At 62.2% G+C, this 268,257-nt stretch overlaps 14 protein-coding genes and 2 long non-coding RNA genes across 29 annotated transcripts in view; 6 read left to right on the top strand and 10 right to left on the bottom strand.

Moving 5' to 3' along the window:
• ZFYVE27 (zinc finger FYVE-type containing 27) overlaps positions 1-12,088 on the bottom strand; it is a 17,207-nt gene extending 5,119 nt beyond the window's left edge. For 3 of the 7 annotated variants that reach the window (XM_048857286.2, XM_048857290.2, XM_048857291.2), the window contains exons 1-10: positions 12,007-12,088; positions 10,275-10,522; positions 10,103-10,173; positions 9,370-9,556; positions 4,575-4,670; positions 2,714-2,826; positions 1,751-1,893; positions 1,510-1,581; positions 1,123-1,143; positions 765-912 (exon numbers count right to left, since the gene is read on the bottom strand). In XM_048857286.2, the coding sequence (XP_048713243.2) occupies positions 765-912; positions 1,123-1,143; positions 1,510-1,581; positions 1,751-1,893; positions 2,714-2,826; positions 4,575-4,670; positions 9,370-9,556; positions 10,103-10,173; positions 10,275-10,471 (1,048 nt within the window). In that variant the 5' untranslated portion in view covers positions 10,472-10,522; positions 12,007-12,088. The remainder of the gene's footprint in view (positions 1-764; positions 913-1,122; positions 1,144-1,509; positions 1,582-1,750; positions 1,894-2,713; positions 2,827-4,574; positions 4,671-9,369; positions 9,557-10,102; positions 10,174-10,274; positions 10,523-12,006) is intronic. The other 4 variants (XM_048857289.2, XM_048857292.2, XM_048857287.2 and 1 more) reach the window with 3 other exon arrangements.
• Positions 12,089-28,387: 16,299 nt separating this feature from the next.
• On the bottom strand, positions 28,388-29,060 carry MARVELD1 (MARVEL domain containing 1). The gene has a single exon (XM_048857338.2). It carries the CDS (start codon positions 28,993-28,995, stop codon positions 28,393-28,395), a length of 603 nt encoding a protein of 200 aa, XP_048713295.2. The 5' UTR covers positions 28,996-29,060; the 3' UTR covers positions 28,388-28,392.
• A 4,409-nt stretch (positions 29,061-33,469) lies between these two features.
• AVPI1 (arginine vasopressin induced 1) lies at positions 33,470-37,754 on the top strand. 2 transcript variants are annotated; one of them, XM_075131128.1, is made up of 3 exons: positions 33,470-33,574; positions 36,171-36,490; positions 37,015-37,754. In XM_075131128.1, the coding sequence occupies exons 2-3, from the start codon at positions 36,201-36,203 to the stop codon at positions 37,151-37,153; spliced, it is 429 nt and encodes a 142-aa protein (XP_074987229.1). In that variant the 5' UTR covers positions 33,470-33,574; positions 36,171-36,200; the 3' UTR covers positions 37,154-37,754. The 2 variants fall into 2 exon arrangements, with proteins under 2 accessions (XP_074987229.1, XP_048713292.2); XM_048857335.2 differs by lacking the exon at positions 33,470-33,574 and adding an exon at positions 35,262-35,364.
• Positions 37,755-38,907: 1,153 nt separating this feature from the next.
• On the bottom strand, positions 38,908-59,969 carry PI4K2A (phosphatidylinositol 4-kinase type 2 alpha). Its single transcript, XM_048858898.2, has 9 exons — positions 59,538-59,969; positions 48,257-48,457; positions 47,864-47,995; positions 47,181-47,334; positions 46,227-46,288; positions 41,719-41,818; positions 41,245-41,378; positions 40,755-40,814; positions 38,908-40,551 (listed from the first exon to the last, which is right to left on the bottom strand). The coding sequence occupies exons 1-9, from the start codon at positions 59,967-59,969 to the stop codon at positions 40,390-40,392; spliced, it is 1,437 nt and encodes a 478-aa protein (XP_048714855.2). The 3' UTR covers positions 38,908-40,389.
• A 2,872-nt stretch (positions 59,970-62,841) lies between these two features.
• MORN4 (MORN repeat containing 4) lies at positions 62,842-79,746 on the top strand. 3 transcript variants are annotated; one of them, XM_048857340.2, is made up of 5 exons: positions 62,842-62,938; positions 75,114-75,210; positions 76,641-76,755; positions 77,794-77,903; positions 78,131-79,746. In XM_048857340.2, the coding sequence occupies exons 2-5, from the start codon at positions 75,144-75,146 to the stop codon at positions 78,277-78,279; spliced, it is 441 nt and encodes a 146-aa protein (XP_048713297.1). In that variant the 5' UTR covers positions 62,842-62,938; positions 75,114-75,143; the 3' UTR covers positions 78,280-79,746. The 3 variants fall into 3 exon arrangements, with proteins under 3 accessions (XP_048713297.1, XP_074987230.1, XP_048713296.2); XM_075131129.1 differs by lacking the exon at positions 62,842-62,938 and adding an exon at positions 65,812-65,899; XM_048857339.2 differs by lacking the exon at positions 62,842-62,938 and adding an exon at positions 74,661-74,755.
• Positions 79,747-86,481: 6,735 nt separating this feature from the next.
• On the bottom strand, positions 86,482-104,774 carry HOGA1 (4-hydroxy-2-oxoglutarate aldolase 1). Its single transcript, XM_048857314.2, has 7 exons — positions 104,205-104,774; positions 100,147-100,275; positions 99,347-99,474; positions 97,469-97,603; positions 90,331-90,427; positions 89,677-89,810; positions 86,482-87,657 (listed from the first exon to the last, which is right to left on the bottom strand). Exons 1-7 carry the CDS (start codon positions 104,431-104,433, stop codon positions 87,508-87,510), a joined length of 1,002 nt encoding a protein of 333 aa, XP_048713271.2. The 5' UTR covers positions 104,434-104,774; the 3' UTR covers positions 86,482-87,507.
• Positions 104,775-113,061: 8,287 nt separating this feature from the next.
• Positions 113,062-132,084, bottom strand: ANKRD2 (ankyrin repeat domain 2). The gene is made up of 9 exons (XM_075131127.1): positions 131,413-132,084; positions 124,928-125,041; positions 122,646-122,798; positions 122,271-122,378; positions 121,481-121,579; positions 120,599-120,697; positions 120,074-120,172; positions 113,629-113,727; positions 113,062-113,323 (listed from the first exon to the last, which is right to left on the bottom strand). The coding sequence occupies exons 1-9, from the start codon at positions 131,470-131,472 to the stop codon at positions 113,225-113,227; spliced, it is 930 nt and encodes a 309-aa protein (XP_074987228.1). The 5' UTR covers positions 131,473-132,084; the 3' UTR covers positions 113,062-113,224.
• Positions 132,085-134,473: 2,389 nt separating this feature from the next.
• Positions 134,474-151,774, bottom strand: UBTD1 (ubiquitin domain containing 1). Of its 3 annotated transcripts, none has more exons than XM_048857330.2 (3): positions 151,617-151,774; positions 138,530-138,757; positions 134,474-135,489 (listed from the first exon to the last, which is right to left on the bottom strand). In XM_048857330.2, the coding sequence occupies exons 1-3, from the start codon at positions 151,684-151,686 to the stop codon at positions 135,104-135,106; spliced, it is 684 nt and encodes a 227-aa protein (XP_048713287.1). In that variant the 5' UTR covers positions 151,687-151,774; the 3' UTR covers positions 134,474-135,103. The 3 variants fall into 3 exon arrangements, with proteins under 3 accessions (XP_048713287.1, XP_074987227.1, XP_048713288.1); XM_075131126.1 differs by lacking the exon at positions 151,617-151,774 and adding an exon at positions 150,102-150,254; XM_048857331.2 differs by lacking the exon at positions 151,617-151,774 and adding an exon at positions 148,875-148,974.
• A 1,019-nt stretch (positions 151,775-152,793) lies between these two features.
• On the top strand, positions 152,794-176,139 carry MMS19 (MMS19 cytosolic iron-sulfur assembly component). 2 transcript variants are annotated; one of them, XM_048857250.2, is made up of 31 exons: positions 152,794-152,977; positions 158,450-158,498; positions 159,328-159,428; positions 161,179-161,264; positions 161,829-161,903; positions 162,483-162,552; positions 162,709-162,837; positions 163,048-163,109; positions 164,252-164,338; positions 165,151-165,225; positions 165,406-165,483; positions 165,740-165,878; positions 166,170-166,324; positions 166,433-166,511; positions 166,863-166,988; positions 167,258-167,339; positions 168,341-168,438; positions 170,805-170,945; positions 171,614-171,769; positions 172,202-172,301; positions 173,334-173,436; positions 173,523-173,597; positions 173,753-173,879; positions 173,991-174,091; positions 174,181-174,237; positions 174,377-174,563; positions 174,797-174,879; positions 174,953-175,117; positions 175,192-175,251; positions 175,659-175,759; positions 175,842-176,139. In XM_048857250.2, the coding sequence occupies exons 1-31, from the start codon at positions 152,875-152,877 to the stop codon at positions 175,867-175,869; spliced, it is 3,078 nt and encodes a 1,025-aa protein (XP_048713207.2). In that variant the 5' UTR covers positions 152,794-152,874; the 3' UTR covers positions 175,870-176,139. The 2 variants fall into 2 exon arrangements, with proteins under 2 accessions (XP_048713207.2, XP_048713208.2); XM_048857251.2 differs by lacking the exons at positions 152,794-152,977; positions 158,450-158,498; positions 159,328-159,428 and adding an exon at positions 160,132-160,199.
• On the bottom strand, positions 154,534-158,833 carry LOC142072845 (uncharacterized). Its single transcript, XR_012669450.1, has 3 exons — positions 158,762-158,833; positions 155,482-155,550; positions 154,534-154,618 (listed from the first exon to the last, which is right to left on the bottom strand). It is a non-coding gene; the product is annotated as an uncharacterized LOC142072845 (long non-coding RNA).
• A 1,036-nt stretch (positions 176,140-177,175) lies between the features above and the next one.
• ZDHHC16 (zDHHC palmitoyltransferase 16) lies at positions 177,176-186,310 on the bottom strand. 2 transcript variants are annotated; one of them, XM_048857308.2, is made up of 11 exons: positions 186,205-186,310; positions 181,937-182,189; positions 181,254-181,448; positions 180,704-180,792; positions 180,382-180,410; positions 179,573-179,706; positions 179,196-179,243; positions 178,490-178,575; positions 178,037-178,160; positions 177,862-177,932; positions 177,176-177,422 (listed from the first exon to the last, which is right to left on the bottom strand). In XM_048857308.2, exons 2-11 carry the CDS (start codon positions 182,171-182,173, stop codon positions 177,308-177,310), a joined length of 1,128 nt encoding a protein of 375 aa, XP_048713265.1. In that variant the 5' UTR covers positions 182,174-182,189; positions 186,205-186,310; the 3' UTR covers positions 177,176-177,307. The 2 variants fall into 2 exon arrangements, with proteins under 2 accessions (XP_048713265.1, XP_074987225.1); XM_075131124.1 differs by lacking the exon at positions 186,205-186,310 and adding an exon at positions 184,395-184,525.
• A 103-nt stretch (positions 186,311-186,413) lies between these two features.
• Positions 186,414-195,070, top strand: EXOSC1 (exosome component 1). The gene is made up of 8 exons (XM_048857337.2): positions 186,414-186,549; positions 187,518-187,633; positions 189,062-189,136; positions 192,682-192,770; positions 193,146-193,179; positions 193,900-193,950; positions 194,064-194,148; positions 194,656-195,070. Exons 1-8 carry the CDS (start codon positions 186,519-186,521, stop codon positions 194,760-194,762), a joined length of 588 nt encoding a protein of 195 aa, XP_048713294.1. The 5' UTR covers positions 186,414-186,518; the 3' UTR covers positions 194,763-195,070.
• A 1,264-nt stretch (positions 195,071-196,334) lies between these two features.
• On the bottom strand, positions 196,335-204,243 carry PGAM1 (phosphoglycerate mutase 1). The gene is made up of 4 exons (XM_048857321.2): positions 204,069-204,243; positions 198,881-199,155; positions 197,527-197,707; positions 196,335-197,275 (listed from the first exon to the last, which is right to left on the bottom strand). The coding sequence occupies exons 1-4, from the start codon at positions 204,205-204,207 to the stop codon at positions 197,106-197,108; spliced, it is 765 nt and encodes a 254-aa protein (XP_048713278.1). The 5' UTR covers positions 204,208-204,243; the 3' UTR covers positions 196,335-197,105.
• Positions 201,781-205,957, top strand: LOC142072846 (uncharacterized). The gene is made up of 2 exons (XR_012669451.1): positions 201,781-202,357; positions 204,377-205,957. It is a non-coding gene; the product is annotated as an uncharacterized LOC142072846 (long non-coding RNA).
• Positions 205,958-208,275: 2,318 nt separating this feature from the next.
• LOC125639719 (M-phase inducer phosphatase 3) lies at positions 208,276-227,942 on the bottom strand. Its single transcript, XM_075131125.1, has 11 exons — positions 227,412-227,942; positions 226,595-226,695; positions 226,465-226,525; positions 226,038-226,077; positions 224,305-224,373; positions 223,584-223,655; positions 222,958-223,020; positions 213,648-213,746; positions 213,002-213,135; positions 212,382-212,493; positions 208,276-211,285 (listed from the first exon to the last, which is right to left on the bottom strand). Exons 1-11 carry the CDS (start codon positions 227,552-227,554, stop codon positions 211,133-211,135), a joined length of 1,047 nt encoding a protein of 348 aa, XP_074987226.1. The 5' UTR covers positions 227,555-227,942; the 3' UTR covers positions 208,276-211,132.
• A 6,749-nt stretch (positions 227,943-234,691) lies between these two features.
• Positions 234,692-262,390, top strand: RRP12 (ribosomal RNA processing 12 homolog). Its single transcript, XM_048857249.2, has 34 exons — positions 234,692-234,895; positions 236,760-236,992; positions 237,679-237,762; positions 238,950-239,026; positions 239,452-239,557; positions 239,936-240,052; positions 240,335-240,473; positions 240,797-240,924; positions 241,288-241,386; positions 241,553-241,644; positions 241,833-241,944; positions 242,145-242,230; positions 242,473-242,587; positions 243,260-243,402; positions 246,640-246,761; positions 247,538-247,602; positions 247,751-247,913; positions 251,914-252,068; positions 252,576-252,643; positions 253,048-253,141; positions 253,427-253,585; positions 253,714-253,794; positions 254,001-254,106; positions 254,513-254,620; positions 255,080-255,237; positions 256,027-256,118; positions 256,331-256,483; positions 256,829-256,998; positions 257,280-257,396; positions 257,898-257,947; positions 258,195-258,273; positions 260,149-260,216; positions 260,850-260,932; positions 261,914-262,390. The coding sequence occupies exons 1-34, from the start codon at positions 234,757-234,759 to the stop codon at positions 262,014-262,016; spliced, it is 3,864 nt and encodes a 1,287-aa protein (XP_048713206.2). The 5' UTR covers positions 234,692-234,756; the 3' UTR covers positions 262,017-262,390.
• Positions 262,391-268,257: the final 5,867 nt, after the last annotated feature.

Raw genomic sequence — 268,257 nt, 5'->3', positions numbered from 1 at the left:
TCAGGCTGGGCACTGCCTGGGGCTGAACTGCCTGCAGCAGGGGGGACGTGGGAACTCAGCCTGGCGCCAGTCCCTGCGCCCCAGGGGCCAAGGCGATGCCCTGGCCCAAGGCAGCCTCAATGCAGAGACCAGCTTCTCTGTCGTCTGCACAGCCTCCCCCGGAGCCACCTGGCGCTCCTGAGAATGCCCTGGCTCTGGAAGCGGCAGCCGCCCGCACCCTGAGCTCCCAAGGCCACGTGCCCGTTGCTGCCGTCCGGGAGAGTGGGGACCCAGCTCGGAGCCCCAGGTCCAGCCCAGCAGGAGCCCTGGCTCAGGGGATCTCCCGGGGGCTCCAGCCTGGCTGCAGAGGCCAGAGCTCCAGCTGGCAGGGCCCTGCAGGGGGCACCAAGCATCCCCCCGGCAGCATTACCCCTGGGGGAGCCCCCCACTGCCCACAGCGTGGCTCAGGGCCGGGCAGACCTGGCACCCGGACAGCCCAGCCCAGCCAGTGCCCATCCCCAGCTCCCCGGGGCAGCAACCGCCCGGGCACCCCCAGGCCAGCCCCTGACAGACAGACACAGGCGGGGGGCTGCCTCGCCAAGCTGGCGTTCGCCGCCCCTCCTGCCAGGCTGGCGCTCAGCTGGGCCCCTGCCCCGCCGGCGTTCGCCGCCCCTCCTGCCAGGCTGGCGCTCAGCTGGGCCCCTGCCCCGCCGGCGTTCGCCGCCCCTCCTGCCAGGCTGGCGCTCAGCTGGGCCCCTGCCCCGCCAGCGTTCGCCGCCCCCTACCGAAGTTATTGCTGGGGCATCGCTTGCGGAGCCTCTCAGTCAGCCGCGACACCTTGCTGCGGATCACCTCGTTCTTGCTCATGACGCTGCTGCCGTCCGGGAGGCCGAGGTCGAACGCGGCGGAGCACTGGGAGACCTCGTCGTCCTCCTGCCGGAGAGCCCAACTCAGCCGGGGGCCGCTCCCTGGGGACCCAGCTGGGCGCAGAGCTCGCCCTGACCGAGCCTCCCGTGGGCCACGGGGCAGGAGCTGCTGCTCGGCCTGGTTCCGCTCCAGGGACCCGAGGGCCGCGCTCTGCCCGGGGCAGGTGCCACCCCCGTACCCAGCACCCGGCGAGCGCCAGCCCTGCCTGGTACTCACCATGGCCAGCGCCTGGGTCTCCTTCTCCCGCCGCGTGGAGAGAAGAGAGGAGAGGCAGTAGCAACAGAACACACAGAGGCAGGCCCCCCCCCGCCCCTGCCCGGGACAGCCATAGACCCCCAGCTTCTCCCCGAGGCAGAGACGGCAGCACTAGGCTCTGCCTGCCTGGCACACGGGCAGCACGTGCCAGGGCGTGGGGAAGGGCCGGGGGCAGGACCCCCCCCACATCCAGCCCCTCTCATTCTAAGGGGGAAAGTGAGAATCCCTGTCCAGCTCTCGCTCACCGGTGCCCTCCAGTGGCCGCCCGAGGGGGTACACAGCTCAACGCAATGCCCACCTGCACCCCGGTGTGTGGGGAGCCCCCCACCTGCCCCGCTGGGTACGCACCTCAATAGCGTCTTTAAACTCCTCGTCAGGCTCCGCCTCCTCTGCTTCCTCCACGCTGCCGGGCGTGAGGTCCTGCCAGGATACAGGCCCAGTCACTACAGCCCTGCCCACCCGGGCAGGGAGCGGCGTGGGCAGCTCAGGGAAGCCAGGGCCGTGGGCAGGGCTGCGGGCAGCACAGGGACCAGGCTCCGGATGGGGGCCGGGAAGCACGAGCCAACAGCCCCCAGCCCAGCCGGCTCACCTCGGTGCTCGTGGGCGTGGGGGTCCGATCCACCAGGGAGCTGCCCCCCTCTGCTCCCGCGTCAGGCTCCACTGGCTCCAGGGTGCTGGCGAGGGGCTTGGGGCCGAGGCGTCGCTCCATTGCAGCCTTGAGCTCCAGCAGCACTGGGGAGAGAGCGAGCGTCGGGGCGGGACACACCTGGAGCATGCCAGCCTCCCCCAGGCGGGGCCCAGAGCTCCCACCCCCAGGCAGGGCCCAGCCCAGCCATGATCCAGGCCCTAGCAGCAGCTTCCATGGTGCCGAGGGGCAGCCGCAGCCCCTGCATGGAGCCGGGGCCGCTGCCCCTCCTGCCCCACAGTGCACAAGGGCTGGCTGGGACAGCAGGGCCCGCCGCAGACCTGCCGTTCCACGTGCAGGCAGCCCTCCCCCGGCAGAGTCCCGGCTAGCACTCACTCCTGCCACCAGCTCCCCGACTTGGGGAGGGGACCCGGGGAGATGCTCGGTCTCTCTGGGCCACGGATCTGGTCGGTACCGGGGCAGCCCAGGGGCCGATCCTGCGGTGAGGGGCCAAGCAAGTCCCTAGCTCGGCAGAGGGAACAGGATGGCATCTCGGGCGCTAGTGGTCTGAGCCCAGGGCCAGCAGCTGCCTTCACACCGGCCTCGTTGGGTGCCAGGCTGCGGCGTCACCCCCTGAAGGGCCAAGCAGCAGCTACTGCCACAGCCAGGATCCTTGGACCAAAGGGGCAGCAGGAACCTGGCACAGAGGGCACAGGGGACCCCAGAGCAGAGGGGCAGCAGGGAGGCTGGCAGCAGGGATGACCCTGGCAGCTGTAGCTATGGGGAGAGTCAGACCCAGGGGAAACCTGCATGGGCCCAGCCAGGAGGGGGGTGCTTGTGGGTCTCCAGTTGGCACTTGTCCCCTGGCAGCCAGTCAGACCCACTGCTGCCCCCAGAGCCCATGGGTGCCCTCGGGGGGGCTCTCACCTCGGTAGAACTCGGCGTTCCCCAGGAAGAGGGTGCTGTTGAGCAGGGCGAGGACCCAGCAGAAGGGCAGCAAGTACAGGACACAGAGGGAGCCCAGCAGCGCCCCATAGAACCTGGGAAAGGAGGGTACAGGGCCCAGGATAGCAGGAGCGCCTTGGCCACACGCCTAGCATACGCACCCCGTGCCACGCGTACGCAGCCCCCAGCACCTCTCCCACTGTGCCATGTGCCTAGTGTATGTACCTCCCCCATGTCCCCAGGCCATGTCCCCGCAGTGTACGCCTCCACCCTCGTACAGGCTGTCACAACCATCCCCCTACAGCTGCATAGAATCATAGAATATCAGGGCTGGAAGGGACCTCTGGAGGTCATCTAGTCCAACCCCCTGCTCAAAGCAGGACCAATCCCCGACTAAATCATCCCAGCCAGGGATTTGTCAAGCCTGACCTTAAAAACCTCGAAGGAAGGAGATTCCACCCCCTCCCCAGGTAATGCATTCCAGTGCTTCACCACCCTCCTAGTGAAAGTTTTTCCTAATATCCAACCTAAACCTCCCCCACTGCAACTTGAGACCATTACTCCTCATTCTGTCATCTGCTACCACTGAGAACAGTCTAGAGCCATCCTCTTTGGAACCCCCTTTCAGGTAGTTGAAAGCAGCTATCAAATCCCCCCTTATTCTTCTCTTCTGAGGACTAAACATCCCCAGTTCCCTCAGCCTCTCCTCACAAGTCATGTGTTCCAGACCCCTAATCATTTTTGTTGCCCTTCGCTGGACTCTCTCCAATTTATCCACATCCTTCTTGAAGTGTGGGGCCCAAAACTGGACACAGTACTCCAGATGAGGCCTCACCAATGTCGAATAGAGGGGAACGATCACGTCCCTCGATCTGCTGGCTATGCCCCTACTTATACATCCCAAAATGCCACTGGCCTTCTTGGCAACAAGGGCACACTGCTGACTCATATCCAGCTTCTCGTCCACTGTAACCCCTAGGTCCTTTTCTGCAGAACAGCTGCCGAGCCATTCGGTCCCTAGTCTGTAGCGGTGCATTGGGTTCTTCCGTCCTGAGTGCAGGACTCTGCACTTGTCCTTGTTGAACCTCATCAGATTTCTTTTGACCCAATCCTCCAATTTGTCTAGGGCCCTCTGTATCCTATCCCTACCCTGCAGAGTATCTACCACTCCTCCCAGTTTAGTGTCATCTGCAAACTTGCTGAGGGTGCAATCCACACCATCCTCCAGATCATTTATGAAGATATTGAACAAAACTGGCCCCAGGACCGACCCTTGGGGCACTCCACTTGATACCGGCTGCCAACTAAACATGGAGCCATTGATCGCTACCCGTTGAGCCCGACAATCTAGCCAGCTTTCTATCCACCTTATAGTGCATTCATCCAGCCCATACTTCTTTAACTTGCTGGCAAGAATACTGTGGGAGACCGTGCCAAAAGCTTTGCTCAAGTCAAGGAACAACACGTCCACTGCTTTCCCCTCATCCACAGAGCCAGTTATCTCGTCATAGAAGGCAATTAGATTAGTCAGGCATGACTTGCCCTTGGTGAATCCACGCTGACTGTTCCTGATCACTTTCCTCTCCTCTAAGTGCTTCAGAATTGATTCCTTGAGGACCTGCTCCATGACTCTTCCATGCCCAAAGTCCACCCCCACGCCCCCCCTCCCCCCCCGAAACACAGGGGAGCCAACTTGGACACCTCCCTTCCTCCCAGACACACTGGGCACCAGGTGCCTGGCTCACTGGCTGGGTTTGCAACCTCTCTAGGGGGTCCCCAGCCAGGCCCTGCAGCAGAAAGGACCAGAGGAGAAAGCCCCTGGGGGGGGGCGGGGCAGACTCACTGGGACGACAGGGCAGGGGTCTCCCAATGCAGCACACGGTATGCCCCCTCGCAGGCATAGCACAGCCAGCTCAGGAAGCCCTCCAGGTGGATCAGGCTGGGGAAGAAACGGGAGCGTCAGGGGGTGTCCACCCCGGGCATGTACCCAGCCACCCAGACCACGAATCCACCCCACGCCGCGCAGGACACGCGTCCCATCCTCCCCAGCGGGGCCCACAGCCAGGAACTGAACCCAGTCCCTGCCAGTCGCTGAGCTGGGCAGCCCCTCGCCTGCGCCAGGCCCAGCAGCACAGGGGCACCTTGCAGGGCTCCTGGGGACTGTCTCAGCCTGACACAGCCAGGAAGGGCCAGGCCGGGAGCACCGCTAGGCTCAGCAAATGCTGGGACTATAGAGACAGCCCTGGGGCTGCCCCACTGCTCAGAGCCAGAGGCTGCCGAGCAGGGCCTAGCCACCCCAGGGCCTGTTTGGCGGGGACCCTGCCCCGTGGCGGGCAGTTACGGAACGGAGTCATCGAATATCAGGGACCTCGGGAGGTTCTAGTCCAACCCTGTGACGAAGTGGGACTGTTCTTAATGTTTCCTCTGAATAGTGTGGGGGTGCCTCAGTTTCCCCTAGGCAGTTCTTAAGTATCTAGGGGGTGGAGTAAGGGTGTATGATCATTGCAGAGCCCTAGAGGGCAGGTGTGTGCAGGAGTCTGGACACAGAGAATGGCCAACACCCTGTTTCCTGGCAACTGATGGCCTGGGCCCTTCCCCCCTGCAGGTGAGAGCTGAAGGGTTGGAGAACAAAGGAATCAGGTGACCACCTGGCCTGGGAAAGGAACAAAGCCCAGAGGAGGAGGGGCTGGAGGGGGTTTTCAGTTTGGGGCTGGCTGGGACATGGAGTGAAGTGCAGACGTGGTTGTCTGGCTCACTGCCCCCCAGAATGGACCCAGCTGAGGGGTCCCGTTCTCTGCACCTGCAAGCTCTGTTTTAGACCATGTTCCTGTCGTCTAATAAACCTTCTGTTTTACTGGCTGGCTGAGAGTCACGTCTGACGGCGGAGTTGGGGGGCAGGACCCTCTGGCTTCCCCAGGAGCCCCGCCTGAGCGGACTCGCTGGGGGGAAGCGCACGGAGGGGCAGAGGATGCTGAATGCTCTGAGGTCAGACCCAGGAAGGTGGAAGCTGTGTGTCCTGAAGACAGGCTGCTCACAGAAAGGCGACTACCCCAGAGTCCTGACTGACTTCATGGGGAGCAGTTCCAGAGCATCGCCCAGGGACTCCGTGACAACTGGTGGCAGCGGTGGGATGTACTGTACCCCGTGGATGGCGCTTCCTGCAGTAAGTGACTCGGGAGCAGTAACACGAAGGGGGATTGCCGAGGACCAGGCCTGCTGAAGGCTCAGAAAGGAGCGGTTTCGGGGGGCGGTTAACCCCTGGGAGTGTGTGACCAGCGAGAAGGACTTTTGCAGTAACAGGGTTCCCCTGGGGATTGCAGCGAGCAGTCTCAGGGGCGGAGGAGTCTGCAGCTCGACCCTGGCAAAGAGGTGGTGACCTCGAGAAGGGCTGGCACACTAGGGGTTCTCCCTGGAAACCGTGGGGAGCTGAGAACACACGGGCCTGTGAGTCCACAACAACTTGGGAGGAGCGGAGTGATGGCCTGTCACCGTCTCCTTAAGAAGGACATTGTAACCCTGTGCAAAAAGAGAGGGTTAAGCGTTGGAAAGTTCACCAAAGCAGAGTTAATCGTGCAGCTGGAGGAGGATGACCGCTCTAAGGAACAGATTCCTGACCCCAACTGGGGCTATAGCAGGATCTGGGAGCAGCTGGAGCGGGAGCCAGGCATCGCCAAGACTCCTGTCCCCGACCAGACGGGGGTCTTCACGATCGGGTTCCCCATCGGAGGATCGAGACGGACGGGATTGGAGCTGAGTCCGAGAGAGCAAGAGGACCCTGGGAGACAGCGAGAGCCCGAGAAAGAGCTGCAGAAGCAGCAGCAGCATGAACTGGCGGTGGGGGAGCGGAGAGGCCTAGGGGACCTCCCAGGGGTGAGTGGGGATAGATCCCGGGGGGCCAGTTCCGCAGGGGACCTCGAGACTAAATTGCTGCCCCTGGTTAAGGACGGGGGGGGGGTGGATGCCCACCTCACTGCCTTTGAGCAGGCTGGCAATTTGAACCAAGGGGACCCTGCGGAAAAGCCCCGGTGTCTACCTCCCTTGCTGGGTCCCAACGCCATAGACTCCGTCGGCCAGATAGTTGGGGATGTGGACAGGCTCCCACTCCTGACCCCAACCTATATGTCTGTGTGGAGTTTCCTGGGGCCAGGCCCCCCGGACCTCCAGTGGGAGCAGAAGGTGATGGTCAATGGGGAGACATTCTTGGGGTGGCCAAAGGGCATGGGCTGCATAAACCTTCCCACATGCGGCCTGCGAGTGCTATCGACCACCCCTGACCTAAGGGAGGGCGTGAAACTGGAAGGGCCTGGTGTAACTCCTACCAAGGAATGGGAGAGATGCTGGGGCATCCATGGGAACGTTGGTGGCTTTGAACTTCCCCAGGTCACCGGCTAAAGTGACCCCGCTCAGTTCGATCTCGAAGGGGGGAGAGATGTGACGAAGTGGGACTGTTCTTAATGTTTCCTCTGAATAGTGTGGGGGTGCCTCAGTTTCCCCTAGGCAGTTCTTAAGTATCTAGGGGGTGGGGTAAGGGTGTATGATCATTGCAGAGCCCTAGAGGGCAGGTGTGTGCAGGAGTCTGGACACAGAGAATGGCCAACACCCTGTTTCCTGGCAACTGATGGCCTGGGCCCTTCCCCCCTGCAAGGTGAGAGCTAAAGGGTTGGAGAACAAAGGAATCAGGTGACCACCTGGCCCGGGAAAGGAACAAAGCCCTGAGGAGGAGGGGCTGGAGGGGGTTTTCAGTTTGGGGCTGGCTGGGACATGGAGTGAAGTGCAGACGTGGTTGTCTGGCTCACTGCCCCCCAGAATGGACCCAGCTGAGGGGTCCCGTTCTCTGCACCTGCAAGCTCTGTTTTAGACCATGTTCCTGTCGTCTAATAAACCTTCTGTTTTACTGGCTGGCTGAGAGTCACGTCTGACTGCGGAGTTGGGGGGCAGGACCCTCTGGCTTCCCCAGGAGCCCCGCCTGAGCGGACTCGCTGGGGGGGAAGCGCACGGAGGGGCAGAGGATGCTGAATGCTCTGAGGTCAGACCCAGGAAGGTGGAAGCTGTGTGAGCTGTGTGTCCTGAAGACAGGCTGCTCACAGAAAGGCGACTACCCCAGAGTCCTGACTGACTTCATGGGGAGCAGTTCCAGAGCATCGCCCAGGGACTCCGTGACAAACCCCCTGCTCAAAGCAGGGCCAATCCCCAACTAAATCATCCCAGCCAGGATTTGGTCAAGCCAGGCCTTAAAAACCTCTAAGGAAGGAGATTCTACCACCTCCCTAGGTGTGAGGAAGTGGGGGAGATTCCTGGCTTCCTTGCTTCCTAGGGGTTCCCCCCCCCCCCTTGGTTTTCCTATGGTTTGCATGCAGAGGGAGTGGGAATCAGTTTCTCTGGGGGTTACCGGTTTAACAAGGTGACGGGAGAGGGAGCTTGTTGTTCCAGAGGACCAGCCAGGGAACTGGGGACCCCGGCTGATGGCCTGGTGACCCGGGGGCCCCGCTCAGTGGCAGCTGGTTCTGGCCAGCAGGAGAACAAGGGCTGTGAAGAGAGAATCCCCGGGGGGAGAGGGATAGCTCAGTGGATTGAGCATTGGCCTGCTAAATCCAAGGTTGTGAGTTCAATCCTTGAGGGGGCCATTTAGGGATCTGGGCCAAAAATTGGGAATTGGTCCTGCTTTGAGCAGGGGGTTGGACTAGATGACCTCCTGAGGTCCCTTCCAACCCTGATATTCTATGATTCTATGACCTGAGGGCAGACGAGAGGAGAGGGGTCCAGGCGACCCTGTTTACGACCCTGTTTACCTGAAGAGAAGACAATGGACAGAGGGGGGCTGGGGGCCGGTGCTATCAGATGCCCAGCAGGGAAGCAGGGGGGCTCTGGGCTGGAGGGAGGGAGCAGGCAGAGCCCCTGTGCTGAGGGAGGCCAGGCCTGAGGTCCTGAGTTTCCTGGATTGTGTTCAACACTCAAACCTCCTGTTTTATGCTGACTGAGAGTCGCTGCAGTGTAGAGAACAGGGGGAATCGTCCCCTTTGGGAGGCGGAGGCCCTGGGGGGTCCAGAGTGAGGGGACTCCCCGAGGGGGCCCACGGCAGAGACAGGGGTGCTAAAGCTCCGAGAGGTGTGGATCCAGGAGGTGGAGGGGCTTAACCCCGAGAAAGAGTGGCCCCCCTAGAAGGGCTGTCTCACTGAAAGGGCACCCTGCCACGGACCACACGGGGCCAAGAGTGGGCACGATCGGTGAGTCCGTGACACTAGGTAACCCATTCCAGTGCTTCACCACCCTCCTCGTGAAATAGGGTTTCCTAATAGCCAACGTAGACCTCCCCCACTGCAACTTGAGACCATTGCCCCTCATTCAGTCATCTGCCACCACTGAGAACAGTCTAGATCCATCCTCTTTGGAAGGGGGGTTCAGGTAGTTGAAGGCTGCTATCAAATCCCCCCTCACTCTTCTCTTCTGCAGACTAAATAACTCCAGTTGTCTCAGCCTCTCCCTGCCTCCACTCCACAGGCCTGAGCCCTGGCGGGGAGGGGTGGGGGTGTCAGGTGTCTCACCCCCAAGCTGGAGTCCCTGAGAGCCCTGCCCGGCCACGCCCCGCCCCGCCCCACCCTGTAGGGCCCCACCCCACCCTGTAGGGCCCCAGCACTTACAATCTCTTCACCTCAGTGACGGCTTCATGCCGCGCCAGCCGCACCTGCTGCAGGTCCTCGCGCCGCACGCTATGGTACCTCTGGCGCACCAGCTCCGGCGCAGGCCGGCGGGCCCGGCAGGCCTCCTGCAGGTAGCCCAGCAGGGCGGGCACCAGGACCAGCAGTGCGCACAGCGAGAACCAGGCAGCTGGAAGAGCCAGGCCACATCAGGCCCCCAGGCCGGAGCAGAACCAGCCCCAGCCCCAGCTGTGCCCCAGGGCATGAGCCGGTTCCAGCCCCATGCTTGCAGCCCCTCCCATCAGCCATGCTCACCTGCCCAGACCCCCACCCACCCCCCTTTCCTCCCCCGCCCCACCCGCCTGCTCCCCATCCCCAGCCCCTGCCACGACATCCCCTGCCCCACCAGCCTGCTCCCCATCCCCATCCCCCGCCACCCCATCCTCCCCCCCACCAGCCTGCTCCCCATCCCCCACCCACCTGCCACGACATCCCCAGCCCCCGCCACCCTGTTCTCCCCCCCACCAGCCTGCTCCCCATCCCCACCACCCCATTCTCCCCCCAACCAGCCTGCTCCCCATCCCCCACCCACCACGACATCCCCAGCCCCCGCCACCCCGTTCTCCCCCCCACCAGCCTGCTCCCCATCCCCGCCACCCCATTCTCCCCCCAACCAGCCTGCTCCCCATCCCCACCACCACGTCCCCACCCCACCCACCCCCCCGCGACCCCTTACCTTCAGTCAGGGTGAGCAGCAAGAAGTTGAGGCCCAGGCAGGTGAGCAGCGAGCACAGAGGCATCTGCCACCTGCAGGGCAGAGCCCAGGTTAGCGGCTGCCAACCGTGCTGGAGCCAGAGGGAGCCCCCCCCACCCGCAGGCGATACCGAGAGCCCGGGCACAGCACCTACCTTAGCAGGAAGTGGATCCCCTCCCAGGCGTCCCCCAGGGGCTCCAGGTACATCTCCAGCCGCTTGGAGGACAGGACCAGGCTGAAGAGGTCGAAGGCCGGGGACTTGGGGGGGGCAGGCGACTCCATCTGGGCATCGGGCTGGGCAGGGCCCCCCTCCAGTCCCTGCCCCGCAGCCTCGCGCTCCGTCACCTGCATGCTGCACACAGGAGTCAGACCCTGCCCGCCGGCCCCGGGCCGCGCTGCCTGCTGGGGGGGTGCGGGGGGAGGAGACACTCAGGGGCTGCGGGACGTGGGAGGTTCTGGGACAGGGCCCCCACTGGCCCCCCATGGGGGGAGCACCCTCCAGAGGAGGCCATGGCCCAGGGCAGCACGGCCAGGCCCTGCTCAGCCAGCCAGGCAGAGCCAGCCCAGGGACGCACGAGGCAGCCCCACCCGGCTGAGGGGCCCGGGCACCGCCTTGGCGGCTCGCAGCCCCTTCCCGCCGCCAGCGCAGGAGACAGGCCCGAGGCAGCCGCAGCCAATTGCCTCCCCTGCCAGGGCGAAGGCCCCGTCCCCTCGCTGGCCTGGCACGTCCCGCCCCAGGGCGGCCTGGGGCCCGAGCTCTCCGCTCCGCAGGCGGGAGACAAGACCGGGTGCCGGTGCCCGCCGCGTCTTGGGGGCCGGGGGTCCCACATCTCGTCAGCCCCACCAGGGGCCTCGGCAGGAGGGATGAACCCCGCAGCCACCAACGTGCCAGAGTTCTGCCGGTGCCCCCCCGGCCCGCCGCCCCCTGCCAGCCCCGCCCCGCCCGTGCCCCCCCCTCCCGGCCCGCCGCCCCCTGCCAGCCCCGCCCCGCCCCGCCCCGCCGGTGCCCCCCCCTCCCGGCCCGCCGCCCCCTGCCAGCCCCGCCCCGCCGGTGCCCCCCCCTCCCGGCCCGCCGCCCCCTGCCAGGCCCGCCCCGCCCCGCCGGTGCCGCCCCCTCCCGGCCCGCCGCCCCCTGCCAGCCCCGCCCCTCCCCGCCGGTGCCCCCCCCTCCCGGCCCGCAGCCCCCTGCCAGCCCCGCCCCGCCCCGCCGGTGCCCCCCCCTCCCGGCCCGCCGCCCCCTGCCAGCCCCGCCCCGCCCCGCCGGTGCCCCCCCCTCCCGGCCCGCCGCCCCCTGCCAGCCCCGCCCCTCCCCGCCGGTGCCCCCCCCTCCCGGCCCGCCGCCCCCTGCCAGCCCCGCCCCGCCCCGCCGGTGCCCCCCCTTCCGGCCCGCCGCCCCCTGCCAGCCCCGCCCCGCCACGCCGGTGCCCCCCCCTCCCGGCCCGCCGGTGCCCGCCCCTCCCGGCCCGCCGCCCCCTGCCCGCCCCGCCCCGCCCCGCCGGTGCCCCCCCCTCCCGGCCCGCCGGTGCCCGCCCCTCCCGGCCCGCCGCCCCCTGCCCGCCCCGCCCCGCCCCGCCGGTGCCCCCCCCTCCCGGCCCGCAGCCCCCTGCCAGCCCCGCCCCGCCACGCCGGTGCCCCCCCCTGCCAGCCCTGCCCCGCCCCGCCCGTGCCCCCCCCTCCCGGCCCGCCGCCCCCTGCCAGCCCCGCCCCGCCCGTGCCCCCCCCTCCCGGCCCGCCGGTGCCCCCTGCCAGCCCCGCCCCGCCCCGCCGGTGCTCGCCCCGGCCCGCCGCCCCCTGCCCGCCCAGCCCCGCCCCGCCCCGCCCCTCCTCCCAGCCCACCGGTGCCCCCCCGCCAGCACCCCCCAGACTCGGGGGGGGGGGTCTCCCACCTGGCCGGAGCCCCCGGCCGGGCCCCGCCCTGGGACCGCAGCGTCCGCTTCCGGGGCTGGCGGCGCTGCTTCCTCGGCACGTGACCCCCCGGACCCGCCCATTGCCCCCAACAGCCAATCGGGAGCGCGGGGCCGGTCTTGCCAGGAGGCCCCGCCCCCGCTCCCCGGCCAGGCCCCGCCCCCAGAGCCCAGACCGACCCGCCCCCTCCCAGGCCCTGGCCCCGCCCCCCACCGCCGAGAGCGTGGGGTGGGACCCCTGGCGGGGCGGGGCGGCAGGTGCAGGGGAAGCGGGTGGCGACGCCAGCCGGGCTCTGCGGGGGGGCGGGCGGCTCCCGGCGTGGGCAGCAGCGCGGGGGCGCGAACCCCGGGCCGGCGGGGGGGGCTGCGGGCTGCCGGCGGGGAGGGGGCCTCAGGCCCGGCTGGGAGGAGGGCTCGGGCTGGCCCCCCACAGGCGGGGCCCCCCACAGGCGGGGCCCCCCACAGGCGGGGCCCCCCACAGGCGGGGCCCCCCACAGGCGGGCGCGGAGGTGTCCCCTGCCCCCCGTGAACGCCTCCAGTGCCGGGCGCAGGGGAGCCCCCCGGCAGAGCTCCGGGGGCGCGGGCGGAGGAGGGTCTGGGGAGGAGGGAGTCAGGGGAATGTTTGGGGAAAGGAGGCGCCTGGGCAGAAAGGACGGGCTCCACCTGGACCACACCAGCCCCGGGTCGCTGGCGATTAAAGGGTCCGAGAGCAGTTTTTACGCTAGGGCCTGGGGGAAGCTGAGGGGCACAGAGGAGCAGGGGGTGGGAACAGAGGCATCCCCTAGGGGAGATCCATTCACGGGGGTTCTCTATGTCTTAGTGAGGAGGAGAGGCTGTAAGTTGATGGAGGAGAGGTAGAAAGAGCCCTGTTCAATTACATCACGTGCAGGCAGACAACTAAGTGCTTGTTGTGGTGGGGTGGACATTTCCTGTATTATTTTGTATGAAACCTGGGTGTGCCTCGGTTTCCCCTAGTTGCTGCATGGATAAGTAGGTGGTGGGAAAAGGCAGTTTAGTCTCGGGCTGCTGGGCAGGCTACAACAGAGGTGGGAATGTCGCCTGGCTGTCTCTGGTTTGGGGGCCCAGGTCTATGGGGGGGGCCATGAAGACAATGGCAAATCCAATCACTGGGACATTTGGTACCTAGCAGCTATGGGCCATCAAGGTCCCGCCCTTGCAGGAAGCCAGCCAGGTGTGACCAGCTGGACAAAGGGCTGAGGAGGGGCCAGCTGGGACAGGCCCGGGAATTTGAACAGAGGGACAGAGCAGGAGGCAAGGGTGGACACCGCTTGGCTGGGGTAACCAGAACGGGCCAAGCATGCTGTAACTTTCTGAGTTCTGTGTGAAGCAAGGACTTTCTAGCTGTGTTCCAGACATCCACTGATAGTTTTAAAAGTATAATACGAGAGGCCAACAAAGAGTTGGAAGAGCAACGAGCAAAAGACTCAAAAAATGTTAGGTACTTCAGAAGCCTGACAAACAGCCACTGGAGGATCGCGATGCTAAAGGAGCACTCAAGGACGACAAGGCCATTGCGGAGAAACTAAATGAATTCTTTGCATCGGTCTTCATGGCTGAGGGTGCGAGGGAGATTCCCACACCTGAGCCAGTCTTTTTAGGTGACAATCTGAGGAACTGTCCCAGGCTGAGGGGTCACTAGAGGAGGGTTTGGAACAAACTGATAAACAGCAATACGTCCCCAGGACCAGATGGGATTCACCCAAGGGTTCTGAAGGAACTCAGATGTGAAACTGCAGAACTGCTGACTGTGGTGTGTAACCTATCGCTTCAATCAGCCTCTGGACCAGGTGACTGGTGGAGAGCTAATGGGACACTCATTTTTCAAAAAGGCTCCAGAGGTGATCCCAGCAATGACAGGCTGGTGAGCCTGACTTCAGTATCTGGCAAACAGGTTGAAACTAGGGCTCTCCAGCGATTAAAAACATTAATTGCGCTTAATCGCACTGTTAATAATAGAATACCATTGATTGAAATATTTTGGATGTTTTCTACATTCTCAAATATGTTGATTTCAATTACAACACAGAATACAGTGTACAGTGCTCACTTTCTATTTATTTTTAATACAAATATTTGCACTGTAAAAATAGAAATAGTGTATTTCAATTCACCTCATACAAGCACTGTAGGGCAATCTCTGTATCATGAAAGTTGAACTTACAAATGTCAAATTATGTACAAAAAAATAACTGCATTCAAAAATAAAACAATGTAAAACTTTAGAGCCTACAAGTCCACTCAGTCCTACTTCAGCCAATCGCTCAGTCAAACAAGTTTGATTACAATTTGCAGGAGATAATGTGGCCCACTTCTTGTTTACAATGTCACCTGAAAGTGAGAACAGGCGTTCGCATGGCACTGTTGTAGCCGGCGTCACAAGATATTTACGTGCCAGGTGTGCTAAAGATTCATATGTCCCTTCATGCTTCAACCACCGTTCCAGGGGACATGTTTCCATACTGATGACAGGTTCTGCTCAATAATGATCCAAAGCAGAGCTGACCGACGCATGTTGATTTTCATCATCTGAGTCAGATGCCACCAGCAGAAGGTTGATTTTCTTTTCTGGTGGTTCGGGTTCTGTAGTTTCCACATCGGAGCGTTGCTCTTTTAAGACTTCTGAAAGCATGCGCCACACCTCGTCCCTCTCAGATTTTGGAAGGCACTTCAGATTCTTAAACCTTGGGTCGAATGCTGTAGCTATCGTTAGAAATCTCACATTGGTACCTTCTTTGTGTTTTGTCAAGTCTGCAGTGAAAGTGTTCTGAAAACGAACATGTGCTGGGTCATCACCCAAGATGGCTATAACATGAGATATCTGGCAGAATGTGGGTCAAACAGAGCAGGGGACGAACAATTCTCCCCCAAGAAGTTCAGTCTCAAATTTAATTAATGAACATCATCAGCATGGAAGCATGTCCTCTGGAATGGTGGCCGACATGTAAAGAGGCATTTGAATGTTTAGCATATCTGGCATGTGAATATCTTATGATGCCAGCTACAAACGTGCCATGCAAATGCCTGGTCTCACTTTCGGGTGACATAGTAAATAAGAAGCAGGCAGCATTATCTCCTGCGAATGTAAACCAACTTCTTTGTCTGAGCGATTGGCTGAACCAGAAGTAGGACTGAGTGGACTTGTAGGCGCTAAAGTTTTACATTGTTTTGTTTTTCAGTGCACTTATGTAACAAAAAAAAATCTACATTTGTAAGTTACACTTTCATGATAAAGAGATCACATGACAGTATTTGTATGAGGTGAATTGAAAAATACTATTTCTTTTATCATTTTTACAGTGCAAATATTTGTGATAGAAAATAGTATAAAGTGAGCACTGTACAGTTTGTAGTCTGTGGTGTAATTGAAATCAATATATTTGAAAATGTAGAAAAACATCCAAAAATATAAATTTCAATTTGTATTCTATTGTTTAACAGTGTGATTAATTGTGATTAATTTTTTTAATTGCAGTTAATCTTTTTGAGTTAATTGCGTGAGTTTACTGCGATTAATCGACAGCCCGAGTTGAAACTATAGTAAAGAACAGAATTGTCAGACACATAGATGAACACCATATGTTGGGGAAGAGTCAGTATGGTTTTTGTAAAGAGAAATCATGCCTCAACAATCTACTGGAATTCTCTGAGGGGGTCAACAAGCATGTGGACCAGGGGGATCCAGTGGATACAGTGTACTTAGATTTTCAGAAAGCCTTTGACAAGGTCCCTCACCAAAGGCTCTTAAGCACCTGGCCAAAGCATTTCACAGCCACCATGAACACCCACCCCCACCCCCTGCCCCAGCAAGTACAGATTCCGCAGAAATGCTCCAAGCTTGGCTCCCACTAGCCACACTGCAGGAGGGAAGCCGTTCAAGCAGGCCCCAATGCTGGGTAAGTTTCCAGCCCAATCTTAATGCTGCCCTCTCCCAGCCTGCCACTGGGCAGGCAGCTGCCAAGCTGAAGGGAAAGCCCAGTGGCCAGGGGATGCTCCAACCTGCACCCAGCTCCCTCAGTGCACATGGGCATTCAGACAGCTAGTGCAGGGTCATCACCCAGGGGCCCTGGAGGCACCCACAGGACATGGTGGGCCGTGGGGGGGGGGCAGCACCTGGGCACCCTCCTGCCACTGGGCACAGAGAGATCTGAGTGACAGGCAGCTGGCTCTGCAGTGAGAGGGCAGGGGACAGTCCAGGCCAAACGGGTCAGTCCCTGCCCGGGACGTCTCAGTGGTGCGTGGATATTCAGGCTCCTGTGAGGGGAGCCCAGCCCAAGGACTGGCACCTCCAGACGTTGCACCTCCAGACGAGGCAGAGCTGCCCGAGCAGAAGGCCCTGTCTCCTGCCTGGCCACAAGCTGGGAGCAGGATTCTGGCCCCACAGGCACAAGGGGTCACAGGGTGAGACTGCACCTGTCCTGCACCCAGCACGGGATCTGGGCCAGCGGCGGGTGCTGGGTACATCCCCCCAGGGGCCGTTCAGCCTTCTAGCACCTAGGGCAGAGAGAGGGTCTCTCACCCTGCAGTTAGGGAGAAGTCTTGAGCAGACCCACAGAGGTCCCTATCCCACCCACCCCCCGCCCTTCCCACTGCCCCTGTTGAGCAATTCCTGCCTTTCCCCACTTGGTATTTTGCTCTGGTCCCTTTCATTCCAGTCTGCATCTCCCGCCTGCTGCCACTCTGGGCTTTTCTGCAATCCCAGCCCTAGGTGGGCAGTGAGGACTGGTGGGTAGAGTGGGAGAGCAGGGAGTCACGACTCCTGGGTTCCAGCCCCACATATGGGAAGGTATGGAGCCTAGTGGTTAGAGCAGGGAGGCCGGGAGCCGGGACTCCTGGGTTCTATCCTCCAGTGACCTCCTCAACTGGAGGACAGTGACTGTGGCCCACCTCCTGGGGTGGGGTGTTACAGAGAACCCCCATCATGGGTGCCCCTTGGCAGCACAGGCCAACCCACCTCAGCTTCCCCTTCACAGTCTCTCCCTAGGCCTCTCCGCTCCACCACCGCCAGTTCATGCTGCTGCTGCTTCTGCAGCTCTTTCTCGGGCTCTCGCTGTTTCTCACAGTTTTTTTGCTCTCTCGGACTCAGCTCCAATCCCATCCATCTCCGATCCCCCAATGGGGAACTCAATCGTGAAGACCCTCGTCTGGTCGGGGACAGGAGTCTTGGGGATGCCTGGCTACCACTCCAGCTGCTCCCAGATCCTGCTATAGCCCCATTTGGGGTCAGGAATCTGTTCCTTAGAGCGGTCATCCTCCTCCAGCTGCACGATGAACTGTGCTTTGGTGAACTTTCCAATGCTCAACCCTCTCTTCCTGCACAGGGTTACAATGTTCTTCTGAGGGAGACGGTGACAGGCTGTGACAAAGCAGGGACTGTTCTTAATGTTTCCTCTGAATAGTGTGGGGGTGCCTCAGTTTCCCCTATGCAGTTCTTAAGTATCTAGGGGGTGGGGTAAGGGTGTATGATCATTGCAGAGCCCTAGAGGGCAGGTGTGTGCAGGGGTCTGGACACAGACAATGGCCGACACCCTGTTTCCTGGCCACTGATGGCCTGGGCCCTTCCCCCCTGCAAGGTGAGAGCTAAAGGGCTGGAGAACAAAGGAATCCGGTGCCCTCCTAGCCCTGGAAAGGGACAAAGCCCAGAGGAGGAGGGGCTGGAGGGAGTTTCAGTTTTGGGGCTGGCTGGGACGTGGAGTGAAGGGCAGACGGGGTTGTCTGGCTCACTGGCCCCAAAATGGACCCAGCTGAGGGGTCCTGTTCTCTGCACCTGCAAGCTCTGTGTTAGATCATGTCCCTGTCGTCTAATAAACCTCTGTTTTACTGGCTGGCTGAGAGTCACGTCTGACTGCAGAGTTGGGGGGCAGGACCCTCTGCCCCCCCCCGGGATCACGCCTGGGCGGATTTGCTGTGGGAAGCACACGGAGGGGCAGAGGAGGCTGAATGCTCTGAGGTCAGACCCAGGAAGGTGGAAGCTGGGTGAGCTGTGTGTCCTGCAGACAGGCTGCTCACACAAAGGAGACTTCCCCAGAGTCCTGCCTGGCTTCACAGGGAGCAGTTCCAGAGCATCGCCCAGGGACTCCGTGACACAGGCCATCACTCCGCTCTTCCCAAGTTGTTGTGGACTCACAGGCCCGTGTGTTCTCAGCTCCCCACGGTTTCCAGGGAGAACCCCTAGTGTGCCAGCCCTTCTCAAGGTCACCACCTCTTTGCCAGGGTCGAGCAGCAGACTCCTCCGCCCCTGGCACTGCTCACTGCAGTCCCCAGGGGGACCCTGTTACTGCACAGTCCTTGCTGGTCACACACTCCCAGGATGACCCAACACTCTCACAAGTCTTGGGAGACAGGCCAGTCCTTGCCTACAGACAGCCCCGCAACCTGAAGCAAATACTCACCAACAACCACATACCACACAACAGAACCACTAACCCAGGAACTTATCCTTGCAACAAAGCCCGTTGCCAATTGTGCCCACATATCTATTCAGGGGACACCATCACAGGGCCTAATAACATCAGCCACACTATCAGAGGCTCGTTCACCTGCACATCCACCAATGTGATATATGCCATCATGTGCCAGCAATGCCCCTCTGCCATGTACATTGGTCAAACTGGACAGTCTCTACGTAAAAGAATAAATGGACACAAATCAGATGTCAAGAATTATAACATTCATAAACCAGTCGGAGAACACTTCAATCTCTCTGGTCACACAATCACAGACATGAAGGTCGCTATCTTAAAACAAAAAAACTTCAAATCCAGACTCCAGCGAGAAACTGCTGAATTGGAATTCATTTGCAAATTGGATACTATTAATTTAGGCTTAAATAGAGACTGGGAGTGGCTAAGTCATTATGCAAGGTAGCCTGTTTCCTCTTGTTTTTTCCTACCCCCCCCCCCCAGATGTTCTGGTTTAACTTGGATTTAAACCTGAAGAGTGGTCAGTTTAGATGAGCTATTACCAGCAGGAGAGTGAGTTTGTGTGTGTATGGGGGTGGGGGGGATGTGAGAAAACCTGGATCTATGCAGGAAATAGCCCGACTTGATTATGTAAAGAGTTGTCACTTTGGATGGGCTAGCACCAGCAGGAGAGTGAATTTGTGTGGGGGGGTGGAGGGTGAGAAAACCTGGATTTGTGCTGGAAATGGCCCACCTGTTGATCACTTTAGATAAGCTATTACCAGCAGGACAGTGGGGTGGGAGGAGGTATTGTTTCATATTCTCTGTGTGTATATAAAGTCTGCTGCAGTTTCCACGGTAAACATCTGATGAAGTGAGCTGTAGCTCACGAAAGCTCATGCTCAAATAAATTGGTTAGTCTCTAAGGTGCCACAAGTACTCCTTTTCTTTTTGCGAATACAGACTAACACGGCTGTTCCTCTGAAACACTCCCAGGGGTTAACCGCCCCCTGAAACCGCTCCTCTCTGAGCCTTCAGCACTCCTGGTCCTTGTCAATCCCCCTTCGTTTTACTGCTCCCCCGTCACTCACTGCAGGAAGCGCCACCCGAGTGGTGCAGTACATCCCACTGCTGCCACCAGTTGTCATGGTGTCCCTGGGCGATGCTCTGGAACTGCTCCCCATGAAGCCAGTCAGGACTCTGGGGCAGTCGCCTTTCTGTGAGCAGACTGTCTTCAGGACACACAGCTCACACAGCTTCCACCTTCCTGGGTCTGACCTCGGAGCATTCAGCATCCTCTGCCCCTCCGTGCGCTTCCCCCAGCGAGTCCGCCCAGGCGGGGTCTTGGGGAAGCCAGAGGGTCCTGCCCCCCAACTCCGCAGTCAGACGTGACTCTCAGCCAGCCAGAAAAACAGAGACAGGAACATGGTCTAACACAGAGCTTGCAGGTGCAGAGAACAGGACCCTTCATCTGGGTCCATTTTGGGGGTCAGTGAGCCAGACAACCACGTCTGCACTTAACTCCTTGGCCCCAGCCTGCCCCAAACTGAAACTCCCTCCAGCCCCTCCTCCTCTGGGCTTTGTCCCTTTCTAGGGCCAGGAGGTCACCTGATTCCTTTGTTCTCCAACCCTTTAGCTCTCACCTTGCAGGGGGGAAGGGCCCAGGCCATCAGTTGCCAGGAAACAGGGTGTCGGCCATTGTCTGTGTCCAGACCCCTGCACACACCTGCCCTCTAGGGCTCTGCAACAATCATACCTCCTTATCCCACCACCTAGATACTTAAGAACTGCATAGGGGAAACTGAGGCACCCCCACACTATTCAGAGGAAACAATAAGAACAGTCCCGCCTCGTCACACCCCCTCATGCCTGGTTCCCTCCCCCACCCCTGCCCGCCCCTCCTGGAGCACAAGCGTGTGCCCAAGCTCCCAGCAGCTTGCACCTGCCCCCTGCCCCACCGCCCCCGGCACACAGAGAGCCCATTCAGCAGCCGCCAGGGCAGGAAGTGCTGGGCCTGTGGAATGTGGCCACTTGGCTCCCTCCTGCCCCGGCTGCCTCACTGCAGCCTTGTTCTCACTGCCTGGCAGAGAAAACATCACAGGGGCATGCTCAGCCCCCCTTCCCCCTCCCCCCACTCCCTGCTGGGGCCCCAGAAGCCTGGCCAGCCCCAGGCGGGAACCATCCCTGCAGCTGGGGCCCCATGCAGACAGCAGGGCTGCTGGGCTGAGCCGGGCCGTGGGGAAAGCCCTGGAGATGCTCAGGGCGCTGCTGGGACTGGGAGAGATGGGCTGTCCCGGCATGCGGGGCTGGGAACGGGGCCTGGCCAGGGCTTGGCCTGCCTTTGGCATCGCTGCAGCCATGCCGCTGGCCCGGGAGCCCTCGGTAACGCCGCCACTCCGCCACTGTCACGGAGTCCCTGGGCGATGCTCTGGAACGGCTCCCCATGAAGCCAGTCAGGACTCTGGGGCAGTCGCCTTTCTGTGAGCAGCCTGTCTGCAGGACACACAGCTCACCCAGCTTCCACCTTCCTGGGTCTGACCTCGGAGCATTCAGCATCCTCTGCCTCTCCGTGCGCTTCCCACAGCGAGTCCGCCCAGGCGGGGTTCTAGGGAAGCCAGAGGGTCCTGCCCCCCAACTCCGCAGTCAGACGGGACTCTCAGGCAGCCAGTAAAACAGAGGTTTATTAGACGACAGGAACAGGGTCTAACACAGAGCTTGTAGGTGCAGAGAACAGGACCCCTCAGCTGGGTCCATTCTGGGGGGCAGTGAGCCAGACAACCCCGTCTGCCCTTCACTCCATGTCTCCAGCCAGCCCCAAACTGAAACTCCCCCCAGCCCCTCCTCCTCTGGGCTTTGTTCCTTTCCAGGGCTAGGAGGGCACCCGATTCCTTTGTTCTCCAACCCTTTAGCTCTCACCTTGCAGAGGGGAAGGGCCCAGGCCATCAGTGGCCAGGAAACAGGGTGTCGGCCATTGTCTGTGTCCAGACCCCTGCACACACCTGCCCTCTAGAGCTCTGCAATGATCATACACCCTTACCCCACCCCCTAGATACTTAAGAACTTCATAGGGGAAACTGAGGCACCCCCACACTATTCAGAGGAAACATTAAGAACAGTCCCACTTCGTCACAGCCACGCTCCTGCCAGGATGTCCCGCAGGCTTTCTACACCTGCCCCCCTGGGCCAGCCTTCCCCATGAGCAGGGAGCTGCAGGCCCGGGTTAAGGGGGCAGAAGGCCCCCAAGCCACACAGAGACATGGGGCCGGGGGTGGGGGGGGGTTGTCCGGCTGCTCCCCCACTCTGATCCTGCTGGTGGGGCAGGGAGCCCTTGCCTCTCATGTGCTCTGCTGCTGGGAGCGAGCAGGCCAGTGCGAGGAACAGGGCCCCACGGCCCATCTGCTGCGCGGGTGCCTAAAGCCAGGCCTGCACTGACAAGTCACGCCAGCTCTCGGGGAGCCCAGCCTGTGGCCCCAAGAAACAAACGCAGGCTACAGTGTCCTGAGGGGCCCCTGGTCCACAGCCCAGCTGGTGCACTGACACGGGGCAGCTTCAAGGGCAGGTGGGGGTTGGCTGGGGAAGCCGAGGTGAGGCTGTCAGCCCCCTGGGATGCAGGTCCCAGCTTGGTCTCTGCTGTGAGGAATCAGAGATCAGACTGCAGGGGTCTGCCCCTTTGCTAGCCCCAGCCCCACCATCAGAGTCCAGCAGCTGTGCTGGGTCCTGGGGGTCTTGGGGATCCCCAGCGATGGTCTGAGCCCTGCTCCAGGCCAGACCCCCAATCCCAGGCCATGCTGTGGCAGTCAGGGTCAGCAGGACCCCCTTGCTAGGCAGGGTATGTGCAGACCCGGGGCGGAGCAGAGGGGCCAGGGGTCCCTATGGGGCTGGAGGGGGAGCAGGTCTGAGACCTCTCTGATGAGGGGTTGGAATGTGGTGAGCCTGAGGCTCCTGGGAAACCCCTGCCTGGAGCCACCCCCTGTGTGACTCTTCCCCACCCAGGGCTGCAGTCCCAGTCCCGCTCCCTTGCCCCGCGGCCGGCCCGGGACACAAAGCCCCAACACAGACAGCCCCAGCTCGTACCAGCAACCCTTTATTTAAAAAGGTGAATCCACAGCAAACAACAGAGATCTGGGTGCAGCTGGGCCCACGAGTCAGACAGAGCGAGGGGGCTGCATGGGCAGGGGCCTGGGAAACACGCCAGGGACAGAGCCCCTCCCTGCCAACCCAGCGGGCCTCCTGCTTCTAGGCAGTGCCGTCCCTGGGCAGCGGCATCGGGGTGAGAGGGGCACCCAGCTTCCTCCGCAGCAGCAGCTTCCAGCCTAGAGGTGCTGGAGGTCTCATTCAGCGCGGCCAGGGGCACCTGGCTGGCTCTGCCACAGGGCTCCGTCTCCAGCTACCCAGCGCGGCCAGCTCCCGCCCCAGCTGTGCAGAGCAGGCCCTGCGGCCACACGCAGAGCAGTCTGGCTGCAGGCAGCAGGGAGGGTGGGAAAGATCCGCAGGCCCTGGGAAGGCCAGTGGTGCCCACGGCATGCCCTGTGCTGACGGGTGGGATCTCCCCAAGGCGGGGATGGGGCACAGCTGGGAGTCGGGGGCAGCATGCAGGGCGTGCCCGGGGAAAGGGAGACAGTGGTTGGTGGAGGCACGCAGTTCTCCAGTGCGCTGGGGCTTGACTGTTCACGAGCATCATGGCACGGCCTGAGAACAAGGCAGGCGGGCACCAGGCAGCCCTGGGCCCGTCCACGACACACGGGGAGCCAGCCTGGCTGTACGGGGCAGGGACACGCTGCCCAGTCCATGTCCTCTCCCAGAGCAGCATGGGGCTGCTGGTCTCTCCATGAGAGGAGGCTGCAGCTCCCCAGTCCTTCTTGGGGTCCTCGCCTGCTCCCTCCAGCCCAAAGCAGCCTCCGGAGGTCCCAGCAGCGAGCTCAGCACCAGGCCCTGCGCACGGGAGCCACGGGGCAGGCTCCTCAGCAAACTGCAAGGGAAACAGAGTCAGTAGCAGAGCAGCCAGGCCCCGGCCTCAGCCCCAAACACCAACCTCTGCCCCCCAGCTCCAGCTCTGCCCCCTGCCCCTGCTGCCTGTGTGTCGGGACACCGATGGGTCGTGGCTCCAGCCACTGACACAAACAATGGGGTGTGGGGAGCCCAGGAACGACAGCCAGAAGTCACATGCACTCCTTGTGCTACCTGCGGGCTCTCCCTGGGGTGGGGGTCATGGCCCTCAAACCCAAACAGGCAGCAAAGGGTTAACTCTGCAGCCAGGCATCAGAAGGGCCCCCTCATCCTTGCCCTTTGTTCTCTGTTGTCTCACCCCCAACCAGGTGTAGAGTCACCTGGCCAGAACCCCTACGCCCAGCTCAGAAAGGCCTTGCTGACACATGCAACTCACAGGAGAAGGGTGTGCACAAGGCAGGGGGCTATCCCCTGGGGTCTGCACTCATCTGGACTCTCTGGAGCACCACTCGGAGACCCAGGGCGCTGCAGCCCAAGGACCCTGTCTCAGAGCCATGCAGCTCGCCCGTGGGAAAAGCAGAGCCTCGGGCCGGGCATGTTAACGGGGGCAGAGCCAACAAGACTGTGCACTGCCTGGGGGCATCGAAGCCCCCTGTAATGCCATGAGCCCAGGGCAGGCAGCCCCTTCCCACCCCCCAGCCACCCCAGCCTGCGCCCTGCGGCTCAGAGCACACAGGGAGAGTTTGAGCGGAGCCCTGGATACAGTCTGCAGGGGAGCCCTGCCCTGGATGCTGCCCAGACCCCAGGCAGCACAGGCCTGGAACAACCCTGTTCCCAGGTGTGGGGGGCACTGGGGACCTCCAGCCTTCGGGCTCTCTCCCACAGTGTCCCCCGCCAGGCCCAGCAGGTCTGTGCCACGACCCTGAAACTACAGAGCTCTCACCTCCAGGCTCGACTCCCTCCCTCGGGTCCTGCCACTGCTTCTCCGGTGTCCAGGGCCGTGGTGGGGGGGAGCCTGCAGCCGCTGGCCTTTCCCAGGGGGCCTGGGGCTGGGCTCAAAGCAATCTCCAATTTCCCAGCACAATTCCATCCAAAGTGTAGCTTCCTCTGGGCCTTGCTGGCAGCCCCGTTCCAGCCCTTGCAGCCAGTCCATCCCCGGGGCCTCGTGGCTAGAGGAGGGGTCAGGAGAGGAGCCAGAGCTGGGGGTTTCCAAGGGTGTGCTGGAGCCGGTCAAGTTCCCCGAGCTGTCAGTTCTCGGTGGGGGGCCACAGGCCAGGCTGATCCACCCTCTGGCTCCCCTTGCCTTCGCAGAGAGCTCTGGAGGTCGCTGGGGTGAAAGGCACTTCACCGGGTTGCAGCCAAGCGAGGTCACCAGGCCCGGGAAAACCAGGGGCCTGAGAGATGGGTACAGACGTGGGGGAAGGGGGCAGCGCTCCTGGAACAAGGCACAGCCCCCAGCCGCTGCGTCTCCAGAGTCGCTCTCTGCCTCCTTCGCAGCGCTGGGCTCCCGCTGCCAGTCCAGCTCACAGCGCCCAGGGCACGTCATGCCCGCCCCGCTCCAGGGGCAAGAGCAGCGCCGCATCGATGGCACCAGGGTGGAAGTCTGTAAAAAATCTAAGGCACTTGCTGCCCCTTTGCCCGGGGGCTCCTCTGCGCTGCCCAGGGGCCGGGGGCACAGCCCTGAGTCACCGCCCGTGGAATCAGCTCGCAGAGCAGGGCGGCCAGCACTTCCCTTGCACCCCAAGCAGTCCAGGCCTGGCTTGCCCAGCCGGAGGGGCCCTCCGCGGGGGATCTTCCGAAGGTGGAGCCGTCTCCTCTCAGCGGGGTCTCTGCTTGGTTACGAAACCTGCCTGTCTTTCCCTTGAATTTCCTTATTGGGCTAAATTCCACCAATTTCAAATCCGTCCCACCCTGCAACGTCAGCTGGGCACAGTGTCTTTCACTTCCCACCCTCTCCAGCTGCACCGGGGTTAAAGAACGGCTGCATGCCACCCCAGAGGTAGCTGCACGTCCCTGGCAGGTGGGGAGACCCCTGTGCACAGTTTGTGTGCATGGCCTCTGCAAAGAAAAGGGCACTAGGGAGAGACACACCCCCGAGCAGGAGGCTGAGCTGAAGGGGGCTCTCAGGCTGCCCTGACATACCCGGGCCTGGAACATCTTGCATGGCCCAGCCCCTGCTCCTTCCGCCCGCATCCATGAGTCAGGGCTGGGCATGGGCAGCAGCAGTGAACAAGGGCTTTGCCCTACTGGGGCCTCACTCCCTGGGAATGCGTGGCCGGGGAAAGGGTGGTGGCTCTGGGCTGGCACTCGACTCCCCTTCCTGCCACATGCCACCCGCCCAGCCTAGGAGGCATAGTTCTGTCCCTGAGCGGATGGGGCAGGAGCAGGGGCTGCATGTGGGGGCAGGGGAGAGTGAGGGCTCAGCCCCTGGGAGGGGGGGAGGTCTCAGAGCACAGCAGGGGGTCCCACTAGGGAGCTTTGGGGGGTCTCTGGGCAGTCAGTTCCCATAGATCAGGGCTTCTCCCTGGGCGTTTCCAGCCTGGGGAGGGGCTGATCTTGGGAAGCTCATCCTGGCTGGGCAGTGGATGCTAGGAGGGGCTCCTGGGGTGCCTGAACTCCCCTCCCTCCCCGACAGCCATGGGGGCCTGCTCCCTCCTGTCCCAGCCCCATAGCCCAGGCTCCCCGTGCCCAGCCACCCCCTGCAGAGCGAGTGAGCGGAGACCCAGAGCCAGCACCCACCTGTGAGAGCCGGAAGGGGGGAGCCAGAGGGCCAGCAGCCCCCACCTTTGGGCAATCGGGGCTGGGGTTCTTTGGCTGAGACTAGCCTGTGTCCGTTCGTCCTCCGGGGCGGGGGGTCCCTGTGTCTGGGGGCTGCGGGTCCCTGCCTGGCTAGGGGAGCCGTCAGGCCGGTAGTGGTCGGTCGGTCTGTCTGTTCCGGGGGCGATCCGTCCCTGGTGGAGGCCGAGGGGCTCTGTCCGTCGGTCTGTCCCGGGGGCAATCCATCCCTGCTGGAGGCCCAGGGGCTCTGTCCGTCGGTCGGTCCCGGGGGCGATCCGTCCCTGGTGGAGGCCGAGGGGTTCTGTCCATCGGTCTGTCCCGGGGGCGATCCGTCCCTGCTGGAGGCCCAGGGGCTCTGTACGTCGGTCTGTCCCGGGGACGATCCGTCCCTGCTGGAGGCCCAGGGGCTCTGTCCGTCGGTCGGTCCCGGGGGCAATCCGTCCCTGGCGGGGCCGAGGGGCTCTGTCCGTCGGTCGGTCCCGGGGGTGATCTGTCCCTGGCGGGGCCGAGGGGCTCTGTCCGTCGGTCTGTCCCGGGGGCGATGGAGGCCGAGGGGTTCTGCCCGTCGGTCGGTCCCGGGGGCGATCCGTCCCTGGCAGGGCCGAGGGGCTCTGTCCGTCGGTCGGTCCCGGGGGCAATCCGTCCCCGGCAGGGCCGAGGGGCTCTGTCCGTCAGTCGGTCCCGGGGGCGACCCGTCCCTGCTGGAGGCCGAGGGGCTCTGTCCGTCGGTCTGTCCCGGGAGGGCTCCGTCCCTGGCGGGGCCGAGGGGCTCTGTCCGTCGCTCGGTCCCGGGGGCGATCCGTCCCTGCTGGAGGCCGAGGGGCTCTGTCCGTCGGTCTGTCCCGGGGGCGATGGAGGCCAAGGGGCTCTGTCCGTCGGTCTGTCCTGGGGGCGACCCGTCCCTGCTGGAGGCCGAGGGGCTCTGCCCGTCGGTTGGTCCCGGGGGCGATCCGTCCCTGGCGGGGCCGAGGGGCTCTGTCCGTCGGTCGGTCCCGGGGGCAATGGAGGCCGAGGGGCTCTGTCCGTCGCTCGGTCCTGGGGGCGATCCGTCCCTGGCGGGGCCGAGGGGCTCTGTCCGTCGGTCGGTCCCGGGGGCGACCCGTCCCTGGCGGGGCCGAGGGGCTCTGTCCGTCGGTCTGTCCTGGGGGCGACCCGTCCCTGCTGGAGGCCGAGGGGCTCTGCCCGTCGGTCGGTCCCGGGGGCGATCCGTCCCTGCTGGAGGCCGAGGGGCTCTGCCCGTCGGTCTGTCCCGGGAGGGCTCTGTCCCTGGCGGGGCCGAGGGGCTCTGTCCGTCGGTCGGTCCCGGGGGCGATCCGTCCCTGCTGGAGGCCGAGGGGCTCTGTCCGTCAGTCTGTCCCGGGGGCGATGGAGGCCGAGGGGCTCTGTCCGTCGGTCTGTCCCGGGGGCGATGGAGGCCGAGGGGCTCTGTCCGTCGGTCTGTCCCGGGGGCGATGGAGGCCAAGGGGCTCTGTCCGTCGGTCTGTCCCGGGGGCGACCCGTCCCTGCTGGAGGCCGAGGGGCTCTGCCCGTCGGTCGGTCCTGGGGGCGATCCGTCCCTGGCGGGGCCGAGGGGCTCTGTCCGTCGGTCGGTCCCGGGGGCGATGGAGGCCAAGGGCCTCTGTCCGTCGGTCTGTCCCGGGGGCGATGGAGGCCGAGGGGCTCTGTCCGTCGGTCGGTCCCGGGGGCGATCCGTCCCTGCTGGAGGCCGAGGGGCTCTGTCCGTCAGTCTGTCCCGGGGGTGATGGAGGCCGAGGGGCTCTGTCCGTCGGTCTGTCCCGGGGGTGATGGAGGCCGAGGGGCTCTGTCCGTCGGTCTGTCCCGGGGGCGACCCGTCCCTGCTGGAGGCCGAGGGGCTCTGCCCGTCGGTCGGTCCTGGGGGCGACCCGTCCCTGGCGGGGCCGAGGGGCTCTGTCCGTCGGTCGGTCCCGGGGGCGATGGAGGCCGAGGGGCTCTGTCCGTCGGTCGGTCCCGGGGGCGATGGAGGCCGAGGGGCTCTGTCCGTCGGTCGGTCCCGGGGGCGATGGAGGCCGAGGGGCTCTGTCCGTCGGTCAGTCCCGGGGGCGATGGAGGCCGAGGGGCTCTGTCCGTCGGTCGGTCCCGGGGGCGATGGAGGCCGAGGGGCTCTGTCCGTCGGTCGGTCCCGGGGGCGATGGAGGCCGAGGGGCTCTGTCCGTCGGTCGGTCCCGGGGGCGATGGAGGCCCAGGGGCTCGGTCCGGCGGGCGCTCAGACGATGTCGCGGTGGCCCCGGCGGCGGCGCGCCAGGCAGTAGAGGCCGGAGAGCAGGTGCAGGGCGGCGGCCAGCGCGGCGCAGGCGGCGGCGGCCAGGTAGGCGCGGTAGAGGCAGGGCTGGCTGTAGCCCGGCAGGCTGCAGTAGCTGTGACGCGCCGCCTTGTGGCCCATGACGCCCGCGGCCGCCGCGTAGAGCCCGGCGCCCAGCGCCAGGTCGTGCGCCGCGTTGGCGAGCAGCCAGCGGGCGCCCAGCAGCGGCACCAGCGCCCAGCGCCCCAGCAGGCTGAGGCCGGAGAGCGCCAGCGCCAGCAGCCAGGCCAGCACGGCGGCGAAGAGCGCGAAGTGCGCCGCGCCCTCGTACTTGTGCGCCGCCACCGTCCCCCAGCAGGCGGCGCCCAGGAGCAGCTGCCCCAGGCGCAGCGGGGCCAGCGGGCTGCGCAGGAAGGGCCGGTGCAGGCTCAGCGGCCCGCGGGCGGGCGGCGGCGCGGCGGGCGGCGCGGGCGGGGGCATGGCGCAGCGCTGGGGCCTCGGGCCGCTCCCCGTCCGTCCGTCCGTCCCTCCCGGCAGCCACTTCCTCTGCGCTCGGCTGCCAAACATCTGGCGCCTAACGGTCCTGCCTGCGCCGGGCGCCCTGCCCGGCCCCGCCCCGCCTCGGCCCAGCCCGGGACGTGCCAGAGGCTCCCTGCAAGGGGCGGGCTCCGCCGCGGAGCCGGCCCCCAGCGCGGCCCCCGGCCTGGCCTCTCCCGGCCTGGGGGCCCCGGGGCGCTCTCGGCGGGGGGCGCAGGGAGAGGCCAGGCCCGCACGACCCGCTGCTGCTGGGGGCGGCAAGAGCCCTGGGGGCTGCCGCTTCCAGCGAGAGCGCCGAGCGGCTCCCCGTGTCTCCCCCGGCGGCTGTGGCCACGGAGCCGGGCGTCCCCAGCCCCGTTACAATGCCAGGCATCTCCAGCCCCATCGGGCGTCCCCAGCCCTGTCACAACGCCGGGCGTCCCCAGCCCTGCCGGGCGTCCCCAGCCCTGTCACAACGCCGGGCGTCCCCAGCCCCGTTACAATGCCAGGCATCTCCAGCCCCATCGGGCGTCCCCAGCCCTGTCACAACGCCGGGCGTCCCCAGCCCCGTTACAACGCCGGGTGTCCGCAGCCCCATCAGGCATCCCCAGCCCTGTCACAACGCCGGGCGTCCCCAGCCCTGCCTGGCGTCCCCAGCCCCGTTACAACGCCGGGCGTCCGCAGCCCTGCCGGGCGTCCCCAGCCCCGTTACAACGCCGGGCGTCCCCAGCCCCATCAGGCGTCCCCAGCCCCGTTACAACGCCGGGCGTCCGCAGCCCTGCCGGGCGTCCCCAGCCCCGTTACAACGCCGGGCGTCCCCAGCCCTGCCGGGCGTCCCCAGCCCCGTTACAACGCCGGGCGTCCCCAGCCCCATCAGGCGTCCCCAGCCCCGTTACAACGCCGGGCGTCCCCAGCCCCATCAGGCGTCCCCAGCCCCGTTACAATGCCAGGCATCTCCAGCCCTGTCACAACGCCGGGCATCCCCAGCCCTGCCGGGCGTCCCAGCCCTGCCGGGCGTCCCCAACCCCGTTACAACGCCGGGCGTCCCCAGCCCTGCTGGGCGTCCCCAGCCCCGGTTACGATGCCGGGCGTCCCCAGCCCTGCTGGGCGTCCCCAGCCCCATTACAATGCCAGGCATCTCCAGCCCCATCAGGCATCCCCAGCCCTGTCACAACTCCGGGCATCCCCAGCCCCATTCGGCATCTTCAGCCCCATCAGGCGTCCCCAGCCCCGTTACAACGCCGGGTGTCCGCAGCCCCATCAGGCATCCCCAGCCCTGTCACAACGCCGGGCGTCCCCAGCCCTGCCGCGCGTCCCCAGCCCCGGTTACAACGCCGGGCGTCCCCAGCCCTGCCGGGCGTCCCCAGCCCCATTACAATGCCAGGCATCTCCAGCCCCATCAGGCGTCCCCAGCCCTGTCACAACGCCGGGCGTCCCCAGCCCTGCTGGGCGTCCCCAGCCCCGGTTACGATGCCGGGCATCCCCAGCCCTGCTGGGCGTCCCCAGCCCCATTACAATGCCAGGCATCTCTAGCCCCATCGGGCGTCCCCAGCCCTGTCACAACTCCGGGCATCCCCAGCCCCATTCGGCATCTCCAGACCCGCCGGGCGTCCCCAGCCCTGTCACGATGCCGGGCGTCCCCAGCCCTGCTCGGCATCTCCAGCCCCACCGGGCGTCCCCAGCCCTGTCGCAATGCGGGGCATCCTCGGCCCCATCAAGCATTCCTAGCCCCACCCCTGTGCCAGGCGTCGCCAGCCCCGTCACAACGCCGGTCATCCTCAGCCCCACTGGGTGTCCCCAGCCCCACCATCACGTCGGGTGTCCTCAGCCCCAGCCCTGCGCCAGGCGTCCCTAGCCCCACCACTGCATCAGAGCAGACTTGTGGTCCCTTCGTTCAGTGCCTTGTCTCTGAGTGCCCAAAGCCTGATTCTTCCGAGAAAGGCATAAATCCCTGCCCCCCGTGCCCAGCTCTGGCCAGCAGTGTTGCAGCCCTGTGGGTCTCAGGACATGGGAGGGACAGGGTGGGTGACATCATATCTTTTATTGCACTGATTTCTATGGGTGAGAGACGGGCTTTCCACCGACATGGGGCTCTTCCTCGGGAAGCATGCGTGTCTCTCTCACCAGCAGAAGTTGGTCCAGTGAAAGATATGCCCTCCCCCCTTGTCTCTCTACTGTGCCTCACTGTCCAGCTACCTCACAGGAGAGGTGTGAAGCAAGGACAGGCCTTCCTGACCCCAACTGCTGATTTCCTTTGCCCTGAAGCATGAGGATGTAGAACTCATCCATCACTCCCATGTACTCACAAACATCTCACCCCTTCGCTGCAGCAGTGAGCCCAGCCCTATGCCCAGCCACAAGCCAGCACGGTGAAGGACCGGGTCCTCTTTCCTTTGGTAAGTAAAGCCCAGCCCACCACAGTCTGGTCAGCGCTTCCTGCTAGTTTCTGAGAGGCTCTCGTTAATGAGTGCAGGCTCTAGGCTGCCTGTTCTGTTTGTCTTTTACCTGTAACCTGTCTGTAAATCCTTTGACTTGCCTTTGTCTGAATCCTTAACTCGAGCTCTGCTAAATAAACTTCCATGTGGTTTTGTGAGAGATCCGTGAGCGTGCTGCGGAGAGGGTGGGACTGAGGAGAAGCCAGTGAACTGTGGCATGCTGCTTCCATGCTGCAGGGGCTGGGTGCTCTGGTGTAACAACCTGGGGCGCGGGAACTGCTGGCCTGCAGAGGGAAGGAGCCTAGTGGGGACCACGTGTTGCCTGCAGCTGGTAGTGTTGGCAGAGTTTCCCCCGGTGGGCACTGCCAGGGATCCACAGGGCCGGGTCTGTTCTCCAGCCTGTAACTAGTCCCTTGGGGGGCCAAACCCTAAAGGTTCACATTGGCCCATGTGGGCAGGCCCGTGGCCTCCAAGACTCCATGCACCAGCCCTCCTAGCTCCTGGGCTGGGAGGCATCTTCCCTCTGCAGACAGACCCTGAGGGGCAGGTCTAGGCCTTGACAGGATTTGTCTGCTCTGTGACAGGCAGTGCTGAGCTGGAGGGGATGGGATGTCAGAGCCAGCCCTCCCCCATCCTCCAGGCACAGGGTTATCGACAGGTCAGTCCCCTCCCAGCCCCACAACATGTGTGTGGAACATGAACCATCTACACTCCCCGCCCCCTCTCCCCAACTGACCAGCACCGAGGAAATCCCCTGTACTGCAGGATCCTTGCTGCTGGATGGATCACTGTCCTTCCTGAGCATCCTCCCACCATGTGCCCCGGCGGGCGCACCCTGCTTTCTTCTGGCTCACTCATTCATGACAGAAACACTGCGCCAGGAAAGGGAGAGGATTCCACCCAGCCGTTCATCGAAGCATTTCGTCTGTTACTCAGGGAGGCCGATAAACCCATTTCCTCCCGTGCTGCATTCATCTGTGACACTTGAACATTGCTTGGTTTTCATATTGCAAATGAGCCAGCCCCTCTGTGTACTGCCCCGGCTCAGGGCCTCTCCCCAGGCTCCATACAGCCTCGGGTGATGCTGGCAAAATGTGTCACCTCCCCCTGGGCCACGGGTGGATAGCAGCCTACTACAGGTGGCAGCAAACGAGGTTACTCCTTGAGTTCAAGGGGCAGGGGTTGTGCTACAGATCTGAAAGTCCCCGGTTCGAAAGCTGCAGGTTACTGTTAGAATCTCCTTCATCCTTCTGCAAAGTCTGTAGGGAAGATCCCCCAGTGCAGGGCTCCAGCAGCTCCTGTTCATGCCGTCAGGCAGTGTGGCGTGTCTGAACTAGGCTGCAGCAGGGGCTGGGGCACGGGAGGTAGGGGGCCTTTCCGTCTGGGTAGGCTTGACTGCACTGGTGGCTGCTCAGTCGCCCAGGCGAGGGGCAGCGTGACCCCTGGGAAGAACCTGGGATACCGTGAGCTGCAGGCGCAGGAAGCCTCCAAAGTCCCCAGCAGCCGCACGGACCCACAGAGGGCAGTGGCTGAGCCTGGGCGGGGCAGGGAGCTGGAAGGATACAGCCTTCGTCTGCAGCCCGTTAAAAAGCCACCGAGCTGCAGCCATTAGCTGAGAAGCGGGAAGTCCCATCCTCACAGTCCATCTACATGACAGTAAAACAATGTCAGATCCGGCTGGGGAGAAGGAGACCCCGTCCCAGTGGCCCCCACGACCACCAGATAGAGACACGGCTCTTAAGGTGGTTAAAGAAAATGTAGTTTGATAGTGTCAGTCTGGCAAGAAACCACTTCTCAATAGTTGTGCTTGTGAACTGCTCCTTTCTGTATTGTTTTGTCATTATGGTTCCGGTTCTTTGATTGTTGCCGTCTGTTACATAATTAATTTTGCTACGTGTAAATTAAGATGGTGGGAGAGGATTGGTTAAAAATTTTTGTTACACTATGTTAGGATTGGTTAGTAAAATTTTAGTGTAATGATTGGTTAGGGCACAGCTAAAAAGGACTCAAATTTCACGATATAAACTGGGGTCCAAAAGGAAGTTCTTTGGGAACCAACTCCAGGACACACCCCCAAGATCAGAGCTGCCAGACCTCAACACCCTGCCAATGACACCGGGCAGAAATTGGAGTCCCCCGGATGGACCTGATCCTGACTGGCCATCCAGAAAAGTTCCCCTGTCTTATTGGGAGTGGTGAGCACTGTGTGGCGTGTGCAGTCTGGTTTGGTGACTGTTCATAAATAGAGGTGGTGTAGGATATTACAGTGTAAGGCTCTTTCACTGGTCAAAGGCCCTGCACACCTGCAGAAGTAGGATACACCCGGAGCCCTACACATTGGGAAAGGGTGTGGGTACTTACATTGACCAGGTTAGTGACACCCTGAGCCCGAGGGACTGGGTACGGGCGGGTGCTTTTTGCCTGGATCTCTACTGACTGGGAAAAGGTGGGGTGCCCAAACCTGTGCAGGGAACAGAGCTTCTCACTGCAAAGCATTTCACAGCCTGGGTTGTGCAACCGGCTGCAGGATCCCGGGGCTCGGGCTGGGCAGGGCCCTGAGCGGGATCTGGGGCAGGGCCGGCCGGCTGCAGGCTCCTGGGCGGGGGGTCCCGGGCGGGATGGGGTGTTGTCACGGAGTGTGGGGGAGTCCAGGCCCTGCACCCCTCTTCCTGGGATTCACTGAGACTCTCAGCCAACCAGTAAAACAGAAGGTTTATTGGACAACAGGAACACAGTCCAAAACAGAGCTTGTGGGTACCCCCAGGACCCCTCAGTCACGTCCTTCTGGGGGAGCAGGGAGCTTAGACCCCAGCCCTGGGGTTCCCTGTGTTCCTCCCCCCAGCCTCCAAACTGACACTAAACCCCCCCAGCAGGTTCCCTCCTGCAGCCTCTGTCCACATTCCTGGCAGAGGTGTCACCCCCGCTCAGGTCTCCCCTCCCCAGGGCACATTCCCAGGTCAACCCTCCCCCCTCCCTGCTGAGTCACATCCTCACAGGGCGGCTGCAGGCTCCCGGGCGGGGGTCCCGGGCGGGATGGGGGGGGGGGGGGGCGGCTGCAGGCTCCCGGGCGGGGGGTTTTGGGCGGGATGGGGGGGGCGGCTGCAGGCTCCCGGGCGGGGGGGCCCGGGCGGGATGGGGGGGGGGGGCGGCTGCAGGCTCCCGGGCGGGGGGTTTTGGGCGGGATGGGGGGGGCGGCTGCAGGCTCCCGGGCGGGGGGGCCCGGGCGGGATGGGGGGGGGCGGCTGCAGGCTCCCGGGCGGGGGGTTTTGGGCGGGATGGGGGGGGCGGCTGCAGGCTCCCGAGCGGGGGGCCCCGAGCGGGATGGGGGGGCGGCTGCAGGCTCCCGGGCGGGGGGCCCCGAGCGGGATGGGGGGGGGGCGGCTGCAGGCTCCCGGGCGGGGGGCGGCTGCAGGCTCCCGGGCGGGGGTCCCGGGCGGGATGGGGGGGGCGGCTGCAGGCTCCCGGGCGGGGGGTTTTGGGCGGGATGAGGGGGGCGGCTGCAGGCTCCCGGGCGGGGGGGCCCGGGCGGGATGGGGGGGGGCGGCTGCAGGCTCCCGGGCGGGGGTCCCGGGCGGGGGTCCCGGGCGGGATGGGGGGGGGCGGCTGCAGGCTCCGGGGCGGGGGGGTTTGGGCGGGATGGGGGGGGCGGCTGCAGGCTCCGGGGGGGGCGCTCCCCGCTTCTCCCCGCCAGTAGCGCCGGACCCCCCCGCCAGCAGCTGGTCACCGCTTGCCTATTGACGTCACTGAGTGCCACGTGTTTCCCCGAGAGGCGCCAGGCGCCGCCCCTCCCCCTGTGCGGGGCCTGATTGGGCGGCCGGTGTCTCCGCGTCCGGCTCGGGAAGGCGGGACGCGGATGGCCGCGGCCGCTGATTGGCTGGCTGGCGGGGGGCGGGGCTGCGGTCCTCGCTCGGGGCGGGGGGTTCGGGCCGGACCCCAGAGCCGGGCCCGGCCGCGGAGCCGACGCCGCCGCCAGTCGCGTGCGCAGGTAGCCGGGCGGGGGCGCTCGGGGCGGGTCCGGTCCGCTCCGGTCTGTCCGGTCTGTCCGGTCGGGCCCGGCCGGGGCGCTCGGGCCCCCCGCCGCCAGCCCCCCCGAGCCGGGGGCCGGTCGCGGGCAGGTCCGGGGCTGGCTCCCTCCGCGGGCGGGCGGGCGCTGAGCGGCGGTGGGGCCGAGGGCGCCGAGGCGCGTCTACACTGGCGTTGAACCCCGCCGCTGCCTGCGCCGGGGCCGGGCTCGGGGCCGGTCACTGCCTCTCGCCCTTGGGGCTGGAGCGCCGGGACCCAGCCGGGGCGTAACCACAGTTACCCAGCCCCGGGGCCAGCTGGCGCGGGCCAGCCCTGGGCTTGTAGCTGCTGTGTAGACGCACCCGGAGAGCCCAGGGCCGCCCGTCGTTGGAGCGCGACCCCCCCTGCTCGCGGCCCGCCGGAGAAGGCAGCGGCCCCCCCCCTCTTTCCTGGGCCTGCCCGAGGGCTATGGGGCTGTTGTGTCCTGGGGATGGTGGCTCGGGTCCAGCCCTGCTCAGCCAGCTCAGGAAATGGGGCCCCTCTGGGCCCCAAAGGCAGCGCAGCCAGGCAGGGAAATATCTGGCTCTTCTCTTTCCCAGCTGGCCTTGGGCCCCTGGCTAGTGACACACTGGCTGGGACACTGGGCAGATGTTATGGGTGCAGGCTGCAAAATCCCCTAGGCTCCCCCCTCCCCCACCCGTCCCAGCAGGGGAGGCCCAGGGGATGCAGGAGGCAGTGGGACACCCAAACCCTTCTCGCAGCCTCATCCTGTTCCCTTCCTTCCCACAGCTTCTCCTCTGGGCCCACGGGGGCAGACCCATGGGCACCCCGGCCTCTGTGGCATGTGACCCCCTGCAGCGCCAGGCTCCTGAGGCCTGTGCCCGGAAAAGAGCTTCTGCCAACATCTTCCAGGGCGTGGGGCTGCTGCAGCTGAGGCAGCTGTTCCGGAGCAGCGGGGACACACGGGCCGAGGAACGCGCCCAGCTGGTCTTGGGCTATGCGGGCGACCGGCGCACGGCCCAAGCCCTGCGCCAGCTCAGGGGCAGGCAGAGGAGGGGGCGGCTGCCACCCCAGCTGAGCCCAGCAGCTCAGGACAGCAGCCACCCAAGGTACAGGCTGGGCCCAGGGCCCTGAGCATGCGGAGTGGCCAGCACAGCCTCCTGTGGGGAGATTGCACCGTGGGGTGGGGCTCTGGGGAAACATGGGGCAGTGGCAGGTCACCCCACAAGCCCTGGTGGGGGCATGCCTGCCCTGTGTGATTCAGGGGCTGGCCCAGGGTAGACTGAATGAGCTACCCCTAAACACAAAAGAGCATCCCAGTGCCAGGGCCCTTCCTTGGACCTGCCGCCTCCCCCTCTAGCTCCCCCAGCACTGTGGGTAACAGACTCCAAACCTGTCCCTGGCTCCCATCTGGCCTGGCCCAGGAGGGGAGCCCCCCTGCAGCAAGGCCATGGGGAGGGCATGGCTGGAAGGGGCAGCCTCGGCTAGGGAGATCCTTTGCCCTGAGGGAGGCTGGGCTAGCTGCCTCTGCCGCAATTCCAGCTCCACCCTCGCGCCTGGGGCAGGGATGCCCCATGTGTTCCTGGCCAGGCATCCTCTGCCCCTCACACTGACTCCATTTGTTCCCCTACAGGCTCGAGGACAGCAGCTCCCCTGGCGCAGACCCTGGCAGCACCCCGAGGCTGGAGGGGCCTAGCAGGACAGGTCCAAGGACCAGGCGGAGGAAGAGGGGGCCAGGGCCCACAGGGTACCTGCACCAGCTCCAGCAGTGAGGGGGGCAGCTGGTGCTGGGAGCTCCCAGCTGCCTGGCCAGGCTCAGCCCCACACGCTGGCAGAGACACAGGGCGGGGGTTCTGTCCCCCCTGGCTAGAGCTGGGCCAAGCAGCTGCAGATTCCCCTCCCTCCCCCACAGTAGGTGAAGGGAGAGGGGAGCAGAGTGAGGGGTCCCTGCGGGGAAGTGAGCCACCCATCACTGTGGGGACCAGCCAGCCTAGGGCAGCTGCAGCCTGGGCTGCGAATGGGCCTTGCAGCCACCCCTCATCCAACACAAACTTGCCCTGAAGGCCCTTTGCTGAGGGGCCAGGGCCTCTGGGACCCAAGTGGTGCTGAGCCTTGTGCTGGCAGCTAGATGAGCCCAAATGGGGAGGGGAGTAACCCACAAGCAGGCAGCCCTTCCCCCACCTCCAGGCCTGGCTGGGGGGGTACACGTGGGGCAAATGCAGTCAGCACCAGAGCTGGCTTTCTAGGGTGCCCCTCTGCATGGGGTCCAAGTCCCATAGGTGAGCCCCACCCAACTGTGGGCAGCCCAAGGAAAACACCTGATGCTTGTTGAATACAGCAGGAGAGAATGTGTAATAAAAGCCAGAGCAGTAACCCAGCCGTGAGACCTGTACATGCCTCCCAGTCTGCTGCTGTCTGCACTGCCAGGATTTACTGCAGGCCTGGCCAGCTCCGAGAGGGGAGGACCAGGGAGACACACCTATGTGGGGTGAGGCTCTCACTACAGCATGACACAGCCAGGGCACCTCTGTACAGCAGCCCAGCTGGGTGCTCAGCCTGGCAGGTGGGGTGTAAATGCCAGCCTGTTGTTTTGTCTGTTCAGATCCCTGGGCACCGTCCCACTCAGCCCATTGCACTGTGAGACTCCCCAGGCCCTGGCTATGCTCCTGCAGGACGAGGGCTGTGGAAAGGCCAGGGGAAGTGCTAGAAAGCCCCAGTTCAGATGCACGCGGCTGAAGGACACGAAGTACAGTGGGGTGGGGGGGGTGCTTTTCTCCCTCTGTGGGGTCAGACTGCCTGGCAGCCAATTCAACAGGGGGCTCATAGCCCCGCTGCCTCTTGTGAGGAGGGAGCCAGCACAATTCTCCTAACATGGCACATGCTCCTCAGCTGGAAGTAGAGGACACTGCTCAGGCCCTTCCCTGACCCCTTCCCGCCAGATCCCACCCCCCTCCAGCCCACTAATGCAGGGGGAGGGGTCACTTTACACAGGCCCTGACAGACAGTGCTCTAGCTTCAGGCAGAAAGCAGCATGCCCACAGCTGCCAGCCCCCAGGGGGCACCCCTAGATGCCCAGCTCTGCAGGGCATTCCTCACAGCTGACAGCAGCTTTGCCCTGTGCCCATGGCAGGCAGGTCAGCTACAGCAGCACAGGTGCTGGAAGCATTGGGGCCTCAGGGAGATGGGCCTGTTCTACTGACCGCAGCCAGCTCAGCAGGGCACAGCCCCCAGCTGCTGCCCCTTGCTCCAGCCTGGCTGCAGCAGCTCCCCCTACTCCTGCAGCTGGGTTCAGGCCCAGGAGAGTAGCTCCCTGGGGCACTAGAGCAAGGACAGCACCCCCAGCCCAGACTTATCAGTGACAGGTCGGGGGTAGGCCACAGGCCCTGCCTGATAAGTGCCACATCACAGCCCCCAGGGGCAGACAGGAGCAAGTGGCACCCACAGGCAGAGGGGCACTCACCCCCCAGCTGCAGCAGGTGTCACCTCTCCCAACCCCCAGAGCCCCACAGGGAAAGGCAGGTCTGACTCAGCTGGTGCATGGGTTTAAATACATTACATACATTTCAACAGTGCATGAGAACGATACATTACAGGTCAGGTTGCAGCAGCAGCAGCTGCCAGAAAGATGGAATCTTGCCTCTGGCTTGCTAGCAGTGGCCACAGCCCACAAAGCCCCTGGCCAGCTCCAGCGCACAGGGGCCCAGGTCCTGCAGCCCAGGCCTGCCCCAGAGCCTGACTCCCCCCACCCACTTCCGTTCATGGAGGGGAATGTGCCCAACCCCCCTGCCCCAATGGGGCAGCACAGCCTGAGCCCCGGTGCTTTGCTAGGCCACCCCAGGGGACTTGGGGCAGGACCAGGAGGAGGAGCTTGGCCCAGGCCCAGCCTGGGAACCAGCTGTATGATGCCCAGAACTGCCCCTGGGCAGTGCCCATGAGGCAAGCCGCCTGGCCGCAGGACCAGCAACAGGGTGGGGAAGAGGGAGCCCTACAGATGCATGGAGCCAGAACCCTTCCAGCAGCCATAGCTCACCTAGCAGGCACCAGCCCCCCCATGCCAGGCTGGACTCCCCCCTGGCTGGGAAGGGCTGGCATGGCTCCTTTGAGAAGTGAAGCCAGGCTGCCCCAACATGCAGCCAGGGCCTGCGGAGCAGAGGGCGAGTGCCCCTGGACAGAGGGCCTGCCCAGCAGCCTGAGGGCAGGAGCAGAGGGGAACATGGGCCCCTCATATAGGAGAGAGGGTGGAATAATGGCAGGCCAGCTAAACCAGGATAGATCACCCTGTGCCCAGTGGGGAAGGGGGACAAGCAGCTCCCATGCCAGGGCCCTCAGCTTTCCTATGAAGTGGGGCCAGGTCCCAGCATGCATCACTCCTGTGCCAAGGTGCTCAGCGCTCCCTGGGATCCACAGTCTCCAGCCCCTGCTCTCCCCTCTGCAGGAAGGGCAACTACAAACACTCAATAGCGCAGCTGTTTGGGGCACCCCCAGGCCTGCTGCCCCCTGCCAGCTCAGCCCTGGGCACGTGCTGGGTCTCCTGTGCCAGCCCCTCAACTCATGCACATGCCTCCTCTCCAGGGACACCAGCTCCAAACAGCCACTGGGGAGGGGGGGCAGCCCAGCAGGGCCACTTCCAGCTGACACTGGCTGCCTTTATTCCCCTGCAGTCAGCGAGCAGCCTGGGTTCCTGAGGGGTGGGCGGATCCCAGCCCCAGCAGGGAGCAGATGGGCTGAGAACCACATGCAGGAGGCAGGCCCCGGCTCCACTCACTCAGCAGCTGCATTGAGGACTCCTGCTGAGCAGGCAGTTTGCAGCTGGAGCTGGGCTCTGCCAGGCTGTGTCCAAGCCCCGCAGCACGGGGAATCCATGGCTCTGCCCGGGCAGAGTTCAGCTGGAAGTTCCCCCAGATGCACCTGCCCTCTCCTGGAGCGTAGAGTCCTGACTGCAGGTCCGCAGCAGCAGACAGGAGCAGGCCAGCACTGCTCCAGCCAGCCCAGGGGGCCCAGCAGCCAGCTACCACCAGGAGAAGAAGGGCTTGCGGCTCTGGAAGCTCTGTGTGTAGGATTCGCTGGCGCTGCGCTGGTGGGAGCGTGCCGTCTCCACGATCACCGGTGGCATCTGCACCAGGTGTAGGGGGCTCTTCCCGTCCTTCAGGGCCTGTGTCAGGTTCAGGATCTAGGCAACAGAGCAGAAGGGATGCTGAGTCCAGGACTCCTGCCCTAGGCACCGCAGACCAGGGAACTGCTGGGGCCACTGTCCCCCGAGGGGCACTAGGCCAGTGTCCCACACTGCAGCGCCCAGCATGCCCCTGCCATGCCTGCCCACAGGGCAAGAGGGAGCCGTTGCCCGCCCCACCAAGAGGGGCCTTCCCAGCATACCTGGCCCCTCAGGACAGCAATCTGCTTGTGGAACTGCCCCCGGTCAAAGCCAGGGTCCTTCTGCAAGAGAAACGGCAGTGAGGGACAGGCAGCGAGACACCCCTCACCCCCCAAGGCAGTGAGACCCCAGGCCCTGGCAACAACACCCCTGCCTCCCTCACCCAGGCAGCGAGACACCCCCGCCAAGGCAGCGACACTCCCCACCCCCCGGCAGTGACACGCCCGTCTCCCTCACCAAGGCAGTGAGACCCTGGACACAGACCCCTGCTGCGAGACCCGCAGGCCCTAGGCAGCAACGCCCCTGCCCTGACAGCAGCTGCTGCCTGGGATTTCTGCTCCCCCAAGAAGGTGCTAGCAGGATGCAGCAAAACCCACCCCACGCAGGCTGAGCCCCCCACCCCCTGGCTCTGAAAGGGTCTCATTGCACCACCCAGGCCAGCCCCTCCCATCTACATGACAGACCTCCCTCCCTCCCAGGCCCCCACCTGACCTTGAAGAGTTCGTACAAATCCTCCTCCAGGTCTTTGACGAAGTTGGGGTCGGAAACCTTTGGGAGGATCAGGTCTTTGATCTCCTGTGAGAAGGGGACTTTGGCCTGGGGCAGCCATGCCCAGTAGAAGGGGTCTGGGGGGGGAAGAGCCGGAGCCGAGGTCAGAGCCATGTGCTCAGCCCTGGCCTGCGAAGGATGGCATGGGGGTCACAGCCTGGTGCCCTGGGGACAGCTCCACCCGTTGGGGGGCTGGCATGAGCCCTCTTGCCATGGCTCCCACCCCTTGAACCATCTCCCAGCCCCCAGGGGGAACTGAGGCCACCCTGCTGCTTCTGGGAGCATGGTGCCCGGCCGGCTCCAGGGAGCTGGTGCGGGGCTGCAGGCCTAGCCCTGGGGATTGCCAGCATAAGACAAGTTGTCAAAGCACCAGGCTGGCCCCAGGTTCGCGAGCAGGAGCGCAGCAGAGGGACCTACATGCTCTCCAGGAGTCGGGGTGCTTCAGGGGGAAAGCCAAGCCGTTGTCTATGGCAGCCAGTTTGATGATGGGCTCCTTCACCACCACCCACTCAGAGTCCTACAGGGGAAACAAATCGATCAGGAGTCACCAGGGGCAGGGAAGCCAGAGCCCAGCACTCACCCCTGGCACCACCATGCAGCCTGGTCCCTGCCCCGGGCACTTCCTCTGTTCTGAACCACCTGCTGCCTGGCTCCTCCGCTCTCATCCCAGACTCCCCTCACTGCCAACATACTGCCCTGGGCACAGGAGCCGGTGCACTGCACTGAGGGGTCAGGGCTGGCACTGAACTCAAATCACATGGGGACCGGCTCCTTACACACCTGTCTCTAACATGTAGGAAAAAGCCACATAATTGGGGGGGACTGTGATTTGAGTGACATGCGCCGGAGGTCTCCTGCTGACAGCTTTAAGACATCCTTGGAATTTCTAACCATTATTAATGACAGTTTCCAAACTCAAAGTGCTGCAGCCAACTTGTGGGAATTCTCTAGCAGACGTTGTCCTACAGATAAGGAGGAGCTGACCACATAACTAGAAGTTAATGGGACCTTAGGTACAAGTGATCGTGACTGATCACACTTATAACATGGAAGCAGAAAGAAGCCCAGGCCAGTGGTATAAATACTTGGGGCTTTAACAAGGCCAGTTTCACAAAGCTTAAAAACAATGATGAGCCAAATCAGCTGGGAGGGAGAGTTTAATGAGACCAATGTGAATGATCATTGGGGATCATTTAAGAACACTTCACTGGATGGCCCAAAAGCCACAATTGAGGAAGAGGGTTCCGCTGATTAAACAAAACTGAACTGGTTTAGGGGGAAGTGACAGCAGCTATAACAAATAACGAGATAGTACACACAAATGGGAGACGGGGGAGTTGATAGTAATGAGTATAAATCAGAAGTTAGGAATCTTCCCAGGACGGAGTCCCCCAGCCTGTAAGTGTGACCTGCAGTCTTTGTCCCTAGGTGTGTACATTGACATTTAGCCGCGTGAAAATGCACATTGTTTACTCGTGCTCGTTTGCCAAGCGATGCAGATCACACTGTATCTGTGACCTGTCCTCTTTGCTATTTACCACCCCCCCAGATTTTGGGTCATCTGCAAACTTTATCAGGGATGATTTTATGTTTTCTTCCTGGTCATTGATAAAACTTACATTGTGTAGGGCCAAGAACTGATCCCTGCAGGACCTCACTGGAAACAGATCTACTCAATGATAATTCCCCAGTTACAGTGACATTTTGAGACCTATCAGTTACCCAGCGTTTAGTCCATTTCATGTGTGCCAGGTTAATTTTATATTATTTTGAATTAAAAAAAAAAAAAAGGTCATGCAGTCCCAAGTCAAATGCCTTATAGAAGTCTAAGTATGTTTCATAAGCACTATTACCTTAAGAACATAAGAATGGCCAGACTGGGTCAGACCAAAAGTCCATCCAGCCCAGTATCCTGTCTCCTGACAGTGGCCAATGCCAGGTGCCCCAGAGGGAGTGAAGCTAACAGGTAATGATCTAGTGATCTCTCTCCTGCCATCCATCTCCACCCTCTGACAAACAGAAGCTAGGGACACCATTCCTTACCCATCCTGGCTAATAGCCATTAATGGACTTAACCTCCATGAATTTATCCAGTTCTCTTTTAAACCCTATTATAGTCCTAGCCTTCACAACCTCCTCAGGCAAGGAGTTCCACAGGTTGACTGTGCGCTGAGCGAAGAACAACTTCCTTTGATTTGTTTTAAACCTGCTGCCCATTAATTTCATTGGGTGGCCCCTAGTTCTTATATTATGGGAACAAGTAAATAACTTTTCCTAATTCACTTTCTCCACACCACTCATGAGTTTATACACCTTTATCATATCCCCCCTTAGTCTCCTCTTTTCCAAGCTGAAAAGTCCTAGCCTCTTTCATCTCTCCTCATATGGGACCCTAATCATTTTAGTTGCCCTTTTCTGAACCTTTTCTAATGCCAGCATATCTTTTTTGAGATGAGGGGACCACACCTGTACGCAGTATTCATGATGTGGGCGTATCATGGATTTATTTAAGGGCAATAAGATATTCTCCATCTTATTCTCTATCCCTTTTTTAATGATTCCCTAACATCCTGTTTGCTTTTTTGACTGCCGCTGCACACTGCGTGGACATCTTCAGAGAACTATCCACGATGACTCCAAGATCTTTCTCCTGATTAGTTGTAGCTAAATTAGCCCCCCATCATATTGTATGTATAATTGGGATTATTTTTTCCCCATGTGCATTACTTTACATTTATCCACATTAAATTTCATTTGCCATTTTGTTGCCCAATCCCTTAGTTTTGTGAGATCTTTTTGAAGTTCTTCACAGTCTGCTTTGGTCTTAATTATTTTGAGCAGTTTAGTATCATCTGCAAACTTTGCCACCTCGCTGTTTACACCTTTCTCCAGAACATTTATCAATAAGTTGAATAGGATTGGTCCTAGGACTGACCCTTGGGGAACACCACTAGTTACCCCCTCCTTTCTGAAAATTTACCATTTATTCCTACCCTTTGTTCCCTGTCTTTTAACCAGTTCTCAATCCATGAAAGGATCTTCCCTCTTATCCCATGACAACTTAATTTACGTAAGAGCCTTTGGTGAGGGACCTTGTCAAAGGCTTTCTGGAAATCTAAGTACACTATGTCCACTTTATCAACTTAACTTATAATCTCCATCAAAGAATATATCCAATTTGACAGGATCTAATTTCCATAAATCTGAACTCATTTGCTTTAATTACATTATGCTCCTTTAGTTCTTTAGTAACTGAGTCCTGCATTAGCAACTCCATTATCTTGCCCAGGATAGCTGTCAGGCCTATAATTACCCAGGTCATCTTGTTTACCCTTTTTAAAAATTGGCATAACAGTAGCTTTCTTCCAGTCTTCTGGAACTTTCCCAGTGCTCCATAACCTATTGAAAATCAATATTAATGGTCCAGCGAGTTCCTCAGGCAGCTCTTTTTAAACTCTTGAATGCAAGTTACCTGGACTTGCTGATTTAAAAATGTCTAACTTTACTAATGTCTAACACTCTCCAGAGGTACAAGGTGAATTGAAATAGTATTGTCTCCATACAATGAGATATAATTTTTTTTTGCCCCCAGAATATTAATGTTTACTGAACATTTCTGCCTTTTCTGCATTATCACTAATAATTCTACCACCATTTCCATCTGTCAATGGACCAATACCATTGTCAGGCTCCTCCTTATTGTCCCTCACTCTGCTGGCCATGGATTTCTCTGCGTCTCCCTGGACTTCCCTTATCACATTTTCTACAATTCCCAACTTCTGATGAATATTTATTTCTACCAAATTTCCCCTTTCTTCCATTCATTCTATTTTTTTTTTTTTTTTATTTTTACATTTTTTAAACATACCAGGGTGACGCTGTGGCTAAAAGAACAAATGCGATCCTGGGATGCATAAACAGGGGACTTGAGAAGGAGCAGAGAGGTGATTTTACCTCTGGATTTGGCACTGGTGTCCAGTTCTGGTGCACACAAAGTCAAGAAGGATGTGGGTAAATTGGAGAGGGGTCAGAGAAGAGTCACGGGAATGATTAAAGGATTAGAAAACCTGCCTGATAGTGACAGACTCAAGGAGCTCGATCTATTTAGCTTAACAAGGAGAAGGCTAAGGGGTGACTCGATCTGTCTGTCAGCACCTACAAGGGGGACAGATATTTAACCACAAGCTCTGCAGTCCAGCCAAAGAAGGTCTCACTCAATCCAGTGGCTGGACGTTGAAGCTACACAGATAGAGGCTGGAAATGAGGTGTACATTAACCACTGGAACGACTTCCCAGGCTCGGGGTGGATTCTCCATCACCAGCCATTGTTAAATCCAGATGGGATGTTTTTGAAGCTCTGCCCTAGGAATTATTGCAGGGCAGGTCTCTGCCCTGTGTTATACAGGAGGTCAGAGGAGATGCCCACAATGGGCCCTTCTAGCTCCCAACGCCCCTCCTGCTTAGAGAGTGCCAAGAATTGGCCAATACCACCTGCAGCTGGCTGGGGCTCAGACCACACAGCCTTTGGGGCTTCACAGAGGGGCTGGGAGACTGAATGAGCCACAGCTCGACTGCCACATCGCACTACTGTTGTGGGGACGGCGAGTCTACCTAGCAACACCATCACAAGCACATCTCCAGCCTGCCACATGGTACCTAAACAGAGCCCAGCTCCCCATCTGCATCCCTATGCCAACACCTGCACAGAACGGGCCCTGGCTCCTCCTCCGACAAGAGCCTCGGTCCATGTAAATCACACTGCCATCAGCCAGAAGGGGAGGCTTGCGAGAACCATCCATGGGGCTGGACAACTCCCCACCACTGGAGAGAAGACCCAGAACCTCAGCACATTCAGAACTCGCCTCTGCTGCCTGACAGTCCAGTGACTTTCCCCACACTCCCTGCCCAGCCCCCTCCCCACTCACCCGCACACTTGTGCTGTCCAGCGGGCAGTCATACTTGATCAGCCAGTTGTCATTGCCTCGATCTGCAGGGAGCAGAACCAGTGGACGTCACTACAGGACCTGCCCTGTTTGGGGAGGAGCAGCACCAAAGCTCCCTGCTCGGGCATGCGAGGCACGGAGTGGGGGTTCACAGTCTCCAGCAGCACCAGGGCAACCCTGGGCCACGTAACCCTCTGGGTGCGCGCGGCACACGGGAGGGGACACAGACTCCTCCAGGGATTTTGGAGGGAGGGGACGGGGGAGGGGGAAGATAGAACTACACACATGAGGGCCCCAGGGGGAGCTCAGTGGCTGGCAAAGGGAACTCTACCCTGGGAAACGGCTCCAGGCCCCAAGCCAGCCAGGGCTGCCCCCAAATACGTCACCCCCAGAGACCGAACAGTTTGGGAGCATTCACAGGCACAGCCCAGGAGCGGCATCTTCCCCTCCAGCCCTGCCTTGGCAGCTGGACCAAGCTCAGGCCCCAAGGCCAGGAGACCCACCCCACTCCCAGACCGAGCAGGGCCAGACTCTGCCTGGCACGGTGCTGAGGAGGGGAGCGTTCCCCCAAGCCAGTCACGAACCCCCCTGCCCAGGCCAGTGCCAAGCAGGGATAGAACTGCAGCTCCAGCTCCTTGGCATTCCAGCTGCAGACAGGGGTTTAACCGCAGGGCCCCGGCCAGGCCAGCCTGAGCTATGACCTTCTGCCTCCCCTGGCTACACCATTCGTGTCAGGGAAGTGGTGCTGTTAGCTGCTGTGATCCACCCCAGTCACAGCTGCCCTGTGGCAGGGGGTGCAGCGACTCCACACCCTCCCCCCGTCCTGGGGCAGCAATATGCTGACTCCCCACTCATTGCTCTCCCCCTCCCCAGCTCCCTCCAGGCAGCAAGGCCCAATGCCGGGGCTCCTGGGCATGGGTGCGGCACCAGCCCCACCTGTGTTCCTGATGATGTAGTCCAGGACCACCAGCCTCTCGAACTGCAGCAGCAGCTGCCGGTTGGTGTTCTCGGGGAGCGGCTCCGCCTCGAAGCGCCGCAGCCAGTAATCCGCGTCCTTGTAGCCTTCCACGAAGAGCTGGAAGGAGCCCACCTGCAGCAGAGAGGCCAGGTGTGACGGAGCAGGGAGGACTGACCTGGGGATGTGGCAGGGGAGTTTTACTGGGACTGTCTGCATTGGGGATGGGATAGCAGGGGGTGGCTTCACTAGCGGGACAGTACCTGAGCCTGTCACCTGAGCCAGAAGGAGGGTTGGGGCGAGGTGACACCTTTTGCCTGGGAAGCTGGACAAAGGCTGGAGGAAGAGCCGGAGGCTGGGTGAGTCGGCAGGAAGGGGTTTTGAGTTGGGAGTGGACTGGGGAAATGGAGGGAACCCCAAGGCTGGGGTCTACGCTCCCTGCCCCCCAGAAGGACCTGTCTGAGAGGTCCTAGTTGTACCAACAAGCTCTGTTTGGGACTGTGCTCCTGTCCTCCAATAAGCCTTCCATTTTACTGGCTGGCTGAGAGTCACAGGGAATCACAGGAAGTGGGGGTGTAGGGCCCTGACTCCCGCACACTGCGTGACACCAGGTGAGGGGGCTGCGGACACAGGGCAGCCCCAGGGGGTCTCTGACAGCCCCTACCTTTGGCGGCAGGCCGATGCGGTTGAATCGTTGCCCAACTTTTGGCACCTTCTCCAGGGCCAGCTTTTTCCCTCTGGACTTCACCCGGTCAATGGCACTGTAGTTGAAAGTCTCACTGGCCAGATACACCACCTGGGGGGGGGACAGCGGTCAGCGCGGAGCACAGGCAGAGCTGCTGGACCCTAGGTGGGACGTGGCCTTCCCGCAGCGTGGGCTGGGGCTCTGCCTGTTCCTGGGCCAGCAGCCTACGCCCAGGAGCGCAGGACCCGCGAGAGCCAAGGGCTGGGTGGGGGGGGCGGCAGGGCAGGAACCGCGGGGGCACCAGCAGAGCTGCGGGGGCGTGGAAAAGCAGCCCACACAATGACAGGCTCTGCCCTCCCCCCCACCATTCACCTTTGTGCGGGGAACAATGTTGAGCTCCAGTTTCTGGTCCACCAGGCTGGCGCCGGCCTCGGACAGGTAGCCCTGGTTGAGGACCAGGCAGTCTCTCCCGAAGCAGCAAGGGCAGCAGAGCTGCTGCAGCCATTTGGTCCACTTGGGATTCAGCTGCCCGTAGGGCTCCTCGTTCTTGGGCTTGAAGACCCCGATGATTTTCTGGAGACAGAGGGAGGCAGCTGGGTCTCTGCAGGGGAGGGATGTGGGACAGCAGGGACGAACCTCCCACCAGTCGGACCTCTGAGCCCCCACCGGCTCCTGACAAACCCCAATAGGGAGAGAAGGGAGGACTCTGCAGCAGCAGGGAACAGACTGCATGCCTCTCAGCAGGGATTTCCTACCTGGCTCCTCCCTGCGCGCACACAACCCCCCATCCCCCCGGGGGCCCCTGGCTCGGGCTGGGCTTGGCCACCAGGGAGTTTGAGCCTCTTCCCAGCTGACCCACAGCTCAGCCGGTGGGCCAGGCCCCTCACAGCCTGGGCAGCAGCTCAGGGAGGTGAGGGCTGCCCAGCCCCCCCACCGGGACCAGCGGTAGGGCCTGCCAGAACCCGCCTGCTGCTCGGTAAGGAGCTGGAATGTTTGGGGTGTGGCTGGAAACCCCCGGGGGGGGCCCACCCTGTAGCACCAGGAATCCCCACTCCAAAGGGGGCTTCCAAAGTGCCATGAGTTGACTGGTTCCCTCCCCGCCCCCGCCTGCTCCTGCAGGCCAGCACCCTGGGCCGCCCTGGGGGCCGCCGGGCCGTGGAGAGCAGCAAGAGCAATGGCAGCACCACCCAGGTCCCCTCACCCTCTGCCCCAGGCCACTCCTGTCACCCCGGGCCCCAGAAGCCCAGGGAGGGTCAGCCTGTCCCCAGAGCCAAGGGACCAGTGGGCACAGGACAGGACATGGCTCCACCCGGGACTCGTTCACCACCCAGAGGCCTTGGTGCTGCTCTGCCAGTGACGCCAGCACACTGGCCCCAGAGGCTGTAGGCCTGGAGCCAGAGACCCCCTGAGAGCAGAGGGGCCAGACCTGCCACAAAGCCCTGCTCACCCCACAGCAGGCACCAGGCAGTAGGGAAGACGCTCGCAGGCAGGGGCTGGACCCACGCCCAGGGATGAGGCAGTGGATACAAGAAGGTCCCCATGGCACTGTAGCAGGAGCCTTGCCCAGGCCCCACCACTACGGAGATGCAAGGGCTCTGGGGGAGCGGACAGGACACACACTCGTGGGCTGGGGGACCCATCTCCACCTTGACCTATTGCAAGTGAACTGCTCCAGGCCAGCTAGAGCATCCCGGGCTCCAACCCCCCTGGCACATGGGCATTGCAAGCCTGCTGCTGGGATGGGGGTTCTGCATTGGATGAGACAGGACATCTCACCATCCCCATGACAAACCCCGGTCCATGGAGGGTACGCACGAAGATCACTCCCCACATGTGCACCACTGGGGTCCAGCCACAGGACCCAAAAGGGCTCGAAGCCGGGCAGCAGGACTCAGCCAGCCCTGGTCAGGGGCAGCCCCGTTCTCCAGCCAGAGCCTGGGAGCGGTGCTAGAGGCATGACCTGGATCCAGACACGTGTCCCCCAGCCCCCGGCAGGGGACCCTGAGAAGAAGCAGCTGCCTCCTGACTTCAGGGACACCAGCCCATGAGTCACTGAGCCCTTGGCTCAGCACCTAAGGTGAGAGGAGCCACGTGGGTCTGCATCCGAGGGAACCGGCTGACCGGCGAGTCCCCGTCCCCAGCAGATGCCCACACCACACCCAGTGCAGCCGAGTGACACATGCTGGCCTGGCAGCTGAGCCCCTAGAGATGTGACGATGTGACTCAGCAGGGAGGGGGGAGTGTTGACCTGGGAATGTGCCCTGGCGATGGGAGACCTGAGAGCCTGTCACCTGAGCCAGGAGGGGGAGGGGGAGGTAACACCTCTGCCCAGGAATGTGAACAGAGGCTGCAGCAGGGAACCTGCGGGGTGAGTTTAGTTGGCAGTTTGGAGGCTGGGGGGAGGAACACAGGGAACCCCAGGGCTGGGGTCTAAGCTCCCTGCTCTTCCCACTGTCCACACACGGCAAACACCACATTCCCCCTGGCATAATATGGCTTCATCATATTCACATGGTACACCCGGCGGTGGTGCGCCCGGTTCGACAGCTCCACCACATAGTTTACCTCATTGAGCTGCTTGACGACCTTGAAAGGGCCCTCCCAGGCGGCCTGTAGTTTGTTCTTTCTCACTGGGATGAGAACCATCACCGGATCCCCGGTGGCGTAGGCACGGGCCCTTGCCATGCGGTCATACCAGACCTTCTGCTTCTTCTGGGCTCTGGCCAGATTCTCCCTGGCCAGGCCCATGAGTTCAGCAAGTCTCTCTCGGAAGATCAGGACATACTCCACCACTGACTCTCCATCGGGAGTGGCCTTCCCCTCCCACTCGTCTCTCATCAGGTCCAGGGGGCCCCTCACCCTCCTTCCATATAACAGTTCGAAAGGCGAAAATCAGGTAGACTCCTGGGGCACCTCCCTGTACGCGAACAGCAGGTGAGGTAAGTACTTGTCCCAATCCTGCGGGTGCTGGTTCATAAAGGTTTTCAGCATCATCTTTAGCGTCCCATTAAACCTCTCCACCAGCCCGTTGGACTGGGGGTGATAAGCTGAGGCCCAGTCGTGCCGGACCCCACATTTCTCCCACAAGCACCGGAGCAGGGCCGACATGAAGTTGGAGCCTTGGTCTGTCAAGACTTCCTTGGGGAACCCCACTCGGCTGAAAATGGTCAGGAGCGCATCGGCCACGGTGTCTGCTTCAATGGAAGCTAAGGGCACTGCCTCGGGGTAGCGGGTGGCAAAATCTACCACCACCAGAATGTATTTCTTCCCCGACCGGGTCGTCCTGCTGAGAGGCCCCACGATGTCCATGGCCACCTTCTGGAAAGGCTCCTCTATGATGGGCAAAGGTCTCAAAGCCGCTTTCCCCTTGTCCCGGGCCTTCCCCACCCTCTGACAGGGGTCACAGGATCGGCAATACTGCCGGACCGTGGTAAAGACCCCGGGCCAGTAAAAGTTCTGTAGCAACCTCTGCCGGGTGCGCCGGATTCCCTGGTGCCCTGCGAGGGGGATGTCATGGGCCAGGTACAGGAGCTTGCGGCGATACTTCTGGGGGACCAGCAGCTGCCTCCTGACCCCACAGGACTCTACTTCCCTTGTGGGAGCCCATTCTCGGTATAGGAACCCCTTCTCCCACAGGAACCTCTCCTGGCAGCCTCTCCTCATGGTCCGTACCACCCTGAGGTCGGCCAGGTCCCTGAGCTTCCGCAAGGAGGGATCTTTCCTCAACTCGGCCTGGAACTCAGCGGCTGGGGAAGGGATGGGGACCGGTTCCCCCTCAGTGGCCAGGTCTGAGGCCTCAGCCTCTCTGAGCCGTGCCCCTCGGCCCTCCCTTCCCACCAGGGTAGGGTCCTGCGCCTCCGGTGCGGTACCCTCCCCGAGGTCAGGGAGCAGTGGCCCTCGCCGGCTCTGGCTACGGGTCACAACCAGGGCGGTCTGGGGCTTGCTTGGCCAGTCCTCTAGGTCTCCCCCCATCAAAACTTCAGTGGGCAAATGGTGGTGTACCCCCACATCCTTGTGGCCCTCCTTGGCCCCCCATTTCAGGTGTACCCTTGCCACGGGCACCTTAAATGGGGTCCCACCCACCCCTGTCAGGGTCAGGTAGGTGTTGGGCACCACCCGATCTGGGGCCACCACCTCGGGCCGGGCCAGCGTCACCTCCGCACCCGTATCCCAGTATCCATTGACCTTCCTCCCATCCACCTCCAGGGGAACAAGGCACTCTCTCCGGAGGGACAGCCCCGCGCCCACCCTGTAAACTGAGCGCCCTGAGTCCAGAGCCTCCAGCCCTCTGGTGGAGCTGGCCTGGGGTACTCTTCCCTCCGGGGCAGGTGGTAAACTGGCAGCCCCCCTTGCCTGAGTCGTCTGCCCCTCGTCCAGCTGGGTCCCTACCCAGTTAACCCTGGGTAGGTTGGGTCTGCTCAGTTTGTCCCTGAGCCCAGGGCACTGGGACCGTACGTGGCCTCTCTGGCCACAGTGATAGCAGCTCAGGTCACGTTGGTCCCCTCGAGCGGGTCGGAGGGGCCCGACGCCAGGCGTTCCCCTTGGGAGGGGGTTCTCCCTATTTCCCCGCTGGGAGGCCCCCTGGTGACTCTCTCTCTGCATCGGGGGGGGCCTGTCCTTTTGGGACTCCTCCCGGCTACCCCCTGACCGACTGTTCACAAACTCGTCGGCCAGCTGCCCTGCGTGCTGGGGGTTCTCGAGCTTTTTGTCCACCAACCACAGCCTCAGGTCGGAAGGGCACTGTTCATACAGCTGCTCCAGTACAATTAGGTCAAGCAGGTCCTCTTTAGCTCGGGCCCCCGCTGTCCACTTGCGGGCATACCCCTGCATCCGGTTGGCCAGTTGTAGGTAGGTGACCTCAGGCGTTTTACGCTGACTCCGGAACCTTCTCCGGTACATCTCGGGGGTCAGCCCAAACTCACGGAGCAGGGCCTGTTTGAACAGTTCATAGTCCCCTGCCTCCGGCCCTGTCATCTGGCTGTACACCTCCACGGCTTTGGGGTCCAGTAAGGGGGTGAGAAACTGGAGCCTGTCTGCAGGGTCAACCCTGTGCAGCTCACAGGCATTCTCAAAGGCCGTCAGGAAGCTATCTATGTCCTCCCCCTCCTTACGCTGGGCCAGGAAGCACTTATCAAAGCTCCTTGCAGTCTTGGGTCCCCCCTCACTCACCACAGCCGGGGCCCCACTGCTCTTCAGCCTGGCCAGCTCCAGTTCGTGCTGTCTTTGTTTCTCCTTCTCCTGGCGCTCCCTCTCCTTCTCCTGACGCTCCCTCTCCTTCTCCTGACGCTCCCTCTCCTTCTCCTGACGCTCATGTTGACGTTGTTTCTCCTTCTCCTCCTGCTCATGTTGACGTTGTTTCTCATGATCCTCCAGCTCCCTCATTTTCATCTCCCTCTCCCATTCCAGCCGCCTCCGCTCCAGGGATGGGGAGCTCCGCCGGGAGGATCCCCTGCTGGGTGCTGGGGTCAGGGTGCCCTCGGTATTCGCTGGGCTTCCCCCAACCCCTCCCCCAGACATAGGTAGGAAGGGTCTCGGGATGTCCTCGGCAGCAGTCTGACCCCTCCCAGCCCGGTCAGGCCCCAGGGCCCACGCTGCGTCTGCCGGGCGGCTCCCCTCAGGGATAGGGATCGGGTCATCCAAGCGATCCCTCTCCTCCAACTGGGCAATCAGTTGTTCCTTGGTGGACCTCCCGATGCGCAGCCCCCTCTGCCTGCACAGCTCCACCAGGTCACTCTTAAGGCGTTTAGCGTACATCTCCCTGCTGGCCACTCGCAGGCCGGGCAGCTTCCCACGGTTTCCAGGAAAAGCCCTTAGTGTGCCAGTCCTTCTTGAGGTCACCACCTCTTTGCCAGGGTCGAGCTGCAGACTCCTCCGCCCCTGGGACTGCTCGCTGCAATCCCCCGGGGGACCCTGTTACTGCAAAAGTCTTTCTCTCTGGTCACACATTCCGAGGGGTTAACCGCCCCCCGAAACCGTCTCTGAATCTTCAGCACGCCTGGTCCCCGTCAATTCCCCTTCGTTTTACTGTTCCCCAGTCACTTACTGCAGGAAGCGCCGTTCACGGGGTGCAGTAGATCCCACCGCTGCCACCAGTTGTCACGGAGTGTGGGGGAGTCCAGGCCCTGCACCCCTCTTCCTGGGATCCACTGAGACTCTCAGCCAGCCAGTAAAACAGAAGGTTTATTGGACAACAGGAACACAGTCCACAACAGAGCTTGTGGGTACAACCAGGACCCCTCAATCACGTCCTTCTGGGGGAGCAGGGAGCTTAGACCCCAGCCCTGGGGTTCCCTGTGTTCCTCCCCCCAGCCTCCAAACTGCCAACTAAACTCACCCCGCAGGTTCCCTGCTGCAGCCTCTGTTCACATTCCTGGGCAGAGGTGTTACCTCCCCCTCCCCCTCCTGGCTCAGGTGACAGGCTCTCAGGTCTCCCATCCCCAGGGCACATTCCCAGGTCAACACTCCCCCCTCCCTGCTGAGTCACATCGTCACACCACGTGGGTCTGCATCCGAGGGAACCGGCTGACCGGCGAGTCCCCGTCCCCAGCAGATGCCCACACCACACCCAGTGCAGCCGAGTGACACATGCTGGCCTGGCAGCTGAGCCCCTGGGCACCTGCCGAGGGGCAGGGTGAGGCAGGGACCAGGCGGAACAGTTTCTGCAGCAGAGCCCAGAGCTGGAGCCATCTGCAAAGGCCCCTCTAGTCCAGGGCACCGAGGCCACGGGCCAGGGCACAGCCCCACGGAGAGCTGGCCCAGCCCCATGCTGCCCAGGCTGGAGTGATGTGAATGTGGCCCAGCCCATACCAGTCAGACTGGCAGAGGACAGCCAGGCCTGGAGAGCAACTCACATGGGCACATGATCCTCGTCACCAGGCTGGGGCCTGCTCCAACCTGCCAAAGCCTGGAGCACCCTTCCCTGGCACAGGCCCACTGCCATGTGGAGACAGGCTTGGCTCCTGCCTGCCACCCACTGACTGGCTCGGCCATGGCAGGTGTAAACTATGGGGCCCCATCCCAGCAGCCCCTGGAACCCAGTGCAGGGCAGAGCCCCACGCACTGGGAATGCAGCCCCAACAGCGCCAGGGCAGAGGAGGACCCAGAGCACTACAGCAGACAGAGAGGGGATGGAGTCAGAGCATCAGGAAAGGGAGGGACCCTCAGGGGCAGTGTCTGGGATCGACGCACCCCACGGGAAGGGACGGCTGCCCGGTTTGAGCTGGGGAGCTCGGGGCGAGGAGCCAGGGCTGGGTATCGAGGGCAGCAGGCATCGGGATCCCAGCAGTGTGTGGCAGGGGGCACTGGCAGCGACAGAGGGAGCTCAGGGACCAGGGCTCAGCACCCCCAGTGCCTGCCCTCCCTGCAGGGAGCAAGCGGGGCCTGGCACTAGCTGCTCGGGCGAGATTCAAGGGCTCTCAGTTCGAGGCAGCTCCAGCTGGGGAGAGAGGGGCTCCCCTTACCACGCCAGCCAGCGACTCCTGCCCCAGTGTGCCCAGTCAGGGGCTGAGCCCCTGAGCCAGGCACCCATGAGCTGCATGGTCAGCACCCCCCAGCTGTCAGATGTACCCCCTCAGCCCCAGGGGCTCTCTCCAGGCCCCACAGCTGTGCACAGGACCACTGGCCAGGGGAGGGGTTCAGGGGCTCACCACAAGCAGCCAGGCATGGGGCGGAGGGACAGCCAGCTGGGAGCAGCCTCCCCCAGTTCTGGCCCCATGTGATTCAGCAGGGCACGACCACCCCGCCCTCCTCGGGACCAGGCCAGAGCCAAGCAGTCTCAGCAGTTCAGTCACAGGTCCCCTTTCAGTGGGTGGCATTTCTCGGGCTGGGACCACAAGCAGGAAGTGGTGCACAGCCGCGATGGCTCGCTCCCCCAGCCAGCGCGGGGCCCCTGCCCTTCACCCCACACGGCATGCCCACAGCCTCCCCGCTGCCTGTCCTGCCACTGCAGAGAGGCTATCCCCAGAGAGAGCGGAGAAGAGGCTCCGTGGCAGGGCAAAGTCCTTGGCAGTGCAGCGTGCCGGGGGAAGAGCCCTGCTCTGAGGGAGGGGAAGAGAGACTGGAGTGGGCACCAAGGGGTCTGTTCGCCGCACACATGGTGCTCAGTGCTGCACGCACAGAGCAGCCGGCCCCAATGGCAGGGGCACACGACTGGCAGGGAGGCCCAGGGATCTGAACGAGGTGCCCAGGAGGAGAGACAGGCGACAGAGGAAGGGCAGCAACACAGCACGAGACAGAGAGCCCCACACAGAACACTGCAGCTCCTTTTCTTTTTGCGAATACAGACTAACACGGCTGTTCCTCTGAAATCTGATTCCCTTAACAGTGGCACTTCAGACCCTGCACCTGGGGGCAAGCCCCTCACCCCACTGTCCACAGCCTCATGCCACCACAAGCCCCGAGAACGGAGCCCTTGGGAACCGGTGGTAGCACAGGCTGGGGGCCCAGGACCCTGGAGCGCTGTGTGGCCTGCCCAGATTCTGGCGCAAGTTCCCAGAGATCCCCATCACTGGGAGGGGATGGCCAGGCAGACAGAGCGTCAGGTGTAAAAGTCGGACTCCCTGGCACCACAGGGTCGAATCCCATCAGGTCCAGTTCAGCCCTTCATGCTCTGAAGTGCCAGAGGACACCCAGGCTGGGCAGAGCAGGGGGGCACTTTCCCTCTGTAGTAAGGTTTTCCCTGGTATCCTCAAACTTCCCATCCATTCATCCATCACACAGGACAGTGGGCTGTGGCCCTCCACCCCAGAGGTGGCCGCATTTCAGTGCTACTCTGGTCAGTTTTGCTCCTGGCTCTGTCACTGATTCACTGCGTGACCCTGTAAGAGTCCCTTCCCTTCTATGCCTGCAGAACGGCATAACACCGATCTACCTGCTTCATTCCTTGTTTGTCGAGTGCTTTGGAATCCCAGGAAAAGCAGAGAGGACTGGAGGACAGGGTTGGGAGAAGGCATTGGGCCAATGGGGGCTAGAAAAGCAGCCACACACATCGAGCCCCACAGTGCCAGGCCCTCAGCTGCACACATTCCTTACGGTGCTTGACAAGTGCTCTTTGCTGCCCAGCGGTGATAGCTACTCAGGGGCTCTGGGCCTCTGCCATCTCCTGGCTGGAGGACCCTCCCTGCCCTTCTGCACTGCGTCCCACCTGAAAGCCCCCCAGACACACAGGGTTATGGGCAGCTCCTGCGAGGAGGTGGGCAGGCACCCAAGCCAGGAATAACCCCCTATCTACTGAACCCCAGTGCCACACCCTCAGACAATGCTTCCACCCACACACACTCTCTGCATTGCTGGGAACGGCGCAGAGCCAGGGTGAAAAGGAAGTTGCTCATTGGTTCTATTGCCTCACCTCTGGCTGGGGCAGAGCCGCCTACGCCCCAGGACCCAGCCAGTGGAAGACCTGGTAGCCAGAATCCCAGCTGGCCCCCGACAGGGGCAGGGAAGTTGGTGTTATGAAAACCCCTGCCAAGCCAAGCCTTGCTCCAGGAGCAGCAATAGACAAGGGAGCCCCAGGAACCAGCAGCGAGACTAATCCGGTTAGCAGCCAGAGTCACAAGGCAGCCACCCGGCCCCGCGTACAGCCCTGATCAGCGCCCTGGAGAATGCTGCAGCGCAGCCAACCGGACCCACCGGGAGTGGAGATATGGTGAGGACTTCACGCTGGCTTGGTCCATCCCCCTCCTGCAGGGAACATGTCTTGCTCTGCTCCCACAGCACCATACCACGGAGTCTGCGCCAGCGACCCCACAGGGTCGGGGCACAGAGAGAGGGGCTCTGTGACAGCCATGGGCTCAGGAAGGGTTCAGTGGGGAGGGTTAGTTAGGAGGCAGGCCCAAGCCTATAGGGGTGTGAGGGAACGAGGCAATGAGACAGGAGCACAGACAGACCTGGGCTGAGAGCATCTATCTCCCTTACGGCGCCCCTCCCGGAGATTGTAGCGCCGGGTCCCAGGCTGGGACAACGGCCACGGCAAGGCGTGTAACCCCAGCACGCAGAGTCAGACTCCGTGGCAGAGTCCTGACAACTGGCATGTCCTCTGGGCCTGTCTGCGTGGGACGGCTGCACTGTTCATTCAAACCCAGCTTCTGATCTCTGTAACTGAACCAGTGCAAACCTGCGTGGACACTTGGGTTTAGCTGAAACCTGCTCCCCAGTCAAAACCAGAAGAGGCCCCCAGACCGATCAGCAGCACCCAGAGCTGGCACCCCTGTCAGTCGAAAGCCTTCGATTAAACTGATGCAGCTGCCCAGGGCGACACAGACTTTCCTAGGCCCTGGCCACCACTCCAGCCCAGAAAGCCCCGTCCTAAGCCCACGCTATTCAGTCACTGAACGCTGCAGGAGATGGGACGAGGCTGAGCACTCTGGGCAGCCAAGCCCTGCAGCAGGGAGACCTACACAGTCTCACACACTCAAAAGGGGTCTTGGCCTGCCACCGCCGGGCCTGGGGGTCTAATCAGAGCCGTCCAGCCACTGGCCCAGTTCACTCAGAGGCAGCCGGGTCCATTAGCAACAAGCAGGCCCATCTCCAGGCAGTCCCAGCAAGTGGGGGAGGCGGAGGTTTGACACAGACAAGGACAGGATCCTCCAGCGTGTACAGCACCGGGAGCCCAATCCATGCTTCACTCTGCAGTCAACAACAAGTGGCGCAGGACATAAACCCAGGCCGGGGGTCAGCCTCCCCAGGGGGTGTGCAGCGGGGACACAACCCGGCAGCCTGGGCCGGTACCTGACCCACACCCTGCGGCGGGCCAGGCTCTTGCATCGCACCCCGGACACACTCCGCAGTCCCCGGGGAAGCGCGGTCAGGGCACAGCCCCCCGACAGGTCACTTCGCTTCCCGACACCCCGTCCTCGCCCAGAGAAACGGAGCCGGGCCCCCACCCCGGGGCGAGGGAGGGAAAGTCCCTACAGGGCACAGGGGCTGCTGAGCAGCCAGGCCCCCCCAGGCGCAGCGAGGGGAGGGCGCCGGCGGGCCGGGGAAGCCGGAGAGGCCCAAGCTCCGCTGCGCGGCTGCCAGGAAGGGCCCCGGGAGCGCGGCGGGACAGGGGCGCGGGGGCCAGGCCGGCGGGAGGAAGCGGGGGTGCGAGGCCAGGCCGAGAGGGGCCGGCAGGGCGCCGGGGGGGGGGGAAGAGGAGGGGGGCCAGGCCGGGAGAGCGCGGCGGGGAGGGGGGCAGGGGAGCCAGGCCGGGAGGGGGGCGCGGCGCGGGATGAGGGGGAGGGCAGGGCGCCGGGGGGGGGGCGCGGCGCGGCGGCGGAGAGAGGAGGGGGGCAGACCGGGAGGGCGCGGGGGGGGAGAGAGGAGGGGGGGCAGGCCGGGAGGGCGCGGGGGGGGAGAGAGGAGGGGGGGCAGGCCGGGAGGGCGCGGGGGGGGAGAGAGGAGGGGGGGCAGGCCGGGAGGGCGCGGGGGGGGAGAGAGGAGGGGGGGCAGGCCGGGAGGGCGCGGGGGGGGAGAGAGGAGGGGGGGCAGGCCGGGAGGGCGCGGGGGGGGACGGGGGAGGCGCCAGGCCTGAAGGGGGGAGCGGGGCGGGCGGGGGGCAGAGCGGGGGGCGGCAAGCCGGGACCAGGCCGGCGGGGGGATCAGGGCGCGGGGGGGAGGGGGGCGGGGGGGCGCCAGGCCGGCGGGGGGGCGGGGGCGGGTCCCCCCCGGCTCTCACCCCCTGCGGGTCCTTGACGAAGTAGCTGCCGCTGGAGCCCTGGTAGATGCGCTCCGGGAAGACGCCGCGCTCGCTGGCCGCCTCCGCCAGCCGCACCACCTCGGCGAAGGCGGGGTCCTCGGGGAAGTCGTTCCGCTCGCGCTGGGCCTGCGCCGCCGCCGCCTGGGCCGCCGCCTGCGCCGCCCCGGGGCCCCGGCCGCCCGCCGCGCCCCGCTCCAGCAGCGGCTGCCGCTCGCGGTCGCGGGCGCGCGGGGAGCCGGGCGGGGAGGGCGCGGCGGCGGCGGCGGCGGCGGCGGCGGCGCCGGGGGGGGGCCCGGGCGGCGGCGGGGGGGGCAGCAGCGCGCGCACCGCGCCGCCCGGCCCCGCGGGCAGCCCGTAGGCGGCGGCGGCCGGGGCCCGCTGCGGGGACACCAGCGGGCTGCTCTCGTCCATGGCCGGCCGGCTGTGGCGGGGCGCCGCGCGTCACCTGACCCGCCCGCCGCGGCCAATCGCCGGCCGCCCCGCCGCGCCCCGCCCCGCCCCGCCCCGCGGGCCGCGCCCCCACCCCTCGCGCGCCGGGCCCCGCCTCCTGCCCTGGCCACGCCCCCGGACCCAGTCCCGGTGCCCTCCGCGCCGGCGCCTCCACCGCCTGGCTGTGCTGGCCACGCCCCTTCCCCGAACCCCGCCCGCTGCCTGCTCTGGCCACGCCCCCGGAAGCAGTCCCGGTGCTCTCCGCGCCGGCGCCGGCGCCGACTCCTCCCCCTCGCTGTGCTGGCCACGCCCCTTCCCTGAACCCCGCCCGCTGCCTACTCTGGACACACCCCTCCAACCAGTCACAGTGCTAACCACGCCTACTCCACCTCTTCAGTGCGCCGGTCACGCCCCTTCCCTAAACTCCTCCCACTGACCACAATTCCCACGTCCCTTTCTAGCCCCCCAGGCACCAACATCCTCTCCCTAAACCTCTCGAAGGTGCCGCAAGCACTCCGGTTCTTTCGGCTAAGCCTGCGCTTCCCCCAAATCCGCGCTTCACTGCCCTGACCAGTCTCCTCCTTAAACTCTGGCCACTTACTTCGCTGGCCACGCCCCTTCCCTAAGCTCCTCCTACTCATTGCATCCAAGCTCGATTTAGAATCATTGACTGCAAGGAGCCTCGCCGAAGGCGCCCTGCGGGCGGGTTGAATAGCTGGAGAGAGGCGAGGACTATCTGTCCATGGGCAGGGACTCCGGTTCCCCTGAGTCAATGTCACTGCCTCCCTCCACTCCTGGGACTTCTCCTTCTGTCCTACTGCACCTCTTAATGTGTTTTCAAACAGGAAGCACCAGGCCACCCTCAAGCAGATGCTCCCCAGTTGTGACCTCTTCTGGGCTACAGACTGCAGGCTCTAATCACACTGAATCCCACAACCCCCACCCCCTGGTCTCTCTGGGGGAAAGGCTGCTACCAGCCTAAAGAGTGTGCAGTCCTGTGAGGCTATGCATGCTGGTTCTTTAACTTTGTAGCAGGGAGGCAGACCGGGAGGAGGCTGGGGAAGGTTCTGGACGGGAGCTCTGTGGGAGCGACAGAGTGGCTTTAGGGCGAGTACTGTTTCCCTCATTCTAATAAAGTTCCTTGTTCAGTGTTAGAAGAAAGTGACTCTTTCTGAGATTCTTTACCATGGTCACATGAGTGCAGGCCTTAGCCTTTCCCGCCCTTCCGCCCCCATACAAGGAAACCCAGGCACTTGTGCATGCCATGGGATTTTCAGCCCAGGAAGTCTGGCTGATGGTTTTGGAGCGGGTGACTTGGCTAATGGGAGCAGTGCCCGCGCATAAACAGCTGGCCAGTATGTGTAGCTGTGCCAATTCATGCCAGTGTTCCCAGAGGGTGCCTAATGCCACAGCTGCCTTAGCCACAACTGCTCATCCAGACACAAGCAGGAAGGCATTTTGGAAATGGCCATGGGCAGCTGCCCAGAGGGAACCGCACTGACCGATCATACGATGCCCTAGTGTCTCTCTGGGCTCAGAGGCAGCCGCCCTTCCAAAGACACTAACCTGTGCATCTGGTCTGAAAAGCTATGTGGGGCCTGGCACTCTGGGGCGACGGGGCTGTGGCTGGGGACCGGGCAGGAAGCTGGACCAAGGGGACGGGGCCGTGGCTGGGGACCAGGCTCTGGAGGGACAGGGCCATAGCTGGGGACCGGGCAGAAGGCTGGGCCGGGGGAACAGGGCTAGGGTTGCCAAGCATCCAGTTTTCCACTGGAATGCTCGGTCGAAAAGGGACCCTGGCAGCTCCAGTCAACCCAGTGGGGGTGGCACTTGTGGGTGCAAGGACAGCACTTGGAGGCTCCCTGGCCACCCATGCACCTAGGGCCGAAGGGACCTGATGGCCGCTTTCTGGGAACCGCAGTACGCGCCCCCAGAACCCTGTATCCTGAAACCCTCCCACACCCCAACTCCCTGCCCCAGCCCTGAGCCCATATCCAAACTCCCTCCCAGAGCCTGCGCCCTGCACCCCAACCCCCTGCCCCAGCCCTGAGCCCCACCCTGTACCCCAACCCCCTGCCCCAGCCCTGAGCCCCACCCTGCACCCCAACCCCCTGCCCCAGCCCTGAGCCCATATCCAAACTCCCTCCCAGAGCCTGCACCCTGCACCCCAACCCCCTGCCCCAGCCCTGAGCCCCACCCTGCACCCCAACCCCCTGCCCCAGCCCTGAGCCCATATCCAAACTACCTCCCAGAGCCTGCACCCTGCACCCCAACCCCCTGCCCCAGCCCTGAGCCCCACCCTGCACCCCAACCCCCTGCCCCAGCCCTGAGCCCATATCCAAACTACCTCCCAGAGCCTGCGCCCTGCACCCCAACCCCCTGCCCCAGCCCAGTGAAAGGGGGTGAGAGCAGGGAAGGGACGTTGGTTTTGTGCAATGAGAAAGGCGGCAGCCCTACAGGGGCGGTGGCTGGGGAGCCGGGAGCCAGCGGAGGCCGGGGCCGCCCGCGTGCCCGGGGGAGGAAAGGCAGTTTGCCAAGGCAGAGATTCCCTCGCCCCGCACAAACATGGCCGCCCTAGGCGTTCGGCGGCGCGCCCCGCACAAACATGGCCGCCCTAGGCGTTCGGCGGCGCGCCCCGCACAAACATGGCGAGATCGGGGCGGGGGAGTCTCTGCCGCTCACAGCGATGACGATTCTCGGGTAGAATCTTTGCCCTTCATAAAGATGGCGACTGATGACAGCGCCGGCGCTTCTGGCCAATGAGAAGCCGTGTTGCTAAGGGTTGTCATGGTAACAGCCAATGACACGTGGAGATGGAGTCTAGTGTTGCTGCCCAAGAGGCTGGGGGGCCGGGTGGGCGGGAAGCCGGGCTGCCAGCGGCGCTGACGGCCGTCGATGGGGACCGGGGCCCCCAGTGGGGAGCGGCGCCGGTGGTGAAACGCGGAGTCCAGGTGAGGGGCCGCCCTGTGCTGCCGGGCCGGGGTGGGGGGAGGGGGGTACAGGAGTGTGACGTGGGGGTGCGGGAGGGGTGCAGGGGGTGGGGTGGAGGTGGAGTGGGGGGAGAGGGGTACAGGAGTGTGACGTGGGGGTTCAGGGAGTAGGGGGTGCAGGTGGTGGGGTGGAGGGGGAGTAGAGGGAGTGGGGTACAGGAGTGTGATGTGGGGGTTCAGGGAGTGGGGGTACAGGAGTGGGGGGTGCAGGTGGTGGGGTGGAGGTGGAGTAGGGGGAGTGGGGTACAGGAGTGTGATGTGGGGGTTCAGGGAGTGGGGGTACAGGAGTGGGGGGTGCAGGTGGTGAGGTGGAGGTGGAGTAGAGGGAGTGGGGTACAGGAGTGTGATGTGGGGGTTCAGGGAGTGGGGGTACAGGAGTGGGGGGTGCAGGTGGTGGGGTGGAGGTGGAGTAGGGGGAGTGGGGTACAGGAGTGTGACGTGGGGGTTCAGGGAGTGGGGGTACAGGAGTGGGGGGTGCAGGTGGTGAGGTGGAGGTGGAGTAGGGGGAGTGGGGTACAGGAGTGTGATGTGGGGGTTCAGGGAGTGGGGGTACAGGAGTGGGGGGTGCAGGTGGTGGGGTGGAGGTGGAGTAGGGGGAGTGGGGTACAGGAGTGTGATGTGGGGGTTCAGGGAGTGGGGGTACAGGAGTGGGGGGTGCAGGTGGTGAGGTGGAGGTGGAGTAGAGGGAGTGGGGTACAGGAGTGTGATGTGGGGGTTCAGGGAGTGGGGGTACAGGAGTGGGGGGTGCAGGTGGTGGGGTGGAGGTGGAGTAGGGGGAGTGGGGTACAGGAGTGTGATGTGGGGGTTCAGGGAGTGGGGGGTACAGGAGTGGGGGGTGCAGGTGGTGGGGTGGAGGTGGAGTAGGGGGAGTGGGGTACAGGAGTGTGATGTGGGGGTTCAGGGAGTGGGGGTACAGGAGTGGGGGGTGCAGGTGGTGAGGTGGAGGTGGAGTAGGGGGAGTGGGGTACAGGAGTGTGACGTGGGGGTTCAGGGAGTGGGGGTACAGGAGTGGGGGGTGCAGGTGGTGGGGTGGAGGTGGAGTAGGGGGAGTGGGGTACAGGAGTGTGACGTGGGGGTTCAGGGAGTGGGGGTACAGGAGTGGGGGGTGCAGGTGGTGGGGTGGAGGTGGAGTAGGGGGAGTGGGGTACAGGAGTGTGACGTGGGGGTTCAGGGAGTGGGGGTACAGGAGTAGGGGGTGCAGGTGGTGAGGTGGAGGTGGAGTAGGGGGAGTGGGGTACAGGAGTGTGACGTGGGGGTTCAGGGAGTGGGGGTACAGGAGTGGGGGGTGCAGGTGGTGAGGTGGAGTAGGGTACAGGAGTGTGACGTGGGGGTTCAGGGAGTGGGGGTACAGGAGTGGGGGGTGCAGGTGGTGGGGTGGAGGTGGAGTAGGGGGAGTGGGGTACAGGAGTGTGATGTGGGGGTTCAGGGAGTGGGGGGTACAGGAGTGGGGGGTGCAGGTGGTGGGGTGGAGGTGGAGTAGGGGGAGTGGGGTACAGGAGTGTGATGTGGGGGTTCAGGGAGTGGGGGTACAGGAGTGGGGGGTGCAGGTGGTGAGGTGGAGGTGGAGTAGAGGGAGTGGGGTACAGGAGTGTGATGTGGGGGTTCAGGGAGTGGGGGTACAGGAGTGGGGGGTGCAGGTGGTGGGGTGGAGGTGGAGTAGGGGGAGTGGGGTACAGGAGTGTGACGTGGGGGTTCAGGGAGTGGGGGTACAGGAGTGGGGGGTGCAGGTGGTGAGGTGGAGTAGGATACAGGAGTGTGATGTGGGGGTGCAGGGAGTGGGGTACAGGAGTGTGGTGTGATGAGGTGCAGGGGGTTGGGTGGGGAAGAAGGGTGCAGGAGTGTGGGGGTGGGGGAGGGGTTGGGGTGCAGGAGTGGGGGGTGCAGGGGGTCATTTGTGTGGGGTCACCTGAGTGACACTTTTCTGGAAGCTCAGGGGGGTGCATGAATTCAGCCTCCTTGGATGGCAGGTGAGGTCATTCCGCCCTGGGCTGTCCTAGTAAGGGGCAGCTCTGGGTCAGTTCACAGGGATATCTACTGCTGCCCGGCTGGGGTGGGGGCGGAGCTTGGAGTGTCTCTGAGGCCGGTTGTAGTGGGGAGGGGGCAGATTGCTGCTAGAAGGGCTGTTGCACCCATTAGGCCAGGGACTCTCAAGCTTTTTCTTTCCGAGGCCCCCTCAGCGGCTATAAGAATCCCACGGCCCATCCGTGCCACGACTGGGTTTCTGCATATACAAGCCAAGGCCAGCGTCAGGGGGCAGCAAGCCGGGCAGTTGTCCGGGGCCCCACCACAAACCTGTGAAGCTAAGTTGCTCAGGCTTTGGCTTGAGCCCTAGGCGGTGGGGTTTTGGCTTTCTGCTCTGAGTCCCAGCAAGTCTAATGCCAGCCCTGCTTGGTGGACCACCTGAAACCTGCTTGTGGCCCCGCGGTGGGCCCTGGACTCCTGGTTGAGAACCATTGCATTAGACAATGACTGGCATGCACACACAGTGTAGATTACATGCCAGATGCACTCACAGCTTGGTGGAATTGTTACTAGAGGTACACGCCTCTTTTTGTGGGAGGCAGGACAATCCATGGTCCCCAAGCAGCTCCATTTCTCTCTCCTCCAGCTTTGGATCATGAATTCCAGTGTGGTGTCTGGATTCTGTGTATCTCCCCATGAAGCCATCCAAACTAGTGCTTCTCTGTGTCCCATCCCAACCCCTCCCAGGCCTCTCCTCCAGGCTGATGGGGGGCCTGTGAGCCTGAGAAGAGCACTGGCTGTTAATGACCTCAGCAGAGAGCACTCAGTCCAATTACCAGCTTGGCACTGACTAAGGACCATCTATCTTCTAGACAAGAAGCCCCTGCAGTCTAGCTTTGGTCCTTCCCAACAATACATCCTGCTGGCTGGGGAGCTCTCTGGCTCTCAGCTTCCATAGAGGTAAGCGAGTGAGCATCCTCTCTCTCGGAGGGAGCAGCCCACCCCTGGCCCAGAGCATGATGCTGGTACATTCCCCCTTTAAAAAGCCCTTTCTCTTAGCTTGCATTGTAAGGCCTGCAGCTTGAACTGTCGAGCTGGTCCCTAAGAGGGGCAGCATGTGTGCGGGGAAGCATGGCTCAAGGGAGCTGCACACCAGGCTAGCGCTGTGCTGCGGGTGCATCTCTGGCTTCTCTTGGTGCCATTACAAGCTAATCATGGTTCTCTCAGGAACAGCTTTTTCCAAATGAGTGGCTGAGCCTCGATTTGAATGGAAATACTGATTAAACTCGCAGCCTGTTTGGGTGTTGGCTTTTGGTTTGGCAAATTGAACTAGAAGGCTAGCGGCACGTATGGTATCATGGGGATTGGAATTGTGGTTTGGTGAGTAAGTAAAGGGGAAAATGAGATGGAGTAGAGACTAAAGTGGGGGTAAGACATTCAAATCCCAACGTGCCTGTGAGTCAAACTGCGGCGCCTGCCCAAGCTGAGGGAACCAGGGGAAACAGGTTCTGATTTTTCACCACTGATGCTGCCCTCTGAATAGAGCCGTCAGTTTCCCTTCCTAGGTTTTGGACACTACAACAACATCTGGGGAACAGAGAAACCGGGGGGAGGGCTAAAGCCTTCTAAGTGGTTCTCACGGTAGCAGCATGCTCCTTGGGCTGAATATGGATTTGTGACACCTCTCCTGGCTACCTGTGTGACTGTTCTTAATATTTCCTCTGAATAGTGTGGGGGTGCCTCAGTTTCCCTTAGGCAGTTCTTAAGTATCTAGGTGGTGGGGTAAGGGTGTATGATCACTGCAGAGCCCTAGAGGGCAGGTGTGTGCAGGAGTCTGGACACAGAGAATGGCCGGTTTCAGAGGAACAGCCGTGTTAGTCTGTATTCGCAAAAAGAAAAGGAGTACTTGTGGCACCTTAGAGACTAACTGTGACGAAGTGGGACTGTTCTTGATGTTTCCTCTGAATAGTGTGGGGGTGCCTCGGTTTCCCCTAGGCAGTTCTTGAGTATCTAGGGGGTGGAGTAAGGGTGTATGATCATTGCAGAGCCCTAGAGGGCAGGTGTGTGCAGGGGTCTGGACACAGAGAAGGGCCGACACCCTGTTTCCTGGCAACTGATGGCCTGGGCCCTTCCCCCCCTGCAAGGTGAGAGCTGAAGGGTTGGAGAACAAAGGAATCAGGTGACCACCTGGCCCGGGGAAAGGAACAAAGCCCAGAGGAGGAGGGGCTGGAGGGGGTTTTCAGTTTGGGGCTGGCTGGGACATGGAGTGAAGTGCAGACGTGGTTGTCTGGCTCACTGCCCCCCAGAATGGACCCAGCTGAGGGGTCCCGTTCTCTGCACCTGCAAGCTCTGTTTTAGACCATGTTCCTGTCGTCTAATAAACCTTCTGGTTTACTGGCTGGCTGAGAGTCACGTCTGACTGCGAAGTTGGGGTGCAGGACCCTCTGGCTTCCCCAGGAGCCCCGCCTGAGCGGACTCGCTGGGGGAAGCACACGGAGAGGCAGAGGATGCTGAATGCTCCGAGGTCAGACCCAGGAAGGTGGAAGCCGGGTGAGCTGTGTGTCCTGAAGACAGGCTGCTCACAGAAAGGCGACTACCCCAGAGTCCTGACTGACTTCATGGGGAGCAGTTCCAGAGCATCGCCCAGGGACTCCGTGACAACTGGTGGCAGCGGTGGGATGTACTGCACCCCGTGGATGGCGCTTCCTGCAGTAAGTGACTGGGGAGCAGTAACACGAAGGGGGATTGCCGAGGACCAGGCCTGCTGAAGGCTCAGAAAGGAGCGGTTTCGGGGGGCGGTTAACCCCTGGGAGTGTGTGACCAGCGAGAAGGACTGTGCAGTAATGGGGTCCCCCTGGGGACTGCAGTGAGCAATCGCAGGGGCGGAGGAGTCTGCAGCTCGACCCTGGCAAAGAGGTGGTGACCTCGAGAAGGGCTGGCACACTAGGGGTTCTCCCTGGAAACCGTGGGGAGCTGAGAACACACGGGCCTGTGAGTCCAAAACAACTTGGGAGGAGCGGAGTGATGGCCTGTCACCGTCTCCTTAAGAAGGACATTGTAACCCTGTGCAAAAAGAGAGGGTTGAGCGTTGGAAAGTTCACCAAAGCACAGTTCATCGTGCAGCTGGAGGAGGATGACCGCTCTAAGGAACAGATTCCTGACCCCAACTGGGGCTATAGCAGGATCTGGGAGCAGCTGGAGTGGGAGCCAGGCATCGCCAAGACTCCTGTCCCCGACCAGACGAGGGTCTTCACGATCGGGTTCCCCATCGGGGGATCGAGACGGACGGGATTGGAGCTGAGCCTGAGAGAGCAAGAGGACTGTGGGAGACAGCGAGAGACCAAGAAAGAGCTGCAGAAGCAGCAGCAGCATGAACTGGCGGTGGGGGAGCGGAGAGGCCTAGGGGACCTCCCAGGGGTGAGTGGGGATAGACCCCGGGGGGCCAGTTCCGCAGGGAACCTCGAGACTAAATTGCTGCCCCTGGTTAAGGAGGGGGGTGTGTGGATGCCCACCTCACTGCCTTTGAGCAGGCTGACGATTTGAACCAGGGGGACCCTGCGGAAAAGCCCCGGTGTCTAGCTCCCTTGCTGGGCCCCAAGGCCATAGACTCCGTCAGCCAGATGGGTGGGGATGTGCACAGGCTCCCACTCCTGACCCCAGCCTATATGTCTGTGTGGAGTTTCCTGGGGCCAGGCCCCTCGGACCTCCAGTGGGAGCAGAAGGTGATGGTCAATGGGGAGACATTCTTGGGGTGGCCAAAGGGCATGGGCTGCATAAACCTTCCCACATGCGGCCTGCGAGTGCTATCGACCACCCCTGACCTAAGGGAGGGCGTGAAACTGGAAGGGCCTGGTGTAACTCCTACCAAGGAATGGGAGAGATGCTGGGGCATCCATGGGAACGTTGGTGGCTTCGAACTTCCCCAGGTCACCGGCTAAAGTGACCCCGCTCAGTTCGATCTCGAAGGGGGGAGAGATGTGACGAAGTGGGACTGTTCTTGATGTTTCCTCTGAATAGTGTGGGGGTGCCTCGGTTTCCCCTAGGCAGTTCTTGAGTATCTAGGGGGTGGAGTAAGGGTGTATGATCATTGCAGAGCCCTAGAGGGCAGGTGTGTGCAGGGGTCTGGACACAGAGAAGGGCCGACACCCTGTTTCCTGGCAACTGATGGCCTGGGCCCTTCCCCCCCTGCAAGGTGAGAGCTGAAGGGTTGGAGAACAAAGGAATCAGGTGACCACCTGGCCCGGGGAAAGGAACAAAGCCCAGAGGAGGAGGGGCTGGAGGGGGTTTTCAGTTTGGGGCTGGCTGGGACATGGAGTGAAGTGCAGACGTGGTTGTCTGGCTCACTGCCCCCCAGAATGGACCCAGCTGAGGGGTCCCGTTCTCTGCACCTGCAAGCTCTGTTTTAGACCATGTTCCTGTCGTCTAATAAACCTTCTGGTTTACTGGCTGGCTGAGAGTCACGTCTGACTGCGAAGTTGGGGTGCAGGACCCTCTGGCTTCCCCAGGAGCCCCGCCTGAGCGGACTCGCTGGGGGAAGCACACGGAGAGGCAGAGGATGCTGAATGCTCCGAGGTCAGACCCAGGAAGGTGGAAGCCGGGTGAGCTGTGTGTCCTGAAGACAGGCTGCTCACAGAAAGGCGACTACCCCAGAGTCCTGACTGACTTCATGGGGAGCAGTTCCAGAGCATCGCCCAGGGACTCCGTGACACTAACCAATTTATTTGAGCATGAGCTTTCGTGAGCTACAGCTCACTTCATCAGATGTTTACCGTGGAAACTGCAGCAGACTTTATATACACACAGAGAATATGAAACAATACCTCCTCCCACCCCACTGTCCTGCTGGTAATAGCTTATCTAAAGTGATCAACAGGTGGGCCATTTCCAGCACAAATCCAGGTTTTCTCACCCTCCACCCCCCACACAAATTCACTCTCCTGCTGGTGCAGGACCCTCTGGCTTCCCCAGGACCCCGCCTGTGTGGACTCGCTGTGGGAAGCGCACGGAGGGGCAGAGGATGCTGAATGCTCCGAGGTCAGACCCAGGAAGGTGGAAGCCGGGTGAGCTGTGTGTCCTGCAGACAGGCTGCTCCCAGAGAGGAGACTTCCCCAGAGTCCTGACTGGCTTCATAGGGAGCAGTTTCAGAGCATCGCCTGGGGACTCCGTGACAACCTGGCAGAGTCCTCTTCCCACCACTCCCTGTCCTCACTGAAATGAGCAGAGTAAAGTCATCTCTCTCCAGGGCAAAGTGCAGCTGGGACTTACAGACTCACTGACCTCTGAGCTGGAAAAGCCATGTTCGACCCTCTCTCCATTTGCTGGAGTCCAGCATGACCCAGCAAATCTCTTCTCCTCTCTCAGTGATCTCCACGTGGGCATGGTTACTGTCCAAGGGCCTGACCCAAAGAATCCCCAAGAGGACATGGTTCTCCGCTTGGCTCCTTTTGAATCTGCATTTCTAATTGCGCTGCTGGGAGAGAGCTGGGGTAGGAAGAGGGGACTCTGGTGCTGGAAGCTCTCTCCCGTCCCCTCCCTGGTACTGCACTGAGGCCTTGGGAGGCCTCGTTCTCAGTCTTACTGGTTGGTCGAAGTCTGAGTAGAGAAGCCCTGGGATTGCATTGGCAATGGGCTCCAGAGCTTGGCACGCTGGGCTCTCAGTCCAACGGCCCTTGTGAGAAATGAATCGTTGGGTTATTGGAGACTCACGACCACAAGGGTCACTGATTAGCCCCCTTGTCCTCTCACCCCTACTGGGGTCCTGTAGGGCAGATCAGAGGCCCACTGGGAAGTCGGGGGCACCACTACTGCTCATGCAGCACCCTCCAGAACTATCCTGGCACCTCTCGCCCCCTCCTCCCTCTGGCAGCCTGAGCTCCATGGCTGCAAGATTTCTCCCTCCCTCCTCTGGGAAGCGGGAGTGCTGCCGGCACAGCCCTGGCAGGGGGATTTGATAGTTACTGGGACAGAGCCACAACAGGTGTCAGTGCTGGGAGCCAGTGGGACATCCTACATCAGCAGCCGTGATTTCATTGCCAGGGCCAGAGAGTGTCCTCTGCCTGCCCTTCCCCGCATCGGAGCACTTCATTAGATAGGGACGGGAGGTGGCCTTTGATACTCAGCAGGAGCCCTGTGCCTCGAGGGAGCGAGCAGCAAGCTGAAGCCAGAGCTCCGTCTGGGAGGACAGAGCAGGGATCCTTGCCCTTTGAGTGAGATGACTCTCCACTGTTTCATGGAGGTGCAGCCCTGTTGGGCTTTGACTCCACGCTGATGAAACAAAAGCCACAGGCAACAGCAACCTGAACCGAGCACACAAACTGGTCACTGCTAGCTGAGGAGCAGGGATCTTTTGCCCTGAGGTGGTCACCGGTGCGCAGCTCTCAGATTCCCGTCTCCTCTGTGGGCCTTCGGCATTTCCTGGAGTCCACTCTGGTCCCAGCACAGGGCACCTCCAGGGACAGGAGCCATAGTCTGTGCCCTTCTGACCAAGACCTGGGTTAGGCAAGATGTCGGACTCCTCTTCCAGGGCAGTCTGTGCAAGATTCTCCAAGCAGCAATCTAGGATACACAGCCTCAGTGAGGCCCAGCCTCAACCTTATTGAGAGAGGATCAGTAACACCCAGGAGGTGGCTGGGCCCTGCTCCCTGAGCCATCTGGCAAGCTAGCAAATACAGGGGAGTGCTCTCCCTCAGCCTCCCACAACCCACGTCTACACTGGGGAAGCACAAAGGGTTAACTAACGTGACTTAGCCCCTGCTGTGGACATGTCAGGCCATCTGGCCAGGGTTAGCCCTGTGTCCATGTGAAGCACAGAGTTGAACTGGTGAATGCAATCCCTAATGCAAGGACTGAGAGGGCCCGCCAACCCTCCTCTCCCTGCAGTCTCCCAGTGCATGATCCCGGGCCTTGAGAAGATGTCTGATATCCCCGTGGCCATGGAGTTCCTAGTCAAAACCAGCTTTTCACAGAAGGCGTTTGCCCGGCTCTGCTGGTTTATTCTCCTCTCCCCAGGCTTATATTCAGCACCTGATACACCTGGCCTTTGGTGTACACCCAGGCAAACATCCTGCCTCTGTGCTTGCTGTGACTCTCCATTGGGGCGTGAAGAGTCTAGAAGTGTTATGGAGAACTGGTCAGCTGGTAGCTTGGCTGGCTGGAAATCCCCCCACCCCCCAGACCACAGTGGTTGGTTCTACATTGCTATTGACAGGATCTGTTAATACAGAAGTCAGTTTTTCCCTCAAAACCCAGCAGTGTCCCTGTACAGCTGCCATTTATGGGAGGGTTATGGGGCCGTTCTATAGACCAGCACCAGGTGGGGCACAGTTTCCTCTTATTTACCTTGGGACTTTGCAGGTCTGGAACCTGACATCTGGGGAAGAAAGAACCAAACCAGGCAGGTCTCCAGTTAATGTATTGGGGACAGGTCCTGCTTTGAGCAGGGGGCTAGACTAGGTGACCTCCTGGGGTCCCTTCCAACCCTGATATTCGATGATTCTATTTTATTTACTAAATTCAGCAAAAAGCATGGACAAGTCACATTGAGAACGTGGGTTAGTAGCAAGCAAATTAATGTAACTGTCACGGAGTCCCTGGGCGATGCTCTGGAACTGCTCCCCATGAAGCCAGTCAGGACTCTGGGGCAGTCGCCTTCCTGTGAGCAGACTGTCCCCAGGGCAAACAGCTCACACAGCTTCCACCTTCCTGGGCCTGACCTCGGAGCATTCAGCATCCCCTTCTAACACCGTGCGCTTCCCACAGCGAGTCCACACAGGCAGGGCTCCTGGGGAAGCCAGAGGGTCCTGCACCCCAACTTCGCAGTCAGACGTGACTGTCAGCCAGCCAGTAAATCAGAGGTTTATTAGACGACAGGAACATGGTCTAAAACAGAGCTTGTAGGTGCAGAGAACAGGACCCCTCAGCTGGGTCCATTTTGGGGGGCAGTGAGCCAGACAACCCCGTCTGCCCTTCACTCCATGTCCCCAGCCAGCCTCAAACTGAAACTCTCTCCAGCCCCTCCTCCTCTGGGCTTTGCCCCTTTCCCAGGCCAGGAGTTCACCTGATTCCTTTGTTCTCCAACCCTTTAGCTCTCACCTTGCAGGGGGGAAGGGCCAGGCCATCAGTTGCCAGGAAACAGGGTGTCGGCCATTCTCTGTGTCCAGACCCCTGCATACACCTGCCCTCTAGGGCTCTGCAATGATCATACACCCGTATCCCACCACCTAGATACTTAAGAACTGTCTAGGGGAAACTGAGGCACCCCCACAATATTCAGAGGAACCATTAAGAACAGTCCCGCTTCGTCACAGTAACGATCCAGGTTATTTAATCCAACAGATCCCTCTGAGATCTGCGTGATACTGTGGGAAGGCAGCCGTCCTGCGTAGCCGTCAGCCCCAAGGAGCAGCATTATGAATCTCCATGCCAGTCAATAGCTTTGTTCCTGACAAATAGTGATTCAGGGAGGGCCAAAATCACCCCCCAGCCAAATCTGCAGGCAGTTCCGTGTTCTATTGGGACATTTCATTTACAATTCAAATGACAAATGTAGGTGAAAACCAGGTGAGTTCTCAGGATTAAACACAGAGCTCCTAACCCAGGAGATATGCATGTGATCTCCTAGGCAAGGAGGTTGTTTCCCCTAGGGCACTCAGGTGTTTGAGGAGCTGTTGAACAGGTGCCACTCTCCTCTAACTTCTCTGGGGCCCAGCCCCACTGCACACCTGTGTGCTTGCTACCAGCCATGTGCTGAAGCTTAAACCCTACACGCACAAATGCGGGGGTAGCGGCAACCCTCTGCTGGTAAGTTGGAAGAGAAGAGCAAACCCCAAAGGTTGATTCTTGCGCAGGATGGTTGTCATGACTCTCGGTTGGTTCAGCCACTGGAAGCTGGGATGGGGTAATACCCAGTGCTTTTATCACTGATTCAGAAGTTCTTGCTGGCTCCTAGAGATTACTTGCTGGCAGGTGTCAAAGACTCCTACCCTTCCCTGGCCAGGTGGGAGGGTGGGGGAAGCACAAGCCTCTCTGCCGGCATGGTGGAATCAGGTGGCCAGAGACTCCTGGACAGGAGCAGCCAGGACAGGCAACCAAAGGGTGGCCTGGCTGCCTTCTCCCCTTTGGAAGCCCCTCAGTAAATCAGAATGGGGCCCTCCTCACCCGAGATCACAGGATCACCAAAAGGGCTTGATTAGGTCTCCCTTATGCAAATGAGAGCCTGCCCACTGCAGACACTGTAGGCCCCAAATCCAGGAGTCTGTCCAGGCAGTTGGCAGGTCCCCAGGTATTTTGAGGCTCAGGCGACTGGCCATATCTCAGCTGGCGTACGACAGTTGACTCCAGAGTCATTCAAACTGTAAAGCTGGCTGTGAGCTGGCCCTGAAATGCTGGGCAGACCCGGTTCCCACGCTCGCTCAGCCGTGCACAGAGAGCGACATGGCATACGCCTTCCCCCGTCCCTTGGTGCTCAGCTTGGAGCAGAGTTGTTCGCTCTGCGGAATCCAGCGAGAGCTTAGTCTCTAACTCAGAGCAGGAAGTCTGTTCCTCCTCAGCTCCCAATCCAGAGGTGCCATCTTTACCTGCAGGGAGCTCCTTAGCCTTCCTGCCCACGCAGGCACCTTATCTGCTCAGGGGATGGAGGTCTGTATGGTTACAGGGCTCGTTCCTCCCCCAGTCTAGGCAGCTGCCAGCCCATCTGGGGGCTGCAGCGTGGCGATGGAAGATGCAATGTCAGGTCAGCTGGAAGGGCTGCTGGCCCAAGGGGGCTGAGCCCCCGTCATCTCCTGACTAGCAATGTGCAGAGAGGGCATCCCCTGGCAGGTCAGTCCGGCTGGTGGGTCCTAGTGACAAGCCTCAGAGAGGCACTGGGGTTGGGAGGAGATCTGAGAGATCCAAAGGGAATGGGGAAGTGCTGGCCGGTGCTAGGCAGAGGCCAAGGAGCTTGCATTGGGCGTGGAACGCGGGGAGCTGTGGGGATGGGACATGCTTTGGGCAGAGGGAGAGCTTCATGCAGCATGCAGCCTGGCCTGGAGCAGGGCACTAGGGTCAGGGTGAGGCCTCAGAACAATGGCAAACAACATAACCTAGGCCCTGCACATCCAGCAGGCTCCCAGCCAGCCAGCAACGTGCGTCTCCCCCCCAGCACCTATTGGGTGTTCTCACCTCCCCTTCCTTGCAGGTGTCATCTCACCCTCCAGGACCTGGCAGCATGACCTTGACCAAGGGCTCCTTCACCTACTCCAGTGGGGAGGAGTACTGCGGGGAGTGGAAGGAAGGTGAGCAGGGGTGCAGTGCCATGGCCCAGCTGTGTTTCCCAGCTGGCCCGTTCCATTACCCTCCCCTGACTCCCCCCAGATGGGCTGCAAACAGCCCCTGCCATCTGTGCTGGGCACAGCCTGCCAGCTTCCCCTGCAGGCGGGGCTGGGAGAGGCACCTGCTCCAGTCGGTCCCACAGGTTGTATGGTGCCCTCCTTCCCTGCCAGCTTCCAGCCTGCCAGCTTCCCCTGCAGGGCTGCTGGGAGAGGGGAGCCTGCCCCGCTCTACGTGACAAGGCTCTTGGTGCCAGGCCCTTAAAAATCAGTAACCCAAGTTCTCCCCAGACAGCGTCTGCCCCTGCCCTCCCCAGGCCCTTGTCTGCTCCCCAACTCCTGGGACAGGGCAGCCTGATCTCCTGCCTCCCCCCTTGGCCTTAGCCCATGACACTGGGGAAGAGCAGTGTGCCCCTGTGGGACCACTGGCTGCCAGGGAGCCCTGTGCCTGTCAGTGTTGGGGCTGCCCTCTCTGGGGAGCCGGGTGTGCTGTGGGGAGAGCTGGGTCTGTCTATACAGCACGTGTCACTTCTGGCTGCCGAGCAGCACTGCCAGACACTGCCCCCAGGGTCCAAGCCCCTCTGGCAATTGCCATTCCTCTAAGGGATGAGAGCAGGCCGAGTGACCTCTCCCCTCACTGGCTCGGGCCTGGGGATTCCTGAGCTGCATGTGCCCTGCCCAGGCAGCCCTGCCATGGCACCGGGGAAGCTGGCAGCAGCCCTGGAGCAGCCTGTGTTTGGGGATGTCTGCCCCAGCACCCGGCAGCTTCCTACCAGTGTGGACCATAAATGTGCCCTGTCGGGATGCCCTTGTGGTCCCCTCCTCCTCCTCTCCCTTCACCCTCCTGTGTGTCCTGGTGAATGGCAGATGCCTGCCCCATGCGTGGATTGGCCCCAGGGGGGCAGGCAGGGAGGGCAGGAGAGGCTGCTGTAACAAAGTCCAAACCCTCCTGCCCCACTGGCCTGGGGAGCTGATTGCGTAGAGCCCAGCCATGAATACAAGCTGCCTTCCCCTGAATCTCTCGGGCTCCCTTCTGCCTGTCCCTGGGCACCGGCAGAGCAGCCATGAGTGCTGGGGTTCCTGGCTCTGTCTGGCGATAGATACTGAGCACGGGCCCCAGGAAGAGATGGACCCCGCTGAGCCTGGCTGGGAACAACCCAAACCTCCCCAGCTGGGCCAGCTCTGGGAGCAAGCTTAGCCCTGGGTTTTCCCGTATGGTCCTGTGGAGCCCAAGTGAGGCTTCTATGACCCCCAGAACTGCCCTGCCCTGCCCACATCCCAGCAGTGCCCTGCCCATCCCTGCACCTGTCCCTCTGGTCCCCTTCTGGGGGGATGGGCCCTGTGGCCCCTTCCCCGGGCTGCGGGCACTGGTGACACTGCCTGCTCTTGTTGCCTAGGCCGCAGGCACGGCGTTGGCCAGCTAACGTTTGCGGATGGCAGCACCTACCTGGGTCACTTTGAGAATGGGCTCTTCCATGGCTGCGGCGTGCTCACCTTCTCCGATGGCTCCAGGTTGGTACAGCGTCTTGCTGGGTCTGCCCTGAGCGGCCTGGGCAGCTTGGGGCAACTGGCCTTTCTCTTCCGTGGGGACTGGGGATGGCTGAGGGATGCTGGTGCTGAGTCATGTCTGTACCCTCTCACCCCACGGAGACCCTCTCCTCTCTGCTCCTGCTTACTCGCCTTCCCCCTTCAGCTCTGGAACCTGTGGGTGCTGCTCTTCCATTAGCCTGTTGGGGGCCAGCCACACTCCCTGCCCACAGGGCTGCTGTGGACTGGCGCTGCCAGCTCCTGCGGGTCTCGGGTATAAGAGCGCCCCAGTGTCCTATGCCTGAGCAGCTGTGAGGCTGGGGCTGGCGGGGTGTGGCCGGGGTGCCTGATTCATAGATACTAAAGTCAGAAGGGACCATTATGATCATCTAGTCCGACCTCCTGCACAATGCAGGCCACAGAATCTCACCCACCCACCCACTCCTGCGATAAACCTCTCACCTATGTCTGAGCTATTGAAGTCCTCAAATCGTGGTTTAAAGACTTCAAGGAGCAGAGAATCCTCCAGCAAGTGACCCGTGCCCCATGCTACAGAGGAAGGCGAAAAATCTCCAGGGCCTCTTCCAATCTGCCCTGGAGGAAAATTCCTTCCCGAGCCCAAATATGGCGATCAGCTGAACTCTGAACATATGGGCAAGATTCACCAGCCAGATATCCAGGAAAGAATTCTCTGTAGTAACTCAGATCCCACCCCATCTAACATCCATCACAGGCCATTGGGCCTATTTACCATGAATATTTAAAGATCAATTAATTGCCAAAATCATGTTCTCCCATCATACCATCTCCTCCATAAACTTATCGAGCTTAATCTTATGGTGCGGGTGGGCTGGCGGGGCGCGGGCAGGCGGGGAGCCTCGCGGGGCGCGGGCAGGCGGGGAGTCTGGCACTGCGGGGTAGGTGGGGACCGTTATGCTGCGGGGCGGGGGGGCGGTCGGAGAGCCAGATGCTGCGGGGGCACAGGAGGGGAGCCTGACGCTGCGGGGCTGTCTATCTGCGCAGGTACGAGGGGGAGTTCATGCAGGGGAAGTTCAATGGCGTCGGAGTTTTCACGCGCTACGACTCGATGACCTTCGAGGGCGAGTTCAAGAGCGGGCGTGTGGACGGCTTCGGTGAGTCCAGGCAGCCCCCGTGAGCAGCTGCAGCCCCTGCCAGCAAGAGCAGCGGGACGAACAGTCTGGGCAGAGCCAGGCAGGCAGCCCTGTTCTCCAGCATGGCCCCCATTGCCCCCCTGCTGCCCCACTCCTAGACCCTGCTCTCCCACCGCCCTGCCCCTCCCTGCCCCTCCCTGGTGTGTGCAGCTCCCTTCCCCATGACTCCCTGCTCTTCCCTCCCCCAGGGCTCCTGACCTTCCCCGACGGCTCCCATGGGGTGCCCCGCAGCGAGGGCTTCTTTGAGAACAACAAGCTGCTGCGGCGGGAGAAGTGCCCGGCCGTGATCCAGAGAGCTCAAAGTGCCTCCAAGTCCGCACACAACCTCCCGGCGTGACCGTGGTGCCACGGGACTCTGCCGCCCACCCACGGCCCCTCCTGCCGCTGGCCGGCCTGGCTTCCAAGAGCCTGTGGGGCAGGAGCTGCGGTGCCCAGCTGGGGGGGGGGGGCGGCGTTGGCACAGCTCGTCACAGGCCCCAGCATAGCTGGCCACCTCCCTCCTGCTGGCTGCAGAACTTCCTCTGAGTGCCCACCTCCCAGATCCTGGGGGCTCTGAGTGCTGCCCCCCACTGGGGGGAGACAGGAGACCCCCTTCCTTGGGGCTTTGCTCACTGCCTTGGGGCAAGCAGTACCGCAGGGCCCTCCATACAGACCGCTGGGCACAGCCCCCGTGGCCAGCCCTGCTGCTGGGCTGTGTGGGGCAGTGGAGGGGCAATCTGCCAGGGCCGTGGTGCCTGTGGTTAGCAGGGGATGTAGCTGGGAGCTGCTGCACCTGCTTTCTCAAAGCCAGACATGATGGGCTGGGGGTAGTGCCCAGTCTGTGCCGCTCAAGCTCAGCGGGAATAGTGCCCCTCCCCAGAAGGTTGCTGACCCAGGCCTGAATTCACTGGTGGGGTATGGTGGCTGTGGCAGGGAGCTGGTATCTCCCTGCACCTTTTTGTCCTGATGCTGAGGGCAGGGCAAGCCCCCCCCACCTCTTCCCTTGCTCTGCGCATCCTGGCCCCATGGCCCGTGCCTCCCCCTCAACTCTCCCAAGGGCGTATGGCCTGAGCAGGCCCAGGTCTCCTCCCAGCTGGCCTCTCTGTGTCCCGGGGGCTGTCTGGTCACTATTGCCTGTCAGTGCCTTGGCACAGGTTCGGGCCAGGGCTGTGATCAGAGGGCACTGTGTAGCCCCAGCCCTGAGCCATGCCCATGGTTCCAAGCGTCTCAGCCTCCTCCCTCATTGCTGTGCTGACAGGCCGCACTGTGGGGCTGGTGCCAAGGGCTCCGGCAGGCACCGGGCGCTGTGGGTCTGCACTGCCTGGGGTGAGCTTTTCACGCTCCCGCTGTCCCTTGAACCGACTGGGGGCTTAGTCTCCATTCAGCCCTAGTGAGCACTGGGGCCTGCCGTGATGGGACCGTGTCTGTGTCAGTGACTGGGGGGCTGCAGGTCAGGGCAAGAGGCAGAGCCCAGCAGGGTGAGGAAGAGCAGGGGCTGAGGGGCACCAGCAGTGTGAGGTGGGGGAGCCAGGGCTGGGCTCACGGGGCAGCGAGCAGGATGGGGGGCACCAGCAGAGCTGCACACAGGACTCCCCCCACGCGGCCTGCTTGTCTCCAGTGTCGGTTCTCTGCTGGGAGCAGTAGCTGTCACTCGTGATGCTGGTGCAGGAAGGGAGCCCGGGGCCAGGCCCGGCTGAGAGCCGTCTCCTCGCAGAGCAGGGTGCCTGTGAACTGCCCGCTCTGTGCTGCTACTGCCCTCGTGCCTTGCTGTGTCCTACACCGCGCCGCCCCCGCGGGGCCTCGGTGAATAAACCGCGTTGCCAAACCTGCCCTGCTGTGTGTGGTTCTGTGAGGTGGGCTGGGGCCAGGCCTGCCCATCCCTCCCTTCATCACTCAGCTGGGGGAGGCGACCCCCCAGGGGTTTTCCCCCCAGCCCTTCCCAGGTTTGAGCACAGGGAGGGGCCCGGGGAGGGGCCCCCATTCCCCTTCCCCCCCCCCCAGGCACTGCCCCCTGTGACGCAGCAGGGAGGGGGGAGGGTTGACCTGGGAATGTGCCCTGGGGATGGGAGACCTGAGAGCCTGTCACCTGAGCCAGGAGGGGAAGGGGGAGGTAACACCTCTGCACAGGAATGTGAACAGAGGCTGCAGGAGAGAGCCTGCTTGGTGGGTTTTTGGTTTCAGTTTAGGGCTGGGTGCTGGAACACAAGGAACCCCAGGGCTGGGGTCTAAGCTCCCTGCTGACCCAGAAGGACTTGACTGAGGGGTCCTGGTTGTACCCACAAGCTCTGTTTTAGACTGTGTTCCTATTGTCCAATAAACCTTCCGCTTTACTGGCTGGCTGAGAGTCTCAGTGAATCCCAGGAAGAGGGGTGCAGGGCCCGGACTCCCCCACACTCCGTGACAACTGGTGGCAGAGGTGGGATCTACTGCACCCCGTGAACGGCGTTTTCTGCAGTAAGTGACTGGGGAACAGTAAAACGAAGGGGGATTGACGGGGACCAGGCGTGTTGAAGATTCAGAGAGAGACAGTTTCTGGGGGTGGTTAACCCCTGGGAGTGTGTGACCAGAGAGAAAGACTTTTGCAGTAACAGGGTCCCCCAGGGGACTGCAGCGAGCGGTCCCAGGGGCGGAGGAGTCTGCAGCTCGACCTTGGCAAAGAGGTGGTGACCTCAAGAAGGACTGGCACACGAAGCGTTTTTCCTGGAAACCGTAGAAAGCTGCCCGGCCTGCGAGTGGCCAGCAGGGAGATGTACGCTAAATGCCTTAAGAGCGACCTGGTGGAGATGGGCAGGCAGAGGGGGCTGTGCATTGGGAGGTCCACCAAGGAACAGCTGATTGTCCAGTTGGAGGAGAAGAATCTCTTGGATGACCTGATCCCTGTCCCTGAGGGAAGCCGCCCGGTGGATGCAGCGTGGGCCCTTGGGCCTGACCGGGCTGGGAGGGGTCAGACTGCTGCCAAGGACATCCCAAGATCTTTCCTACCTATGCCTAGGGGAGGGGTTGGGGGAAGCCCAGCGAATACTGAGGGCACCCTGACCCCGGCAGCCAGCAGGGGATCCTCCCGGCGGAGCTCCCCATCCCTGGAGCAAAGGCGGCTGGAATGGGAGAGGGAGATGAAAATGAGGGAGCTGGAGGATCATGACAAGCAGTGTCAGCATGAGCAGGAGGAGAAGGAGAGGCAATGCCAGCATGAGCAGGAGGAGAAGGAGAAACAGAGCCAGCATGAACTGGGGCTGGCCAGGCTGCGGAGCAGTGGGGCCCCGGCTGCAGTGAGTGCGGGGGACCCAAGACTGCAAGGAGCTTTCATAAGTGCTTTCCTGGCCCAGAGGAAGGAGGGGGAGGACATAGATAGCTTCCTGACGGCCTTTGAGAATGCCTGCAAGATGCACAGGGTTGACCCTGCAGACCGGCTCCAGTTTCTCACCCCCTTACTAGACCCCAAAGCCGTGGAGGTGTACAGCCGAATGACAGGGGCGGAGGCAGGGGACTATGAACTGCTCAAACAGGCCCTGCTCCGTGAGTTTGGGCTGACCCCCGAGATGTACTGGAGAAGGTTCCGGAGTCAGCGTAAAACGCCTGAGGTCACCTACCTACAACTGGTCAACCGGATGCAGGGATATGCCCGCAAGTGGACAGCTGGGGCCCAAGCTAAAGAGCACCTGCTTGACCAATGTGTACTGGAGCAACTGTATGAACAGTGCCCTTCCGACCTGAGGCTGTGGTTGGTGGACAAAAAGCTCGAGAACCCCCAGCACGCAGGGCAGCTGGCCGACGAGTTTGTGAACAGTCGGTCGGGGGTAGCAGGGAGGAGTCTCAAAAGAACAGGCCCCCCCGATGCAGAGAGAGAGTCACCATGGGGCCTCCCAGCGGGGAAATAGGGAGAACCCCCTCCAAAGGGGAACGCCTGGCGTCGGGCCCCTCTGACCCGCTCGAGGGGACCAACGTGACCTGAGCTGCTATCACTGTGGCCAGAGAGGCCACGTATGGACCCAGTGCCCTGGGCTCAGGGACAAACTGAGCAGACTCAACCTACCCAGGGTTAACTGGGTAGGGACCCAGCTGGACGAGGGGCAGAGGGCCAAGGAAAGGGGGGCTGCCAGCTCACCACCTGCTCAGGAGGGAAGAGTACCCCCGGCCAGCTCCGCCAGAGGGCTGGAGGCTCTGGACTCAGGGTGCTCGGTTTACAGGGTAGGCGCGGGGCTGTCCCTCTGGAGAGAGTGCCTTGTTCCCATGGAGGTGGATGGGAGGAAGGTCAATGGATACTGGGATATGGGTGTGGAGGTGACGCTGGCCCGGCCTGAGGTGGTGGCCCCAGATCGGGTGGTGCCCAACACCTACCTGACCCTGACGGGGTGGGCGGGACCCCATTTAAGGTGCCCGTGGCAAGGGTACACCTGAAATGGGGGGCCAAAGAGGGCCCCAAGGATGTGGGGGTGCACCACCATTTGCCCACCGAGGTTTTGATGGGGGTGGGAAGACCTAGAGGACTGGCCAAGCAAACCCCAGACCGCCCTGGTTGTGACCCGTAGCCAGAGCCAGCGAGGAGCACTGCGCCCTGATCTCGGGGAGGGTATCACACCGGAGGCGCAGGACCCTACCCTGGTGGGGAGGGAGCGCCGAGGGGCACGGCTCAGAGAGGCAGAGGCCTCAGACCCAGCCAATGAGAGGGAGCCGGTCCCCATCCCTTCCCCAGCCGCTGAGTTCCAGGCCGAGTTGAGGAAAGATCCCTCCTTGCGGAAGCTCAGGGACCTGGCCAACCTGGGTGTGGTACGGACCACGAGGAGAGGCTGCCAGGAGAGGTTCCTGTGGGAGAAGGGGTTCCTGTACCGAGAATGGGCTCCCCCGGGGAAGTGGAGTCCTGTGGGATCAGGAGGCAGCTGGTGGTCCCCCAGAAGTATCGCCGCAAGCTCCTGTACCTGGCCCATGACATCCCCCTCGCAGGGCACCAGGGAATCCGGCGCACCCGGCAGAGGTTGCTACAGAACTTTTACTGCCCCGGGGTCTTTACCACTGTCCGGCAGTATTGCCGATCCTGTGACCCCTGTCAGAGGGTGGGGAAGTCCCGGGACAAGGGGAAAGCGGCTTTGAGACGTTTGCCCATCATAGAGGAGCCTTTCCAGAAGGTGGCCAAGGACATAGAGAGAGAGTCACCTCTTAGCAAGACGACCCAGTCGGGGAAGAAATACACATCTGATGAAGTGAGCTGTAGCTCACGAAAGCTCATGCTCAAATAAATTGGTTAGTCTCTAAGGTGCTACAAGTACTCCTTTTCATTCTGGGGGTGGTAGATTTTGCCACCCGCTACCCCGAGGCAGTGCCCTTAGCTTCCATTGAAGCAGACACCGTGGCAGATGTGCTCCTGACCATTTTCAGCCAAGTGGGGTTCCCCAAGGAAGTCTTGACAGACCAAGGGTCCAACTTCATGTCGGCCCTGCTCCGGAGTTTGTGGGAGAAATGTGGGGTCCAGCACAACTGGGCCTCAGCGTATCACCCCCAATCCAACAGGCTGGTGGAGAGGTTCAATGCGATGCTAAAGATGATGCTGAAAACCTTTATGAACCAGCACCCGCAGGATTGGGACAAGTACTTACCTCACCTGCTGTTCGCGTACACGGAGGTGCCCCAGGAGTCTACCGGATTTTCGCCTTTCGAATTGTTATATGGAAGGAGGGTGAGGGGCCCCCTGGACCTGATGAGAGACGAGTGGGAGGGAAAGGCCACTCCTGATGGAGAGTCAGTGGTGGAGTATGTCCTGATCTTCCGAGAGAGACTGGCTGAACTCATGGGCCTGGCCAGGGAGAATCTGGCCAGAGCCCAGAAGAAGCAGAAGGTCTGGTATGACCGCACAGCGCGGGCCCGGGCCTACGCCACCGGGGATCCGGTGACGGTTCTCATCCCTGTGAGAAAGAACAAACTACAGGCCGCCTGGGAGGGCCCTTTCAAGGTTGTCAAGCAGCTCAATGAGGTAAACTATGTGGTGGAGCTGTCGAACCGGTGTACCATGTGAATATGATGAAGCCATATTATGCCAGGGGGAATGTGGTGTTGGCCGTGTGTGGACAGTGGGAGGAGCAGGGAGATGACCCTTTAGTAGATCTATTCCCTGGGACCAGAGCTGGTTCCCCCCTGGAAACAATTCCCCTCTCGGATCAGCTAACCCCTGCCCAGCAAGCTGAGGTCAGGGGGGTGCTGCATCCGTACCGACAGGTGTTTTCCAACCAGCCTGGACGCACTAATCTGACTGTCCACCGGGTGCAGACAGGGTCGCACCCGCCGATAAGATGCCCCCCTTTCCGAGTCACAGGGAAAACTGCTCAGGACCTGGAAAGAGAGGTCCGGGACATGCTGGCTTTGGGGGTGATCCAGCCATCGGCCAGCCCTTGGGCCTCGCCGGTGGTGCTGGTCCCCAAAAAGGACGGGTTGGTCCGGTTCTGTGTGGACTACGGGAAGCTCAATGCCATCACTGTATCTGATGCCTACCCCATGCCCAGGCCTGATGAGCTCCTCAACAACCTGGGAGGAGCTCGATACCTTACCACCATGGACCTTACAAAGGGCTACTGGCAAGTGCCGCTGGATGCAGATGCCCGGCTGAAATCGGCCTTTATCACCCCTCTGGGGCTCTATGACTTCCTGACCCTGCCTTTCGGCCTCAAGGGAGTGCCGGCCACCTTCCAGCGCCTAGTGGACCAGCTACTGAGGGGGATGGAGAGTTTTGCCGTGGCGTATATTGATGACATCTGTGTCTTTAGCCAGACCTGGGAGGACCACGTGTCCCAGGTTAGACAAGTGCTGGACCGACTCCAGGGGGCTGGGCTGACTGTAAAAGCGGAGAAGTGCAAGGTGGGGATGGCGGAAGTATCTTACCTGGGCCATCGGGTGGGGAGTGGCCGCCTAAAGCCGGAACCAGCCAAGGTGGAGGTGATCAGAGACTGGCCCGCTCCCCACACCAAAAAGCAGGTCCAAGCCTTTATTGGGATGGCAGGACACTACCGAAGATTTAAGCCCCACTTTAGCGCCATAGCCACCCCCATCACTGAGCTATGCAAGAAGGGGAAGCCAGACAAGGTGGTCTGGACCGAGCAGTGCCAGGAGGCTTTCCGGGCGCTGAAGGAGGCTCTGGTCAGTGGCCCAGTTCTGGCAAACCCAGACTTTGACAAGCCCTTTGTGGTGTTCACCGATGCCTCAGACACAGGACTGGGGGCGGTGTTAATGCAGGAGGATGAAAAGGGGGAGAGACACCCCATCGTGTACCTGAGCAAGAAGTTGCTACCCCGGGAGCAACACTACGCGGCCATCGAGAAGCAGTGACTGGCCATGGTGTGGGCCCTCAAGAAACTAGAGCCCTATCTCTTTGGGCGACACTTCACCGTCTACACCACCCACTCTCCCCTGACCTGGCTGCACCCGATGAAAGGAGCCAACGCCAAGCTCCTGAGATGGAGCCTGCTCCTGCAGGATGATGACATGGACGTGGTCCACGTGAAGGGAAGTGCCAACCTGATAGCGGATGTGCTGTCCTGGAGAGGGGGCCCCGAACTTCCCCAGATCACTGGTCACAGTGACCCCGCTCAGAGATGTGATGCAGCAGGGAGTGGGGAATGTTGACCTGGGAATGTGGCAGGGGAGTTTCTCTGGGGATGGGAGACCTGAGAGCCTGTTACCTGAGCCAGGACGGGGAGGGGGAGGTAACAACTCTGCTGGGAAACTGGACAAAGGCTGCAGGAGGGAGCCTGCTGGGGGGGAGGTTTGGTTTCAGTTTCGGGCTGGGTGGTAGAAAACAGGGAACCCCAGGGCTGGGGTCCAAGCTCCCTGCCCCCCAGAAGGACTTGACTGAGGGGTCCTGGTGGAACCCACAAGCTCTGTTTTGGACTGTGTTCCTATTGTCCAATAAACCTTCCGCTTTACTGGCTGGCTGAGAGTCTCAGTGAATCCCAGGAAGAGGGGTGCAGGCCCCTGACTCCTCCACACTCTGTGACACCTCCCACCTAGCACATGCCCAAATCCATCTGCAGCCTCCCAAAGCCCTGGAACAAAGGCACGTGGGGCCCAGGAGCAGTGACTCTGCAGGCGGGGGTGGGGTCCCGCCGAGGACCCGTTCAGAGACTTGGCACAAGCTTCTCGTGTCCTTGTCCAGCTCTGCCTGCTGGCACTGGGCTCTGGGTGCCCCACGTTGCTGGCCAGCCACTCATTGCTGTAGTGGGGAGGGGCACTGGTCAGGGGGCAGGGCCTTGGCTTTCCCGGGGTGGTGCTACACCCCAGCTCCAGTGGGGAAAGGGCAGCATGCCCAGGTGCCAGGGGCAGGGCACGGATACGCTGGCAGAGCCCTCTCTGTGCGCCCACGCTGGCTGGCCCTGCCCCTCCCTGGGAGCTGGTTCGTGCCTGCCCTGCGGGCGGCCCACCTGCAGTCGTGCCCAAGCCCCCATGTTCCTGTTGGGAGCCCCTACAGCACCCCTGCTGGGAGAGGATAATGCCCGACTGCCCCCCACCAGCTGCCGAGGCGCCCCCAGGCCACAGGGGCCGTTCCACTTTCTGTGAGGGAGGAGGGCGGAGGCAGGCGCAGTGTGGACACCAGGGCTTTATTGACAGCTCAGGGTGCACCAGGGACACTGCCCGTCCCCACTCCCACCTTACAGCAGTTAAAATGCGCCCGGGGCTGCCCGGCTCCAGCACTGCCAAGGTCACAGCCGCCCTCAGGGCTCTCCCTGGTCGGCAGGGTCCTGGCTGGGTCCTGTGCAGCCCCCACTCTGCTCTTCTGAGCCGGCACAGCTCAGCCGGGGCCAGCAGCTGGCGGGATCCCGCCAGAGGCCAGGGCTAGCGATGCCCCTTGCCATGGGGCAGCAGCCTCTTCCTAGACTCTGACCCCTGGAGAGCTGAGATCTGCGGGGCACTGGGGCTGGGCGAGGGAAGTTGGGGAGAGGGATGGAGCAGGCATCCCCCCCTGCTGCTGCGAGGGGCTGGCTGGCCCCACAGCATGCTGGAGATGGTTCGCCCGAGAACGACGGCGTCGGGCAGTGCGGGGGTTAGGGGCTGGGGCAATGCCTCTGGCACCATGTTAGCTAGTGAAAGCCGAGCTGGGCTGCCCCCTGCGCCGGGTCCATCCCGCCACCCCACCGGGAACCATGGCCTGCAATGGGCGTTTCCCTTCCCGGCTGACCCCACGGCCCTGCGGGGCCCTGTTCCCCGGGCCTGTCCCAGAGCAGGGGCTGAGCCAGACGCCCTGGTGGCCAGGGGTGAATGTGGCCCTGAGAGCAGAGCAGCCTGGGGCGTGGGAGGGGGCCGAGCTGGCAGGAAGCCCAGCCAGGCCTCTCCGGGTGGGGGGCTTGAGGGACCTGGGTATCCACCATGTCGCTGAGGCCTGGGGGTCGGCTCTGCCCCATGGCAGGGGGCTTGTGGGGGGAAGGACTGCGCCCCCTCGGCCAGCTCTAGGTGTCAGGCAGCGAGGTTTGGGGCTGGGCGGGGGCTGCACTTCTGCCCTGGGGAGGAGGCTGGGTGCCATGGGGGGCTTGGGGACTCCTGGGGAAGCAGAGAGAGGGAAGGTGCCAGTGAGGGGGGAGGAGTGAGGACCCCCATTCCCCTCCCCCCCTCACAGCCAGCCATTGATGCTAAAGTCTCTGTGCAGCTCCTCCAGCTGGGCCTCGCTCAGCGGGCGCAGGGGGGCGCGGCAGGGCCCGCCGTGGTACCCGAACCACTCCATGGCCTGCTTGAGCGCCGGGATCCCAAACTTGCGGGTGACCTGCAGGTGCCAGAGACATGGTGAGAGGCTGGCCTGTCCCCCCGCCCCGCCTCTGGGCGCTACACCCTCAGCTGTCCCCCCTCCATGCCCTGCCCCTCTCTGCCCCCTGCCTGCAGCCCGGCCAGGTCCCGGGGCGCTGGGGAGGCCTAAGGCAAAAGCGTCTCAGCGGGGGCTGGGTTGGGCTCCAGGGAGCAGGGCGCCTGCCCTGGTGACTCCTGACTCCAGCCCAGCTGGCCTGGGCCAGCACGTGTCTGTCAGGGAGGCCAAGCAGGACGCAGCTTGTCTGCTGGAGGCAGTGGGATACTCGGGGGAGCGCGTGGCTGATGCCCGGCACAGTGTGGCCGCCTGTTCGGGCGAGAGGCCTAGGCTGGTGCAGCAGGGGGTCAGGCCCGAGGGGCATTGGCAGAGCTGGGAGGGGAGCACCATATCACAGCAGTCACCTGCCTTCTGCCTAGCTCCAGTCTGCCCTGAGAGCCCCCGGCCAGGCTGCCCCTTGGCCCCAGAGCCCCCGGCCTGGCAGCTCCCTGAGGCCGGAGCTTTCAGCAGCTCCAACAGCAGCAGGCAGTGCCTCGGGAAGAGCCCAGGGACCGGTCTCACCGGGAGCCCCCAGGGCAGGGCCCCCGGGCCCAGCAGGAGCCCCTCCCAGGAGTGAGGGCAGCTGCTCCAGTCTCCTGGGCTATTCGGCTTCATACACAAGATACTGGCCTGGCCCTCCCCCAGGATAGGGACCCGGCAGCGGAGCTGAAGGCGTGGGGGACGGATCCTGGGCTGGGAAGCCCGAGTGGGGGGTGTAGCTGGGCAGGACACCAGGGTTCCCAGGGACAGAGGGGAGTTCAGGAGCCCGGGGGGGCTGGGGGAGCAGGGCCACGCTGGAGCCAGAGCACACACTGTTCCAGGCACTTCCCACCAGGGAAGGGGAGGCACTGAGCATCCTGCCCGCACTTGGCCTCCAGCCCAGCCTGGCAGGCTGCCCTCTGCCTTGGGGCTGGGGGCATCTCCCCACCTCCCCTGCCACTCCCAGGCACCCAGACCCTGCCATGCAGCGGGATTGCTGGAAATGGGGAGCAGAGGGCTCATGAATGTGTAAGTGTAATAGGGCCAGGTGGGCAACAAAGTTCTGCCGGTGCCCCTCACTCCCGACCCACAGCCCCCTGCTAGCCCAGCCCTGCCCCCCCAGCTCTGCCGGTGCCCCTCACTCCCGACCCACAGCCCCCTGCTAGCCCAGCCCTGCCCCCCCAGCTCTGCCGGTGCCCCTCACTCCCGACCCATAGACCCCTGTTAGCCCAGCCCTGCCAGTGCCCCTCACTCCCGACCCGCAGCCCCCTGCTAGCCCAACCCTGCCCCCCCAGCTCTGCCGGTGCCCCTCACTCCTGACCTGCAGCCCCCTGCTAGCCCAGCCCTGCCCCCCCAGCTCTGCCGGTGCCCCTCACTCCCGACCCATAGACCCCTGTTAGCCCAGCCCTGCCCCCCCAGCTCTGCCGGTGCCCCTCACTCCCGACCCATAGACCCCTGTTAGCCCAGCCCTGCCAGTGCCCCTCACTCCCGACCCGCAGCCCCCTGCTAGCCCAACCCTGCCCCCCCAGCTCTGCCGGTGCCCCTCACTCCCGACCCGCAGCCCCCTGCTAGCCCAGCCCTGCCCCCCCCAGCTCTGCCGGTGCCCCTCACTCCCAACCTGCAGTCCCCTGCTAGCCCAGCCCTGCCCCCCCAGCTCTGCCGGTGCCCCTCACTCCCGACCCGCAGCCCCCTGCTAGCCCAGCCCTGCCCCCCCCAGCTCTGCCGGTGCCCCTCACTCCCAACCTGCAGTCCCCTGCTAGCCCAGCCCTGCCCCCCCAGCTCTGCCGGTGCCCCTCACTCCCGACCTGCTGCCTACACAACACTCCAAGGAAAACCTGAGTCCTGCTCTCTTGCGCCCCTGGGAGCTGCTCTGCCCTGAGGCCCTGGAGGCCAGGGGGGGGTCTGCCCTGCGCTGGGCTGTGCCGAAAAGTGCCCCGTATCCCCCAGCCCGGGAACGTCTCTTACCGCTGCGTTGGGCTCAATGAGCCGGAGCTGCAAGGCCCGGGCCTCCTGCCAGCGTCCCTCCTGGCACAGGCGCTCCAGCTGGCAGAGCGGGGCTCCCAGCACGTTGGCGAGGACACACACACCCCCGCAGGCACCTGGAGGGCAGAGAGCAGAGTACCCAGGGCCTGGCCACCATCTGGGACCCCAACCTCTCCCCCAGCACCCCATGCCCTCTGTACCCCCACATCCTGCACCCTGCCCCCCATCTGCCCTCCTGGACCCCCACATTCTGCCCCCATCCTCCCCCAGCACCCCACCCCTTCTGTACCCCCCCATCCTGCACCCTGCCCCCCATCCTCCCTCCACCACCCCAACCCCCTCCACACCCCCACATCCTGCACCCTACCCCCGATGATCCCCCTAGCACCCCACCCCCTCCACACCCCCACAACCTGCACCCTATCATACCCCCTGCACCCCAACCCCTTCCCTGGTACCCCAACCCAATTTACCCAACCTGCCCCAATATCTGCACATCCTGCCCCCCCAACCCACATCCCCCCCGCCCCCCCTCCCCCGGCTGGCTGTAGCCAACACTGCCCATACCCCCGAAGCCCCAATACATCCCCCTGCGGGGGCCCGGGTAAACCACGGCAGCGGAGAGGCTGCCCGTACCTATGGCATAGCCAGCCAGCAGGAAGCCAGCCGACCCCACCAGCACCTGGAACTCCTCCGTCCGGGTCTTGTGGACAATCAGCCCCAGCCGGGTAATCTGGGGAGACACAGCGCGTCCTGCCGGGAGCCAGGAACGCCCCGAGTGCCCACAGCCCCCAAGCACCATGGAGCTGTGGGCACCGTGAGCTGGGCAGGCTCCAGAAGGCCAGATGGTCTGTCAGGGCACACACTAGGCCACCAAGCAAACCAGCCTAGCGCCGCTACCCCACTGGGTAGGCCCTACACAAACAACCCACCCGTGGCACCCCCCGCACTAAGTAACAGGCTCCACCCCAGAGCAGCCCTCTGGCTGGGGCCCAGGCGGCTCCTGGGAGATTCCACAGGGATTGGGGGGGAAGGGGCAGAGAGAGAGAGTGTGTGTGTGGGGAGACTCCTGGGTTCTTATCTTGGCAGTGGGGAGAGTTCCTTCCCCACACTGTGTCGTGCCTCAGTTTCCCCGCCTGTCTGCTGGGGGCGTGTCGCGGAGTGTGGGGGAGTCCAGGCCCTGCACCCCTCTTCCTGGGATCCACTGAGACTCTCAGCCAGCCAGTAAAACAGAAGGTTTATTGGACAACAGGAACACAGTCCACAACAGAGCTTGTGGGTACAACCAGGACCCCTCAATCACGTCCTTCTGGGGGAGCAGGGAGCTTAGACCCCAGCCCTGGGGTTCCCTGTGTTCCTCTCCCCAGCCTCCCAAACTGCCAACTAAACCCCCCCAGCAGGTTCCCTGCTGCAGCCTCTGTTCACATTCCTGGGCAGAGGTGTTACCTCCCCCTCCCCCTCCTGGCTCAGGTGACAGGCTCTCAGGTCTCCCATCCCCAGGGCACATTCCCAGGTCAACACTCCCCCCTCCCTGCTGAGTCACTTCGTCACATCTCTCCCCCCTTCGAGACTGAACTGAGCGGGGTCACTGTGACCAGTGACCTGGGGAAGTTCGGGGCCCCCTCTCCGGGACAGCGCATCCGCTATCAGGTTGGCACTTCCCTTCACGTGGACCACGTCCATGTCGTAATCCTGCAGGAGCAGGCTCCATCTCAGGAGCTTGGCGTTGGCTCCTTTCATCTGGTGCAGCCAGGTCAGGGGAGAGTGGTCGGTGTAGACGGTGAAGTGTCGCCCGAAGAGATAGGGCTCTAGTTTCTTGAGGGCCCACACCATGGCCAGGCACTCCTTCTCGATGGCCGCGTAGTGTTGCTCCCGGGGTAGCAACTTCTTGCTCAGGTACACGATGGGGTGTCTCTCCCCCTTTTCATCCTCCTGCATTAACACCGCCCCCAGTCCCGTGTCGGAGGCGTCGGTGAACACCACAAAGGCCTTGTCAAAGTCCGGGTTCGCCAGAACTGGGCCACTGACCAGAGCCTCCTTCAGCGCCCGGAAAGCCACCTGGCACTGCTCGGTCCAGACCACCTTGTCTGGCTTCCCCTTCTTGCATAGCTCAGTGATGGGGGTGGCTATGGCGCTAAAGTGGGGCACAAATCTTCGGTAGTATCCTGCCATCCCAATAAAGGCTTGGACCTGCTTTTTGGTGTGGGGAGCGGGCCAGTCTCTGATCACCTCCACCTTGGCTGGTTCCGGCTTTAGGCGGCCGCTCCCCACCCGATGGCCCAGGTAAGACACTTCCGCCATCCCCACCTTGCACTTCTCCGCTTTTACAGTCAGCCCAGCCCCCTGGAGTCGGTCCAGCACTTGTCTAACCTGGGACACGTGGTCCTCCCAGGTCTGGCTAAAGACACAGATGTCATCAATATACGCCACGGCAAAACTCTCCATCCCCCTCAGGAGCTGGTCCACCAGGCGCTGGAAGGTGGCCGGCGCTCCCTTGAGGCCGAAAGGCAGGGTCAGGAACTCATAGAGCCCCAGAGGGGTGATAAAGGCCGATTTCAGTCGGGCATCTGCATCCAGCGGCACTTGCCAGTAGCCCTTTGTAAGGTCCATGGTGGTAAGGTACCGAGCTCCTCCCAGTTTGTCTAGGAGCTCGTCCGGCCTGGGCATGGGGTAGGCATCAGATACAGTGATGGCATTGAGCTTCCGATAGTCCACGCAGAACCGGACCGACCCGTCCTTTTTGGGGACCAGCACCACCGGCGAGGCCCAAGGGCTGGCCGATGGCTGGATCACCCCCAAAGCCAGCATGTCCCGGACCTCTCTCTCCAGGTCCTGAGCAGTTTTCCCTGTGACTCGGAAGGGGGAGCATCTTATCGGCGGGTGCGACCCTGTCTGCACCCGGTGGACAGTCAGATTAGTGCGTCCAGGCTGGTTGGAAAACAGCTGTCGGTACGGATGCAGCACCCCCCTGACCTCAGCTTGCTGGGCAGGGGTTAGCTGATCCGAGAGGGGGATTGTTTCCAGGGGGGAACCAGCTCTGGTCCCAGGGAATAGATCTACTAAAGGGTCATCTCCCTGCTCTTCCCACTGTCCACACACGGCCAACACCACATTCCCCCTGGCATAATATGGCTTCATCATATTCACATGGTACACCCGGCGGTGGTGCGCCCGGTTCGACAGCTCCACCACATAGTTTACCTCATTGAGCTGCTTGACGACCTTGAAAGGGCCCTCCCAGGCGGCCTGTAGTTTGTTCTTTCTCACAGGGATGAGAACCATCACCGGATCCCCGGTGGCGTAGGCACGGGCCCTTGCCGTGCGGTCATACCAGACCTTCTGCTTCTTCTGGGCTCTGGCCAGATTCTCCCTGGCCAGGCCCATGAGTTCAGCCAGTCTCTCTCGGAAGATCAGGACATACTCCACCACTGACTCTCCATCGGGAGTGGCCTTCCCCTCCCACTCGTCTCTCATCAGGTCCAGGGGGCCCCTCACCCTCCTTCCATATAACAGTTCGAAAGGCGAAAATCCGGTAGACTCCTGGGGCACCTCCCTGTACGCGAACAGCAGGTGAGGTAAGTACTTGTCCCAATCCTGCGGGTGCTGGTTCATAAAGGTTTTCAGCATCATCTTTAGCGTCCCGTTAAACCTCTCCACCAGCCCGTTGGACTGGGGGTGATAAGCTGAGGCCCAGTCGTGCCGGACCCCACATTTCTCCCACAAGCACCGGAGCAGGGCCGACATGAAGTTGGAGCCTTGGTCTGTCAAGACTTCCTTGGGGAACCCCACTCGGCTGAAAATGGTCAGGAGCGCATCGGCCACGGTGTCTGCTTCAATGGAAGCTAAGGGCACTGCCTCGGGGTAGCGGGTGGCAAAATCTACCACCACCAGAATGTATTTCTTCCCCGACCGGGTCGTCTTGCTGAGAGGCCCCACGATGTCCATGGCCACCTTCTGGAAAGGCTCCTCTATGATGGGCAAAGGTCTCAAAGCCGCTTTCCCCTTGTCCCGGGCCTTCCCCACCCTCTGACAGGGGTCACAGGATCGGCAATACTGCCGGACCGTGGTAAAGACCCCGGGCCAGTAAAAGTTCTGTAGCAACCTCTGCCGGGTGCGCCGGATTCCCTGGTGCCCTGCGAGGGGGATGTCATGGGCCAGGTACAGGAGCCTGCGGCGATACTTCTGGGGGACCACCAGCTGCCTCCTGATCCCACAGGACTCTACTTCCCTTGTGGGAGCCCATTCTCGGTATAGGAACCCCTTCTCCCACAGGAACCTCTCCTGGCAGCCTCTCCTCATGGTCCGTACCACCCTGAGGTCGGCCAGGTCCCTGAGCTTCCGCAAGGAGGGATCTTTCCTCAACTCGGCCTGGAACTCAGCAGCTGGGGAAGGGATGGGGACCGGTTCCCCCTCAGTGGCCAGGTCTGAGGCCTCAGCCTCTCTGAGCCGTGCCCCTCGGCCCTCCCTTCCCACCAGGGTAGGGTCCTGCGCCTCCGGTGCGGTACCCTCCCCGAGGTCAGGGAGCAGTGGCCCTCGCCGGCTCTGGCTACGGGTCACAACCAGGGCGGTCTGGGGCTTGCTTGGCCAGTCCTCTAGGTCTCCCCCCATCAAAACTTCAGTGGGCAAATGGTGGTGTACCCCCACATCCTTGGGGCCCTCCTTGGCCCCCCATTTCAGGTGTACCCTTGCCACGGGCACCTTAAATGGGGTCCCACCCACCCCTGTCAGGGTCAGGTAGGTGTTGGGCACCACCCGATCTGGGGCCACCACCTCGGGCCGGGCCAGCGTCACCTCCGCACCCGTATCCCAGTATCCATTGACCTTCCTCCCATCCACCTCCAGGGGAACAAGGCACTCTCTCCGGAGGGACAGCCCCGCGCCCACCCTGTAAACTGAGCGCCCTGAGTCCAGAGCCTCCAGCCCTCTGGTGGAGCTGGCCTGGGGTACTCTTCCCTCCTGAGCAGGTGGTAAACTGGTAGGCCCCCTTTCCTGGGTCGTCTGCCCCTCGTCCAGCTGGGTCCCTACCCAATTAACCCTGGGTAGGTTGGGTCTGCTCAGTTTGTCCCTGAGCCCAGGGCACTGGGACCGTATGTGGCCTCTCTGGCCACAGTGATAGCAGCTCAGGTCACGTTGGTCCCCTCGAGCGGGTCGGAGGGGCCCGACGCCAGGCGTTCCCCTTGGGAGGGGGTTCTCCCTATTTCCCTGCTGGGAGGCCCCCTGGTGACTCTCTCTCTGCATCGGGGGGGGCCTGTTCTTTTGGGACTCCTCCCGGCTACCCCCTGACCGACTGTTCACAAACTCGTCGGCCAACTGCCCTGCGTGCTGGGGTTCTCGAGCTTTTTGTCCACCAACCACAGCCTCAGGTCGGAAGGGCACTGTTCATACAGTTGCTCCAGTACAATTAGGTCAAGCAGGTCCTCTTTAGCTCGGGCCCCAGCTGTCCACTTGCGGGCATACCCCTGCATCCGGTTGGCCAGTTGTAGGTAGGTGACCTCAGGCGTTTTACGCTGACTCCGGAACCTTCTCCGGTACATCTCGGGGGTCAGCCCAAACTCACGGAGCAGGGCCTGTTTGAACAGTTCATAGTCCCCTGCCTCCGGCCCTGTCATCCGGCTGTACACCTCCACGGCTTTGGGGTCCAGTAAGGGGGTGAGAAACTGGAGCCTGTCTGCAGGGTCAACCCTGTGCAGCTCACAGGCATTCTCAAAGGCCGTCAGGAAGCTATCTATGTCCTCCCCCTCCTTACGCTGGGCCAGGAAGCACTTATCAAAGTTCCTTGCAGTCTTGGGTCCCCCCTCATTCACCACAGCCGGGGCCCCACTGCTCTTCAGCCTGGCCAGCTCCAGTTCATGCTGTCTTTGTTTCTCCTTCTCCTGACGTTCCCTCTCCTTCTCCTGACGCTCCCTCTCCTTCTCCTGACGCTCCCTCTCCTTCTCCTCCTGCTCATGTTGACGTTGTTTCTCCTTCTCCTCCTGCTCATGTTGACGTTGTTTCTCCTTCTCCTCCTGCTCATGTTGACGTTGTTTCTCCTTCTCCTCCTGCTCATGTTGACGTTGTTTCTCCTCATGTTGACGTTGTTTTTCATGATCCTCCAGCTCCCTCATTTTCATCTCCCTCTCCCATTCCAGCCGCCTCCGCTCCAGGGATGGGGAGCTCCGCCGGGAGGATCCCCTGCTGGGTGCTGGGGTCAGGGTGCCCTCGGTATTCGCTGGGCTTCCCCCAACCCCTCCCCCAGGCATAGGTAGGAAGGGTCTCGGGATGTCCTCGGCAGCAGTCTGACCCCTCCCAGCCCGGTCAGGCCCCGGGGCCCACGCTGCGTCTGCCGGGCGGCTCCCCTCAGGGACAGGGATCGGGTCATCCAAGCGATCCCTCTCCTCCAACTGGGCAATCAGTTGTTCCTTGGTGGACCTCCCGATGCGCAGCCCCCTCTGCCTGCACAGCTCCACCAGGTCACTCTTAAGGCGTTTAGCGTACATCTCCCTGCTGGCCACTCGCAGGCCGGGCAGCTTCCCACGGTTTCCAGGAAAAGCCCTTAGTGTGCCAGTCCTTCTTGAGGTCACCACCTCTTTGCCAGGGTCGAGCTGCAGACTCCTCCGCCCCTGGGACCGCTCGCTGCAATCCCCCGGGGGACCCTGTTACTGCAAAAGTCTTTCTCTCTGGTCACACATTCCCAGGGGTTAGCCGCCCCCCGAAACCGTCTCTCTCTGAATCTTCAGCACGCCTGGTCCCCGTCAATTCCCCTTCGTTTTACTGTTCCCCAGTCACTTACTGCAGGAAGCGCCGTTCACGGGGTGCAGTAGATCCCACCGCTGCCACCAGTTGTCGCGGAGTGTGGGGGAGTCCAGGCCCTGCACCCCTCTTCCTGGGATCCACTGAGACTCTCAGCCAGCCAGTAAAACAGAAGGTTTATTGGACAACAGGAACACAGTCCACAACAGAGCTTGTGGGTACAACCAGGACCCCTCAATCACGTCCTTCTGGGGGAGCAGGGAGCTTAGACCCCAGCCCTGGGGTTCCCTGTGTTCCTCTCCCCAGCCTCCCAAACTGCCAACTAAACCCCCCCAGCAGGTTCCCTGCTGCAGCCTCTGTTCACATTCCTGGGCAGAGGTGTTACCTCCCCCTCCCCCTCCTGGCTCAGGTGACAGGCTCTCAGGTCTCCCATCCCCAGGGCACATTCCCAGGTCAACACTCCCCCCTCCCTGCTGAGTCACTTCGTCACAGGGCGCTGGCCCTGAGACCTGCTGGGTGCGGGGTCAGTCAGTGTCTGTAACGCACTTTGGCTGCAGGAAGCGGTGATGGCATTGCTAAGGGGAGGAAAGTGGGATGGGGCAGGGCGATGGGGGCTGGGCCCTGCCAGTGCGGAGGCCCCAGCGTGAGGAGCCCTCAGCCAGGTCCGAAGGCCTCACCCAACAGCCACTCGGGCTGTGCTGATGCCCGGCTGGCAGAGCCACTGTCCTGGCCCCAGACCCACAGGATGCTCCGAGCTGCCCCCAGCACAGCCGCCCCAGACTCACCCCCTACCCGAGTGCAGCGAGCCCCCCACACCGGGCAGGAGGCTCAGCAGGGCCCGCTCAGCCCCTCCCCAGTCTCCCAGAATTGGGTCAGCCAGGCGAGCCCCTGGCCCAGCGCTGGGGTGAAGGGCCCCTGGTTTCACCCTCTCCCTGGGTGGGAGGCCCTGACTGAAGCTGGAGCCCACAGGGCTGAGCCGGGCATGGTGGGGTGAGGGCTCCCCAGGGTGGCTAGGCTCAGACATGGCCCCTGCTCCCCCACTCACATCCCCCCCGCTGTCCTTGAGGCCCACAACGTTGGGATGTTGTGACAGGGTGAGCACGGCCTCCAGGGGCAGCTCCAGGCCGGTGTTGGATGGGACGCTGTACAGCACCACGGGGATCGGCGACGCGTCTGCCACCTGTGGACACCGAGAGGGGCACTGGGCATGGGCCCGTAGGACAGGGGAACAGCCCCTACCCCTCACAGCCTGCGGCCAGCCAAGAGCCCCTGCTAGGCAAGGCACCCTCCCGGCACCCAGCGCACCAGCGTAGGGCCTACATAAACAATGGGCAATTTGGTTCACGTAGGGCCTACATAAACGACAACCATTTTGGCTTGTGTGGGGCCTACATAAGCAATGGGGCTGAATTTCACTCTCCCGTCCCCTGCCCCAATCTCAGCCCCTGTCGCCAAAACCAGGGGGTGACGGAGCTGATGGTGTCGCATGTAGCCTGTCACGTCACACTCCCTCAGCTTCCCCCCCACCCCCAGAGCCACTGGGCTCTTTGCTCCCCTCCACCCTGGAAAGAGGCATCCGGTCACTGAGGGGCAGGGTTGACAGGTGTCCGGTTTTCGGCTGGAACGCCCAGTCGAAAAGAGACCCTGGCGGCTCCGATCGGCACCGCCAACCGGGTCGTTAAAAGTCCGGTCGGCGGTGCAGTGGGGCTAAGGCAGCTCCCTGCTTGCCCTGGCTCCACACGGCTCCCAGAAGCAGCGGCACGTCCCCTCTCCGGCTCCTACGCATAGGGACAGCCAGGGGGCTCCGCACTCTGACCCCGCTGCAAGTGCTGACTCCAAGAACTGCGGCCAATGGGAGCTGCAGGGGAAGCGCCTGCGGACGGGGCAGCACGCAGAGTCACCTGGCCGTGTCTCCACATAGGAGCCAGAGCAGGGACATGCCGCTGCTTCCGGGAGCTGCTTTGAGGTACGTGCCACCCGGAGCCTGCACCCCTGAGCCTCCCCCAACCCCCCAACTCCCTGCCCCAGCCCTGATCCTGCTCCTGCCCTCCAAACCCTCAGTCCCAGCCCGGAGCAGCCTCCTGCACCCCAAACCGCTCATCCCCAGCCAGAGCCCTCACACTCCCTGCACCCCAACTTCCTGCCCCAGCCCAGAGCCCCCTCGTGAACCCCTCATTTCTGGCCCCACCCCGGAACCCGCACGCCCAGCCAAGAGCCCAAATCCCCTCCCACACCCCAACCCTGAACTCCTCTGAACTCCTCAGCTCCACCCCCAGCCCGGAGCCCCCTCCTGCACCTCAAACCCCTCATCCCTGGGCCCACCCCAGAGCCCACACCCCCAGCCGGAGCCCTAACCCCCTCCCGCATCCCAACCCCCTGCCCCAGCCCAGAGCCCTCTCCCATACTCTGAACTCCTCGGCTCCACCCCAGCCTGGAGCCCCCCTCCTGCACCTCAAACCCCTCATCCCTGGGCCCACCCCAGAGCCCACACCCCCAGCCGGAGCCCTAACCCCCTCCCGCATCCCAACCCCCTGCCCCAGCCCAGAGCCCTCTCCCATACTCTGAACTGCTCGGCTCCACCCCGAGCCCGGAGCCCCCTCCTGCACCTCAAACCCCTCATCCCTGGGCCCACCCCAGAGCCCACACCCCCAGCCGGAGCCCTAACCCCCTCCCGCATCCCAACCCCCTGCCCCAGCCCGGAGCCCTCTCCCATACTCTGAACTCCTCGGCTCCACCCCAGCCTGGTCAGTGGAGCTCCCAGGGTCCTTTTTTGAGCCTAGCCCCACCCCCTCATAGGCCCCTCCCCCTGCAGAGCCCCTCCCCCTTTGTTCAAAGGCCCCTCCCCCAGCACTGCAGGGCCCCCGCTCCCCCGTCCAGCTGTCACTGAGACAGAGCCAGCCCCCGGCTGCGGTCCGTCCCATACCTGGCTGTAGTGGTGGATCAGGGCCGCGCTGGTCATTGCGCCCCGGTAGTAGCAGGGTGTGACCACCAGGGCGGCGTCAGCGCCCGCCTCGGCCATGCCCACGGTCATCGCAACGGTGCCCTGCGTGGCTGGGGGGAGGGCGAGCGGGAGGTCACGTCACGGCCCTCGCCAGAGCATCGCGCGGGGCCATGGGGCCTGGGACAGGGCCCCAGCCGGGGGCAGGTGCAGGGCCCAGGCACTGGGGGGCGGGGGGACGGAGGGGTCCGGGCCCAGGCACTGGGGAGTGGGGGGACGGAGGGGTCCGGGCCCAGGCACTGGGGAGTGGGGGGGACGGAGGGGTCCGGGCCCAGGCACTGGGGAGTGGGGGGACGGAGGGGTCCGGGCCCAGGCACTGGGGAGTGGGGGGGACGGAGGGGTCCGGGCCCAGGCACTGGGGGGCGGGGGGACGGAGGGGTCCGGGCCCAGGCACTGGGGAGTGGGGGGGACGGAGGGGTCCGGGCCCAGGCACTGGGGAGTGGGGGGGACGGAGGGGTCTGGGCCCTGGCACTGGGAGCGGGATGGATGGGGGGGCGGAACCCGGGCCGGGGGGGGGGAGGCGGATGGATGGGGGGCAGAACCCGGGCTGGGGGGGGGATGCATGGGGGGGAGATGGGGAGCGAAGCCTGCAGGCTGCAGGGGCCGGTGGTGCAGCACTAAGGGGCCCTGGCCCGGGGGTGGGAGGGGAGTCAGGAGCCTGGCCCTGTGGCCATGGCACCCGCCCAGGCACGTCCACGGTGACCGCCCCCATCCCTGCCTCTCACATTCGCAGCCCGACCCGGCCAGCAGAAGCTTGTCCTTGGGCACGGCTTGGCGCACGCGGCTCACCACGGCCAGCCGCTCCTGGGGCGTCAGGTAGGGGCACTCCCCGCTGGAGCCCTGCACCACAAAGCCTGCAAGACAGAGCACAAGGCCGCTGGGCTGCCCCAGAGCTCCCGGCACCAGGGGTGGGCCTTGACCGGCCCCCCGCACAGAGGGGCAGGCGGGACCCAGGCCCGGGGGGGCAGTGCTGGGCCAGCAGGGCTGGATGGGGGTGAAGTGCCCAGATCCCGTTAGGGGGCTGCATGAGGGATCGTGCCCAGCTCCAGGGTGGCAGGGGCATGGCAGGGTGCCCAGCCCTGGGGTGGGGGGCACATGGGGTGGTGCCCAGCTCCAGGGGCACCCACCCTTGCAGCCCAGCTGAGGACTGGTACAGTCCTTCCACCCAGTGCCCTCGCTGGAGCCTTTCGATGCGGGTCCCGCCCAGGCCCCCCCAGGGACACGCGGGGACCCCTCCTGGGCAGACCCAGTGGGCATTTCTGCAGCGAAACCCTCAGCCGGCCCAGGGCTGCCCACACAGCTGCCATGACACCCCTCGGGCAGAGCCGTGTGACAGCCCTGGGCTGGGGCAAGTGACCCCGGGCACCACTGTTCCACAGACCCCCAGAGCCGCAGGCCAGTCTGGTGACACCCCCACCCAGCCAGGAGCCCCATTGCTGCCTCGCGGCCGCAGACCCCCTCAGCTGCCAGCCCGTCCGCAACCCTGCCCCTGCCCTGCCCTGCTCCAGCCCTGCCCCTGGATCCTGACCCCCACCTCTCGGGGTGACTCCAACCCACCTGCAGCCTGCGGCCAGACTCTGCCTATGGCCCTGACCTGGCCTGGCCACAGGCTGACCCAGTTTGTTCCCAGAGCCCCGTTTCAGCACTGCCCTCGGCCGGGTCCAGACCATACGTCTGGCTTCGCCTGCCGCTCCAACCACCAGGCCTGACTGCCTAGCACCCAGACAGGTGGATCCTCCCGGGGGAGACTCGACAGAGCCCCCTCACTTTGGGGCACCACATGGGCACCGTAGCCCTAAGAGCTGCAGCCAAACTCAGGCCCTGCCCTGGAGCCCCACCGAGGCAAGGAGGCCAAGCAGGGGTCCCAGCAGGGGCAGGGACCATGCACACCCACCCACCCACCCACCCACAGAGCCGGGAGGCGCCAGAGCGCACGGCCTCCTCGGGCCCCAAGGGCGCGAACCCCATCACCTGCTCACCCCCCTCCGCACCCCTCACAAATCACCCCACAAGGGACGCTCACAACGAGTTTATTGCCTGCTGGCGGGGGCACGCTGCGGTCTCCCCAGCCAGGGCTGCAGCTGCCCGGGAAGGGGCACCATGTTCCCAGAGCCCCGACGCAGGGGCACTCCTCACACCCGCTCTTCTGCCCGCGGCTGCATCCCCTCGCTTGCTCCTTGCCCTGCTGTGCTGGTAGCAGTGGGTCCGAGGGGCAGGGGGCAGGGCCCTGGCTCGCTGCCCCTGCTGTGGGGGTGGGCGCAGGAAGCACAGAGCCTGGGGGCCGGAGCCCCAGCCCGGGGCTCAGTCCCTGCAGCGGTGGGCCAGCCTGGAGTGGACCGTGTGGGCGGGAGCTGCCGAGGCACTCGCTCCCTCCGTGCTGACGGGCGTGTTCGGGCTGGGCCTGGCCTCCTCCACCTGGCGGCTGAGCTGGCAGGAGGTGGCCCGCAGCAGCAGGGCCTCGGCCAGGCGCCTCCTCGGGGCACCGCTCTCCCTGCTGCGCTCGGCGCCCTGGTCCCCCTCCTCCAGGGGCTGCCCGGCCCCCCGGCGCCCGGTGGGCCTCTCCTCTGCCCCTGCTGTCTCGCTCTCCTCGGGGAAGCAGCTGTAGTGTGACCTGATCCAGTGCGGAGCCTGCTCCGGCGCCGGGCGGCCCCCCCCGGGGTCCCTCCTCCTCAGGAGCAGGGCGCCGGCCCCCAGCAGCAGGGCAGCCCCCAGGGCCAGCGCCACCTTCCAGCAGCAGGAGGCCCTGGCCGACCCCATAGGCCTGCGCTCAGGGCAAGGCAAGAGCAGGGGGCCGGGGCTCATGGGACAGCGGGGCCATGCCGGGCAGAACAGCACCTGGGGAGCAGGCGTGGGTCCCAGCTGTTCAGCCTCCCTGCTCCCCCGGGCAGCGCCCGGGTCACCAGTCAGGGGGGCATTGTGAGGGAAGCACCTGGCCCTGCTGGGTCTCAGGGCCAGGGAGAGCACGGGGCCGGGGGAGCAGGGCTCTGCGCTTGGGAGTCTCCGAGCAGGGTCCGGACAGTGGAAGCGGCTGAGTCTCGGGCCAGCTGAGTGTGGGGCCGGGCACGGAGGCAGCGGTTCGGCCCCCGGACGAGCTGTGGGAGACCTGGCCCTGACCCACCAGCAGGTGTGTGCTGGGGGCCCGAGCCAGGCAGCATGCCCCTTGTCCCGGGACGCTGCCACCCAGGCTCCGGGCTTGGCCTAGAACCTGGCCGGGGCCAGCAGCCTGCCCCACGTGCCCCGGTCTGACTGGGCACTGACTGGGGACCAATCCCAAAGAAAAACTCTCCACCCCCTAGTGCCCTCGGCCAGTTCTAGCCACCGTGGTCCGAGCGCCCTGCCTGCACCATGCCCAGCACCCGGGGGGCCCACGAACGCCAGCCACGCGGTGGGGCAGGAGCCCTGAGCAGGGGCGCGCAGGGTCTCGCTGGGGGAGAGCGACCCTCTGGGAGTGGGGTTGAGGGTGCGCAAAGGGCCTCGTCCGGCCCGGGGAGCCAGCCCTGCAGGGTGGGCGCGGAGTCTGCCTGGGCGCATCAGGACTGAGCCCAGGACGGGGCGAGCGGGGCAGCCAGCCAGGGCACAAAGCCCGGGGGCCGGAAAAATTACACCCAAAACCCCAGACTGGGGGGGAGTCTGCCTGCTTGTTCTGGGCCCGAGAATGCTCCTTACGGCTCTGGAGCACGTGCTCTTGCTAGGTTACCTGTGTGGCAGGGGCTGGTGGGGGAGATGGGGCGGGAGCTGTTTTGGGGGGTTAGGCGGGGCAGGGGTTGGTGGGGGGTGGGAGCTGTTTGGGGGCTAGGCAGGGTGGGAGCTGGAGGGGATGGGCGGGGAGCGGCTGGTGGGGGTTGGGCCCATTTTGGCAGGGTGGGGGCCGTTGGTAAGTTGGTATGTAGGGGGCTGGGGGTGTCGGTGGGTGGGGGCCATTTGGGGGACTGAGAGGCCCGTTGAGCCAGATGCCAAGTCCCCCTACCACTGGCTCCGTCCCCTGCCATGCAGCCAGGCAGCATCCACCCACCCCAGCTGCACAGACCCTGCGAGTGGGGCCACGATCCCTGGCCAGGAGCCTGCAGCGAGTTCCAGCCAAGCCCACCCCTCCTGCCCCTTCCTTGCCCTCCTGCTCAATGGGCTGGGGCACCGCGCCCACCCCCACGCAGCCAGGCCCCAGGTGGGGCTGGCTCCCTCCAGGCCCAGGTGTGCCGCTGACCCGCTTGCCCCCAGGTAACAAGCCGGGGTGAGGCGGGAACGCGCCCGTCCGGAGGGGCTGGGGGTTCCCGTTCTGCTCGGCTGAGCCTGTTACCCCGCCCCCATGGAGCTTCTGCCGGGCGGCTCAGGGGGCCCCACGCAACAGGAGCTGGGGGGCTCTGGCCTGCTCCCGGTGGCCAGGTGGCTGCCCCACAATCCGGGCTAACCGGCCCCACAGGAGCTGAACGGGACACAGAGCCAGAATCCCCCACAGCCCTAGAGGGCGGGACTGGAGTGCGGGGGGCAGGTTAGCAGGGTGGGGGCGCACACACAGGGCGGGGGTGTGTGGGGCAGGGCGGGGACACACAGGGGCACAAGGGCAGGCTGGGGGGTGTGTGTGTGTGGAATTAGGTAGGGTGGGAGCGTGGGGGGCAGGACGAGGGGGTGGGGGGAAGGAGGGGGGCATGTGGAATTGGGCAGGGTGGGGGAATGGCAGTGGGGCAGGGGCAGACCCTGTGCCCGCCAGGGATAACCAGACCCCACTGTGCAGAGCTGTGGGGTGCTGGGCTGCACGACCCCCGCAGGGCCCCCCGGCCGGCCTCACCTCGGAAGGGGACCGTGGCGTAGCGGTGCAGGTTCTCCTCCAGCTGGCTGTGCTCCACCTCGCCCTGGGCTGTGAAGGGGGTGGTGAGCGGGGAGAAGATGCCCCGCAGGTCGAGCCGGGTCCCCGGCGTGGCTGGGGTGCTGAGCCCCCTGCCCCACCCGTGGGGGCGCCAGCGTAATGCTGCCAGCCCCAGCCTGAGTGGGGCGAGGAGCCGGCGGGACTGTGCCATCGCAGGGCCTGGGGGCACGCTCCGAGCTGCTGCCCCACTCCGAGCTGCTGCCCCACGGCTGCCTTAGCCCAGGGCTGTTAATGATTGATGGGGCTGGCTGGGGATTTGCTGCTCCTGGGGCGAGGTCCCTCCTGGCTGCCTCTCACTGGGGCCCTGCCAGGGGCACCGGGGGCCGTGGACCAGTGCTGATCAGTGCCTGGCACGGGCCCAGGGCCCCATCTGCCCAGCCACGAGGGCCTAGCTGGCCGTGTGTCTGCGGGGGCACCCCCAGGTGTCTCTAGCCGGCCCCTGGGGCTCCCCACACAGCCCGTGGCCGCCCCCAGCACTGTGCAGGCCACTATTGCCAAATCCTGGCCAGGCAGCCCCTCCGGCTCTTAAAGGGGCCCCAGCATGAGCAGCGGTGGGCGGCAGCTGCCCGTGGGAGGAAGGGACGCCCTGTGTCTGCAGGGCATGGCTGGTATTCAGCTGTCCTGGGGCACACCCTCTGCTCCCACTCCCCAGAGCTGCAGTCATTCTCACCAGGCAGGAGAGACTTCTGCCCTGGGGCAGCTGGGCCAGGCCCCACACGCTGCTGGGATCCCGTGAGATCTGCGGCAGCATGCACTAGTTTGTTACTAAGGTGGCTTGTAAACACCCTGTGGGTTTGTATTTCAAGAGGGGCATGTGAGCACCCGATCTGCATGGGCTCAGTTATGGTAAGACCTCCCCTCCATGCTGGTGTATTATTGGCTCTCTCTCAGGAGTGCCGAGGCCAGGGGGCTGCCCTGTTATGGTAGGGGGCTAGCTGGTGATCACACGGTCAGTGCGAGTGTCAGGGTTGGACATGGCCCAGGGGCGTATCAGGGCTGGGTGTGACTCCAGGGGCTGGTGTGTTGTTATAGGTTCTCCTGGAAATGCTGGGCATACAGGATCATTTCAGTGGCATTTTGGAATAACCAGTGTGACAAAGTAGGAGGTTTATTACTTAATGTTTTGTGTGAATACTGTGTGCCTCAGTTTCCCCCCGATGAAGTGAGCTGTAGCTCACAAAAGCTTATGCTCAAATAAATTGGTTAGTCTCTAAGGTGCCACAAGTCCTCCTGTTCTTTTTACAGTTTCCCCTGTGCATTACACAAATACCTAGGGGGTGGGACAAGGGGCTGTGATTTTTGCTGAGACCCCAGTGGGCAGGTGTGGCTGCCCCTTGCTGCCTCCACATAGATAATGGCCGAAGTACTCCATGACCTGACAACTGATGGTCAGGCCTGTGCAAGCTGGAGCAGGGAGGGGGTGGAGACCAGGTGGCCCTTTTGCCTGGGAAAGAGACAAAGGACAGAGGGGGGCAACAGGAGTGTCTGAGGTTGGGCGGCTGGAAGTGAGTCAGCCTCCTGGTTTGGGTCTCCGGGGAGAGGGCCCAGGGCTCTGGATCCCCCCGCAACAATGGACTTTTCTGAATGTCCCCGATTTCTGCACTCACAAGCTCTGTTCTACGCTGGGGGCCCGACGACTAATAACCCGTCTGTGTCACACGCTGGCTGAGAGTCACGGCTGGCTGCGGAGTGGGGGGCAGGGCCCTTTGGGGGCGGGTGAGGCTTCCCCAGGGGTCCCATCCAGGGGCACTCGCTGCCGGGAGCTCCCGGGGTGAACGGGGCTGAACGCTCCGAAGTCAGGCCCAGGAAGCACCGACGCCCAGGAGGCTTCTTGCCCTGGTGAGCGTGTGCCCTGAGGGGAGCCACACTGCCCGAGAGCCCTGCCCGACTTCATTCAGAGCAGTGCCCGCAGCCCCAGCCTGTGACTCCGTGACAACCAGCATTGACGAGTTCAGCCAAAATAATCCCAGGAGCAGCCTGGAGGAGGCCCGTTGGCGCATGCTGGCTGAGGATGGTATCACTCGACGCAGCGAGGAGAAAGATCGCCCAGAAAAGAGGTGCTGGAGAGTCGGGGTCAGCGTACGCACAGCGATCACAAAGCAGGGCGTCATTTCAATCCTGCGACCCGTTCACTGCCTGCCTCGCATGGGGAGAGAGAAGTGGTGTAGAATGTGGCTGGAAGATACCAGAAAGGCGCACGGGGTGAGATCGGATCTTTTATTGGACCAACTCACCATACCCGAGCTCTCTGCCCTTTTCCTCAAAGGAAACCGGCTCAGCACCTTCGAACGCCGAGCCTGGCCCCTTCAGCCCCTCCCGGTGCTAGCCACTAAAACCATGGTCTTACTAAAGACTCTGGACGGGACTCAATAAAGACAAATGCAAAGTGCTGCAGTTAGGAAGGAGGGATCAGTTGCGCACACTGGGCAATGACTGCAGCGGAAGGGGTACCCCAGAGAAGGAGACTGGGATCAGTCCAGGAATGTCACAGCTAAATACAAGGTGGAACCGATTGTTTCCCATACGTAGTTAACACATATTGTAAGAGACTATGCAAGGTCAAGTGGCCTGTTAACACCTCTGCTGTCATAGACAGAAAGGGGGGTTAGTGGGCTTCAGATTAAGTCGTAATTCAGAAAAGAGAAAAGGAGTACTTTTGGCACCTTAGAGACTAACCAATTTCATAGAATCATAGAACATCAGGGTTGGAAGGGACCTCAGGAGGTCATCTAGTCCAACCCCCTGCTCAAAGCAGGACCAATTCCCAACTAACTCATCCCAGTCAGGGCTTTGTCAAGCCGGACCTTAAAAACTTCTAAGGAAGGAGATTCCACCACCTCCCTAGGTAACGCATTCCAGTGTTTCACCACCCTCCTAGTGAAAAAGTTTTTCCTAATCTCCAAACTAAACCTCCCCCACTGCAACGTGAGACCATTACTCCTTGCTCTGTCATCAGCTACCACTGAGAACAGTCTAGATCCATCCTCTTTGGAACCCCCTTTCAGGTAGTTGAAAGCAGCTATCAAATTCCCCCTCATTCTTCTCTTCCGCAAACTAAACAATCCCAGATCCCCCAGCCTCTCCTCATAAGTCATGTGTTCCAGTCCCCTAATCATTTTTGTTGCCCTCCGCTGGACGCTTTCCAATTTTTCCACATCCTTCCCCAAAACTGGACACAATACTCCAGATGAGGCTTCACCAGTGTCGAATAGAGGGGAATGATCACATCCCTCGATCTGCTGGCAATGCCCCTACATATACATCCCAAAATGCCATTGGCCTTCTTGGCAACAAGGGCACACTGTTGACTCATATCCAGCTTCTCGTCCACTGTAACCCCTAGGTCCTTTTCTGCAGAACTGCTGCCGAGCCATTCGGCCCCTAGTCTGTAGCGGTGCATGGGATTCTTCTGTCCTAAGTGCAGGACTCTGCACTTGTCCTTGTTGAACCTCATCAGATTTCTTTTAGCCCAATCCTCTAATTTGTCTAGGGCCCTCTGTATCCTATCCCTACCCTCCAGCGTATCTACCTCTCCTCCCAGTTTAGTGTCATCTGCAAACTTGCTGAGGGTGCAATCCACACCATTCTCCAGATCAATTTATTTGTCTCTAAGGTGCCACAAGTCCTCCTTTTCTTTTTGCAAATACAGACTAACATGGCTGCTATTCTGAAACCTGTCATAAATCAGAGAATCACAGAGACATGTCAAGCTGGAAGAGACCTTGCTAGGTTGGCTACTCCAGCCCCCTGCAGCGAGGTAGGACTCAGTATTACCTAGACCAGCCCTGGCTTTAGGAGCAGCCGACCCACAGGACAGCCTAGGGTACTGGGCTTGGAGGGGTGCCGGGCTTGGAGGGGCGCTGGGCTGGGGGGGTGCTGGGCTTGGGGGGCTGTTTTTGTTGTTAGCAACAAAAGGGGAAATGGAATGTTTGAAGTCAAATGTTTCACGTGTTGATGTTAGCACATTTCAAGTTATTCTTAAAATGTAAATGTTTCTATAAGCTTAGAGGAAAATAATTTTTTTTATTTGCTTATATATGGCATGAATAAATACAGATTTACAGTTTTACTGACATAAGCGGTAGTGTAGACGTGGCCTACATCTCCCTTGCTCGATTTAAGCCCGTTGCTTCTTGTCCCATCCTCAGTGGCTAAGGAGAACAATTTAGTACCCTCCTCTTTATAACAATCTTTTATGCACTTGAAAATTGTTACCAGGGCCCCCCTCAGTCTTTGCTTCTCCAGACTAAACAAACCCAATTTTGTCAATTTCTCCTGGTAGGCCGTGTGTTCTAGACCTTTCACATTTGTGTTGCTCACCTCTGGACTCTCTAATTTGTCCACATCTTTCCTGACGTGGCGCCCAGAACTGCACACAAGACTCCGGCTGAGAGCTATCAGTGCGGAGTAGAGCGGAAGAATTACTTCTCGTGTCTTGCTTACGACACTCCTGCTGATACAGCCCACAGTGATGGTGGGATTTTTTGCACTGAAAATCATGGACTGAATAGAGAACTGGATTTATGGCTTATTACCTGTAAACCCACCCCCTCTTTTTGTCCTATAATTACAGATGTGTTAACAGGCCACTTCACCTTGAATGGTGTGACTATAAGTGTAATATAATAGCTCACTGAAAGGTGACATAGGGCCAGAAAGGGTTAATGAACTCCCAGACTGACAGGTTTCAGAGTAGCAGCCGTGTTAGTCTGTATTCGCACAAAGAACAGGAGGACTTGTGGCACCTTAGAGACTAACAAATTTATCTGAGCATAAGCTTTTGTGAGCTACAGCTCACTTCATCGGACTGACCTGACCCAGGGCTGAACTTTAAAGGCTGGTTAGGAAGAGATGGAAATGGAGAGAGCTGTGAAATGCAGCCGGCATGGTGAGCGAGAGAAGGGGAGCTGTGTGCTCAGGGCTTGTGATGTCAGCAAACGAGGCTTGGCTATGGCTATGGCAAAGATCGAAAAAGGAGGATTAACATTTAGGAAGACACTTGAGTGACATAGTATTGTTGTCTATATGCCTCTTTGAAGGTTGTGGTAACCTGTGTCTGAACTGTTAATGGATAAATGACCCTGTGCTAATTGCCAGGGTGTTTGGGAGAAGGAAAGTGAAGCCGATTGTCTTCTCAGGCCAAGAGGCTGCAGGAAATGTTTAAAATCCTTGGGACACGATCCTTCTTCATCTCAGATCTGCTAGGGACCGAATGGCTCGGCTGCAGTTCTGCAGAAAAGGACCTAGGGGTGACAGTGGACGAGAAGCTGGATAGGAGTCAACAGTGTGCCCTTGTTGCCAAGAAGGCCCATGGCATTTTGGGATGTGTAAGTAGGGGCATTGGCAGCAGATTGAGGGATGTGATTGTTCCCCTCTATTCGACATTGGTGAGGCCTCATCTGGAGTACTGTGTCCAGTTTTGGGGCCCACACTACAAGAAGGATGTGGAAAAATTGGAAAGAGTCAAGCGGAGGGCAACAAAAATGATTAGGGGACTGGAACACATGAGTTATGAGGAGAGGCTGAGGGAACTGGGATTGTTTAGTCTGCGGAAGAGAAGAATGAGGGGGGATTTGATAGCAGCCTTCAACTACTTGAAGGGGCGTTCCAAAGAGGATGGGTCTAGACTGTTCTCAGTGGTAGCAGATGACAGAACAAGGAGTAATGGTCTCAAGTTGCAGTGGGGGAGGTCTAAGTTTGATATTAGGAAACACTATTTCACTGGGAGGGTGGTGAAGCACTGGAATGGGTTACCTAGGGAGGGGGTGGAATCTCCTTCCTTAGAGGTTTTTAAGGCCCGGCTTGACAAAGCCCTGGCTGGGATGATTTAGTTGGGGATTGGTCCTGCTTTGAGCAGGGGGTTGGACTAGATGACCTCCTGGGGTCCCTTCCAACCCTGATCTTCGATGATTCTATGAAGGGGACACCCCAAGCCATGAGGATTGAGATCCCAGTCATTGACTGGAGTCACCCTGAATATGGACATTGAACTGTAACCTGTGGACTATTTCTAAAAGGACTTTTGGCAACTACACACTCGTCTCTGCTATGTGTCTGGACCTCTAGAAATTGAATTCAAGTCTGTCTGTATATTGATCTTTCAACCAACTCTCTCTCCTTTCTTTTTTAATAAATTTTAGTTTAGTTAATAAGAATTGGCTATAAATGTGTATTTTGGGTAAGATCTAAGTTATCATTGGACGTGGGTGTGTGGCTGATCCTTTGGGATTGGCGAATCTTTTCTTTTATATGATGAGATAAGATTTTCAGTAATCATCTGTGACAAAGTGGGACTGTTCTTAACATTTCCTCTGAATACTGTAGGGGTGCCTCAGTTTCCCCTAGGCATTTCTTAAGTCTCTAGGGGGTGGGATAAGGGGCTGTAATTGTTGCAGAGCAAAGGGCCAGGGTACATAAATGACCGACACTCTGTCTCCTGGCAACTGATGGCCTGGGCCTTCCCCCCTGCAAGGTGAGAGCTAAAGGGTTGGAGAACAAAGGAATCCGGTGACCTTCTGGCCAGGGAAAGGGACAAGGAGGAGGAAGCGCTGGAGAGGGAGTCAGTTTGGGCTGGCTGGTGAAATGCCGGGAACCCCAGGGCTGGGGTCTAAGCTCCCTGCCTCCCAAAAGGACTTGACTGAGCGTTCCTGGTTGTACCCCCAAGGTCTGTTTGGGACTGTGTTCCTATTGTCCAATAAACCTTCTGTTTTACTGGCTGGCTGAGAGTCACAGTGAATCCCAGGAAGAGGGGTGCAGGGCCCAGACCCCCCCGCACTCCGTGACACCATCCTCGTATCTGACAGGTGTGTCTGGAGGGGGGCCTGAGGCTGGCACTTTAAGGGAACTGCGTTGTGTGGACGTCTGAGTACTCAGGGGGGAGATACAGAGGCTGGTTTGGGCTGGCTGGGTAAATCTAACTATTGGAATATCCACCAGCGTGTGGGGTTTCTCTGCCCCGTTATGTTTGCAGTTCACTCTGATTGAGTGACCTCAACTGGCTTCCACGGGCAGCATCGTTACAAATGGTTTCTCACAATATGGACTAACTGCTTATGCTAAACAATGTGTTCCACCCCTCCAGTCCCTTTCCCAGGCCCGAGGAAGAGCTCTGTGTGGCTCAAAAGCTCATCTCTCCCACCAACAGAAGTTGCTCCAATAAAAGATATTCCCTCCCCGCTTGTCTCTGTAATATCCTTGGACCAATACAGCTACCCAGCCCTGCAAACAGGGACGATCCCAGTCAGACTGAAAGGAAAGGCTGTAGCCGGGTGGTCTGCTGCCCACTTGCAATGTATGATGCTGAGTGTCGGGCAGCCAAGAAGCAACATGAATGAATGCTCTGTTCCAGGGAAATGCGGCAGTGGGATGGATGAGGTGGGTAGGCAAGAGAGCCCGCCTGAGGAACGTGTGTGTTAGAGACACGCTCAGTGTAACACAAAGAAACGAGGCCGTGCAGGCTCAGACGTCCGGGCACGTACAGCGCCGTGCTGACAGCCAGCTGGCTAAGAGTCCATCGGAAGGAAAAAGACAGGGAGACCCACGATGGAGCAGTGGGATGGCCTAAAGGCAGACAAGTTAGCATGTGGGTGATTGTGACAGGACGTACCTTTTGTCCACCCCTGGACACTATTGGAATGATCTTTGTACAGGTATGCTTTGTGCTGTGTTGTCTGAAAACTCATCATGTGCTGGTCGTTAGTGTCCTGGTGAAATATGTGTGGCAACATTGTCTGTGAAGTTCTAAGACTCCACTGGGCGGTGTTAACACACGTTCCAAACGGAGCAGGCCTGGCTCAAACGAAGGAGGGTGGCCTCTGCTTCATTTGCATTTAAGTGAGCAGGAAGGGAACAAAGGAAGCTCCAACAGGCGAGAAAAACGCAGCAGGGAACATCCTTCCGCATAGACTTTTTGTCTCCCGGTGCCCAGCTGGAAATGCTTTTCAAAAGGGGGACAAGCTGTACACAGGAGGGGAAGACACCCCATGGCACCCTTCTGGCTCCCTGCCCAGCCATTCTCTGCACCTAAAGCAACAGAGGAACCTTCACTGGATTCTGGGAGGAGGGGCCCTGACCCCGACCTAGGAGTTGGTCTGTGAGACCCGCAGGGAGAGCATGCAGTGAGACACTTTGCTTGAGCCTGACAGAGTTCGTTAAGTTAGGCACCAGGAGCCTTTTAATTTTATTTTCCTGGAACCATCTTTGACTTTTATGCCTCACGTCATGTACACACGTAACAGCTCGCTCTTGTTTTACCGAATCCTGCGTGTTTAAATTGGAGTGTCTGGGAACCTCCATCTGGGGTGGCAAGTTAAGTAATGGACTTTATATAGACCTGCATTGGCCAGGAGAGGGCTAGGCAGTGCAGGACATATGCTTTCAGGGGGAAAGCTACAACTGGGGGTGTGCTGGGGGTCACCCAGCAGTATAACCAAGGCTGGCAGGAGCCAAGGGACGGCTGGCCGGCCGCAGCACCCACAGATGTGGCTGCAAGTGACTTGCAGGCTGGGACTGTTTGTGCAAAGGGCCCCCCAAGTTAGAGGGTTGGGGTGACCCAGCTACTCACTGGTCTGGATTGTGCCTGGCGAGTCACAGCAACGGAGGATCTGGCACTGAACAGAGCACTGTGGGGGCAGGATGCATAGGGTTGCCCCCTTCGGATGGGATTAACACAAGGAAAAAGAATCCAGACAGAAAATGGTGCAGCCCTGCCCAGCATCCCTCCCCTCAAGGGACGACTCGGGCCCAGCCTGGCACTGCCCTCCCCGCCCCCGAGGGACGACACAGAACCAGCCAGGTAGCACCTGCCCCTGAAGCCCACGTGCCCCATGCTCACTCCGGATACTGACTCTCGTTCACTGGGTTTTATTCCTAGATTCACACGGCTGGGAGTCGTGCAATGGGCCACGCTCCCATCCCCAGCCCAGCGCCCTTCCGCCCACCCCTCACGCCGAGGCCTCCGTCTCGCCAGGCTCCTGTGTCTCCAGTGCCTGCCGGGTGTCTGCCTGCCAGAGCTGCACCAGATCCGTGGGGGTCTTTCCTGCCTGTGAGGGGAGGGAGGGGGCAGAGAGTGAGATGAGCCAGTACCTCCTGCCCCATGTGACGGCAGCAGCAAGGAGCAGCCCAGCTGGGGCTGGGATGTGTGGGAGGTGCCGTGACCTGCCACCCTTCCATGAACTGCAGACAGCTCAGGCTCCTGCTGTACGGCACATCCGGTGAGCCCCTTCTCCCAGTGCCGGGGCTCTGCCCCCCAAGAAGGAGAGCCCCCGCTGGCGACAGAGGCTCTTATCTGCGCTGTGTGATCCCACCACTGGGGCTGCCCCGGCAGCAGCAGGGGGGAGCTACTCACCAGGTTCTGGGCCATCATGTCCGCCCCGCACAGGATCAGCATCTTAATGATCTTGTAGCGGTTGAGCCGCACGGCGTCATGCAGCGCGCTGTCCCCCTCCTGCACGGGACAGAGCACACGGGCGTCACAGGGAACCCCCATCCTGCAGCCCCACCGTGGGACTAGTGCGGCTCCCCTCCCCCAAATGGAGCCCAGTCCAGCCTGGGGCAGGAAAGCAGAGCCCCGAGCACGTGGCTCCCACCCCACACCCGGCGCCATGGGACAGCGAGGGAGAGAATGGCGGGGCTGGGCCCCCCAAGGGCAGCAGCACCCAGTCTGCACGGGGCCAGCACGGCTTGGGGGGTGGGGTGTATGGGTGGGAGGATGCGACACTGGATGGAACGGGGGTGACCATTTAGAACGGTATCCATACCGATATTACCACACTGCAGTGAATCCTAGACCAGATCTGCCACGGAAGGTATCAGTGAGAAAGGCTTGGGAGCAGGGGAGCGCAAACAGAAGTTTGTGGGAGGGCGACGTAACAGTGTCGCTACGGTTAGGAAGGGCCACATGGCCAGTGCCCACGCTGCTCCTGTCTCCTCCACCTGCACCTGTACCCAGACAGCGAACTGAACCATGGAGGCCTCCCCCCAGATCCTGGCGTGGACTTGCAGAGACCGTGGCGGGCGTTTCCCACTCTCAGAAAGCCAGGCTGGGGGGAGCGTCCAGTGCGAAAGGGGCCTGCTGGTGGAATCTCTCAGGAAGCAGGGGGGAGAGCTACAGGAGGAGATGGCTAGGCCGATGCGCATCCGTGCCCACAAGGAATTCACTGACAGTTTTCATATGGAGGCTTCCATGGCTGAGGACGCTATCCAGCTAGAGAGGACTGTGCACGCCGCCAGGGGAGGAGGATATGGCTCTGTCACAGGGAGGACACTGGCTGCTGGTGACTTCCTGCAGCAGGCTGTGCCCCGTCCCTACTCCCAACCCACCCACCATGGTGATGGAAAACCGATATGCTGCCCTGGCAACGAGTGGTGAGGAATCGCCCCCAAAGGTGGAGAAGGAGAAGCCATGTACCCCCAAGGCTGGGAGGATCACAGCCGCCACTCCCAGGAGGAAACGAAGGGTAGTGGTGGTTGGAGACTCTCTTCTGAGGGGGACGGAGGCACCTGTCTGTCGCCCTGGCATGGCATCCTGGGAGGTATGCTGCCTGCCAGGGGCCCGTATCTGAGACGTTACGGAGGGATTGTCGAGGATCATCCGTCCCTCTGACTACTACCCCATGCTACTCATCCATGTGGGCACAAATGATACTATGAGGTTTAACCCTCAGCAGATCCGAAGTGACTACAGGGCTCTGGGAGTAAGGGTGAGGGAGTTGGGAGCGCAGGTGCTGTTCTCTTCAGTCAAGGGTAGGGGCCCAGGCAAAGACGGATGCATCCTGGAGGTGAATGCCTGGCTGCGAGGATGGTGTCGCCAAGAAGGGTTTGGCTTCCTTGACCACGGGTTGCTGTTTCAGGAAGAAGGATGCTAATCAGAGATAGGCAGACCCCATCGAGGAAGGGGAAGAGCATTTTTGGCTACAGACTGGCTAACCTAGTGAGGAGGGCTTTAAATTAAGTTTGAAAGGGGCAGGTGACCAAAGCCCACAGGTACATGAAGAACATAGAGACCTGGGAGAAGGTTCTCAATTTGGGGGGAGCATGGGCTGTTATAGCAGGGATAAAGGAGAGACAAGACAGAACTTGGGGGCGGAAATCAAATCAGTATCTGAGATGTCTGTATACTGATGCAAGAAGTATGGGAAATAAGCAGGAAGAATTCGAAATGCTAGTAAATAAACACAACTATGACCTAGTTGGCATCACGGAGACTTGGTGGGATAATACACATGAATGAAATATTGGTATAGAAGGGTACAGCTTGCTGAGGAAGGACAGGCAGGGAAAAGGGAGGAGACGTTGCCACAGATATTAGAAACCTACACACTTGGACTGAGGTTGAGATGGGAATAGGAGACAGACTTGCTGAGAGGCTCTGGGTAAGGACATAAGGGGTACAAACCAAGGGTGATGTCATGGTCGAGGTCTACTACAGACCCGCTAGCCAGGAAGAAGAGGTGGGTGAGGCTTTTTTTAAACAACTAACAAAATCTTCCAAAGCCCGGGACTTGGTGGTGATGGGGGACTTCAACACCCAGACATCTGCTGGGAAAAACAACACAGCAGGGCACAGAATCTCCAACAAGTTCTTGGAATATGTTGGAGACAATTTTTTATTTCAGAAGACAGAGAAAGCTACTAGGGGAGAGGCTGTTCTAGATTTGATTTTGACAAATAGGGAGGAACTTGTGGAGAATTTGAAAGTGGAAGGCAGCTTAGCTGAAAGTGATCATGAAATGATGAGTTCATGATTCTAAGGAATGGTAAGAGGGAGAACAGCACAATAAAGACAATGGATTTCAAGAAGGCAGACTTAGCAAACTCAGGGAGTTGTAGGTCAGATCCCAGGGGAAGCAAGTCTAAGGGGAAAAACAATAGAAGACAGTTGGCAGTTTTTCAAAGCGACATTATTAAGGGCACAAGAGCAAACTATCCCACTGCGTAGGAAAGACAGGAAGTCTGGCCAGAGACCACCCTGGCTTAACCAGGAGATCTTCATGATCTAAAACTCAGAAATAAGAGTCCTACAAAAAGTGGAAACTAGGTCTGTCATAAATATAAAGGGAAGGAAACCACCTTTCTGTACACAGGGCTATAAAATCCCTCCGGGCCAGAGGCAAAACCCTTTCACCTGTAAAGGGTTAAGAAGCTAAGGTAACCTCGCTGGCACTTGACCAAAATGACCAATGAGGAGACAAGATACTTTCCAAGCTGGAGGGGGGTGGGAAACAAAGGTCCTCTCTGTCTGTGTGATGCTTTTGCCGGGACCAGAGCAGGAATGCAGGTCAGAACTCCTGTAAAGGGTTAGTAAGCAATCTAGTTAGATATGCGTTAGAGTCTGTTTTGTTTAAATGGCTGATAAAATAAGTTGTGCTGAATGGAATATATATTCCTGCTTTTGTGTCTTTTTGTAACTGAAGGTTTAGCCTAGAGGGATCCTCTGTGTTTTGAATCTGATTACCCTGTAAGATATTTACCATCCTGATTTTACAGAGGTGATTCTTTTACTTTTTCTTTAATTAAAATTCTTCTTTTAAGAACCTGATTGCTTTTTCATTGTTCTTAAGATCCAAGGGTTTGGGTCTGTGTTCACCTATGCAAATTGGTGAGGATTTTTACCAAGCCTTCCCCAGGAAAGGGGGTGTAGGGCTTGGGGGGATATTTTTGGGGGAAGACATCTCCAAATGGACTCTTTCCCTGTTCTTTGTGTAACACTTTGGTGGTGACAGCATTTAACCTAAGCTGGTAAGAATAAGCTTAGGGGGTCTCTCATGCAGGCCCCCACATCTGTACCCTAGAGTTCAGAGTGGGGAAGGAACCTTGACAGAGCTACTATAAGGTGGGTGCATAACTGGTTGGAAAACCGTTCCCAGAGAGTAGTTATCCATGGTTCACATTCATGCTGGAAGGACATAATGAGTGGGGTCCCACAGGGATCGGTTCTGGGTCCAGTTCTGTTCAATATCTTCATCAATATAGAGTACACTTATAAAGTTTGCGGATGATACTAAGCTGGGAGGGGTTGCAAGTGCTTTAAAGGACAGGATTAAAATTGAAAATGATCTGGACAAACTGGAGGAATGGTCTGAAGTAAATAGGATGAAATTCAATAAGGACAAATGCAAAGTACTCCACGTAGGAAGGAACAATCAGTTGCACACATACCAAATGGGAAATGACTGCCTAGGAAGGAGTACTGCGGAAAGGGATCTGAGGTTCAAAGTGGACCACAAGCTAAATATGAGTCAACAGTGTAACGCTGTTGCAAAAAAAGTGAACATCGTTCTGGGATTTTTTAGCAGGAGTGTTGTACGCAAGTCACGAGAAGTAATTCTTCCGCTCTACTCCGCGCTGATTAGGCCTCAACTGGAGCATTGTGTGCAGTTCTGGGCACCACATTTCAGGAAAGATGTGGACAAACTGGAGAGGGTCCAGAGAAGAGTAACAAAAATGATTAAAGGTCTAGAAAACATGAGCTCTGAGGGAAGATGGAAAAAATTGGGTTTGTTTAGTCTGGTGAAGAGAAGACTGAGAGGGGACATGAGAACAGTTTTCAAGTATGTAAAAGGTTGTTACAAGGAGGAGGGAGAAGAATTGTTCTCCTTAACCTCTGAGGCTAGGACGAGAAGCAATGGGCTAAATTGCAGCAAGGGAGGTTTAGGTTGGACATTAGGAAAAACTTCCTAACTATCAGCGCGGTTAAGCCCTGGGATAAATTGCCTGGGGAGGTCGTGGTGTCTCGGAGTCCCCGGGCGATGCTCTGGAGCTGCTCCCTACGAAGCCAGGCAGGACTCTGGGGAAGTCTCCTTTCCGTGAGCAGCCTGTCTGCAGGACACACAGCTCACACAGCTTCCACCTTCCTGGGTCTGACCTCGGAGCATTCAGCCTCCTCTGCCCCTCCGTGCGCTTCCCACAGCGAGTCCGCTCAGGCGGGGTCCTGGGGAAGCCAGAGGGTCCTGCCCCCCAACTTCGCAGTCAGACGTGACTCTCAGCCAGCCAGTAAAACAGAAGGTTTATTAGACGACAGGAACATGGTCTAACACAGAACTTGTAGGTGCAGAGAACCGGACCCCTCAGCTGGGTCCATTTTGGGGGGCCGTGAGCCAGACAACCCCGTCTGCCCTTCACTCCATGTCCCCAGCCAGCCCCAAACTGACTCCCCCTCCAGCCCCTCCTCCTCTGGGCTTTGTCCCTTTCCCGGGCCAGGAGGTCACCTGATTCCTTTGCTCTCCAACCCTTTAGCTCTCACCTTGCAGGGGGGAAGGGCCCAGGCCATCAGTTGCCAGGAAACAGGGTGTCGGCCATTCTCTGTGTCCAGACCCCTGCACACACCTGCCCTCTAGGGCTCTGCAATGATCACACACCCTTATCCCTCCACCGAGATACTTAAGAACTGCCATGGGGAAACTGAGGCACCCCACAACATTCAGAGGAAACATTAAGAACAGTCCCGCTTCGTCACATGTGGAATCTCCATCAGTTGAGATTTTTAAGAGCAGGCTGGACAAACACCTGTCAGAAATGGTCTGGATAATACTTAGTCCTGCCACGAGTGCAGGGGACTGGACCAGACGACCTCTCGAGGTCCCTTCCAGTCCTATGATTTGCTAAGCATGATAAACTTGTTTATATGTTGGTATCACCTTTGTACCGTGAGTTAAAGTGTGTGCTATATCTATATGTCCAACCTGTGCTGGGCCTGGCTGACACCCCCAGACAGACTGGCATCAGCACTATCCAGCCTGCTGGATGGCCCTTCAAGAGCAATCAGCTGAACAATGAGCCCACTGAGAGAAGCCAGGGTCTACACGTATGAACCAGCAGGACAGGTAGGGACATGCCTGTGCACAGGGGACTCCAAGAGCTTTTCCATGCCCATGTGCTCCGACCTTGTGTCTGGGACAAAGGATGTACAAGCCACGTGGCAAAGGACATAAAAGGCGGCTGCATCTTCTCCATTTTGTCTTCAATCCTGCTTCCCATCTCTGGAGCAACTTCTCTACAAACTGAGGCTCTGAACAAAGGACTGACTGAGCCATCCAAACTCTGGGTGTGTTCCAGAGGGACAAGCCAGCAAACTCACCAAGGCTGCTAAGAACCCGATCTATGGACTCTGAAGTCGTACGTATGGATCTGACTGCTTTGATCGTTGAACAACTCTTTTCCCGTTCTTTTCGTTTGTAATAAACCTTTAGTTTTAGGTTTAAAGGCTTGGCTGGCAGCTTGGGATTGTGGGTCAGATCCAAACCAGCGTTGCTCTGGGAACGTGGTGGCTGGCCCTTCTGGGTTCAGAAGGACATTTTGTGTAAGTAAGCAGAGTTTCTAAGGTTTCAGAGTAGCAGCCGTGTTAGTCTGTATGCGCAAAAAGAAAAGGATGACTTGTGGCACCTTAGAGACTAACCAACTTATTTGGGCATAAGCTTTCGTGAGCTACAGCTCACTTCATCGGATGCAGAGTTTCTAAGTAATTTCTCACTTTACTGAACCAGTTTGCTGATTGGGAGCCAGAGAACTGGAATGCAATAAAGAAAGGGTCCTGGGTGATTTCTTTTTTCAGCTTCTTGATAACTAGTGAGGGGATTCAGGAGCACAGTCTGGGAGTGGTTGGTGAATCTAACTTCGGTGTGAACCACCAGTTTGGGGGGAATCTGCTCCCCTTTTGCAGCCTGCCCTGACCTCAGCATTTTCAGTGTGGGCTGCTCTAGAAACCCCAGTCACAGGGGGGTGGGGGGATGCACACCTGGTGCTGGGGGTGCCAGACACCCGTGGGTACGAGCGTTGCTACGTGGGGCTCTTACCCTGTCCCGGGAGTTGACATCCATCCCTGAGTTGATCAAATGCTCCACGATATCAGTCTGCCCAGTTCGGGTCGCCACATGCAGGGGGGTGCTCATGAGCTGAGTACGGCAAAGGGGGGGCACCTGCCATTAGCTCCCCGCTGGTTTAAAATAATTAATCCAGACAGCCAAATGCTGTAGCCTCATTGCTACCCCCCATCTCTGCCCTATCCCCCACCCCCATAGCCCCGCCCCCCACCCCTACTCACCTGCCACAACCCTGCCCCCACCCTGCATCCACGCACCTCAGCCCTGCCCCCTTACTTCTCCCTCACCTCTACCCACCCACCACAGCCCTGCTCGCACCCCACACCCACTGCCCCCCACAGCCACAGCCCTGCCCCCCCATTCACCCACCTCGGCCCTGCCCCCGATACGTACTGCCAGACAGTCCCCCTCCACCACTACCCTCCCGTCTCCTGCCACTGCTGTATGCCAGCCATAGCTCTCCCCCCCCCAGTGCTGCCATGGCCCCCCAGCCCCCACCTTATCTTTCAGGTTGAGGTCAGCGCCCCGGTCCTGCAGAAGCTTCACAGCGCCCAGGTGCCCCCCCCGGCAGGCCCAGTGCACGGCCGTGCAGTCCAGCTGCACAACCAAGAGACTCCGGTCAGGACGGTAGCAGCAACACCCGCACCCCTGGCTCCCCGCCCTGCGCCCCACACTGCCCACCCTCCAGTCCCTCTGCCAGTGGGTGGCGCTCACCCCCCGCCCAGGAGCCAGAGGGGTTCGGGGTGGGGGAGGGGGAGCAGAAAGAGCCCAGCAGCTCAGGGCAGGGGTGGTGCTTGGGGGGGTTGTGGGGGCTATAGCCCCCTCCAACATTTGCCTTAGCCCCCCAGCTCTGAAGGCAGAGCAGAGATTGGTGGCTGCCGGCAGGCGCCCAGCTCCAGCAGCAGCGCGGGAGTAAGCCCAGGTGGGGGCCGGGGAGCCCGAGAGCAGCCCCCGCCCCTGCCCGTGGGGCGCAGCGTGCCCATCCCCTGGAACTGCAGGAGCAGCCGCACTGCACTGGGGCATGTGGGGTAGGGGACTGGAGGCTCCACCCCCTCCAGCGGCTGGGGAAGTCCTGCAGTGGGGCAGGATGTGCATGGGCAGCAGCCTCGCACGCTGGTTTGGGGTCTGAGTCGAGGTGTGAACAGCCGGGGTTGGCGTCACCACGTCTCCCATGTCCTTGCACCAGCTGTGCAGAGGAAGGGGTGTATGCCGTGCAGTGGCTGGGTCTGTCTGGCCGCCCCACATCCTCCGCCCCACTGTGGCTCCTCTGATGCCCCTGATCCTGGATGGATTGGCCGGAGTGCAGACCCGGTGCCAGGCCTGGTGCTGCCCAAACTGGGCACATCACTGCTTCGCGGGCAGGGAGAGCGCCCGTCTCACCCGGTCTCGGAAGTCCACGGTGGCGCCGTGGTCCAGCAGCTTCTCCAGGATCTCCATGTGCCCTTCCAGCGAGGCGCGGTGCAGGGCTGTCCGGTGGAACTGGGGCAGGAGGCAGCAAAGACGTAGGTTTCAAAAGGACTCCCAGCCAGCGCTGCTGCACCACCCTGGGCAGCCACAGCCACCAGCCCTCCCAAGAGCAAGCCACGGGTCTCGCCCCAGGGACCCGGCCTGCTCGGTGTTTGGGATGGGCCAGCAGGGCTCCGAGAGCCCTCTGCCCTGTTCCTGGGCATGTCCGGGGTCGGCTGGGCGAGGCACCGTCTCCAGGGAGGATGGCTTTCTCCGGGAGATGCCTGGGAAGAGGGGGTGCCCCAGCCCAGCCATCCAAGGTCCATCTGGGGAAGGCTTGACCCCTGGTATCTAGGTGCCAACAGACCCAAATTAACCAGCATGCCCTCGGTGCCCTGGCACAGGGCCCCCATCTCAAGGGCCCCCCCCACCACCGGATTTGGGCGGGTGGCGTTGTGACCTGGCACACTGGGTCACAGCACAACTCAGGTTTCGACTCGACAGCCCTTCATCAAGGAGGGACTGGGCCAGATTGGGGCCCCTCCCCAGTTTCCATAGTTCTCAGGGCCCCAGCGTTCTCGACTCCAGCACTGGATGCCCAAGGGGGCTGTTGGGGGGCTGGGCTGGCTGTGGGGGTGGAGGGGCCTGGGCTGGGCACTGCCCACTGGCTGGAGCCTGCTTGCGCAGGTTTGCCGGGGGGGCGAGGGATGGGGAGGGACGTTACCTCATCACAGGTGTCAGGGGAGCCCCCGTCCCCCAGGAACGTCTCAATGACACGGATCTTGCCCTGCACAGCTGCCCTCAGGAACGTCTCCTCCTCCACGGGGCCCACCTGCAGGGTGGATGGGACAGCAGCTCAAGGGGTCTGTGTGCCCCATGTGGGGAGCTCCACGAACCTGGCCCCAGAGCCCCTGCCTCACAGGGGAGGATGCCAGCTCCATGCCCTCGCCCCAGAGCCCCTGCCCCAGAGGAGCTCTGACTGGGAGGGGGCTTTTCTGTGGGGTGGCCACCATCTTGGTCAACAACACGGATCTGCTGGGCCCCCCAGCCAGGATGGCACAGACCCACATCCTCCCGGGACCCTCCCCTCCCCCCTTACAATCTCCTCGGGCTCCGGCTCGGGCTCCGGTGCCGCCTTCTCCACCCTGCGCTTCCGGCGCGTCTTGCGCAGCTCGAAGAGGTACTGGATGCCGCCCACGTGGATGATCTCCCGGCGCAGGTCCAGCGAGCTCGTCCGCTCCCGCCCCTGGCCCTGCGGAGACGGGGCAGAGCCACGCTGGAGCCTCTGGGGAGAGCCCTGCCAGGGCACCGGACTCCTGGGTCCCTCCCTGGCAGCGCCCGTTCCCTGGCTTTAAACAAGCAGGATGTGGGATACCCCCAACCTGTCCCTCCCACAGACTCCCTGGTCCCCATCTGCCTGGCCCCTGGTCCTGACCCCCAACCCTCTCCACAGACCTCCTGGTCCTGACCCCCATCTGCCTGGCCCCTGGTCCTGATCCCCAACCCTCCGCACAGACTCTCTGGTCCTGACCCCAACCCAGACCCCCTGATCCTGACCCCCAACCCACCCCCCACAGATCTCCTGACTCTCAACTGCCTGGCCCTTCCCTGGCCTCTTAACAATCACCCTGTAACGACATGGGGGGGTTTCTTGGTTGTTCCTTGTTTCCTATGGGGGGCTTTCTGGGTTGCATGCAGAGGGGGTGGGAAGCAGTGTTACTGGTTTAACGAGGGGATGGGAGAGGGAGTTTGTTGTTCCAGAGGACCGGCCAGAGAACGGGGGACCCAGCCGATGGCCTGGAGCATGGAGACCCCAGCGACTGGCGACCTGGGGACCCAGCTCAGTGGTAGCCGGTTCTGGCCAGCGGGAGAACAAGGGCTGTGAAGAGAGAACCCCCGGGACCTGACCAGTTGGCAAGAGGGCAGACGAGAGGAGAGGGGCCCAGGCGACCCGGTTTCCTGTTTACCTGGAGGGAAGACAATGGACAGAGGGGGGCTTGGGGCCGGTGACATCAGATGCCCAGCTAGGAAGCAGGGGGGCTCTGGGCTGGAGGGAGGGAGAGAGGGAGCAGGCAGAGCCCCCCTGGGTGCAGGGGAGACTTGAATGTGCTGTGCTGAGGGAGGCCAGGCCTGAGATCATGCGAGTTACCCGTGTTGTGTTCAATGCTCAATAAACCTCCTGTTTTATGCTGGCTGAGAGTCACTCCTGTCTAGAGAACAGGGTTGCATCGTCCCCTTCGGGGGGTGAAGGCCGTGGGTCCAGAGCAAGTGGACTCCCTGAGGGGCCCATGGCGAGAGAAAGGCGTGCTAAGGCTCAGAGAGGTGTGGCTCCAGGAGGTGAAGGGGCTTAACCCCGACAGAGAGTGGACCCCCGGGAGAAGGGCTGTCTCACTGAAAGGGGCACCCCGCCATGGACCACACGGGGCCAAGAGTGGGCACGATCGGTGAGTCCGTGACACCCAACCCCTGGCCCCTCATCAATCCCTCAGCCCTGATCCCTCCCAGAATGCCTGCTCCAGCCCCCAACCAGGAAACCCCTGCACCATCACGCACTGCCCAGCCCCCAACGGCCGACCCCCCCATCACAGACTGCCCGACGCCAGTCCCAGCAGAGGGAAGCCACGTGGGGCGGCGCTGTCATCTGTGTTTAACAGCTGGCCTGGGCCAGGTGTCTGGCAGGCTGCTGAGGGGGTTCCTGCCCAGCACCCTGGGGGCAGTGAGCCAGGGGCTTGGTGCTGGCCCTGTGCCCCACACTCCATGGGGGGGTGAGGAATGGATTCAAGGTGCAGAGACCAGCCCCAGCCAGCCAGGCCTGTTGGGGGCATCAGCCTAGAACAGCCCAGCCCAGCCCCGCTCCTGTGCTGGGCTCCCGGTGGGGCTCTGCACGCACAGGGGCTGCCCACACGGCCCCAGTGCAGGGGCAGGGCCTCCCACACAGCACTGCCAGCCTGCCCCCGGGTCTGGCCGGCCCCTGCCCCTCATGCCGCTGGCTGGGCCCTCTGGCTGGGGCTGCCTCCCGAATACCGTAGGTTCCCCCTCTGCACCACGTCGGCCCCGCTCCATCTGGCCTGGACCCAGCCTGCAGCTCCGGACACGGGTGCCCAGGGGGAGGTGACGAGCCCAGACGTGGGGCCAGTTCCCTGCTGACCCCCAGTGCCAATGCAGGCAGCGTGTGGTGGGGGCCGCAGCCAGGGTAACCCCTCAGTGCCCAGCCCTGCACCTTCCTGGCCCAGTCTGATGGGCGGGGCTGGGGCAGGAAAGGGTTAACAGTGCAAGCCAGACACGGTGTGGGGGGCTGCAGGGCTCGCTGTGCTGGTGAGGGGGTGAGGCTGCCAGGGTCTGGCTGTGATGCCCCCGGCAGGGCACGCCAAGCCCGCGTACCTTGAGCCCCTCGATGCCCCAGTGAACGGGGCCGCGGCGCTTCTCGTCCTCCAGCCCCGGCGTGTCCATTCTCGCCACCGCCGGCGGCATCTCGGGGGCCTGGCTCTTGCGCCGCTGTGAAGCCAAGCAGAAAAGCCGGCAGGGTGAGGGCCAGGCCCCGGCCTGCCCCCCCACAGCCCCTCAGGAGTCCGTCCCCTGCCTCCCTTGGCATTCGGCCCAGGCCCCCTCCCGCCACAGCCCCGGTACCCACATGGGCACTGCACGGGGTTTAGCCTGAGTTGCCAAGGGCAACAGCTTAATCTCTGGGCACTTCCAGCCCTGGCGGCCCCATAACAGACCAGGAGGTGGGGCTGGCGTCCTCATGGACACGCCCCATTGATCTGGGTCTGCTCACTCCCTGTGGCCAGCCCCAAAGGCTCATCTCCCCAAGGGCCCCTCCCAGGATCCCCCAGGCCTGGGGCCCACCCCGAGCAGGGGCGACCCCATGCCTGCACTTGCCATGGGCCTGACTCCCCCCCCACTGCACCCCACACCCCATGCTGGTGCCCTGTACCCCACGCCCTCCCATTTCAAGAGCGTCCGAACGCCCTACCTGGGGCAGGGCCTTACGGCCTCCCTGCCCACCGCATGGCACGCGCCCAGCGTCAGCCCTGAACGGGGTGCCCGGCCCCTGGCTGCCCGCCGAGCACAGGCCCAGGCACGGGGCCAGCGCAGACGGAGGCGTTTCCCCAGTCGGTGAGTCTGGGTGGTTACCGAACCCAGGCGCCCTGAGCCCATGGTGATGGGCGCAGGTTCAGGTGTAGGCACCCAATGGTAATGCAGCCCTGCGGAGAGCCTGGCCCCTGAGGCCCAGCCCCGATCCAGGCGCCGCCCGTGACCCCCAGCCCAGCCCCGTTCCAGGCGCCCCCCCGTCACCCCCAGCCCAGCCCCGCTCCAGGCGCCCGCCCGTCACCCCCAGCCCAGCCCCGCTCCAGGCGCCCCCCCGTCAGCCCCATCCCAACCCCGCTCCAGGCGCCCCCCCGTCACCCCCAGCCCAGCCCCGCTCCAGGCGCCCCCCTGTCACCTCCAGCCCAGCCCCGCTCCAGGAGCCCCCCCGTCACCCCCAGCCCAGCCCCGCTCCAGGAGCCCCCCCCGTCATCCCCAGCCCAGCCCCGCTTCAGGCACCCCCTGTGACGAAGTGGGCCTGTTCTTAATGTTTCCTCCGAATATTGTGGGGGTGCCTCAGTTTCCCCTAGGCAGTTCTTAAGTATCTAGGTGATGGGGTAAGGGTGTATGATCATTGCAGAGCCCTAGAGGGCAGGTGTGTGCAGGGGTCTGGACACAGAGAATGGCCGACACCCTGTTTCCTGGCAACTGATGGCCTGGGCCCTTCCCCCCCTGCAAGGTGAAAGCTGAAGGGTTGGAGAACAAAGGAATCAGGTGCCCTCCTGGCCCGGGAAAGGAACAAAGCCCAGAGGAGGAGGGGCTGGAGGGAGTTTCAGTTTGGGGCTGGCTGGGACATGGAGTGAAGTGCAGACGTGGTTGTCTGGCTCACTGCCCCCCAAAATGGACCCAGCTGAGGGGTCCCGTTCTCTGCACCTGCAAGCTCTGTGTTAGACCATGTTCCTGTCGTCTAATAAACCTTCTGTTTTACTGGCTGGCTGAGAGTCACGTCTGACTGCGAAGTTGGGGTGCAGGACCCTCTGGCTTCCCCAGGAGCCCCGCCTGAGCGGACTCGCTGGGGGAAGCGCACGGAGGGGCAGAGGATGCTGAATGCTCCGAGGTCAGACCCAGGAAGGTGGAAGCTGTGTGAGCTGTGTGTCCTGAAGACAGGCTGCTCACAGAAAGGCGACTGCCCCAGAGTCCTGACTGGCTTCATGGGGAGCAGTTCCAGAGCATCGCCCAGGGACTCCGTGACAACTGGTGGCAGCGGTGGGATGTACTGCACCCCGTGGATGGTGCTTCCTGCAGTAAGTGACTGGGGAGCAGTAACACGAAGAGGGATTGCCGAGGACCAGGCCTGCTGAAGGCTCAGAGAGGAGCGGTTTCGGGGGGCGGTTAACCCCTGGGAGTGTGTGACCAGCGAGAAGGACTGTGCAGTAACAGGGTTCCCCTGGGGATTGCAGCGAGCAGTCCAAGGGGCGGAGGAGTCTGCAGCTCGACCCTGGCAAAGAGGTGGTGACCTCGAGAAGGGCTGGCACACTAGGGGTTCTCCCTGGAAACCGTGGGGAGCTGAGAACACACGGGCCTGTGAGTCCACAACAACTTGGGAGGAGCGGAGTGATGGCCTGTCACCGTCTCCTTAAGAAGGACATTGTAACCCTGTGCAGAAAGAGAGGGTTGAGCATTGGAAAGCTCACCAAAGCAGAGTTAATCGTGCAGCTGGAGGAGGATGACCGCTCTAAGGAACAGATTCCTGACCCCAACTGGGGCTATAGCAGGATCTGGGAGCAGCTGGAGTGGGAGCCAGGCATCGCCAAGACTCCTGTCCCCGACCAGACGAGGGTCTTCACGATCGGGTTCCCCATCGGGGGATCGAGACGGACGGGATTGGAGCTGAGTCCGAGAGAGCAAGAGGACCGTGGGAGACAGCGAGAGCCCGAGAAAGAGCTGCAGAAGCAGCAGCAGCATGAACTGGCGGTGGTGGGGCGGAGAGGCCTAGGGGACCTCCCCAGGGTGAGTGGGGATAGACCCCGGGGGGCCAGTTCCGCAGGGAACCTCGAGACTAAATTGCTGCCCCTAGTTAAGGGGGGGCGGGTGGGATGTGGATGCCCACCTCACTGCCTTTGAGCAGGCTGGAGATTTGAACCAGGGGGACCCTGCGGAAAAGCCCCGGTGTCTAGCTCCCTTGCTGGGTCCCAAGGCCATAGACTCCGTCAGCCAGATGAGTGAGGAGGTGGACACGCTCCCACTCCTGACCCCAACCTATATATCTGTGTGGAGTTTCCTGGGGCCAGGCCCCTTGGACCCCCAGTGGGAGCGGAAGGTGACGGTCAATGGGGAGACATTCCTGGGGTGGCGAGATCCTGGGACAGAGAGAACTGGTGTCAGGCCCTGGGGGGTGCAGCCTCAGATGCTGAGGGCCTGTGTGAGCTGGGTGAGGGTCCCAGGGACGAAGCCCCTCGCCCTGCCTATGGCCCAGATCCCTGTGCAGACCCAGGAGGAGTGGGGCTGGCTGGTCGTTGGGGTGCCCCAGGACACCAGCTGCGAGACCCTGTTGTGGGGTGACTGTGTCTCTTTGGGACAGGATCCAGGCCCTGCTCCTGTAACTGCCAAGGGTTTGAATTTGAATCCAGGGAACCAATCGGTGGAGGGGGAAATGGTCAGTGAAAATGCAGATGACCTGGCTGGCAGCAGGGAGGAGCCGCTAGGCTCAGGCTACCTGCCTGCCTGTAACCAGACCCCTGGGACTCGGTGGGACAGAGAGATGCTCCCTGCCCCCTTGCACACCAGACTGGGGACTCTCGCTGGCTCTGATGCAGTGAGGAAAGCAGTGGCCTGCCCCCACTGGGACAGCAAGGGCAGGGCTGAGCACGGTGGGAGCTGAGACCCCAGCTGAGTGGGGGGAGACACAGGCAGGGCAGGGGATCTGTGGGGAGTGGCAAGGTGCTTGGTAAGGAAAGTTTGGATGAGCCTAGGCAGCCTTGTGAGCTGATGGCTGTGTCCAGTCAGCAGGGTGGGAAGGCGAGGAGAGTGGAAGATGAGAGTCCCTGGACCTTACCTGTTAGCTGGGTGGAGAATTGGGACAGTGAAGGAAATGGGTCTCTGTCTGTCAGGGGTATTGACTTGCCTATGGAGGGAGCTACCCTGATCTCCAAGCAGTTGTCTGTGACCAGCCTTGTGTGCTGGGACAAAGGGAATGAGATCCCAACCTGTTTGTCTGGTAAAGGAGAAAGTGTGTCCGGCTCTTCTTGGTCTGTGGAGCAGACAGAAGGGGCCTTTCAGCCTGTGATGGTTGAGGGTCGTGCAGTTGTCTCAGAGCTGGTTCTGGATTCAGCTAAAGCCCAGGAAGGGAAGGGTCCTAAGTTTCTGTCTGCTCGGGAGAATGGCCCTGTAACTAGGTCGCATCCAGTTAGGGTCTATGTAAAATCCCCGAGACCAGACAATTCTGGTGCTTGTATTTTGCCTGTTGCTAGTGTGTTGTTGGAAAGGGTGGAGCAACTCTGTCTAATCAGGGTGAGATCCTAGCCAAGGCACAAGGAGAGCATGAAGGTGTGTGATTGTGTTACCTACTGAGGGTGTGGAAACCTGTAGCAAGGAGGAAAAGATTCCTGAACTTGTGTGTGGCAAAGGGAAGGAGAATGCTTCTAACCTTTTATCTAGGAAGTCTGTAAGTTTGCCTGAAAGGGGATTGTGTAGGAATCCGCCTGATGGGCCAGAGGTGATTCTGGATGTAAGGGAGACCCAGAAAGAGTCTGTTGTTGCTCAGGAAAGTGTTCCCCTAGAGCAAGCCCTAGGTAAAGAGGGTAAGAGCAGAATTTCTGTGAGGGGTGAATTGTTGCATAGAAAAGCCCCTAGGGAAAGGAATCCTCATGGAGTTTTTGCAAGCAGTTTACTGCAACTGAAGGGTGTGAAAATTATTTAATCAAGAAAGTTTCAGTTCCTAACAGCCAGAAATTTTCTGTTGTGAATGGATCCACTGACTTTCCTGTTGAAAGATCCAGTGTGGATAGCTTTGAGAAGGTCTCAGATGGAGTGAAAGCTGTTAAGAAAGGTATACCGTCCTATAACCAAGTGGCTGTGTTTGGCCAGCTTGTTGGGGAGACAAGGTTGTTGAGAAAGGGATGTCTCCATGCTAGTTCTGTAAGTGAACAGTATGTCGCCCAGGTCAAGATGGGGGCCCTTGACCAAGAGAGCCCGAATTGCAGCCCTCCAGACTGGAGCTCTGGGAGAAAACCCAATCCCAGTTTGACCCCCTGGGGTTTTGGGGTGGCCAAAGGGCATGGGCTGCAGAAACCTTCCCACATGCAGCCTGCTAGTGCTATCGACCACCCCCGACCTAAGGGAGGGCGTGAAACTGGAAGGGCCTGGTGTAACTCCTACCAAGGAATGGGAGAGATGCTGGGGCATCCATGGGAACATTGGTGGCTTCGAACTTCCCCAGGTCACCGGGAAAAGTGACCCCGCTCAGTTCGATCTCGAAGGGGGGAGAGATGTGACGAAGTGGGCCTGTTCTTAATGTTTCCTCCGAATATTGTGGGGGTGCCTCAGTTTCCCCTAGGCAGTTCTTAAGTATCTAGGTGATGGGGTAAGGGTGTATGATCATTGCAGAGCCCTAGAGGGCAGGTGTGTGCAGGGGTCTGGACACAGAGAATGGCCGACACCCTGTTTCCTGGCAACTGATGGCCTGGGCCCTTCCCCCCCTGCAAGGTGAAAGCTGAAGGGTTGGAGAACAAAGGAATCAGGTGCCCTCCTGGCCCGGGAAAGGAACAAAGCCCAGAGGAGGAGGGGCTGGAGGGAGTTTCAGTTTGGGGCTGGCTGGGACATGGAGTGAAGTGCAGACGTGGTTGTCTGGCTCACTGCCCCCCAAAATGGACCCAGCTGAGGGGTCCCGTTCTCTGCACCTGCAAGCTCTGTGTTAGACCATGTTCCTGTCGTCTAATAAACCTTCTGTTTTACTGGCTGGCTGAGAGTCACGTCTGACTGCGAAGTTGGGGTGCAGGACCCTCTGGCTTCCCCAGGAGCCCCGCCTGAGCGGACTCGCTGGGGGAAGCGCACGGAGGGGCAGAGGATGCTGAATGCTCCGAGGTCAGACCCAGGAAGGTGGAAGCTGTGTGAGCTGTGTGTCCTGCAGACAGGCTGCTCACAGAAAGGCGACTGCCCCAGAGTCCTGACTGGCTTCATGGGGAGCAGTTCCAGAGCATCGCCCAGGGACTCCGTGACACCCCCCTGTCACCCCCAGCCCAGCCCCGCTCCAGGAGCCCCCCCCCGTCATCCCCAGCCCAGCCCCGCTCCAGGCACCGCCCGTGACCCCCAGCCCAGCCCCGTTCCAGGCACCGCCCGTCACCCCCAGCCCAGCCCCGCTCCAGGCACCCCCCCGTCACCCCCAGCCCAGCCCCGCTCCAGGCGCCCCCCCGTCACCCCCAGCCCAGCCCCGCTCCAGGCGCCCCCCCGTCACCCCCAGCCCAGCCCCGCTCCAGGCGCCCCCCCGTCACCTGCAGCCCAGCCCCGCTCCAGGCGCCGCCCGTGACCCCCAGCCCAGCCCCGCTCCAGGCGCCCCCCCGTCACCCCCAGCCCAGCTCAGCTCCAGGCGCTGCCCGTGACCCCCAGCCCAGCCCCGTTCCAGGAGCCCCCCCATCACCCCAGCCCAGCCCCGCTCCAGGCGCCCGCCCGTCACCCCCAGCCCAGCCCCGCTCCAGGAGCCCCCCGTCACCCGCAGCCCAGCCCCGCTCCAGGCACCGCCCGTGACCCCCAGCCCAGCCCAGCTCCAGGAGCCCCCCGTCACCCCCAGCCCAGCCCCGCTCCTTGCCCCCTTTGCCCTCCAGCTCGCTCACCCAGGGTCTCACCTCCTGCTCCTCCAGCTTCTGGTCAACCAGCTCTGTGGCCCACTTCACGCCCTGCTCCATGGGTGCCCAGGCCAGCGGCTCCTCTCCTGGGCAGGGACGCTGGCAGTGCCCTGGAGCCGCCTGGGGCCCCGGCCGAGCGCACGCTGCGGTGGGGGGCTCCGTGGCTCCCGCGGTTTATGCACTGCAGCTCCTCCGCCCCAAGGCCCCAGGGAGCCAACACGTGCCCGGCCCACGCGACCCGGGAGCCTTTGTCATGAGCTCACCCGGCTGCATTCTCAGCCCTGCTGCCCGGGGTCACCTTCACCCAGCGCCTGGCCCCGGTGCCGTGCCCCACTCGCTGGGCCGCGCAGAGGGGGACTGGGTGCTGCTCTGTGGGGAGCCGGGAGACTCCTGGGCAGGCCGGGTTGCACGGGGGGCTCTGTGGGGTGGGGGCCTTGGCTGGCCCTGTGCCAGGACCCCCAGCAGTCTGGGCAGGGGGGCACTTTGTTCCGTTCCCACACCTGACCTCACGTCGCTCCCCCCAGCCAGAGCCCCCCGGACCCTGGGGTAATTTCCGTGTGACGGGGCCAGCTCCACGGTGCCCTGGGTGCCCCGCAGCCGCCGGCTGCCCCAGGCGGGCGCCACGTGAGAACGGGCAGCGTCTGTCCCCCTGGGCCCGGCTGGGGGGCCGGGGATGCTTTGGCTGCTTTGAGGGATGAGCTCAGGAGCTGCTGGCTCTGCGCACAAAGCTCAGACACAGCCCAGCCCGGGACGCGCTGCCCAGCCTGTGCCCCCCGTCCCCACCCCCCCGGCCTGTGCCCCCCTGGCCTGTGCCCCCCGGCCTGTGCCCCGCCCCTTGGCCTGTGCCCCCGTCCCCATCCCTCTGGCCTGTGCCCCGCCCCCTGGCCTGTGTCCCCATCCCTGCCCCAGCCCCCCGGCCTGTGCCCCCCTGGCCTGTGCCTCCCCCAGCCTGTGCCCCGCCCCCCAGCCTGTGCCCCCGTCCCCATCCCCCCGGCCTGTGCCCCCGTCCCCGCCCCACCCCCCCAGACTGTGCCCCCCCCGGCCTGTGCACCTGTCCCCATCCCCCCGGCCTGTGCCCCCGTCCCTGCCCCACCCCCCCAGACTGTGCCCCCCCCGGCCTGTGCACCTGTCCCCATCCCCCCGGCCTGTGCCCCCCCGGCCTGTGCCCCGCCCCCCAGCCTGTGCCCCCATCCCCGCCCCACCCCCCCGGCCTCTGCCCCACCCCCTCTGGCCTGTGCCCCCGTCCCCATCCCCCCAGCCTGTGCCCTCCCAGGCCTGTGCCCCGCCCCCTGGCCTGTGCCCCCATCCCTGCCCCAGCCCCCCAGCCTGTGCCCCCCCCGGCCTGTGCCCCCGTCCCCACCCCCCTGGCCTGTGCTGCCATCCCCACCCCGCCCCCCTGACCTGTGCCCCCCTCCCCGCGCCCCCCAACCTGTGCCTCACCCCCCGACCCCGGCCTGTGCCCCCGCCCCCGGCCGGGGAGCCAGGAATGGTGGGAATAGTTTGTGCTGAGCCAGGCCGCGGGGCGCGGGAGCTATTCCTGGCTCTGGGCACCGTGCTCAGCCCCACCGCTGTACCTCCCCATTTGTCAGCCAGTGGCTGCGGGGCGGGCGGAGGATGGCAGGGTGGGGGAGCTGGGGGGGCAGGGCAGGGGAGACAGGGGGTGGGGGAGCCTGGGGGGCAGGGCGGGGGAGCCGGGGGCTGGGGAAGCCCTGGGGGCAGGGCGGGGGAGCCGGGAGATGGGGAAGCCCGGGGGGCCGGGCAGGGGAGCTGGGGGGGGAGCCCTCGGAGCAGGGCGGGGGAGCCGGGGGGTGGGGGAGCCGACCAGTGTTGCCAGAAGCAATGCCCGGGGTCAGTGCGAGTCACTCGGGGGCCGACAGGTTCTGCTCCCCACACACTGGGGGCTGGTGAAACAGTGGGGGGCTCTCCACCCCCTGCTTTGGCCCAGCTTTTTCACGGGCTGTGTCACGGTGGTGGGCCTCCCGAGGGGTGGGGGACACCAGCTGCCCCTGCCCCATGCTCCCCGTGCTGACCTTTGACCTCTCCACCAGAGGTTCCCGTAGGGGGCTCTGAAGTCGCCCCGAGATGGGCGCGTCCCAGAGACGGGCACCGCGGTGAGCGGGGCAAGCCTGCCCCGCTGGGAGGAGCCACCTGCCGGGGCACAGCTCCATCCGGACCCCACGGCCGGCAGGTGGACATCAGCCAAGACAGACGTGTAGCCCCTGCTGCCGGCACAGGACCCTCCCAGCCAGGGGGCAGAGCTGAGGGAAGCCCAATTGTGTGCCCCACTCGTGGGGGGCCGGGTGGGTTGGGCTTGAGAAGGGGACAGGCACTGCCCCGGCAGGGCCTTCCTGGGGATGATAAGGGCTGGCGGTGCCCACAGCAAGCACCCAGGTCTTCCTGCCCCGCCCCACTGGCCTGCCGAGCCCATAGGGACATGGGCTGAGATGGGAAGGTCAGCCAGGCCCCTGGGCACCAGGAGCAGCCAGGTGATACCCCACAGGCCCGCGTGTCCATGTGCAGGTGGGGCCAGATGCTCCTGTCGGAGTCCAGAAGGCCTGGGGAAGGGGCTGTGTTCAGGGGAGCAGCCAGCCCCAGAGGGTGGCTGAGCTCAGATAGGTGCCAGGGGCTGGTGCTGGCCAGCCTAAGGGGGCAGGGAGCCCAGGAGGTGGGCGGAGGCTGCTTCGGGTTCCATATGCTGGGGAGGGGCCCATCAGTGGCTACAACAGCAGTTAGGCAGTTACCAGAGAAGGTGACATAACCTAGTGGTTACAGCAGCAGACTGGGCACCAGGACGCCTGGATTCAATTCCCAGCTCTGCTCTAGTGACCGGGGAGTCGCTGGCCCTCTGTGCCTCAGTTTCCCCCTTTGGTGACATGGGAGAAGCAGTGGGCTGAGGGGCGGGGGGGTTGGGGTGAGGCCAGTACCCTGTCCAGCAGGGCCAAGGGCTGGGCTGGGAAGGGGCAGCTCTAAGGAGCAGTCCCAGGTGTGCCACGCAGGCTGGCCAGGCCATGCCTGTGCCCCAGCCCTGGCCGATGTGAAAGCAGGCGCTGGAGGCATCGGGGCCGGGGGAAGCTAAAAAGGCTTTATTGATAAATATGGAGACCCATAGACACCGGGAGAGCTGCCCCCTGCCCGGCTGGGAGGTGCCAGGCGACAGGCGGCAGGGCAGAGTGCCCAGGCTGGTTCACCACAGGAGCCAGGCTCAGGAGGGCAGCCTGAGGTGCCAGGCGCCGTGGGCACTGCAGGGTCCCTGGGAACGTGGCTCCCACAGGAAGTGGTTTGGTCTCAAACCTCTAAACCATTTTATGACAGTGTCCAAGTGCCGATGGGGTGAGACAGGCCCCACACACCCCAAGGCGCCGTGCCCACCCTGGCAGCCCTTCCTGAGACTGACCTCCAGGGAAAGGGCTTTGACGGGGCAGCTGTGTTCTGATGCCAGCAAGCCCCCAGCCCGCGGCTGCAGCGGGGCACGGGGGGCAGAGGCAGGCACAAAGGGGCGGGGAGGATCGACGCAGAGGCGAGCGTAAGCCCCGCCATGCGGCTCTGCCCAGGGCTGCGTGCCCAGCTGTGCCCGGCAGGCGACGCTCCAAGTGCTGTCACCTCTGGGGTGGAGACTCAGTTCGCCGGCGCCGAGGGCCCCGCTGGCTTTCCCTGGGGCCCAGCAGCCCCTGCGCCCGTCAGCCGGCCCGGCTCAGTTCCTGGGCACCAGCGGCTGGTTCACGATCACCTGGATGACAAAGTCCTTCTGGATCTTGGCTTCATGCAGCCGCGTGCGGTCCGTCAGCAGCTTGCCGGAGAAGAACCAGCGCTGCCAGCCCGGCTCAATGCCCTCCTGGGCCTGCAGCTGCTTCTTCAGCTGCCCCACGGTGTCAGCCACGCTGGCGCTCAGCCGCAGGTCCTTGCCAGTGGAGAGCCGCACCTTGAGCGGGAACTCGCGCCGGGGGCTGGCTGCAGGCTCCGGGGGCTCCGTGCTCTCGTCGCTGCCCCGCTCCAGTATGAGGTTGGCAGGTGGCGCCAGGCAGTACACGGGTAGCTGGTAGCGGTTCCCCAGCTCATCGTAGCACTCAGTTAGGGACCCTGCCGGGGAGCCAGAGACACCAGCAAAGTGGTGAGGGGAAGGAGCTGGAGGCAGATACAGCACGGGCAGGAGCCACCAACAACACAGACCCTCTGCTGGTGCCCCTCAATCCCGACCCACAGACCCTGCTAGCCCAGTCCTGGGGTCCCCCTGTGACGAAGCGGGACTGTTCTTAATGTTTCCTCTGAATAGTGTGGGGGTGCCTCAGTTTCCCCTAGGCAGTTCTTAAGTATCTAGGGGGTGGGATAAGGGTGTATGATCATTGCAGAGCCCTAGAGGGCAGGTGTGTGCAGGGGTCTGGACACAGAGAATGGCCGACACCCTGTTTCCTGGCCACTGATGGCCTGGCCCTTCCCCCCTGCAAGGTGAGAGCTAAAGGGTTGGAGAACAAAGGAATCTGGTGACCTCCTGGCCCGGGAAAGGGACAAAGCCCAGAGGAGGAGGGGCTGGAGGGAGTTTCAGTTTGGGGCTGGCTGGGGACGAGGAGTGAAGGGCAGACATGGTTATCTGGCTCACTGCCCCCCAAAATGGACCCAGCTGAGAGTAGGTGTTCTCTGCACCTACAAGCTCTGTTTTAGACCATGTGCCTGTCGTCTAATAAACCTTCTGTTTTACTGGCTGGCTGAGAGTCCCGTCTGACTGCGGAGTTGGGGGGCAGGACCCTCTGGCTTCCCCAGGACCCCGCCTGAGCGGACTCGCTGGGGGAAGTGCACGGAGGGGCAGAGGAGGCTGAATGCTCCGAGGTCAGACCCAGGAAGGTGGAAGCTGTGTGAGCTGTGTGTCCTGCAGACAGGCTGCTCCCAGAAAGGAGACTTCCCCAGAGTCCTGCCTGGCGTCATGGGGAGCAGTTCCAGAGCATCGCCCGGGGATTCCATGACACCCCCTGCCCCCAAAATAGCTCTGACGGTGCTCCTCAATCCCAACCTGCAGCCCGAAGGTATTCCAGCCCAGAACACCCAAAATCCACCTCCTGAAGCTCTTCCCCCCCCCCCCCCCCGCACCCTTTCCCTGCCCCTACAGACCTCCCAGCCCCAGGAGGAGTGTGGCCTTTCAGGCACCATGGCTCAGTGCCAGCGGTCAGATAGATTCTCCTTTTGGGATCTGAGAGCTGGCTGGGGGAGCTGGGGCTCCGGGACTAGACACAGCCAGGACCCCCCGAGCCGCACAGCTCTGGGGCTCTTCATTTCAGTCTGGGAGAAGCCACCGGCCCGAGCCACATGAGCTGCCCACGTGCCTGGAGCTGAGCCGAGGGAGACCCCAATCCCAGGTGGGGTGAGTGGGTTCCGGGAGCCTCTCCCCCCAGCACCCCCACAGCAGGGCTGGGGCACAGGGAGCCCCTGCAGGCAGATGGTCTGTGTCCAGTGTGACACTGCCCCATATTCATCTATCAATGGAAAAGTTACAATTTGCTGAATATGATTATCCTATTTGTAGGCATGTATCATTTGTGTGTCTGGAGTTATGACTATTGACCTTGTATCTGTATTTCAAATGAGCTTGCTCTGGGTCACACCCACAGCTAACCTTTCAGGTACAATAGGGAAGAAGCTAGACAGTGCTAATGGCCCATCCGTGGAAACAATGGGCCATGGGAAAGGCTTGTCCTCACCTGGGGACCCTTCAGACAGCCTATGGATAATGACTGCTATGACTCAGGGAGACATGCAAGGGCATGTGACCAGACCACATGATACTGAACTCCATTTTGGTACCTGTATTTTTCCATAAACTGAGCTGGGCACTTGGCTTGGATCTAAGGAGTTCCCGCCGTATGGAAAAACTAAAAGGGGGAAGTGACATCACCAAGGAGCCTCACTCCCTCTACAACTCAACACCTGGAAACACCTGAGGAACAAAGACTGAACTGGGGGAAGTGCTACTCCCAGGCTGGAAGAGAGGGTTCCTGCCTGTGTACAGAGCATCTACAAATGGCTTGTACTAGCTCACAGGGTGAGACACTGTTTGATTCAAATCCTATCTAGTATATTAGGCTTAGATTGCATTTTTGTTTATTTGCTGGGTAATCTACTTTGATCTGTTTGCTATCATTTATAGTCACTTAAAATCTATCTTTCTGTAGTTAATAAACCTATTTTATGTTTTATCTTAACCAGTGTGTTTTTGGGTGAAGCATTAGGGAATCTCAGCTCTGTAACAAAGGCTGGTGCATGTCTTTCCCACATCGAGGGGGAAGCAGACTAATTAATGAGCTTGCACGGTACAGACCCCTGTGTAGGACGGGATAATTCTGGGTTTATACTCCAGTAGGGGTGCAAGGCTCGGGAGCTGGAACACTGGCTGGTGCCTCCATTGTCGGTCCATGAGTGGCTTAGGTAAAGCACTCAGGTGACTCAGTTGGGTGTGTGGCGCCACCTGTGGTTGTGTTGGGTGATAACAGGGCCCGGAGGGGCGGGCTGTGTGTCATCAGCAGAGCAGTTTGAGAGGCCAACCCAGCTGAATGGTTTGGGGGCACAGCGGGTCCAACAGCTTCCAGGCTTCACCCTGGAGGTCAGCAGGCTCCAGAGGCTTCCCCAGTGCAGGGCCCACTCCTGGGTCACCTCCCCGGCCAACATGCCCTGCCTTGGGGCGGCCCAGCGCAGAGGGGAAGGGACACAGTCAGCCGTGGCTGCCCTGCTGACGAGGGGCAGGGCAGTTAGTGTCATGGGGCCCCTGGGATGAGCTGCCCCCTTGAACACTCCCACCCTGCTGTGCAGGCACCAGTCCCCTCCCTCAGCCCTCTTTCAATTCTTACTGGCCCCACTGGTGTCTACCCCTGCACAGGGAGAGGAATCTGTCTGCCCTCCAGCGGTTCTCCTGCAGTACTGCATCCCCCGCCCTGCCCGTGGGTCCAAAGCCCGGGCCCCCATTCTCATCCCACCCCATTAGCCCCTGCCCACCATATGTCACCATCTTGCCCCTCTGGCCCCATGTCCCCCTCCCACCCTGCTGGCCTGAAGTCCCTGTCCCCCTCCCCCCTCAGGTCCCCATCCTGCCTGATGTGTCTGCCCCCCTCCCGCCCCCCGTCCTCATCCTGCCTACCATGGGGCAGGGTGATGCTGGCACCATCCAGGATGGCCTGGGCCAGCCCATGGTCGTTGGCCTCCACGGCGTAGGCAGCTGCCTTCAGGGCATCCCAGATCTCCTTGCGGCCCTCGAAGGCGGGCGCCGTGTCCCAGAACTCGTCCCGCTTGCTGCGCAGCTGGCCGTCCGTCATGGGGTAGTCGCTCTTCCACTTGGGCCGCTCCTTCCGCAGGGGCTCATTGCGGCCTGTGGAGGGGGACAGAGAGCTCAGCAGGGACCCCGAGCCAGCATCCACCTGGAGACCCTGCCCCCTGGTGCCCCTGTCCCCATCACAGCTGGGCCAGCACCCGCCTGCGGACCCCTGCCCCCGGCACAGCTGGGCCAGCACCCGCCTGCGGACCCCTGCCTTCCCCCACGCAGAAGGGACACCCCACAGGCGCCAGGCAGAGCTGGGGCACACCAGCCCCTCCTGAAGGGGAACCGAGCTGGGCACATCCCAGGGACCCATCCCCCAGTGCAGTGTTCAGCCCGGTGCGCTGAGACCAGCCCTCTCTCTCTCTCTGTGTTGGGCTGAGGCCACCTGCACTAGCTGGGGACTCCCTGGGTTGCCCTGCCCCACAAGCAGGAAGTGGGGGGCACTGGGGCAGGAGGCATTGGGACATGCCCGGGCAGGGAAAGGGGTGGGAGGAGCTTCAGGTGGTAGATATTGAGTGTTCTGGGCTGGGCTATTGGGGGCGGAGGGTTGGGAGTGAGGGGCAACGGCAGAGCTGGGGGGGGGGTGTGGGGCACTGGCAGAGCTGGGGGGGGAGCCCAGGGCTGGGCTATTGGGGGCTGTGGGTCAGGAGTGAGGGCCAGTATTCCTGAGGTCCCAGGGGCCCTGTCCAGCCCCGTTGCAGGGCACAGCAGCGGTCCACAAACCAGCCCCCTCGGTGGCTCTCCGTCAGGGCAGAGGGGGCTCACAGGTCCCTGATTGCCCTGCTAACAGGAACGTGTGCAGGTCCCACCCTCGGGAGAGGCCTGACTGGGAGCCCTGGCCGGAGGCAGGCGCCCCTGCCCCCCGCCCGGCAGCTGCTCTAATCCTGCCCTGCCAGGCGGCTGCAGTGACTTAGAGGCCCCTGGCCAAGGGCAATATTTATAGCTCAGGGAATTAGCCGGAGTCAGAGCGTGGGGATTATCGGGCTCACCCACTCCTGGGGGCAGGGGAGGAGCAGACAAGAAAGGATGCACTGGCACTAATGTATGGGGCTGCCGGGACTCCTGGGTTCTCTACCTGCCTGCCATGTGTGACCTTGGGCAAGTCACTCCCTCATGCCTCAGTTTCCCCATCTGTAGAACAGGCATGGTGCCCCCTGCCCCCCAGGGACAAGGTGGGAGGCGTAACTCACTCACAAGTACAGAGAGGGACCGGCTGCTGGCCAGGGCACCCTCACCAGGGGACTGACGCCAGGCCTTCACAAGGGAGATGCAAATGGGACCAGTGGGGCCCTGGAGCCATGTGCATAGTAGGGGTCCCAAAAGCCAGGGAACAAGCCGTGCAGGTGCAGCCTGGCAGCCAGCTGGCTGCTTGGTATTGTGACTTCGAGCCCAGGTCACGGGGACCAGGGCACACGCATGGCCATGACTGCACAAAGAGGCGGGCACTGCCCCTCCCCCCCCGGGCTCCTCTTGCTCTGAGTTCGGGGGCTGCAGGGCACGCAGGGAAAGGCTGTTTCGGGGTGTCTGTACAGGGCACGTTAGACAGCTGGGTTTTCCCTCAGAGACCATGGGCACGGCTGGGTAAGCCAGTCAGTGCATGGCAGTGACCTGCTTTGAGTGCTGGATGTTCAAATCCACCCTGCAGTTATGGGCATAGCACCAGGGCAGGAAGAGCAGGGGGCACCTGTCGGGGGGGCTGCCGCCAGGGAAGGGGGTGCCGAGGGCAGGAGTCCCAGCCCCCCATGCTCTACAGCCCATGTCAGAGGCCAGGCTCCCCTGAGAGGGAGCAAGGCAGCTCCGCCAGGCCAGGCGCCGTGTGGCACCGTGTGTGTGTGTGTGTCACTCGTCTGGGCTGAGGCCACCTGCACGAGCTGGGGGCTCCCTGGGTCGCCCTGTCCCACAAGCAGGAAGGGGGGGGCATTGGGGCAGGAGGCATTGGGGCATGCCCGGGCAGGGAAAGGGGTGGGAGGAGCTTCAGGTGGTAGATATTGACGACCAGGGCAGAGATCACAGCTGCCCTGGGCTGGGCCGGCTGCGTCAGGGCTGCGGGGGACTCTGAAGGGCGAAGGCGGGGAGAGCAGCTGCAGCCAGGACTCCTCCTCGCTCCGGTGGCTGAGCGCAGCCCGCCCACAGGCCCAGCCTGTACCAGCCCCCTGCCCTCCAGACACCGGCTCCACGGGCCCCGCTCGGCCAGGGAACACTGGCATGATGCCCGCGGAGCAGCCTGTGTGGGCTGTGAAGAGAGACCTGGGCCCAGCCCCGTTGCTTGTGCCGATGGCCACCTCACCCCCCGGCCCACCGGGAGGCCGGGCTCCAGCGCAGCCCCCCCCCCCCCCCCCGCGAGGGCCGCAGGACGCGCACGATCCCCCCACGGCTGAAGAGGGCAGCCGAGCCTGTCTCCAGCACCATGCCCTGGCAGTCGGCTCCAGCTCGCACAGAGAAGGGGCCCTGCCCCCACCACCCCAGCCTGAATTCAAGCGCTGCTCTGAGACCAGACTAGTTCTGGGCCCCGGGTCGCTCCGACACACTGCCCCATGCACGGCCCGGAGATCACCGCAGCCAGGCCACAGCTGGGCCCTGGGCAGGCAAACCTGGCCCTTCCCTGCTCCCTCAGCGCTGCTATGAGGCACAGGACACCCCATCCCCAAAGCGAGCCCAGCTCCGCCATGGGTTGGAGCCACAAGCCCAGTGTCAGGCCACGAGCGCAGCCCCGGCGGCTCTGGGACCCTCCGAGAGGGGCCGGGGAGACAGGCCCTGCGCTCCCCCACCCTGGCCAGAGTCAGGGCCCCCTCGCTGCAGGGCTCTGCGCCACAGCAGAGAAAGGACACTAGGGCCCCTGGCCGTCACAGCCTGGGCTGCCCTCGCCCCTCGCCGGCTCCAGACGCCCCGGCTGTAAGACCTGGCTGCAGGGAGGGTGGAGCTAGGATCCAATTCCCTTTCAAGGCCCAGTATAGCGACCGCCAGTGGGCCAGCACCCAGCCAGCAGGTCACGCCACGGGGGAGCCGGGCATGGGGCCAACCGCACCCGCATCCCTCTGCACCCCTGGGCTGCTCAGCGCCTGCAGCCACCACAGCTCCCGCCGGTGTCAGGTGAGTTCAGCTCCAGCCCAGCAGGGCCAACCCAGCTCCTCCTTCCCAGACACAGCACCTGCCTCACGGATTGCGCTGCGGGGGCCAGGGACTGTCGGGCGAAGGCCTTCAAAGGCCGAGGTCTTGCCTGCCCGGCCTGGGCATCAGAGCCAGGGTTTGTGCCGCTCACAACTCCCTCGCGCCCCAGAAGCAGCTGCATTTCTGACGGGCGCTGGACTCCTGCAGGGCAGAGCACTGGGGAAGTCTCGGGTGCTGGAAGGGCGCTGCCAACCCCAGGGCTGGCCAGGGCGGCTCCCTGCACCACCCAGCGCTTTGGTTTGTGTGGAGCGCTACGGGACCAGCCGGCCACCGCTCCCTCTCTGTTCCCATCACCGGGGGATGGCCAGAAGCCAACACCAAGCACGGGCCCAGGCCAGGCAGCCGCGCCAGGCCAGTGCTGGAGCAGACAGGGCGGAGGGTCAGTGAGAGACGTGGGAACAGCGCACAGTGCCCCGTGCAGGCAGGCCCCGCAGGGAGCCAGGCCCCGGTAGGCAGGGACGCAGGAGTTAAGCCTGTTCTATTTATCGCGGTCTCTAATCGCCTTGTGCCGTTCGCTGCCTGGCCCGGGCAGCCCCCACCCCCTCGGCAGCTCCCAGGGCCTCCCGCAGGAAAACCAAGACAGGTTGGGCCACTTCTTGCGCTTGGGGCCAGGCCAACAGGATCCAGGCAGCTCGCCCTCCACTCTGCTCCCCACCCCTCCTAGCACTGGCATCACCGACAGCTGCCGGTCCGGATCCCCAGCCAGTGACGTCACTCCCCACAGTGCTGGGGACGGCCAAAGCGTGACCAATCCCTGGCCCCTGTGGAATGAGACCGGCTCTGCAGAGACCCAGCACCCATACATGCCCCCCGGTCTGGTACCTCACCAGCTAGGGCAGCGCATGGGGAGTTATAGGGCAGGGGCTTGGCCCCAGGCTGGCCCCATGGACTGGGTGTAGAGGTGTGATGAAGCAGGACTGTTCTTAATGTTTCCTCTGAATAGTGTGGGGGTGCCTCAGTTTCCCCTAGGCAGTTCTTAAGTATCTAGGGGTTGGGATAAGGGTGTATGATCATTGCAGAGCCCTAGAGGGCAGGTGTGTGCAGGAGTCTGGACACAGAGAATGGCCGACACCCTGTTTCCTGGCAACTGATGGCCTGGGCCCTTCCCCCCCTGCAAGGTGAGAGCTGAAGGGTTGGAGAACAAAGGAATCAGGTGACCTCCTGGCCCGGGAAAGGGACAAAGCCCAGAGGAGGAGGGTCAGGAGGGAGTTTCAGTTTGGGGCTGGCTGGGACATGGAGTGAAGTGCAGACGTGGTTGTCTGGCTCACTGCCCCCCAAAATGGACCCAGCTGAGGAGGCCGGTTCTCTGCACCTACAAGCTCTGTTTTAGACCAAGTTCCTGTTGTCTAATAAACCTTCTGTTTTACTGGCTGGCTGAGAGTCACGTCTGACTGTGGAGTTGGGGGGCAGGACCCTCTGGCTTCCCCAGGACCCCGCCTGGGTGGACTCGCTGGGGGATGCGCACGGAGGGGCAGAGGATGCTGAATGCTCCGAGGTCAGACCCAGGAAGGTGGAAGCTGGGTGAGCTGTGTGTCCTGCAGACAGGCTGCTCCCAGAGAGGAGACTTCCCCAGAGTCCTGCCTGGCTTCGTAGGGAGCCCTTCCAGAGCATCGCCCGGGGACTCTGTGACAAGAGGTGTCTCCAGGGGGCTGCAGTCAGTTTGTAGCTGCCACATCCCAGGGTCCCTGGCTAGCCCAGCAGAGACAGCAAGGGCAGGCTGGGGGCTAGGCTGCTGCAGGGCATGTGGGGGGCAGAGGCTGTGGGTCAGTGCTAACATGCCACTTTCCCCAGCACATGGGGAGGAGATGGAAATTCAACCCTTCCGCAGCATGCACAGGTACCAGCGGGCCCAGGCTGCTACCCTGGCACATGGAGAGATCCCTCAGCAGGAAGTGATGCTGGGAGCCCTCCACACCCACCCCCCTGGCGCACACCAGCTCTGCGGGGAGAGGCTGCAGGGCACACTGCCTCCTGCTGGTTCCCCTTGCTCGTGCAGCAGCAGGGCAGCTTTGCACAGGGCAGCGCTGGGCATGGCCCCTCTGGGCCAGCACTGACCCCAGTGCTCCAGCCCCGTGCTAGGGCCGGCGGCTCAGCGAGGGGGGCACTCTCCTCTGAGTCAGGGCACCGGGGAGCATGAGCCATTGTTAAACAGCTCCGAGCCATTCTCGCAAGACCGGGGAAATGCCACGCTGGCTCCCCGACATCCCTGCAGCTTCAAGGGAGACACTTGCCTGAAAGCTGTTGTCTGTTGCACAGCACTGCCAACAGAGTGGATGGTGCTAGGGTAGGTGAGCTCGGCAGCCTGTGGAACTCACCGACACAGGAGGTTACTCAGGCAGGAAGCCCCAAACTGGTACAGCAGGTACCTGGCTAAGGATGGCAGCTGGGATAGTCATTGAGGGGCTGGAACTAGGCACCTGTCTGCAGGAGTCTGGGGCAAACCCTGCAGGATGCAAGTGCCAGGCACAGATGTGGGACAGGGACTGGCACTGGGAGTTTTGTAACCAAGGGTGCCAGGCCAAGAGCCACGTGGGGTAGCCCACCAGGCGGTGGGTCTGTGCCCCCAGTCTTCTGCTTCTGGAGCGGGGTCCCAGAGCTGTGTGCACCGGGGGCGGACGTGGCCGGAGGTCCCTCAGCATCCCGGGAAGAAGCACATTCAGCCTGGGGGTGGTCCTGCTGGCTTCATGTTACTGAGGAGCCCCGTGGCCACACAGCGGCAGGTTTCCTTGCCCTGGGGGCTCTCGCCCTCTCTGGGAGTGGAGGGAGCTGACTGTACCAGCTCCCGCAGGAGTCCAGCAGACACGTCTGTGTGCTTAGGGCTCTCTGCACTCGGCCCGGGGCCACAGCCAGCTGCGGGGACCAGGTGACCAGTGGTCTCAAGCTGCAGTGGGGGAAGTCTAGGCTGGATATTAGGAAACACTCTTTCACTAGGAGGGTGGTGAAGCCCTGGAATGCGTTACCTAGGGAGAGGGTGGAATCTCCTTCCTTAGAGGTGTTTAAGGCCCAGCTTGACTAAGCCCTGTCTGGGATGATTTTTAGTTGGGGCTGGTCCTGCTTTGAGCAGGGGTGGGACTAGATGACTCCTGAGGTCCCTGTGACTCAGCAGGGAGGTGGGAGGGTTGACCTGGGAATGTGCCCTGGGGGTGGGAGACCTGAGAGCCTGTCACCTGAGCCAGGAGGGGGAGGTGACACCTCTGCCCAGGAATGTGAAGACAGGCTGCAGGAGAGAGCCTGCTGGGGGGGTTTAGTTTCAGTTTGGGGCTGGGTGGAGGAACGCAGGGAACCCCAGGGCTGGGGTCTAAGCTCGCTGCTCCCCCAGAAGGACTTGACTGAGGGGTCCTGGTTGTACCCACAAGCTCTGTTTCAGACTGTGTTCCTGTTGTCCAATAAACCTTCTGTTTTACTGGCTGGCTGAGAGTCTCATTGAATCCCTGGAAGAGGGGTGCAGGGCCCGGACTCCCCCACACTCCGTGACAGTCCCTTCCAATCCTGATCTTCCAGGATTCCCATCGCCGTGGGAACGCCCCATCTCCAAGCAGTGGTAGCTAAGGCGACAGAGGCATCACTCCATTGGCTGAGCCACGTCCACACTGGGTTGGGTCGACATAGCCATGGTGCTGGGCGGGGGGGGGGGGGGAAATCTCTCACACTCTCAGCAACGTAGCTACGGCATAGACCAGGCCTAGCATCAAGCACTGGGGCTCCCAGTCCGTCCCCCGACGAATCCATCCCCAGCAGGGAGCTGTTCCTCACACTCCTGGCTCCCCGTAGTCTCCTCCCAGGACACCTGGGTCTCAGCCTGTGGGGAGTCCCGGGGGATTTTACACACACGGGGGCAAGAACTCCAGACACATTTGAACCCTATGCAGTGACTCAGCAGCAACAGATTCACTGTGTTCAGCCTCGCTCCCGAGAGGGAGCCACCCCCATGAACCCTCCCTACAACAGCTGTTGTCAGAAGCTGCCCCCGGGCCTGGGTCTGATCAAGCCAGGCTGGAACCCAGGCAGGACGCTGCAGCCCCTCACCCCAGCGTAGCTGCAGCAAGTGGGTCCATCTTTCCCCAGCCCTGCCAGAGGGCACCCCTGGCCCTGCGCTCTCCCCTGACGAGCCCCATGCTGCTCCAGCCTGGCAGAAGGGAGATCACAAGCCAGCTGTCAGCTCACTGTAAACCTTGCCAGGCCCGGCCGGCTCCCCGCTTGTCCAGAGACCAGCCCCTTTATTGCGCAGAGAGACAATCTGCAGCCGGCACACTACCCCTGGGAGGAACATTATCCAAGCCAGGGGGAGTGGCAGCAGGTGCCACCCCAGGACTGCGCCCCCCAAACCCGCAGGGAGACGTCTCGGGAGCCCAAGCAATGCTTGGAGAAGCCGCCCCGCAGGAACCGACACAGTCTCTGGGCACATCCGGGCAGCACCAACGACCCACCCGCCTTCACCTCTAGAGAGTGCTCACTAGCCTGGGCCCCAGCTCACCCCGTGCCCTGGAGGAGCCCATAGCGCCGCGCACCTCTGGAGCCAAGGGAGCAGCTCACGCTATGGGAGGAATTCTGGATCCTCCTGCCAACGCAGGGGAAACCCAGAGGGAAAAAAGGGCCCAGCCCAAGATGCCAGGTCACCAGGTGTGTGTGGGAGAGCCAAGGCATGGCAGGGCTGGAGGGGGGAGAGGCTGCTCCAGGGGGAGCAGGTTTGGCTGCCCACCTGCCCCCCTCTTCTGGGCTGGGAGTGGCACGCTCTGACCTCAGCACAACAGCCTGGGGACGAGCCCCATGAACCCTACAGTGTGACCCATGATGAACAGATCCCAGCATGCAATGCTCCACCCCGATTGTCAGCCTGGCTCACGCGTCTCCGCGGGCTGCACCCCCATCAAGCCTGCTCCATCTCACACCAGTTAGCTGCAGTCCTGGGGCTCCTGCCATGCAGTGAGAGCACTGGGGCAAGAGGCCAGGAACCAGCCCTGTCTCCCATGCACGCAGCCAGGTGCTGTCCCAGCTACTGGGACCGTCCTGCACCCCACACGCAGCGAGCGACTTTCCCCAGGAGCTCTGTGCTCCCAGCTTCACAGCCCCAAGTCCACAGGAGTCCCCTGGGGAGACTTCCCCTGCTGCCCTGTAGGAGCCCGTGGGTGGGACAGCAGGAGGAGTACTGCAGGGCAGACGTTCTGCAAGAAAACCTAAGCAGTCAGCATGTCTGGTGGGGAGCTGACGGGCTCGGGAAAGCAGAAGGTGACCCAGCCGAGGCCAGCTGGCGCTCACAGCTGGGGCCTGCAGGAATGCAGAACTGGCTTCTCCGGGAGGAGCTGCTGATCCACCCTCACTGCACTTAGATTCCCCAGCACCTCTGACTCAGACCCCAGGCCAGTCACTGCCAATGCCCTGAATGGCAGCGAGGGTCAGTCCGGCCACAGGAGTGAAGGCCTCCTCCGGGCCCCGCTCCCCCAGTGCTGCCCTTGGGGGGAGCACGTACATGGCTAAGGGAGGGCGAGCTCCCATGGGGCCAGGCAGGAGCCCAGCTGTCAGCTCAGACTCCCCAGCCCGTGGCTAAGTTCAGGTGTTTGAAAATCGAATTGGGCCTCCCTGCCCAGCTTGGGGGGGGGGGGGGGGGGAGGACGAGGCGGGCAGCAAGAGGGCAAGGCCTAGACTCTCAGACTGGGGGCGCAAGGCGAGGCCTCCTGTTTAGGCACCTACACCAGCAGCCTGATCTCCCCATGGCTTTGATGGGAGCAGGGGGCACCCAGCCCCCAGCTTTTCCCCGGGGAGCTCGGCAGCAAGGAGCTGTTTGTGAAGCACCTCGCATGGCCACACAGCTGCAAAACCAAACAGAGTGCGGAGCCAGGACCCCTGGCTAATCAGTGCGGAGTCCTGCCCCGCCAGGGCTCTGCAGAGGGGATAATTCGGGTATAGTGCCGCGGTGGGGAGTGGCGACCCTGGGGGAAAGGAGGCAGGAGCGCAGCAGGTGGAAGGAGGGGTGGATGGGGCGCTGTTCCTGCAGCGGAGAGACGCTGCGGCATTAGAGGAGCGGCCCTGCTCCGTGCGCACAGAGAGCCCCATGCCCAATCCTACTGTACAGCTGGCACCAGGCAATGAGCTCGCAGGGTGCTCAGAGCAGGGCTCGCGCGAGTGAATCTGCTCACGCCTGCCACAAGCTGGGGGAAAGGCAGCGAGGACAGATCCAAGCTGGGAGAGCCCGGGCACCAATCACCCTCAGAGTCCTGCAGCCACCTTGGTACAGCCCCACTGGGCACAGCTCAGAGGCTGGGGAGAAGCAGGCCCTGGGCAAGCAGTTCCTGTCCAGCTGTGAACAACAGCCCCCCCCCCCCGCCCCGGAATGAGGCCTCTTCCCCACCGGAGCCTGGACGCTGGCACCAAGCGCCCAGCTTGCCCAGCTCCTGCTCAGGAAGGCCGCAGAGCGCACACTATTCGCTGCGGGCTGCTTGGTGCCTGGACCTGGAACCCGCCGGGCTGCCTGGTGTCCAACAGCCACCTCTGGCAGTGGGCTTCCCCCAATGCCCACCTCTGCCGCGCCAGCAGCTATTAGGCAGGTCACAAGGATTTGGAAGCTGGTCAGGTCTGGGGCCCTGGCTGCTGGCATTCTCCTACAGAAAAACCCCTCTGGCTCCAAGCCTGTCCGTGCTCAGGTCCGTGAGCCACGCTGGGACTCTCCTCTCTAGGAAGATGCCGCTCACAGTCCCTGCTCCCCACCCCATGACCCCGCTGCCTGTTTCTCCTCTCCTGCTTTCCATAAACAGAGTAGTTATCCCCAGTGCCACGCAGGGGAGGGCTGTGTGACAGGAAGGGAGCGTGAGTCAGCCCCACAGCCACCCTGCCCCCAGTCCTGGCGAGGCTGGTGCATGGAATGCTTGAAGCCGCTTATCATGGGCGTAATCTGCAGTCACACCATGCAATCGATACAGCCCTCCCACAGTTCCCAAGTACACCACTAATTAAACATCACAACACCTCTACGGAGAGAGGGACAGACAAGGATCACTTCACCCACCACTGATATGCATCCACCTCTGAGGTGCAGCATGGCAGCTGTGTAACAGCAATGGTACAAGAGCTTAGGACACAAAGCAATGCACACCACAGCCAGCTGAAACTGCAGGAGAATATAGAGACAAAGCAGTTCTTCAGTTAGAATTCAGCCAGCACACTGAGGTTCCCAAAACACTTCCCAAAAGAATCCCAGGGGATCTTTAAGGCTCATGAGCAGCAGGGGTCTCTTCCACTGAATCACGATCACAACACCCCTTCTCCCAACACTCAGTTTCCCTGCAATTCTCCCATCCAAATGTTGACCAAACCCACCCCTGCTTAGCCTACGATCTGCCAGGGTCTCAGCAGGGGACAGCCTGTCTGCAGGTCTGTGCGGGGCGGTAGATAATCAGACTTGGGTGGGTATTTGGGTTTGTTGCTAGGTGACTCAGTCTAGTCCCCAAGGTTTGCACTTGCACAATCCCGACCACATGTCAACAGGAACTCCTCTGAGAACGCTTCCAATACACAACTCCAGGTGCTAGCTCTCGGGCAGCTCACAGAGAAGGGGGCTTGGAATAGCCCCCAAACAAAATTTTAAGGCCCCTGAAGCACCGGCAGAAGTGGCCCCTTTCTCCGTAGGTGGATAAAAGAGCTGGGACAGAATCTGCTGTGTTATTTTTAGGAAACGCCAAAGCAGAAAGGACCAGGAGGATCCAGCCAGCCTGGCCTGCCAGCAGAACAGTGTCCCACCCAAGTCCCTACTTCTGTCTCCCGTAGTAGCCAAAGCGAGGTATGGCACAGGGGTCCCAGCTGTACAAGCCTACCCCCCGGGGGGTATTTCTCCCTGTCCCCTGCTCATCGTCAGCCTGTGTCCTGAAGCAGCAGGGTGAAGAGCACTTGGGTTTCATGCTTCCCAGGGTAATTCCTAGGAATGCTTCCTTTTTTCCCTAAGCCCCCCCTCCAAAAGGCTATTCGCACAACGCTCTAGGCCCGATGGAAGCCGGACAGTCCCAGCTAACCCTGCTCCGTGCAAGAAAGGCTCGCCAGACACCAGGTAACATTACACACCCGGGCTGAATCCTGCTCCAGGTGCAAAGAGGATATACGAAGCTCCTGACTCAAACAGGGTACAAAGCACGACCAGTCTGCTGTGGCATAGGAGGCCACCCCCAGGGCAGGGCAGAATATGGTCTGGCCCTGAATGCACTGCAGGAGCTAGGCAAAGCTCTGGCTGTCTCAGACTTACCCAGCTTTTGTCTCTTTAAGGCCAGCTTCTCCCTAAAGTGAAATCCTCAGTGCGGGACATCTGGCCTCTGCCAACACAGCTCCCTGACACTGGGGGACAGGCCATCGCGAGCAGCTCTTTTGGAGAGCCCCGTCGTGCCCCCCTCAGCAGTCCCGCTGCAGGGAAGTGACAGGAGGCATCACGCCTGACTTGTCCATGGCTGGGGCAGTGAACGCAGTTTCTGGGCATGGCTTGGCTGGCACGGCGCTAGGTGCTGTCACTCTCCCGGCGCTGACCCACACAGGCTGCACACGCCTCTTTGACATGCGTGTGTACATGGATTGCACACGGCCCCATTACACAGGGCAGACTCCTGAGGCTGTCCCGGTACCCTGAGCGCCAGCCACATGTGGGAGCTGCTTCACACCCAGCTATGAAGCCCAGAGGCTGGGCTGCTGGGTTTCTCCGGCAGGGCTGGGGGTGGTTTGGGTCCCCGTTGGTCAGACAGCCTCGCCGCTCTGACCCCGGGGGACCCAAGCGGAGCAGGGTGCTGTGCCAGCCGGGGTCCGCGCCCGGCGGGTGAGGGACTCGCAAGCCTGAAGTAGGAGCCCAGAGCTCAGGGATGGTGGCTAAGTAGCCGGCTGGGGAGACACCCCCCCCCACGCGGGGTGCCCGGGGGGGCCGCTGTCACGGGAGCCGGGGGGGGCCGCTGTCACGGGAGCCGGGGGGGCCGGGGGGGGGCTGTCACGGGAGCCGGGGGGGCCGGGGGCGGGGGGGGCTGTCACGGGAGCCGGGACGGCCGGGGGCGGGGGGGCTGTCACGGGAGCCGGGACGGCCGGGGGCGGGGGGGCTGTCACGGGAGCCGGGACGGCCGGGGGCGGGGGGGCTGTCACGGGAGCCGGGACGGCCGGGGGCGGGGGGGCTGTCACGGGAGCCGGGACGGCCGGGGGCGGGGGGGCTGTCACGGGAGCCGGGACGGCCGGGGGCGGGGGGGCTGTCACGGGAGCCGGGACGGCCGGGGGCGGGGGGGCTGTCACGGGAGCCGGGACGGCCGGGGGCGGGGGGGCTGTCACGGGAGCCGGGACGGCCGGGGGCGGGGGGGCTGTCACGGGAGCCGGGACGGCCGGGGGCGGGGGGGCTGTCACGGGAGCCGGGGGGGGGGGCCGTCACGGGAGCCGGGGGGGGGGGGGCCGTCACGGGAGCCGGGGGGGCCGGGGGGGGGCTGTCACGGGAGCCGGGACGGCCGGGGGCGGGGGGGCTGTCACGGGAGCCGGGGGGGGGGGGGCCGTCACGGGAGCCGGGGGGGCCGGGGGGGGGGGGGCCGTCACGGGAGCCGGGGGGGCCGGGGGGGGGCTGTCACGGGAGCCGGGGGGGCTGTCACGGGAGCCGGGGGGGCCGGGGGGGGGCTGTCACGGGAGCCGGGGGGGCTGTCACGGGAGCCGGGGGGGCCGGGGGGGGGCTGTCACGGGAGCCGGCCGCGCCCCCCAGCCCCCGCCGAGGCCCGGTGCGGGGCTGGCTCCCCGGGGCCCCGCTCACCTGCTCGCTTGCGGGGGTGGCGCGGGGCCGGCGGGCGCTCCCCGCGCGGCCGCCCCACGCAGCTGCCCATGGCGGAGGCTCCTGCCGCGGGGGGGGCCGGTGCCCGGGCCGGGCCCTGCAGCCGCTGCCCGCCGGACCCGCACCGGCTCTGCCCGGGAGCACGTGACAGCGGCCCGCAGCACCGCCCCCGGGCCCGGCCGGGCCAATGGGAGTGTGTGTGGGGGAGGGGCAGAGTGTGACCCCGCCCCCGGGCCCGGTCGGGCCAATGGGAGTGTGTGTGGGGGAGGGGCAGAGTGTGACCCCGCCCCCGGGCCCGGCCGGGCCAATGGGGGTGTGTGTGGGGGAGGGGCAGAGTGTGACCCCGCCCCCAGACCGGGCCGGGCCAATGGGAGTGTGTGTGGGGGAGGGGCAGAGTGTGACCCCGCCCCCAGACCGGGCCGGGCCAATGGGAGTGTGTGTCTGGGAGGGGCAGAGTGTGACCCCGCCCCCAGACCGGGCCGGGCCAATGGGAGTGTGTGTGGGGGAGGGGCAGAGTGTGACCCCGCCCCCAGACCGGGCCGGGCCAATGGGAGTGTGTGTGGGGGAGGGGCAGAGTGTAACCCCGCCCCCAGACCGGGCCGGGCCAATGGGAGTGTGTGTCTGGGAGGGGCAGAGTGTAACCCCGCCCCCGGGCCCGGCCGGGCCAATGGGAGTGTGTGTCTGGGAGGGGCAGAGTGTAACCCCGCCCCCAGGCCCGGCCGGGCCAATGGGAGTGTGTGTGGGGGAAGGGCAGAGTGTAACCCCGCCCCCAGGCCCCGCCGGGCCAATGGGAGTGTGTGTGGGGGAGGGGCAGAGTGTAACCTCGCCCCCAGGCCCCGCCGGGCCAATGGGAGTGTGTGTGGGGGAGGGGCAGAGTGTGACCCCGCCCCCGAGCCGCCGGGCCAATGGGAGTGTGGGGGGAGGGGCAGAGTGTGACCCCGCCCACCAGGGAGCTGCTGCGGGCTGGGCTCGGGCACGGGCACAGCCTCGGCGGCGGGGGCTGACCTCCTTTACCCGGGCCCCACCCTGTGGGAGTCACAGGCCCCGCCCTTCATCCGCCCCCCCGGCACTGAGCCCGCCCCTTCGCGCACGCGCACTGGCATTTCCCTGGGCCCGCCCGCCCCCGTTTGTCACGTGACAGATTTTGTCCCGCCTGTCCACCGTGACGGGAGGGGGGGTCGCTCCCTGGCGCGCATGCGCCGGTGTGTGCCCCCCCCCCCCGCCCAATCCACTGCGCATCATGGCGGCGGCCGGTGCTGGGGGGACGGGCGGCGCCCTGCGGGGCTGGGTGCGGGACTTCGTGGCCGGGCAGCAGGACGGGCGGGCGGCCGAGGTGGCGGCAGGTACCGGCCGGGCCGGGGCTGGGGGGATGTAGGGGGTGGGGTGGGATGTGGGCTGGGGCTGGGGGGATGTAGGGGGTGGGGCGGGGCGGGGCTGGGGGGATGTAGGGGGTCGGGTGGGATGTGGGCTGGGGGGATGTAGGGGGTGGGGCGGGGCGGGGCTGGGGGGATGTAGGGGGTCGGGTGGGATGTGGGCTGGGGCTGGGCTGGGGGCTGGGGGGATGTAGGGGGTCGGGTGGGATGTGGGCTGGGGCTGGGCTGGGGGCTGGGGGGATGTAGGGGGTGGGGCGGGGCTGGGGGGATTGGGTGGATGTAGGGGCTGGGGGGATGTGGGCTGGGGTGGGGCTGGGTGGATTGGGGGTTGGGGGGGATGTGGGGTGGGGCTGGGTGGCTGTAGGGGGTGGGCTGGGCTGGGTGGATTGGGGGTTGGGGGGGATGTGGGCTGGGGGCTGGGTGGATGTAGGGGGTGGGGCTGGGCTGGGTGGATTGGGGGTTGGGGGGGATGTGGGGTGGGGCTGGGCTGGGTGGATTGGGGGTGGGGCTGGGCTGGGTGGATTGGGGGGATGTAGGGGCTGGGGGGATGTAGGGGGTGGGGTGGGATGTGGGCTGGGGCTGGGGGGATGTAGGGGGTGGGGCGGGGCTGGGGGGATGTAGGGGGTCGGGTGGGATGTGGGCTGGGGCTGGGGGGATGTAGGGGGTGGGGCGGGGCTGGGGGGATGTAGGGGGTCGGGTGGGATGTGGGCTGGGGCGGGGCGGGGCTGGGGGGATGTAGGGGGTCGGGTGGGATGTGGGCTGGGGCTGGGCTGGGGGCTGGGGGGATGTAGGGGGTGGGGCGGGGCTGGGGGGATTGGGTGGATGTAGGGGCTGGGGGGATGTAGGGGGTCGGGTGGGATGTGGGCTGGGGTGGGGCTGGGTGGATTGGGGGTTGGGGGGGATGTGGGGTGGGGCTGGGTGGCTGTAGGGGGTGGGCTGGGCTGGGTGGATTGGGGGTTGGGGGGGATGTGGGCTGGGGGCTGGGTGGATGTAGGGGGTGGGGCTGGGCTGGGTGGATTGGGGGTTGGGGGGGATGTGGGGTGGGGCTGGGCTGGGTGGATTGGGGGTGGGGCTGGGCTGGGGGGATTGGGGGGATGTAGGGGCTGGGGGGATGTAGGGGGTGGGGTGGGATGTGGGCTGGGGCTGGGGGGATGTAGGGGGTGGGGCGGGGCTGGGGGGATGTAGGGGGTCGGGTGGGATGTAGGGGGTGGGGCTGGGCTGGGTGGGATGTAGGGGGTGGGGCTGGGGGCAGGGGGGATGTGGGGCAGATGGGATAGTGGGTATGCTGGGACTCTGGGTTAGGATGGTCATGGGCACTTGCCTGGGGGAGGGTGGGCAAGGTTGGATACAGGAGAACAGTGCTCCAGGAGGCTTGGGTGATCTCCGCACCTTCTGGGGTTTGATGGGGCCCAGTCACTGGCTGCCTTCCCTGTGTGTAGGTTCCCAGCCTTCCCTGGCACCTCTCGTGGCGGGATACCTCTCTCCTGTGCGGTCTGTCGGGGTGGGAGGTAACTGTCCCCACTGTACCGTGCACTGGCGAGGCCTCCCCTGCACTGCTGGGTCGAAGCGCGGGCACCGCGGTTTAGGAAAGATGGGGATGAGCCAGAGAGCCTAGAGGACACCAGCAGCAATGATAAAAGGTTTAGAAAACCTGACCTGTGAAGGCTGGTTAATAAAAGGCATGTTTACTTGAGAAAAGACTGAGGGGAAAATCTGATAATAGTTTGTAAGTGTGTTGAGGGCTGTTTTAGAGGACGGCGATCAGTTGTTCTCCATGTTTCAGAGTAACTTCCGTGTTAGTCTGTATTCGCAAAAAGAAAAGGAGTACTCCATGTGCATCAAGGATAGGACAAGAAGTACTGGGCTTCATCTATAAGGATCATTACGCTCTGGACTAGGCGTCCAAGGCCGGCTGTGGAATCCCCATCACTGGAGGTTTCTAACAACAAGTTGGACAAACACCTGTCAGGGGTGGTCTAGGTTTACTCAGTCCTGCCTCAGCGCAGGGAGCTGGACTAAAGGACTTCTTGAGGTCCCTTCCAGTCCCACATTTCTAAGATTCTTTTGACAAGGTTTGTGCTGTTTGGTTTCTCAGAGAACTTGCCGTTCTGTTTGTACCAGTAATTCGGTGACTGTTACATTAAGGGATTCTGCCGCATCTGGAATTTCGCTTTTAAGGCTACAAGGGTGTGTGGCTGCGTCTTGGCAATGGTTTGGAAAGGAGCTAAGAGAGCCGTAGGCATACATGGTCTGTTTGATCTCATGGAAGCTTAGTGGGTGGTTGGGGGTCTGTACAGGGACTATTGGTTTGTAACATGTTTACCAGTGAGTTGAGGAAAGGGGTGAGCTGGCGAAACTAGCAGATAATGCAGAATGTCATTGGCTAACATGATGGCAAGTGAAATTCACCGTGATGTTTGTTGGAAGGATCAATTTGAACTACCCCCGCGCTATGAAATCCATCACGTGCTCACCTTGTGTACTGTGCTCGTTCCTGGCCACCATGTTTGAAAGGGGATAGAAGAAATGAAAGGATGCAGCAACTATTAGAAGTATGGAAAGAGAGAATAAAAGGTTGGAACTGTTTAGTCTAGAGTGGAGACAAATCAGCGGAACGTGATGTACACAAACTAATGAATGGTACAGAGAAGGTAAATCACATACTTCTGTTCCCCACAGACCTCGCGAGAACAACAACGTGGAAAGGCAGCACAAACTGATACATGGAAATATTGTTTTACACAATGGATAATTAACCTTTGGCTCTCACTGCCGTACCCCCATACGTTGGTGATGCTGAAAGTTTCACAAGTTTACCATAGTTTCTGAAACTGTGCTGAGCACAACTGGACCTTGCCTGTGTTTATGGCTGTACCCCGTTCAACCCTATAGCAGAATCCACTGTTGGCACAGTCAACAAAAGGTGTCTTTCATAGGCTAATGCGGTCACTAGGTGAAAATACTCAAGCCTCCGGTCACCCGAGAATTGAGCAAATCTCAAGCCTCAGAACATAGCAGGATGAGCGGGTAGCTTAACCTCACGAAGCGTTAGTAACTTGTCATTTAAGTCACACTACCTGAGCCTTTTCCTGTTTATGAGGAAACACTCCTCTCTGTAGGTATTATTTTAAATCTTGCCTTTTCAAGTGCAGAAATTCATTGCTCAGGGTTAGAGTCCTTAGAGGTTCCTGGCCTTTTAGGAGACAGTTTAAGGAAGGAGAATTGACAGTTGAGCCCCTACATGTTTCCTCCTTGGAGCTTCCGATGCAGCTTCACTGCATCCTAACCCACCCCTGTGCTATTCCATTTCCGCTTGCCCACATGCAGGTCTGGCAGTGCCCTTCAGTGATTGATGACCTGTGGCACCCCCTGCTATTCTAGTTCTGGGCTCTTCCAGTGCCAGTCAGTTCTGGCCTGCACCCCCCTACTATGCCAGTCCTCCCCGCATAGCTCTGCTGATGCTCCTCAATTACAGACTGTCTTGTGCCGGTTAAGGGATGGGTGCTCTCCAGCAGCAGGCTGCAGCACAACAGGGGTGCCTACCTCAGTTTCCCCTTTTTTCCACCCATGAAGGGAACATAGTTTCGCACTGTCTGATACAAAACGTGCTTCTGGGCATAATTTGTTCACGTACATCAGTGTAGTAATCCCCAGAAGCCTGGTAGTGAAAACCAGTCTCCAGTTCCCACAATAACCATAGAAAGGTTCAGCAGATTTTCCATTCCCCTCTTCAGGCCTCACCATCAGGTCATGAACTCGACAGTCAGTAGCAGCCTTTTGTTCCCAGGTCCTTGTGCTGCTGATCCAGGGCCCCACTCTCCGGGTCTCCCTGCCTGAGAGGAACCAGTCTTTCTGCAGCCCTCCCTTGGTCTTCATGCTGAAGGCCCTTCGTCCTGTAGTGTCCCCCTCCTCCTATGCCTGCTCAGGTAGCTCCACCTCCCCACGACAAACCTCTTGACCCTCTTGCTTCTGGGCTCGGCTTCTCTTGACCAAGCTGGTTGTTCCCCGTTTCCTAGGGGCCAAGCCCCAGGCTCCCACCATCAGAGGTTCCCAGCTTTGGTCAGTTCCTCACTGGCAGCCCCCAGGTAGTTGCTCTCCTTCAGCTCTTTCCCTGGGGCAGCTCTCACCTGCCCCTCCTGACTCAGGCAGGCTCCTTCTCTTTTGGGCCCAGGTGCCCCCAGTGTTCAGTTGACCAGGCACAGGTGGCCCCCTCCCTCGTAAAGGGGCATTGCGCCAAGGGGATTCTGGCCTCCGTTCTGGCCTCTCCCTTTCACTGTTGTTGTGCTGACCAGCATTTGAAGCCATGTCTCAGCGTTAACAAGCTGCCTGGTGTGTGAACCTTACAGGTTCCTTCCTCCTCAATGGGCCCCCAGTACCGGGGAGACAGACTGAGCCACTTAACAGTGATGTTAAATGGGCTAGCAGGAGCCTAAGGAGTATTTGCAGGAGGGTGAGAGACACATGAGCTGAGGACTGAAAGCCTGGGAGAGGGACAGAATTGCAACCCAGAGCATGATCAGTGGGCGGCTGCCCTGCCAATCACGTGGGGACAGAGTGTTGATTGTTATGCCCCTCCGCTGTGCTGACAGGGATTCTGCTTTCCCCCTGCCCTGCTTTGTGGGGAGAATGTGGCCCTGGAGTGGGGGGGGGGGGAAGGGCTGTGGCCAGCTAGGAACACCAGATGAGTGTGTGTCAGGTAACCCCCTCGTGCACCAGTAATTGACAGCACATGCCGAACGCTGTCCAGGACAGCAAATCACATCAGCGGATGACGACAGTAGTGCAATATTAGCTCTTCTCTGGTGCTGTCGCTCCAACGTTCTCGGAGTGTGTTACGGACATTTAAAGAGGCCTCAGGAGTCCCCTGCTGGTGACTGTTACCCCTGCTTTACTGGTAGGGAAACTGAGGCACAGATAGGTGACGTGACCTAGCCAAAACTAGGAATAGAACCTGGGAGTCCTGATGCTGTCTCACTCGGGCCATCCTCTAAGCAAAGATGGCACCAAAACACTCTGGATCCCACGGTGGGACTTTTCTGCTGGTGGCAGCCAGCCCTTGGCTCCCATGGCTGGGGACAGGGACTGAAAGGTATTCCACCCCCTTGCCCAGTGAGGCTGCAGAGGGAGCCGGGGGGGGCTTCTCGCATGGGACTGGAACTCAGACCCTCGTGTGGCATCGAGTTATGCTGCAGCAGGCGATGCAGAGACTTGGGCCCCAGCCCATTGTCTCCTCGGGAGCTGGCATGTGTACACCAGCCCCTGCCAAGCACCACAATTCCCCGTAATTCCCCCAGTACTTAATGGGGTGCTAGGGAAACACACGGCACCTGTGCTATCAGCTAGGCCTGCCTCTCCTTCCACAGAAGGGAAGAGCAGCCTGGCCCTGTCTGTCTGAGGGACGCATTGGGCCCTCCCTGGCTCATCATTTGTCTCATTTTCTAGGGGTGAAAGCGGGAAGCTGGACCATCTTGGAGATCGTGGAAGCCCTGGGGTGAGAGGAACCCCATATACCTTCTCCCTCTTCCTCCTCCGGCTCAGGAAAGTCAGGGGCTCAGAGTGGAGCTCCCCTCAGGAGCGAGAGTGTTAGAGGCAGAGGGGGCTTTGTGTCGCTCCCCTGGCCTGGAGCTGAGACACACCCCCCCCCCCCCCCCCGGTGCACTCTGGCCGTATCGGTACCATGCAGCGCCCCTTCTGGGGATGAGCATTCATGGAGTTTGGGCTGAGTGCCGCCTCCCTTGCCCAGCCCATGCGTACCGGATTGCTTCAGGAGAATGAATTCTGGGACCCAAACCAAGCAGGAGTCGCCACCAAGTCTTTGCCTGCCAGGATCCAGAGTAACTGCCCCATGCCCCCATCTCCCACGGGAGTTCACTGCTGGCGTGGGCTGCTGGGTGGGTGTTCTCAAGGAAGGGTCCTTGTCCCAGTGCTGCTCCTCCCCCTCAGTCCCTGCGGCCAGTCGGAACCAAGAGCCATTTCTTTGCCTGGCTCCTGGCTGCGTTTGATAACGGAGAACTGGGGTTTCTCTGTTGTGGATGTATTGGGGGTGGGGGAGGGGCCTCTGGTGTCAACTCCGTAGCCCCGGACAGATGACTGAGCGAAGTCCCCCCAGTCCTCCTCCCTCGAGAGCTGGTGGGGGGCTGTATTGCTGAGAGGGGAAGTGACTTTGCCAAGGCCACGCAGCCAGTGTCAGAACTGGGCACAGAGCAAAGTAGTCTTTGCAGCCGGCTCCTGCTCTGACTGCTGCTCTCCCCCTCGCTTGTGCGCACTGAATGGGGCTCTGCTCACCGCAGCCCTCTCGTCTTTCTCCACCCCACCTTTAGGTCCTGCCTTGAGAACACAGAACCTCGCATGCGTGGGCGAGGCCTCCAGCTGCTCTCCCAGGTGCTGCTCCACTGTCACTCCTTGCTCCAAGAGGAAGAAGGTAGGGGATGTGCCAGCCCCCTTCTCCCTGTGTAACTTCAGCCCTGGACACCGGCATGGGCATTGGTCTAGTAGCTGGGTGACTTACTATGCACATGATGTGCCGGAGCGCAGGGGTGCTCAAACTGGGGGTCATGACGCCTCAGGGGGTCGCAAGGTTATTTCGTGGGCGTCGCGAGCTGTCAGCTTCCACCCCAAACCCCGCTGGTCTCCAGCATTTATAATAGCGTTAAATATAAAAACGTGTTTTTAATTGAAAGGGGGGGTCGCACTCCGAGCCGTGCTGTGTGAAAGGGGTCCCTGTTTGTGCCAGGGCTTGGAGTGTTCCCCTGCAGCAGCAGAGGGCACAGGGGTCCTGTGAGCTGGCACTTTGGGTCTGCTTCCTGCCGCAGTGGCCCCAGGGTGCTCTGGGCTGTGATTCAGGGCAAAGGAACATGATCTGGAACGGGGTGGGGAATCCCAGGCTGCTGCTGTGGCCCTGCTCCTGCCCTGTGATGTCTCACTGCTTGGCTGAGCTGACTTGTCGGCTCCTGGCCCGGTGTTTGCACACGCACTTACGCCCAGGCCCTTATCTGCTTTCGCCCAGATGTGGGCAGAGCTGCTGGTGCAGACCCCACCTCGTTAGTGCTCAGACATGGGGTGCAGAAGGGGCTGTTCTTGGGGTAGAGAGGTGGGGGGGTCGATCCGGGGGAGTGGATGGTGCTGCTGATGGCAGAAAGTCTGCAGCTGCTCCAGAGCCAGGCGTTCACCAGGAAGTGAACTGGGAGGAGAGGTAGATACGCTGGAGGGGAGGGATAGGATACAGAGGGACCTAGACAAATTGGAGGATTGGGCCAAAAGAAATCTGATGAGGTTCAACAAGGACAAGTGCAGAGTCCTGCACTTAGGACGGAAGAATCCCATGCACCGCTACAGACTAGGGACCGAATGGCTCGGCAGCAGTTCTGCAGAAAAGGACCTAGGGGTGACAGTGGACAAGAAGCTGGATATGAGTCAGCAGTGTGCCCTTGTTGCCAAGAAGGCCAATGGCATTTTGGGATGTATAAGTAGGGGCATAGCGAGCAGATCGAGGGACGTGATCGTTCCCCTCTATTCGACATTGGTGAGGCCTCATCTGGAGTACTGTGTCCAGTTTTGGGCCCCACACTACAGGAAGGATGTGGAGAAATTGGAGGGAGTCGAGTGGAGGGCAACAAAAATTATTAGGGGTCTGGAGCACATGACTTATGAAGAGAGGCTGAGAGAACTGGGATTGTTTAGTCTGTGGAAGAGAAGAATGAGGGGGGATTTGATAGCTGCCTTCAACTACCTGAAAGGGGGCTCCAAAGAGGATGGCTCTAGACTGTTCTCAGTGGCAGCAGATGACAGAACGAGGAGTAATGGTCTCAAGTTGTAGTGGGGGAGGTTTAGATTGGATATCAGGAAAAACTTTTTGACTAGGAGGGTGGTGAAACACTGGAATGCGTTATCTAGGGAGGTGGTGGAATCTCCTTCCTTAGAGGTTTTTAAGGCCCGGCTTGACAAAGCCCTGGCTGGGATGATTTAGTCGGGGATTGGTCCTGCTTTGAGCAGGGGGTTGGACTAGATGACCTCCAGAGGTCCCTTCCAACCCTGATATTCTATGATTCTAAGTGGCCTGGCAGCTGGCTCTGCTGCCCAGTCCCAGGTGCCATGGCTCTCCGGGAGGTGTGGGCTCAGCCCGCAGAGCTGGGGTTGGGGGTCTAATATGTCGGGCGTTTGTTTCCGTGCAGTGACGCACCTGGTCCTGTTCTGTGAGAACCGGCTGAAGGATCATCACCTTGTGATCCCTGCTGTGCTGCAGGGACTCCACGCGCTGGTGAGCTCGCTTCTCCTGCTGCTGCACCCCCTCTCCGCCCGGCCGGGAGAAGGATTCCAGGGCAGAGCTGGGAACCAGCAACATCTGTCTGTCTGGGGGGACACGGGAGTCTGCTAGTCTGTTGGCACCTGCTGTGGCCTGTCGGATACTTCCGAAGAAGCTGAAGCCACCTCTAATGCATGTGAACGATGCTCGGGAGGGGGACGGGGGACGACACAGATGCCCTCCTGACCCTGTGGGGGGGCAGGGACAACTTAGACCCTGAAGCATGAGGTTGGATCACCCTTATTATGTGTTAATGGCCATGGACTAGCTCCTCCCCAGGAGCGGGTGGGTCCCTCTGGCGCAGGATTTGGCTGGGCAGAGGTGATTGAATCGTTAGTGTGATTAGCCTATGGGCTGCCTGACATTAGGCTGTGCAGAGTGTGAGGGTACAGCTGGTAAATCCTGTCCTGTGTGTTGGGGGGGGATAGCATGGGGCCATCCCACTCTGCTGCAGATCACCTTCCGGTGGTGGTTGGCAGCTCTGCGCTGTACCTTACTTTTCTCTTCCTGTGTCCCCAGAGCATGTGCGAGGTGCTGGCCCCAGGCCTGGCTGTGTCCGTGCTCAAAGCCATCTTCCAGGAGGTGCATGTTCAGGTGAGCGGCCAGAGCCCGTCTGTCACACCCCTTCGCGGGCCCTTCCCAGCTGCTGTCCGCGCCCCCATGGGCCAGGGTAATGTGTCGCGTGCATGGTCTGGTGAGTCAGGCTGCGCAAGTGCCTCTCGGCTACATCTCCTGCTCCTGCGTCCCTCCTGCATGGCAGTGTGGATCGAGCCATGCCCGGAGGAGGGCAGCGCTGGTCCCTGGGGACTCCCTGCTGGCTGGCTGCTCTGGAGCCAGCTGCCTCCTGGGGAGTAATTGGAAAAGTCTCAACGAGCAGAGCCTTGGGTCCCATCTGTCCAGGGCGGGACTGGGCCCTTCAGGCTGTTCTGCAGGCCAGGGTTAGACCTCCAAGCAACGGGTATTCCACCTGTTCTTGGAGGAGATCGACCAGCCTAACCTCCTTGTTTAATGCCCTCGCACTCCTGCTCGCATCCCTGTGTGCCACACTAACTTCCCTCCCCCGGGGGTGCACGTCCCTTCACCCAGCAGCACCGTGTGTCATAGTCCCTCCAGCCCCAAGTCAGCTCTGGATCACACGTGTGTTCTCCTAACTCCTCCACTCTTTCCCTTCAGTCCCTGCCACAGCTGGATCGCCACACGGTCTACAGCATCATCACCAACTTCATGCGCACCAGAGAGGAAGGTAAGGCAGGGAAACAACCCACTGGAAGTGGGGAGGATGGGCGCTGTGGCCTGGCTGAGGGCGTGGGGGACTCGGTGGCAGTGCCCTGTGGCTTGGCCCAGCGGCTGGGCTGTGGGGACCCTGGGCCATTGTTGTGCATTCTCCTTCCCTCTGCAGAGCTGAAGGGCCTGGGCGCCGACTTCACTTTCGGCTTCATCCAGGTGATGGACGGGGAGAAGGACCCTCGCAATCTGCTGGTTGCCTTCCAGATCGTCCGCGACCTCATCCTCAAGGACTATGTGCTGGGTAAGCGCCTGGCAGCCCTGCCGCCCTCTGCTCTGCAGGCAGCTTGGGGGGCACCTGCTGTTGGAGGGGCCTGCCTCCTGGGCAGCCACCACCCTCGGAAGCCCCTGTGATCCTGAGCTGCCTTGGGCTGGCTCCAGAGCTACTGGATCCTGGCCTGGTCTCCTGTGGGGCTGGCCCTGGGGCTGAGCCATCTCTGCTCTCTCCCCGCAGGTCCCTTCGTGGAGGAACTCTTTGAAGTGACGTCCTGCTACTTCCCCATTGATTTTACTCCTGTGAGTGAGTCTCTCCTCCCCATACCTTCTGCATTGCCTGTCAGCGCGCTCCCATGGGGCCAGGGCTGGGGGTAAGCGGGGCAAGGTGAGAACCGAGGCTCGTGAGTGTCCCATTGTGGGTCTCGGTGTCCTAGGCAGTGTGCGTGAGGCCAGGTTCGTTTGACTGGTATTGCTGGTCTCTGGTCCCTTTGTTTCCTATCTTTTAAACAGTTACCAACCCATGAGAGGATCATGGATTTTATCCCATGACAGGTTTCAGAGTAGCAGCCGTGTTAGTCTGTATCCGTAAAAAGAAAAGGAGGACTTGTGGCACCTTAGTCTGCCACAAGTCCTCCGTTTCTTTTTATCCCATGACAGTTTACTTTACTTAAGAGCCTTTGGTGAGGGTCCTTGTCAAAGACTTTCTGAAAGTCCAGATACACTATATCCACTGGATCCCCCTTGTCCACATGCTTGTTGACATTCTCAGAAAATTCTGGTAGATTGGTGAGGCATTTTCCCTTTGCAAAAACCATGTTGACGCTTCCCCCAACAAATCATGTTCATCTCTGTCTGGTAACTCTGTTCTTGACTCTACTTTCAGCCAGTTTCCCTGGTACTGAAGTCAGCCTCACTGGCCTGTCATTGCCAGGATCGGCTCTGGAGCCTTTTTAAAAAAATGAGTGTCCCATTAACTCTCCGCCAGTCACCTGGTCCAGAGGCTGATTGAAGCAATCGCTTTGGTTACACACAATTAATAATTATGCAATTTCACATCTGAGTTCCTTCAGAACCCTTGGGTGAATCCCATCTGGTCCTGGGGACGTATTGCTGTTTATCAATTTGTTCCAAACCCTCCTCTAGTGACCCCTCAGCCTGGGACAGTTCCTCAGATTGTCACCTAAAAAGAATGGCTCAGGCGTGGGAATCTCCCTCGCACCCTCAGCCGTGAAGACCAAAGCAAAGAAACTCGTCAGAGTCCATGCTCCTTTCTGTTTTCCTCAGTAGGGTTTGATTTGCAGGGTTTAAAAGATGCCTTTTTTTCTCTAATGGCCTCTCTTACTCTGTGGTTCAGCCCTGGTGGCATGTTTTGCTGCTCGTTCTGTTCTGTTCTTTGGGGAATTTGTCTGACGGGCTTCCTGCTCTTTGTGCTTCTGTTCCAGCCCCCCAATGACCCTCATTGCATTCAGAGAGAGGACCTGATTGTGAGCCTCCGGGCTGTGCTGGCCTCCACACCCCAGTTTGCCGAGGTACGATGCCCCTGGGGTGGGGAGCAGCAGCTACACAAAGGAGCATCACCCTTCTGAGGTGGAGGGAGGGTGGGCTGGTGTTTCTGTGCCCTGGGCTCTGGGTTGTAGTGCGGGAGAGGACCAGATGTGCTGGTCTGGGCTCTGGACACTGGCCCCTCTCCAGAGCAGCGGGCAGCACCTCTGAGGAGAGCCGGCTCCCTCCATGGTGCACTGTGGTGGGAGGAGGGAATTCCCAGATCCCAGGGCCATTGTGATAGTCTGGTCTGACCCCCTGTCTGCCAGGCTGGAGATCTGCCCTGAAATAATCCCTAGGGCTGGTTCCTTAAACAAACATCCCAGCTTGATTTAAAGTTGGCACGTGCCAGAGAATCCATCTGCCCCTGAGGGCATGGTCCCCTTGGTTGGTGACCCTCCTTGTCACAAATGTATGCCACCATTTGCGTGTGGGTGGCTGGGCCCCAGAGCGAGGACCGGCCAGGCTGGCTCTGGGCTGCTGGGCACTGACGCCAAGCGCGGTGGGCGAAGACCTGCTCTGGGGAAACAGTGCTAGGTCTGTGTTCTGGTGGAGGATGGCAGCTGATGGGTTGGGCCTCCCCTGGAAAGGGCTGCAAGCCCTGGCAGGTGCCCCTGTGTGCCCTGCCCTGCGAGCTCAGGATGGCTGCTGGCAGCCGTGCATTGGGGAAGGCTCTGCACTCGCAGCCCTGCCTCCGTCTGGGGACGGGGAAGTTCCAGGTCCTAGGCGGGGAGCTGGCGGCGTGGGCGCAGCTGCTGGGCTGGGTCCAGGGAGCCTAACCACCTCTCTCTCGCCGCAGTTCCTGCTGCCGCTGCTAATCGAGAAGATGGACTCGGAGATGCAGAGCGCCAAGCTGGACTCCCTGCAGACCCTGGTACGGGGAACGGGCTGGAGCACCGGGTCTCTTCTCTTTGGCCCTAATGTGGTTGTCCCTGCAGCCCTGCCCACAGCCAGCCTGGCAGGCTGAGCCCTCTGGCAGGCGGGGGATGTCCCTGCTCTCTGGCCTCCTCCCTTGCTGGCTCTTCCTAACGTCTGTCCTGGCTCCCTCCTGCAGGGCGCCTGTTGTACCATCTACGGGCAGAAGGAGCTGCAGGAATTTCTCCCCAGCCTCTGGTCATCCCTGCGCAGGGAGGTGAGTGCAGCTGGGGGCAGGAGTCTTCCGCATCCCCGCAGGAGAGCCCCAGAGCACTGCGGTCGGCCCTGGCTGAGCCCTGGCAGCCCTGCCCAGAACACGAGGGTTGGGAGGAACCAGGGCAAACCCCAGACCCCATCGGGGCTTTTGGGGAGTGCATTTGGGGCGGGGCCCTGTGCTCCGTTTCCAGAGCTAGTGGGAGTGGGGTCCGTCTCCCTCTGGCTGGCATCTGAGCACGTCTGACTTCCTCCCGCAGGTGTTCCAGACGGCCAGCGAGAAGGTCGAGGCGGAGGCTCTGGCTGCGCTGCACAGCCTGGCTGCCTGCCTGTCCCGCTGCGTGCTCAGCTCAGACGCTGAGGACCTGCTAGACTCCTTCCTGAGCGGCATCCTGCAAGGTACCTCCTGGAGGGGCCCTGCACGGCGCCCACGCCTGGCTCTGGGGCCCACATGCACTGAGTGTCCCCTCCCGGCTCTCCCCACTGCCACTCTGAATCCTGTTCCCCCTCTGCGGGCCCCGAGCGGGACAGGCCTGGGGAACTGCCAGGGTCGCACCCTTCCCTGCAGAGGGTTGGCATGGCAGGGGCGCCCGTGGGCTCCGGGTGGAGGAGAGTCCTGCAGCTGGGTGAGCGGAGAGCAGCAGCGTGGCCTGGGGCTCCTGGGGGCGTAGCTGACGCCTGCTCTCTCAGACTGCAGACGCCATCTGTGCGAGCCTGATATGAAGCTGGTGTGGCCGAGCGCCAAGCTCCTGCAGGCAGCGGCGGGCGCCTCCTTCCGAGCCGGCCACCGGATCACCAGCAGCGTCGTGCCCCTGCTGCTGGAGCAGTACCACCAACACCCGCAGGTGAGGGGCGCCCGCCAGTCTGCACCGGGGGGCCTGGCGCCGGGACGCTGCACGGGACGCAGCTCTGAGCAGCGGCCTCTGACCGGCTGTGCCTTTGCTCCCTTGTAGAACAGCCAGCGGAGGACAATCCTGGAGATGCTTCTGGGCTTCTTGGAGCTGCAGCAGAAGTGGGGGCATGAGGATGAAGGTGAGGCTGTTAACTCCCCCACCCACCGAGCATGGGGGGGCCATTACCTGCTTCCGAGGTGCCCCCGACGGTCCGGACTGGTCCTAGGTGCTGCCCGTTGCCCTGAGCTCGGCAGGGATGGGCTGTTCGTGTTTTAAACTGACCTGCAGATGAACCAGCTGCTGCGTTCCACCGCAGAGGTCGCTGCACTCCTGTGGTGGGTGAGGTGTGCTGGTGTGAAATCTGCGCAGCCCTCAGGCCGGACGGTGCCTGGGCCGGAGGCTATGTCCCCACCACTCCCCTGGTTCCTGCGGGGTGGCCGTGCTGGGATTTGTGCCCACAGGGCCCTGACGCTGTCTGTCCGTCCCCTAGAGGAGAGCGCCCTGCTGTGTTCCCGAGCCCCGCTCTGCTCCGTGCTGTTCTCGGCGCTGACGGACCCCAGCGTGCAGCTGCAGTTGGTGGGGATCCAAGCCCTGACCGTCCTGGGCACGCTGCCAGGTTGGTGTCTCCCCGGAGGGGTGGGGGGGCTGTCTGGTTATGGGCTGGTGTCAGTCCCTTGCAGGGCGCTGACCATAGCGGGTGCTCTGGGGCCCTGTTCCCCTCCTGCTGGGCTGTCCCATGGCCCTGCCAGTGCTGTGCTGGGGCACCACCTGGGGGCACTAGATGGTGCTGCAGGCCGTGGGGGCGGGTCGTAGCCTGGTGCCCGCTGGGCAGTGCCCTGGGCCTGACGTCGAGCTGTGGGAGCTCAGCCATGTCTCTCGGTTCAGGCCTCCTGGCTCCCCCCGATGTGCAGCTGGTCGTGGATCACCTGACCCGGCTCATCTTGCATGCGGACGATTCCCAGAGCTGGTGAGTGGCTGTGCGGGTCCCCGGCCTGTGGGCAGGCCTGTTGTCACGGAGTCCCCAGACGATGCTCTGGAACTGCTCCCTACGAAGCCAGGCAGGACTCCGGTGAGGTCTCCTCTCTGGGAGCTGCCTGTCTGGAGGGCAAGAAGCTCACACAGCTTCCACCTTCCTGGGTCTGACCTCGGAGCATTCAGCATCCTCTGTCCCTCCGTGCACTTCCACCAGTGAGTCCGCCCAGGCGGGGGCCTGGGGGAGCCAGAGAGTCCTGCCCCTCAACTTCGCAGTCAGACGTGACTCTCAGCCAGCCAGTAAAACAGAGGCTTTAGACGACAGGAACATGGTCTAACACAGAGCTTGTAGGTGCAGAGAACAGGACCCCTCAGCCGGGTCCATTTTGGGGGGCAGTGAGCCAGACAACCCCATCTGCACTTCACTCCTTGTCCCCAGCCAGCCCCAAACTGACTCCCCCTCCAGCCCCTCACCCTATGGGCTTTGTCCGTTTCCCCGGATTCCTTTGTTCTCCAACCCTTGGGGGAAGGGCCAGGCCATCAGTGGCCAGGAGACAGAGTGTCGGCCATTTATATACCCTGGTCCTTTGCTCTGCAACAATTACAGCCCCTTATCCCACCACGTGGAGACTTAAGAAATGCCATGGGGAAACTGAGGCACTCCTACAGTTTTCAGAGAAAACATTAAGAACAGTCCCACTTTGTCACACCTGGCTAGAACAAACCCAGGTCGCCTGTGGTGGGCTGGGGCCCCACTGGGCTCTTGGGGTCCTGGGTGCCCTGCACCCCAAGAACCATACTGGGGCCTGCCGCGGGAATGGAGGAGTGACCAGGGGTTGGGGCGAAGCCACCAGCTCCCCTATTGAGGGGCTGCGAACCCAGCCTGTCTCCCCTGTGCTCTGAGCCCTTTGCCTGCTGCCTGTGGCTTGGGTGGCCATGTTGGGACCCTGCTGGCCCTACCCGGCAGCTCTCACCTCTTCTTTTCCTCCCCCGCAGCATGGCCGCAATGGAGGCCGCAGGATCTCTGGCCCCCATCTACCCAGGGGCCTTCACGGGGCGCATGGCGCAGAGGCTCGCAGAGGAGTTGCAGTCAGGTACTGGGGCCTGGCTGGTGTGGGAGGGAGGCAATTCTCCACTTGGGGGAAGGTCCCATCACCTCCACCCTGGGAGAGGCTGTGTCACGGAGTCCCTGGGCGATGCTCTGGAACTGCTCCCCATGAAGCCAGTCAGGACTCTGGGGCAGTCGCCTTTCTGTGAGCAGCCTGTCTGCAGGACACACAGCTCACACAGCTTCCACCTTCCTGGGTCTGACCTTGGAGAATTCAGCATCCTCTGCCCCTCCGTGCGCTTCCCCCCAGCGAGTCCGCTCAGGCAGGGCTCCTGGGGAAGCCAGAGGGTCCTGCCCCCAAACTCCGCAGTCAGACGGGACTCTCAGCCAGCCAGTAAAACAGAGGTTTATTAGATGACAGGAACATGGTCTAAAACAGAGCTTGCAGGTGCAGAGAACAGGACCCCTCAGCTGGGTCCATTTTGGGGGGGCAGTGAGCCAGACAACCACGTCTGCCCTTCACTCCATGTCCCAGCCAGCCCCAAACTGAAACCCCCTCCAGCCCCTCCTCCTCTGGGCTTTGTCCCTTTCCCAGGCCAGGAGGTCACCGGATTCCTTTGTTCTCCAACCCTTTAGCTCTCACCTTGCAGGGGGGAAGGGCCCAGGCCATCAGTTGCCAGGAAACAGGGTGTCGGCCATTCTCTGTGTCCAGACTCCTGCACACACCTGCCCTCTAGGGCTCTGCAATGATCATACACCCTTAACCCACACCCTAGATACTTAAGAACTGCCTAGGGGAAACTGAGGCACCCCCACACCACTCGGAGGAAACATCAAGAACAGTCCCACTTCGTCACAGGCTGGGACCCCTGTTCTCTTCCTCTTCTCCCCCCCCCCCCCCCCGTCACTGCAGTGCTCATGCCATGCTGTACGGAGCCATGCCCCCCTCACTGGGACCCCCCCTCACTCCCCTGTTATTGCCGTGCCCGTGCTATGCCCAGCTCCTAGATGGAGGTGCTATAAAGTGGGTGCATAATTGGCTGAAAAACCGTTCCCAGCGAGGAGGTATCAGTGGTACACAGTCAAGCTGGAAGGGCATCACGAGTGGGGTCCCGCAGGGATCGGTTCTGGGTCTGGTTCTGTTCAATATCTTCATCAACGATTTAGATAATGGCATAGAGAGTATTGAGGATGATACCAAGCTGGGAGGGGCTGCAAGTGCTTCGGAGGACAGGATTAAAATTCAAAATGATCTGGATAAACTGGAGGAATGGTCTGAAGTAAACAGGATGAAATTCAATAAGGACAAATGGAAAGTACTCCACGTAGGAAGGAACAATCAGTTGCACACATACAAAATAGGAAATGACTGCCTAGGAAGGAGTACTGTGGAAAGAGATCTGGGGTCATAGTGGATCACAAGCTAAATATGAGTCAACAGTGTAACGCTGTTCCAAAAAAAAGCGAACATCACTCTGGGCTGTCTTAGTGGGAGTGTTGTAAGCAAGACACAAAAATTAATTTTTCTGCTCTACTCTGTGTTGATTAGGCCCCAACTGGAGTCTTGTGTCCAGTTCTGGGCACCACATTTCAGGAAAGATGCAAACAAATCGGAGAGAGTCCAGAGGAGAACAACACAAATGATGGAAGGTCTAGAAAACATGACCTATGAGGGAAGATTGAAAAAACTGGGTTTGTTTAGTCTGGAGAAGAGAAGAATGAGAGGGGACATGAGAACAGTGTCAAGTACATAAAAGGTTGTTACAAGGAGGAGGGAGAAGAACTGTTGTTCTTGACCTCTGAGAACAGGACAAGACGCAACAGGCTTAAATTGCAGCCAGGGAGGTTTAGGTTGGACCTTAGGAAAAACTTCCTGTCAGGGTGGTGAAGCCCTGGGACAAATTGCCCAGGGGGTTGTGGAATCTCCATCACTGGAGATTTTGAAGAGCAGGTTAGGAAACACCTGTCAGGGATGGTCTAGATAATACTTAGTCCTGCCATGAGTGCAGGGACTGGACTAGATGACCTCTCGAGGTCCCTTCCAGTTCTTCGATTCTCTGATTCTAAGCTATACAGAGCTGTGCCCCCCTCTTGCTGGGACTCCCCTCCCTCCTGTCACTGCCGTGTTCACAGGGGCCCTTCTGCTGCGGCCTGGCCCTGGTGTTCAGTGCAGAACTGGCTCCCTGATGGCCATGCCATGGCAGCATCGCCCAGTTTGGGGAGGGCATCCCAGCTCCTAGGTCCGGGCTGGGCCCGGCTCTGGAGGTGCTCAAAGGGGCTGGGCTAAGGGTGGATCCCAGCTGGGGAGGTGAGGCTGTGCCCGGTCTCCATTCTCTCTGCTCCCCCACCACCGCCGTCATCCGGAGCCACCTGCCTGTGCCCTGGATCTCATCCATGTGCCGCTTCTTTCAGAGCGGGAGGAGGAGGGCAGGCAATCCCCGCACTCCCTGCGGGCCCGCTGCCTGCAGGCGCTGGCAGCGGTGTCCACACACCCCAGGATAGTGCGAGAGACGGTTCCTGTCCTGCTGCAGTGTCTGCAGCAGATGCCGAAAGGTAAAGCCACCTGGGAATCCTGCCGGAGCCTTCGTGGGTTCCTGAGGGGGCTGGCAGGGGCATCCACAGAGATCTGTGTGCGTGGGCTGGAGTCCAGGGCTGGGCTACCAGGGGGCTGCGGGTCAGGGTTGAGGGGTGTCAGCAAAGCCTTGGGGGAGGGGAGGCGCCCAGGGCTGGGCTACCAGGGGGCTGCAGGCCGGGGTTGAGGGGTGTCAGCAAAGCCTCGGGGGAGGGGAGGCGCCCAGGGCTGGGCTACCAGGGGGCTGCGGGCCGGGGTTGAGGGGTGTCAGCAAAGCCTCGGGGGAGGGGAGGCGCCCAGGGCTGGGCTACCAGGGGGCTGCGGGCCGGGGTTGAGGGGTGTCAGCAAAGCCTCGGGGGAGGGGAGGCGCCCAGGGCTGGGCTACCAGGGGGCTGCGGGCCGGGGTTGAGGGGTGTCAGCAAAGCCTCGGGGGAGGGGAGGCGCCCAGGGCTGGGCTACCAGGGGGCTGCGGGCCGGGGTTGAGGGGCATTAGCAGAGCTGGTACCTTGCCAGCGCCTCATGGGCTGGAGCTTCGAGCTGGCCCGGGGGCACTTCATAAATTGTCCGTGTGCTGCTTGGCATCTGCCAGCTCCTGAGCCCCTGCGGGAGGGTGCCAGCGGGGGGGTTCATGGGACTCTCTGCCCTGCAGGGAACGTGCCGGTGGGGGCCTGCGACCTGGTGGCCGTGTGCCAGAGCCTGCAGCGGGTGGCCCTGCAGTGCCAGCGGGATGCCGAGAGCTGCTGGTACTGCCACCGGACTGTGGTGCCCCGCCTGCTTGCGGAGGCGGTGCAGGCCGCTATGCAAGGTGAGGCCCAGGCTCGGGCATGGAAGGGGGCCGTCTGGGTCTCGCTGCCTCCTTGGGGTCAGACCAGGGGCTTCTGGCTGGAGAGCAGCCACAGGGCGCCCAGGAGGGACGCTGTCCCTGTGGCTGGGCAGCCAATAGGCCGGCCCGGCTGCCCTGCCAGGCGTGGCGCCCAGGGGAGGGGCTGTCACAGCCTGGAGCGCCAAAGGGAGGGTCCCCCATCCCTGCTGGTCCCCTCGGTGGCAGGGCCCGGCCCCTGCTGGTGAGAGGACCTGCAATGGCCACGCCGGCCTTGTAGCCCTTCTCCTGACTCTGCTAGTGCCCGGGAGCACTCTGCGGGTGCCTGAGCCCACGCTGCAGGAGCAGTGGCAGGTCCCCCCACGGGTGGGCTGCAGGCAGGCTCTGACTTGGCCCTTTCCTCGCTGCTGGCTGCAGAGAATGCCCATTCGCCACTGGGGAAGCTGCTGCTGGAGGAGGATGTCTTGACTGCCATGGTGCCCGTCATCAGCGCGGCCAGCGCCCACCTGTGCCCTGAGTGAGTAACACCAGCACCCCAGGGCAGGCCACTGGGGCTCTGAATGGGTCGCCCTGGGGCCACGTCACGGAGCCACAGGGGCGGTGCTATGGCCCCAGCTTGGGCGGAGCCCTTCAGTGTGCTAGACCCCCTGGATAAACCTCCCGGCTTCCCCACCTCCTTAGCCTGGACCCCAGCCCTGCAGCCCCCCTGAGCTCCGGGCAGCAGGTCCAGCTGGGAGAGCCCCCGAGGGAGGCTTGTGCATTAGCCCCTGAAGTTTGCCCCTCGGCCAGCATTTACAGCGACTTCCCCAGCGCTGTCAGACAGTCGGGTTTGTTCGGTAACTGGCCACGACCCAGGCCAGCGGTCAAGTCGCCCAGAGAACTGAAGGTTACAGCACGGCCCATTCTGGGGAGCCCAGAGCCCGGCCAGGCTGTAGGGAGGCCCTGGGTTCCAGCTGTGTCAGGCTCTGACCCCCTTGGTCCGACTCTCAGTGAGAGCCCCGACTTCTTCAAGCAGCCCCCTCTGAGCCCCCCACCCCCTTCCCAGCCCTTTTGATCTCCAGCTGGGGGGCATGTCTCAGCCTCCTTGCGCAGAGGTGGGGAGATCTCTGTCCCCTGGGGTACTGGGTGTAAGTGTCCTGGGGACTGGATTTGCCATCGGCATCTCAAATCTCCACTGATCTGGGGCCAGGCCCAGACAGCCAGGCGACGCCCCACCCTTGTCTCAGCCTGTCCTGAGAGGAAAGAGTCCTATCCCACCCACGGGGGAACAGTGCAGGGGAAACTGAGGCATGTCAGACTCATAAAATATTACAAAAATTTTCCACTTTGTCCCATCACATGCCCGTCCTGCTGCTCAGCCCCCGGCTCTGTCCCTTGGGGAGGCAGGGCTGAGTGAAGAGGGGCTGTTCCCTTGCCGTGGGGGGCGCTGTGACTCTGGGTGGAAGTGTTGTTCTCCTGACCTGCCTGGCCACAGCTGCTCCGGGCTCTCTCCAGAGCAGCACATCCCAGCATCTCTGAGGCTCCTGCTTGTCTCCCCCTCTCCCCGCAGGCTGGCTGCCCAGAGCGTCTCGCAGGTGGTGCCCCTCTTCCTGGATGGGGAGGTCTCCTTCCTGCCTCAGGACAGCTTTCCCTGCCCCTTCCAGCCCTTCCAGGTGAGTGGGGGTGCAGGGAAGGGCTGGGGCTGCGGGGGGCTGGGGCGCGGGCAGTTGGTGACACTGGCGTTGCTCTTCCCTTGCAGGGCGGGCAGCACATGGCAGCACAGAGACGCCTCGTCGCCCTGCTCATGGCCTTCGTCTGCTCCTTGCCCAGGAACGTAAGTTGGGGGATGGGACCTCACCTGGATTCACGGGGCTGGAGGGGCCGGGGTGAACCGGGGGCAGTGTGGATGCGGCATGGGCAGCGTCCCTGGGATTGGCAGCTCTGGGGTTTGAGTGCCCAGCGTCCATACTGGGTTCTGATCTCTTCCAGGTGCCGATTCCCCAGCAGGACAGGCTGCTGCAGGAGCTGCTGGCTCTGAGCTGCTCCTGCCACTGCCCCTTCACAGCCACCGCGGCTGCTAAGTGCTTCGCGGGGCTGGTGAACAAGTCCCCGGCAGGTAAGAGGGTGGGGCAGGCGCTGACCAGTCTCCACTCCGCTGGGCCAGCCTCAGGGGCACTCGGCCTGGGCGCTGCAGGACTCCATCCCTCTGTCCCCTCTGTCCCCCCAGGGCAGCAGCTGGACCAGCTCTTGGAGACAGCAGTGAACAGGATGGAGGCCGGCCTTGCCGAGGGCCCGCTCAGAACCCAGGCCCTCACCCTGCTCCTCTGGGTAAGGACAGCAGCCTGGGCTGGAGGGGCCAGCTGGCTGTGCCCGCCTGGCTCTCCGGGGCCAGCTGACTGTTCTCTCTGCCCCTGCAGGTGACCAAAGCCCTGGTGCTGCGCTACCATCCGCTGAGCTCCCGCCTGACAGACAAGGTGAGCGGCCAACCCCCCCGTGAGACGATGCGCGGGGAGGCCCTGGGGACCCTGCCCCTCTCCGTAGGCCTGGGAGAGGCCCTGTCAGCCCGGGGCGCCTGCCCTCGCTCAGCCTCATGGTTCCTCTCTCCCCCTGCAGTTGCTGGGCCTCCTGGGCGACGCTGAGCTGGGCCCCGCGGTGGCCGACGGCTTCTCCCTGCTCATGGCCGACTCCCCCGACGTGCTGCACAAGGGGTGTCACGCCGACGTGCGCATCATGTTCCGCCAGCGCTTCTTCACCGACAACGTGCCCAAGCTGGTCCAGGGCTTCCATGCCGCCGGCCCCGGTGAGCCCACCGGTCCCCCCGCCCCTGGGTCGTTCCCACCCCCCGGGCTGCCCCCTGCTGCCCCCTGGGTCGTTCCCACCCCCTGGGCTGCCCCCTGGGCCCCTCCCGCCCCTGGGTCGCTCCCACCCCCTGGGCTGCCCCCTGCCACCTGCCCCTCCCGCCCCTGGGTCGCTCCCACCCCCTGGTCCCTCCCAGGAACGGGGCTGTGATCTGCTTCCCTCTGCTCTCCCCAGGCGTGAAGGCAAATTACCTGAAGGGCCTGTCTCATGTGCTGAACCACCTGCCCAGGCCGGTGCTGGTGACGGAGCTGCCCACGGTGAGTGCTGGGCTGGCAGGGCAGGGCCGGGGGTGCTGAGCTGACAGATCGCTCACAGCCTGTGTCCCCCCAGCTGCTGTCTCTGCTGCTCGAGGCCTTATCCTGCCCAGACCGCGTGGTGCAGCTCTCCACCCTCAGCTGCCTGCAGCCCCTGCTGCTGGAGGCGCCGCATGTCATGAGCCTGCACGTCGACACCTTGGTCACCAAGTTCCTGGGCCTGACCTCTAGCCCCGCCATGGTGCGTGCCCCTGCCCCTCTCCCTTCCCCGCCCCGCTGCTGCCCACGCTCACCCCGGCTCGCTCTCTCTTCCAGGCCATCCGCATTGCTGCGCTGCAGTGTGTCCATGCGCTCACCAGCCTGCCCATCCCCGTGGTAAGTGCCCGCTCCCAGCAGCCTGCCCACGCAGGCCTGGCCACCTTCCTTGGGAGACAGGTGCGGCTCAGCAGGCCGGACATGGTCTGGGCTCGCTGGGGTAAGGCGAGTGCCAGGGACCACGGCTAAGGGCCAGGCGGACCATGGGTAAGATAGAGCCTGGTGCCCAGGATGGGGTCCCCCGCAGCGGAAGGGGTGAACCCCAGCGGGAAGGAGGGGCTGTGGGGTCTGGAGCGGGCTGAGCACTGCTCTGTACTGCCCCCGGGGGCGTGGAGGGAGTAGAGGCTCACTAGGGCAGTTCAGACGTCCCCTGTCGGGGACCTGGGGCTACCAGCCAAGCACAGGCTGGCCGTCCCCCTGCACACCGGCCCCATGCCCCCGCTGACAGGCAGCACTCTCCCCTCCAGCTGCTCCCGTACAAGCCGCGTGTGATCCGGGCCCTGGCCAGACCCTTGGACGACCTGAAGCGGCTGGTGCGGAAGGAGGCGGTGGTGGCCCGTGGGGAATGGTGAGTGCTGGGGGGTGCGGCAGGGGGCTCCCGGGACAGCCTGGAGCCCACCCCGACCATGCTGCCTGTTCTGTGTCTGCAGGTTCCTGCTGGGGAGCCCAGGCAGGTGAGGCCCTGCACGAGCTCCTGCACTGACTGACAATCGAACCAGGACCCACTCACCAGCCAAGCCCTTCAGCCGCTGCCCTGGCCCAAGCCTCCCAGAGCGGGGAGGGAAGGGCGGCCGGAGGCCAGCCTGCTCCAAGCACAACGGCGGAGGTGCGGGGCGGCCCTGCTCCTGCTGGCTGCAGTGCTGGAGGGAAGGCAGGCGCCTGGCCGTGCACACTTACAGGCAGCGCATGGAATCCATGGGCCAGCCGAATAAACACACGTTTTGCTAATGGCCTGAGTGGGGAAGATGGCTGGGGTGAGGGGCCAGAGGCTGCTGCTGAGGAGGTGTGAGCCCACCAGGGGCCCTGGAGCTGGCCCCTGCAGGCGGCCCCTACAGGCGAGGGTTTGGCCTGGCCCGGGGTTTCTCCAGGGCTTAGTCAAGTCTGGGTCTGAAGGTCCCAGGGACCACCTGAGCCTGCATGTCCCTCCTGCACTCCGCCAGCTGGAGGGGTTTGCTCCCTGGGGTCCTGTTAATTGCCCCACTCCCTGCCCCTTTCAGGGCTTTGCAGTGTCCTGCAGGCAGGGGCCCCACTCTAGAAGGGCCCTCCTGTTCCCAAAGCTGGCCTTCCCCACTCATGTCTATGCCGGCTCTGTCCAGCAGCAGCACCCGCTCATCCCCTGCTGGCTGGCGGGGGCAGCGCCCCTCAGGCTGGGTGCCACACCGCCCCTGCTTTGCCCAAGGTCAGCCCAGGACTCAGGTCCCTGGGCTTTCAGCCCTGTGCCCTAACTGCTGGCCCGTGCTGCTTCGGGCCCTCAGGGTGGGTTCAGTCCGTACCCTGTGTCCTCTAGTAGAGCAGCCCGACCAACCCTGCTGCCCCAGGAGCTGGCTGTTCCCTGCCTCCGGGGCAGGGTCACAGCTCTCCAGCTGCAGGAACCCCCGAGCTGGTGCCCCCTATGTGCATTCTGCCTCAGTGGGCAAAGCTTCCCCCTGCCACTCAGCCCCCGGCAGGCTGCCCCAGGGCTGGAACCGGCAGGACAGCAGCAGGTAACACTCCAGCTGCATTAGTGAAAACTTTTTTTTTTATTTCTGGCATTTAAAATCCCCTGTGGGGGAGGGAAGAAGAGAGGCCCCCAGCAGCTCCATGCCCTGAGTGCCAGCTGGGGAGTCTCTGCTGTCCTGTACGTGTGAGTGCCCTGGGCCCTGCCCCACATGCAGGTGCCGTGGGGTACGGGCTCAGCCCCGCAGAGAGCCACCCTGCACATGCTGCCCACCTGTCCCTGTGTCTCCAGAACGCAGCATGTCACCCCCAGGCACCGCGAGCTGCCTGCAGCCACGCTGGGGCTTGCTGGAGGGGTCAGTGAGCGGAGGACACCCCGAGGAGGTTCTGCTGGTTCCAGGCTCTGCTGGCCCGGGCTGGGGGGCGGGTACCACAACCTGCGCCTCTGCCCCGATGTCCATTAGATGGCCAGGAGAGGTGCACGTGGCTCTGTCACGCAGGGAGGCCGGTCCCAGCTCAGGCCAGTTCCATGGGGCAGGTGTGTAGAAGGCAGCAGGACACGGATGAGCCAGTGTCTGGGGGAGGGAACAGAGCCCCTTGGTGAGAAGATGAGCCCTGGCTACCAGTCCCCATGTGGGGGCCAGGCTGGCTCCAGCCTCAGCCCCTCTGGCCCTGCCCTCCCCCAGGCGGTGCCAGTATCCACCTTGCCAGGGGCCCCCAGTGCTGTAGTACAAGGGGCCCTCAGAGCCCATGTGTTGGGGGGGCTCTGGGCCAGGCTCTAACATCCTCCATAGGTGACCACAAGGGCCAGCTACCAGCCTGGTGAGTTTAAAGCAGCAGGGGACTGAGTCAGCGAGAGACCCCAGGAGTGATTCCATCACCCCTGGGCAGCTGCTGGGCAGAACCATGGCCACCCCCTTACCCCCGCAGCAGGGAGTCTACCTGCGCGTGTCCACTGGGCAGCTGCCGGGCAGAGCCATGGCCACCCCCTTCCCCCGGCAGCGGGGAGTCTACCTGCGTGTGTCCACTCCCAGGAACACCTTCCAGTTGTCCCAGGCGCCGTAGCTGTAGGGGTTCCTGAACACCTGTGCCAGAGGGAGGGCCGCCGTTAGCCTCCCCAGCCTGGGTTCCCCGAGCACCTCCAGCCCGCCCCCACCATCCCAGCCTAGAGCATGGGCCCTGCACTCACTCTGCCTTTCTTCTGCAGCCTCTGCCTCTCCTTCTTGTTGATGTGTCTCTCGATGCTGGTCTCCCCTCGGCTGATGAGGGCAGCGTGCCACAGCGTGAGGGCCCCCAGGGCCAGTGCTACGGAGCTGGGGGGGAGAGCAGATGGGTGGTGATGGGTGGGGAGAGGGGCCAAGCTGAAGCATGCTGGGAACCCTGACGGGAAGCTAACCTGCACTTGCTGCAGAGCCAGCTGCCTCCTTGCCCCAGGGAGGCCCAGGGCTCGGCCAAGGGGAGCAATTGGGCTCCCCGTGCGCGTCTCGCTGTATTTCCTGCAGGGAAAGCCCCAGGTTCGCCAAGCCCAGCTCGCCTGCCAATTCAGGGGGCACAGGCATGCTCGCCCTGCTGTGCGTAGGAGACAGGTCTGTGCTGACTGGACCCGGTAGCCCAGCCCTGGACACCCGCCCAGCCCAGTTACCTGCACAGGACCCAGAGGTAGACTATGCTCTTGTGGAAGGCCCTCTGGCGGAAGGAGAAGGTGGGGGGCGGTGTCTGGTAGTACGTCTGCAAGGAAGGGCACGCGGGCAGGTTAGGCCAGACTGATGCTGGGCATCCATGGTCATTGGGGGTGACTCTACCCCCCCCACCCCGATGTAAATGGGCAGCCGGAGCAGATGGATAGACAGAAAGCGAGTGCGTGGCCAGACAGACACCTCGCATGAGACAGCGGAAGCGAGATCACAAAGCACTGGGCATGTGGCTAGTGCAGGGCTGAACCCACCCAGCGGCCGGGAGCGACGGGACAGCCGCCAAGCAGGGCCTACAGGCACTGTCGGAGCAAATGGCACAGGTGGGTGCTGCTGCCAACCACAAGGGCACCTGCTGCGCCCCCGGCCCAGGAACCCGAGTGGCACAGGGGAAGAGCTGTTCACACAATGCCGAGGTGCTGGGGCAGTGTCCTGGCAGAGATGCCTGGCCCATCCCAGAGCGTGGGTGGGCGGGGCAGCTGGCTGAGACTCCAGCCCCCAGCATGCAGTGCTCCAGGACAGGGTGGAGCAGTGCCTGTTGGGGGGGACAGCACCTTTTGTGGGGGCCATGCTGCTAAAGCCAGGGGCTGTGCTGGACCCTAGACACAACTCCACGCCATGTTGCCTTCAGCAGCTGGGGGAGTGGGAATAGCCCACCTGGTTGGCAGCCACCTGCAGTCTCTCCTTCTCAAGCAGTTTCATTCTCTAGTGGATGGAAAACAGGGCGCCAGTTACACATCTCACAGCAGGGGCGCCAGCCCCCTCCCCCACGTGCCCAGCGTCCTTCGGCCCCGCTCACTGGGGCTGGCTGGCCCTGCCTGCGCCCCTGTGCTGTGTTCAGCATGAAACCCGGAGCTGCGGCCAGGCTGCCAGTCCAGGGGCAGGGGCACTGGCCTCCCAGCCAGTTTAGCCCCAGCTCCTGCCAGCCCAGCGAGAGGGTGACGGGCACAGGACAAGGGCCTGAGCAGAGCAGCCACGAACGCCCTTGGCTGGCTCAGCTGAGCCCCTTCCCACAGGCCCGGGGGCCCAGTCACCTCAATGGCAGCATAGGCCTCCCGGAACATGTCCCAGCTGCTGATGCCGCAGTAGATGCAGCCCATGGTCATGAAGAGGCAGAAGGAGAAGAAGTAGCGATGGTTGTAGTGTCCCACGCAGTTATTCAGCCACGCTGCGCCAGGGTTAAAGATGTGTAATGGGCCGGGCTGGCCCCACACTTCTCTGCCCAGGTTCCCACTCCCTGCTCCGCCGAGCCCAGGAACAGCCGGGGAGCTCCTGCCGCAGCTGCTCCTGCCAGGAAGGGGCAGGAAAGCAGCCCCACAGCTTAAAGTAGGAGCCCAGCATGCACGGCCCCATCTAGCGCTCACTGAGCCCAGCCTGCTGGGACCTGGGCTGCACTTTTAAACCAGAGGTGTCCAGTGCCCCAGCCTGGGTCAGAGCCCGGCAGCTGCACCAGGACCCACGAGCAGCAGGGCTGGGCACAGAGTGCAAACCCTTCCCTTGATCAGCACAGCCAGAAACTTCCCTGTGCCCAGGCTGGCCTTCAACCTGCTGGGTGCTGCCTGCTGCTGTCTGTCCGCCAGCCCCGGAGTCTGAGCGGAGCCGCCCTTCCAAGGGCAGGTTTCTGTACGACCCCAGGCATCCCCTTTCGGCAGCGCCAGGCGCTCAGTGAGCATCACGGACCTCCTGCCAAGCCTGCTGCACCCCTGGCTCACTGGCACCACGTGGGCATGAAGAGCTGGCCCCCAGCGTGCCAGGACAGCACAAAGACTGCCCCCTTTCTGCCCAGAGCCCTGCCCCCTGGGCTGGTCAGGGGCTGCAGGGGGTAGCCTTTGAGGAAGGATACGGCAGTGATGGTCCATCTTCAGCACACACCTGGGAGAAGGAGAGTGGCACACGCTCAGCAAGCATGCGACCAGGATGTGGAGACGGGCTCCAGCTGGGGTCTCCCACCTCGGCACAGCCCCCCAAGACTGAGGCAAGAAGCCAGCAGAGCAAGGGGGCAGAGGAGAGCGGCTCACCTGCTGCAGGTGCCCAGTGGTGCAGGGGGTGGGGTCAGGTGGGGGAAGCCCCTACCCATTGCAGACGCTGCAGTGGTGCTGGGGGGGCTAAGTGGGGGGAGCCCCTACCCATTGCAGACGCTGCAGTGCTGTGGGGGGGCACCCTACCTGTTGCAGATGCTGCAGTGGTGCGTGCGGGCAGGCTTGGGGGAGATGCATTTCCTGCAGATGGAGACGGCCACGGTGTTGCTCTTGGCCTGCGGAGGGAAGCGTGGGCTGGGCCGTCACCGCTCAGAGCAGCGCCCCGCTGGATCCCTTAGCCATCTGCCCAGCCCGCTCAGGGCTGCCCTCGCTGCCCCGCCAGGACCCTGCTCACCCCTTGCCCAGAGCCCTGGCAACTGTGAGCCAAGCCCCGCGTAGGCGCCTCACCATCCGTCTTCAGCCAAGCTGGAAACTAAGCCTGATGGCCACTTGCCCCATGGCTCCGAGCCAGCTGTCTCTGGAAGCCCAAGGAAGTGGTGCCAGTGGGCCCAGCCGTGGCCCCTGCTCCCTGAGATGCACCAAGAACCCAACTAACTGTCCACAGAGCCTCCTGCTGGGAGAGGCTGGGGTTAGAGTAGCCAGGAGCTCCCCCCACAGCCAGCTCCTGCCCCACTCCCCACAGCGCCCCCAGGGTGACGAGGGCCAGCAGCAGCTGGTGGCCCAGGCCTGCCCCTACCTGTGGGGGGTGCCCTGGCGGGGTGGTGATGGCCATGTAGTAGTGGAAGAGGATCATGAGCAGGTTCCAGTGGCCGTAGACGAGGTGCCAGCAGATCCAGCCGGGCGGGTAGCTCTGCAGGATGAGGGGCAGCAGGCAGATGTAGACAATGGCCACGATGGAGCTTGTCAGCACGATCACCAGCGCCACGAACACCTGCAGGGAGGAGCAGAAGAGGGTCTGAGCCCTCAGCCCACCCCCCTTCCCTGCCCTGAACCCCCAGCCCTCAGTGCACCCCCCCGCCCTGCACTGAGCCCCCAGCCCCAGTCCACACCCCTTCCTCAGCCCCAGTGCTCAGCCCACACCCCCTTTCTCTGCTTTGAGCCCCCAGCCAGCCTCCTGCCCACTCCACCCCGAGCCCCTAGGACGTGGGGCACATGACTCTTTACACAGCTGACCCAGATTTCGTTGGTTTTCCCACTCTGGCACGGTGCCCGGACCTCAGGCAGCAGCACCACTAAAGAGGGGCTAGGAATGGGCAAAGCACCCCCCTGCCAGCTCCAACTTGGGGGGCAGAAGGCTCTGGGGCTGGAACAGACAGCTGGGGGGGAGGAGATGAGACCCCATCCCCTCCCCTGGCTCCCCAGCTCTGAGTAGAGGGGCACTCACCCCACCTGGCGCCCCCCACCCCGCAGGGCACTCACCACACCGAACCAGCGAGTGACGTGATCCACCAGCCAGTAGATGGGCTCGAAGAGGGAGTCCAGCACCACGTCGCTGTTGGTGAAGGAGTTGTAGAGCAGGGAGCGCAGGCAGAGGTGCCCATAGCGCCACAGCTGCTGCGCCCGCCATGCCAGCCTGACCCTGCGCCACCGGCCCACCCGCAGGCACTTCACACAGAGGCGCATCACCGCTGAGAACGCCCGCCGGCGGCTCCTCATCCCTGCCGCACACCGCCTGCGGGAGCAGAGCCCGGCTCAGACCTCGCGCGGGGAGCGCCGAGCCCAGTGCCCCAGGGCAGCGCTAGGGACCGGGGCGGGGCCTGCCGGGGGGGGCTGTGCCGCTGTGACGAAGTGGGCCTGTTCTTAATGTTTCCTCTGAATAGTGTGGGGGTGCCTCAGTTTCCCCTATGCAGTTCTTAAGTATCTAGGTGGTGGGGTAAGGGTGTATGATCATTGCAGAGCCCTAGAGGGCAGGTGTGTGCAGGGATCTGGACACAGAGAATGGCCGACACCCTGTTTCCTGGCAACTGATGGCCTGGGCCCTTCCCCCCCTGCAAGGTGAGAGCTGAAGGGTTGGAGAACAAAGGAATCAGGTGACCACCTGGCCCGGGAAAGGAACAAAGCCCAGAGGAGGAGGGGCTGGAGGGGTTTTCAGTTTGGGGCTGGCTGGGACATGGAGTGAAGTGCAGACGTGGTTGTCTGGCTCACTGCCCCCCAGAATGGACCCAGCAGAGGGGTCCCGTTCTCTGCACCTGCAAGCTCTGTTTTAGACCATGTTCCTGTCATCTAATAAACCTTCTGTTTTACTGGCTGGCTGAGAGTCACGTCTGACTGCAAAGTTGGGGTGCAGGACCCTCTGGCTTCCCCAGGAGCCCCGCCTGAGCGGACTCGCTGGGGGGAAGCGCACGGAGAGGCAGAGGATGCTGAATGCTCTGAGGTCAGACCCAGGAAGGTGGAAGCTGTGTGAGCTGTGTGTCCTGAAGACAGGCTGCTCACAGAAAGGCGACTACCCCAGAGTCCTGACTGACTTCATGGGGAGCAGTTCCAGAGCATCGCCCAGGGACTCCGTGACAGCCGCCAGGACCGGGGCTGCCGGGGGGGCTACCAGGGGGGGCTGTGCCGTCAGGACCGGGGCAGGGGCTGCCGGGGGGGCTGCCAGGGGGGGGCTGTGCCGCCAGGACCGGGGCAGGGGTTGCCGGGGGGTCTGTGCCGCCAGGACCAGGGCTGCCGGGGGGGCTCTCCCCAGCAGTCAGTGCAGCTGTACTGTCCTGACCTCACTGCACTGGTACCAATGTTTCTGCCTTGCCCTGCTGGCGGTACTCACTGGCATGCCCAGCCCATCCCCGGGAGGGGGCAGAGGAAGCCAGTGACCTTCGGTTGGCCTGGGTGGGGGAAGCAGAGCCCGGGCAAGGGGAGTGAGCCCAGCTCCTGGGGCTGTCCTGGGTAACTGTCTGGAGGACGGGGAGTGCAGAGCCCACAGCTCCCCGCCCCCCATCCTGGCACAGGTGTTCATTGGCCACATTTCGCCTTTCCCACTCCAGATGCAAAAGAAACCAGAGATGGGGCTGAGTGCAGCTCTGCTGGGCTGGCTCCCGGGTGGGAGCTCAGACACTGCCAGCTCCTCCAGAGAGCCCCACCTGGCCCGATGGAGCCGGGGAGCCCCCAGAGGGGTACAGGTGGCGTTAAAACCCACACCACCATCTCCACCCCAGCAGAGATGGCAGCCTCCCTCCTGGGGGCTGCTGGGTCTCGGCCCCCTGAACCTAGCACTGGGGGCTATTCCCCTCTCATAGCCCCAGTCTGGGGGAGCCCCACAAGTTATCCACCGCCCCCACAGTCCAGTTCATCTCGGGCGAGCCTGGGAGACAAGGCTGGATTGATTCCCATTGCGCAGACCCTGGGCGGAGGCCCCAGGATGAGCTGGTCAGTGGGTGCAGCTGGCATTGGGCATGGGGTGAATGGGGCCCTGCCAGGCTGGGGTGCTCACCCATCTCCGTGGGACATGCCACAGCACATCCAGCATTAACTAGGAGAGGCTGCCCCGGGACCGCCCCGGGGCTCAGGCACAGAGCCGGGCACAGCACACAGGGGGTGCCAGGACAGGGCAGCATGAGCTGGGGCCCCGAGCCTGTCTCCCAGCCTAGCTAGCACCCGTCTCTGGGGAGGAATCATGCTGAGCAAAGCCTCAGCCCAGCCGCTCACAGACCTGTCTCCTGCCTCTGCCAGCATTTACCCTCCCCCCAGATTTGTCCCTTCGCCCATTCTGTCCCCATTTAATCCTTGATTCCTCCAGTCCCCCCATCAGTCTTGTTGCCCTTCTCTGGGCTCCCCGCATTCATCCCCAGAGCTCTGATATGGGGCTGGGAGGTTCTTCCTCCATTTTCTCTTGGCTGAGATATTATTCAGCTCTGCAGAGGGCTTTGGGATGTGACTGTTTTACCTGGGAAAGGCTCTGACAGGTGAAGATACCACAGCATGTTAATGACTTAGCCCTGGACAGCCAGCAGGGGGAGCTCACGCTGTCCTTTTAGTGTGTCCCACTAAAAACGGGGCGTTTTATTCAGGAAAATCCTGTAGTGAATTAAAGTGAGTGAACTGAAAAGCAGACGGGGGCAGGCAGAGGGCAGCTCATGCCTCAATGCATGGCAGCCAGGGTGGCATGCGGCTCACCCTGCCCCCACTGAGCTGGCATCTCCTCTGGGCCATGGGGCACAGGCTAAGGGTATTTCTGAGCCTGTCTTCGCCCCGGATAGACGGAGGCTGTGGAACAGGTGGGGAAAGCCACGGGCAGGGGGATCTGCCCAGCGTAACGGTCAGACAGGCTGGTCCTCGCCTCTGCCCTGGGCTGGTGACAGGCAAACACGGGGGGCTGCAGAGCTGAGCCCCCCCAGGCAGCCAGACCCCCCCAAGGGGGGCGCACAGGAGGTGCCACCGTGCAGGGGGGCAGGAGAGGGATGCACCCCCCAGACACTCCCCTAACACTCCGCCCCTCCCCGTCTGACACCCCCTCCCCGACCCCCCGACACCCCTTGCCCCCTCTGACACCCCTCAACCCCCCAACACCCTGCCCCTCCCCCTCTGACACCCCCTTCCCGACATCCCCCCGCCCCCTCTGACACCCCCTTCCAACCCCCCTCTGACACCCCCTTCCCGACCTCCCCGACTCCCCCCTCCCCCTCTGACAACCCCTTCCCGACACCCCGCCCCTCCCCGTCTGACACCCCCTCCCCGATCCCCCGACACCCCCTGCCCCCTCTGACACCCCTCACCCCCCAACACCCTGCCCCTCCCCCTCTGACACCCTCTTCCCGACATCCCCCCGCCCCCTCTGACACGCCCTTCCAACCCCCCCTCTGACATCCCCTTCCTGACCCCCCCGACTCCCCCCTCTGACACCCCCTTCCCGACACCCCGCCCCTCCCCGTCTGACACCCCCTCCCTGACCCCCCGACACCCCCTGCCCCCTCTGACACCCCTCAACCCCCCAACACCCTGCCCCTCCCCCTCTGACACCCCCTTCCCGACATCCCCCCGCCCCCTCTGACACCCCCTTCCAACCCCCCCTCTGACACCCCCTTCCCGACCTCCCCGACTCCCCCCTCCCCCTCTGACACCCCCTTCCCGACCTCCCCGACACCCCCTGCCCCCTCTGACACCCCTCACCCCCCAACACCCTGCCCCTCCCCCTCTGACACCCTCTTCCCGACATCCCCCCGCCCCCTCTGACACGCCCTTCCAACCCCCCCTCTGACATCCCCTTCCTGACCCCCCCGACTCCCCCCTCTGACACCCCCTTCCCGACACCCCGCCCCTCCCCGTCTGACACCCCCTCCCTGACCCCCCGACACCCCCTGCCCCCTCTGACACCCCTCAACCCCCCAACACCCTGCCCCTCCCCCTCTGACACCCCCTTCCCGACATCCCCCCGCCCCCTCTGACACCCCCTTCCAACCCCCCCTCTGACACCCCCTTCCCGACCTCCCCGACTCCCCCCTCCCCCTCTGACACCCCCTTCCCGATCCCCCGACACCCCCTGCCCCCTCTGACACCCCTCACCCCCCAACACCCTGCCCCTCCCCCTCTGACACCCTCTTCCCGACATCCCCCCGCCCCCTCTGACACCCCCTTCCTGACCCCCCCGACACCCCGCCCCTCCCCGTCTGACCCCCCCAACACCCCCCGCCCCTCCCCCTCTGACACCCCCTCCCTGGCCCTCCCCCTCTGACACCCCCTCCCTGGCCCTCCCTTACCTGCCGCCCGGGCCGGCCCGCGCCCCGCCTCCATCTGCCCCGGCCGCAGCCCTCAGCGCCGGCCCGGCATCTCCCCGGTACCTTGGCCCCACTGCGCCGGCGCGGCCTCCCACCGCGGTGCGCGCTGGGAGCCGTAGTCTCTCCCCTCCAGACTACAACTCCCAGAGGGCGCCGCGCGGGCCGGCGTCCCTCCCCGCAAGCGGGTGCAGCTCACGTGGGACAGCGGACCAATAGAAACGTCGCTTACAACTGCCCCTTCTAGCCGGAGCCAATGGGAAAACGGCTTTCTCGGGGAGCGTCACAGAGAGGCAGGCATGGCCCCGCCGGTGCGGTACTGCGTCCCCGGTGAGTGGGGGGGGGGCCAGCTCCCCCCCCGACCGGTCCCTGACCCCCTCCCCCCAGACCTTCCCCGCTCGGTCCCTGCCCCCCCCGGGGCCGGCTGGGTCCCCCCTGCCCCCAGACCCCCCGCCCCGCTCGGTCCCTGCCCCCCTCCCAGGGGCCGGCTGGGTCCCCCCAGACCCCCCCCGCTCGGTCCCTCCCCCCCCCGGGGCCGGCTGGGTCCCCCCAGACCCCCCCCGCTCGGTCCCTGGGTCCCCCCAGACCCCCCTGCTCGGTCCCTGCCCCCCCCCGGGGCCGGCTGGGTCCCCCCTCCCCCCAGACCCCCCCCCGCTCGGTCCCTCCCCCCCCCCGGGGCCGGCTGGGTCCCCCCAGACCCCCCCCCGCTCGGTTCCTCCCCCCCCCGGGGCCGGCTGGGTCCCCCCAGACCCCCCCCCGCTCGGTCCCTCCCCTCCCAGGGGCCGGCTGGGTCCCCCCAGACCCCCCCCCGCTCGGTCCCTCCCCCCCCCCCGGGGCCGGCTGGGTCCCCCCAGACCCCCCCCGCTCGGTCCCTCCCCCCCCCGGGGCCGGCTGGGTCCCCCCTGCCCCCAGACCCCCCGCCGCTCGGTCCCTGGGTCCCCCCAGACCCCCCGCCGCTCGGTCCCTGGGTCCCCCCAGACCCCCCTGCTCGGTCCCTGTCCCCCTCCCAGGGGCCGGCTGGGTCCCCCCAGACCTCCCCCCGCTCGGTCCCTGGGTCCCCCCAGACCCCCCCGCTCGGTCCCTGCCCCCCTCCCCGGGGCCGGCTGGGTCCCCCCAGACCTCCCCCCGCTCGGTCCCTGGGTCCCCCCAGACCCCCCCCGCTCGGTCCCTGCCCCCCTCCCAGGGGCCGGCTGGGTCCCCCCAGACCCCCCCGCTCGGTCCCTGCCCCCCTCCCCGGGGCCGGCTGGGTCCCCCCCGACACCCCCCGGCCGGGCGGGCCTGACACGGGCTGTCCCTAGGCGAGCGGCTCTGCAGCCTGGAGGAGGGCGCGGCGGGCAGCGGGACCTACACCCGGCACGGCTACGTGTGCGCCGCCCTGGCTGGCTGCCTGGTGAAGACGAGCGAGGACGGAGCGGTGAGGGGGGCCGGGGGGCTGGGCTCGGGCCCGGGGAGGCGGAATAAGCCTCGGGCCTGGGGAGACTCCCTCGCAGCTGCACTGGGAGGCTGCCGGTGCCTGGGGTGCGCCCAGCCCCCCTCGGCCCCGTTCCCCTTCCTGGCCCAGGGAACCCCCGTGAGTGAAACCCCCCCGAAGACCCCAGCCGCCGTCCCCGCCCACCCAGCGGGGGGAGCTGCCCTTGGGGGGGTGATAGGCAAGGCTGGGATATTGGGGTACAGCGTGCTGAGGAAGGACAGGCAGGGAAAAGGGAGGAGAGGTTGCCACAGATTTTAGAAACCTACACGCTTGGACTGAGGTTGAGATGGGAGCAGGAGACAGACTTGCTGAGAGGCTCTGGGTAAGGACACGAGGGGCACAAACCAAGGGTGATGTCATGGTCGGGGTCTACTACAGACCCGCTAGCCAGGAAGAAGAGGTGGGTGAGGCTTTTTTTAAACAACTAACAAAATCCTCCAAAGCCCGGGACTTGGTGGCGATGGGGGACTTGAACACCCAGACATCTGCTGGGAAAAACAACACAGCAGGGCACAGAATCTCCAACAAGTTCTTGGAATGTGTTGGAGACAATTTTTTATTTCAGAAGGTGGAGACAGTTACTGGGGAGAGGCTGTTCTAGATTTGATTTTGACAAATAGGGAGGAACTGGTGGAGAATTTGAAAGCGGAAGGCAGCTTGGGTGAAACTGATCATGAAAAGATAAGATTCTAAGGAATGGTAGGAGGGAGAACAATAAAATAAAGACAATGGATTTCAAGAAGGGAGACTCAGCAAACTCAAGGGAGTTAGTAGGTAAAATCCCAGGGGAAGCAAGTCTAAGGGGAAAAACAATAGAAGACAGTTGGCAGTTTTTCAAAGCGACATTATTAAGGGCACAAGAGCAAACTATCCCACTGCGTAGGAAAGACAGGAAGTCTGGCCAGAGACCACCCTGGCTTAACCAGATCTTCATGATCTAAAACTCAGAAATAAGAGTCCTACAAAAAGTGGAAACTCGGTCGGATTCCAAAGGATGACTACAAACATGGCTGGCGGGTGGAACCCTACTCTGGGGAGGCTAGCCCCCAGCTCCCCCCATGGCTGGAGCCACAAGCCCCTCTGCGCCCCTGAGCCACAAGCCCAAACCCTGCAACCGGCGGTGCTGCGGCAGTACCCGCCTGTTATACCTGCCGCCCATGAATATAAACAAATAACTCAAGTATGTGGGGACAAAACTAGTGCTCAGCCTGCATGGGGCTGTGGGGGCTGATGGTCTGGACTGGCTAAGCCCCTTGGCCGAGCCGGGCCTGGTGGATGTGGCACGTGACAGTCGCTGGCTCCATAGGAGGTGGGAGATCCTCGTGCCCGGCGCTGGGCTAACCGGAGGCTCTTCTCTCTTCGCCCATGCAGCTGCCGGTGGTGTCTGTGGTGAGAGATGCCGAGTCCCAGCTCTTGCCCGATGTAGGGGCCATCGTGACGTGCAAGGTAAAAGCAGCTGAACCCGCCAGGCCTGCGGGGTCTGTCTCACCACAGGGGCGCCACGTCTGGGGTGACAAGGAGAGCACTTTGGGTAGGGGGAAGGGCAGGAGTCCTCTGCAATAGATGCCCAAGTAACGACCGGAAAGTTTTACAAACCTTGCCCTCTCTGCCTGTGTGCCAGCCTTCTCCCAAGGGGCTGGCAGGCTGGGCCGGGTCTGGGAGTGGAAGGGAGCCTCTTGGCTGTACAGCACCAGTTCCAACCAGACCACACTGCTCTGGCTCTGGGTGCCACAAGCTGCTGACTCTCGTCTCCTTGTCTGGTGGGGCAGGTGTCAGCATGGCGGACCCCCTTGTGACGAAGTGGGACTGTTCTTAATGTTTCCTCTGAATAGTGTGGGGGTGCCTCAGTTTCCCCTAGGCAGTTCTTAAGTATCTAGGGGGTGGAGTAAGGGTGTATGATCATTGCAGAGCCCTAGAGGGCAGGTGTGTGCAGGGGTCTGGACACAGAGAATGGCCGACACCCTGTTTCCTGGCAACTGATGGCCTGGGCCCTTCCCCCCCTGCAAGGTGAGAGCTGAAGGGTTGGAGAACAAAGGAATCAGGTGACCACCTGGCCCGGGAAAGGAACAAAGCCCAGAGGAGGAGGGGCTGGAGGGAGTTTCAGTTTGGGGCTGGCTGGGACATGGAGTGAAGTGCAGACGTGGTTGTCTGGCTCACTGCCCCCCAAAATGGACCCAGCTGAGGGGTCCCGTTCTCTGCACCTGCAAGCTCTGTTTTAGACCATGTTCCTGTCGTCTAATAAACCTTCTGTTTTACTGGCTGGCTGAGAGTCACGTCTGACTGCGAAGTTGGGGTGCAGGACCCTCTGGCTTCCCCAGGAGCCCCGCCTGAGCGGACTCGCTGTGGGAAGCGCACGGAGGGGCAGAGGATGCTGAATGCTCCGAGGTCAGACCCAGGAAGGTGGAAGCTGTGTGAGCTGCGTGTCCTGAAGACAGGCTGCTCACAGAAAGGCGACTGCCCCAGAGTCCTGACTGGCTTCATGGGGAGCAGTTCCAGAGCATCGCCCAGGGACTCCGTGACAACTGGTGGCAGCGGTGGGATGTACTGCACCCCGTGGATGGCGCTTCCTGCAGTAAGTGACTGGGGAGCAGTAACACGAAGGGGGATTGCCGAGGACCAGGCCTGCTGAAGGCTCAGAGAGGAGCGGTTTCGGGGGGCGGTTAACCCCTGGGAGTGTGTGACCAGCGAGAAGGACTGTGCAGTAACAGGGTTCCCCTGGGGATTGCAGCGAGCAGTCCAAGGGGCGGAGGAGTCTGCAGCTCGACCCTGGCAAAGAGGTGGTGACCTCGAGAAGGGCTGACACACTAGGGGTTCTCCCTGGAAACCGTGGGGAGCTGAGAACACACGGGCCTGTGAGTCCACAACAACTTGGGAGGAGCGGAGTGATGGCCTGTCACCGTCTCCTTAAGAAGGACATTGTAAGCCTGTGCAAAAAGAGAGGGTTGAGCATTGGAAAGTTCACCAAAGCAGAGTTAATCGTGCAGCTGGAGGAGGATGACCGCTCTAAGGAACAGATTCCTGACCCCAACTGGGGCTATAGCAGGATCTGGGAGCAGCTGGAGTGGGAGCCAGGCATCGCCAAGACTCCTGTCCCCGACCAGACGAGGGTCTTCATGATCGGGTTCCCCATCGGGGGATCGAGACGGACGGGATTGCAGCTGAGTCTGAGAGAGCAAGAGGACCGTGGGAGACAGCGAGAGCCCGAGAAAGAGCTGCAGAAGCAGCAGCAGCATGAACTGGCGGTGGGGGAGCGGAGAGGCCTAGGGGACCTCCCAGGGGTGAGTGGGGATAGACCCCGGGGGGCCAGTTCCGCAGGGAACCTCGAGACTAAATTGCTGCCCCTGGTTAAGGGGGGGGTGTGTGTGGATGCCCACCTCACTGCCTTTGAGCAGGCTGGCGATTTGAACCAAGGGGACCCTGCGGAAAAGCCCCGGTGTCTAGCTCCCTTGCTGGGTCCCAAGGCCATAGACTCTGTCAGCCAGATGGTTGGGGATGTGGACAGGCTCCCACTCCTGACCCCAACCTATATGTCTGTGTGGAGTTTCCTGCGGCCAGGCCCCCCGGACCTCCAGTGGGAGCAGAAGGTGATGGTCAATGGGGAGACATTCTTGGGGTGGCCAAAGGGCATGGGCTGCATAAACCTTCCCACATGCGGCCTGCGAGTGCTATCGACCACCCCTGACCTAAGGGAGGGCGTGAAACTGGAAGGGCCTGGTGTAACTCCTACCAAGGAATGGGAGAGATGCTGGGGCATCCATGGGAACGTTGGTGGCTTCGAACTTCCCCAGGTCACCGGCTAAAGTGACCCCGCTCAGTTCGATCTCGAAGGGGGGAGAGATGTGACGAAGTGGGACTGTTCTTAATGTTTCCTCTGAATAGTGTGGGGGTGCCTCAGTTTCCCCTAGGCAGTTCTTAAGTATCTAGGGGGTGGAGTAAGGGTGTATGATCATTGCAGAGCCCTAGAGGGCAGGTGTGTGCAGGGGTCTGGACACAGAGAATGGCCGACACCCTGTTTCCTGGCAACTGATGGCCTGGGCCCTTCCCCCCCTGCAAGGTGAGAGCTGAAGGGTTGGAGAACAAAGGAATCAGGTGACCACCTGGCCCGGGAAAGGAACAAAGCCCAGAGGAGGAGGGGCTGGAGGGAGTTTCAGTTTGGGGCTGGCTGGGACATGGAGTGAAGTGCAGACGTGGTTGTCTGGCTCACTGCCCCCCAAAATGGACCCAGCTGAGGGGTCCCGTTCTCTGCACCTGCAAGCTCTGTTTTAGACCATGTTCCTGTCGTCTAATAAACCTTCTGTTTTACTGGCTGGCTGAGAGTCACGTCTGACTGCGAAGTTGGGGTGCAGGACCCTCTGGCTTCCCCAGGAGCCCCGCCTGAGCGGACTCGCTGTGGGAAGCGCACGGAGGGGCAGAGGATGCTGAATGCTCCGAGGTCAGACCCAGGAAGGTGGAAGCTGTGTGAGCTGCGTGTCCTGAAGACAGGCTGCTCACAGAAAGGCGACTGCCCCAGAGTCCTGACTGGCTTCATGGGGAGCAGTTCCAGAGCATCGCCCAGGGACTCCGTGACACCCCTATCTCTGGCATTGGCACCGTCAGCCTAGAGGCCAAGGAGGGTGTGGGCCATGGAGGCTGAATTCCTGTTTTCCACCAGGCTGGCCCTGCTCTGCGGAAGAGGTGGAGGCCTTTGTCACCAGGGCTGCGGGGCAGACATTAAATCCTGGAGTACTTGGCTCCTGTGCCAGGCTGGAGGGGAATGGGGTGCTGTTTAGGGGGAGCGGGGTCAGCCTGGCATGGAGTGCCCCACCCTGCTGTGGCATTGACTCCCCTGGGAGCAGGAAGGAGAGCCAACTGGCAGGAGAAGCAGGGACGGCATTAGGTCCCCTAGAGTAGATCTGGGAGGGGCCAGTCCCTGCTGGTCTCACTGCCCAGTACATGGGCACCTCTGGGGGCAGCGCTCAGCCCAGGGTTCATGCCAGACTCTCTCCCCACAGGTGTGCAGCATTAACTCCCGCTTTGCCAAGGTGCACATCCTGTACATCGGCTCCACACCGCTGAAATCCGCCTTCCGAGGCACCATACGGTAGGGCCTGGCCTTGTCGGCCCTTCCCTGGGGGAGGGTTGGGTTCCTGCTGGTGCTGCCCCCACCCCCCCTGAAGTAAGGGGAGTGGGGCCAGCTCAGATGGGGCCTCGTGTCTGTAATCCCAGTGCTGCCTTATCCAATGACTGGCCCCTGCAGGCTAATGCCTTCAGCCCAGTGCCAGGCAGTGTCCTGGGCCCTCCTGCCAGCCTGGGGAACAGCCTGCCCCGGAATGAGGGGCAGGCAGGGGACGGATAAGTCCTTTTGGGGCAGTTACTGCTGGGTCTCAAAAGGTGGGAGTAGCCCTGGGCCCTGCTGCCCAGTGGGAGTGGGCCTGTCTGCCTGCCCCAGTACTAGGATCCCTCTGTCTCCTTACAGGAGAGAAGACATTCGAGCCACAGAGAAAGACAAGGTCAGTCGGGTGCTGCCTGCTTCGGTTACTGCCCAGCGTGGCAGCTGACATCCACCCTCCCTGCACGTGCAGCCGTAACCCACCCACCCCCACCCCCGGCATGGCTCGCCCCACTCACCTCCCCGTGTCTGCAGCTGTAACCCCACCCCCTCAGCATGGGTCACTCCACTCACCTCCTTGTGCGTGCAGCCCTCCCCCCTCATCCCTCAGCATGGCTCACCTCACTCCCCTCCTGTGTCTGCAGCCGTAACACCCCACCCCATACGGCTTGCCCCACTCACCTCCCGTGTGTGCAGCTGTAACTCCCCCAGCATAGCTCACCCCACTCACCTCCCCGTGTCTGCAGCCGTAACTCCACCCCCCTGGCATGGCTCGTCGCATTCATACCCCACCTGCTCAGGCTCCCTTGGGGAGGGAGATTTGCTGAGCTCGGGGTCTCCCCCCGATCTCTGAAGGAAGCCCCCCTCCAGGACAGGCTGAGCAGGGTGCAGTGTTTGGGGGGGTCTGTGCCGAGCTGGCAGGTAAGTGCCCACAGGGCTGTGAGCCATGCTGCCTGTGGCCACTGATATGGGGCTGTTATCAAGGTAATGGGACTCGCTGGATGTGGCTGTGGGACTCCTCTCTGCAAAGGGGACTGGCCTTGGTCCAGGCCAAAGCTGCTCTCCTGCTTGAACTGACTTCTCCTGCCCCCCTCCCTGCGCCTTGTGTTCTCTCTGGCAGGTGGAAGTTTACAAGAGTTTCCGTCCTGGAGATATAGTCCTGGCTAAAGTGGTATCCTTCCCTGCAGGGGTGGGGTGAGGTGGGGTGGGGCACGGAGGGGAGTAGCCAGCTGGGCTTTTCCAGCCCAGCCCTGGAGCCTTTTCCCTTAACCTGCCTGTGCCTAGATCTCCCTGGGGGACATGCAGTCCAACTACCTGCTGAGCACAGCAGAGAACGAGCTGGGCGTGGTGGTGGCTCACAGTGAAGCAGGTAAGAGTTGCTGGCTCCCCAGGCCTGGCAGGGAGAGCTGGCCAGCAGCCTCGCCTCCAAGTCCCTGCTACCCCTGGGCCTCCCCTGTGGGGGAGGAATGAGCATCAAGACCCTGTCCTGGCTGTTAACGCTCAAAGCCTGGGAGTTGACAGCGCAGTGGGTAATGGCTTTGTTCTCTCGGGGTTAGTGAAGGACTGGGAGCTAGGATTCCTGGGTTCTGTTGCTAATAACCCTGCCTTTGCCTCAGCAGGCCCCTCCGTTCTTCTCCAGCCAGTGGGGAGGGGAGCCTGGGTGATGTGCTGCACAGCACTGTGGTCCCTTGGGAGGAGGTGCTGGTAGCGGGCCATGTGGACTCTCCCCAGAGGGAGCTGCAGTCCCATGGGGGCTTGAAACGTTCCTTAGTCCGAGCCCCTCCCCGCTGGACAGGCTGGCCTGAGCAGGGAGCTGCAGCAGGCACATCCCAGCCCTTGAGGAAGCTGGACAGTGACCTGTTGTTCTTGGCTCTAGGGGCACAGATGGTGCCAATCAGCTGGTGTGAGATGCAGTGCCCCAGGACACACTCCAAGGAGCTCCGCAAGGTGGCCCGAGTGCAGCCGGAGTTCCTGCAGACCTAGCTGGCCATCCTGAGCCGCCAGCTTTGAGCCTTGACATGGGGGCTGCAGGCAGCCAGCCAGCCTGCCTCTGCTGTCATCCCTTAACCAGAGCCTAGAGTAACCCCCACAGGCCAGTGAGCTGGGGCTTGACCCACTGCAGGGCAGGGCAGCCACTGGATTTTGGATTGTGTTAAGGCTAGTGTGGGGGGATCAGGGTCCCCTCTTTCCTTCTGCAAGTGGTACCCCCGCCGGGGCCGGGGCCCTGCTCTCCAGTTAGGTTTCTAAACTGCTGTGCCATGAACAATAAATGTTTTCCTGTAGGGCTCTAAGCTCCTGTCATGCTGGTGAGGGTACTGCTGGGCTGACTGTAGGTGCTGCGTGGCCATGCCCACAAGCTGGCATCTCCTGCTGCTGTCTGGGCACTGCACAGACAGCTGCTCTGTTCAGGAAGGGGCACTGGAGAGCCAGCACAACCGACCCCTGGTATGGGCCCCTGTGCCACTTGGTGCTGGACTTGATCCCCAGGCTTAAATGGAACCACTCTAGGGGGCTGCCCAGCCTTGGCTTCCCCTATGGCACTTCTGCAGGAAGGAGTGCACTGTCCCAGAGCAAGAGGCCAGACTCAATAACTGGCCATAGGGTGGGACTGGCCTCAGGGGTGTGGGCAAACAGCCAGGGCCCAGACAAGGGAGGATTGCCCCCTCTAATGCTGCAGTCCTCACACTGCTCCTGAGAAGGGGGTGTCTGACAATCACTCTTCTCTAAAGCAGTGATTCTCAAACTTTGTACTGGTAACCCCCTATAAATTATTAAATATATTTAACACCATTATGAATGCTGGAGGCAAAGCAGGGTTTGGGGTGGAGGCTGACAGCTCCTGACCCCCAGTTTGAGAACCCCTGCTCTAAAGTCAGTTTTCATGACCCCTTAAATTTCCTCTAAGCTTCCCAGCCCTTGGGTCCCACTATCCCCATGTAATTGATTGGGGGGAAAGGGGAAGCCTACCAGAGTGGGTCCTGCACAGGGTGGTCCCTTGAAGGAGTTCAGGTGGCACATGGCCTGGGCACCTGTCACAGCCCCAGGGAAAGCCTAGGCATTGCAGGAGCCCTCTTGTGTGCTAGCTCTTCAAGGCAGCCTCCTAGCTACCCAGCTCCACCATGGTAGCAATGCAGGGCAGGCTGCAGTTGTCACAGCTCAGAGACCCACTAGCTAGCACCCCTGTGAGAACACTGTTGCTGCCCTGGCAGGGGCTGTGTGGATCAGGGCAGGCCCAGCCATGAGCAGTCCTCCTGCTCTTTTGTCATCAGCAGTGTAGCAGGGCCGGCTCCTTTCCAGCAAGTGTTCCAAGGGTCTGGGCTCCAGGAGCAGCTGGAGGGATTGTGCCCAAGGGAAAGGGAGATCGACTTTGTGCCACGGGTGGAGGAAAGGGAAACGGACCCTTTAAGGTCCCAAGGCCCAGTTGGGATAGACAAAGGGCCTAGCCTGTGCATGTGTGTACCTGGTGTCAGAGTGCCCAGGGAGCCTGCATGCCCATACTCGCCCCAGTTTCATCATTGCAGGGCCCTGCCAAGGGATGCGAGACAGACACAGGGGTTATTGCACATCACTCCTTTATTGTACTTAACGAGACAACCGCTATTGTTGGACAGTTACACTAGAGCCGGTGCGAGGCCAGTGCCAGGTAGACAAGCGCAGGGCTAGCATACAGCAGCAGTCTTCACTAGCGCTACAGAGCAGGAGAGGGGGCAGCTGTGGCAGCAGAGGTTCTAGAGGGCAGGGCAGACACTAGCTGCACCCCCTCCCCAGCCTGTGGTTTGAAGGCAATAAATTAACGAGCTGCCCCTGGAGAGCTACAGTCACTGGCTAGCACACGCCCACCTACCGAGAACACAGCTACAGGGGCCTGCAGCCCAAACCCCCCGGGGGCATGTGAGAGCAAGACTGGTCCCTGACTCACACCTCTCCTCCCTGGTCCATGCGCACACACCTGGAATGACTACAGCAAGCAACAGTAAAACTCATGACAATGACAAGAGCTCCCAGTGAGGTCAAGCACAGCTAGGAAGGCCCAGGGTGACTGTCTAGGGAACGCTTGGGTTGGCCAATACCTTACAGAGTCACTGGTCCAGCCCAGGGTTCGCTGGAGCCTGGCAGAGGTGGTTACCGCCTGGCTATGGCCATTGGGCTTCCCCCATCTTTGAGGAGAGGCTCTAGCTGGCCTGTGGGTTTGCAGGGTTGTCTACAGAGGGATGCAGGTCCCAGGGAGCTGGCTCTGTACTCGGTTCTTATGGCTGTGGGCAGTGTGTGCAGGGGAGGGGTAGGAAGGGGGCTCATCTACTGCTCACAAGCCTCCACAACCTGCCTTCACTTCTTGGCTTTGCCCTGAGCCGCCACAGCCTCCATGGCCTTGCGGACCGTCTCCTCATCCCCCAGGAACTGCATGGGCTTGATGGGCTTCAGGTTCTTGTCCAGCTCGTAGACGATGGGGATGCCAGTGGGCAAGTTGAGCTCCATGATGGCCTCTTCAGACATGCCTGCGAACACAAGGTACAGTCACCCAGCGAGCACCCCACACCAAGCCCCACACTTGCTCCTACAGCAGGGCGCTGCCCACCCCAGGGGCTGCAAGAGCAGCAGGGAGCTCAGTCCCAGCAACAGCCCCCAGGTTAGCACTTCGGGAGAGGGGGTGGGCCCAGGACTGAGTTGACACCTTGCTGAGCTTGGGGCCAAGCCAGCCCATAGCCCCACTGATTCGCAGGCAACTCAGGGCATGAGTCTGCCATACCATCCAGGTGCTTAACAATCCCTCGCAGGCTGTTGCCATGGGCAGCAACGAGAACTCGCTTGCCCTCCTTGATCTGGGGGACAATCTCTTCATTCCAGAAGGGCAGGGCCCGGGCAATGGTGTCCTTCAGGCTCTCGCAGGTCGGCAGTTGGTCCTCGGTCAGGTCGGCATAACGACGGTCCTGGGGAACAACCACCAACAGCCCTCAGTCGCCATGGACACAGGTAGCAATGCCTAGCTAGTGAAGTGCTTTGGGCTCATGGTGAGTTACCCCCGTCGATGTGGTCACTTCTACTGTTCGTGCCCTGGAACTGGGAGTTCCTGCAGGGAGCTCCACCCACCACTCTGCTGTCCTGGTCTGCATCCCCACAGGGTTATTGCGGGGAGGGGGGCAACCCAGCTTTGCAGAGCAAACAAGCCCATTACAGAGTGACCCAGAGTACGCTTAGGCCAGGAAGGCTTTTCCTAGTTCCTGAGGCTCACCTGGATTCCTGTGCGTTTCCAATGGCTAGTAGACATTTGTTCACCTGTCAGCTGGGTTCTGGGGACTGCAGATCCCTATCTAGGGCAGGGTTTCACTGCAGAGCAAACACCCAAGGGAGCTACACGGGACTGTAACGAATAACAGCATAACAGGCTCCCAGCCCCTGCTTGTGCAGTGCCTAGTGGAGTCAGTATCTTCCCTTGGGACAGGACAGCGAGCAGAGACCAAGACCAGCCAGCAGTGCACACTGCTGGCTTCGGAGATCTTTACAGTTACTGGGGACATGGAGTCAGGGCAGAGCTGCATGCCAGAGACCACAATGGGAGAAGAGGCGCCCAGGGCCATGCCAAGTGCACCTCCACCCCAGCCCTAGGCTGGGAGACCAGGAGCCATGGGAAGAGGACTGGCGCTGGGCCAAGGACCGACTGTCTGGTTTGACCACTGAACTGGGAAAAGACTTCATTTTGGGTTGTCCTAAAACAACAATTATTGGGTTTTTTTGCCAAAACGACAAACTGAAAATTGTTTTGGGTAAAACGAAGCATTTCATCCCTATGTTGCTTCCCCTCTGAAAGAAGCCAAACTATCTACGTTTCAACCCACATAGTTCTTTTGGGCAATCCGATTTGCCAAATCTCTGTGCAGTTTTGGTTGACCCAAAACTGCATTTTTCAGCAAATAAAAGTATTCACCCCAAAAATGTCACCCAGCTCCTGTTCGGACTATGCAGTAGCACCCCCTACCACTGTTCACACAGGATCCCACAAAACGGCGACCCTCGTGCCAGCCAACATTCTCCCCAGCCCAGAGGCCCGCCATTCGGCTGTTGTGGGGAGAGGGAGAAGGCAGAGTTGCAAGGGCCCACCTTACCTTGCTGATGGTGCTGTAGAAAGGGTGGTCCGGTTCCATGGGAGGTGGTGGGACGTCAAAGGAACGCCTCCAGATCTTCACCTGGGCCTCCCCATGCTTAGCAGCTGTCTCAGCCTTGTTGAGACCCGTCAGGCCACCGTAGTGCCTTTCATTGAGGCGCCAAGTCCTCACCACAGGCAGCCACATCTGGTCGATGGCATCCAGCACTATCCAGAGAGTGCGGATTGCCCGCTTCTGGACAGAGGTGAAACAGATGTCGAACTCGTAGCCAGCATCTGGAAAGGATCAGAACCCCAAGGCCATCAGCACACAGCACCCACGAGATGCAAACGAGGGGAGGGAACAGATGCAGGAGTCTCACGCTGGGAGCACTTCCCTCTTTTAGTCCAACAAGCCAAGCTCTGATGGCAGGCTGTATTTCCGCACCACCAGAGACCGCATTGGCCCCCAGAACTCCCTGGCCCTAGCCTTTCCGGGGCGCCACTGCCTACAGCCGCTACTTTATGCCCAGCCCCAGCAGGCCCCCAAGGCACTTGGGATTCGACCAGAGGTAATGAGGTATGGGCTTCGCCCACTGGCAGTGAATAGGCTCCACCCACGGCATCGGGTTTGGGAGGTCACATTAGCTCCTGTCATCCGGTCTCAGAGGCCGGCATTGATTTGTCCTCAGACTGAGCAGATGGCGTAACCCGATGGACCAGCCTGCGAGTCGCAGGGTACCACAGAAAGGGATTATTTTGCCCCAGAAGGGCTTTAAGCTGCAGATCCTCTGCTCTCCCCAGTGCCTGACAAGGGCAAACATGCCCGCTCCACAAGCTGGCCCCCCTTCCCAGCCTGGCCAAGCTGTGCCTACCAATTACAAGGCAGCTCAGCTCACTGAAGTGGAAAGACAGGATGCTTATGTAACCTCAGTGGGGTGGAGATCCTAGGCAGCATCTGCTTCCTCTCCAAAGCTCTGGGGAGCACGCGGGGAGAGCTGCAGGTTCATAGGGCAGGGCTGGAGGAGAAGAGGGCTCTGAGAGCCCCCTCTCCGACCAGAGGAGCTCTATCACTGGCCTGAATCCATCTCAGCAACATGAGAGCATCTACAACAGAAGTGGGCAAACTACGGCCTGCGGGACCATCCTACCCAGCCCCATTGCTCCCGGCCAGGGAGGCTCACCCCCCAGCCCCTCCCCCGCAGGGGCTTTCAAATGAGCCTGTCCTGCTGCTCTGAGCAGCATGGTAAGGGGGTGGGGGGGGTTGGATAAGGGACAGGAAGTCCTAGGGGGCAGTCGGGGGGGGGGGGGGGGTTGGATGGGGCAGAGGTTCGGGGGTGGAATACCAGGGGGTTGGGGATGACAGGGAGCAGGGGGGTTGGATAGGGGGTGGGGTCCTGGTGGGGGCAGTTAGTGACAGAGATCCCGGGAGAGGGCGGTCAGGGGACAAGGCGTGGGTGGGGGGTTGGATGGGTTGGAGGTCCCGGGGGGCCTGTCAGGGGGCGGGGGTGTGGATAGGGGTCAGGGCAGTCGGGGGCTGGGGGGGAGGCCGAGTTGGATAGGGGGCAGGGCAGTCAGGATGGGGGTTGGATGGGGGCAGGATCCCGCAGTCAGGAGACAAGGAGCAGGGGGGTTGGATGGGTCGGGGGTTCTGAGGGGGGCGGACAGGGGTGGGGCCAGGCTGTTTGCAGAGGCACAGCCTTCCCTACATAAGAACGGTCAGACCAAAGGTCCATCCAGCCCAGTATCCTGTCTGCCGTCAGTGGCCAATGCCAGGTGCCCCAGAGGGAGTGAAGCTAACAGGTAATGATATAGTGATCTCTCTCCAACCATCCAACTCCACCCTCGGACAAACACAGGCTAGGGACACCATTCCTTACCCATCCTGGCTGATGGCCATTAATGGACTTAGCCTCCATGAATTTATCCAGTTCTCTTTTAAACCCTGTTATAGTCCTAGCCTTCACCACCTCCTCAGGCAAGGAGTTCCACAGGTTGACTGTGCGCTGAGTGAAGAACTTCCTTTTATTTGTTTTAAATAAATGGCCCTCCATACCGTTTTGCAACTCCGATGTGGCCCTTGGGCCACAAAGTTTGCCCACCCCTGATCTTGAAGCTCTGGCCCTACGCAGCACTGAGTGGACGGCTAAGGACCCCCAGGCCCAAGCCATACCCCCACATGGGCCACACAGCTGCAACGGTGGGGAGCATGATGCATTGCTGGCAGTTGCGCCAGGCCGGGCCTCCCTTGCAGAGGCATGTGAGCTGTCAGCCAGCAGTGGTGCACCAGCACAAAGGACAGCTCCGCACGCAGCAGGAGGTTACTGAGTTCCAGGGAACACTGACTGCGGCAGCCAGAGTCAGACAGGAACCCAGACAGGAACCGGGGGCTCCACCACTGCCTCAGAAATCCCCTCATCCTGGTAGGCAATACAGCTCCTCCGAAAGCCAGGCCGACTTCTGCCCTGGAGCGCGCCTGCCCACAACACGCCCCACGCCGAAGAGGACCAGGGCTCTGAGGAGACGGGGCAATAGGGTTACGCAAGGCTGCTGAGTGGGTTCCAGGGTGCGGTGGAAGGGGGCTATGCAACACAGTGCAGCTTGCTAGGGCCCACCTGGCACCCGACTCCTCTCACCCAGGATCACACTGCCCACGTTCTCCTCCCGTCCCAGGTGTCCAGGGGAGAGTGGCCAACCTGCGTGAGAACCAGCACGGGCTGTGACTTGCCAGAGGGGCTTCAGCACAGATTTGCCCAGACACTTTCTATTCTGGGACATTTTTGCTTCACACACTCCGGCAACGTGATTAGATAAACCAAGCTCTGTCCCACCCCCAGGTACAGTGGGCCGGCACCTATCACATTCTGCTGCACCCGGGTAGCATCTGCAGGAGGAATAAATCAGGCACTCTGCTGCCTATGGTCTCATTTTGAGTCTAGCAAGCAAGAGGGATGAGACAGGTCCTGCAATTTCCTGTCAATGACTCTGCTTCCCTCACAGGGCTGTGGGGAGGAAACACGCCAGCACTTGTAACCCACAGCCAGAGCACGCTCGGTCTCACTACTGCAGCAGCCTTTCTCCCTGCTCCCCAGAGAGAGGAGGGCTGTGCGTCCAGTCACGGCTGAGACGTGCACGTCGGAGCACCACTTCTGAATGACTCAGCGCCAGGGAGAGCGAGACAGAGGAGCCCTTGCAAAGGCAGCCTGCCAGAGCAGAGCATCTCGCTGGTTGCACAGCGCTGCAGCCCCAAGTGAGGGATGGGAGAGAAGGGGCATGGAGGGACCGGTCACCACACGGCTGGGGAAGTGCTGTGCAGGGAGATAACGTATTGCCCTTCCGCACCGTATTGCGGAGGGGCTCAAAACACTTTATCCTAATGAAGCTGGGCTCTCCCAGTGACCAGGCTGCCCATCCATCCAGGATTAACTCCTCCTCAGGGCCAGAACAGGCACACATAGGCCCTCACAGCCCTCCAGCCCCGCAGTCTCCCTGGAAATGGGTGAGTACTACTCCATTTTGCAGGTGGTCAGAGGCAGAGACATGAGACACTTGCCCGAAGTCACAACACGTGTCAATGGCAGAGCTGGGAATGGGAGCCAGGACTCCAGACTGATCAGCTCCTTTATGGGCAGGATTCTTTACAGCCTGGGGGGCCAAAGCGCAGCCCCATGATAGTGCCCGGCTCTTGTCCCCTCCAACGGGGCCAGGCTGTGCCCTGGCAGAGACCAGGGCCAATGGATCAGCTCCCTTTTACTCACACTGAACTCACAGCCTGCGTTGGGCGTGCCACCGAGATCACCCCGGAGCCCGGTCCTCTTGGCCCGCAGTGCCCTCCCAGCTAGCCCTCCAGCCCGAGCCTTTGGCAGCAGCACATCCCTGCGCAGCTCCTGTGACAGAGCCAAGCCCAGCACCCCCAGGCAGGGGGTGGCCCCTCGCCGAGCCGGGCACCCTGAGCGTGGACCGGGGGAGGGGGGTGCTGACAGGCTCCACTCTTCCCACTGCCGCTCTGGCTGGGGCTCCGCTGCTGCCACCCCCCCATGCAGCACCTGCCGGTCCCGGTCCCCCGGCCTCGCTGCCCCAGTGACTCCCCCCAGACCCGGTACCGCTCCCCACCCACCCCCGGTACCGCTCCCCTCCCTGGGCCCAGGGCCACCGCCCCCCCCAGACCCGGTACCGGTCCCCCCCCCCGGGCCCAGGGGTACCGCTCCCCCCCCGGGCCCAGGGCCACCGCCCCCCCCCAGACCCGGTACCGCTCCCCTCCCCGGGCCCAGGGCCACCGCCCCCCCCAGACCCGGTACCGCTCCCCCCCCCTGGGCCCAGGGCCACCGCCCCCCCCCCCAGACCCGGTACCGCTCCCCCCCCGGGCCCAGGGCCACCGCCCCCCCCCCCCAGACCCGGTACCGCTCCCCACCCACCCCCGGTACCGCTCCCCCCCAGGGCCACCGCCCCCCCCCCAGACCCGGTACCGCTCCCCCCCCGGGCCCAGGGCCACCGCCCCCCCCCCCCAGACCCGGTACCGCTCCCCACCCACCCCCGGTACCGCTCCCCCCCCGGGCCCAGGGCCACCGCCCCCCCCCCAGACCCGGTACCGCTCCCCCCCCTGGGCCCAGGGCCACCGCCCCCCCCAGACCCGGTACCGCTCCCCACCCACCCCCGGTACCGCTCCCCCCCCGGGCCCAGGGCCACCGCCCCCCCCCCAGACCCGGTACCGCTCCCCACCCACCCCCGGTACCGCTCCCCTCCCTGGGCCCAGGGCCACCGCCCCCCCCAGACCCGGTACCGCTCCCCCCCCCCGGGCCCAGGGCCACCGCCCCCCCCCAGACCCGGTACCGCTCCCCTCCCCGGGCCCAGGGCCACCGCCCCCCCCAGACCCGGTACCGCTCCCCCCCCTGGGCCCAGGGCCACCGCCCCCCCCCCAGACCCGGTACCGCTCCCCCCCCGGGCCCAGGGCCACCGCCCCCCCCCCCAGACCCGGTACCGCTCCCCCCCCGGGCCCGGTACCGCTCCCCCCCAGGGCCACCGCCCCCCCCCAGACCCGGTACCGCTCCCCCCCCGGGCCCAGGGCCACCGCCCCCCCCCCCAGACCCGGTACCGCTCCCCACCCACCCCCGGTACCGCTCCCCCCCCGGGCCCAGGGCCACCGCCCCCCCCCCAGACCCGGTACCGCCCCCCCCCGGCCCCCCCATTCCCAGGGCCCCCCCGGCCCGTACCTCTCAGCGCCTCCCCGCCGCGCTGCGCCTCCTGGCTGCCGGCCGCGCTGAGGTCGGCGTCGTACCAGCCGCTGAAGCGGTTCTCCAGGTTCCAGGCGCTCTCGCCGTGCCGCAGCAGCACGAGCCGGTAGGCCGCCATCTTGGGACTGCCGCGCTCGGGCCGGACTGCGCCAGACCCCGCCCCGCCCGCGAGCCCGCCCCCGAGCCTGGCACGCATGCGCGTCTGGCCCCAGGACGGCTCGTGCGCCCTCAAGCCTTTCCCGCGAGCAGGGCCCGACGCATGCGCCCACTCTTCCTTGCGCCCCCAGCATTGCCCCGGAGCCCCACCGCCAATTGGAGCATGCGCAATGTGAACAAGACGCTGCGGCGCATGCGTCCTGGAGGGCCGCCGGGGGAGCACGAAGAGCACGGAGCGCACGTGAAGGGCAACGTGACCTTCAGCTGCCGTGACGTCACTACCACCGTGACACTGTTACCGTACAGTGTGGATCAGAGACGCCGCCGAAATCTCCCTGGGGCCTGCACCCCGCCCCCACCGCCGGCGCGGCCCGCCCTATCCCCACGCGCCAGCAAGGGGCGGCCGTCTGATTGGCTCTCCGCTGCACGGCTCCGTTTCCTGGGGCAGAACAACCAATCAGAGCTCTCACCCTCCCTCACCGACTCGAAGCCTCCTCAGGTGGCGGGAGGGGGAGCCACAGGCTGCCCAGGGGGCCGGCCCAGGGAGATACCAAGTGTGGGGGGTGCCCGCCCAGGCTGGGTCAGACCAATCGTGTCCTGTGTGCCCACAGCCCCCCGTGCCCCAGACGGAGGGACCTGAGCCGGTCAGCGACCCAGTGACCCTCACCCGCCGCCCAGACAGAGCCTAGGGACCCTCCCTGCCCAGCCTGGCTCAGCCACGCACCCGACTGTCCTCCCGGGGTGATCCCGTGCTTCTCGGAGCCCTGTTACAGCCTGGGCCTTCCCAACATCCCCTGGCGAGGAGTTCCGCAGGTTAACTGCGTCGGGGCACGAAATACTGCCTTTCGCTTGTTTTAAACCTGCCGCCCATTCATTTCAGGAGTAAATCACACTTCCTTCTTTACTTTCTCCACACCGGTCATGATTTTATAGACTTCGATCATATTCCCACTTTTGTCGTCTCTGTGACGTTATTGACATAATCTGGGACCGTATAGATCATTGTTGCAACCAAAGTCCTGGAGTGGCACCAAATCTTATATAAAGGGGGAGGGTCAAATGAGGTGTCTAAGACAAGGTTATAGTTTGCTGGTTACGATTATGTGATCTGTGTGCGTGTATCATTTTTGTATTTAAAGATATAAGTATTGGCTCTATACTGTCTGTATTTCAAGCTTATGCTATGCTTCTGGGGAGCAGCCCAGACAAGTTGGTGTCAGCTCTGCCTAGCCTGCTTGATGGCTCATTAAGGACCATCAGCTACACAACTGACCCGTTGAGAGAAGGCAGACACGCCTTGCGACTCAGCAAGATGTGCAGGGACCTGCCTATGGACAGAACTCTGAGGGTTTTCCAGGCCATGGGATGGACAGCTTGTGACAGACAGGCCTTGGGACAAAGAAAGAAAGACCACATGGCAAGAGACTATAAAAACCTGCTGCAGCTCCTCCATCTTGTCTTCAATCCTGCTTCTGAGCTCTGGAGGGACTTTGCTACAAACGGAAGCTCTAAACAAATAACTGAAAGACCCACCCCAGCTGGGGATGTTCTCCAGAGACCTGATTTGAACCTGCAGCTTATTCCATCACTGCTAAAAGCCTGAACCAAGAACTTTGTCATTATTGTCTGTCACTGATTCCATTTCACCACTTCTAGCTCTCATCTATATTTATTTCCTTTCATGAATAAACCTTTAGATTTTAGATTCGAAAGGACTGGCAACAGCGTGATTTGTGGGTAAGATCTGATTTGTATATTGACCTGGGTCTGGGGCTTGGTCCTTTGGGATCGAGAGAACCTTTTTTCTTTTACCAGGGTGTAATGATGCTGGTTCTGGCAGGACCCAACTGAGAGTGCCGATTCAGGACAAATTGCTTAAAGCTGGGCAGTTACAGCCCAGGGCTGGGGTTTTTCCACCTCTAAGGCAAACCAAACCTGCCAAACAGGTGAGAGCAGACTTTGGTCTCACCCCACTGGCTAACCACAAGTCACACAAGGAGTACTTGTGGCACATTAGAGACTAACATAAATTTGTACATAATTTTAGACATAAAAGTACTCCTTTTCTTTTTGCGAATACAGACTAACACGGCTGCTACTCTGAAACCATTCACAACAGAACATTTCTGCTGTTAGGAACTGCAACTTTCTTGATTAAATCACTTTCACACCCTCCAGTTGCAGTAAACTGCTTGCAAAGACTCCATGAGGATTCCTTTCCCTAGGGCTTTTCTATGCAACAATTCACCCCTCACAGAAATTCTGCTCTTACCCTGTTTACCTAGGGCTTGCTCTAGAGGAACACTTTCCTGAGCAACAACAGACTCTTTCTGGGTCTCCCTTACACCCAGAATCACCTCTGGCCCATCCAGCGGATTCCTACACAATCCCCTTTCAGGCAAACTTACAGACTTCCTAGATAAAAAGTCAGAAGCATTCTCCTTCCCTTTGCCACACACAAGCTCAGGAATCTTTTCCTTCTTGCTACCAGTTTCCACACCATCAGTAGGTAACACAATCACATCACCTTCATGCTCTCCTTGTGCCCCGGCTAGGATCTCACCCGGATTAGACAGAGTTGCTACAGCCTTTCCCAACACACTAGCAACAGGCAAAATACAAGCACCCGAATTGTCTGGTCTCTGGGATTTTACATAGACACTGACTGGAAGCGACCTAGTTACAGGGCCATTCTCCCGAGCAGACCCAAACTTAGGACCATTCCCTTCCTGGGCTTTAGCTGAATCCAGAACCAACTCTGAGACAACTGCACTATTCTCAACCGTCACAGGCTGAAAGGCCCCTTCTGTCTGCTCCACAGACCAAGAAGAGCCGGACACACTTTCTCCTTTCCCAGACACACAGCTTGGGATCTCATTCCCCTTGTCCCAGCACACAAGGCTGGTCACAGACAACTGCTTGGAGACCGGGGTAGCTCCCTCCATAGGCAAGTCAATACCCCTGACAGACAGAGACCCATTTCCTTCACTGTCCCAATTCTCCACCCAGCTAACAGGTAAGGTCCAGGGAGACTCATCTTCCACTCTCCTCGCCTTCCCTCACTGCTGACTAGACACAGCCATCAGCTCACAAGGCTGCCTAGGCTCATCCAAACTTTCCTTACCAAGCACCTTGCCCCTCCCCACAGATAAACTGCTGCTCTTCTCACTACCCTGAGCTACTTCCAGCAAATTGCAGTTCACTTTTACAAGCTGTACTAGCCAACAATCCATCACCCATCAAAAATCCACCCTTTCCTTCCTCAGTTAGGGCTTCCACCTGATCATCCACTTTAATCTGCTCTTGAGAAACATTTTCCTGACCAACGAGTTCTTTCTGCTCTTTATCTAACTCCAGATTCACTTCTGACACATTAGAGAGACATTCAGAAACTTCATTTACAGACAGCTCTTTTCCTTAGACAAACCTTTGGAGAAACCCTCCCCAGGCAAATCATTGCCCATAATAGACACAGGTTTAAGATTGTTCCTTTCCTGTGACTGTTTACCTGGACTGAACAAAGCTTTAATATATTTTCCCCAATCAAAAGATCCTTAGGCAGTAACTTCCTTACACCAACTATAACTTCATGCTTAGTACCATCCCATTCAAGGTGGATGCTGGCTAAAGGCACTCTTATGGTAAACTCACAGAGGATGACAACGCCACTGTAACGATGCTGGTTCTGGAGGGACCCAACTGAGAGTGCCGATTCAGGACAAATTGCTTAAAGCAGGGCAGTTACAGCCCAGGGCTGGGGTTTTTCCACCTCTAAGGCAAACCAAACTAGCCAAACAGAGAAGACTTTGGTTTTACCGCACTGGCTAACCGCAAGTCACACAAGCAATTCCCTTAGACACTCCAGTTTCCCAGTATCTCCACCAGTGCCACTCGTTATGGGGACAGATGGTTATGAAAACCAATACCCCAGTAAAAGAAAAAAGGTTCTCTCGATCCCAAAGGTCCAAGCCCCAGACCCAGGTCAATATACAAATCAGATCTTACCCACCAATCACGCTGTTACCCATCCTTTAGAATCTAAAATCTAACGGTTTATTCATAAAAGGAAAAAGATAGAGATGAGAGCAAGAATTGGTTAAATGGAATCAATGACATACAGTGATGGCAAAGTTCTTGGTTCAGGCTTGCAGCAGTGATGGAATAAGCTGCAGGTTCAAATCAAGTCTCTGGAGAACATCCCCAGCTGGGGTGGGTCTTTCAGTCCTTGGTTCAGAGCTTCAGTGTAGCAAAGTCCCTCCAGAGGTCAGAAGCAGGACTGAAGACCAGATGGAGGAGCTGCAGCAGGTTTTTATAGTCTCTTGCCATGTGGTCTCTGCTTTCTTTGTCCCAAGGACAAGCTGTCCCTCACACGGCCTGGAAACACCTCAGAGTTCTGTCCATAGGCAGGTCCCTGCACACCTTGCTGAGTCGCAAGGCGTGTCTGCCTTCTCTCAGTGGGTCAGTTGTGTAGCTGATGGTCCTTAATGAGCCATCCAGCTGGCTAGGCAGAGCTGACCCCAAATTGTCTGGGGTGTCCCCCAGAAGCAGAGCATAAGTTTGAACTACAGACAGTACAGAGCCAATATTCATAACTTCAACTACAAAATGATACACACATATAGACAGCATAATCATAACCAGCAAACCATCACCTTGTCTGAGACACCTCATTTGACCCCCTTTATATAAGATTTGGTGCCACTACAAGACCTTGGTTGCAACGATGATCTACACGGTCCCAGATTATGTCAATAACGTCACATAGGGCATTAGTTTTCATAACCATCTGTCCCCATAACGAGGGGCACTGGTGGTAATGGAATTGCTTGTGTGACTTGTGCTTACCAAGTGGGATAAAACCAAAGTCCTCTTTGTCTGGCTGGTTTGGTTTGTCCTGAACTGATGCTCTGTTGGGTCCCAAGAGAACCAGCATCATTACACCCTGTTTTTTGTGTTATGAGAAGGAGTAAATCACACTTCCTTATTTACTTTCTCCACACCGGTCATGATTTTATAGAGCATATAGGGAATATTCAAGCATATTCCCACTTTTGTCGTCTCTTTTCCAAGCTGAACAGTCCCAGTCTTATTAATCTCTCCTCATACGGAAGCCGTTCCAGACCCTTCTCATTTTTGTTGCCCTTTTCTGAACCTTTTCCAAGTCCAATACATCTTTTTTGAGATGGGACGACCACATCTGCACGCAGTATTCAGGGTGCGGGCGTACCATGGATTTATACAGAGGTAATGTGATAGTTTCTGTCTTATTATCTATCCCTTTCTTAATGATCACCAACATTCTGGTCACTTTTTTGACGGCCGCTGCACACTGAGTGGATGTTTTCAGAGAACTATGCACAGTAACTCCAAGATCTCTTTCTTGAGTGGTACCAGCTAATTTAGACCCCATCATTGTATTTGTACAGGTAGGATTATGTTTTCCAATGTGCATTTATCAACATTGAATTTCATCTGCCGTTTTGTTGCCCAGTCACCCAGTTTTGTGAGATCTTTTTGTAGCTCTTTACAGTCCACCTGGAACTTAACTGTCTTGAGTAGTTTTGTATCATCTGCAAATTTTGCCGCCTCACTGTTTACCCCTTTTTCCAGATCATTTATGAATATGTTGACTAGGACTGGGCCCAGTACAGACCCTGGGGGACACCTCTCTCCATTCTGAAAACTGACCATTTATTCCTACCCTTTGTTTCCTATCTTTTAACCAGTCACTGATCCATGAAAGGGACCTTCCCTCCTATCCCATGACAGCTGACTTTGCTTAAGAGCTTTTGGTGAGGGAGCTTGTCAAAGGCTTTCTGACAATCTAAGTACACTGTGTCCACTGGATCCCCCTGGTCCACACACTGGTCGACCCCCTCAGAGAATTCTAGCAGATTGGTGAGGCGTGAGTTCCCAGGCGTGGCTCAGCAGGAGAGGGGAGGGAGGCGAGAGTAAAAAGGAAATGGCAGGAGAACTCAAGGAGGGAACAAGAGGAGACCGAAGTGGCCACAAAGAGCCAGGCCTTAAAGCTGCAGCTGCATCAGTGCAGGTCTGAGGACTCATGCTGCTGCCCTTTTCTTGTATTTGCCTGGCAAGAAGGGGGAGTGAGAGGAGGGGAGGGGCTGAAGGCAGCCCTAAGGGGAAGCTCCTGTCAATCACTGCCCTGGGGGAGGGGCAGAGGTGAGTTGGGGGGGAAGTAGTGAGATGCACCCAAGCTCCACCCACAGAACTAACTCCACCCTTTTGAGGCACTAAAATGTGACACCCATAAAAGCAAATTGCGCAGGTCTCCATGAAATGATGCCCCTCCTCTGCCCTGTGTCTCCAGGTCCGAAATGAGAAAGTGAACAATGCTGACATCAAGTCAACATCCAACGAGCTGAATGGGGCAGTTCAACCTCACAGAGCTATCATGTCAGGCTGCCTGCAGACTCAGGAAGACGTCACGGCATCAGCTTCACACACAGAGCCATATTTTGAAGGTTTTCTTTGCAACCATAAGGGCTAGAGCAGTGGTTCTCAAACTTTTGTACTGGTGACCCCTTTCACACAGCAAGCCTCTGAGTGCGACCCCCCTTCTAAATTAAAAACACTTTTTTATATATTTAACACCATTATGAATGCTGGAGGCTTAGTGGGGTTTGGGGTGGAGGCTGGCAGCTCATGATCCCCCCGTAATAACCTTGCGACCCACTGAGGCGTCCCGACCCCCAGTTTGAGAACCCCTGGGCTAGAGTCTTAAATTACAGCTGGGATTGCTGGAGCTCCAGAGGCAGCCAGCCAGGGAAGGTCTGACTTGCCAAACAGGAAAGGGACAGCTCCATTTCAGAAGCGAGGGGTGGGGCTAGTGGGTCCCTCGCTGTGAGTCAGGGATGGGCTCTGGGTTGCTATTGCAAGGGAGTCCCTGGGGACAGGGGCTTGAAAAGCTCTTTGCGGATCCTGCGCAGGCTCCAAGGCTGTTTCCTCCGCTGGTAGTTCCTAAGCTCGGCTCGGAAGTCCTTGTGCCGCATGTGGATGTAGCCCTGGGGCTCGCAGAGATCCTAGAGCGAGAGAGAGAGCATGTGACACTTCCCATCGGGAGGGAAATGGAGTCTAGTGGTTAGAGCAGGGGGCTGGGAGTCAGGACTCCTGGGTTCTCTCCTCGGCTCTGGGAGGGGAGTGGTGTCTCGTGATTAGAGCAGGAGGCTGGGAGCCAGGTATGATGAAGTGGGACTGTTCTTAATGTTTTCTCTGAATAGTGTGGGGGTGCCTCAGTTTCCCCTAGGCAGTTCTTAAGTATCTCAGTGGTGGGGTAAGGGTGTATGATCATTGCAGAGCCCTAGAGGGCAGGTGTGTGCAGGGGTCTGGACACAGAGAATGGCCGACACCCTGTTTCCTGGCAACTGATGGCCTGGGCCCTTCACCCCTGCAAGGTGAGAGCTAAAGGGTTGGAGAACAAAGGAATCCGGTGACCTCCTGGCCCAGGAAAGGGACAAGGCCCAGAGGAGGAGGATCTGGAGGGTGAGTCAGTTTGGGGCTGGCTGGAGACATGGAGTGAAGGGCAGACGGGGTTGTCTGGCTCACTGCCCCCCAAAATGGACCCAGCTGAGGGGTCCCATTCTCTGTACCTACAAGCTCTGTGTTAGACCATGTTCCTGTCATCTAATAGACCTTCTGTTTTACTGTCTGGCTGAGAGTCACGTCTGACTGCGGAATTGGGGGGCAGGACCCTCTGGCTTCCCCAGGACCCCGCCTAGGCGGACTCGCTGTGGGAAGCGCACGGAGGGGCAGAGGATGCTGAAGGCTCCGAGGTCAGACCCAGGAAGGTGGAAGCTGTGTGAGCTGTGTGTCCTGCAGACAGGCTGCTCACAGAGAGGAGACTTCCCCAGAGTCCTGACTGGCTTCATGGGGAGCAGTTCCAGAGCATCACCAGGGGACTCTGTGACACCAGGACTCCTGGGTTCTCTCCCCAGCTCTGGGAGGGGAGTGGTGTCTCGTGATTAGAGCATGGGCCTGGGAGCCAGGACTCCTGGGTTCTCTCCCCGGCTCTGGGAGGGGAGTGGTGTCTCGTGATTAGAACAAGAGGCTGGGAGTCAGGACTCCTGGGTTCTGTTCTAGGCTATGCCATCCCCACCCCTGCAACAGCCCCCTAGGTACCTGGAAGTGTTGGTAAAACTCCTTGTAGCCACCACGCAGCACGTACAGCTCTGGGTACCAGAGCTCCGGGTACCGGTTGGCGTCTCGGTCCATTCTCCTCAGGCTGCGGCACCTGCCCCACGATAGAGGGATTTCACCAGTGACCACCCTCCCCATTGTCACTCTAGGGACCCCCCTGGGACCACTGGATGGGGCAGAGGTGGGTGAGTCTGATTGGCTGAAGTGAGCTTTTGCGGGCAGGAGGGGTCATGGGCACAGGAATTGTGGCAGAGGGCAGCTGTGGGGGGCACTGTGGGGTTAATGGAGCGTGAAGCCAGCAAGACTGGCTGGCCCCAGCCACCAGAGCCAGGCATGGGCCTCGCCCCGAGAGGACACAGAGCCGTGGGGGGCACCAGCAACCTCAGGCTGCCCCTGCTGCCCCCCAGCCATGGCTGCCTTGTGAGTGGAGCAGCGAGGTGCCCCCGGCTGGGCAGCATTGCTGGGATGGGAGCCATCTTGATCTCGGCCGGGTAGGCGTCCCAGTGTCCCCAACTCGGCGGCTCCTCCCTATCACAGAGACCTGGGTGGGGGACGAGCAGGGAGGGAGTGGGGGGAGCCTGGCGGGCCCCCAAGGCACCTACAAGCGGGGGCCTCTCTCAGAGGAGAACTCGCAGTGGAAGATCAGGGTGCTGCTGCGGGGGCTCGGGGTCGTGCCCAAGGGATCTGGCAGGAACCACCTTGCCACCTGCTCTTCTCGGTACAGATTCAGGGCACCCTGTGCGAGAGCAAGGAGGTCAGAGGGGTGCGGCGGGGGTGGGGGGGGCAGCAGGCAGCACAGGCTGGACCAGGGCTCAGTGCTCCTTCCCCACCTTCAGGGCTGGGGGAGCATCCCATAGATGGGGGTCGACTGGGAGCTGGCAAAGTGCCAAGCACCCTGCCCCCCTTCTCCCCATGCAAAGCCACTGGGCAGCCCAGGATCCTGCATGATGCTCATAGGATTTTAATAATTTCAAAATCCCCAGAGCCAGCACCCCACCCTGCTCCCCACAGTGTCCCCTCCTGAGAGCTCCCCGCACAGCCAGCTCCTGCCCCGCTCCCCACAGCACCCCCTGCTGGGAGGGGGCAGGACTGGAATAGCCGGGAGCTCCCCCCACTGCCAGCTCCTGCCCCGCTCTCTGTAGCACCCTTTGAAGTCGTGTAGCCAGGAGCTCACTCTCTGCATAGCAGGCAGCCCGGTGCCTGCGGGAAGTTGCTGGGAGCAGGACAGGTTGAACCGGGCTCTCTTACCTTGATGTGTCCCCCAGCGTATTCGTAGGGATAGCGACAGTCCACCACCACGTACTCCTCCACCACCCCAGCCAACTGGCCGCGCAGCAGGGAAGCCACCTGGGGGGGTGTAAAATGGGGAGGGGGATGAGCTCCCGAGAGGCTGTGTCATGGCAGCTCTGGGCTCGTCCTCCCCCTACCTGCCAGGGCCTCTTGCTTCAGGCGTTGGGCCCATGTTATGGGAGTTCACGCTGGCCAGCGTGCTGCTCAAGAGGGTGCAGAGTCCCCAGCACCAGCGAGTCAGGAGTCGCATGGACAGGGTGCAATGGGGTGTACTCCATCCTGGCTCTGAAAGAGTTAACTGGAGCAGGAGAGGCCAGTTAACCCCTGGAGCCTGGCCCAGGCCCAGTGAGGGGTACCTCCCAGCGGGGGGTCAGCAGACCAGGAGCGAAAGGACAGAGGCACTCTGCAGTCCCTTGCAGGGCGAGGCTGGAGAGTTGAGGAGGATCAGGGAGGAAGCCCTAGGGCAGAGCTGCCCTGGGACCCTCGCCTGAGTAGAGAAGTATCTGGCAGGAGGCCAGGGGAGACCCAGAGCAGCCCCTTGGGTGGGGAGCCCTGATAAAAGGGCAGGATCAGGCCTTGCAAAGCGACAGCGCTGGGAGGGTTCAGTGGAGGAACAGGGCAAGGGGAACCGAGGAGGGCAGACCTCAGGTGCGGTGTGAACTGGCTCCTGTCTGTGGTAATGCAAAGACCACACAGGCAGCAGCTGGGAGTCTGGTGGAGTGACCCTGGACTGCAGGTCCTTCCCTTCCCTGCTCTGGGGAAGGTGGCGAGAAGCCCCCAAGAAGGGGATGTGGACTGGTGGGAGCCCTGGGGTTATGGGCCCAGGCCGGGGGCGGGAGACCAGACAGTTGTTGGACGTTGTTCCCCAGAAAGGGGGGACTATGACGTTATGAGTGTAATATAATATCTCATTGAAAGGTGACAGGGCCAGAAAGAGTTAATGAACTCCCAGACTGACCTGACCCCGGGCCCCCGAACTTTAAAGCCTGGTTAGGAAGAGATGGAAATGGAGAGAGCTGTGAAATGCAGCCGGCATGGTGAGAGAGAGAAGGGGAGCTGTGTGCTCAGGGCTTGTGATGTCAGCAAACGAGGCTTGGCTATGGCTTTGATTCAAAGACCAAAAAAGGAGGATTAACATTTAGGAAGACACTTGAATGACATAGTATTGTTGTTTATATGCCTCTTTGAAGGTTGTGGTAACCTGTGTCTGAACTGTTTAATGGATAAATGACCCTGTGCTAATTGCCAGGGTGTTTGGGAGAAGGAAAGTTAAGCCTATTGTTTTCTCAGGCCAAGAGGCTACTGGAAATGTATAAAAACCCTGGGACATGATCCTTCCTCATCTCAGATCTGCTTTGGGTTTCAAGAAGGGGAAACCCTAAGCCATGAGGATTGAGATCCCCAGTCACTGACTGGAGTCACTGTGACGAAGTGGGACTGTTCTTAATGTTTCCTCTGAATAGTGTGGGGGGGTGCCTCAGTTTCCCCTATGCAGTTCTTAAGTATCTAGGGGGTGGGGTAAGGGTGTATGATCATTGCAGAGCCCTAGAGGGCAGGTGTGTGCAGGGGTCTGGACACAGACAATGGCCAACACCCTGTTTCCTGGCAACTGATGGCCTGGGCCCTTCCCCCCTGCAAGGTGAGAGCTAAAGGGTTGGAGAACAAAGGAATCCGGTGACCTCCTGGCCCGGGAAAGGAACAAAGCCCAGGGGAGGAGGGGCTGGAGGGAGTTTCAGTTTGGGGCTGGCTGGGACATGGAGTGAAGGGCAGATGTTGTCTTGCTCACTGCCCCCAAAATGGACCCAGCTGAGGGGTCCCGTTCTCTGTACCTACAAGCTCTGTTTTAGACCATGTCCCTGACGTCTAATAAACCTCTGTTTTACTGGCTGGCTGAGAGTCACGTCTGACTGCGGAGTTGGGGTGCAGGACCCTCTGGCTTCCCCAGGAGCCCCGCCTGAGCAGACTCGCTGGGGGGAAGCGCACGGAGGGGCAGAGGATGCTGAAGGCTCCGAGGTCAGACCCAGGAAGGTGGAAGCTGTGTGAGCTGCGTGTCCTGAAGACAGGCTGCTCACAGAAAGGCGACTGCCCCAGAGTCCTGACTGACTTCATGGGGAGCAGTTCCAGAGCATCGCCCAGGGACTCCGTGACAGTCACCCTGAAGATGGACATTGGACTGTAACCTGTGGACTATTTCTGAAAGGACTTTTGGCCACTACACACTCACCATCTCTGCCATGTACCTGGACCTCAAGAATTGAATTCAAGTCTGTCTGTATATTGATCTTTTAACCAACACTTTCTCTTTTCTTTTTAAATAAATGTTAGTTTAGTTAATAAGAATGGACTGTAAGCATGTATTTTGGGTACGATCTAAGTTATTATTTGACCTGGGTCTGGGGCTTGGTCCTTTGAGGTCAGGCGAACCTTGAACCTTTTCTTTTATAGGATGAGATAAGATTTTCAGAATTTACCATCCTATGTCTGACAGGTGTGTCTGGAGGGGGGCCTGAGGCTGGCACTTTAAGGGCACTGCGTCGTGTGGACGTCTGAGTACTCAGGGGGGAGATACAGAAGCTGGTTTGGGCTGGCTGGGTAAATCTAACTATTGGAATATTCACCAGCATGTGGGGTTTCTCTGCCCCGGACTGTTTGCAGTTCACCCTGAGTGAGTGACGTCAGCGCACCGTCATGGGACTGAGCGTGATCTGGCCAGAGGGCTGAGTCAGGAGAAGAAGCAGAGCTGCTGGACTGAAGCAGGGGGGCTGGATGAGGAGACGTGGAGAGCCGGCCGAGCGGGGGCTAGACGAGGAGAGCCGGCCGAGCGGGGGGCTAGACGAGGAGAGCCGGTCGAGCGGGGGCTAGACGAGGAGAGCCGGCCGAGCAGGGGCTAGACGAGGAGAGCCGGCCGAGCGGGGGCTAGATGAGGAGAGCCGGCCATGCGGGGGCTAGATGAGGAGACCTGGCCATGCCGTGTCCGGCTGTGCAGGGGGCTAGATGAGAAGAGCCGTGCCGTGCCGTGTCCGGCTGTGCAGGGGGCTAGATGAGAAGAGCCGTGCCGTGCCGTGCCCGGCTGTGCAGGGGGCTAGATGAGGAGACCTGGCTGTGCCGTGCCTGGCCATGCAAGGGGCGCAAGATGAGGAGAATCGCGCCATGCCCGGCCGTGCAGGGGGGCTAGATGAGGAGAGCCAGCCGTCCATGTGGGGACGCTCCAGCCGTGAGTCAATGTTTCCACTGGGGCATAAGGTCCCCACACATAGCTGGTCTGATGCCCCCAATCCTGACCTGCACCCCCTGCACCCTCCAGCTCCGCCAGTGCACCACCGTCCCCGCCCACAGCCTGCTCTGTTTGAGCCGGCTCCCCTCGGGCTCCACTGCCGCCCCTCAGGCATGTGGCTTCGTGCTGTGTCTTTCTGGGTGTGGCAGGGAGGCAGGCAGGAGGGGGCCTGGGCACAGAGCAGCATTAGGGCTGGTGCTGTTTCCCTCACCCTGTGAAGTTCCTGACTGGGGTGAGAGATGGGGGAGGCACCAGGCAGTCAGTCTGTGGGCACATGGCTGGAATGCTGGCTGCCGGGGCAGCTCCTCTGCAAATAATGGAGCCGCTTTAGGTTTAGTCCTTTCCTGTCACTCCCCAGCACATGGTTTGGCAGCGTCAGTCTCGTGAGACACACAGCACGGACCAGGACGATGAACAGGCCCACGATGCAGCAGCTAGCAGCAGAGCGAACAGGCAGCTCGAAGGATGCAGAGCGCAGAGAGAGCTGAATTGCCCACAAAACCCTCCACCCAGGCATGGCAGCGGACGATGTCAGAAATGAGTCTAGTCTGTATGGAGAACTGGCCAGAGGGGGGAAGGAGGCGAGGCGCGTGAGTTCCTGGAATGCCGGATCGAGGCGTTTGGGTCCTGAGGCCCCGAACAGAATGAGCCGGGGGAGGGAGCCGGAGCCGTGCTCTTGCTGCAGGGAGCTGAGAGCTCGGGCATGTGCGTGGAGCTGTGAAGACGTAACAGGTTCCCTCATCAGCGAGAGGATCGTTAGTGGGACTCATGATCCCAGAGCACAGGGAAAGGGCTCTTGCCCTAGAGAAATGCCTCCAAAGAGCAAGGCCAGTGGAACAGCCCAGGCACGATGACAGACAACGACAGGCACGAGTGCAGGACACAGACGGGCTCAGGCTGAAGGAACCCAGGAGGCAGGACTGAGGGACACAGATGGACTGACAGTGCTGGCATCCTGGTCCAGTGAAAGGCAGAAGGAAAAGTGCCCAGCTCTGGGCCGCAGTGCAGGGGGCGTGGAAATTCAGGCGAGCCGAGGGGAAGTGAGGTGCCCTGCACCGGAGACCTGCTCATCTCTGAGGGACTCCAGCCAGCCCCGGCAAAACTGAGCCAGCAAGAAAATGTGTGGGCAGAGGCTGCAGAAGGAGTCCAGCGCTGCGGAGGAACAGGCAGCTGCCTGTGCAGATTCTGCTCCTGCCCGTCCGACGCCCGCGCCCTGCAGACACTGACATAGCGCTGCCGCGTGGGCCTGGGCCGAGACCGAGACCGCAATGACAAGCACAGCCCTGCCGAGCCACCGGAGCTGCAAGGGAGGGCTCAGGAGGCGGGCTGGGGCAGCCCTGGTGCCACGCCCTGCCGGCCACAGGCAGGGGATGTGCTCAGATAGGAGAGGGGCGCCTGGTTCCAGCGGTTTGATCACCAGCGGCACACGCAGACTGAGCACACGCCGCGTTCTCGAGATGCCAGCGCTCGGACGCGAGGGCGAGGGGCTGGCGGCAGGCGTGCAGAGCAGGCAGAGGTAACACAGGTGCTCTGTGGGACAGTCTTTCCACAGCAACCCCTTCCCCTCTCCCATGGGGGCTCCCGGCAGCCCAGCCAGGCTGGGGGCCGTGAAACGATTCAGGCTCCAGGGCTGGCCAGGCCGCAAGGTGCAGGCTCCCCGGTCTGCCAGGGCAGGGATGAGCTGGGGGCAGAAGACGGAGGTTGTTTAAAGGGGACCGGGCAGTAATCCTAGCAGATTTAGGAGCTGACGTTGTAAGACCTGGGGAGAGCGGCCTGCCTGAGCCCAGCCAGGAGGCGGACCTGCTGGCCAAGCGCGAATGAGATCGGTCCATGGAACTGTGTGAGCTGCGCAAAGAATACATCAGCGATGCACAACGGGAGGAGGCTGCAGCCGCAGGAAATCCTAACCCCACCCTGGGGAAAGGTGGTGTGACGAAGTGGGACTGTTCTTAATGTTTCCTCTGAATAGAGTGGGGGTGCCTCAGTTTCCCCTAGGCAGTTCTTAAGTATCTAGGGGGTGGGATAAGGGTGTATGATCATTGCAGAGCCCTAGAGGGCAGGTGTGTGCAGGGGTCTGGACACAGAGAATGGCCGACACCCTGTTTCCTGGTCACTGATGGCCTGGGCCCCGCCCTGCAAGGTGCCAACTGAAGGGGTTGGAGAACAAAGAGATCAGGTGGCCTCCTGGCCCAGGAAAGAGGCAAACCAGATGAGGGGCTGGAGAGTTTCAGTTTGGAGCTGGCTGGGGAAAGAGAGGGAGGCCCAGACCTGTGGTCTGGCCTCCCTGCCCCCAAGATGGACCTGACTGAGGGGTCCTGTTCTCTGTACCTACAAGCTCTGTGTTAGACCATGTTCCTGTCATCTAATAAAACTTCTGTTTTAGTGGCTGGCTGAGAGTCACGTCTGACTGTGGAGTTGGGGGGCAGGACCCTCTGGCTTCCCCAGGACCCCGCCTGAGCGGACTCGCTGTGGGAAGCGCACGAAGGGGCAGAGGATGCTGAATGCTCCGAGGTCAGACCCAGGAAGGTGGAAGCCGGGTGAGCTGTGTGTCCTGAAGACAGGCTGCTCCCAGAGAGGAGACTTCCCCAGAGTCCTGCCTGGCTTCGTAGGGAGCAGTTCCAGAGCATCGCCCAGGGACTCCGTGACACCCACCAAGCAATGGGAAGGAACCCTGGCAGTGCCAGCAGCCGGGGACCGATGGCAAAGGCCGAGCAGACAGGAAGGGCCATGCTGGATCACAGCAGTGTCACTCCCAGGGACCCCAGCAAAGCGAAGGAGCCAGAGAACCGGACCGGCATCCCCGGAAGGGCAGGCTGCGGTAGCCCAGCGGAGGGACAGTGGGCAGGAGGGAAGCAGTTTAGAGAATGCCACGGTAGGCAGGCAGCGCAGCCACTGTGACAGAGGAGCTGTCACGGAGTTCCTGGGCGATGCTCTGGAACTGCTCCCCATGAAGTCAGTCAGGACTCTGGGGTAGTCGCCTTTCTGTGAGCAGCCTGTCTTCAGGACACACAGCTCACACAGCTTCCACCTTCCTGGGTCTGACCTCGGAGCATTCAGCATCCTCTGCCTCTCCGTGCGCTTCCCACAGCGAGTCCGCTCAGGCGGTGCTCCTGGGGAAGCCAGAGGGTCCTGCACCCCAACTTCGCAGTCAGACGTGACTCTCAGCCAGCCAGTAAAACAGAAGGTTTATTAGACGACAGGAACATGGTCTAAAACAGAGCTTGCAGGTGCAGAGAACGGGACCCCTCAGCTGGGTCCATTCTGGGGGGCAGTGAGCCAGACAACCACGTCTGCACTTCACTCCATGTCCCAGCCAGCCCCAAACTGAAAAACCCCTCCAGCCCCTCCTCCTCTGGGCTTTGTTCCTTTCCCGGGCCAGGAGGTCACCTGATTCCTTTGTTCTCCAACCCTTCAGCTCTCACCTTGCAGGGGGGGAAGGGCCCAGGCCATCAGTTGCCAGGAAACAGGGTGTCGGCCATTCTCTGTGTCCAGACTCCTGCACACACATGCCCTCTAGGGCACTGCAATGATCATACACCCTTACCCCACCACCTAGATACTTAAGAACTGCCTAGGGGAAACTGAGGCACCCCCACACTATTCAGAGGAAACATTAAGAACAGTCCCACTTCGTCACATCTCTCCCCCCTTCGAGATCGAACTGAGCGGGGTCACTTTAGCCGGTGACCTGGGGAAGTTCGAAGCCACCAACGTTCCCATGGATGCCCCAGCATCTCTCCCATTCCTTGGTAGGAGTTACACCAGGCCCTTCCAGTTTCACGCCCTCCCTTAGATCAGGGGTGGTCGATAGCACTCGCAGGCCGCATGTGGGAAGGTTTATGCAGCCCATGCCCTTTGGCCACCCCAAGAATGTCTCCCCATTGACCATCACCTTCTACTCCCACTGGAGGTCCGGGGGGCCTGGCCCCAGGAAACTCCACACAGACATATAGGTTGGGGTCAGGAGTGGGAGCCTGTCCACATCCCCAACCACCTGGCTGACGGAGTCTATGGCCTTGGGACCCAGCAAGGGAGCTAGACACCGGGGCTTTTCCGCAGGGTCCCCTTGGTTCAAATCGCCAGCCTGCTCAAAGGCAGTGAGGTGGGCATCCACACCCCCCCCCTCCTTAACCAGGGGCAGCAATTTAGTCTCGAGGTTCCCTGCGGAACTGGCCCCCCGGGATCTATCCCCACTCACCCCGGGGAGGTCCCCTAGGCCTCTCCGCCCCACCACCGCCAGTTCATGCTGCTGCTGCTTCTGCAGCTCTTTCTCGGGCTCTCGCTGTCTCCCACGGTCCTCTTGCTCTCTCAGACTCAGCTGCAATCCCGTCCGTCTTGATCCCCCGATGGGGAACCCGATCATGAAGACCCTCGTCTGGTCGGGGACAGGAGTCTTGGCGATGCCTGGCTCCCGCTTCAGCTGCTCCCAGATCCTGCTATAGCCCCAGTTGGGGTCAGGAATCTGTTCCTTAGAGCGGTCATCCTCCTCCAGCTGCACGATTAACTCTGCTTTGGTGAACTTTCCAATGCTCAACCCTCTCTTTTTGCACAGGGTTACAATGTCCTTCTTAAGGAGACGGTGACAGGCCGTCACTCCGCTCTTCCCAAGTTGTTGTGGACTCACAGGCCCGTGTGTTCTCAGCTCCCCACGGTTTCCAGGGAGAACCCCTAGTGTGCCAGCCCTTCTCGAGGTCACCACCTCTTTGCCAGGGTCGAGCTGCAGACTCCTCCGCCCCTTGGACTGCTTGCTGCAATCCCCAGGGGAACCCTGTTACTGCACAGTCCTTCTCGCTGGTCACACACTCCCAGGGGTTAACCGCCCCCCGAAACCGCTCCTCTCTGAGCCTTCAGCAGGCCTGGTCCTCGGCAATCCCCCTTCGTGTTACTGCTCCCCAGTCACTTACTGCAGGAAGCACCATCCACGGGGTGCAGTACATCCCACCGCTGCCACCAGTTGTCACGGAGTTCCTGGGCGATGCTCTGGAACTGCTCCCCATGAAGTCAGTCAGGACTCTGGGGTAGTCGCCTTTCTGTGAGCAGCCTGTCTTCAGGACACACAGCTCACACAGCTTCCACCTTCCTGGGTCTGACCTCGGAGCATTCAGCATCCTCTGCCTCTCCGTGCGCTTCCCACAGCGAGTCCGCTCAGGCGGTGCTCCTGGGGAAGCCAGAGGGTCCTGCACCCCAACTTCGCAGTCAGACGTGACTCTCAGCCAGCCAGTAAAACAGAAGGTTTATTAGACGACAGGAACATGGTCTAAAACAGAGCTTGCAGGTGCAGAGAACGGGACCCCTCAGCTGGGTCCATTCTGGGGGGCAGTGAGCCAGACAACCACGTCTGCACTTCACTCCATGTCCCAGCCAGCCCCAAACTGAAAAACCCCTCCAGCCCCTCCTCCTCTGGGCTTTGTTCCTTTCCCGGGCCAGGAGGTCACCTGATTCCTTTGTTCTCCAACCCTTCAGCTCTCACCTTGCAGGGGGGGAAGGGCCCAGGCCATCAGTTGCCAGGAAACAGGGTGTCGGCCATTCTCTGTGTCCAGACTCCTGCACACACATGCCCTCTAGGGCACTGCAATGATCATACACCCTTACCCCACCACCTAGATACTTAAGAACTGCCTAGGGGAAACTGAGGCACCCCCACACTATTCAGAGGAAACATTAAGAACAGTCCCACTTCGTCACAGGAGCCAAGGAGCCGAGTCCCCTACGTAGGGGAGCAGAGTGGTGTCCAGCCATCAGCAGCCACAGGACAGCGGTGGAGAGCAAACCGAGACAGCAGCGGAGTAGAGCTGGACAGCCAGCACGCCCGGATGGCTGGGCCAAGGGCAGGAGTGGGGAACACAGAATGAGCTTCAGCCCTCGGTCTGTGTATACATGGCTGGAATGCCAGCTGCGGCTGCCGCACCGCGCTGCGGTCCTTAATAAGAGTTGTTTTACAAGCATGGGGTCCGCGCGTGCTGTTCCCCAGCAGTGGGCGCATTTCACACTTACTGTGGCGGGGCTGACGTAACGCAGATCCCGGTGCAGGCCATCCTCCACTGGCAGAGAGCAGGGCTGGGGTCACCAACAGAGACAGGCATTGGCACAGAAACAGAGCTGAAGGGATATCCCTGCTGTCCCTGGGGGGGACATAGCCCCTGCCTGCCACCACACACGCCCTGTGCTCCCTGGAGTGGAACTCCCCCACACATGCTCTGTCCTCCCTGGACTGGGATGTCCCCTTCCCCCACACGCACACATGTCCTACCTTCCCTGGAGCCAAGAGGTGAGGCGTTCACCTTAGTCGCAGACTGGCCCCGGGGGCAGGAGTGTTCACTGTAGGGAGTTGGAAACACGTCCCTTGAGGGGCAGCCAGCACCCTCCTGGGACGGGGAGGCCGGGTGGATGGTCTGCGCCCCAGTGGGGCCTGGCGGGAAGGGATGGGGGTGCTAGCAGGCGAGGCCAGCCTGCCTAAGGAGAGCAGGACAGCCTCGCTGGCCCCAGGATAGAGGCCAGGGCACAGGGCCTGGGCTCTGGACAGGGCACGGGGATTTCGGTCACTGCCCAGGGTGATGGGACCTTGCAGAACAATTGGGCTGGGGGGCAGCGAGCTCACGGGACAGGTACGATCCACTCACCCTGGAAAAATCTCCGGTCAGGATCTCGCCGTCTGTCCCAGGGGCTAGAGCAGGAGAGAGGCCAGAGCTGCCCTGGGGGAGGGGACGAGGGGAAGCCGGGGTCTCAGAGACACAGGGACGGGGGAGAGAAGCAAACCCAGCCCCCAGCAGCACCACCCCGTCTGGCTTCCCTCGGGCCATGCCTGCCCCAGCCCCTGTCCAGCCTGGCACGGGACTTGCCCTGTGCCCCCGTGCAAGCCGGGCAAAGCAACTGGCTCCGTCTCTCGGCGCTCGACCCCTGCTGGCCCCATTGCTCAGCCAGGTGGGGCCCTGTCTGCAAGCGCCGGAGGTCTCTGCTCCCCAGGCAGGCTGCAGCTCCAGCCCCTGTTAAGGCTCCCACAGGGGGCCCGGGAGGGGAGAGGTGCCCAGGGGTCCGAGTGGCTGGGAGCGGCCCAGGCGAGGGCAGGCGGTTTGAGGGCGATTCGGGACTGCGGGGCGTGTGGGTCACCCTGTGAACAGTAACTGGGTGCTGGCAGCCCATTGGCAGAGCGCCCAGTTACGGTGCCCGGCCCGCTGGCTGCTGGTGCCGGGCTGTGAGCCCCGCGGCACGGCATTGCAGGCACCCAGAGCTGCAGGGCCGGTGGTGACAGCCCCTCCCTGCTCTGGGCTGATCCCCGAAGCACCCCAGCCGTGCTCCCCAAATATCCCCGCGGGCAGACCAGACAGCACTGCCTCCACTCACCTCGCCCATGCCCTGAGGACTGGCACTTCCTTCCCCTGGCCCCTCGATGGCTCCTCGCAGCCGCTTGCTCTGGGGAAGGGCAGAAGGGAGGGAGCCATGACAAGGCTGCCCAGGACATGGGGCGAGTGGGGAAGAAAAACGAGCAGGGACGGGCATGGAGCAGGTTCAGAGCAGGAGGCAGGTGGAGCGGGTGCAGGGTGGAGCCAGGCACAGAGCGGGTACAGAGCAGGGCAGGGCGCGGAGCGGGTGCAGGGCAGGGCTGGGCAGGGAGCAGGGCCAGGCACAGAGCGGGTACAGAGCAGGGCAGGGCACGGAGCGGGTGCAGGGCAGGGCCGGGCAGGGAGCAGGGCCAGGCACAGAGCGGGTACAGAGCAGGGCAGAGCACGGAGCGGGTGCAGGGCAGGGCCGGGCACGGAGCAGGGCCAGGCACAGAGCGGGTACAGAGCAGGGCCAGGCATGGAGCGGGTGCAGGGCGGGGCCGGGCAGAGAGCGGCTGCAGGGCGGGATGCATGTGGTGGGGTGCCAGGCAGGGAGCTGTCATGGGGCAGAGGGGCCAGGCACAGAGCAGGTGCAGGGTGGAGCCAGGCACAGAGCGGGTACAGAGCGGGGCCGGGCATGGAGCGGGTGCAGGGCAGGGCCGGGCACAGAGTGGGTGCAGAGCGGGGCCGGGCACAGGGCAGGATGCATGTGGTGGGGTGCCAGGCAGGGAGCAGTCATGGGGCAGAGGGGCCAGGCACAGAGCAGGTGCAGGGTGGAGCCAGGCACAGAGCGGGTACAGAGCGGGGCCGGGCATGGAGCGGGTGCAGGGCAGGGCCGGGCACAGAGTGGGTGCAGAGCGGGGCCGGGCACAGGGCAGGATGCATGTGGTGGGGTGCCAGGCAGGGAGCAGTCATGGGGCAGAGGGGCCAGGCACAGAGCAGGTGCAGGGTGGAGCCAGGCACAGAGCGGGTACAGAGCGGGGCCGGGCATGGAGCGGGTGCAGGGTAGGGCCGGGCACAGAGTGGGTGCAGAGCGGGGCCGGGCACAGGGCAGGATGCGTGTGGTGGGGCGCCAGGCAGGGAGCTGTCATGGGGCAGAGGGGCCGGGCACAGAGCAGGTGCAGGGTGGAGCCAGACACAGAGTGGGTGCAGAGCGGGGCCGGGCACAGGGCAGGATGCGTGTGGCGGGGCGCCAGGCAGGGAGCTGTCAAGGGGGCAGAGGGGCCGGGCCTGCAGACAGCCCTGTCCATCCTGCCCCTGTTCTTAGCCCGAGGTCGCGTGCAGCTGCCCAGCTGTCAGTGGAGTGCGCTGGGTCCCGGTGCCCGGGAGGACTCTATACATCCATGCTAGCGACGCTGGCTTCACCCACACTTCAGCACCGCCCTGTCGCTGCCCCCACCCCCACGCACAGCCTGGGCACCCCCCCAGTCCCTCTGCACCCTGGGCTAGAAGAACCAGCTGGGGGGCGCAAAGGCTGGTTCCTTCCCCACCAGGCAGGCTCTGACGGGGCCCGGGGCCCGCCCCCCAGGGCTGGGAACAAGCAGGCACCGGCCAGCCCACAGGGGCACGTCTGGCAACGTGGAAGGCCCGACTGCAGAGTGTGCCCAGCAGTGCCAGGGCGGGTACTGGGGCTGCAGGATGGCAGTGTTCGTGCCCTGGAGCCCAGGGGAGGGGGTATAGGACAGCAACCCGCAGGCTCTGCCCATGCCCTGCACGGTCCCTCCCCCGCCCCTCAGACACAGCCCGGGTACTCACGGAGCGGGGCAGGCTGCAACCCCAGGGCGTCTGTCTGCAGCTGAGAAGAGAAACCAGAGCTGGGGGTGAGAGCGGCTCCAGGCACACAGGCAGGGCGGGGGGTGGGGGGGCTATGGGGTGCACTGCATGTGCCAGGGGGCTCCGGGGATCAGGAGGGGGCTCTGGGGAGCGGTGGGGGGGCTCTGGGGAGGGGGGGGCTCCGGGGAGCAGGAGGGGGCTCTGGGGAGTGGGGGGGGCTCTGGGGAGCGGTGGGGGGTTATGGGGAATGGGGCGGACTCTGGGGAGCGGTGGGGGGGCTATGGGAAATAGTGAAGGGGCTCTGGGGAGTGGGGAAGGCTCTGGGGAGCAGTGGGTGTGGGGGGGAGCTATGGGGAGCAGTGGGGGGGGCTATGGGTAGCCTGTTCCCTGCCCCCACCCCTCCAGGTACCTGCCCTCGCTGATGCTGATGCTGCAGGCCTGGGGGCTGAGCGAGGGCTCCGGTGCACCACCTGGGACAGAGAGAGCGGGTCAGTGGGGCGCTGGCTGGGGGGGGGGCATGCAGAGGGGCTGGTGCTGACCTGTGGGTGTGGGTGTCCCTGCGGGAGCCGGCGCCTTGGAGCCAGCAGGGCTTGGAGTCAGGGCATCTGGGGACAGCCTCAGCCTTCTCCTCGGGGTGATGCTGTGGGAGAGAGCACCCTGTGACCACCCTGCCGTCCGCCATCACCCTCCTCGCCCACCATCACCCTCCCACCACCGCCACCCTCCTTGCCTGCCGTCACCCCCTCGCCCGCCATCCTCCTCCTCGCCCACCATCACCCTGCCACCGCTGCCACCCTCCTCACCCGCCGTCACCCCCTCGCCCGCTGTCACCCTGCCATCCTTCATCCTCCTCCTCACCCGCCATCCTCCTCACCCGCCGTCACCCCCTCGCCCGCCATCCTCCTCCTCGCCCACCATCACCCTGCCAACCACCGTCACCCCCTCGCCCGCTGCCACCCTGCCACCCGTCGCCACCCTCCTCACCCGCCATCCTCCTCCTCACCCGCTGTTCCCTTCTTCACTCACCCTCACCCTCCTCATCCTGCTACCAGGCCTGGGCCCATCCCACGCCCTCCACCGCCATGGGGGCAGGGTTCATGTCCCCCTCCCAGATCTCCCCCAGCACCTGCCCTGCCTGAGCGCCCCACTGGGGTGCACTTCACATGGGGGGACTGGCCCAGCCTCTGCCAGAGCCCGCCGGTGCCGTTCCGAACCTGGCCAAAAGGGGTCGCTGCAGAGCAACGTCAAGCCAAATACCCCAGCCCCTCCCCACCCCATCCCACCTCCATCCCCTGCCCACCTGTCTCCTTCCCTGCGGCAGGGCGCGGAGACAGGCCCGGAAAGGGGGGCGGGTACCTCTCCACGCAGCTGAGATGCCCCATGTTCCTGCACAAGCCGCCGAGCGTTGACGGCCCCAGCTCGGGGGAGAAGGTGAGCCCCGCCGGCGGGCGGGTGCCCCGGTTCCCTGGGTGGGGGCTGGCGCCCTCAGGGCTGGCCATCGCGGACGATCCTGGCCGTGGGCTCTGCTGCCAGGGCCAGGAACCACCCTGCTGCCCAGGAGCTCGTCCCCAGTGAATTAAAGAAGCCCACAAGTAGCTGGTCCCCTGCCCCTGGTCAGTGGGGGCGGCTGTCCTGCCTAGAGCTGCGATGGCCGGGGGCCGCTCTGCCCCCTCTGTGTGCCTCTGCCCGTCCCCACCTCACTCCTCCCGGCCGCTCAGCTCCTGTCGCCAGCCCTGCGTTTAAATGTCCCGCTGGCCAAACCTCCCTGGTCACCGTTGCTACAACAAGCTCTCTCCCCTGGGGACAACACTTCAGCCTCCTGCTGCCCAACTGTGCCAGCTGCCCCTGGCTTCCCCCCGCGTGGGAGAGCTCCCGAGGCCGGGCATCTCTGCACGGCCCCCCCTTCCCTTCGGGGCTCCCCCCACAGCTGCCCCTTCCCCCTCTGCCCCCCTGGCTGCCACTGGCCGTTGCTCCATTGTCCTGGCAGCACAAAGCCTTTCTCTGTCGGACGCCCCGCGCTCCAGGCCCGGCAGAATCCCCTGCGCCAGGCAGCCAGCCGCCTTCCCCTGCCCCCGGGGGCACCGGGCTGCGGGCACAGCGGCTCCTCCTGCCACGGCTCAGAGCCTCGTGTTCCCCACGTCTGGCTTGGCCGCAGACTGAGCCCCTGAGCTCTGGCCTTGCGGTCCCCACAGGACAGCTCCCCTGTGTACCTGGCGGGGTGCAATGCCAGTGGGGGCTCTCGGGCTGCAACGCAGCCCCCCCGGATGACAGCATAGGAGCCCCGTGGCAGCAGCTGTCTGTCCTTATCTGATGGGCCCCTTGTGTCCTTGGCTCTGCTGGGCTCTAGCCTCCATGTCTGCTTCCCCTGCTTGCTGTGGGGAGCCGATTTCAGGGCCCGGCAGAGCAGGGGTTGGGCGTGTTCGTACAGCAGTTTGCTTGTGTACACACGCCCTGGTTCCCTGTGCACACTACACACTGCATTCGGGTCAGGCATTGGTGCCCTGTCCCCTGCTCCCTCGCCTGCCCCTCTCCGGGGTCCCACACGCATCTCAGCCAAACCCGCTGCCTTGCTCCAGCCTCGGAGAATCACTCTGGGACTCCCCTCTGGCACCCGACTGCTGGAGGAGACCTGGTGGCCTGCCGCTGGTGGGGGCGTGCAGGGATGTTGTGCTCTAGGGATCCCAGGTAATGCCAAGTCAGTGGAAGCCCCAGGCTGGCAGCCCGGCTCACCGAACCATAAGGTGCGATCCCGCTCTGGGGCCGTGTTGAGCTCATGCCTGGTAGAAGAGAGGCGCATGGAATTGGAAATCAATGGACCAAAATCGGGGTATCATAAATTAGGCCTAATTAGTGAACAGAGGAGTGAGGGGATGGGTTCGTCCCCACCACTCCCTTGTGGGAGCCTTAACAAACCCCAGAAGGGGAGATCAAGTGGGCAGAGATGAGGGACTGAAAGGAGCAAGTGCCGACACCCATGGGTTGGGCCTTCATCATCCTGAGCCAGAGTGAGACCCAGTGACACCTCTATTGCCTCACTGAATCCCAACCACCAGCTGGGGTGTGAGCCCTGCGTCCGGCTGTCACCCCTCCGCCCACCCTGGGAGTCCTCCTCCCCTTGCCTCCCTCCCTCTCCTCTCCTGCTCAGCCAGAGTCTGGCTCGGCTGGCCAGGACTGTGCCTTTCCCAGCATTGCTGGGAGACGTGACCAGAGAGGCAGGAAAAGGATAAATTGCCTGATGCTGGTACAAGTTTTCCAGGCCTCAGCGGGGCTGCTCAGAGCATGGGCTGGGCCCTGGTTGCTCCAGCGGCGAGGATGCAAGAGGGAGTCGGCCCCAGAGAGGGAAGCTGCCGGGGCAACGAGCGCTGTCCCTGGGAAGGAGTGTGACCTGCCGGCTTCCCAGCTCCTGGTGCTTAGAAACAGGAGGCCCCTCTCCCAAGGCTGCCGGGGCAGGGGCCAGCTAAGTGCGTCCAGCTCCGGTGTCTGGTTACAACGGGCACGTCTTCCCCGGCAACACGGCAGCGCTGTAACGTGGCTCGTGTAGTCGCGGCGGAGCGCTGGGAGTGAGCTCGCCCAGCGCTCTAAAAACCCACCCCCGTGAGGGGCGCGGCTCCCAGCGCTGGGGCACTGTCTACGCGGGCGCTGTACAGCCCCGAGACTTGCAGCGCTCGGGGGCTGTTTTCTCAGCCCGCCGAGCGAGACCCTTGCAGCGCTGTAAGAGCCAGTGTGGACAAGCCCAAGGCTGCAGTGACAGGCGACATGTCAGGCAGCGTCCTGAGCTCAGCTCCGGGGGCGCCACACACCCAGCACCTCGTTCAGGCCCCACCCTCCCAAGGGCTAACGGCAAACACAGTGTACCTTTGCAGGAGCCTGGGAGGGTTTTTCCCCCACTTTTGCAGGTCGGTGTCGTGGTGTCTAGAGCCGAAGAGGCTCTTTCCCAGAGTGGGATTCAAACCTGGCCCTCCGGCCCGGCCCGAGCAAGGCTAGGGAAAGCTGCTGTGGGTTGGGGTATTGCTAATAAGAGGCCTGCTGCCAGTGGGGGGCTCTCGTGAAGAGGCACCAACACCCACTGAGCTGTTGATTCCAGGCAAAACTAGCTCTAGAAAGTGAGCCCTGATGGCTACAGCATCACGCACAGGGGGCGGCCCGGGCGCATGCGGGCGCAGGATCAGACCTGGAATATTTACAGCACTCTAAAGTGAATGTACTAGTCTCACTTCAGTGTGCCAGGCTTGGATTCTGATCTATGCAGGTGCTTCTCCTGTGGTATCTGGCAACCCTGGTAGCCTGCAATCTCTGCGGTCTCCTTGTTTATCCACAGCCCAGGGGCACTGGCTATTTCTGAGATGTCTGTGCATTAAATATCTGTAGTAGGTAAAATATGGGTGCTTTTATTTTTTGCATAATTTGCTATTGGGTGATGCCATAGATTTCATTCTAAATCTCCCAACTTTCCCTGGGGGAGCCCCCAGCAAGCAGCCGGCCTCTGACCTGGCTGAAGAAATGGGCCGGATTTCTTTACATTTTCAAAGGCGGCTGCGATGCTGGCAGGCCAGATGCCAGTTCTTGCCCTGGCTGAAGGCATAAGCTAAGAACTGACAAACTCGTAGCTGGAGACCAGAGCAGGTCACCTGTGTGTTAGTTTTGCTCAAAACAGGTATTAGACTTATAGAAATGTATATACTGTTTAGACTCTAGGAAATGCTTGTAAATTGCTGCTGGCATTAATCTTATTTGCAGTGCCTGGATTCCAGGGTACAAGAAAATATGTACTTTTTGAAAATGTTTGCCCTGAACTTGTGAACCCAGGCATGGGAATCATCTTCGCATCCCATCCAGAAGGACTATCAGAATCAGGTGGGCCATTAAGGAACTTGCAGTACAAAGGATTGGTTGATGGCCCTGTTGGGGCTGGAAAATGCTACTTGCAAGGAAGCTGGGCCTGTGGGCTTGGAAGCTGAAGGAAGGTAACAAAACAAAGCCACAGGAAAAATTTCCATCTTTTTCTTTGAACTCTGAAGGGTCCGAGACTCTAAACTGAAGCCAGAGAGCCCCAGAGGCTGCCTCCTGGGTCTGCCCTGAAAGACACTTTGAATTGACAGATCCCTGCAACTCTGTTACTTTTAGGATTTAGATGGTAACTTATTGGTGTGTAATTGACCCAGGAGTTCCCATCTGAAACTGGCATGGTGAAATCTAATTATAGAACTCACCACCAGGCTGGGGTCTCTGCCCTGTTCTTGGCCCTCTGCCCTGAGGTAGGTGCTCATGGGCACAAGCTGCTCCAGGAAGCGTCAGGTTTCACGGTATGCATCCGATGAAGTGAGCTGTAGCTCATGAAAGCTCATGCTCAAATAAAGTGGTTAGTCTCTAAGGTGCCACAAGTCCTCCTTTTCTTTTTGCGAATACAGACTAACACGGCTGTTACTCTGAAAGGTTTCAGAGTGGTAGCCATGTGTGATGAAGTGGCACTGTTCTTAATGTTTCCTCTGAATACTGTAGGGGTGCCTCAATTTCCCCTAGGCATTTCTTAAGTATCTAGGTGATGGGTTAAGGGGGTGTAATGGTTGCAGAGCAAAGGGCCAGTGAACATAAATAGCCAACACCCTGTCTCCTGGCAGCTGATGGCCTGGCCCTTCCCCCCTGCAAGGTGAGAGCTAAAGGGTTGGAGAACAAAGGAATCAGGTGACCTCTTGGCCCGGGAAAGGGACAAAGCCCAGAGGAGGAGGGGCTGGAGAGAGTTTCAGTTTGGGGCTGGCTGGGGACATGGAGTGAAGGGCAGACGGGGTTGTCTGGCTCACTGCCCCCCAAAATGGACCCAGCTGAGGGGTCCTGTTCTCTGCACCTACAAGCTCTGTTCTAGACCGTGTTCCTGTCGTCTAATAAACCTTCTGTGTTACTGGCTGGCTGAGAGTTACATCTGACTGCGGAGTTGGGGGGCAGGACCCTCTGGCTTCCTCAGGACCCCGCCTGGGCGGACTCGCTGGGGGAAGCGAACGGAGGGGCAGAGGATGCTGAATGCTCTGAGGTCAGACCCAGGAAGGTGGAAGCTGTGTGAGCTGTGTGTCCTGGAGACAGGCTGCTCCCAGAAAGGAGACTTCCCCAGAGTCCTGCCTGGCTTCATAGGGAGCAGTTCCAGGGCATCGCCCAGGGACTCTGTGACACATGTGTTAGTCTGTATCAACAAAAACAACGGGAGTCCTTGTGGCACCTTAGAGATGAACACATTTATGTGGACAGAAGCTTTCATAAAAGGGCTATAACCATTATAGCCCACGAAAGCTTATGCCCACATAAATGTGTTCGTCTCTAAGGTGCCACAAGGACTCCCGTTGTTTTTCCAGGAAGTGTGACAGCGGTCACAGAGTTTGCATGCCCATTGTGAGACCCATAAGCCCTGGTTTTCAAAGGTGCTGGTTGCCCACAACACTGTTGCCAACTCTTATGATATTTGGTGTTTGTGCCCACTCTAGGCCCGAGTGGATAGCAAATGTTCAGGGCCCTGCAGGTTGTTTCTGTTAGGAGGAGAAATTGGTGATGGAGACAGGTATCTCGGGTACAACCCTGTGCATGTACAAATAATGAACAAAGTCCACATAAGAACAGCCAGACTGGGCCAGGTTGTTGCCGGCACCCAGTGCCGAGAGGCTGAACAACAGCTTGAGTGGTTCGTTACCCGGTGTGCTACACCCAATAATCACAACGTGATGGAGAAGCAGAAAAGTTTATTTGAAGCTTCAAATAGGTACAGGGAGATTTGAATCTCAAATCCTGTACACAGAGCAGGAAGTTACACAGGCTTTTATACATCCTTTTTCCCAGCATACTTATCCAATAGCAAGCTGCCCCAAGTATCCATATAGCCAGCCAATCCAGTTCCCAGCTAGTTCCCTGGTTCTCTGTATCATTTGTTAAACTATACATAAAGCTGCTTTATTCAGCATTGTTCTTCCATATCTGTCCTGTTTGGCCTTGCTTAGTTTCAGGCAGTCTGACTCGGCAGCATATTGTTGCAGATCCTCAGCATAACTGCTGTGTGTGCCTCTAGGCGGGGGGGGCCAAGGACACTTGGGCCTAGTACGCAGAGCTGCTGCGAGTGCCTCCAGGCGGGGGGGGGGGGGGAAAGGACACCTGGGCCGAGTGCGAGGGGGCTTCATCGACACTCGTGGTCTTCCATCCCCTCGAGTTACCTAGTGGCCATGCCCCAGTGTCCCCAACAAGGTCAATGGTCCATCTAGCCCAGTGTCTTGTCTTCCGACATTGGCCAGTGCCAGGTGCCCCAGGGGGAATGAACAGAACAGGGAATCATCAAGGGATCCATCCCCTGTGGCCCATTCCCAGCTTCTGGCAAACAGAGGCTTGGGACACCCAGATCATGGGGTTGCGTCCCTTCCCATCCTCACTAATAGCCATTGCTGGACCTAGCCTCCAGGAACTTATCTAGTTCTTTTTTGAACCCAGTTATAGTTTTGGCCTTCACAACATCCCCTGGCAAGGAGTTCCCCAGGTTGACTGCATGTGGTGTGAAGAAGTACTTCCTTGTGTTTGTTTTAAACTTGCTGTCTGTTAAGTCCTGTTAATAAATCCTGTTCCCCTGAACACAGCAGGAATGGAACTGTAGGAGACAGTTTCTTTGCTCACAGCTCCGAGCCCCTTTCAGACAGCACTCTGCCCAAAAGCCCTCCACTCTCTCTCGGCTTTCATGGGGCCACGGTGCCGGTGCTTGTGTTGCTGTGTGTGGTGCTTCCTTGCTGCCTTTTCTCTCATCTTCTCTGGTCTTTCTGCCTCTTTCACAGACACCCAAACCTTCACAAAAGAATAGCCAGCGAAACCCTTCCACCCTCGTGTGGCTTTGTTTTGGGTGGTGACATGCCTGAGTTTGAGGTGGAGGCTGCTGTTGTTTCAGCCACCTGGGTCCATAAAAGAGCTGACTGGCTTCCTACCCGAAGGGCAGTGGTTATGCACAACATGCTCTTCTGAAAGCCCCAGCTCCCAGAGTCATGGGATTAGGTCCGACTCTCAGTTTCCTTTAAGGGTTCCAGCCCTAGCCGTGGTGGGTAAAGGCCTGGAAATGTGACCCCTAAAGGCACCAGCATTAGAAGGCCAATAAAAGGACGCACATTGATTCTCAAACTCATCTCATGATTCTGGGGGCCCTGGTTCATGACTTTTAATGGTTGTGGTGACAAACCGGAGACGGCCACAACTCCCTCCGGAGCCCGTGGGGCTCAGCCCCTCTGACCCTCCGGCTCTGGCGGCTCCCGAAAGCCCCAAGGCCCCCAAGGGCCGTGGCCGGTTCCGAGAACTCAGGCTGTGGGCGCAGGGCGGGGCTCTGGGGCAGAAGCCCCCTGGGGCAGGGGCGGGGCTGAACTGGATGGGGGGAGCCCCTCGGTGCCACCGGTGCTGGGCCAGGCCCGTGGCACGCAGGGCACAGGGGCCAACGCAGCTGCCCCAGTTGTGCCCCCAGGCTCTCGGGGCGGGGGGCGGGGGCAGGCTGGCAGTGAGGGCGGAAGTAGTGGCCGTGGCCGACGAGGGGGGGGAGAAAAAAAAAAAATCCCGTCTGCCCTCAGTAAAGATGGCGTCCTGCCCAGACCGGAAGTGCCCCCACTCCCGGGCCGGAAGGGGCGGCAGAGAGGGCGGAAGTGGGCCGCACGTGGTTTCCGCGTGGCCGGCGCCGCGGCTGCTGTGTCCCGCCAGGCTCGCGATGGGCAAGGCCGGGAGGCTCCGCTCCGGGGCCGCCCGCAAGCTCCGGCGCTGGCAGAAGGGCCACAGCAGCGACAGCAACCCCGAGAGCCGCCGCCACCGCCTGGCCGCCCGCAGCCGCTTCTTCAGCCGGCCCGCGGGTGAGCGGGGGGCGCCGGGCTGGGGGCGGGGCTGGGGGGGCAGGCAGGGGGCGGGGATGTGGGAAGCGGGGCTGGGGGGGCCAGGCAGGGGGCGGGGCTGTGGGAAGCGGGGATGGGGGGGGCCAGGCAGGGGGCGGGGCTGTGGGAAGCGGGGATGGGGGGGGCCAGGCAGGGGGCGGGGCTGTGGGAAGCGGGGATGGGGGGGGCCAGGCAGGGGGCGGGGCTGTGGGAAGTGGGGATGGGGGGGCCAGGCAGGGGGCAGGGCTGTGGGAAGCGGGGCTGGGGGGGGCCAGGCAGGGGGCGGGTATGTGGGAAGCGGGGCTGGGGGGGCCAGGCAGGGGGCAGGGCTGTGGAAAGCGGGTCTGGGGGGGCCAGGCAGGGGGCGGGTCTGGGGGGACCAGGCAGGGGGCGGGGCTGTGGGAAGCGGGGGTGGGGGGGCCAGGCAGGGGGCGGGGCTGTGGGAAGCGGGGGTGGGGGTGGGGGGGCCAGGCAGGGGGCGGGGCTGTGGGAAGCGGGGGTGGGGGGGCCAGGTGGGGCTGCGGGACGCGGGGGGGCCGCACTCTGTCCTTGAGGGGCCTGGGGCACAAGCTACCCAGTCGATCTTCACACCCAGCTCCTCCTGGTGCTGGGGCCCCCAGGCTGCTCCCTGTGCGGAGCCCCTTTCCCGGGTCTCCTGTGGCGCTAGGTGGTGCAGGCTGGCCCCCCTGGGGTGCTTGTAAGGAGACGCTGGGGCCTGCAGGGGGTGGGGCGGTCCTTGGGGTCTGGCCCAGTGCAGCGCTGTGGCTCAGTCCAGTTTCCAGCTCCCTGGGGGACGGGGGAGGGAGTGGGGCGCAGCATGGGGCTGGGGGGAACAGCTTGTCTATCGGGGTGCTGGTCTCGGGGCAGAACTGACCCGCACCGTGCCATGGGGCCTGCTGCTGGGCGGTTGGCAGGCTGCGTCTGGCTGGCAGCTGTGGGATGTGTCCGCTGTCCCAGGTGGGGGTTGTGTGGGAAGATCACGGGCTCTGGGTCGGGGCCTGCCAGCCTGCGTGTCTGAGCGGAGCACAGCGGTCCCGATCCTGGCTGGGGCCTCTGGGTGCAACTGCACTGCAGCCAGTAGCACCTCTGTGAAGGTGATGCAAAGCCTGACGTGCCGGGCCACGGTCCCTGGACTTGAAAGATGCCAGGAAAACGTGCCCGGGTTATAAACCCCTTGGTGTCATGAGCGCCGGGGGGCAGTGCTGGGAACCAGACCTGGCACGACTCCTGTGCTGGGAGCTGCAGGAGGCCAAAGCACGGCCTGTGCCCTGGGGGTGTTGAAAACCCAGGTGCTGCGGGTAACGCTGGCTGGGATTTGTTTCTCTCACCCGTTTGGAAGCATCACCTCTCAACTTGGGGAGGGAAATGCTGCTCTGGCAACGCACGGTTACCTGCCACAGCCGGGGCCACAGGTGGTGAGAGCTGCCTGCTACCTTGGCGGGAATCAGAAGCTACCTGGAAACTGCCGGCGTCTCCGCATTGCACTGGCTAGGAGATGGTGACAGGGCTCTTGAGTTCCAGGACCCCCCTGCCCTGACACAGCACAGCCAAGCACGCCTAAGGCTTTGCCTCCTGAGGGGGAGGAGGCTGGGCTGGATGGGCTGGCCTGGGGTGTCTGCACCCCGGTGAGCAGCCTTATAGACCCCCTGCTCCCTCGCTCACTGCTCTGCCTCCTCGGTGGTTCTGGCCCAGGCGCTGCAGGCCTGGCCCAGCCCGGGGGACCCGTGCGAGGCCAGGTGTTGGGTGCATTGGCTGCATGGCAGTGTGAGGATTAGGGCGCCAGCCTGGGGGAGGGGAGGGAATTCGGGTGTTGGTCTGGCCGGCCCTGAGCATGTCCGTCCCACAGAGAAGAGCGACCTGACTGTGGATGCCCTGAAGCTGCACAATGAGCTGCAGTCGGGGTCCGTGCTCTCGGAGCTGCCGGGCCAGGGCGCCCAGCTCCGCATGGAGGAGGACGACGGACCCGCTGTCAGCGAGAAGTCCTCGCGCACCTTCCTGAGCGGCTTGAGCGACTGCACCAACATCACCTTCAGCAAAGTGCAGCGGTTCTGGGAGTCCAACTCCGCGGCGCACAGAGAGGTGGGTGGGGCGCTCAGCTTGCAGGCGGGGGAGACTCTGGCCTTTGCCTCGGGGGGGAGGGGGGATGTGCACTTGGGGCCTTTGTGAGCACGTTGCCCCCTGCCCACGGAGGGGGTGGGGTGGCGTGTTCTGGTGCCGGGTTCTTGCCCCCTGGCCTGGCCTGGACGCTGTGGAGGGGGAGGGGCGGTGTGTTCTGGGGCCGGGTTCTTGCCCCCTGGCCTGGCCTGGACGCCGTGGAGGGGTGGGGGTGTGTGTTCTGGGGCTGGGTTCTTGCCCCCCGGCCTGGCCCAGATGCCGCGGAGGGGGGGGGGCAGCGTGTTCTGGTGCCGGGTTCTTGCCCCCCGGCCTGGCCCAGATGCTGTGGAGGGGTGGGGCGGCATGTTCTGGGGCCGGGTTCTTGCCCCCCAGCCTGGCCCAGACGCCGCAGAGGGGGAGGGGCGGTGTGTTCTGGTGCCGGGTTCTTGCCCCCTGGCCTGGCCTGGACGTGGTGGGGGGGTGTGTTCTGGGGCTGGGTTCTTGCCCCCCGGCCTGGCCCAGATGCCGCGGAGGGGGGGGCAGCGTGTTCTGGGGTCGGGTTCTTGCCCCCCGGCCTGGCCCGGACGCTGCGGAGGGGGTGGGGCGGCGTGCGCTGGGGCCAGGCCTGCGTCCTGTGGTGCTCACCCGTCCCCTCCTGCATGCTCTCGCAGATCTGTGCCGTGCTGGCTGCGGTGACGGAGGTGATCCGCTCACAGGGCGGCACGGAGAGTGAGACCGAGTACTTCGCTGCGCTGGTGAGTGGTTGTTGTGTGTGGGGCAGGTCTCAGCGAGAGGTGGGGAGCAGCCTGTGCTGGGGGGCGCTGGAAGGGACTGTGACCTTCCCTCTGCACTGGGCTGTCCTGGGGTAGCTGGATGGGCTGCGTACGGCCAGAGGCTGCGGGGGTCTCCGTGAAGGGCCCTGGGTACTGTGGCAACAGAGCTCTGGCTAGGAGGGCCAGGTGCTGGACACCCCCCCTCCCCCTCCAGCTGTGCTCAGTGGGGCTGAGCCCTGGGGCAGGGGGGTGGTTCCTTCAGCGAGCCAGAGGTGAAGCCGTCAGGCAGTGTGAGTTTGAGGGACATGGACTCCACCATGGTGGGCCTGGGGGTGTCCAGCCGGGGGTCCCAGCCAGGCGGTTGCCGTGCATAGAGGGATGGGCTGGGGATCCGTGAGTGGCTCTTGGTGGAGCCCTAGAGGATGCCTGCTCTGCTATCCCTGCCATGGAGCGCCAGCTGGGTCATGGGCACTCCCTCCCGCTGCCCCTGTGCTCGCCCCGGCCGGGCCCGGCAGCGGGGTCGCCCGCCGCCCCGGCCGGGCCCGGCAGCGGGGTCGCCCGCCGCCCCGGCCGGGCCCGGCAGCGGGGTCGCCCGCCGCCCCGGCCGGGCCCGGCAGCGGGGTCGCCCGCCGCCCCGGCCGGGCCCGGCAGCGGGGTCGCCCGCCGCCCCGGCCGGGCCCGGCAGCGGGGTCGCCCGCCGCCCCGGCCGGGCCCGGCAGCGGGGTCGCCCGCCGCCCCGGCCGGGCCCGGCAGCGGGGTCGCCCGCCGCCCCGGCCGGGCCCGGCAGCGGGGTCGCCCGCCGCCCCGGCCGGGCCCGGCAGCGGGGTCGCCCGCCGCCCCGGCCGGGCCCGGCAGCGGGGTCGCCCGCCGCCCCGGCCGGGCCCGGCAGCGGGGTCGCCCGCCGCCCCGGCCGGGCCCGGCAGCGGGGTCGCCCGCCGCCCCGGCCGGGCCCGGCAGCGGGGTCGCCCGCCGCCCCGGCCGGGCCCGGCAGCGGGGTCGCCCGCCGCCCCGGCCGGGCCCGGCAGCGGGGTCGCCCGCCGCCCCGGCCGGGCCCGGCAGCGGGGTCGCCCGCCGCCCCCGGCAGCGGGGTCGCCCGCCGCCCCCGGCAGCGGGGTCGCCCGCCGGGCCCGGCAGCGGGGTCGCCCCACTCACCCCAGCTGTGTTGCCAGATGACGACGCTGGAGGCCGTGGAGTCGCCGGAGTCGCTGGCTGCTGTCGCCTACCTGCTCAACCTGGTGCTGAAGCGGTGAGTCGCCCCCGCCCACGGGTTAGTCTCACTGCCCCGGGGGGTCGGGGCCCGGGCAGGGTGAGGCAGGGGCCAGGGATGGAAACAAGGTGTAGGGGACAATGCAGGGTGCTGCTTGCAGGCTGGCTGGGCTGGGAGGAGGCATGGGGCTGCAGGAAGCATTGTAACGTGTGCGGCTCTGAGCCCAGGGGCCTGTGCGGAGCCGTGTGGCCGCTGATGGCTGGTGTCTCCGAGTTGAGCTGGCAGGACCAGCCGTGTCGGAGGGTCCCACTCACAAGGGGGCTCACCCTTGAGCTCCGGGGTGTGGAAGGGCTGGGAATCGCGGCTGGGGGTGTGGGGTGGAGGCAGTGCAGCGCATCTCCCATTGTCTCCCTCCCCGTTGCGGGCCCCCAGCCATGCTGACGCCCTTCCCTCCCTGCCCGCAGGGTGCCAGGGCCCGTGCTGATAAAGAAGTTCTCGGACACCTCCAAAGTGTTGATGAGCATCATGGCCTCGCAGGCCGGCAGCGGCCCCTCCTCCGCCCTGCGGTGGGTGAGTGCAGGACGTGGGCAGGGGGTCACTGGGGTGCGGCTGGCTGGGGGTTGTGAGCTGGGGCAGCTGGCTCGGACTCCCTGCCCTCAGCGAGGGTGTGACTGGTACAGAGCCATCCCCTTGTGCTGAGCGTGCGGGGGGGGAAGGACAGGGTGTGTCTCCCCCAGCATCCTGGGGTTCCTGCCGTCCCTGGATGGGTCAGGCTGGTGGGGGTGCTCGGTGCGGGGAAGGGGCAGTCTGACTTTCGGGGCTGGGGGGGTCAGGCGTGCGTGGGACGAGCAGCCTGACTTGGGGGACTGGTGGGGGGAGGCAGGCAGTTGCCCTGGCTTGGGAGGGTGGCACCGATACCCACGTGTCCCTGTTGGTCTCTCCCTGCAGGTGCTCTCCTGCCTGGCCACGCTGCTACGGAAGCAGGACCTGGCAGCCTGGAGCTACCCTGTCACGCTGCAGGTTTACCACGGCTTGCTGAGCTTCACGGTCCATGCCAAGCCCAAGGTGAGCCCATCGGGACCCTGTGGGGTGCCCCCTCCTGCCCCCCAAGTGGGGCCCTGTGTAGCTCTGCCCCAGTCTGCAGGATCTTGCTAGGGCCTGGGTCTGGAGCTGCTTGGTCTGTGCGATGCCTTGGGCGCAGGGGTCCCAGCCCCGCGGGGGCTAGTCAAGCAGGCGGGTGCACTCCAGGGGCTCCCAGCCCTGGCTCTCGCAGGTGTTGGCCTCCCTGATCCTTGGCAGGAGGCTGCCTGGGGCACCCCCTGCTCACCCCGCTCCCATGCTCGGCAGGTACGGAAGGAAGCCCAGCACGGCGTCTGTTCCATCCTGAAGGGCAGCGAGTTCCTGTTCGGGGACACGGCTCCCACACACCACCCAGCTGCACAGTCCACAGCCCGGTTCTGTGTGCAGGAGATCGAGAAGTCCGGAGGTACGGCAGGGATGGGGACGTGGGGTGCACAGCTGTGGGGGGTGCGTGGGGACCTGGCTGGGACGTGGGGTGCACAGGTGTGGGGGGTGCGTGGGGACCTGGCTGGGACGTGGGGCTACTGGGTGACTGCCGGGCTCTGGGGTCTGTGCTGGGCTTTTTGGACCCTGGCCCCCGTGCTGCTGCCCCTGAGCTGCATGCTGTGGGTTTGGTGTTGAGCTCTCGGGGCCCGGCAGCCCCTGGCAGAGGGGTTCAGTCATGGGGGCCTCGCTGGCCGGGCCGAGCAGGGGGCTGTTCTGTGTGTTCATCTCTGCCCCGTTTCCCAGGTACCAAGGAGGCCACCACCACCCTGCACGTCCTGACCCTGCTCCGGGACCTGCTGCCCTGTCTGCCCCTGGCCGCGGTGAAGACCTGCTGCGAGACCCTGCTCCGCGTCATGACCCTCAGCCATGTGGTGAGCAGCCGGCCGGGCTCCGGGAGGGAGGGGACCCATCACTGTCCTCGGCCCCCAGCTTCTCGCCCCGGGACCGACCAGGCGCTGTCTCCCGGCCGTGACACACCAGGGCTAGGACTGCACAGCGCCCGCTCCCTGCCGGCCTGGGCCAGCTCCGCGGGGTCAGGCAAGGGGGCCCTGCAGGGTACCGGGGTGTGTGTGGGGGACACCTGGACTCCATCTAGGACAATTCCGCCCCTTCCCGCTGGGTGCAGCGTTCGTGGGGCTCCCGGCTGGGGCTGGGATCTGCCCAGGCCTGTGGATCGAGGGGCCCAGTAGGGCAGCACCTTCCCCCATCGCTCCCTAACGCCATGTCCTTTGCAGCTGGTGACGGCATGTGCCATGCAGGCCTTCCACAGCCTCTTCACGGCCAAGCCTGGCCTGGCGTGCCTGTCTGCCGAGCTCAACGCCCAGATCATCACTGTGAGTGCCGGGGTGGGGGCAGGGGGGCTGAGGGATGGGGGCAGGGTCAGAGGGGAGGGGGCTGAGGGATGGGGGCAGGGTCAGAGGGGAGGGGGCTGAGGGATGGGGGCAGGGTCACGGGGAGGGGGGCATCTTTCACTGAGCCCGCCCCGCCCTGCCCTGCCAGGCCCTGTACGACTACACGCCCAGCGAGAACGACCTGCAGCCCCTGCTGGCCTGGCTGGCCGTCATGGAGAAGGCACACAGCAACCTGGCCAGGTAACAGGCTGGGCCGGGATCGGGGTGGCAGGGGTTCCCATGGGGGGTCGGGTGCGGGGGCCCCTGGGGATGGGGGGAGGGGAGCAGGGACCCCATGGGGGGTGATGGGAGGGAGAGCGGGGGCCCCTGTTGCAGGAAGGGGGGCAGCCGGGGGCTCTCCCTGGTGCTGGACCCTCTCTCTCTTGCAGGCTGCAGAGGGACCTGTGCTGGGGACACCTCCCCCGCCTCTTCACGGCTGCCGTGAGCTGCCTCCTCTCCCCCCACCCACAGGTGCTGGCGGCCGCGACCCAGACGCTCAAGGTACCGTGAGCAGCTGCTCCCCCCGTCCCGCCCTGGCCTGGCTATTCCAGCCCCCGCCACGGGGCACCAGGCTTTGCTCGGGCAGGCTGCAGTGGAGCGCTGCACGCTGGGATCTGCCCCACTGCAGCCTGCTCCCGTCCCTGGCCCGCATGGGGCTGAGGGGCGTGGCTAACCCCTCCCGTCCTGACTGCCCCCTGCAGGCTCTGCTGAGCGAGTGCGTTGCTCCCCACATGGCCGAGCTGGGGCCCGTTTCTGCCTCCGCCTCCCACGTCTGCAGGATGTTCAGGTGAGCGGGACCCGCCTGGCTGTGGGGCTGGGGCTGCCCCGTGGCCCCCTTCCCTCCCCACCTCCGGGCTCTTGTGCCTGGCCCACGGGGAGCCCCGTGTGATGGGTGCCGGGACAGTGTGTCCTGCAGTGACGGGCGGTGCTGAGCCCCGGGCGGTGCTGAGCCCCGGGCGGTGCTGAGCCCCGGGCGGTGCTGAGCCCCGGGCGGTGCTGAGCCCCGGGCGGTGCTCTCTCCCGTTGCAGGGCGGTGGAGGAGGGCTTGACGTACCGATTCCACGCGGCGTGGGCCTCCGTGCTGCAGGTGCTGCGGGCCTTCTTCGAGACGTGCGGGAAGCAGTGCCATCCCTTCATGAGGAAGGTAAGGGGGCAGGGAGAGCCCTGGGTGCTCGCTCGGAGAGGGGCCTGGGCTCGGGGCTCTGGGGCTGGGCCTTGCAAATGCTTCCCATGATACAGAGGCTGCTGAGAGTCGGTCGGTGGCGCTGGCTTCCCAGAGGTGGGCATTTGGGTGGCGAGTGGGCGCTTAAAGCCCCGTCCTGGGCATTCCAAGGGCCGTTCCAGGGTAGCAGGGTGGAGCGGGAGTCCAGCAGCGGCTTCCCAGACCCGGGCTGGCCTACGCTGCAGCAGCTGGCCCAGAGTGGGGGAGTGTGTGCATGGCACCCTGCTGCCCGGAGCCCGGGTTGCTATGGCTAAGGGGCTGCATGCCCCTGTGGGCCGACTCTGCCCTTCCTGCCCCAGGGCAAAGGAGGTTCCAAGTGCTGTCCTGGGGCCAGAGATCTCTGGGTAGGCTTGCTCCTGCCTCCTTAGTCCACCCTGGCTGGTGCTGGCTGCGCTCCTCTTCAGAGGTGGCTGCACTGGCATGGCCCCACCTAGAGCGCCTGGGGATCTGCTCTGAGAAGGTCTCGGACTGTGGCCAGGCGTGCGACTGTCTCAGTGGGGCGGGGGGGGACACCTGCCTGTGGATGGGGGTTGCTCTCTGGCACAGGGACCCTCGGGGAGGAGTCGGTGTGACCACCCCGTCTCTGCTCTGCAGTGTCTCCAGTCCCTGTGCGACCTGCGCCACTCCCCACACTTCCCCCACACCAGCGAGCTGGACCGGGCGGTGGGGGCTGCTGTGGCCAGCATGGGCCCCGAGGTGCTGCTGCAGGCTGTGGCCCTGGAGATAGATGGCACGGAGTAAGTACAACCCCCGGACGGCTGCAGGGAGCCACGGCTGGGCCTCACCCTCCTTCAGACAAACAGCTGGAGGGGTCCAGGGACCGGATCCCAACAGGGCTGTACCAGGAGCCCTAAACCTTTACGCATCCGCATGGAGTCATGGGGTCTGGTCTATGCCCCAGGCTGTCCCCAGTCTGCCGGGGGTGACCCCTTTAGTGGGCTGGACCCAGGGCCTCTCTCTGCACTGCAGGGGCAGGACTCCCCACCGGGCCTCCGGCACCAGCAGTCCCTGTCTCTCCCCGGGGCTCCCTTCAGCGAATACAGCCAGGCCAGACTCCTGCAGAAGGCTTGTGCTGTAGCTTTGAGTGTTTCCAGGGACACAGGCAGCCCCTTCCAAACAAGGGAACTGGCTATTAGTCCCCTGGCCATGGGGGCTGGAAGCCCTTCGTGAAGGCTACAGCACAGACCCTTCTGGGCAGCCCAGCCACGCTCCAGTGAACCTCCTGTCAGGCTGCGTCTGACCTCCTGAGCCAGTTCCCAGGTGTCACGGAGCCCCAGGGTCAGTGCTACAGCCCAGAAGGAAGAGTGAGACCCCTCGAGGGCCTGGCCCGCTGAAAGGTTTCTAAGAGCATAAGAACAGCCATGCTGGATCAGACCAGTGGCCCCTCCTGCCTGATAGCCGTTGCTGGCCCTGTCCTCCAGGAACTTACCGAGTTGGTTTTTGAATCCACTTCTACGTTTGGCTTTTTCAGCATCCCCTGGCAAGGAGTTCCACAGGCTAGCTGTGTGGTGTGACGTGCTCCATGTGGAGGTTCTCACCCTCCGCCCTGTTAATGTCATTCGGTGACCCCATTCTGTGTGTTATGTGAAGGCCCCAACCCCTCCTGGTCTCTTCCCGCCCCGCACCGCCCCGGCGCCTTCTGCACACCTCGGAACAGCGGATCCCCCGTGGGCGGGAGGGAGGTGCTGATCGGCGGGGCTGCCGGTGGGTGCTCACCACCCACCATGTTTTCCCCGAGGGTGCTCCAGCCCCGGAGCACCCACGGAGTCGGCGCCTATGAAGTGAAGGAGCAAATAACACATCCTTCTTCACTTTCTCTGCGCCAGTCACGATTTTATAGACCTGGATCGTCTCCCCCTGAGTCGTCTCTTTGCCAAGATGAACTGTCCCAGCTTTTTTAATCCCTCGTGCGGGAAATGCTCCATCCCCTTCATCGCTTTTGTTGCCCTTCTCTGCACCTTTCCCAGTTCTCACCAGGGTTCCCTCTAGTTTTTCCCACCCGTGTGCGGAATGAATTTTATGTGCACCAATATGGAAGCGACGTGTGACCCATCACCTCCATGTTGGTGCACGTAACAAAATTCAAGCGGCAGGAGTGGGGCCAAGGGGTATGGAGAGTGGGAGGGGGCGGGCTCTGGCGTGGGGCTGGGATGAGGGGCTCAGGGCTGGGGCAGAGGGTTGGGTGCAGGGGATGAGGGCTCCGGCTAGGGGTGCAGGCTCTGGGGTGCAGCCAGGGATGAGGGGCTCTGGGCTGAGGCAGAGGGTTGGGTGTAGGGGGTGAGGCTTTGGGGTGCAGAAGGGTGCTCCAGGACTACAGTGGGGAGAAAGGACTCTTCCCTCCCCCCCCCAGCTCTCTCTTCCCGCAGCAGCATCTGGGCTGGGGGGGAGAGGCGGCAGCTCTGCTGTGGGAGGTGCCCCTCCCCTGGCCCCAGCAGGTCTGGGCTGGGGGAGGGCCGTGGCAGGTTGGGGGCCCCTCCCCTGGCTGCGGCACGTCCCCAGGCGGGTTCCCTGGGCACCTGTGCAGCACTAAATGGGCTGCTGCACGGCCATGCAGCTTACAGAGAACGTAGGTTCTAATGTGTCTTCTTTGAGAGGGGGCAGCCAGGTCTGTACTCGGTGTTCATGGTGTGGGCATGCCCCGGATGTATATAGGGGCAGTATGATATTTACTGTCTAATTATCTCTCCCTTTCCTAATGATTCCTAACATTGTTCGCTTTTTTGACGGCCGCTGCACATTGAGTGGATGTTTTCAGAGAACTCTCCATGGTGACCCCAAGATCTGTTTCTTGAGTGGGAACAGCTAATTCAGATTGCAGCGTTTTGGACGCATAGTTGGGATTGTTTTCCGATGGGCATTGCTTTGCATTTGTCAGCGCTGAATTTCTCCGGCCATTTTGCTGCCCAGTCACCCAGTTCTGTGAGGTCCCTTTTGTAACTATTTGCAGTCAGCTTTGGACTATCTTGAGTAATTTTGTATTGTCCGCAAACTGTTGACCCCTTTTTCCAGATAGTTTGTAATGTGTTGAACAGCACTGGTCCCCGTCCAGACCCCTGGGGGACGACATCGCTGTTTACCTTGTTCCATTGTGAAAACTGACCGTATCTTCCTACATTTTGTTTTCTATCTTGTAACTAGTCACTGATCCGTGAGAGGGACCTTCCCTCTTATCCCATGACTCCTTACTTTGCTTAAGAGCCTTTGGTGAGGGACCTTGTCAAAGGCTTTCCGAAAGTCCAAGTAAACTATAGCCACTGGATCCCCGCATCCACATGCTTCTTGACCCCCTAAAAGAATTCCAGTAGATTGGTGGGGATTGAGTTCCCTTCACAAAAGCCATGTTGACTCTTCCCGAGTATATCACGTTTGTCGGTCTGTGTGTCTGACAATTCTGTTCTTTACTACAGTTTCAGTCCGTTTGTCCGGTACTGAAATCTGGCTTAGCGGCCGGTGTTTGCCGGGATCACCTCTGGAACCTTTTTTTAATAATCAGCGTCACACTACTTACCCTCCAGTCATTTGGGACAGAAACTGATTTAATCCAGTTAGCAGTTCTGCAGTTTCACGTCTCAGTTCCTTCAGAACCCTTGGGTGAATCCCATCTGGTCCTGGGGACGTATTGCTGTTTATCAGTTTGTTCCCAACCTCCTCTAGTGACCCCTCAGCCTGGGACAGTTCCTCAGATTGTCACCTAAGAAGCCTGGCTCAGGCGTGGGAATCTCCCTCGCGCCCTCAGCCGGGAAGAGCAAAGCAAAGAGTTCATTTAGTTTCTCCGCAGCGGCCTTGTCTGCCTGGAGCTCTCCTTTCACCCCACTGTCGCTTTGGCAGCTTCCTGCTTCCAGCGTAGGTAGTAGAGTGTTTGGTTTGTGTGAGCCTTTGGCCCGTTCTCCCGGACGCTGTTCCAGCATGGGGGGCGAAGCACCGATCCTGCGGAGCGCCCCCTGCTGCACCTCACCTGTGTGTTCCCTCCACAGGGAGACGCTGGATTTCCCCCGCAGCTGGCTCCTGCCGGTGATCCGGGACCACGTCCAGGGCACGCGGCTCAGCTTCTTCACCAGCTATTTCCTGCCCCTGGCGGCCACCCTGAAAAGCAGAGGTAACTAGTGGGGGTGGGGGAGGGCCCCAAGGCGAGGCGCAGCCATGCTGCAGGCAACCCCTCCATTCAGCCTGGTGCAGGAGGCAGGGGGTGTCCCCATACTGGGGGTGGGGTGAGCTGCTGGGGGACATGGGGGCTGTCCCCAGAAGGCATGTCCCCATGGGGCACTGAGCCAACATGGCCCCCGCAGGGCAGGCAGATGGGGAGCACTGGCTGAATAAACTGCACCCTGGCCCATCTCCTGCTGTGGGTTCAGAGGCCATGGTCTGGGTGCTCTGCTCCCCAGGGGCCCTGAGATCAGAGGCTGGTGGTGCCTTTGGTCTCTCAGACTCTGCTGCCCCCCATGGGCAGATTTGCCCCATCGCAGGTGGCCCCGGGACGCTCCCAGGGATGCCCCTCCCCGGGTTAACTCTGGGGTTGCAGTCTGCAAGTACCCACGCAGGGAACGGGTACGGGAGGGTGGGCGCTGCTGTCTAGCCGAGGAAGGCCTAAGGCGACCCGGGGCTGGCAGCTGGAGTGAGATATACCGAGGCAGGTAATCAGGCATGGATCTGTGCCAGGGCAGGGAATTAACCCTGGAACATCGCCCCGGGGCGGGTGGCTTCTCCGTCACTGACCATGTTTAAATCCAGGTGATCGGCTCTGGGGTCGTTGCGGGGCTGGTCTCTGGCCTGAGCTGTCCAGGGGTCAGACGAGTGGGTCCCAGTGAGCCCTTCTGGCCGCAGGGTCTAGGCACCCCCTGCAGCCCTCACGCCCCCCTTGTCTCTTTGCTGCAGCCGTGGAGCTGGCGCAGGCCGGGAGGAGTCTGGAGTCCAAGATCTATGACACGCTGCAGTGTCAGGTGAGAGGCTCAGGCCCTGGGGCTCGCAGGGTGGGGCTCCCAGGAGCAGGGGCCTGCAGCTAGGCTGGCTGGATCCTCGCGAGGGGCGGCTCTGCCATATCAGGCTGGTGTCCCCTCCGCCCCTTCACGCACCTCCTTTACCTTTCAGATCTGGACCATGCTGCCTGGCTTCTGCACCAGGCCCACGGACTTGGCGGCCTCCTTCAAAGGGCTGGCACGGACGCTGGGCACGGCCATCAGCGAGCGGGCAGACCTGCGGCTCACCGTCTGCCAGGCCCTGCGCACGCTCATCAGCAAGGGCTGCGAGACAGGTAAGGGCCGGGCCCTCGGGTGCCCCCGGCAAGGGGGCTGGGCCACTCGGCAGGTGGAGGGGCACATTGCTGGGGCAGGCACGCATCCTTCAGCGGACTGGGAGCTGCAGTGCGGCAGGGCCGAGGTCCAGTCTCTAGGGCCTTCAGTCCGCCCTGAGCCCCCCAGGGTGCTGGAATGCCCAATGGTCTTTCCCATCTGGGCTGGATTCTGTCTCTCCTTCTCCACTCCTGTCCCGCCGTGTCCCGTCCTCCTCCTCCCCCCCCCCCCCCCCCGTGGATCCCAGGGTTGTGGGAAGGTGTCACGGAGTCCCTGGGCGATGCTCTGGAACTGCTCCCTACGAAGCCAGTCAGGACTCTGGGGCAGTCGCCTTCCTGTGAGCAGCCTGTCTGCAGGACACACAGCTCACACAGCTTCCACCTTCCTGGGTCTGACCTCAGAGCATTCAGCATCCTCTGCCCCTCTGTGCGCCTCCCACAGCCAGTCCGCCCAGGAAGGCTCCTGGGGAAGCCAGAGGGTCCTGCACCCCAACTTCGCAGTCAGACGTGACTCTCAGCTAGCCAGTGAAACAGAAGGTTTATTAGACGACAGGAACATGGTCTAAAACAGAGCTTGTAGGTGCAGAGAACGGGACACCTCAGCTGGGTCCATTTTGGGGGGCAGTGAGCCAGACAATCCCGTCTGCACTTCACTCCATTTCCCCAGCCAGCCCCAAACTGAAATTCTCTCCCACCCCTCCTCCTCTGGGCTTGTTCCTTTCCCAGGCCAGGAGGTCACCTGATTCCTTTGTTCTCCAACCCTTTAGCTCTCACCTGGCAGGGGGGAAGGGCCCAGGCCATCAGTTGCCAGGACACAGGGTGTCGGCCATTCTCTGTGTCCAGACCCCTGCACACACCTGCTCTCTAGGGCTCTGCAATGATCATACACCCTTACCCCACTGTCACGGAGTCCCTGGGCGATGCTCTGGAACTGCTCCCCATGAAGCCAGTCAGGACTCTGGGGTAGTCGCCTTTCTGTGAGCAGCCTGTCTTCAGGACACGCAGCTCACACAGCTTCCACCTTCCTGGGTCTGACCTCGGAGCATTCAGCATCCTCTGCCTCTCCGTGCGCTTCCCACAGCGAGTCCGCTCAGGCGGTGCTCCTGGGGAAGCCAGAGGGTCCTGCACCCCAACTTCGCAGTCAGACGTGACTCTCAGCCAGCCAGTAAAACAGAAGGTTTATTAGACGACAGGAACATGGTCTAAAACAGAGCTTGCAGGTGCAGAGAACGGGACCCCTCAGCTGGGTCCATTCTGGGGGGCAGTGAGCCAGACAACCACGTCTGCACTTCACTCCATGTCCCAGCCAGCCCCAAACTGAAAACCCCTCCAGCCCCTCCTCCTCTGGGCTTTGTTCCTTTCCCGGGCCAGAAGGTCACCTGATTCCTTTGTTCTCCAACCCTTCAGCTCTCACCTTGCAAGGGGGGGAAGGGCCCAGGCCATCAGTTGCCAGGAAACAGGGTGTTGGCCATTCTCTGTGTCCAGACTCCTGCAGACACCTGCCCTCTAGGGCTCTGCAATGATCATACACCCTTACTCCACCCCCTAGATACTTAAGAACTGCCTAGGGGAAACTGAGGCACCCCCACACTATTCAGAGGAAACATTAAGAACAGTCCCACTTCGTCACACCCACCCCCTAGATACTTAAGAACTGCCTAGGGGAAACTGAGGCACCCCCACACTATTCAGAGGAAACATTAAGAACAGTCCCACTTCGTCACATCTCTCCCCCCTTCGAGATCGAACTGAGCGGGGTCACTTTAGCCGGTGACCTGGGGAAGTTCGAAGCCACCAATGTTCCCATGGATGCCCCAGCATCTCTCCCGTTCCTTGGTAGGAGTTACACCAGGCCCTTCCAGTTTCACGCCCTCCCTTAGGTCAGGGGTGGTCGATAGCACTTGCAGGCCGCATGTGGGAAGGTTTATGCAGCCCATGCCCTTTGGCCACCCCAAGAATGTCTCCCCATTGACCATCACCTTCTGCTCCCACTGGAGGTCCGGGGGGCCTGGCCCCAGGAAACTCCACACAGACATATAGGTTGGGGTCAGGAGTGGGAGCCTGTCCACATCCCCAACCACCTGGCTGACGGAGTCTAAGGCCTTGGGACCCAGCAAGGGAGCTAGACACCGGGGCTTTTCCGCAGGGTCCCCTTGGTTCAAATCGCCAGCCTGCTCAAAGGCAGTGAGGTGGGCATCCACACCCCCCCCCTCCTTAACCAGGGGAAGCAATTTAGTCTCGAGGTTCCCTGCGGAACTGGCCCCCCGGGATCTATCCCCACTCACCCCGGGGAGGTCCCCTAGGCCTCTCCGCCCCACCACCGCCAGTTCATGCTGCTGCTGCTTCTGCAGCTCTTTCTCGGGCTCTCGCTGTCTCCCACGGTCCTCTTGCTCTCTCAGACTCAGCTGCAATCCCGTCCGTCTTGATCCCCCGATGGGGAACCCGATCATGAAGACCCTCGTCTGGTCGGGGACAGGAGTCTTGGCGATGCCTGGCTCCCGCTTCAGCTGCTCCCAGATCCTGCTATAGCCCCAGTTGGGGTCAGGAATCTGTTCCTTAGAGCGGTCATCCTCCTCCAGCTGCACGATTAACTCTGCTTTGGTGAACTTTCCAATGCTCAACCCTCTCTTTCTGCACAGGGTTACAATGTCCTTCTTAAGGAGACGGTGACAGGCCATCACTCCGCTCCTCCCAAGTTGTTGTGGACTCACAGGCCCGTGTGTTCTCAGCTCCCCACGGTTTCCAGGGAGAACCCCTAGTGTGCCAGCCCTTCTCAAGGTCACCACCTCTTTGCCAGGGTCGAGCTGCAGACTCCTCCGCCCCTGAGACTGCTCACTGCAGTCCCCAGGGGGACCCCATTACTGCACAGTACTTCTCGCTGGTCACACACTCCCAGGGGTTAACCGCCCCCCGAAACCGCTCCTCTCTGAGCCTTCAGCAGGCCTAGTCCTCGGCAATCCCCCTTCGTGTTACTGCTCCCCAGTCACTTACTGCAGGAAGCGCCATCCACGGGGTGCAGTACATCCCACCGCTGCCACCAGTTGTCACGGAGTCCCTGGGCGATGCTCTGGAACTGCTCCCCATGAAGCCAGTCAGGACTCTGGGGTAGTCGCCTTTCTGTGAGCAGCCTGTCTTCAGGACACGCAGCTCACACAGCTTCCACCTTCCTGGGTCTGACCTCGGAGCATTCAGCATCCTCTGCCTCTCCGTGCGCTTCCCACAGCGAGTCCGCTCAGGCGGTGCTCCTGGGGAAGCCAGAGGGTCCTGCACCCCAACTTCGCAGTCAGACGTGACTCTCAGCCAGCCAGTAAAACAGAAGGTTTATTAGACGACAGGAACATGGTCTAAAACAGAGCTTGCAGGTGCAGAGAACGGGACCCCTCAGCTGGGTCCATTCTGGGGGGCAGTGAGCCAGACAACCACGTCTGCACTTCACTCCATGTCCCAGCCAGCCCCAAACTGAAAACCCCTCCAGCCCCTCCTCCTCTGGGCTTTGTTCCTTTCCCGGGCCAGAAGGTCACCTGATTCCTTTGTTCTCCAACCCTTCAGCTCTCACCTTGCAAGGGGGGGAAGGGCCCAGGCCATCAGTTGCCAGGAAACAGGGTGTTGGCCATTCTCTGTGTCCAGACTCCTGCAGACACCTGCCCTCTAGGGCTCTGCAATGATCATACACCCTTACTCCACCCCCTAGATACTTAAGAACTGCCTAGGGGAAACTGAGGCACCCCCACACTATTCAGAGGAAACATTAAGAACAGTCCCACTTCGTCACACCCACCCCCTAGATACTTAAGAACTGCCTAGGGGAAACTGAGGCACCCCCACACTATTCAGAGGAAACATTAAGAACAGTCCTGCTTTGTCACAGAAGGTGCCAGGCGTGAGCAGCTGCATCCCTCTTGGGGCGGTGGGTGAGTCCGAGGGCCCTGGGTGCAGACCCTCACTGCTCTGTGCCCCTCCCCAGACGCCGAGCGGGCGGAGGTCGGCCGCTTTGCCAAGAACTTCCTGCCCATCCTGTTCAATGTGTACAGCCAGCCGGGGGATGCTGGGGAGAGCGCAGCCCATCGGCGCTCATTGCTGGACACCGTCCGCACGTACCTGACAATCACTGAGCAGCAGGTGAGGCAGGCGGGGGCCCGGACCAGCCCTGTGGGGCAGGGGGTAGCTTTGCAGCATAGGGCAGCGCAGCCAGCTGTAACGATGGCCCGGGGAGCCCATGGAAGCAGCTCCCTGCGGGGCCTGCCGCAGAACCAGCTGCTGGCATCTAGGCGCTGCGGAGTCCAGGCCTCGGGATGCTGAGTGACCATGGCTGGGGGGGTCATTCCCCCTGCCAGGGGCCTCACAGAAATGCTGTGTCTGGGTAATGCCTCTGTGCTGGGGAGGAGCACACCCCAGGGATGAGGTATTGAATTCCCTCTGGAGCTGGCGCGGGGCTCAGCGAGGACCCTGGGGAGCTGCCCTGGGGGGCTCAAGGCTCCGCTGCCTGAACTATTGGCCTTGCTCAGGGGCTGCCGCGTGCTCGCCACCTCCTGCGGGCCAGTGGGCAGAGCCGTGCTGAGCGGGGGTTATGCGGGTGGGGTGCGACCCCGAACTGATCCCGGGCCGGCGGCTCGTCCCCTCCTGCAGATGGTGTGCGGGTTCCTGGAGAAAGCCAGCGAGAAACTGACCAGCCCCGAGAGCACCGAGTTCACCAGGTAATGCCGCAGGTTAGCGCTCTGCCTGCCACGCCCCTGGGCGCCCCATCCCCGGGCCTGGGCACAGCCGAGCTGCTGGGGGGCACTGCACAGACCGCTGGAAGGGACCTTCTGACCCCCACAGTTCCTCCCCTCCACAGACTCATCCTGATCCCCCTTCTGACTGGGTGGGTTGTTTGCCCTGCTGGTGCTGGGGGGCTGGCCTGGAGCCTGCCTCTGCTGGTGGCTAGGAACGTCTCACTCGCGGTGGCGGTGTGGTCCTGGCCAGTGCGCGCCCCCCCCCCCACTTGTTCTCATTGCTGCTGGGCGGGGGGCAGCGTGGCGCTGAGATCCTTCCCCCCAGCAGGGAGCCGGGCAGAGTCCTGGGCATCCCACCTCCCCTCCGCTAACCCCCTCTGCTGCAGGCTCTCCATCCTGGACCTGATAGTGGCCATGGCGCCCTACACCGACGAGTCCTCCCTGGGTGCCCTCTACCGCACCATCCAGCCCTCCCTGCAGGTGAGTCGCCCAGGCTGGGGCTGGGGCGGGAGGGGACTGGGCGCCCTGCGAGGGCCTCCAGGGTGCTCCACTTCCGGCTCCCTGATCCCTCCATCCCTCGCTGCAGGCTCTCTGGAGGGGGCCTGGCTCCTGACGCCTCTCCCTGGATCTGGGGAGCGGAGAGGCTCTGCGGCTCGGGGGTCTCTGGCTGAGGCTCGCTCAGTGGAGCGGGGGTCAGGCTGGCTCTCGGGGGGAGAGGTGTGGGCAGGGGCTTGGCTGACGCCGTCTGGTGCCGTCTCCCCACAGAGCAAGGAGCATGGCATGCAGAAGAAGGCGTACCGCGTGCTGGAGGAGGTGTGCGCGGCTCCCCGACTCCCCTGCCAGGCCTTCGTCCGCAGCCACCTGGCGGAGCTGAAGAGAGATCTGCTGGGCTCCCTGCAGAGCACTGCTTCCCCTGCCAAGAGGGTGAGCTGGGGCTGGGGGCAGGCGATGAGGAACCTGTGGGCGTGGGGCAGACGGCATGGCCCGGGGGGAAGGGGGGGCGCACAGGAGTGTCTCTGGATCTGACCGTGCTGCCCTGCTCCCCTCCCCAGCCACGGCTGAAGTGCCTGTTCCACATTGTGAAGCAGCTGACGGCTGAGCACGAGGACTTCGTCGTGGCCCTGGTCCCAGAGGTGAGCGGGGGGGGCTTGGCCCCTGGGGCTGGGGGGTTCCGGGGGGTGGCACGCGCAGCCGGGCTGTTCTATGGGAGCGGGCTCCTTGCAGAGTGCTGCTAAAACTTGGTGCAAGCGGCGCCAGTGGCGGGCGCCGGGGGAGCGGCAGCGGGTGCCGGGGGGGCGCCGGGGGCGGGCGCCGGTTCTGATGGTGTTTGCTCCGCCAGGTGATTCTCTGCACCAAGGAGGTGTCGGTGGGGGCCCGCAAGAACGCCTTTGTGCTGCTGGTGGAGATGGGGCAGGCCTTCCTCCGCTTTGGCCCCACGCCGCAAGGTAAGGCATCCCTGCCCCCTTCCCTGCCTGCCCTGCCCCCTTCCCTGCCTGGGCCCTGCTCCCGGCCCGCTCTGGACCCCTGGGTCCTCCGATTTCCACCCCCATCCATGCCAAGGCCTCTCCAATGCTCATTCCACCAGCCCAGCCATATAGCTGCTTCCAGCCCCCTCTGTGGGAGGCCCTGCCTACCCCTCTGTCCTGGCCCCGTGGGGCGCAAAGGCCTGTCCTGCACGGCCCCGGTGGCCAGCATGCCTTCCAGTCCCCTGCCCGTGCTGTGGGCTGCAGTGGGGCCTGCCGGGGCCGGGCACCAGGGCCAGCCTGGCGGAGGCCCCCAGCGGAGCCGGGAGGCCTTGGAGCTGCCACGGGGCCGGGCCGAGCTAACGCGGGGCCGTCCCTTCCCGCACAGGTGCCATGCAGCGGTTCCTGCTCCTGATCTCCGCGGGGCTGACGGGCTCGGTCACCATGGTCAGCTGCACCGTGCTGGTGCTGACCTGCCTCCTCTTCCAGTTCAAAGGTGAGGGGCTCTGTGGGGAGGGGTGGGAAGGGCTGTGCTGGGGCGGGGGCTGGAACCCCAGCTGCTCGCTGGACGCAGGGCTCAGCAAGGGGTGTCCGACTCCCTGCGGCTGGGGCAGCCCCCGGGCACCTCTGCTGGCGCTCGCAGCCGGGCCTGGGGGTGGGAAGTGCCCCAGCCGCGGGGGCGCTGGGTGCACATGGGGAGCACCGTCGGGGCCTGCTGCACCCCTGGGCCAGCGGCTAGGGGCGCTGAGGCTGGCCAGAAGGCGGGGCGAGAGGGAAGGCCCTGCCCCATGGCTAAGGGGTCTGGCGCTGAGCACAGGTCGTGTTGGGCAAGCGTGTCCTGAGCCAACTCTCTCCAGCCTTCTCCCCCGGCTCCACCCCCCCGGGGCTGCTGCTGCCCCGGCCTGGGGGGCTGGGGGGACCCCGCTGCCCGGCCTGAGCCCTGTGCCTCTTGCAGATCACATGGGGCTGGCGGTGGTGGAGCAGCTGCTGCACAACGTCTGCCTGCTGCTGGGCTCGCGCACGCGGGACGTGGTCAAGGCCGCCCTGGGCTTCCTCAAGGCAGCCCTGCTGCTGGTGGATGCCCAGCTGCTGGCCAAGCACGTCCAGACCATGGTGAGTTGGGGTCGGGGGGGGCAGGCCGGGGGGCCTCCAGAGAGGGAGTGGCTGCCTTTAGAACAGGGTCCCTGCCAGGCGTCCGTGGGTCCTGCCCACAAGCTGGGGGCACATGGAGGGGCCCTTCCCTTGCTGTGGCTGGCTGCCTGCCCCATCTAGGGCCATTGGAGCCCAATCCTGGCCCTGAGGTGGATGCTGCCAATCCCTGTTCCTAGTGACCCACGCGAGGCCTGCCCTGCAGCGTGGGGGCCCGGGCGAGGCTCCTTTCCCACAACAGCTGACGGGTCACTGCGCTCCGGCCGACTGCCCAGTGCCTGGGCTCTGAGCGCGTAGGGAGAGCACCCGCTGTCAGGCACCCACCCAGCGCCAGCTTCCCCCTCCCAGCTGGCAGGGGAGGGTGGCAGGGCTGTGAGAGCTTGGGGGGCAGGGGTGACCGTGCAGGGAGGGTGAGGCCTGGCTGGGGAGTGCTGAGCAATGTCTGAGGAGTGGGGCCCATGGGCAGGGGGAGATGGTGCAGGGGTGAAGTGTGCTGTCCCATGGGGGTGGGGGATTGTGGTGAGGGGAACATGCATGCTGTCCCTGGAGATCGTAGGGGGGTGCCTGCACATTCTCTTGTGGGGAAGGGGATGGGGCGGGCATGCTCTGTCCCAAGTGGGGGGGGGGCAGAGGATGGGGGGTGGGGGGGCACTGTCCCAGGGACGGGGGGTGATGGGCGCTGTCTGGGGAGGGCTGGGGATGGGGGACGCGTGCTGTCCCGGGGACTGGGGGTGACGCGCTCTGTCCCGGCAGCTGGAGGCCGTGGGGCGCCTGACGGACGACATGCGACGTCACTTCCGCATGAAGCTGAGAAACCTCTTCACCAAGTTCATCCGGAAGTTCGGGTGAGCGGGCTGGGGAGTCGGGGGGCTGCGGGGCTTGTGCTCGGGCCGCAGGCCAGCCGGGGGGCTCCAGCGCATGGGCTGTCCCCTGGCTTTGAGCTGGGCGGGGGGTGCATGTCTGGGGGAGGGGAGGGGAGGCTGCTCTGTGTCGGGGGGTGTCGATCAGGGGGCTGTGCCAGGCTGGGGGTTGCTCAGCTCTCTCTCTCTGGCCCCAGCTTCGAGCTGGTGCGGGGGCTGCTGCCCGCCGAGTTTCACAAGGTGCTGCTGAACATCCGCAAGGCGGAGGCCCGGAGCCGCAAGCAGCGAGCCCTGAAGCAGGCGGTGGCCGCGAGCGAGGAGGAGGTGCCGGTGCAGCCCAGGGGAGACAGGTACTGCGGGGAGGGCAGCCCATGAGCCCAGGGCCTGGCACGTGGGGAGCCTCTGCCAGCCACGGCGCTGCCTGGCTTGTCCCTCAGGAGACTTGTGGGGCGGGGACACCTGGGCCCAGGCTTGGGTTCCTCAGGAGTTGGGGAGGGGGGTGAATGACGCCCCAGGGCCTGTGCTGGGGGATGGCGTGGGGTTGAGGAGGGGTTCTCGTGCCACAGGGCCTATGCTGGGGGTGGCATGGGGCTGCGAGGGTGTCTCATGCCCCGGGGCTGGGCTGGGGGGTCTCGTGCTGGGCACTCTGCATTGGCCTGGCACAGCACCCTTTGCCGACTCTCTCTCCGTCCCAGCATGGAGGAGCTCCTGGCCGACTCAGACTCGGAGGAGGAGGAGGGCGAGAGGCGCGGCGGCAGAGAGCAGAGGAAGCAGGCACGGCAGAAGAGCCAAGCCTGGCTGAAGGAGGGCGAAGGGGATGAGCCCCTCAACTTTCTGGACCCCAACGTGGCCCAGAGGGTGCTGGGTAAGGAGCGGCTGATGGGGCCCAGCATTGAGCCGTGGCAGGACATGGCTGTATCAGCTCGGGGACCTTGGCCGTTGCCCCTGCTGTCCGGGCCAGTCCCCGTTGCCCAGTGCACGCAGGCTGGGCTTTGGGGGGCTGTGCACGGTGGGGATAGCCATGGGCATGCCCCAGCTGGGGGTGGGTTGGGTGGCTGGCCGGCCGTGTTCCCAGCCAGGGCCCCTCTCGGCTCGAGCTGTGTGTGCCCCGGGCTCCCTAACCCCTCCGTCTCTCGGCTGAACCAGCTACGAAGCCGAGCAGCGGCAGGCCTAGGGGAGCGAGCCATGACTTCAAGGTGTCGGCGGACGGGCGCCTGGTTATCCGCGAGGGTCCCGAGGACGAGGACGACGAGGGAGCCAAAGGTACCGACCCGGGTGGAGAATGCGGGGACCCGGCTCCCCCACACCTCCTCTGGAGGCTCAGCAACCTGCTCCGGGTTCACCTCCTCCCACCCAATGCTCCACGTTGGGCCACCCCCTCCCTGCCCCAGTGCCCGCAGCTGGCATGCTGTGTGATGGGGCGTGGGCCCCGGAATGTCTCCTGGCCCTGGGCATGGGGTCTGGGGTCACCCCTCTGCTGGGCTCATGGCAGCCTGGGCAGTGCTGGGACAGTCTCACCCCGGGCGGGGGCGCTCTTTTGAGCTGTGGAGCTGCCCGGCCACACCCACCTGGTGACATGGGGCAGCCATAGCAGGCAGGTCTCCCCTTCTGGCAAAGGCGCCCTGGGGCCCCCCCAGCAGCCCTGCTGGGCACAGCAGCAGGGGAGCTGTGTCCATCCCTGAGCCACCCTCCATCTGGCTATGCCGAGGCAGGAGGTCCCAGCCCTGGCTCCCGGCTCTGACCCAGCTGTTCACTGCTTTGCAGGAGTGGATGAGGAGATGGCCGACCTGATGCAGGAAGTGGGGATCCGGAGCGTAAGTACCAGCACTTGCCCCCAGGGCCGGGGTAGGGCTCCGGCCAGTCACGCCCTGCGGCCCCAGTGGGGGCTCGTTCCAGGGGAGAGACTGGGACCCGGGGCAGGCCCTTGTCTCTGCCTGAGGCACAGCCTTGTGGGCAGGGCCTCGCCAGCAAAGCAGATACCCATGGTGGGGATGGCGGCGCAGAGGGATGGGGGGAGCGGGGGTCCCAGCTGCTCCTGGCTGAGCTGCCCTCTCCCTGCAGAAGAAGGCTCAGAAGCGCCGGTTCCGGGAGGAGGTGGAGGACGAGGAGCCGGAGGACGGGACCCAGGCGCACTACAAAGGTGACTCCAGGCTGCGTGGTGCTGGCTCCAGCATGCGTGGGGGCTGGCCGGCCCGCTGCCCCCAGCCCCTGCGCCGCCGGCCGGCTCCCCGAGGGCGGGGCGTCCCGAGGCCTCAGCGTTGGCTCCCGCCCCCAGCCCCTGCGCAGCCGGCCGGCTCCCCGAGGGCGGGGCTTCCCGAGGCCTCAGCCTTGGCCCCAGCCCCTGCGCAGCCGGCCGGCTCCCCGAGGGCGGGGCGTCCCGAGGCCTCAGCGTTGGCTCCCGCCCCCAGCCCCTACGCAGCCGGCCGGCTCCCCGAGGGCGGGGCGTCCCGAGGCCTCAGCGTTGGCCCCAGCCCCTGCGCAGCCGGCCGGCTCCCCGAGGGCGGGGCGTCCCGAGGCCTCAGCGTTGGCTCCCGCCCCCAGCCCCTGCGCAGCCGGCCGGCTCCCCGAGGGCGGGGCGTCCCGAGGCCTCAGCGTTGGCCCCAGCCCCTGCGCAGCCGGCCGGCTCCCCGAGGGCGAGGCGTCCCGAGGCCTCAGCGTTGGCCCCCAGCCCCTGCGCAGCCGGCCGGCTCCCCGAGGGCGGGGCGTCCCGAGGCCTCAGCGTTGGCTCCCAGCCCCTGCGCAGCCGGCCGGCTCCCCGAGGGCGGGGCTTCCCGAGGCCTCAGCCTTGGCCCCAGCCCCTGCGCAGCCGGCCGGCTCCCCGAGGGCGGGGCGTCCCGAGGCCTCAGCGTTGGCTCCCGCCCCCAGCCCCTACGCAGCCGGCCGGCTCCCCGAGGGCGGGGCGTCCCGAGGCCTCAGCGTTGGCCCCAGCCCCTGCGCAGCCGGCCGGCTCCCCGAGGGCGGGGCGTCCCGAGGCCTCAGCGTTGGCTCCCGCCCCCAGCCCCTGCGCAGCCGGCCGGCTCCCCGAGGGCGGGGCGTCCCGAGGCCTCAGCGTTGGCCCCAGCCCCTGCGCAGCCGGCCGGCTCCCCGAGGGCGAGGCGTCCCGAGGCCTCAGCGTTGGCCCCCAGCCCCTGCGCAGCCGGCCGGCTCCCCGAGGGCGGGGCGTCCCGAGGCCTCAGCGTTGGCTCCCAGCCCCTGCGCAGCCAGCCGGCTCCCCGAGGGTGGGGCGTCCCGAGGCCTCAGCGTTGGCCCCAGCCCCTGCGCAGCTGGCCGGCTCCCCGAGGGCGGGGCGTCCCGAGGCCTCAGCGTTGGCCCCAGCCCCTGCGCAGCCGGCCGGCTCCCCGAGGGCGGGGCGTCCCGAGGCCTCAGCGTTGGCCCCAGCCCCTGCGCAGCTGGCCGGCTCCCCGAGGGCGGGGCGTCCCGAGGCCTCAGCGTTGGCTCCCGCCCCCAGCCCATGCGCAGCCGGCCGGCTCCCCGAGGGCGGGGCGTCCCGAGGCCTCAGCCTTGGCTCCCGCCCCCAGCCCCTGCGCAGCCGGCCGGCTCCCCGAGGGCGGGGCGTCCCGAGGCCTCAGCGTTGGCCCCAGCCCCCAGCCCCTGCGCAGCCGGCCGGCTCCCCGAGGGCGGGGCGTCCCGAGGCCTCAGCCTTGGCTCCTGCCCCCAGCTCCTGCGCAGCCGGCCGGCTCCCCGAGGGCGGGGCGTCCCGAGGCCTCAGCGTTGGCTCCCGCCCCCAGCTCCTGCGGCTGGAGCTGGGTCCTGGGTGGGCTTTGGGTCCCTGCGGGGGCGCTGGGCTTGGAGCCTGGTTCCAAGGCTGGGCTCAGTCACTGGCACACCCTGGCAGCCCCGGGGATCGCCCCCACCTTGCCCACGGCCTGGGGCAGAACTCAGGGGTGTGGGATGCCCAGCTCTGTGCTGGTTCCTGCCTCTTGCCCTCCCCTGGGTAGGGACCATGAACCGGGGCCCCCCCTCCCAATCTCAGCCCCGGAGCTGCATCTGATGCACGTTTGCTGCTATTTTTCAGCTGGAGGCTCCGGCATCCACCGGCGGCTAGGCGCAGGGTCGGCGCTGGGGGCAGACTACAAGGCCAAGGTAAGGAGGCAGGAGGAGTCACTTTCCATGGGCTCTCAGGGGGGCAGGCTGAGGGGGCTGGGGGTGGAGTAAAGCAGATTCCGGGGGGGGATGGGAGGGTGTCGTCCCCCCTGGCTGCAGGGCCCCGTCTCCAGGGGCTTTGGGGTCTGCCCTGGGAGGGAGCAGATGGCAGGGCAGTGCTGTTGCCTGGCACCCCCCCTTTGCAGCGTGTGGGCTGGGGCACAGCTGCTGTGCTGCCCGAGGCCCTGCACACGGCAGGAAGAGTCGCCTGGGGGCAGTTTCCCAGCCTGGAGCTGCAGCATTTCCCTGGCCATGGGTGCAGGGGGCCCGGCCCTGGGGCGCGTTCCCTGGGATTGTGTCTCTGCCCTCACGGTCTCCTGGCCTGGTTCCCTCCCTGGAGCAGGTCTCTGCAGGGCTGGCATGGCCCAGCAGCCGCCCCTGACCAGGTGGACTGCAGCCCTGCTGCCTGGTCCTGGAGGTGGCTACAGCCAGGCCGGGCTCTGGGCTTGGTGAGAGGGGTGGGGCTGGACCCTGCTGGCCCCGTGGCTGCATCGGGGCCCCCTGCCCAGGGCTGTCAGCATGCCTGCCCCGACCTGAGTGTGCTGGTTTCTCACCCTCCCATGTGCTCCCCAGAAAGGCCGAGGTGACGTGAAGAAGAAAGGCCGGCTGGACCCCTACGCCTACATCCCGCTGAACAGAGCCAAGCTCAACCGAAGGTGAGGCTGGGGTGGAACTGGAGTGAAGCCAGGAGTAGATCCCTGTGCTCCGTAACCCTGTGCGTGGCCCTGCCAGCCCCCCCTGCTGGGAGAGGCCGCGGCTGGAGTAGCCAGGAGCCCTCCCCCCCCGCCAGTGCCCTGCCCCCCTCCCCACAGCGCCCCCTGCTAGGAGAGGCCGCGGCTGGAGTAGCCAGGAGCCCTCCCCCCCCGCCAGTGCCCTGCCCCCCTCCCCACAGCGCCCCCTGCTAGGAGAGGCTGGGGCTGGAATAGCCAGGAGGCCCCCCCATACACACACAGCCAGTGCCCTGCCCCCCTCCCCACAGCGCCCTCTGCTAGGAGAGGCTGGGGCTGGAATAGCCAGGAGCCCCCCCACACACACATAGCCAGTGCCTTGCCCCCCTCCCCACAGCGCCCTCTGCTGGGAGAGGCCGGGGCTGGAGTAGCCAGGAGCCCCCCCCCCCTACACACACAGCCAGTGCCCTGCCCCCCTCCCCACAGCGCCCTCTGCTGGGAGAGGCCGGGGCTGGAGTAGCCGGGAGGCCCCCCCATCTCACACACACACACACAGCCAGTGCCCTGCCCCCCTCCCCACAGCGCCCTCTGCTGGGAGAGGCCGGGGCTGGAGTAGCCAGGAGCCCCCCCCCTACACACACAGCCAGTGCCCTGCCCCCCTCCCCACAGCGCCCTCTGCTGGGAGAGGCCGGGGCTGGAGTAGCCGGGAGGCCCCCCCATCTCACACACACACACACAGCCAGTGCCCTGCCCCCCTCCCCACAGCGCCCTCTGCTGGGAGAGGCTGGGGCTGGAGTAGCTGGGAGCCCTTCCCCCCCCTCCCCCCCACACAGCCAGTGTCCTGCCCCCCTCCCCATAGCGCCCCCTGCTGGGAGAGGCCAGGCGCTCCCCAGCTCGGTGGCTTGCTCTGAAGCTGGCTTTGGGCAGTGCCCGCTCTAACCTGTGCCCCCTGCTCCTGCCCCCGCCCAGGAAGAAGGCGAAGATGCAGGGACAGTTCAAGGGGCTGATGAAGGGGGCCCAGCGGGGTGCGCAGACCGGCCGCAAGCACCACCAGAAGGAGCGTCGCGTGTGAGGTGGGGCCCCTCAGGGCTTTGAACACCCCTTCTCCCCACACCCCCTGCCATCTTCGAAGACCCTCCCAGGCCGGACGCTGTTCCCTGCCCGCCCAGAGCCCTGTCTGCCCTTCCTGGGGCTGGTGGTTGGGGGCAGGGCGGGGGCTCAGCGTGGCCCCGGCAGGAGGAGATGGACACTGATGGTGCGAGATTTGTTGGGAGCCACCCGTGCCCCCCTTGTTCCGGACACGGGTGGGCTCCCAGCTGCAGCTGGGCCCTCTGTTTTGGGGAGGAGGAAGCTGCCTTGGCACGGAGCCAGGCTGGGGAGTGGGGCGAGCCAGTGACTGGCTGCATTGAACCAGCATGGTGAGAAATAAACACGGTGCCCACCTCACGCGGCTCCCTCGCCGTTCGTCCTGCCAGCAGGGCCCTGCTGTGCGGGGACAGTGCCCGGGGTGGCACCAGAGTGAGCGGCGGGGCCAGGCCCCATCGCTCCTCCCCACACTCTGCCCATTAACCCTCCCTGCTGTGGCTGGTTCCAGCCTCCCAGCAGCCTCCTGCTGCCCCCCCCCCCCCCCCCCATGCTGTGCTCAGACCCATGGCGGGTTTGTCCAGTGCCCTGCGCCCATGGGGCCTGGAAACGGGACCGGGCCTGGCACTCTGGGGTGTGGCTGGGCAGAAAGCGGCCGTGGGGAGGCTGGGGGAACTGTACGCTCACTCCGTTCCCGCCCGCTGGCTCGTGGGGCTGAGAGCCGGGCTGCCGGCCAGTCCCCCCACCCCCAGCCTGTCCCAGCCGGCTCTGCTAGGGCGCGGCGTGTCCCATCCCTGGGCCGGGGCCTGCCAGGGGCGCTCTAACCGGGCTGGACTCCGCTGCTCTGAGCGGGAGCATTGACCCCCCCCGGCCCCCCGCCGCATGCAGGCTCGTGCTGCTCCGAGGCCCGTGTGGTTTGTTAGGAGACCCTCGCCCCCTGAAGCGGGCTGTAGACCCCGCTGGGCTGGGCCAGGAGAGGGTGGGGACGAGCTGAGGAATGTCTCCGAAAGGCCTCACGGCCCAGCCAGGGCCTCGCCGGGCAGCCGCGCTGGTCGGTGCACCAGGGAGGAGAGCGGGGCTGGGGAAACTAGGCCGCTCGACGCTTCTGCGGTGGCAGTGTGACCTCGCCAGCCCGCTGTGCCAAAGCAAAGGAGCCAACCGGTCCCCCAGCCCAGCACTGGGCCTGGGCCTAAACCACTGTCGTCACAGGCAGGGAACAGGGGGAGCAGGGGCCCCCCTCCAGGCTGAGGCCCCTGACCGGGAAGTGAGTAGGGCAGGCAGCCAGATGATCCCAGCGTGGGGCCTGCACCTCATGCTGCCCACAGAGGGAGGCAAATCCCCCCCAAGGTTGCTGCCAGTCTCGGGGGAGAAGATTCCTAAGGTCACCAGTTAGCCCCTGTGCAGGGGAGCAAGACCCATGGGCCGTGTCCCTGAGGGGATTCTCTGGGGAGCCTCAGAGCCCCAGCCCTGAGGAAGGAGGAACAAAAAAATCCAGCCGGGACCCAGCTAATGGTGCAGTGGGTCTTTCTCTCCTTGGCCAGCGCGGCGCCCCCCGTCATGTCCTCTGTACCCAGCAAACACGCTGTGGTGGAGCCCCGTGGCCCCGGGGGGCACTAAATCCCCGTGTTTCTAACTGGGCCCCCCGCCAGGCCTGCTGCAGCCACACTGCTGCTCCAACAGTGTCTAAACCTGAGCGCTGAGCACCCCCAGGGGGTCACATACCCGATTCCTATACACCCCCTGCTGCCCCGTTCCCTTCCCCCGGGGCTAGGGTGCTGCTGGGTCTCCTCACCTGGGCATTGACTGTGGGGTGCACAGGAATTGCCACCATGGCAGACGGTGGGGCCCACTTTGCCAGCAGGATGTCCCCATGGGTCAGGTTGGCTCAAGCCGTGAAGCAGTAGTAGAGGGTGTCGCCCAGCTAACCCTGACTACTTCCCCTCGTAACTCTGGCTCTTCTTGGTAGAGCACAATGTCCAGTCAAGCACAGACCCAGCCAGGGCACGAGGTGTAACCCGAGCACACCCTGACAGGCTGGCACACAGGTCTCCTAGACTAAGGCTGGGGCTGAGCTGGTAGGAGCAGTGCAAATCCCCATCATAGAATCATAGAATATCAGGGTTGGAAGGGACCCCAGAAGGTCATCTAGTCCAACCCCCTGCTCAAAGCAGGACCAATTCCCAGTTAAATCATCCCAGCCAGGGCTTTGTCAAGCCTGACCTTAAAAACCTCTAAGGAAGGAGATTCTACCACCTCCCTAGGTAACGCATTCCAGTGTTTCACCACCCTCTTAGTGAAAAAGTTTTTCCTAATATCCAATCTAAACCTCCCCCACTGCAACTTGATCATGTCTCGATCAGTCAAGCCTCAGTTCTCTCGTACCGAGTGCAGTCCCCAAGAGCAAGGATGTGCATGGCCGAACCGCGCTTTCAGGAGCATGGGCCCGGCGGTGTGAATGGTTTGGCCTGAAAGGGGCTCGTTTGCAATCTCAAAAACCGTTGTCTAAAGTTCTTGTTTTAACTCTCCTAGGCCAGTTTGCTGGGGCCGGGGACTGTGGAAATATGAGTGTTAGAATCCAAACCATGTGCTGGTCACGTGTCGGGTTCTGCAGCTTCTTGGTGGCGTCACTCAACCCTTGGGCCTGTGACCCTGGCCAAAGGGTGAGGATGCTGGGGGGGGTGGGGGGTGGTCAGTAAGCCCTGGTGTCCCACACTGTGGCCTCAGGTGTGTGTACTCTGTCCAAACCCTGCTGGAGGAAGCCACCCTCTTGATTTCTGCTGGGGACTTTCCAACGGGCTTGTAGCTTTCAGCTCTGGGCTCTGCTCCGCTTCCAGCAGCGGCCAGTAGAGGGCACCAATGTGTGACTTTTTCAAGGAGACATGGCGGGGAGCAGGCGGGGGGGATATCTTTTACTGGCCCAGCCTCTGGTTGGGGGAGCGATGCTTCCCGGTGTGCACAGGGCTCCAGGGAAGAACAAATGCTTGGCCTGTCTCACCCGCAGGATTGGGTCCAATCAAAGGTTTTCCTTCCCCCACCGTGTTGCTGATATCCCGGGAGCCAAGCAACGCTGCAAACATGCTTTCCGTGCGCCTTTGACTCGGTGGAGTCGTTTGATTCCTGTCCTGGGCTGTGTTTGGCCGTGGCAGACTTCGAGTTTATCATTTTGACAGATCATATCAACGTTTCTTTTTAAGCATTTTTTTCAGCTGGGATCCGCTGGAATGTCCTCGGGGCGTGGTGGAATGAGATTTGACTTCTTCTTGTTTTTATTTTTTGAATCTCCACAGCTGTGGGACACTGCTGGGGGAGGGCTGAGGAGGGGGGACAGACAATTATTGAGTGGCGCCTGACCTCGGCAGGTGCAGGGCAGGCAGAGACCTTGGGTAGGGCAGCGAGGAGGAGCCCCCGTTCCTGTTTCTACAGCCCGGGGGCCATGTAAGGAGGCTCCTGCACCCACGTGGATATTTTTTTTTCCTTTGATTTCTGTGTGTCAGCTGAAATCAACCTTTACCAGCAACTAAGGAGATCAATCCAAGCCTGGCTGGATTTCAGTATCGGCCCAGACTATTGACTGGTCTTCTTTCTAAAGCAATGCCTTCTAACAGTTCCCAGCTATACCCTGGTTAGCGGCACTTATCTCCCAGCATCCCCTTTTCCTGCTTGGGCTGTGCAATTCCTACCACTCGTAGCGTCAGTTACAAAGGAAATGTTGGCTGGTTCCTCGGAATCTCGTGGGCAGGAGCCCTATGTTCTCTGATTATATTCAATATTTCTCATTTTACCTCTTCCAGGGCTTATCCTGGGCTGAGAGATGTGTTGGTGGAACAAGCCATACAGAGAGATGGCTAGTTGTACAGTGCACACATGTACAGTTTCTAAGTTGGGTGAAAGACACAGATTGGACTTCTGCAGCCCTCAAGAAGTTTGAGCTGTGGAAATTCCAGCCTGTTTGAGTCACACAGCAAGCTGTTCTTAGCTAGTTTAAACTTGTTTTTTCTACACTCCACTCTGGCCCTTGGTTAGCCTAGAGGAGACAATGGAGACCTGGCACCGGACTAGAGCCGTTATTCTGGTCTCTTGCCCAGGAGGCATTCTCTAGTTAGAGGTGGGCGTCTTATCCATAAGTAAATTCTGAGCAGCTTTGGGCTGAAGGACGAAGAGTTGGAAGGTTTCTTCCTGAGCATCTGAGCTTTCCTGGGAATTGGTATTTTAACTTTAGTTTAATTAATGCTCCCTCTCCAGGATTCCCCTGTTGGGATGCGTCTCTTGATGCCTATTGTCTCTAGCTCTGTGAGGAAGCCAGTGGGTGAGGTTGCCACAGGCAGTTAGAAGGGCAGAGAGAGAACTGTAGATGTTAACACATGTTCGAGGCACATTTGACACTTATGCTTCAGACACGTGGACTCTGGGCCTCTGTGACATCTTGTGACTGAGGTCCACAGACTCATGAAAGTATTTCCTTCTATCAGTGCTGGATTTCCACTTTTCAGCATCACTGAATGGCCCTTGGTCTTGTGTGAGGAGCCGGGAGTACAGGAGCGTCCGATCTACTTCTCTTTCCCAGCTATTGTTTTGTGTCCCGCTGTTGCATCTACTTGTGTGCTGTCTTCTCTCCCCTAAGGGAACCACTCCACGCTGCTCAGTCTCTCCATGTGAGAGTTTTTCCAGGCCCTGGATCGTTCTTGTCACCCTTCTCTGAACCCTTCTAGTCCTGTGCTCTCCTGGTGAGCTGGGGGCTGGAAGCATTCCTGCATACAGAATAGGCCGTACCCTTAATGCATAGAATGGCATCGGAAAATGGTGCAACCCAACATCTTGTTGGCATTTTCCTGGCTGCTGACCGCTGAGCTGTGGGTTCAGGGAGCTCTCTGCACGCTGTCCTGCGCCTGTTACCTTGGCATCCAGGGGGTGTAAGGAGTTTGGATTGTTCTCAGCCGCATGCAAGTCCTGGCTGCCTTCATTCTGCTGCTGTGGGGCACGCGCCAGGAGCTTTCCAGCCCCGCTTTCTCTGGATTCATGCAGCGCTCTTGCTGCCCTGTCCCCTCCAGCAGGAGCCAGGGGAACGGTTCTGTTCTCACTGCAGGCGTGTCTGAGCCAGTCCGGACACCACCGTTGTGACGGGAATGTCTGAGACGACGAGCTCCTGGGGGCCAGCAGGGCATTTCCGAGGGGCGGGGGCATAGTCTGGGCCCCCAGGAGCTTATCCTGGGCTGAGAGACTCTCTCACCAGCTCCTCTCTGCCTCATTACTCCCCTCCAGCCACCTTGGCCTCTGGCTCAGGTGCATTGCATCTACAGCCCGGTTCCAGCCCTGTCCCTGGGTTGGAGACAGGATCTTGGGTGGTCGGAGTAGAGGAGACCCATTGGCGTTAACTCCTCATCTCCCAAGGCCTTGGCAGAACCGTTCCCAGGCTGCAGTGTCTCATCCCGTCTGGCTGTACATGGCCCAAGCAGGGGGTGTCCAGCCTGTCCCTGGGGAGAGGCTTCTGCAGCTTGAGCCATCAGCTCCTACCTGGACAGCTGGACACCGACTCCCTCCTGGCCCGGGCCCTGCAGTGCCCCCCTGCCGCTGACCCAGTTCAGCAGCATCAGAGCTTGTCTGGTCTCACCGTTAATTCTCTGGGCACCGGGACACAGGACTACGCGGAGTCAGCCAGTGCAAGCCTCCAATCCAGGCTCGGTGAACAGGTGAGGGGAGAGGAGGTTGTCGGCGATCATTAGCAGAGGGTGGGAATGCTTTGTCTGTCTGCTAGTGCACCCCACCAGCCTTGGACACCCCTGTGTTCACCCCACACTAGCCTAGAAAGGGTTTCATGAGACTGCGAACAGGCCACTCCTGAGGGGAACGTGGCCTAAGCAGCCCCGCTTGATGGTAGAGCAGGTGGGGTGATATAAAGCCAGAAGCTGACAGCACAAGGGGGATGCAGGGTGGGGAAGTCTGCAAAGAGGGAAAGGAGAACACCCGGGGGAGAGCCAAAGCCCTGGGTACACCCAGGCCGTGGTGGAGAAGGAAGCCTGACAGACAAGTGGGAGAAGGCTCAGGGGAAACGCGCAAGGTTTGGAACGGAGCCAACCCCGGCTGCTGATTTGAGGGTCCCTGAGCTGGAACCCAGAGCAGCAGGCCAGGTTCCTCTGCCCGCCGCTGGGGAAGTGATGCAGTCTGGGCAGCAGAACGGAAGATGGCCTGAGACAGATCATCCGAAAGGGGGAACCACATAGTGAGGGGGCTGC

Source organism: Caretta caretta, chromosome 7 (genome assembly GCF_965140235.1).
Source record: "Caretta caretta isolate rCarCar2 chromosome 7, rCarCar1.hap1, whole genome shotgun sequence".
NCBI lineage: Eukaryota > Metazoa > Chordata > Testudines > Cheloniidae > Caretta > Caretta caretta.
Note: the sequence above shows the minus strand (reverse complement) of the source record. Positions and strands in the feature narration are given on the sequence as shown.

What these genes read in the sequence shown, in the direction of transcription:
- MARVELD1 (XM_048857338.2), bottom strand. Translation starts at nt 28,995, where the DNA reads ATGTTTGGCAGCCGAGCGCAGAGGAAGTGGCTGCCGGGAGGGACGGAC.
- AVPI1 (XM_075131128.1), top strand. Translation starts at nt 36,201, where the DNA reads ATGGGCACCCCGGCCTCTGTGGCATGTGACCCCCTGCAGCGCCAGGCT. An exon ending in CAGGACAGCAGCCACCCAAG is followed by an intron (nt 36,491 to 37,014) that starts GTACAGGCTGGG and finishes GTTCCCCTACAG; the next exon opens with GCTCGAGGACAGCAGCTCCC.
- PI4K2A (XM_048858898.2), bottom strand. Translation starts at nt 59,969, where the DNA reads ATGGACGAGAGCAGCCCGCTGGTGTCCCCGCAGCGGGCCCCGGCCGCC. An exon ending in CTACATCATCAGGAACACAG is followed by an intron (nt 46,289 to 47,180) that starts GTGGGGCTGGTG and finishes TGCTCCCTGCAG; the next exon opens with ATCGAGGCAATGACAACTGG. An exon ending in TTGCTGTCCTGAGGGGCCAG is followed by an intron (nt 40,552 to 40,754) that starts GTATGCTGGGAA and finishes TCTGTTGCCTAG; the next exon opens with ATCCTGAACCTGACACAGGC.
- MORN4 (XM_048857339.2), top strand. Translation starts at nt 74,729, where the DNA reads ATGTGCAGAGAGGGCATCCCCTGGCAG. An exon ending in GAGAGGGCATCCCCTGGCAG is followed by an intron (nt 74,756 to 75,113) that starts GTCAGTCCGGCT and finishes CCTTCCTTGCAG; the next exon opens with GTGTCATCTCACCCTCCAGG. An exon ending in CGGGCGTGTGGACGGCTTCG is followed by an intron (nt 77,904 to 78,130) that starts GTGAGTCCAGGC and finishes TCCCTCCCCCAG; the next exon opens with GGCTCCTGACCTTCCCCGAC.
- HOGA1 (XM_048857314.2), bottom strand. Translation starts at nt 104,433, where the DNA reads ATGGCACAGTCCCGCCGGCTCCTCGCCCCACTCAGGCTGGGGCTGGCA. An exon ending in CGCCACGGTCCCCTTCCGAG is followed by an intron (nt 100,276 to 104,204) that starts GTGAGGCCGGCC and finishes TCTGTCTTGCAG; the next exon opens with GCTTTGTGGTGCAGGGCTCC. An exon ending in GGCCGGGTCGGGCTGCGAAT is followed by an intron (nt 99,475 to 100,146) that starts GTGAGAGGCAGG and finishes CCCTCCCCCCAG; the next exon opens with CCACGCAGGGCACCGTTGCG.
- ANKRD2 (XM_075131127.1), bottom strand. Translation starts at nt 131,472, where the DNA reads ATGGAGCAGGGCGTGAAGTGGGCCACAGAGCTGGTTGACCAGAAGCTG. An exon ending in AGCCGGAGCCCGAGGAGATT is followed by an intron (nt 122,379 to 122,645) that starts GTAAGGGGGGAG and finishes TCCACCCTGCAG; the next exon opens with GTGGGCCCCGTGGAGGAGGA. An exon ending in CCCCTGACACCTGTGATGAG is followed by an intron (nt 121,580 to 122,270) that starts GTAACGTCCCTC and finishes CTCCTGCCCCAG; the next exon opens with TTCCACCGGACAGCCCTGCA.
- UBTD1 (XM_048857330.2), bottom strand. Translation starts at nt 151,686, where the DNA reads ATGGGCAGCTGCGTGGGGCGGCCGCGCGGGGAGCGCCCGCCGGCCCCG. An exon ending in CCACCCCCGCAAGCGAGCAG is followed by an intron (nt 138,758 to 151,616) that starts GTGAGCGGGGCC and finishes CCCCCTCCACAG; the next exon opens with GCCGCAATGAGCCCCTGCGG. An exon ending in CAGCATCACCCTGCCCCATG is followed by an intron (nt 135,490 to 138,529) that starts GTAGGCAGGATG and finishes GCTCCCCGGCAG; the next exon opens with GGTCCCTAACTGAGTGCTAC.
- MMS19 (XM_048857250.2), top strand. Translation starts at nt 152,875, where the DNA reads ATGGCGGCGGCCGGTGCTGGGGGGACGGGCGGCGCCCTGCGGGGCTGG. An exon ending in TCCAGGAGGTGCATGTTCAG is followed by an intron (nt 161,904 to 162,482) that starts GTGAGCGGCCAG and finishes CTTTCCCTTCAG; the next exon opens with TCCCTGCCACAGCTGGATCG. An exon ending in GTGGTGGCCCGTGGGGAATG is followed by an intron (nt 175,760 to 175,841) that starts GTGAGTGCTGGG and finishes CTGTGTCTGCAG; the next exon opens with GTTCCTGCTGGGGAGCCCAG.
- ZDHHC16 (XM_048857308.2), bottom strand. Translation starts at nt 182,173, where the DNA reads ATGAGGAGCCGCCGGCGGGCGTTCTCAGCGGTGATGCGCCTCTGTGTG. An exon ending in TCACTCGCTGGTTCGGTGTG is followed by an intron (nt 181,449 to 181,936) that starts GTGAGTGCCCTG and finishes TCCTCCCTGCAG; the next exon opens with GTGTTCGTGGCGCTGGTGAT. An exon ending in GAAGATGGACCATCACTGCC is followed by an intron (nt 179,707 to 180,381) that starts GTATCCTTCCTC and finishes ACCCTGGCGCAG; the next exon opens with CGTGGCTGAATAACTGCGTG.
- EXOSC1 (XM_048857337.2), top strand. Translation starts at nt 186,519, where the DNA reads ATGGCCCCGCCGGTGCGGTACTGCGTCCCCG. An exon ending in GAGCCACAGAGAAAGACAAG is followed by an intron (nt 193,180 to 193,899) that starts GTCAGTCGGGTG and finishes TCTCTCTGGCAG; the next exon opens with GTGGAAGTTTACAAGAGTTT. An exon ending in ATATAGTCCTGGCTAAAGTG is followed by an intron (nt 193,951 to 194,063) that starts GTATCCTTCCCT and finishes GCCTGTGCCTAG; the next exon opens with ATCTCCCTGGGGGACATGCA.
- PGAM1 (XM_048857321.2), bottom strand. Translation starts at nt 204,207, where the DNA reads ATGGCGGCCTACCGGCTCGTGCTGCTGCGGCACGGCGAGAGCGCCTGG. An exon ending in CGGCGGGGAGGCGCTGAGAG is followed by an intron (nt 199,156 to 204,068) that starts GTACGGGCCGGG and finishes GATCCTTTCCAG; the next exon opens with ATGCTGGCTACGAGTTCGAC. An exon ending in GATTGTTAAGCACCTGGATG is followed by an intron (nt 197,276 to 197,526) that starts GTATGGCAGACT and finishes TTGTGTTCGCAG; the next exon opens with GCATGTCTGAAGAGGCCATC.
- LOC125639719 (XM_075131125.1), bottom strand. Translation starts at nt 227,554, where the DNA reads ATGGCCAGCCCTGAGGGCGCCAGCCCCCACCCAGGGAACCGGGGCACC. An exon ending in CATCTCAGCTGCGTGGAGAG is followed by an intron (nt 226,696 to 227,411) that starts GTACCCGCCCCC and finishes TCTCTCCCACAG; the next exon opens with CATCACCCCGAGGAGAAGGC. An exon ending in TGACCGGAGATTTTTCCAGG is followed by an intron (nt 223,021 to 223,583) that starts GTGAGTGGATCG and finishes TGGTGACCCCAG; the next exon opens with CCCTGCTCTCTGCCAGTGGA.
- RRP12 (XM_048857249.2), top strand. Translation starts at nt 234,757, where the DNA reads ATGGGCAAGGCCGGGAGGCTCCGCTCCGGGGCCGCCCGCAAGCTCCGG. An exon ending in CCGCGACCCAGACGCTCAAG is followed by an intron (nt 241,945 to 242,144) that starts GTACCGTGAGCA and finishes TGCCCCCTGCAG; the next exon opens with GCTCTGCTGAGCGAGTGCGT. An exon ending in TCGTGGCCCTGGTCCCAGAG is followed by an intron (nt 253,795 to 254,000) that starts GTGAGCGGGGGG and finishes TTGCTCCGCCAG; the next exon opens with GTGATTCTCTGCACCAAGGA.